Source organism: Pseudoliparis swirei, chromosome 12, assembly GCF_029220125.1.
Source record: "Pseudoliparis swirei isolate HS2019 ecotype Mariana Trench chromosome 12, NWPU_hadal_v1, whole genome shotgun sequence".
In the NCBI taxonomy this organism is placed as follows: Eukaryota; Metazoa; Chordata; class Actinopteri; order Perciformes; family Liparidae; genus Pseudoliparis; species Pseudoliparis swirei.
In genome coordinates, this window is record NC_079399.1 from 15366092 (window position 1) to 15654449 (window position 288358).

The 288358-nt window shown below is 42.2% G+C and overlaps 11 protein-coding genes and 1 non-coding gene across 36 annotated transcripts; 10 read left to right on the top strand and 2 right to left on the bottom strand.

Moving 5' to 3' along the window:
* Positions 1-3609: 3609 nt before the first annotated feature.
* ptprk (protein tyrosine phosphatase receptor type K) lies at positions 3610-110565 on the top strand. Of its 21 annotated transcripts, none has more exons than XM_056427727.1 (41): positions 3610-3894; positions 10545-10568; positions 45878-46000; positions 52360-52520; positions 54370-54421; positions 54513-54571; positions 59091-59172; positions 60682-60797; positions 61103-61277; positions 68217-68329; positions 68712-68892; positions 75291-75473; positions 76134-76253; positions 77111-77220; positions 77331-77529; positions 77636-77741; positions 78349-78421; positions 78689-78811; positions 79135-79209; positions 79523-79559; positions 86578-86713; positions 90578-90607; positions 93199-93359; positions 94537-94572; positions 97028-97039; positions 97405-97592; positions 98035-98134; positions 98325-98470; positions 99950-99967; positions 100549-100585; positions 100685-100782; positions 101147-101263; positions 101515-101669; positions 101823-101958; positions 102897-103046; positions 103646-103819; positions 105317-105448; positions 106143-106268; positions 106499-106662; positions 107155-107290; positions 107393-110565. In XM_056427727.1, exons 1-41 carry the CDS (start codon positions 3813-3815, stop codon positions 107444-107446), a joined length of 4500 nt encoding a protein of 1499 aa, XP_056283702.1. In that variant the 5' UTR covers positions 3610-3812; the 3' UTR covers positions 107447-110565. The 21 variants fall into 21 exon arrangements, with proteins under 21 accessions (XP_056283702.1, XP_056283708.1, XP_056283721.1 ...); XM_056427733.1 differs by having other exon boundaries at positions 98325-98401; XM_056427746.1 differs by having other exon boundaries at positions 98047-98134.
* Positions 110566-111790: 1225 nt separating this feature from the next.
* Positions 111791-215201, bottom strand: LOC130202108 (disks large-associated protein 2-like). Its single transcript, XM_056427361.1, has 13 exons — positions 215087-215201; positions 159978-161125; positions 151871-152088; positions 147833-147986; positions 146319-146535; positions 137965-138009; positions 133546-133602; positions 129292-129650; positions 126566-126651; positions 126016-126482; positions 125687-125778; positions 123860-124012; positions 111791-119919 (listed from the first exon to the last, which is right to left on the bottom strand). The coding sequence occupies exons 1-13, from the start codon at positions 215199-215201 to the stop codon at positions 119704-119706; spliced, it is 3327 nt and encodes a 1108-aa protein (XP_056283336.1). The 3' UTR covers positions 111791-119703.
* On the top strand, positions 214972-224529 carry LOC130202109 (cytospin-A-like). Of its 4 annotated transcripts, none has more exons than XM_056427362.1 (13): positions 214972-215038; positions 217184-217282; positions 218052-218158; positions 219750-220220; positions 221367-221440; positions 221620-222206; positions 222289-222376; positions 222512-222581; positions 222665-222701; positions 222863-222959; positions 223100-223216; positions 223644-223703; positions 223813-224529. In XM_056427362.1, the coding sequence occupies exons 3-13, from the start codon at positions 218119-218121 to the stop codon at positions 223900-223902; spliced, it is 1731 nt and encodes a 576-aa protein (XP_056283337.1). In that variant the 5' UTR covers positions 214972-215038; positions 217184-217282; positions 218052-218118; the 3' UTR covers positions 223903-224529. The 4 variants fall into 4 exon arrangements, with proteins under 4 accessions (XP_056283337.1, XP_056283339.1, XP_056283338.1 ...); XM_056427364.1 differs by having other exon boundaries at positions 219831-220220; XM_056427363.1 differs by lacking the exon at positions 214972-215038 and adding an exon at positions 216743-216819.
* A 174-nt stretch (positions 224530-224703) lies between these two features.
* On the bottom strand, positions 224704-227240 carry grcc10 (gene rich cluster, C10 gene). Its single transcript, XM_056427369.1, has 4 exons — positions 227151-227240; positions 226276-226329; positions 225521-225697; positions 224704-225151 (listed from the first exon to the last, which is right to left on the bottom strand). The coding sequence occupies exons 2-4, from the start codon at positions 226325-226327 to the stop codon at positions 225012-225014; spliced, it is 369 nt and encodes a 122-aa protein (XP_056283344.1). The 5' UTR covers positions 226328-226329; positions 227151-227240; the 3' UTR covers positions 224704-225011.
* An 86-nt stretch (positions 227241-227326) lies between these two features.
* LOC130202113 (SAYSvFN domain-containing protein 1-like) lies at positions 227327-228849 on the top strand. Its single transcript, XM_056427368.1, has 2 exons — positions 227327-227571; positions 228368-228849. Exons 1-2 carry the CDS (start codon positions 227506-227508, stop codon positions 228686-228688), a joined length of 387 nt encoding a protein of 128 aa, XP_056283343.1. The 5' UTR covers positions 227327-227505; the 3' UTR covers positions 228689-228849.
* A 104-nt stretch (positions 228850-228953) lies between these two features.
* LOC130202111 (SAYSvFN domain-containing protein 1-like) lies at positions 228954-230845 on the top strand. Its single transcript, XM_056427367.1, has 2 exons — positions 228954-229318; positions 230126-230845. The coding sequence occupies exons 1-2, from the start codon at positions 229097-229099 to the stop codon at positions 230447-230449; spliced, it is 546 nt and encodes a 181-aa protein (XP_056283342.1). The 5' UTR covers positions 228954-229096; the 3' UTR covers positions 230450-230845.
* A 432-nt stretch (positions 230846-231277) lies between these two features.
* On the top strand, positions 231278-237787 carry bpnt1 (bisphosphate nucleotidase 1). The gene is made up of 9 exons (XM_056427366.1): positions 231278-231720; positions 232195-232313; positions 232461-232565; positions 232701-232808; positions 232980-233028; positions 233888-233979; positions 234055-234252; positions 236809-236914; positions 237127-237787. Exons 1-9 carry the CDS (start codon positions 231717-231719, stop codon positions 237276-237278), a joined length of 933 nt encoding a protein of 310 aa, XP_056283341.1. The 5' UTR covers positions 231278-231716; the 3' UTR covers positions 237279-237787.
* A 4243-nt stretch (positions 237788-242030) lies between these two features.
* LOC130202399 (uncharacterized) lies at positions 242031-246674 on the top strand. The gene is made up of 4 exons (XM_056427916.1): positions 242031-243426; positions 244064-244378; positions 244468-244579; positions 244815-246674. Exons 1-4 carry the CDS (start codon positions 243214-243216, stop codon positions 245252-245254), a joined length of 1080 nt encoding a protein of 359 aa, XP_056283891.1. The 5' UTR covers positions 242031-243213; the 3' UTR covers positions 245255-246674.
* A 4101-nt stretch (positions 246675-250775) lies between these two features.
* On the top strand, positions 250776-259154 carry LOC130202400 (microtubule-associated protein RP/EB family member 3-like). Of its 2 annotated transcripts, XM_056427917.1 has the most exons (9): positions 250776-250914; positions 253220-253287; positions 253952-254076; positions 254183-254328; positions 255010-255169; positions 255271-255309; positions 256385-256521; positions 256694-256837; positions 257738-259154. In XM_056427917.1, exons 3-9 carry the CDS (start codon positions 253956-253958, stop codon positions 257804-257806), a joined length of 816 nt encoding a protein of 271 aa, XP_056283892.1. In that variant the 5' UTR covers positions 250776-250914; positions 253220-253287; positions 253952-253955; the 3' UTR covers positions 257807-259154. The 2 variants fall into 2 exon arrangements, with proteins under 2 accessions (XP_056283892.1, XP_056283893.1); XM_056427918.1 differs by lacking the exon at positions 255271-255309 and having other exon boundaries at positions 250799-250914.
* Positions 259155-264147: 4993 nt separating this feature from the next.
* tmem214 (transmembrane protein 214) lies at positions 264148-279405 on the top strand. The gene is made up of 17 exons (XM_056428347.1): positions 264148-264398; positions 269473-269666; positions 270100-270250; positions 270438-270572; positions 270701-270783; positions 270976-271081; positions 271990-272071; positions 272377-272478; positions 273134-273275; positions 273824-273915; positions 274096-274144; positions 274286-274393; positions 274534-274651; positions 274761-274857; positions 276976-277144; positions 277239-277390; positions 278206-279405. Exons 1-17 carry the CDS (start codon positions 264254-264256, stop codon positions 278330-278332), a joined length of 2052 nt encoding a protein of 683 aa, XP_056284322.1. The 5' UTR covers positions 264148-264253; the 3' UTR covers positions 278333-279405.
* Positions 279406-280484: 1079 nt separating this feature from the next.
* On the top strand, positions 280485-280557 carry trnaa-agc (transfer RNA alanine (anticodon AGC)). The gene has a single exon. It is a non-coding gene; the product is annotated as a tRNA-Ala (tRNA).
* A 1929-nt stretch (positions 280558-282486) lies between these two features.
* Positions 282487-285921, top strand: LOC130203028 (kelch-like protein 10). Its single transcript, XM_056428925.1, has 5 exons — positions 282487-282635; positions 283409-283892; positions 284133-284750; positions 285312-285461; positions 285568-285921. The coding sequence occupies exons 1-5, from the start codon at positions 282487-282489 to the stop codon at positions 285919-285921; spliced, it is 1755 nt and encodes a 584-aa protein (XP_056284900.1).
* Positions 285922-288358: the final 2437 nt, after the last annotated feature.

The window sequence follows — 288358 nt, forward strand, 5'->3', positions numbered from 1 at the left end:
GTTGTTGAGAGAGCCTTCTTAGCCTTTCTTATTTATTCTATCTTCTAGATCCTGAAGAGTAAAGCAGTGCTCTGCACCTCCCTCCAGTCATCCATCCATTCCTCTGGCCGTTTTAGCCTTCCAAACGTCCTTTCAATTCGCTACACGCTCGCTCTGCGTGCAGAACGTGCGCTGGTAAGTAGATGCATGAATCATCTTGTTCTTCTGCAGAACGATGAGACAGTACTCCTCCAATTCCTGGATGCAAGCATCCACCTCGAAGCATCACCTCGACCATAAATGGGTCTATAGTAGCTGATGTAGAGATATCTCTGAGAGGAGAAGCAAGAGAACTGACAGAAGATCCGAAGCCTATAAGGGGAAGGGTCCAACTGAAAAGAAGAACAGGAGGAGCAACAAGAAGCAAAAGAACTTCAATACTGAAAATTGAGATAGCTGATGAACTAGTTGCTTCGAACCTGTTCTGCTAGTGGGGTGGTGGGGAATTATACTGGGTTGAGTTTTGATTATCCCATTGGATTACAGACTATGAGACTATGTATAGAAAGAAGAGAAACTCGACTTCTGGAAGACTTAATTGCCTTGACATATAGCACATTCTCACTAGTTTCTGCAAAAACTTGGTTATACTTTAGACACATGAGATTTAAAGGCCGGGTCAAAATCTAATCAGAATCCAATCAACTCATACAAATACTTCATCAAAAACCATCCACATCAAGCCCCAAAACCTCAAAAACAAAAGTGTCCAAAAGATACGCATAACTCAAGTACTTATACTCACTCAAGTTGAGTTAGTCCACAGTCAACCCATGAGTGATGTTTTCCCTTCTATTGCTCTGATCTTTATTATTCAAGCATTTTGCAAGGTCAACTTGGACTAAATTTTAATAGCACAAAAATTCAATGATAAAAGTTCTGAGGGATATGGCATAGCTATTCTTAGCCTGAGTAATGTCATTTAGTGGAAGTCAATGCTGCAGTCTTGAAGCTCCTTTCTTTCCCTTTCCCCCCTTGAGTCCGGCCGGAGATGGAGGATCTGGAATCATGGATGAGAGGAAGAGTCTGTATCCATTATTGTTTCTGTTCTTATCATTCTCTCACAGTGAGTCGAATGTAAAGTGCATAAGAGAGATGAGAATCGCAAAGATCTCGGTAGAATGACAGTCAAATCTTTTGGAGGAGGTAAAAGAAGGTTGTCATTTTATAAGGATTCTTTCTTGACTGGTATGAGGAAGGTAGAAGGATCTATGCAGATTAGAGGATGTGATTGATCCTATTAGACCTCAAAGTTTACACCTGCCTCAGGTTCCTGAAGTTGACTCTGCCTTTCCTGCCTCAAGGCCATTTAACTTCCTGAAAGACAGCCTTCAATGAACTGTGAAATTCTTCAAAAAAATGAAATCCAAATAAGAAATATGAGCCGTCGGTGCACAACAATACGCTGCTGTCTGATAGGCAAATATAGCAAATTCACAATTTTAAGCAAAGTTGTTGCATCAGAGTGATATTTGGTGATCATGTTTATTTGAAGGACACTTAACGCTCCAAACCAAACATTATAGTCGAATGTTTGGACAGTCAGAAAACTGAATATTCTTGTCAGAAACTTGGCAGAAGAGACTGTTCATAACTTTTATTTTTAAAAGGTGGAACTAAGAGAGACTCGACATGCTAAGAGGATACACGGTGGTACGCCGCTCGTATATATTTCCATCCAAGCCTCAAGTATTCAGCTCAGCTGTGGACCACATCAAAACATCTATTTTGTCTTTTTGTCAGACACCTGTCATGATGTCATGATGTCATCCAGTCTCACTTTGACAAGCACGGCTGTCACCACTGTGTGCAAGTTATTTGTTTTTAGCTATATCTGTAGCATACATAAACAGGTGCAAACAGTATAGTACACCACATATAAAATTGCATATGTTGAAAATGAATTGAAAATGTAAAGTGCCAAATGCAGTTTTCTCCTGATGCATTTTATGGACTGAAACCAGAGATGTTAAGGTCATCCTTCAACCAAATCCAGAGGTAATTTAAATCACTTTTTAAAGCACAAATAAAAAAAATACAGTTATATTCACAGTCCACCACCTGTCCACAAGGTCTCCTTTAAATCAAAAGGAAGGACCTGCTGGTTGTTAATCTTGATGGCATTGCAGATCCAAGCCTTGGGGCCCAGATTTGAATCTCTGAAGTAGGATTTATTTCCCAAAACTCTTTTATGTCTAAGTTTCATCTTTCTGTACTGTACATTGGCTCAATTTACAAACATTAGCATAAACACAAACATTGTCATATGAAAAACACATAGCCGTATAGTCAGTTTCTGATATTTTTTCACTATCTTTTTCTCTTCTCTTCTATTCTATTGTATATTTCTTTTATTAGCAGGATTTGTGTGTTGCTAAATAGTTCCGGGCACCCAGAGCAGGACAGGGGGACTGTGGATATATGTTTGTTTTAGAACTGTTACTAACAAGAGCTGCTCATATTTATTCATTGGCAGGAATGTGTTTCAATTAAAATTTATTTTTCTAACCACATGGAGGATGGGGAAAATCATCCTGAACACAACTTTGACATATTGGTACCTTTTAAGTTCACAAAATAAAATGTGCGTCTTTATTTAAAAGTTCTATATACGAGATGCAATGGCCGAGCAAACAGTGCAAATAACGGCAACAGCGCAGACCACTACGTGTTTACCAGAGGGCAACCCGGAGGGCGGCAGACACTTCCACAGAGCTGCTGAGGATATAATTTTCTGCTGTTATGTTAATGCTCTGAATATTAAAGCCCAGAAATAAAAACCTGACTTTGGTAGGAATAAACAAGAATGATCAGATAATGTATTTAAAGTAACACAAAAGTACAAAGTTCATCATGTTTCAAAATGCTCGATCATTATGAACACTTCATGAGTCGATCATTATAATTGATGTGTTAACATTTAAGAAACATTTTAACGTTAAAGTTTGTCTAGGTAAAACTTATTTTCTAACAAACAAACTAAGAAACCGATAAAGATGTTGTGTAAATAAAATAGTAAAAAGCTAAAAACTAACAATACCTGTCAAATAAATGTACAGGAGTAAAATGTTAAATATATAAGGTCAAAGACTGGCATGAAATGGGAGTACTCAAGTTAAGAGCAAGTTCCTTCAGTAAAGTACGACCACCATCGAGTGAATATACATGAACATAGGAGATATAGTTCAACAATTGAACGGTAATGGTGAGAACAATACAATAAATAAGTTTGTTTACTGTCAATCCTTAAATTGAGGTTGTGATTACATATATGTGCAATTTATGAAAACAATGAATGAATTCAATATTAATGTGATACATAATGAAATAAAAGTGACACAATAATTCAAACAACGACACCATTGAAATAATAAACATTGCAACACAACAAGAAATACAAGTTTTGATACATTGTAATTTCTCACCAATTGACTCATGCCTCGTGACGTCAAGCACTGTCTCTGCTGCGCTCACTCGCTCTCTCTCTCTCTCTCTCTCGCTCGCGGGCTCGCGCTCTCTCTCTCTCTCTCTCTCTCACTCCGCGTGAAACAAAGTGTAGTGTCCGCGAGTGCCCATAGGAAGCGAAAAGAGAGAAACCGGAGTAACGAGAGATTGGAGCGGCTGAATCCGCAACAACCGGAGGAATAATAACTCATGACAAATATAAATAAAGAAGACTGAAGAGGGAGGAGAAGAGGGAGAGAACTCGCAGGAGAAAAACTTTTCCGGGGGGGAAACTGTTACAGACTCAAACACGGCCACGTTTGAAAAACATGGATACACTTTTCCCCGTATTCCCGGGACTCCTGGTTCTCTTTTCTGCGGCCGGTTACGCCTCCGGACAGATACCGACAGGTAAGGACGAACTCCGGGATAATAGATAGTTCTGGGGGTTTTCGGTTTGGAAAGTTTGGACTATTTTTTCTCGTTAAGTCCACCCGTGTAAGCGTATGAATCTCTTGACAGGTGTGTTTAGGTGCAGTAGAAAAGTTCAGCTCCGTGTTGAGAATGTGCCGTCGTGCCTGTTTTAACGCGTTGTGGCTGTTTCGCCCCCCCAAATAAACTCGAAGCGAGACATGCAGGCTTCGTGGAGTGTTATTATTATTATTATTTAATGCGGGGAAAACATATATTTCGTGCATGCAAGTCGTCGGATATTTAAGCTCATTCGAGACGGGCGCGGCTCTTGTTTGAATCTGTTTGCCAAGTGGCTCGGTCTCCGGATAGTTTGTTTTGCGAACTCTTAACTTGAAGGTTTCAAACGAATTCACAATATTTGTCTTTGGGATCTTATTGTGTCTCCGGACTTCCTGTAAAAAAAGTGGTCTGATTTGAGCACCAAAAAACAAACCGGGTTACGATATGTAGGCTACAGCTTGTGCATTGGCGAGGGGGGGGGTCACCGGTTAACGGCAGGTATAGCCACGGTGCCGCCTCGCGGGAATGGAGGAAAAAAAGTTCCGGTGCCCACTGAGCTCCTCTTCTCATGACCGCACCACCACAGCCCGTGTCCCGGCGGTGACTTAACGCGCATGTTTCCACGGCGGTCCGGTCCGTGCCTCCCTCTGTAGTCTGGGGCGTCTTTGAAGTCTCCGAAGGCGGACTGTGGCTCTTTTGTCCGGGTCGACTCGGTCCGCACGTGCCGTGAGCTCCTAGCTCTCTGCAAACCAAATGATCCTCTTCTGCTCCAACTTTATTTCTCTCTGAATGCAATAAGACCTAATGGTGGTGGGGAAATCGCCCCGGTACGCCGATCCGCCTGTTTGATGCCATGGATTTTCTTTTCGCGTTATTTAACTTCAGGAGAGAAAATAATAGGAGTATTATTTAATTCTGAATACAGCAGTTTGATCTTTTATACACATTGAATCTGTGAAGATAAATAATGTTAGATGCTATTTCTCTTTTTGTAATGGCTGTCAGCAATGAGGACTTAAACTCCAAAAACGAAGAGTCAAAACTACATGCAACCGTGTGCTTTAGTCGGATAAATGAAACTAACGTGCTATTAAACTATAATAAACTATAAGTATCCTATCCGTGGATGCATGGGGACCTTTTCTGCTGGACTTTAGTTTTTAGCCGGGAACCCGCATCGCAAAGTGTCCCTGCATAAACCTGCATAAACCCGTCGGCACTCCGCGGAGAGAGGGGAAATAACCCCAAACAATGTGCTGCGTGCAGCGCTGCGGGACGACGCCAGATGCACAAGTCTCCTAAATGAACTCCAGAAGGGAAAGAGGTGTGTTCCTCGGGCAGGACTGCTCGTCCGCGGAGAAAACGAAGTCCGAATACATCGTCGGCAGCTCTCGGTGTCCGCGCAGGAAACTCGACCTGAGTCTCGGTCTGCGTTTATTTACGCATTCACCAGTTGTTCGTCTCTGAACTCCAACACACACACGCACGCACGCACGCGCACACACACACACACACACACGCACGCACGCACGCACGCACGCACACACACACACGCACGAAAGAGAGTAGCAGAGACACACACAGCTGTGGGAAAGCTCACCTCCAAAATCATACTAAAACATGATCGGACTAAAATAAAGGACACACTCCAGTGAAGGGAAATAGCCAGAAATAGTAAAAACACGTCGTTTTTTATTGCCTCAGTATTCGCTTGGACTCGTTAATGCTCTGCATAGAAATTACACATTAATTACCCCTTCATCTGTGAACGTTTTATTACCCCCCCCTCCCAAACCTCCCCCTCTCTCTCTCTCTCTCTCTCCCTCCCTCCCTCCCTTGTGGCCATTTGGCCCTCTGGGTAACGACTGTGTGGAATTTCTTTGAGGCCTCTGGAAATTTAAGTGCTGTTAATTTGCAAGTAAATACCAGTGACTCGATGCTGCTTTACAGAGAGTGGAGGTGGGCTATCAGGAGTGTGGGAAGGGGGTTGGGGGAAGAGAAGTTGCAGTGAGTGTTGTTGTGTTGCAGAATGAAAATGTGTCAACAAGTATATGTTTCGGGAATAAAAGCGAGCAACAGTGGTAATTTAGGGAAATCAGATGCAGGAGAATGATGGTTTTGATTGCAATGAAAGGGCCTGATTTTCAGGGATGAAAGGGTTATTGCCGCCCCATCCTCTGTTTACGCTGTGAATCCTAATTGTTAAAGAAGACCACATAGATTCATCACAGGGTGCAGAATGCATGCACGATTTATCCGCCGTTTCCATCACTGACAGCACTTTTATTTGATCACTTTAGTGAAATGTTAAAACGGGCGAGGCTGAAAGGGTTAATGGGCTGCAGTCGGTGGGAACTGTCACTGAGAAGAAGTGGTGATTATTAGATCAGAAGCCAATAATGAAAGATGTGTGTGTCGTGCCGCTGCTCTGAAATCGCAGACATGGGCGAGAAAATCAGTGGCACAGATTAAAAACAGCCGTCACATTTTAACAAAGTCTCCGAGTTTGTGTTGAGATGATTCTTCTCTAGATCGGTCCCCTTTCCTGCTTTATCTTCCAGTTTCCCATTTAGAAAGTCAAACTATAAATTCTGGCATTAATTTAAATCTGCCTCTCTCTTGTCTCTCCTTATCACGCTGTTTTGTTTTGGCCTATCGCTTACAAAGCCAGTGTAATAAATGGGAACGGGTGTAACTGAGTTTATGTTAATTTGACAACTTTCTAAATCCGTCTCCTCTCTGATCGAGCTGTGACACAGATTCCAGGCGTCTTTAATCTTAATGAAGTGAAATAATTGTTTTCCATTAGTGTCTCCAGACGAACTAGAAGGCTGTCGCTGCTGCTGAACACCAAAACTGAGCTGAATTATAATTATAATTGTAAATTATTTTAGTATTTTGAACATTAGAACCAAGTTGGTTTGATTCTAATTACTTTTTGGCTTCATTTGGAAGCTGGAAAAAAATGGTGTGTTTTCCCCCCAGAAGGACGAGAGAAAGAGACTGATCGTGAAAAGAGGAGAGGAGGAGGGGGTAAAAAAACAAGAAATGCAACCATTGGTTTTTTGGCCGTGGGCTTCTTCTCCACTCAAGAGACTGTGAAAACGGCAGGAGGGAGTGTGTGTCTGTGTGTGTCTGTTGAGCAAATGTGTGTGTGTGTGTCAACTCATGTGTGTTGCTGTCACTTAAAGAGAAAGAGGGAGGACGATGCTTTTAAGCCCTCCGGAGTACAGTGGAACAAAGATGAGCATGTGAAATGTTTGCTTCTCATTCAGGTTCACGTGAAATAGCCTTCTCCTTCTACTCGGGCCATGTGAAATGGCACCAAATCAAAGAATGCCTTTTTAAAATGTTCTCTTTCTCAGCAATGCTTCAGTCCCCTGTCTTTCAGATCCATCTGAATGTCTTCTCTTCAAATCAAACGCCACTTTGCCCAGAGCCTTGTCTGTTTCTACAGATTTCAATTTACTGCTATATATATTTAAAAAACATCTCTTTGAAAGTACTGGCTCATATCTTCAGTCGTTTGGGGATGAAGTCTGTGCGCACACAAGCATGAGTGTGTGTGTGTGTGTAAATGTAATTAATCTGTTGAGAGAATTCATTCGCTAATCCCTCATTAGACTGTGTGTGTGTGTGTGTGTATGCATTTTAAGGTTTGTGTTGAAAACTGATGAGCGACCTCAACCTGTGGCCTCTTGTTGTCGGGTAAGGAATGAGGGAAAGTGAGAACATGACATGATTGACACATATGATTCGGATTCCTCACACCATGCTGAGCCCTGTGCGCTACAAGAGGACGCTTTGGTACTCATGAGAAAACAGGTTGTGACGGTTTCGTGCGGTTTTGGCAAACATCTTTATGGTGATGACTCATATATAAATATCCAATATTAACAAAGAACCAGAGCTCTGAGACATCATGGTTTGTCATCGTTTGTTCGTTTACTTGCCTTCGTCGCCCTTAAATGACCGTTAATTACCCAGTTACTCAATCTACAGAAAACATATCAGCCTTTTTTCAAACGAAAATGTCAGACAATACAACAAAAAAGAGTTGATTCCTCTTCATTGCAGTGATTTGTAAACTGAATATCTTTAGGTATTTAAAAAACATGCACTTTTCAGACGTAATCTCGTGAAACTGCGATTGGCATTGTTTACATTGCCATTGTTTTCTTTTTTTCCTTTTTTTACAGTGTGTGCATTAAATGATGACTTCAGAATATCCCCAGTAGGGCGGCCCTCCATCAGGGGATTGGTCAACTACTTGGCCATTTCTGTGAATCTTTGTGGAGAAACTCGTTTTACAAATCTGTTTATTCAATCAACGAATCAAGTAGTCGACAACATTGTATGTCTTAGTTCTTTACGCATTTAGTTGTTAGTCGAATGATAATTTCACCGGTTGAGGACAGCAGCCCTAATAAACCGCACAACCATCCATAATTGTGAGATTATGGTAAAACAAGTCTGTCACAATTTCTTAAAGCCCAAGGGGAAATCTTTGTCAAAGAGATCCACTTAAAAATGATCAACCAGAGAAAAGTAGCAAATCATCACATTTGAGAAACTGAAACCAGAATATTTGAGTTGTTGCTTGAAATAAATAAGTAAAATAAAAAAATAGCTGCCCAACAAATTGATGAATCAACAAATTGTTGGATCACTTTATGGCTTCGGATGCTCATGTGACGTGTGCTGTTTAACAGCCACGATGGTAGAAAGAGGAGAACAAGGACCTCCATCGAGTTGGGCTCGTATACAAATCCACTCTTTTTATTCCTTATTTGTTGGGGCTCTTGAGGAGGGGAGGCACAGAGAGAAGCAGCCTGCCACAGACACATGGTCTTCAGTGGAAGAAGCAGGTACTGCAACATCGAGGTGTATCACAACAGTCTGTTACCTTCAGCCTCATCTGTGTCCTCTCTTCTGTCCCCCCAGGCAAGCCGATGACTCAACATTTCAACGTCTCGTCATTAGTTTCTGTTTTTTCCATTCAGGCAATTTATTCACAATTTAAAAAAATATGAACATGAAAAAAGGTTGCTGTAAATGTAGCTCATATTATGGTCCTGTAGACGCTGTTACGTGATTGGTGTAAATCATCAGTCAGCGAGCAGGAAATGAAACCAAGAAAGTGTGAAAGTCTCATTGGAAGTGAAGGAGGCAGTGCGTCCAAAACACGTCCCAATCCCTGAAATATCACATCCCTGATGAATGATGGTATTAGTCCGGTATCATCCATCTCCGCTCTGCCCTGTTTGGCTCTGGTCACAGCTGTCGGTACAAGAGGGCCGAGTAACACCCCGCTGCCTCACAGACACACACTTACACACATGGCTGGCTAATGACAGATTAAGTAATCAACACTCTCAGTTGATTAATTACAGTACACACACACACTCACACACACAGTCTCTCCCTCACACAGATGTGAGCAGCATCAGTACCAGTTGTCTTATGTGGTGATAAAGATGTTTAAAATGTAGTCTGTTGGTGTGTGTGTGAGAGATTGATGGAAAGTGGCAGGTGACGACAGGCTTGGGAAAATGCCTGTTTTTAGGGTTACCATGAGGTGAAGGGTGAAGGTAGAGGTCGGGCATCTGTTGGCTTCAGGTCAGAGTTCGTGAGTCCACAGAGTCCTCTAGTATACAGATGTGTGCCTTCATTTTTGATTATTTTGAAAGCTGTCGGTACATTTGGTTGCTTCTGCTGAGCAGAATGTGTACATGCAACATGGATTTGTTATTTATACTTCATAGGTCATATGTTTTGACATACTCTTGAGTCTTTCTTCAACTTCGTTGTTGTTGTCTTCACTTTCAACAAGTTTGATCAGCATCTGTAATGTGTAGGAGAAAACACCAGCTGATCCCTCGCAGTTCTTCTGGTCCCCACATGGTGTCTACGCAGCTACTGGAGCCCCAACGCGGGGTTAGTTTTGTGATAGCTATGTGCGTAGTTGCCATAACTACGACAATATCCCTTAACGTACAACCATCAATCAAACTGAGGCAATTTAGGCAATATTTCACGACAATATGCATTGATACAAGCCCTTTTATTTTCTGCAATAATACAAAAGCCATTGGTTATATCCCATTGGCTTTTGGTAGAAGGAGCCAGTGTGATGCTCTGGGGTTGGCTGTTTTTAACTTGTTTCTGTGGATAAAATTAAGTTGGTACCAACATTTCTTATTGATGCCCAATAACCTCTCTATATGAAAGCATAACAGTGGAGATAAGAATGTTGATGTAACATTAATAAATCAACATAAAAATAATTAATTAAAATATGTTTTTCCGTCAACGTGCCACACACTATTTAGTTCCAGCTACGCAATTGTGAGGATTTACTTATTTTCTCAGTTTTTTATGTTAAACTGATAATATTTCGGTCTTGGTGAATATAGTCATTTTTAGTTGCCGCCCTCCAACGAGGAAGTGGTAGTTCCTGCCTTTAGATATATGCTATTACTAACAGGACACAGCTTTATGTTCTTGTGTATTCGACTATACACCTGTGCATGCGATCCAATCTAATGATGTCTCATTATTCTCTGCTTTGCTTCCGTTGGACCCAGCACACATGGGGCGCGCTGAGAAGGGTGAGTCACGAGTGGCCAGCCAAGAGCTGAGCTTCATCCGTCATCGGCACCTCCATCACCGTCGTACTTGTCATAGTCGTCACGTCACAGTCTTCACTTCATGTTCCCTCGTCAATGTGTAGAAGAGATCTCATTGTTGTCTCATTCACAATCATCCCGCCTTTCACCTCCCGCGCCTCCACCAACCATCCCATTTGGACTTAATGCTCATTGTTCAACGTGGAGTATTACTAACACTGTAATAGCCGGTATTAAAGTGCAGTGTGCAGCGATAATTATAATGTATGACAATGTTCAGTAGGTCCACGAAACTATTTAAATCTGGCTGGAACCATTTGATGAAATGTCAACATGGTTCCAGTGCTTCTTAGATGTTTGTTTACAGCTATTTGCTCCCTGGGAATAATTTCTACAATGACACACTTGCTTTTAATCAATGCCATCCTTGAAGTGCTCTCGTCCTGGTTTGCAGTCGTCTCTCTTTGTGGGTCTGCCAACCTGTCTGTCTGGTAATCTCTGTGCCATTTGTGTGCGTGTCTCCTCTGCCGTGTTCGTCTGCCTCTGTCTGCCTTTGTGTAGTCAGACAGCCGTCGGGAGGTTTGAAGTTTCCAGGTGCTGATTGTTTGGTTGAGCCCGGTCTTTAATAAAAGAGCTCCCGGTAACTTTGTTGCTGCAGTCGCCGACTCTTCTTCTCCCAACTGTCCACTTCGGCAACGACACATCCACTCACGCTGTCTCACACGTGTCCTCCATCTTCCCCGCCCCCTCTGCCGTTCTCACTTTCCCACGTACACACTCCCAGCGGATGGTTGTTAATGAGCGAGTTGAATTTTTGTTGTGAAAGTGACAGGTTAGTAAAAATACTGCGCAGTCCCTTCGCACTGCAGAGTCTTACAGAGAAGATCCCTGTGAAACTGTGGAGTTTGGTATCCCACAAGGCTTTGCTGTGACAGAATGAAAGCAATAAATCCACAGCAAAGGTTACATTCTGGTTAATCCTCAAAAACTAAAACATACGCTTTGATTTATTTTGTACATTTCTATTTTGTATGCGTGTGCGATTCAAACACATAATTTGGAGCGCTACGCTCCAAAACACAAATTATTTAATAAAAAATAATAGAAACCTAATGAAAGCCTCGCGAGGCAGAAATACTGTCAGTTCATATTAAGCAGGACACGTTCTTGAAACGGGATTTGACAGGTTCTACATCTGCTCTCACTAATCTCACTAGATTACACTTGACTCAACGCAGTTTTTACCTGATGGTTTGTTGATGAGGTAGAAATTCATAAGGGTTTAATGATTTAACGGATATGTTTATGCAGGTCATTTGAAATTGATCTGCTTGTTTGGCTGCATATTTACGACACACAATCAAACTTAAAGCCAGTTCTGTAATTTTCTTCAAGCGTCTTTGCTTCAATCGGTACATTTCTTTCTTACCCCTCTCTTGTCCTCCTCTATGAACGACATAACACATGACAAAATACCCCCAAATAAGGGTCTGTATGTGTGTGTGTGTGTGTGTGTGTGTGAGTGAAGAAATGAGCCTCTTCATGTTAACCTTCAGGTGGACTGGCTTTACAGACATGGCCAAAGGGCTCTTGTGCTTGTGTGTGTGTGTGTGTGTGTGTGTGTGTGTGTATGTAGCTAAAGGCAGTGGCTGAAGTGGTTGCCATTAGTTCAGTTAAGATGACGTCTGTCAGGAAGCTTTACACACACACACACACACACACACACACACACACACACACACACTGCAGTACACCATATCAAGTCTAATTCCTGATCTGTGTGGAGTTCAATGATAAAATCAGGGACATTGCTCCAGTCCTCACAGCAGCCGAGCATGTACATCCTGGTATCTAAGATAGATAGGATGTTTATGTTCTTCTTACTCCGCTCATCTATTATGCTGCTGCTCTTTAATTTAAGCTCATTTCAAGAAGCCTTGGCAATCTGTAAACCCCCTGTAAGTGTGTGTTTATGTGTGTGTGTGTGTGTGTGTGATCAGAGGCTCACAGATGACCAGTCCATTAAGATTATCATCTCCATCCCCGCCATGTATCTTCACATCACCACGATGCTGGTCCTCTAAGCGGAGATTTAAATCTTCGAGCAGATATTCCGGAGCTATCTTTTTCCTCTAAATGATGTGACACATAGTTTTTATCTGTCTGTCTGCCATCCTAATCTGTCGTTGGGACTGTCTGTCTGCGAGCCAGCGGGTGTGTGAGTGTCCGTCCTGTCTGCAGACGACAGGTCAGCCTGACAGCCTTTGCCTGCGCGTGTATACGCACCTACGGTCAATCACTCCAGCAGACAGACATTTACATGTTGAACATCTGTCTGTCAGTTTCCTGGTTGGTCGTCTGCAGCTTCTCTGAAACACGCCGTCTGTGATGAATTCATACCAACAGGTCCTACAGGTTGACCATAAACACAGCGTACAATATATTGATTCATGATGTCTTGATTGTCTCCAAAACAAGACTTATTTTTATGATTAAAATATAAGAACATTTTTATTTTAAATAGCATTAAAGTATGAAGTACATTTACCTTTTAATGTCTGCGATCATACATGAGTATCTTCCCCAATCATGTTTCATTTTCCACTTATTTGGTTTAGTTTGTGAGCCCAAGGACAAACTAGACGACAAGGTGATGAAATATTTGATTACAAATTAATAAAACAAATTTGATCATCGAGTAACTTGAAGTTATTCATCGAAAGATTAGCTGGTTCCTGATTCACAAATGTGAGAATTATTTTATGGCATTTCAAATTAAATATCTTTGGGGGCCAAAGTTTCATCTTTAGCTAACTCTCGAATGCCATTGTGCACAGAGCAAGGACAGTAGATATTAAACTCCAACACTTCTATTGGAGTCGCACTTGGAGGGCAAATCGCCATAGCCAATACTGACCTGGGTCCAGACCCTTGGATCCACCCTCTCCAGATCTAGGTCCAGACCTTTGAATCCACCCTCTCCAGACCTGGGTCCAGACCTTTGAATCCACCCTCTCCAGACCTGGGTCCAGACCTTTGAATCCACCCTCTCCAGACCTGGGTCCAGACCTTTGAATCCACCCTCTCCAGATCTAGGTCCAGACCTTTGAATCCACCCTCTCCAGACCTGGGTCCAGACCTTTGAATCCACCTTCTCCAGACCTGGGTCCAGACCTTTGAATCCACCCTCTCCAACGACTTCCAGTTGACCGATTCAACTTGAATCGTGCCATGAAACGGGAGCGTTACTTTTTAGTTTTTACTTTGCTCTGCTGCACTTTTAATAACCAGTGGCTACTTGGTAGGGTTAACCTAAAATGTTGTTATATTCAGGCGTATATGCAAAGTGGAGACTGAGGATGGAAACTGAGCCTCATATCATGCAATTAACACACAGGAATTAAATCCAATTCGATCCATATTAAAGCCTTTCACAAAAGTATTAAGTCCTGGTAGTCTTGAATGGGCCGACTGGAAAGCATGCGTCTCAGGGGGGGGTTACACATAATGTGTAAACATCGTAGAATGCTACTGGCCTAAATTAAAATATGCAGCACCAACAACAGCTTCACTGACAGAGGGAACAGGTTAACTTCATACCTCCAAACATTCAGCAGTTCAGATGTTTTTCCAATGCTTTCTGGAACTAAACAAAAAATGTTCCACGGCTATTATTGTGTTCATGGTCAGGACAGCCACTGAGGCCGTAGTTCCTCAAGCCACTTGTTTTTCAGGGAGCGGCACTGAATACATGTTTTTGAATGGTGCAAACAGTGAGTCAGTGCAGGGGATTTACCAACGGACTCACCGCTGCAGAGCATCATGGGAACCAAGGAGAACGCCAAAATAGGACATGTGAGCTTTTCGTTGGGAGGTAGCAGTGGAGGAGACTTATTGTGAAAGTATAAAACAAAAAACAGTATGTTGATACTCACCAGTGCAACACGCGCACACGCACAAACTCAACTCCCCAGTGATGTTGATACTGGGCAGACTCCACCGTGACTGGTGGAGCCGAGCAAAGTCAGTCAGTTCAGTCAGTTCTTCTCTCCTCGTCTCCCTTTTTTGTAAAACACATCCAAGTACGACTCCCTCCTTTCCTCGCCTTCAAGTGTCTCCTAACTGTTATTTCACCTCATTCCCCTCTTCCCTACTTTTCCTTGGAATTTATGGCCCGCGAGCCTAAACAAAGCAACACGACGTTTATCAAACCCTCCCCCTTCTCATGTTCTTGTTATTCCCCCTCTCTCCCCTCTTGGCCTCCTGCTCCTCCTCCTCCTCTTCCCACCTCCAGGTCCCCCTCTTCATCCCACCTCTTCTCTCTCCCGTTTCTCCAGTTTCAGTGTTTCCCCCTCCGAGGACCACAACAAAGTCAAGGGTGGGATTTTGTGTTCCCAAATCCAGACATAATAGTGTCGTGTTACAGGGATTCAGTGTGAGGATTCTGTTGACGGTGGACATTGTGGAGGGAGCTAGACACAGGGCAACGCCCCGTAACACGGGAACAAAGGAACAATAAGAAGAGTACAGCACTTTTAGAAGAAGTCAAAAGTGAGTGAAGTGAGTTACTTATTATGGCTGGACAAGAATAGTAAGTCAAAAAATGATTCATTTTATTATCAATGAATCTGCTCCACTCTTTCTTGATACGTTAGTTTATCGACCAAACAAAAACACGGTGTTCTTTAATGCATGTGGTCCTTAGAATGCTGAAGGCCATTCAGTTCACAATAAAATGAAATTGAAAAAAGAGAAAATAATCACAGTTGAGAAAATTAAACCAGAAAATGATAAGCTTAAAAAAACTACATTAATATTTAATCAATTCTTAAAAATCGTTTGAGAAAAATGTTACGTTGATTAGTGGCTGAATTAATCAAATATTGTATTCAGCTTGTGCAACATGTTAAGGAAAAGTTTATTGAAGAAAAGTAACCAAATGAACTCAAACACAATAACAAAAGTAAGTTGGTTCATTCACTCTAACAGTTGATAAAGCTGCCAAACTAAACAACCTCCATGTTCATGTTTTATCTGACAGCTCATAAACTCAAGAATACATTCCTCTCCACAGTGTCATGCTGGCACACAACCATCTCACGCCTTCGTCTCTAACTCACCCCTCATGTATCGCATCAAGGTCTCTCTCTCTCTCTCTCTCTCTCCCAGTCTTGCTATGTCTCTCTGTCATTTCATGGAATGCTTTTGTTAGTGTTTTCTCTTCGCTCTGTTTTCCGTTCAGCCAGATTTACTTTGACCCGCGCTCACACACACACACACACACCCCCCCCTTCTGAATTCAAGTAAAAACTGTCTCTTTGTATGAAGTGGCAAGGTTAACTGTCACTATGTCTAGATCGGGCCAAAGGTAATTTAAGTGTCCATCTCATGTGCGTCCATTGTGTGTGTGTGTATGTGTGTGTGTGTGTGTGTGTGTTAGTGTGTGAGCCAAGCGAGCTGTCTTGTCGGAGTAACGGTTAGCAGATACAGCTCTACCTCCCCATGACACAAACTGTCTCTTAGACTCATCCTCACGCACGCACGCACACACACACACACACACACACACACACACACACACACACACACACACACACACACACACACACACACACACTACCTTAACACACAGCGTCGCTCTGTCTTGGAGGGTTAGTCCCTCACTACAAAGTGAGCCGTATGAAGTTAGTGTAGTTTGTGTGCGCTGAGCTCTCAATGGAGATGTTTTAGATGAAAAGCTCCAATGACAATCTGGAGAATACTCTGAATGTATCTAATGCTCTTATTTGTACTTATGTACTCGCATGGTAAAATATTGAAAGCTTCTGTTGTTCCTCATCCTTTTGTCGCGTCTACAGAGCTTCCATAATCCTCTACAGAGTTGCTCCGTATAAAACGTCTGGTCTCATGTTCATATCTGACCTCCAGCCGGTGGATTTCCCTCAAAAGTACATCACCACGCAAAAACAGTCAATCTGGTTTTAATTTGTCTCGTTACCCAGGGGCCGGTTTTACAAAAGCGATTTACGAGCGTATTCCAGATAAATTCAAGAAGTCCCACGGGGCCCTCTGATGATCACGCATGGGCCGCTGGCATGGCAGAGGCATGGCGGGTTGTATCAAGCTAGAATGACCACAATCATGAGAATAAGACGAGGGTCGAAAAATACTTTTATAACTAATTCTCCCGTTCAGATGTGTGTCACTCGAAACGGAAGAACGCTTTTTGATGCAAACATCTAAGATTTGACACATTTTGAAGAACTATTTTGTTCAGTGTCCTGACACACATTGATTCTCATGTATGCCACTAGTTTGTACTCGTTACACCGTTGCCCTTTAGCAAAGCACTTAACCTGCGACTGATATCGTGGCACTGCTGCAGTGGCCACCAGCAGAGAGCTGTAGTTACAGTGGGAGAACTCCCCAAGTGTGTAACCCTGGGAGTGTATGGGAGTGTGTGGCCGAACAAGTGTTCCCTGGATAGATAAAGGTTAAAGTCGAGCCACGGGCGAGCTTCGCCTCTCCTTTTGCAGTTTGCTATCACACCTCCCCCTACACACACACACATACACACACGCACACCAGAGGCTCGCATACCTCTGGATGGAGCGAGAGAAAGTCAGCCACATGTGGTTTCGGTTAGCCACACTGACCCCAAACTAACCACTTCTCCTTTAGCCTGGTCGAGTACACGTGTATATCTCCCGTTCAGCGTTGAGCTTATGCCTCTGTGTTGTTGCTCGTAAATCTGCCTGTCTGTACATGTGTGTGTGTGTGTGTGTGTGTCTGTGTCTGTGTGTGAATGCGTGTCCCAGCCTGAGGCAGAGCAGGGTAGAACAGTGAATCAAGGTTAGTGGTCCAAAGAGAGCAAGAGAGATTGAAGGAGGAGGGGGTGACTTTAATGGAGGCAGCAGACGGGGGAGTGAAAAAGGAGGGGAGCAAGGTTTGTTCCCTTCTAGCTGTATGTTTGAACAAAACACAACTATTTAATCATGACCGGTGACTATACCACACGTCGTGTCAAGGTCAACCGGGAAAGAGGAGACACTTCTTTTCTCTCTGATCTTTATTTTCGTCAAAAATGCCACAACTCGTTCACATTAAAGCTGTCGTTCTCACAGACCAATATTGTAATGTTTGGATGCATTATTACATCTGTAAGTTAGTTGAAGATGAAAAGTTAAGAGTTAAAGATTGTCGTGCTTCTGGTGTATTAATGTATGATCACAAACCATACACACAGCTGGACAAGTTTCTATGTACGTTTTCTGAAATTAGATGTTAGTAGATAAGGTCACATCATGCATCACTTTAACCTCTTAAGTCTCATTGGGTCATTCATTACAAACATACGTTGAGCAACTAAACATTGTTCAAATGCACTCTTACCAAATAAGTCAGGCTAGATGTGGTAACAATAGAATGGGTTTGAATATTTCTCTCAACTTTACGACCGATATCGACTTTAGGTAAACACAAAGAGGAAACTGCACCTGACTGGGTCAACAGGATCTTCAACTCTGGCATTGTGAAACAAAAAGTGAGTTCTGTATTTAATGTTTGAAAGCTACACAACATGTTGCTCTGTCTTTTGGGATTCCTCAGAACACGAGTCACGTTAATAATGTCGCTTGTTGTTTCCTGGAATCAGAGAAAAACCAGCAGCCTGTTGCTCGCAACCAACGCATCCCAGGAAAGTGAGAAACCTCCATTTACTTGGAAGAACAACTTAGGAAGCCAAACTCGTTCCTAATGACACAAATTGCGCGCTTATGACGAGCCCACTCCGTCCCGACTTCGCAACTGAATTATAAATCATTTTTTCTTGGCTGCTGATATATCAATTTAGTTTGTTATTGGAGTGTAATGAAGCAGGGTTTAACACAATTGATGTTAATGTATCCCGGGACGTTGATCCCATTTTCTTTCTTGACTTTTTCAATAAGATAATTTGGAAAGCTTTATCTGTTGTTAAAAAAAGAGCGTTTTATATATAAAATATATATATATTATATATATGTATTTTCAAGGAGGATTTGCAGATAAGAACAATAACCGTGCATTTGTTTTTAAAGCAGCGGTGTTTTCTATTTTGAATAATGTGAACAATAAGGAGTGGAATTTATTTATTTATAGGTGTAGACCGTGAATAGTGGCATCATTTCTCCTTGCCATGTACTGGATTCCATCTCGTTAAATCCATAAACCCTGTAAAAGGGAAATTGAAACCAGTAATGGGGTCTCAGCTGAACCTCGTCTCAAACGACCATTTTGAGAGGTCAAGCGACACACACTGACACCATGGCTTGGCTAGCAGCGATACGGATGCACATGTTTGTCTTTGATCTACAAATAAGAAATACATCTTAATGTGTTGCTGAAGTCATAACCGTGACTGTACAGTACAGACCCTGATCGGACGTGGACTATAATCCTTTACAAAATGGAGGTGGATGAGTTGTCCAGAATGGAATTTGGCAGATAAAAGTCTGGGCAAGAGAAGGAGAACGATCCGGTTGAAGTGGGATTAGAAACTAGGCGAGAGCAGAGCTGACCAGAGCCGACTGACACAACAAACACTTGCAGCTGCAACGTCTCATTCCTCACCTCCTCCACGTCGGCCGATAGCAACAGAGCAGCGACAGAGGGAGGGAGTGAAAGTTATGCTGGTTTGATGGGATGCATGTCCTGGATTTTGCTCCGTTCCTCCTCAGGAGGCCCCGCCCTGTTCGGGCTTTCATGCTCCAACACCCAGTGAAGGGACCACGACACATGGTGGAGTTACGGTTACTCTGACCACAGAGAGGATGCATCTGAGTTGTGAACCTACATTTACACAGAGAGTTGAGGGAAGGACTGTGTGTGTGTTTTCATTGCTAACTGGCTGTGCAGAGACTGATTGGTTTCTGCTGTGAACTCCGTCTGTTTGTCTTCTCGGGGCCTGTTTCTGTTTCTGTTTCACATTCTTCAGCTCTCGGCTGGAGCTGTATAGATTTAACCAGGGAGACGCAGTGGAGGAGTAAATGTCAGCTGGCCCACATTTCACATGCGACGGGAATCTTTATTTACATAGATGAAGATGTACAAGCCAAAAGTATATTACAAGAGATCGAGATTAGGTCTCACCCGCTATTCATGTATCCGTTACCGCGTTTCTTTGTCAAGTTCTTCCTACGCTCTGCTTAACTGTTTCAAACGAGTCCTTTTCTGAATTGAGTTGCACCGTTAACACTTCACAAATATCTTGGCTACTATAGTTTAAAAAAATATGTAAATCAGTAGCAAGGACATACCTGTGACGGCTTTCAATAAATGTCAATCAACCATGTAAACAAGAAGTCAGGGTCGCATTACAAGTGTGAACCGACCTTCCAAAAATAAATAAATATATTAAAATGAATAATATTTTGGTTTGACAATATGGAAATATACGTGTGTGTTTCAGACTTAGCAATGTTTAGAATCGGTGGAAGAGATAAGATAGCGCAAGAATCTACCGGCGTAAGTGCAAACGCTTGTTAGATACCGTTGCCTGATTGATATATTGTGCAGCCCTCAATCCGTTCACCATATTATTATTATTATTATTAATATTAATATTATTATTATTATTATAGTATTCACCATACCAGAAATGGACAGATTAACTGAAATAAATAAAGTTCAATATCCAGCCTGACAACACAGGTGTAATGTTCCTTAAGTCCTCATAAGCAGTCATTGTTTGGTCTGACCCATCAAACGTCCAGCTGCACCCAAAAACAGGCCATTAGATGTGTAATCAATCGCTATGAAGAGGGTATTAATACATCCTCCTCCCCATGTCCTGTCTCTCTTCTCCTCCATGTTCTGTTGCTCATTACGCCGATCACTCAACTCTCACTGACACGCGCGAGTCACACCTCATTACTGACCGTACAGGCACACACACACACACACACAGGCACACACACCGTTTTCAGTGAAGCCGCATCACTGCTTAATGTGGTGAGGACGCTCACTAGGAGGGAGAGGGAGAGAGGAGAGAGAGGCTTAAACATGATTTAATGTTGTGTTGATAACTGGACATTGTATATTAGCTGCTTGCTTGAGAGTCGAGACAGAACTCTAGCGACAGACACAATCCACAGCAGTGGTGGAAAGTAACTAAGTACTTTTACTCGTTCTGTTCTCAGGTTTTGGATTTGATACGATTTGATCAATACCAAGCTTATCATCCATGACCTTTTTTGATCTGAGACAACAACATTAAAAGGCGACCACACATGTATCCGTCAGTAATCCTAAAATACCTTTATTTTGGATATGTTAAGGACATTTCGCTAATAATTCTTCCACGTCCATAAGTAACATCTGCAATCCAGAACTTTAACTTCCAAACAAGTACTTTTACATTTAAGTATTGATGCTTGTATTTCAGTGAAATATCTGAATTCATCATGTTTCACATTACCAAGCATTGTGATCAACTTTCATATGTAGAAAAAAAAAATAACTTCGCACAACTACCAGGAAACAAATGGCACGTATGAAAGTGTGAAGTGGGTGGAGGTGGGAATAATGACGGAGAGTAACGCGCTGGTACGATGATGCATTCTGGCAGATGCAGTAGCAAGAGCCACAAAAGAGTGTGTGTGTTTATGACAGATAGTTAATTATAGGAATGAGTTTGTCCGTCCGTATATGTTGCCACACGCGCACACTGACCACAGGCCTGACGGGCAGGTCTTAATTAGTTGCCACGGCTACCAATGATGCGTCTTGACAGAAACTGTGGTGATGACAGAATCTCCTGCTTTGGCACAGAGAGGCATGCTGGGATTGACACAGGGCCCACTCAGTCATCGTGTGTGTGTGTGTGTGTCAGTTAATCCCTCCCTCACAAACTAATTGACTGACTGACGAACAAGGAAGTAACGGGCTGACATACAAACTGTCTAGTTTTCTCCAATCTGAACTTTTAGACACACACACACACACACACACACACACACACACTGTTTGTGTGGTAAACATAGTGAAACAAGGACATTGCTCTGTGATTTCTCATCTGTAGTTGTGAAGATGAAATGACTTCAGCCACCATTTTATTCTTCCATCTCTTAATCACCTCTCTCCGTTCCCCTCTCACCCTCATCCCTCTCTTCCTTTACTCTTCCTGGGAGGCAGTAGGAGGGACGAGAGAGTGAATATTGTGAAATGTGTCGCAGCAGCTCCACAGAGACATAGTCAGCTGCACAAAATGTGATTTATGCAGGAATTATAAAACATGAAAATGATCACCTCTCTCTAGAATCACTTAACCAAAGAGGAGTTTGAAACCTCAAATTGAGAAGTAACTAAATGAGAAGCTTGTTCTTTTTTTTTCCACCGCTGCTTTAGTGGTGCAATTACTGCATTCATTATGCATGCAGTCATTTGAATTGGCCTAAATGACAGGCGAGAGACAACAGAAGAGGAGAGACAATTGCTGCACTCTGACAGGGGCCACCCTCATCGGAGTGTGTGTGTGTGTGTGTGTGGGAGTTTGGTTGGTTGGCAATGACCTCAGAGATGAATCTTAATGGCCAGCATTTAACCTTTTACCTCAACTCAGTGTGTTTATGTGTTTGTGTGTAGGAGTGAGAGTGGTGTGTAGGTGTGTGTGTGTGTGTGCTGAGTGAATGAGAGGTTGATCGGGGTCAATAGATGCAATTTGTCTCTGAGTGCTTTGCAGGCTCCACTTAGATTAGATGCAGGCTTTTAAAATCTTTTAACTAAATCGCTGAGCTGCTCTCTACGGGCGGGAACTTTTCGAGATGTTGCTTTCCTGGCCGAATCCCGGTCAGGGATGTTGCGCCATGTGTCGTGTAAATGAGTTGAAAACTGCAGAAATCGCAACAGTTTGGATGCATTTATTTCAAAGAGCTGGGGACTAGTTCATTTGGCTGAATTGAAGAACAGTTCAATCCCCCCCCCTCTCTCTCTTCTCCTGCTCATATGTCGCAGCTTTAAATGTGAGACTACTGAGTGTGGAATAGCATGCAATCAGGAGAACTGCTGAATTGTGGTCACATGATGCTGGTGGGTGGAATCTGTCATTTGTGTGTGTGTCCATCTGGTATGACCCCCTGTTCAACTCCTCCAGCACTAATGCACATATGGACCGCACACACACACACACACACACACACTCTCACACACAGCACATACACTCCCATATGAGGGAACAGCTGAAAGAAACTGCCCGTCCTTCTCCCCTCTTTCCCCCCCTCCTTGATTTCTCCCCTCCTCCTATCTGCCGAGCCTCAGGACTCATCCAGGTGTCCACTCTTCTCCTCGCTTGTCTGTTTTCTTTTTGCTTTTTGTTGTATCCATATATAGACATCCTACGACAACAACACATTCAGTGAGATAGCTGGTCCGGTCTAAGTATAGCCAAGCAAAGGAATTTTCCCTCGAAGAAATAGTTCATCATTTTGTGAAATATGTGTTTGTTTTGCTTTCTTTCTTTTCCGTTTGATTGGGAGATCAATGTCCCTCTCATGTCTGTACGCTAAAGATAGGTACAGGCGATTTAAGGTCGGAAAAAACGGGAGAAAAATTCAAAAACAGACCTTACAGTGCTTTACTCGCCCGACTATTTGTGGCTTATCCGCGAGGGGGCGTGGCTTATCTCAGTTGCTTTGCTACGTGGAAGCGGTTATCATTTCCTTTATCCACCACGGAAGAATTAACCACTAGTTCTGCTTTATACTTGTTGTGGACATCCCTCAAGCGCCGGAACATCTAACGGCCTCGTGTTTGGGTTCATGACATCACCCGTAGGCTCACGCAGCTCGGTGCCTTTCACCGGCTACGTCTCGATAGCTGTCGCTTCCAGCGCTGCGAGAGTAGCAGCGGCAGTTAGATTCAACAACGGCACGACGTCAGTGAAGACGGGCGGAGCCTCTCAACGCTGATTGGCTGCCAAAACTCAGCGGCAGGCGAAAATTCGCTTTCTACGCATCCCTTCGTGTCTGTGCGTTGACGTTGCGTTGACGTTGCGTCATCTACTCGCGCCAAACATTCTCAGCGCTTTCGGTGTGAACGCAGCATCACGGTATTTCCTCTACCTCCGCCCTGCGCTCAATGAAACGTTCCGACTTATTGAGTGGCGTAAAAATCGCGCGACACAACAAATCAATAATCAAATTCGCTGCCAACTCTTAAGAATTGATTTTTATCGATTTTTATCAATTTGTTGTTGCAGCCCTAATTGCTATTAGTTGCTTGTGTATTTTAGGCAGAAATCCACGTATTTTAACAATCTGTGGCATTCAACATTTTGGATGTTTAGTTGTTGGGAGCCTGCATAATCATGTTAGTTTAACTTGATTATGTTCAAACAGTTTTCTGGTCTTTGTTTTTATGGTTATGTATTAATATCTTTAACAGAGCTTTCCATTGGGTTGAATGTTACTGTCGACGTACTTCAAGTTGCTCCATTTAATGATTGTCTCAAGGATGAGAGGAAGATTGAGGTTCAAGAAAATAAATGAATCGGGGAATAAGGAAAGAGACGGAATTAAAAAGAACAGTACTGCAGTTCAAGTAATAAATAAAGGGATGAAATAGAGTTCATATATAGACTGAAGAAATAGCAGAAAAAGAAAGATGACAGAAGCAGAAGGGAAGAAAGAAAAATAAATGAAGAAGGACCAAAGGTAAGAAAGAAAGAGACTAGTTTTGTGCAGGAGTGCAGTTTCAGCTTCTATAAACCCAGGAGCTCTGAATACTGCTTATTAAGCAGGGACCGTGTGTGTGTGTGTGTGTGTGTGTGTGTGTGTGAGACAGGGTGATATATTGAAACACACCTCTGTGGAACAGCTGCAATGATGAGACAGAGAGTAGGGAGTAAAAGGTGTCGTCTACCTTACACACACACACACACACACACACACACACACACACACACACACACACACACACCAGCGAACAGAGCTGAGCCAAGTTCTTTATTGTATTACTGTGGCCAGCTTGTATCAGAGGCTGACCGAGAGAGGGAACGAAAGAATAGAGAGAGAGAGAGAGAGAGAGAGATGAATTTGTGGTGACTGCTCTGGTGGACTCAGCTTTTTAACACAGCACTTTTGTTCTCCTCTTTCCCCTTGGTTTCTTTCTAACCGTCCACTGCTTTTTATTCCTCCACTCTCCTCTCTCATTTCCCCTTGACTCATCTGTGCATACTTCTTATATCACGCAGATAACGAGACCAATACGGGCAAAGACATAAAGCGAGAACGATAGATGGAGTTAACAAGTAAAGGGCAGGCTTTGAATTGAACCGAAAGCTTGAATTGGGAGAAATAAATGCATAGAGAGGAAGAAAGGGAGCGAAATGGAGAGGGACCGGCAGATAGAAAGGAAGAGAGAGATTTAATAGATGAATCTGATTTATCTATAATGAAATCAGCTTCAGTCTGTTCGGGGGGAATGTGCTCCATTCAGTCATTCTGCCGTTACAGACACATTTACCCTTTTAATATTCTAAAGATCAGAGGGAGGAGATGCATGTGGAACATCCGGGTGCTCGGGAAGGTGCAGCTTCTAACGGGCGACTCCAACTTTGAATGCAACGTCAACTCTTCAGACTCTGCCGGCAGCAGAGAGACTGAGAGACTCGGCTCCGTACGAGGCGCAAATACAACAACAAATACACAACACAGTTAGCTGACGATGTCTCTCCCTCCATCTGAACAAGGAGACGCACATCTGGGTTTGACTGCTCTCTCCTGAGACATGAACATATCCATCCGGTACTTGAAATAACTTTGTTTCTTATCCAAATTCACCCAAATCAGGGAAAAGTCAAACTCACGACAGTGCGAGTGGGTTTTAAATAAATCCCTCTCCACGCTCTTTACTTTTGTTTGATTGTGCTTGAACAATTCGTCTACTACTCGTCTGGTCTGTCTCTATGAATTAATGCATCGTAATCTATATAACTAAAACATTTTCAAGTAAAAATACCAAAAAAATTGCGTTCCATCCTTTCAAACGTGAATTTTTTTTCTCCTTTTTATAATTCTAAATTGAGTATTTTAGCGTCTTAAAATGTCCCCCGAGGCATTGGGAACTTGTGACTGACCAACAACATTGTCATATTTTATAGGAACATGTATTCATTTAAGATACATTACTCAGAAGGAAAATAATGATTTCCTGTTTAAAGTGGACAAACACACAGTATTTGAATTTGCATTGCAAAAAAAGAAGTGCCATTGTGACTGTTACACTAACTCATACACAACAGAACAATAACGAATGAGGGCAAAGACATCTTATTCTCCAAGCACACATATTACTTCTGAACATATGATCAAGAAAATAACAATATTCTGTTTGTGGTTATTAATATATCCCATTTAAAAACATGAATCTCATCCCAAAGAGGTGAACCTTATGAATCCTCTTCTCCCTCGACTATTGAACAACTCTCTGCATCGTAAACAATGATCATGTGTGTTTGTGCGTCTTCTGGGTTCACACTGAAAGGAGATGGGTCTGTTTGTCCGTGCATCCATACGTGTGTGTGTGTGTGTGTGAGTGTGTGTGAGTGTGATTGTGGGCATTCTCTCTCTCTTCCTCTCTCCCTCTCTCCACCTTTCATGTCCATCCAGGCATGAAGCAATCCACACACACACACACACACCGCCTCAGGCCAACACACACACGCGCACGCACACACACACAGTTTGCATTGCCCATGGCCACACATTCGGTCCAAGGAAGCTGTTTTTTACTGTTCAAGTTGTTTGTTTGAGTGGATTTAACACAACGCCCTTGGCATAACATCACACACACACACACACACACACACACATTCAAACACACTCGCACACATGCATGCATGGTGGGTTCAGAGAGAAATGCACATTTCTAGGCCTGATTGTATGGACTTCCACTCCTGTGGGCATGGCATTACATCACTCACACACACCCACGTATACACACACACACGTTCTGGTTGCATCTTCTCCTCTTGAAGCAGCAGCCATTGGAAGAGGTGCTGTCCAGAACCAGCAGCCACATCGGCCCCGCTCACCTGCCAGAAGCACTCTGCAGTCCAATTACGGTGCTGCGAGTGTGTTTGTGTGTATGTTTTCTCAAATCTGTTGTGATGCCAGATTTTTCTGGCAGTTCTTTCCCCCCCCAGCAGCGTCTGTATGTTTTGCTGATGGATGTAGATTTGTTGCAAATCAAAGGATGGAGCGGCCACCGACTGCTCGTTGGTGCTTTTTGCGGTAATATTGCTCAGTGATTTGGAGAAATGACAGTCCATCTCAGGTGTGTTTTGGAGTAAATGTTCAGTAAATGGTTCAAATTGTGCAACGCCAAGGGGATTAGTTTAGACTTAAGGGGAACAAAAATGGTGTGATCATAAAATCTGTGTGTGCGCACCGAATGGGCTGTTAATGCCGGTAAAGTGGGAAAGTGGTCCGATCTCTTCTCTTTCATCACGTCTGTATTTCCTCTCTTTACTCTGCCTGGGTCACGATCAGTGTCCCTGTCTTCTTTTCTCATCCCTTTCCCCCTCGCCTGCAGACAGGAGGCAGAGACGAGTGGACAGTGAAAGGAGATGACCCCTCGCTCTCCTCTCCCGCTCCCCCTCGCTCGCTCAGCATTACAAAGCCCCTTGTCCACTTTGATTACTTACATTAACGTGAGCAACAAAAAAAGACTGCGCTCTGGATATTCCTGCGTGCGCTTTCGAGGAGGAGAGAGTGACAGGGTTTGTGTGTGTGTGTGTGTGTGTGTGCGTGCACAGCCCGGACACAAGTCAACAACCAAACCGAGCAGTGATTGTTTGGGTTTTTGTGTAACGACAAATGGTTTTCTTTGTGCGGCAAACCAGAGGAACCAGCATTTTCTGCCTCGATGCCGTGAGCGACGGCGCTGACATGGAGGGAGGGAGGTGAAGCAAAGCGAGGGAGTGTTTTTGTATCTGTGTTTGGTGGTCATGGTGGGAGGCATGAGTGATCCAGAGGAGGAGGGAGGGAGGGAGGAGAGAAGGAGAGAAAGATGGCCAGAGATAGAAAGACGGGGTTCAATGAAAATGCGGCCAGTCTGTACTTGTTTTCCATTAGCGAGGTTCCAAACAGCTCACAGAACAAACACAAACAGCGTTAATTACTTGGCACCGATTGTGGCGTGCGTGGCGCAAACGTGGGTAAGAACCCGTGAATGCATATTCAAAAGGAAGAGGGACGAGAACAGGAAGGACGATACCGTGGGAAAGTTTCAAGATGTGTGGCGACACACGGGAGGTCAGAAACAGCTGCTCGGTTCCAACCTTCACTTTGCGTTTTGATCATCTATCATTTTTGAGTCACACTATTTATTTTCCGAGAACATTCAAACATTTAGCAATACAGACATGTTGCGGATGCACAATGGAGCCCACGTCGAAGTCATGTGGCCCTGCTGCGGTCGTGGCTTCTTTCAAAGTCATTTGACTTTGATTCATTTTGACCAATCGCTCCACCTAAACAAAGAGCAAATGAACATGAATGAAACATGATGTCAACCAATCGCAGACCACAAGCCAAAATCACCACCAGGTTGGGACCTGGGTTTGTGCAATTTGTGGTGATCAAAGCCCAATATGGCAACCCAGAGCTCTACTGGAAACCAATCCACCAGAACTCAACTTTGCGGTATGGATTTGAATTGTAGTTGGCTGTCACCCTTAGTGAGCATCATTTCACTATTAATCTCTTTATGTTTATTGAAAGTTCCTTTTTTTTAACCTAGGAAAGAGATTTATACATTCAGGGATGGCTCCATTTAGCTGTAATCCTAATATTACATGTAGCCCCGCCAAAATGTATCAATGCACCAGCTTAAGGAATCCGGACCTGCATCTAGACTTGACCTCCAACCCCTCCAGAGGGTGTCTGCAAAATAGGGTGAATACATACATTACCGTTCAAAAGTTTGGGGTCACTTAGAAATGTCTTTATTTTTCAAAGAAAAGCACTGTTTTTTCAATAAAGATAACATTAATCAAAAATACACACTCTACATTGTTAATGTGGTAAATGACTATTCTAGGTGGAAACGTCTGGTTTCTAATGAAATATCTCCATAGGTGTATAGAGGCCCATTTCCATCAACTATCACTCCAGTGTTCTAATGGTACATTGTGTTTGCTAATCGCCTAAGAAGACTAATGTCTGATTAGAAAACCCTTGTGCAATTATGTTGGCACAGCTGAAAACAGTTATGCTGGTGATATAAGCAATACAACTGGCCTTCCTTTGAGCTTGAAGTTTGAAGAACAAAATGAATACTTCAAATATTAATCATTGTTTCTAACCTTGTCAATGTCTTGACTATATTTTCTATTCAATTTTCAATTCATTTGATAAATAAAAGTGAGTTTTCATGGACGACACGAAATTGTCTGGATGACCCCAAACTTTTGAACGGTAGTGTATAATATCACATTACAAGAATAAACGTCTCTAAACAATAGATATACAATTCTTAATTGAATCGTGGAAGGATGCATGCAGCTCACTGCGAGCAAAAGGAGTCGTCTGTCAACTTCCTGTGCCTCAGACATTAAATGTCATGGAAGTAATGACAAGTACATTGTGAGCTGAGCAGTGTGTGTGTGTCTGGATCTCAGGTCAAGGAGTGGGTCATGTGTATGCTTCAGCGATGCCCCCGTCTAAAGCCGGGTCTGATGCCCCTGAGCTGTCGGCTACACAGCCCCTCGAAATATGCACACACACACACTCCCCATGCAATGGACATCTCATGGTCAGCTCCATGGCCGACATCCTATTGTCAGGATGTGATCTCCTTGAAGAAGTCCTCCAGCGACACTCAGGGGAACGCTCACCTTGAGTTTTGAGTTCATACAGTTCCCCGATGCTCGAAGGTTTTATAACGCATACAATGAAACGTTGTTGTTGTGAAGGACAGCAGAATCATTCTGTCACTAAAGTGTTGTTTATTTTTTTTTAACTTGCCAACTAAAAACAACAACAACAACACTCCAGTCTTTGTATTTTTGACATTTCTTTAATACCATGTCTGGAGCTGGCAGAGAACCATCCATCCCAAAATCAATGGTCAGGCTTTCTGACAAGGTCGGGACACCTCCTGCTTCCAGGAGACGGTGTTTTCTGTCAGAGTCAAAGTGACGGTGGTATCAGAACCGCGCTGACAACTTACAAGTGCATATTACTCCCTGTGTTATCTGTTACGCTGTAAATGGCGCGCTGTACATTTTTTTATGATTTTGCAAGACTTTAGTGAGCGTACACTCGTCCCGCTGGCGCGCGTCTCTGTTTGACATCATTGGACTTTTGGTTAGACAAAACAAAACATTTAAAGACGTCCCCATAGGCACTTGTGCTGGATGTATTTCCCTATTTTCTGACATTTTATTGACCAAATATATGTCAAGTAGATTAATGCATAATGAAAATAACGAAAACAAGAGCAGCACGCCTGACCTTAAAGACGAGCAAGACGGGCGGGTAGGAAACACAAACAAACAAACCTGGAAGGAAAAACATTACTTTACTTATTTCAAATGCACAACTAAGGTGACATCTTGCTCTTTTTCATGGATATAATGATGATTTCCATTTCTCAGCTAGGTTCCACGGGTATTTTCCTTTTTTTCAACCACTCAAAAAATAGTCAAGTCAGTCTCTGACATCCAAGGCATTAATGTTTTTCCAAAAAAATGGTGACAGGGTTTCAGTGACCCAGAGTTCTTAGTGCACTCAACACCACTCAACAACTGGAAGACAGGGCACCGGCTATTGTCTGGTGCTGTGTGTGTGTGTGTGTGTGTGTGTGTGTGCGTGTGGACAGGGATTCAAACTAGCAACCCTCCAGTCATGTCTTGGACCAATTTGGCTCAAACTAACCCACATATTCTGACATTGACCTCAAGAGGCGAAGAATGAGATCAAGGTACAAAGAGAAGGGAGAAAAGTAACAATGGTGTCTGGTGTCTAGTGGTGTGTAAGCCTGGAGTAGAGCTCTGTAACCTGAATGTGAGTCAGAAACCGGTTCGACTCATTTCCTGCTCAGAGCTTTGTCACTTAACAATGGACACACACACACACACACACACACACACACACACACACACACACACACACACACACACACACACACACGCTCTATTAAAAGACCACTCCCCTGGCCTGGAGGTAAATTGCCTTTTTCTCTCTCCCATGAGCCACTCCTTAGTTTCAAGACACACACACAGACAGACACACACACACACACACACACACGCACACACAACCAGACACAGAAACATGATCCTAATAATACTAATACTTCAGATGTATACTGAAAGACGCTCGTCTATGCATGATACCGACAAATCTCTCAGAAAACTCTGCTCAGACACACAATCATATCCAGTGTTTCCCTGTTTTAAAGCGTAATAACAGCTGTCCTCGGGCCAGTTACAGCTATCGTAAAGAGTCGTCAACTCCCAAAACTCATTTAACACACACACACACACACACACGCACACAGACACACAGAAACACAGGCACATGCACACAATGTGAACCTGGAGGGACGAGTGGGGGTCTCTGGAGCACTTATTTTGCCCTCTGTCTCTCCCTCCCTCTCTCCCTCTCCCCCCCCGTCCCGGTCTTTCTGTCTCTCATCTCACTGGTTTCAGCCCGTAAGTGATGTTTGACCACATTTTACGGCTGAAGGTGACAACGTTCCCACACATTGATGCACAGTGCGGTATGTGCTCCCTCCCGTCTCAAAGCCGGTGTGACTGTGTGATTTTGACAGAGGGCGGGGAAAACAGACAGAGGAGAAAGCAGTGGAGCAGAAGTGTGTTCGGTCACATCGCTGTAGTCTCTCTTCTGTTATGCTTTAGAGTCAAAACATTTTCATAACCTGTGGTCAAAGCAAAGTTTCATTACAGCTGGGGTCGACTGAGAGACTATTTCTGGTAGTGTGGCCCTTCTACCGTTAGCAACTTAGAGACGGCAAAGTTGTACTTTGACATTTTAAATCGTATTTGTGAATGTTTCATTGTGTCTGAGTGTGTGGTGATTATTTTGATCAGCTTGTTGTGATCGTATAAATACAGCATGTAACTTATTGTCATGTCTGTTTTGCAAAAGAGGTACTGATACCAGCATACTCTAACGGTTTTGAGATGACAAGTAAAAGTGCACATTTTCATACGTCCTTTGGTATTTATATCATGTATTAATATAATATTTGTGATGAAGGTTTTGAGGAAAAGTGTTTGTAACTGCCGGTGAGTCAGCAGCTCAAAGTTGAGGAGGAAAGTCAAAGTGTTCCTTGCTTTTAGAGAGGAGACCGTGAAGTTGGTCTTTAAACTGTGATGCATCACTATTAAGGCACAGTTTAGAATTGTACGTATCACTTTTGTTTTCCAATTCAGTTTGGAAATCACTTCACATTTCCCTTTTCTGACGTCTTTTAGCAGTTGGGGCGTCTTCCCAGATGTCGGCAGGGAGCTCACCGGCCGTGTTGCATACAACTGACTCCGCCCCTTTCATAAACCCACTGACCACAGTGTACACAAAGCCCTAAATATTATGTGTTGTTTTACATTTATATACACACACGGTCCCGGCCTGTGAAATACAGCTCCAGTCCTCATGTACGCGTGTTACCGGTCCCGACGTGGTGTTTACCCTCATCGCAGTCACCGCCATGACAGGCCAGCACACGTGTGTCATGTATGTTTCGCTCAGCAGACGGTCTCACAAGGAGGGGCTTCGGTAGTCGTCGGGCCTGCCACCATGTTATTCCCACTTGTGTGTTATCCCTTTGGTTCGGGTCTCTGTGGTTCCCACCGCTGTGTCACGTGCTCTTTTTCTGTGCAAAGTAAACTTCCTCCAGGACAGTAAACGCTATGGTTAGGTCTCTTTTGTTGCTCGACAGAACGGTGCCACTACCGCGGATAAAAGCGCTCCTCTGACATATTATTCTTTCTCCGTGAGACATTTGTTCCACTCTTGATTCCTATTGGTTTCAGAAGTCCCAGAAAACATCCTCCAATTGTTATTTGAGGCGCTTTTATCTCCTACGAAGCTGGATGTTTTCGAGTCTGACTTAACGTGTGTTTATTTGTTTACCTCTTTGTCTGACAGCGTCTCTGTCGGCCTCTCCAGCATAAGTGCTGTTTCAGGTTGTTTCTTTGTGTGTCGGCGTGGAGAACTGCTTTCCGTCCGACAGACTGAACAACAGAAGTGCTTCTGCTGCACAAATCAGGATCGACTAAATCCGACCCGCCAGTCGGTCAGTCAGTAAATCAGCCAGCCAGCCTTTGAACCAGCTAGCTGGACATTTGAAGTCATCCAGGCAGTTCAGTGTGTCACCAGCCTCTGTGCTGCTGACTTGCTAAGCTCGCTGCTTCAGATTTAACCTGCTTATAGCTCTGGGCTGAAATGTATTTCTCTAAACTCACACTCAAATCTCCACCTCTTCTTTCCTCTTTCGTCTCTCTTTCCTCCCTCCCTCCCCTTTGTTCTCTTTACATTTCCCCCTTTCCTTCTCCGTCTGGCCTGACTTACCTTGTGTGTGTGTGTGTGTGTGTCTGTGGGGGTTGGTGTACAGTGTGTGTTTGTTCTGCTCTTATCTCCTCCACACCAGGCCTGTTTTTTTAGTCCAAAACCTCAGCTGTGCCCCGATTGGCTCAGAAACAAACGGCCTCCTGTCTGCTCTGTGATTGGCCCATTCAAATCCTCCCCGATGGATACATCATTATTTGATCGTATGCTCCTGGTAATTTATCAGTTAGTTATCAGGACATGATGGATGGCTCAGTGTCACAGTGTTGCTGGCATGGGGGTCCATACAGGTGTGGGGCCCGCTGCTCGGCCCAAATGCAGACCACCAATAGCAAGCAATCATTACTTTGACCTCACTCTGTCCAGTATTGATCCCTTTACCGTCCAGTTCCCTTTTGTATAACTCAACTGGTCCATCTGGCCACATTCACATTGTGTGGCGTGTCGACTGCGCTGTCCTCTGAAACCTGGATGTGTTTATCATCTCGTGACCTTCAGATTACTCACACGATGTTGAGAGGCCTGGGCACAGAAGTTTAACCATAACATCTTAATTACTTCCTAGATCCCCCCCCCCCCCTTTGATTCTTATTGTTACAGTTCATACCGGCTGTAGTGAGTCAGACAGTCAGCATGTTTTGAGGTCAAGTGTGTGATGAATAGGGTTGGGTACCGGAAACCGGTTCCAATACAACCGGTATTACCCGGACCGAAACGCAACCCACATTTCGGTGCTTCTTTCCAGTGCCTGAGCCGATTGAAATTGAAAAAAACTATTGTTGTGAACTTCTCAGGTGACTCCGCCCTGTCAGCAGGTTACGAGCCTCTCATATTTAAGTTTGACAGCGGAGGCTGCGCCGTGTGTGACTACGTGAACCCGTGTGGAGCACACCAGCGTCAGGCTGGGCGCGACGGGGAGACCGATTATGACGAGCAGCCTGAACTCAGATTAGTACCGTAACGTTGATTGCAAGTCTTGCATTCATAAAAGTAGCCCAAGAAATAATAAATTAGCCATTATAACCATGCTTAAGCTAGCTCGTAGCTAGCGCTAGCTACGAGCTACGAGCGTGACAGTCTGCTAGTAGATGTGTTGATGTCCAGCGATCCCGGCTTTATACCCGGTGTTACCGGGAATATAATGACGAGGAATAAAGACCGTGGGGCGTCACTTTGTTTCAGTGTAACTCTCGCTGTCAGAAGCGAAACTGTATTTGTCACGTGTCATCTTCAGTACCTCTGATTGGTTGTTCTCTTTGCCCATCAAAACAGTGACAGGATTAACCCTATAAAGTCTGCACATGACAATACATATCACATCATATAACGGAGAACATATATTGTGTATGTTAACAGTCTGATATCCGTTGTGTGTCAGTGCTCCATGATAACGGCTTCTACAGGGAATATGGCCAAAGAGGTTTTTAATGTCCTCATTTTGCGTAAAAAAAAAATCGGTTCAGGCACCGTTTAGGCACCGGTATCGTTTTAAAAGTACCGGTTTAGCACCGGTATCGGAAAAAACCCAAACGATACCCATCCCTAGTGATGAAGGGCGGAGAAGCAGCCAGTTGAGACTTGTTGTTTGGGGATTTTGACTTAAAAGCAAATACCAGCTGTGCTCTCAGTTCTGAGTCGGACTGAGTGCCTTCTAAGGGCTCAATAATGACTCCCCCATGACTCATTGAGAATGACACACACTGACATGGGATCTGATCGTGTGGATGGTTAATGGGTTTGTCTTTCGGTGACGTTGTCGACTATCAATGTCATCTCAAGACTTAATTGCGTGGCCATAAAATGTTTCTCTCTTATTCAGTTGAGCTCTCGTGACTGCAGAAAAGCAAGGTTGACCTGTCATGTTGGAGACACAGCCAGAGTGAGTCAGTGGTCACAAACCACTATGTTTTATGGTGGAAATGGGAAGCTCAGGTGCCAAACTGTATTGCAACCCACACCGATGAGACGGAACGAAAGGGGTGGGCAGGGAGACGGTAAACAAGAGTATTGGGTGTCGGGAGAGGTGGACAAACACACAGAACGAGGTGATGGTTCAGTTTTCCCGAGAACGAGTGAAATCTGACCCCCCCCGGGGATTATGGGTGAACTCATTCACAGACAGCTAGAAATGGGTGAGGGAGGGAGGTAACGGAGAGGTGAGGAGGATTTCCCAATTCTCTCAGCGAATGACAAAGTCTCTCTCATTTCCAGCTCCTCTCCGGTCCTCTCTTCTCCTTGCCTGATCCGCCAGCCAGTCAGCAAGTCCGTCTGCATGTGAAGTTGCTTTAAATGTCAGCATTTGAATAGTAATAGAGATTAACGATGGAGAGATAGACGCAGAAAGGGGGAGAGGAGAAGCACAGGAGAGAGGTAAATGTCATAAAGATAGTGTCTGTGAAAGGTTTCGACCCCTGCTAACAGAGCTAACAGCTATCTCTGGACACACGCACGCGCATGCACACGCACACAGACGCACACACACACACACACATAAATTCTAACGAAGACGGAGAGAAAAACAGAGGAAAAAGCAAGAAATTCAAAGTGAGAGATAGACAGGTCAGCGGTGCTGTGAATGAGAGAATAAAAGGCGGTAACGTTCTAAAACATAAATAAACTAGAACGGGCACTCGGTAGAGCGCATACCTTCGCATATCACAAGATTAGGCATTGGATTATGAAAATGTTGGCATTAGTTGCATGCCAATTGGATACAAATTGACCGCGCTATGGTAAAAAGAAGATTTTGACCTTTTCATGACCTTGACCTTTGACCCGATCGATCCCAAAATCTAATCACATGGTCCCCGGATAATAACCAATCATCCCACCAAATTTCATGCGATTCGGTTTAATACTTTTGGACTTATGCGAATAACACGCACGCAGACAAATACACGGCGATCAAAACATTACCGTCGCATTGAAAATGCGACAGTAATAACCGTCAAAACACTCAACAGATGATTTACTGTGGAGAGGGACGCTCTTAGTTTCTTTTCTGTCCTCTGCATAATCAGTCATGACAACGCGCTTCAGTAAATAATGCGACGCAGCAGTAAGTGTCGTCGCAGTAAGACACAAACTGGGTTTGTATCCAGCTGCCGGTCTCAAGTCCTGGTGCTCTTTCATACGTCGAGGACTGATTTGCCAACGTTTTGCAGGTTTTTCCGACCGATATTTGAACGCAGACAGTAATAAACTGAAAGGACTTTTTAATTCCTTGAAGAGTATTCCTGGGACTGAAATCACCAGGAAACACGATGTATTTCGTGTTTAGGTGTCATGTTGACTGTCAGAAGGTAATCAGCTTGTTTACTTTCGGCACTCCCATCAGGAATTTAGAGCTACGTATAGTTTTAATGCTGATATGGCTGTTGATTAATATCTTAGTTGATCAGCAGTAAATTAATTGACAGTCGGATACAAGGATTTGCAGTTTTTCCTTTTTTAATACCATTGTAAACTGCATATATTTGAGCTTTGAGTTGAATTCGTGATGAACATCTTTGCTGGAGACGGGTGCTTGAGAACTGGGCCTGTCTGCATGTACATTTATTTACTACGTGCTGTAATACATTGTTGGTATTACCGCCTTGTGAGGGTTTTATTGCATTAGAGCAGCGGTTCCCAAACTTTTTAGGCCACGCACCCCCTTCTACATCCCGACCGGGTTCACGCACCCCCAATCCCCCACACCTTAAAAAAAAAAACAACGCAACAGAATGCAGGGCTCTCATGTTTGAAGACAGGCAAGTGTCAGTGCGGTTACATGATGGTATAATTCGAATCTTGCTTTAGTCGGACTATGCTATCTTTTGGGGGATCAGCTGTTATCCCAATATACATGGCAGTGAGTAATTCGAATCATTGGCCGAAAGCATGTCATATCCGATACGATAGGCGGCGCTGTTTTCATTACAACTCGTGGTGATACAGCCATTTCCGCTTGACCTCTTCACCACCACCAACAACAACATCAACATTTCGAGAAAGAACCATGAACTTTAGTATGTTCAACTCCTTCAATACATTAAGCATAAATTCTGTCTGCTCTTCGGTCCAGAAATGTGTGGTGGCTCTTGTGTTCTCCATAGCGTTGTTTGCAGCGCGACCGCTCCCATAACGCGCACGACGGCGCTGCGCGTAGGGCACCAAGTCCTGAGGGGGCACCACAAAATAGGCAACTAATAAAATCCTCATAGTTATAATAATTATAATGCCGATATTATTTCAGTCTAGAAATATTAGGCGCCTTTTAGGCAGAAAAACAGGCAGAACAAGAGATATATTTAATCGCTCAGCAACTCCCCCCCCCCCGTTAACACTTCTCGGGTCGCATCGCTCTGCCGTGATGCGCGCCGACACATCCGCGCACACAGACCCGATCTCAGGGGGGCATCATGAGGAGTTATGCTTAGGGCACCAACATGGTTAGCAGCGGGACTGGTAATTTGTTGCAACCTGGCCGGCAGAAACAATTTATCGTCTCTTTCGACTTCCGGGTCACGACATGGGAGGGAGGAGGGCGGGCGGCGGGATCTCGAGCATGCGCAAAGACGCAAAGTCCAGTTCCGAATCGAATTCAGAGTTACATGCCGCGAGTCGAATTATCAACTGGATCGGACCGAGCTATCCAGGGGTGTTAATCGGACCGAAGTCGGACCGCACATAGTCCGACTAAGGTGTTTACATGAAACGGATAATTCGATTTCAGTCCGACTAAGCCAATAATTCGATTGCATGTAAACGCACTGAGTGACATTTCCATCAGCACCCATCAGCACCCGGGGGGGGGGGGGTGGGGGTGCGAGTGACTTTGACTTTTTCTTTGCTCCGAGAAGAGTTGTTGACGGGGGAGGGTGCGAGTGACTTTTTCTTTGCTCCGTCCCGATGTGCGCAGACCGACGTCGGAGCTCTGCGGCGACCACGATCGGTATTGAGCACCCCTGCATTCAAACATTAAATAGCCGAGAGTTTTTTTCAGCGAAAGAAATACGATGTGTGGCGGGAGTGCGTGAGTTAAGACCGAAATGCGTGAGTCTCACGCTCAATGCGTGACACTTGAGAGCCCTGAGAATGTTTAATATTAATTATTACACCATTAGACCACCATTACATTTTTCCTCTCCTCTCGCGCACCCCCTAGAGGCAGCTTGGGAATCCCTGCATTAGAGACATCAAAAGTTTCTCAGCATCTTCTTGAGTAAAACAAAGTAACACTTTTGATCTCTTACCTCTTTCTGCCTTAATGTGGGTCTCACGCTGTACCGAGTGTGTGTGTGTGTGTGTGTGTGTGTGTGTGTGTGTGTGTGTGTGTGTGTGTGTGTGTGTGTGTGTGTGTGTGTGTGTGTGTGTGTCAGAGGACAGCACGACTTGCAACGCTGCTTTTTCCCGCTGAGACTCCGTAACTTCTCCCGGACTGACGGGAGAACCGTTAACTCCCGACTTCATCGAGGGTTTTTACTACTGTATAATCGATTCCCGTTTAGTACCGAGTTTCAGAGGCCGTCCCTACTTACAATCAGAGGCTCGTTCAACAGCAGAAGTCACCAATTCTACAAAGGGAGCTCTCCAAACGGACACATGCTATTCAAGCTGTTGGTTGGCGGCGGCGTTTGAGAGAATCCGACAGTCAGCGGCGTTTCATCGTCCAAAACGTACATGATGGAGACGTGTCGGCCGATGAAATGCCGACGCGCCGCGATGGAGGCCGTGGCTGCCTTTCACAGCAGAGCCTGTAACAACCGAATCGTGAGTTTGTGGGGAAATTATGTGGCGCAGGAAAACTGCTTGAGTTTGAATTTGAATTGAAAAGCGGCATTAACCCCAGGAGAAGAGCGGGGCGAGGGGAGGAGATAGTCAGGGCTGGGAGGGCAGAAAGCCTCCTCGCTGAGGGGAAAACACACATTTCTGTTTTACTGTTACTGTCAATGGAAACTCCTGAATCAGCTGAACACACACACACACACACACACACGTCTCAGATTCAATTACAGCATTGTGAGATGAAGGAGAAATTCTTCAGCCTTCAGCACTTCCAATTAAACCACCGCTCTGAGTGTGTGTGCGTGCACGCATGAGTGTCTCTGCGTGTTTGTGCGTGACTATGTGCATGTGACTGTGTGTTGCGGTGTAAGTTGTGTGTCTTTGGGTGTGTGATTGTGCGTGCCCGTGTGTATGTTTAACAGGCGAGGTGTGTGTATATGGGTCTTGGCTTTGATGGCGTCGCGCTGCGCTGCAAGGGTCACTGAAGCGTGAGGAGTAAGAGTGTGATTGTGTGTGTGTGTGTGTGTGTGTATGTGTGTGTCTGTGTGTGTCAGCCTCTCTGATGTCACCTTGTATCATTTCAGGCTAATTTCACCTTTTCTCAGAGGCTGAGAGAGAACAAAAACCTAGAGACAACACAGAAAGTAAATGATAAGGTACAACTTTATTAGTGTCCTTGAGATGGTACACACACGCTCTCTCTCTCTCTCTCTCTCCCTCTCTCTCCCTCTCAAACTCAAACTAAAAACAACAATCCCAAGCAAGAGAGAATACGGATCAATGTTAAAGGGCATCAAGAAAGGCCTGTGTATAATAATGAAACAGTAAATACTGTGTCATCACTTTGGCATGCATTCCTCTCCTCCTTTCCATCTCCTTTCCTCGTGTTTGAGCCCCAAACTAAAACTGTCCCACAAAGCCACATGTGATTATAAATCCGGGTCAGCCAAACGTAATTATTAACTGGACTTGGACAAAGTTGTAATGATTTTGAGGGAAACAGTCTGACTGGTGGTTGAAATTGGATTTAAATGATGTAAATGTAATTATTGTCCTTGAAAATGATTTCCGTTTGCGAAATGGAGCTTCTCTTCTCTTCTCTTCTCTTCTCTTCTCTTGGAGTGATTCAGATGCCACCTCAATTTTGATCCTCTTTGAATGATTTATTAATGCAGGAGAGACTGATGGAAACAAAGGACAGCGGAAACAAAAGGAAATAGTTAATCTATCGACTTAGATTCATCCCCCCCCCAAAAGAAATGATTACATTTTCCGCCTCTCTGTTTCCCCTCTCTCTTCTCCCTCTCCACTTCGTTGCGCTCTTCCCTTCTGTTTCACCTCCTTTCACTCATCCTGTCTTATCTGCTCTGTGGTGATAAGATCTCTGCCTGCAGACTGCAACTGAGCTCTGCCGATAAATACGAGTCACAGTCAGGAAGAGAGAAGAAGAGCGAGAGAGGGAGAGAGAGAGAGAACGAGCAAGAGCACGCACTGTAAGTACATCAGATTCCTGAGCGGATTTGAGCTGCTCGGCCTCAGCGCCAGCCGGGCCGAGAAGGGACGATGTCACGTTTTGCCTCATTAACGTAATGTAACATTTTAAAATTGATTCCAAGTTCATTTAGCCGGATGTATCTAGTTTTTCCAGATCACTTCATTTTACAGAATACGAAGTACGAAATACCAGAATATGAAGTACGAAATACCATCCATCCCCTTGGAGTCAACCCCCGTGGATCTCCCCTAGAGCTGAATTCAAACATACATCCAATGAATGTATTGTAGTCTGATATTCTGTGGCGGTGAAGACCGCGGAAATGTACGTAAGCGCGAGACTCATATAGTCCGTGTTTGTCGTATGACGCGGTTGTAACCGCTGAGGCAATGTATAGTTATAACTGATCACCAAGGGGCTGCCAGCTCAAGAGGAGAGCACAAGAAGAAGTATTGACAAAGTATTCTTAGATGTCATAATCAGACATCTCGTAATTATGAGGGTGTCTTTGTCTGGAATAGTCTCTATTAAAGGCTTAAATCATTTGATTTAAGTGTTTAATAGAGAGTTGTGAGACATTATTGCCGTGTTGCCAAATAATAATCTTGATTTTGGCTCATAAGCCGAGGAATGTGCGACTCCCCGTGGTGTCTGTCTGCACGCTGCACCCATGTCTCCACACAGTTTGAGTCAAAGCACTTCTCTTTGACTCGCCTCCTGGAGGTGGAGGTCACCACAAAATGAGTCTGAGTGACGGTGGCAGATGTTGTGCCTGATGCCATTCAACAATCTTTTAGAAAAGACCGCGGCTGTCCTGTTTCACTGTGTGTGTGTGTGTGTGTGTGTGTGTGTGTGTGTGTGAGAGTGTTTGTGTGTCTGTGTGTGGCGCTCCTCTCTCTGCCCTTGAGCCTTTATCAAGTCCTTCTAATTATTTTATAATGCAAATGAGTCGCCATTATTTCATTAGCGAGGCGGCCAATCACAGAAGCTGATTAGGAAGTGATTAGCATGCAGTCGGTTTCCCTCTCTCCCCCTCTCTCTTCCTCTCTCTCTCTGTGTCCTTGTGAATGGAGAGGACGGGGGCGATAATATCCCATCTGGACACACACTCGTGCATATAGTTAGAACATTTTGTAGGGATTAGTTCTACAACACAATCCAGTTCACACATGCAGACAGACCCAGCACGAATACTCAAATACAAACTGCACCGTGTTTAAAGTGGTTGTGACCGATCAATGTGTAATGTGAAGGAGGTTGGTTATGGTTCCAAACCCACAGATTAATCCACAATGGAGAGTCTTTCAGCTCATTTTGGTGTTACGACTCAATTGGACTCTTTCGCTTCTCCGTGGCCCTCACACTGTTGTCTCCGGCCACAGTGGGCCGCTGTTTCCTGCCAGGAAGCTCGAGTAACCTGAACAGGTATGACGCCATTCAGTCCGAAGCATAAACTTGGACTTTACTCAACTCACTTTTGGGGATAGGTCCTTTTCTCTGTGCCGTGTGTCAGTGTAGGCGGACATCGTGCTAAACTGCCATGACATCATCTTCAACGGTCCCAAACCGATGATTCACTCTGTCAATTGTACGCCGTGGTGGAGGCTACGTCAGGCGTAGGTTGGGGAGCTGACATTTTGCCTATTGATGGTTGTTTGGCTAAATAGATACAGCGGGTTTGTACAGGCCCCATGTCACACTGGTGACGACGCTCTCTGACCAATCAGTGGCCTGCAGGGATTTAACTCCACCGTTTTGTCATCGGTTCGGCTCGCTTGGAACTAGGACTGAGAATGGAGTGAGAATGGAGTGAGAATGGAGTGAGAATGGAGTGAGAATAGAGTGAGAATAGTTAGAATGTAGTGAGAATGGAGTGAGAATGGAGTGAGAATAGAGTGAGAATGGAGTGAGAATGGAGTGAGAATAGAGTGAGAATGGAGTGAGAATGGAGTGAGAATAGAGTGAGAATGGAGTGAGAATGGAATGAGAATGGATTGAGAATGGAATGAGAATGGAGTGAGAATGGAGTGAGAATGGAGTGAGAATAGAGTGAGTATGGATTGAGAATAGAGTGGTTCTAATGTGCAACAACCTGAGCTGAACTGGACTGCTTGGTGGAAACATTAAGTGGAGCAGCTAAACAGGCTGATATTTCCCAGAGCTAAAAGAAGCTCAAATTGACTACTAAACGTATAATATCACGATGTCACCTTAAATATGAGTAAACAGGCAACTGCTGTCATATAAACTTAAAAAGTGATGATGTTTTGCTTTTTTCGGTTGCCAAAATATCTGTTGTTGCACGGTTGATCACAGTTCGTACCAGTACCATGGCCTACCAAATGCCAAATAAAGAAGGCAGGGATTGTTAGAATTTGATTATTTATGTTTAATTATTAAAGGAACACTCATCGATACATACTCTATCGAGATAGATGGAACGATTTTAACTTCATTTGGGATTGCTAGCATTTGTTTTCTACAAGAGGTAAGAGGATCGTTCAAGGTCTGCTCTTCTCATTATTGGCAAGAACCATCAACTGTCAGATGCATGTGTGTGTGTGTGTGTGTGTGTGTGTGTGTGTGTGTTGGTTTAAATTGGCAGGACATTGAGGAAAGGGAGACGTGTTAACTATGAGTGTAGGCGAGCTAGTGTGAGGTTTGTGTGTATCTGGACAGTTTGATGCATATGTGGTTTTTGCAGACCTCCTTTTCAGCAGACACACACACACACACAAAGACAAACACACACATGGACACACAGCCACTTTGTTTTGTGTGTTTGCAGCTGAAAGCAGCAAGAATGTGTATCAGAAGGGTGCAGAAGAGAAAAGAGGAATGCTTTACGGTTCAGAGAAATGTTCTTTTAAACCAGTCGGTCATTTTCTTTACTGCTAAACCAAGGCAACATTCCTCACCCACCATGTCACTACATCAGAGCGGAGCGCTAATCTATGTTTACGGTAGTTCGGCAGGGTTAAACAAGACCAAACAAGTGCCTCAGCATTGAAACCAAAGATAAGTGCTTCTGCAAGACCAAAACTTCAGCGTAACCATGTGTCACCTAAAGAAAACACACCAAACGTCTGGGGCGTGGAACTATAAGACACACATTCTGTTGGTCGGCAGGCAGTGGCAGCACTGAGCGCTTCAGTCGATGAGCAATGAATCAATTACGGCTCACCTTTGACCTTTATCAGACACAACTTACAGAGGACTTGCATGGAGTGACTTTTAGTGAACGGTTGCGGTGACATTGACCTTCCTGTCAGTGGGGACACTTCATTTTAAAACGCTCTCCGCCGACTGAGGACCAGCTGACATTATTGTGTCATCATGCACATCAGAGATCAACGTTTATATTGGTGACTAAAAACAAATCCACGCCTTATCGTCTCGTAGATCGCAAACGAATAAAAGATCAGGTTAATTCAACAATCATTGCATTTCCTTGCAATCAATCATGTTTCCTGAGCGTCTCAATGATTTAGCTTTCGGGGAGTCATTTGGTAACAAAGAAGCGAAGCTCTCCTCGTACAAAGATGGCGCTGCTGTGCATGTGGTCATCTCCACGACCCAACGCCAGCTTTGTCAACAGCGAGTGGGGAGAAAGCGATAATCTTTCCCCCCGTAGCTGCATACCACTTGTGCTCTTTGAAGCCATGCAGAGAGTGCTACCTGATGGCAAGATGTAACCTGACACGCCCACTGTGGGAGACAGGAAGTCATGGCACTTTACTGGCACTCAGACAGCAGCAGGTGTTAGTCATCAGCTGATTACCTTCGCAGCTGATCGCCGTGTATTTATTTATTTGTATGTTTGCGTGTTATTCGCATAAGTCAAAAAGTATTAAACCGAATCGCATGAAATTTGGTGGGATGATAGATTATTATCCGGGGACCATTTGATTATATTTTGGGATCGATCGGGTCAAAGGTCAAGGTCAAGGTCATGAAAAGGTCAACATCTTCTTTTTACCATAGCACGGTAAATTTGTATCCAATTGGCATGCAACTAATGCCAAAATGTTCATAATTCAATGCCCAATCTTGTGATATGCGAAGGTATGCGCTCTACCGAGTGCCCGTTGTAGTTTATATTGGGCACATCCAAGCTGAGTGCATAAGAGACGAGTTTGGAGCACACACAGGCTGGTTGACACGCTGTACTTTGTGCCCTCTACATGTCCCAGCATTCTTTGGCACGATGACTGGAGGTAACGTGCGGTGACAAAGACTTAATTGTATTGAATGGGAGTTGCATGAAGGGAGGCTGGTTGGAAGTATGACGCCGAGAGGAATGGGATCCGGAGCATCTCTGAGGCGTTGAGTCCCAGCCAGCCATACAGCCGGCAGCAGAAGACAGTCGCTTAGTTTGATGTTAACTAGTTCCTCCTCCGGCGGCGGCTGTCGCCTCTTGGTATCCGTCTGTAGCGGGAGCTCAGATCAGTGGGGTATCCGAGGGGCTGTCGTTCTGCTCTCCATCACCGCCGCCGCCCGCTCTAGGACTCAGGCGGCGAAGCTCCTGGATGTGAGGAGATGTGTGGTGTTGCAGGCGGAGCCGGCTGCTGGCTCCTTCCCGTGTAGCTCCTGACAGGCCCTCGCTGTATCTCAGTGCTCAGGTTTGCCCTCTTTCAGTTCCAAAAGACCTGAAGGTTTGCACATATCACCGCAAAGAAGAATAAAGGAAAATGTTCGCAATGTTGATATTTTAAACTAGTCATTACCGTCTTGGGTTTGGCGTGTTTCATTCGAGCTGAAACGATGAGTTAATTAATTACAACTCATGTGTGTATACTATGAACTTTGTAAGTGTACTATATCATTAAAACAATCCAATAAAATATATATATATATAACATTACATCTTCTCCTACTTTAGCACATGTAACTAACTACCAGTGACTTGAATCAGATGGTATTGGGGCTTTTCTTAGCCGTATTTCTCCGAGCCATTTTATTAACACAAGCCATGCGTTGCTCTCAGCCCGATGAATCAGAATGCCAGCAGTAGTCCGCACGTTATTTCCATCAGCAACATTGCCAGTGCAAGCCACATATCATTTCAACTTGATTGTTTCAGCCAGCCGCCGGGGACAAGCGGCGTCTCTCTGTATTAGAGCCACTTCCCGTTCACACGTGGTTGTCCCGAGGCCGCCGTGATGGGCGCAGATGATCAGCTGAAGGCCCTGATGGTTGAGTCAGAGGTGATCCGGATTGGCCTTGAGTGATGACTGTTGGAGCTCAGACTCCTGGTGGTGTGTTGATGAGCTGAGACGCAGACAAGCACAGGAGCACAACAACAACATCATGCAGGAAGGAAGGAAACGTTTTACAGGATAAACCCAGAGGCGAAATCATATCGCATTACAACTCATTCGATTGAGCTCATTCGAGTCAATAACAACTGGTACTGTGAGGTGAACTAAATGTTGTTGTGTTTGTCTTTGCAGGGAGCTGTATGTTTGATGAAGGCTTCACTCAGTGTGATTACCAACAAGACCCGTACGACGACTTTGACTGGACGCACATCAACACCCAGGAAGTGCCGTACGTCTCTCCACACCTGCCACAAGGTAAGACTGGTCGACCCGTCTCCCATCGCTGGCGTCCACTTGTTTACGCCAAGTGGGGGGAAGTAATTAAGTACAAGTTCTGTTCATTTACATCTTTTTAGATTATATTTAATATATTAGTCCTAGGCTATATTATTTTCTGAACCGGTACTTTTAATACAGAAGTATAGAGTTCAAACGCACAACTTTTAGTTGTGATGAATTATTTTGTACATTGCATCCTCTCTCCTCTTTTCTTAGACATCCTCTCTCCTCCCCGCCTCTTTAATCAGTAGGTTTTTTTTTCGCCGTGGTGATGATGAAGGGGAAATTAAATCTTTCTGCCTCAGGGCTGAGGGTCTAATTAACAGAATATGAGGTCATTAATCAACGGCAGGGAACAGGGAAGGTTGCCTACTTTACAATCTTAAAGCAAAATGTTATAACAATAGCCGGCGACGTAATGTTGAGATATGTCAATCCTTAGAGTAAGAATGTTGACTGGTGGATGAACAATGGCGTTAACAACTGCGATGAAGCCGTGCCCAAATCTATCAACCACAAACATGATTGAGTTTTTCATATCTTTTATGCTGGCGTGTCTCATCTCCTAATTTTTTTCCTTTCCTCTCGTCTCCCTCTTGTGTCCACTTATCTCTTGTCTCCTTTCATCTTCTTTCCTCCCCTCGTCTCTTGTCTCATCTCCTTTTCCAGTCTTTTCCCCTTTACTTTCCTATAATCTTGTCTCGTCTCCTTTTCTGTCCTTTTTTTCTTCCTTTGTTTCCTTTCCTCTTCCATGGCCTTCTCTCCTTCTCTGTTGTGAAATATTATGACCTTGTTACCATGACAATGTTATACTGTTATTTATCTGCTTATCATCATGACAACCCAGCGTTACTGACATTTAGAGGAAGGTCCAGTTCAACACCAGCTCTTTATGACGCACACACACACACGCACACACACACACACACACTTCCTTTTAAAATGTGTGTGTACCTGCTCCCCGATGTGTGGTGCATATATTTATGCCATGACACAAGGGTAAAGTGCCTTGCCCAATGGTACAGTGCCAAAGTCTCACATTTAGTGATATATTAATACCATGTGGTGTGACTATGCAGAGAGGGCAACGTTGGCAGTTTGAAGAGGCTAAACACTTTGCACAAGAGCGCAAAGGTAATGCCTGGAATTTGCATCGCATTAACTTCAATAGAGAAGCTGGTGGGATGAGCGCGGCGCGAGGATGTCAGGCCAGGTTAATGGCTTGGAGCTGTTGGCTGCATACGGGGGGGGGGGGGTTCAGAGCGCTACCTAAAGGTACGGGAGCACGGCCTGACATTTGATGTGTTAATAATGCCAGCAGGGTGGGGGACAACAGTGCAGCGGCTGGAAAAGGAGGTTTCTGGAGGGGATTAGAGATACAGCACTTGGCTAGGTTTTGTATTTGGAAGAAGTACCAGGGTATGGGTGAGGGGTTGAGTCTGTAGCTTTAATGCCCTGCCCAGAGACACATTGGTAAAGCCTATTATTAAATGTGTTGTTTCGTCAGGCAATCCTCGCCGCCAGTCATTTAGAAGTCCTCCTGTCCGGCTGCAGTCTCCCTGAGGGCATGGCACGATACGGAGCAGAGCCAATAAACCTTTTGGGCTTTTGACCCAAACACAAAGGGATACCTACTCGCTTTGTTTCGGGGAGGTTGTGAAGAGCATTTGGCCCCTCAAAGGCCATTGGGAGTGCATTTATTAAGCTGATTGGTAGTTCAGTGGGTTATAGGTATTGGCAGAGGACAGCAGTCATCTTAGGGCTTCACGCAGAGTCGGTTGAGAGTCATTGGAACGCTCAGCCAACAGTTGTGGTGTCGTTCCTTATAACCCACACCGGTTTGTCCCAGTTGTTAATCAACATGTGTGCTTAAGGCAGCATTGACTGCGGAGGGATGGTTTGGCAGTTTTTGTCATGGAGCTAAAACTATTCGGTGTAATCTCTTTGGGGGTTGATGCTGGCACGAGCCACCGTGGCGGGGTCGGGATGCTGCGCTGGCAGCATGCGGCGTGCCAGTTGAACATTCATGGGCTGGGGCTCTGTGGCGCCGTGGACGACAGCAGATACTCTTGACTCATAATGTTGTCGTCCAGGAGCACTCTCAACCTATTTGGCAAGCCATTCTCTCCATGTCTCTCTCTCCCTCCTCTTGTTTCCCACTGTGTCCTGTGAGGGAGTCAAAAAGGCCTTTCAACTGCAGTAGAGCTCATTTCTCCTCCACTGGATGTTTTAATAATGAGTGAATACTGATGGATACATCTGCACAAACTATACAGCCTAGAAATGACCGTTAAATCAAACCCTTCTGACAGCCTTTGCAAGATGTTGACATTGAGTATTTGTTGCATTGGCATTTAATTCTAGATGTATCTGTTGAATGTGAATGCACATCAGTGTGTTCATAGAGCGCAATGCCACGGGACCACGTAGTCGATTGAGTAAAGATTAAATAAGTGTTTTGATGATACATTTTTCAACGGAAATGATTACATTACATTTCATTACTTCTCAAATGTTAAGTTACTGCTTTTTCTTTGTCCTTTATGGTCGTGAATTCAAAATCTTTGGCCGGCCAGATAAAACAAGACATTTCACAAACACAAGGCAACTGACAAAGATTAATCTGCAGATTGACTGAACATTATAAAAAAATACTTTAAAGCAACACATATATATGTGCTTTTATGAGAAATCAGAAAATGTTAATTAATGTCTTAATTAGATTCAAAAGCCCACTTTAAAAGCATGTTTATAGAAATACCAGTGGAGTTGAAAGGAATGATTCCAGACTCTGGAAGCAAGGATGGAAAATACTTGATCCATTGTTGATTTCTAACGGCGGACACACGATGAAGTGACTCAGCGGCCTGAACATGAAGATGAAATGCCGTGCTTTCAAAACAAGTTATGTTAAATTCAGTTCCATATTTGGAATGATCGTACACAGAGAGTCTTGTCTCTTTATTGCGGACGAGCTGCATGTTTTTGTTTGCCTATTTTACCGTGTACCGAGAGTAAAACGCTCCCAACAGCACGCCGTCACGGTTTTGCTGAAGAATACTTTCCTCTATCTTCCACGCTGCAGCTCCTGTTGTTGTCATGTGACATATCTAGGTCTTAAGGCTGTCTCGGGAGTATTTTTAGCCTCATCGTTATTGTGTCGTCATTATATTATAGTCCATTTTAGACTGTGCTAGTTCAAAGACATCAGCCGTTTTAGAAACTGGCAAACTCCAGGTGTCAGATGTTCTTCGTATCATACCGTCTACCTTTGTAACAGGCGTGTTGTGTCAGTTTCATGGACTATCAGTCTTTTATAACTCTATTTTTCTCTCGGATTAGACGTTGTTAGTTTTCTGTATTCCAGTCGCCACGCAGAGGCAACACGTTAACATTTTGAACATTGCCTATTTTCCAAGTATTATTCAGCCATTTTGACAAATACCAAATCAATGTATTATAATTCTGCAGCAAGTAGCGAAAGTGCTCACGGTTATAGTTTTGCCATGTTGTAACATATCAGCATCTGTGACTATGTGCGAGTATTTTTAGCCGGCGCACCATCTTGTCAGCCATCTTCAAGGCACCTTTCTCGTGTCACCATTTTAGAATCCGTGCACACAAATGAGGCGACGGGAGAGTTTGAGAGGGAGCGTGGGGCTGGCCTCGGGCTTTAGTCCAGTTTGGATGTTCTCATGTTATGTCTTATTGGTGACATTTAGAACCAGGACGTAGGAGTATTTGAATCCTGCCATGACTACAATAGGTGTGTGCGTGTGTCTGTGTGTGTGTGTGTTTGCGTGTGTGTGATGGCGGGAAAGAAATCAATTAAGAGAGAGCACAATAGCTAATCTAATACCTCGGATACAGGGCTTAGTTTTGAAAAGATGATGATGACGATGACGACGACGATGAAGATGAAGATGATGAAGATGATGATGGTGTGTGTGCACCAGTTGAAAGCCTGTTACGTCGTGCTGTATTTAACAGAGAAAAGTGTTTTCTCACAGTAGATTAGCTGAACAATAAGTGATAATCACTATTGTTCTACAGCTTATTGTATATATAGAGCATATTGTGTATGATTTAATATGCAAATAGATTTCGGCATTTAGGATGGAGCACACACATTGTTCTCTGTTCTGTTTTTACTTTATTCTGATCTATTCTATAGAGATCTGTTCTGTGTTATTATATTCTCCAGTTCTATTCTAATCTGCTCTGTTCCATTATATTCTGTTACTTTCTATTCTACTTGTTTGTATTTTGTTGCGTTCTACTCGGTTCTGTTTGTTGTATTCTGCTCAAGTACAGTGTATTGGATTATATTTAGGGATGCAACTAACAATGTAAATGTTTTCATGATTAATCTATTATTTATTATTTCAATGACTGGACGAATTGCAAAATCTATACAGTGTCATAAAATAGTGAAAAGATACTCATCACAGTTCCCAAGAGGCTCCGGGGATATCTTCAGAGAGCTTGTTGGTTCAGACCAAGAGTCCAAGCCCAAAGATTTTCAAGATATTCAAGATGTTGAAGATATTCAAGATTCAATTTACAACCACCAAACAGAGAGCAGCGTATGTTTATCACCTTTGCTTGATAAATGACTCAAAGAGTTGTCAAAGATTAAGATGTATTCAATGTAGTGTTTTGCATTAGTTCTATTCAATTCATTTCTATAATAGCTGACAAAGACAATGAAAACAACTCTCATGGCGACCATCCCTCAGTTTGTGATGAGCCCCTGTGAGACGGTGAGATCACACATCAGGCAGGAAAGGCTCTCATTTCATAATATTTCACTGGAGCAACATCTGGTTGAGGCTTGAGCTGATTACTGGAACATCTGGATGGGCTGACTGTCCGCCCTGTCAGCACACCCAGATTATTAATTATTTTCAGCTACATTTCCTGCAGTCAATTACTGTAGGTACAAGATAAAGTACTGAGTAGTGACAGCAGACATAGAAAATGATTTAAAGTACTTTTCCCCCACTTCTCCAGAGTCCCATCATAGAATAACAAAACCAAAGCACTTATAAATAAAATCAGCTGGGAAAAGATCAACATTCGGATAAGTAAACAAGTAAAATGTGACGATTGTGGTCAAGGAATCAATTACTTTACTTATTTTAATTTTGTAGAAATGTATCACACATTTACAATTGTTATTACCGTAAAGCAGCACAGCTCATAATCCGAAAGGAAAAGGAGATAGGGAATAAAGAAAAGAGCAGATGAAATCAGAACATAAAACAAAAAACAAAGAAGAAAGAAGCCAGCAAGACAGATGTGTTTCTCCTCTTCGCTCCTCTTTCCAATTCCCTGTTTATTTGTTGTTGGCTTGATGAGAAACAGCCTCAGAAATACAAAGGACAAACAAGTCTGAGCAACAGGGGTTTGTTTACCAGGGGCTCCTCTAAAGGAATGAGAGGAAAGAGAAAAACATGCAAACAAAAAAGGAAAGAATACAGTGAGAAACTCACTGCTTCAAAGTGTGTGTGTCAAAGCCGAAGTGGGGAAAGTTTACGTTGGTGTGTGTTTGTGTCCTTGATGACAGAAATGAGGGGGGGTCATGGATTCAATCCATTCATTGGAATTTTAGTGTGTAATTGACTTGACTCAACTGTGTTGTCACTTGAAAATGTCCTGTTTTCCTGATTTGCTTTCTGTAATATAACAGAGCGTACACACGTAGACATTGATACATCGCAATACTAACTCTAACAGGTAAGGGCTGATTTAGGGTTTAAAAAGAATGATTTAAGATTTTAAAATTATATGTGTCACATGCACACCACAGGAGACACAGTGACGCGTCACAGAAGACGAGCTAAACACTGTGACGCTCACTTATTAAGACGAGGAAACCAGAATCAGCCGTTTACAACATATTTACTGAACTGACTTCAATGCGACACAAGGGGAGGAGTTAAAAATACTCGAATAAGTGAATAAAAAAAGAAATGGCTTTAAAATAGCTTCCTTAATTCACAGAATGTCCGTCCTCGCTGTTCATCCCTTCAACAAGGCTTGTTGTTTTCAAGCTACACAGCAGCATAGAGTTTTGGTCTACTTGTGCAGCTACACGTAACACACACACACACACACACACACACACAGGGCATATAGCCACTCTTTGGCAAGTCCAGCCATACAGCCTGACTAACTCATCAGCGCTGCTGGTCTGTTCACGCTGTGAGTGTCAGCAGGTCTTTGGGGTACAAGCACAAACAGCTGCAAACACAATGGAGCTGGTTTGTTGATCCACCACAGATGATGTGTTTGGTTTCTGACCCTCTCCTGTTCTCCGTCTCTGTGACCAGGCTCTTACATGTTCGTGGACGTCTCGCAGTACGATGTTGGGGAGAAGGCCAGGTTCCAGCTGCCCGTCATGAAGGAGAACGACACGCACTGCATCGACTTCAACTATCTCCTCACCAGCCCGGACGGGTCCAGCCCCGGCACCCTCAACGTCCTGGTGAAGGTAACGAGAGTACACACGCTTCAATTTATGTGGCGTCAAAGCACAACAGAAGTTATCGCAAGACACTTTTCATATTTTGCCGATCTGGACCGTATTGAGCAGCCTCGAGCAGGACCAGCTTCTAGGTGGGCGGCCATCTGCCTCGACCGGTTGGGTTGAAGGAGAGGGAGAAAGGGACAGAGATGGACAGAGATGCACAAGAAAAACAATAATAGCATATCCGCTATAATAATAATAACATAAATACTACTACTACGACTACGACCACTAAAAATAATAGCAGCAGCAGTGGATGTAATAGAAACATACTAATTATAGCGGTAATAGTAGCAGTAATAATCAATTCAAACCATGGATACGTGACGTATCCATGTGACACGAATAGGAGTCCAGTTGTTAACATACATACATGGGACATGACTGCATTAAGATGGAGAGGGAGAGGAGGAGAGAGGAGCTCAATGTATCAGAGGAAGTCTTCCAGCAGTCTCGGCCTATAGCAGCATAATTAGAGGCGGGTCCATGGCAAGTCTGAGCCACCCTAAATATCAAAAAAGGAAAACCGTAAACCTAAAAACACGAGGGTGGCTGGACATTAAGGCCTTTGTAGGTGAGGATATTAATATATCCAGAATCCTCACGCAGCGTTGCCCCCTGAAGAGTTAGTTAGTGTGTATGACTGGACTTGCCAAAGAGAAGCAATATGTCCTCTGCGGGTACCAGTGCAAAGAAGCTAACATGAGAAAATAATATCTCTCTTCCTAGTTATTGTCAGTGCTCATGCTGCAGCACTCTGGATCAACTAGAAAGTCTATGAGGGACCTATTTGAGCAGCCTGATTATAAATAATTGCAATAATCTAATACAATACCACATGCACAAAGAGAACAACCTGCCCATACCTTTTGATGTCGAGACTTAAAAGCAAAAGGCATTTACTGGCCCCCCCGTAGTAGTTCACTCTGTGTGGCTCATGGTTGGACTTCATCAGACACAAACTGGATTGCATTATTCCTTCTGAGAAAACACACGGTTCTTTTACTCTGTAAAACAACCCTGGATGAGATCGAGTGCAGAGTTAAAGCTTTCTGTCACAAATGCAGATGGTGAACAAAGCCTCTCAGCTTAAAACCAAACAAAACAGAATTTATGGGAAATGTGGTCTCGGCTTTGTGAAACACAAAAACCAAGTAATGCAGCTCTCATGCCACAGAGGCTGCTGAGTGCATCGCCTCCACCGAGAGTTTGTGTAAGGTTGCCAAATAAAATACTGACTTTTAAAATCAGCAAACATGCACTTTAAACACAGTGTCTTTAGATGGAGATGTCACTTTGTTGGACATGCATCAAAGTACTCAGTGTGATGGATAGTCTGGAGGAGAGCTGTCAGTGGTGTGCACACATTCTGAGATGCAATCATCCAAACTTTTCGCAACACTCATGTCTTCATCTTCCTCTCTTCTCCTTTTAAGTTTATTTCACAATTTGTGGAAGAGGTTAGAAAAGTCTTTAACTGAAGATTGCCATTTTACTGGATCGGAGCAGCAGGGGAGTATTATGAGCCGCAGGACTGCCCTCCAATCTGATTACACAAAGTCAAACCCTATTATGACACACTTCTTCCCCGCTGAAGTGCCTGCCAGCCTAGAGGTGGTGGAGGTGTCGTCATCGCTGACCCCTGACCTTGTGTTCATGAGAATATTAGTGTTGTATTATTTATGCCACTGGTGAAATGTTTTTGGGGGAATTAAAAAACATCTAATGGGAAGGAGACTCCTCGGAAGGCATCAGAAAAAGTGAAGCATTGTCTGTTATGCATGTTTAATATGGTGTTCTGTGTTGTTGCTAGGTAAACAAGGGTCCCCTGGCCAACCCTATCTGGAACGTGACGTCCTCCACTGGTAAAGACCGGCTCCGAGCGCCACTCCAACTCCCATTTTATAACTTGTTCTGATTGTATTCCGATGTGTTGACTGTAATGTTGTCTCTCAGGTAAAGACTGGCTGCGAGCCGAACTCGCCGTCTCCACCTTCTGGCCCAACCAATATCAGGTAAGGACATCAATAACCAACGGCTGTGTTAGTGCAGGATTCCTTTGACATGTAAATGTTTCTTTATTTCCACTTACATTTATGTGAACGCACACGCGCGCACACACACACACACACACACGTGCGCACAGGGGGGTAGGCAACTGATTTATTTGTGTTGACTGAGGCTCAGGAGGGGACGATTAGGCTAGAGAGACAGTGAACAAACTTAAGTGTGTGTGCACGGGTGTGTGTGTGTGTGTGTGTCAACTTGCTGGACATTGATATCATTGACAGTGTTGTTGTATATTTTAGTTTTTAATGAATACCTGACTGACAGTATAAGATTCACAGGGTCAGACATTATTACAGGAGCATTAAAGAAACGTGTGCTTATAGGTCTCTTCATCTCTCTTAATATACGGCCGTCAGTCAGCATGATATCTGTGTGTGTGTGTGTGTGTGTTTTTATTGCCTGGTGTTGACAGATGTGTGCATGTTGAGGGGTAGCTTGCCTCCGAATGTCCTAGCAGGCACACACACACACACACTGATCATGTTAACACACTCAGCCGGGGGACCCTGTAACATTACTGCAAGGCGAAGTGTGAAAGCATCCTCCAAATGGCCCATCTGGAGCCCAGTGCCCCTCAGTGACGATGGGAGGGGCATGAAACTCGTGTGTCAACATGTTTTAATTGAACATAATCATCCCGGTTTGCTGAGGCTTACGTAGGTTTTTCAGGCTATGAAACAGGTTATTGGATTTGAGGATATGAAGCTATTTATTCATGTTGGAACATGTTTCCGTGTTAGCACTTTAGCTTGAGTTGTAATGAGACTGGTTCCACCAGGGGAAGCGTAGGCACACACACACACATGCACACAAGAATTAATGAACATACAAAAGGCACACCCACGCAGCACTATTTAGACCTTTTAATTGCAGTTCTGTCTTTATTTCAGGTTTATTTTGTTTAAAAACTGGCTTTCCGATGATCATTGTGTTCCTTGAGTGTCACGAGACGGCAACCTTTGAGTTGATTCATTCATTAGTTGATCGACAGTAAACTAATTGCTTTTGTTTCCATCACGATTGGAAACTCGCCGCTCTTTTTCTCCTTCATTACTTAAAGCTTTGGGTAATTTTATTATAACATTCTCACGTGAATATACACATGATGGGTTTAAAAAATATATATATGTTGTCCAAAATCCCAAAGACTCGCAACTGAGATGATTCAAACCATAACATAAAGTGGAAAAACACTTCTTGTCAGCGGATGTAAATATTGTTGATTCAGTACCCATGTATGCATGCATCAAAATGCCATATGCCCTTCGTTGATAAGAGGATGTTCGCTATCGGCCCATCCGACTCTGGAGTGATGATCTGTCATCGCTCAGCCTTCAGCGTATCTGAGTTGTTTTCCCCATGTGAGGACTTGTAAACCCGAGCTATCGGTAATCCTTCCACACGCTGATGCAACCAGTCAAGCGGCGAGTCCTGCATGATCGAAATACCATCTCCTCAGAGGTGACCATACATCACAGCCGTGAATTACAGAATGCAAAGAGACTCGTGGCTGATGAGTCAATTCAGTGAAGAAACAAAATGAGCAAATTATTTCCATCCCGGGCCGCAGTGACCTGATGCTTTGCGAAAGCCATTTTAAATCCACTTTGGCATGATCAGTACCGGGCAATTGACCTGAGACTTGGACTTGACGGCTGTGAAGCGGGATTCAGAGACCTGAACGACTCGTGACTGACTTCCAATCACCGCGTGACTTGGACTGACACCCTGAGGAGCTTCAGGCTCGATTTGAAACGTCCTGGGATTTTTTTGGGGGGGACTTGAACGAATGATGAACATGAAACTTTATCTAACTTTTCAGATTCAAAAGATTGAATTTATATACGTGTGCTCACAAAGGAGAAGCGATGAGGTCATGTTATGGCGACCAAGACAAACGTGGTTATAATAACAAGCAAAGACTGGGGGAGGCAGGCAGGCAGGAAAGCCGTTTTCAGCCAGCCAGGTATTAAAAGTCAACTGATGTCTCTCTGCTTTGCTGCACAGTGAGCCATGAGTGAAAGATGATAGGGCAGAAAGACGAGATAGATTGGTAGGGGAGGGATACAGAGAGGGGGAGACTATGACAAGCAGGGGATGATAAGCTATGGGTAAACAGTTCACGGCAGATTTCCTTTTACAGGTGATGAATGACAACAACTGCTCACGCCCTTACTCTCTCTCTCCCTCTGCCTCCCTTTTCGAGAGCGACCTCCTCTCCTCTGTTCATTACAGCGCACCTCTCTGAGCAAACACTGTTAGAAAACAGAGAGGGCGAGTTAAGGGGAGAGAAAGAGGTTTTTGAAAGAGATGGCGCTGGAAGAAATAAACAGTGGAGGGAGTTGGAGGGCTAACATATGGACACGGAGGGGGGAGGAGATAAGTGAGGATGAGGAGAGAGGCTATCAGACCGTGGGGTGATGGAATGAGACGGGGCTAAAAGTGAAGCACCTGTTGAATGCAGCGGCACTGAAACACTCGACTTGAATTATAGAATTTAGAGAACCGGGTTAGCGTTGGACGACCAGAAAGCAGACCATCGCTTTGCTCCGGTGTTCTTTCATTTGTTTGACTCACTATTCCCTCTCGTGTTGTTGTGTGCTGAAATTCAGATAATGGGATGGGTCGGAAAAGCAATAGATAGGCTCCATCTTTTCATTCTCTACCTTAAAGTAACATTATGTAACAATTGTACCTTAAAATAACAGCTTGAAGAAAATTGTGCCGCTACAATGACTTTTAATATGGCGATTTGCGGCTCCGCCATTGCCATCGGGGGTCTGTGGGGAAATAACTCCGCTATGTAGGATTCTGGAGCCGCCCGCTCCGGGGCGGATGTACTTCAACCTGCTTTCTGGCAGTGATTACGCAATGTCATAAAGTGCCACTCCACGCTCGCAGCGACAGTATAAGGGTAGCTTTTTTATGTAGCTTTTTGGTGTTGTCAACAATATTGTATTCGATCACACGTACTCCACATAAAAACATTTAGAAAACAACGTATATAGGCTGAAAACGCGATCGGTATTTCATCTAAAGTAAATGTTGTCATTCTTTTGGTTATGTTGTAACAATTCGCCCTTAGCAACTCAATCAAGGGGAAAAGGTACAATACGCTAAAAAAAAGGGAATGGGCGGATCTGCGAGTTCTGGTGTTAACTCTCTGCTCAAATGGTCGTAAAAGAAAAACACACAGTCGATATGCGGAAACCCAAATGTTATTATATTAAATCAAATTCAATGCATCGGCAAGCCCCCAAAATGAACACATCCACTACAAACAATCAAACCCACTCAAAACGAAGTATAATGCCCGGATCCCGACAGTCCCAAAGTCTTTGCAGTCCCCCAAAACAAAAGTAAATGACTGCACGCACACACACACCCCCCTAACCCCCAAAAGCCGGCAAACAGCTGACCGACCAGGCGGAAACGTGGCGAGGCGCCGCGTTCAATCCCCGCGCTACTTCCCCCTAGTCCGGTCGGTGCTGGGCCAGTTCAGTGTTCCAGCGCAGTCTTCATATTAGTGATCCCGCCCGTTGGTATAAATCCAAAATAGAAACAGTCGCCGGATTGCTTCTACCGGGCTGCATCTATCGTAACTGGGTATTTACGACACTGAAGTAAACGTTAAATACCTCAAAAACTGAAGGGGGCGCTAAAAGGGAAAAACTACATAATGGGGCTTTAACTGCATTCTGTTTCATTACTTTTTTTTTGGTAGCCATTTTATGTGATTATTATGATGCAACAGGAAGTATCTCATTCATCCTTCCTGATTGTTGGTCTGAATGTGTAAATCCAGCAGCAGTCAGGATGGCAGCTTTGTATTGTTCCAAGTTCGTGCACATTACCGGTAGCTGTCGGTGACTCTATCGTTCCTGTGAAAACGTACATTGGATCCCTCACTTGGACTGCAAATTGAAAAAGCAATAGTCTTTCTATGGAGCCAGAATGCATCTTAAACATCACAACTTCTGACTCTGACAATGCTCAAGAGACTTGAAGGTTGATTGGGCGTGTGATATGCCAGCACAGCATTTGTTCTGTTTTCTCCTTTAACGGCATTTCCCATGTTTCTGCTGTGGTTGTATTTTGTTTGTTTGTACATTTTGTATTTATGGGATAGTGGTCTGGATATTCTATTTTTTATTCATTTAATAAACATTTTTTCCCCTCCAAATTACACATATAAAACAATGAAAAAAGAGGCTAAATGAAAAACTGAATATAGTTTCATGCTCTCATTTCACTCAAATGTTTGAATTTATATTTCCTATTTATTTTGTCTCTATTTTTTAGGGTTTCTTTTGCTACTTCTTCTTATTTTCAGGTCTCACATCTTAACCTCAATGAGATTTAAATAAAGGATTACATGTTTTAGAAAATATGATATATAATAGCGATGGAGACCGTACTCGCTAAATCTCTCTCTCTCTCTCTCTCTCTCTCTCTCTTCCTCAGGTCATATTTGAAGCAGAGGTTTCGGACCGCAAAGCCGGCTTCATCGCCATCGACGACGTTCAGGTTCTCAGCTACCCGTGCGGTGAGTCATTAGCATGCCGGCAATTAGTCGTAGTTCGCTGAATAGACGCTGATAGCTTTGGCCACTAATTAGACTGTACCTGGGATGGTTTCGGTTGCACTTGAATGGGTAGATAAGTGGGAAGGTGACACTGGAAAGGAGGGATGCGGGGAAACGAGGAAGATGAGTCGTAGAGAAAAATTAGAGAAGTAAAAAAGGAGAGAGAGAGAGAGATTGTGAGAGGGAGAGAACGAGGGAATAGAAGAGAGTGAAGCGGGAAATGAGACAGTTTTAGGGCAATCATAGAGAGAGAAGATTCTGACCACTCAGCACTTTCTCTCTCTTTAACCCACATGTACACACGTGCACACACACACACGCGCACACACACACACAGTGAACAGTAGCGGTCTTGTCTCGTACTGACAGGAAAGAGATGAGGGCGGCAATCCATTTGAAATTCTTGCGACGTCTCAAGTCGTCTTCGCTCCTTTGCCTGAGTGTTTCCTTACTTCCAGAGGCCAGAAAAGAGACATGACGACAGACCGCGACTGTTAACAGAAGGGTCCGTTAATCTCGAGCCATGGGCAGGTTCCCGAAGGGTCCCCTGTGTTTGCAAAGGAAACAATTACAACTTCTTTTGGTCATCCGTCTTGTCGCGGCGCTGAAATCTCTGAGGACAGTTTTGTTACCTAATAGATTCTATTGATTAAAAGTCACAAAGATAAACTGCCATGCACTATCCTCTTGTGCACTTTGTGAGGTCCTGGTTTCACCGTTGTCCATGTACCTGTCAGAAGTTGGCGATGTGTTCTGGCAAAATTCCTGGATGCTAATTTTGTCGAATGAATTGACCTGAAATATGAGAAAAGTGTAAAAAGAAGAGCCGCCGTCTTTCACAGGCAGAGGAGCAGGACTCCTAATGGCAAGAGCAATTTGTACTTCGTCTCCACAGTGGAAGCATTCATTCTCACAGCTGCATGTCTGGACACAGGTGTGTGTGTGTGTGTGTGTGTGTGTGTGTGTGTGTGTGTGTGTGTGTGTGTGTGTGTGTGTGTGTGTGTGTGCGTGCGAAGGCTAGTGCCAGTGTGTTTTCATTCACCATAGTAGCTGCTATCTATGATTGCAATCCCCTCCCCAGAATAAGAATATCATCGCTGAACTGCATTCCAGGGGCTAGAAGAAGCTTTATTTTATATAATAGTACGGTCTTCAAGAATCGGGAGCTATGCGAATTGTATATCGTGGATGTGACATTGATGTTGCCTCCCAGCACTGCTTTTTCATTTGGCTCCAGTAAAATCTAATCGCAGTAATCATGAACATATTCCTTAGGGTTATAAAATGTCCTGCCGTGTATCCAGTGTGTTTGTGATAACCTGTTTGCATCTGTAACTCCCTCTGGGTCTTTCACCGCGGCTCTTTTAACAGACAAATGTGATTTGAAGCAAAAACATTTCTAAATACAAAAACAAACCGTATAACCTTGGTTAACTGCATCTAATGTGTTTGACTTCATTCCTTCTGCAGATAAATCCCCTCATTTTCTGCGTCTCGGGGACGTGGAGGTGAACGCCGGACAAAACGCCACATTTCAGTGTATTGCTACCGGACGTGAGACATCGAAAAATAAACTCTGGCTACAGGTACAGCTATAAAACACACACACACACACACACACACAGACACAGCGACCCCAGGCCATCGCAGCTAAGATGATTAAAAGTTTAATAGCTGCTGATTTCATTATGGCTCTATTGTAGCCTTGACCTTCAAACCTGCTGTCAGTGAGGCAGAGGAGAGGTATGAGTACTGCATATGTGTGTGTGTGTGTGTTTGCACCTGGGCGTGTGTGGTTCAGTGCTACCTTGTGGCCTTGAGCAAGGCAGTTAACCCTTTACCGACCTCTGCAGCAGCTGACTTCCGTCTGCGTGTTTCGTCTGTGTTTCAGAGGAAAAATGGAGAAGATATCCCCGTGGCTCTGACGAAGAACATCAACCACAGACGGTTCGCCGCCTCCTTCCACCTCAAAGAAGTCACCAATCAGGATCAAGATCTGTACCGCTGCGTCACTCAATCAGAGCGCGGCTCCGGGGTGTCCAACTTTGCGGGTCTTATCGTCAAAGGTGAGGATTTATACGAGGTATATTTCTACGGTTATTTGAGTGGTTTGTTATTCCTATACATGTGTTTTCTCTGATATGATATTCTATACCTCGGCTTAAGTAAAACTATTGAGATGGAAAGCACAGGGGTGGTTGGTTATCGGTCGGTATGTTTGCTAAACCCCAACACCCTTAGTTACTGTTGCTTCGCGCGTCAAGCTTTCCGATCTCGCCCTGAGAGTAATGCAGCTTTCAATGATAATGGTGGCAGATTTCGCTCTCAGCCCTTTTAGTACTAATTGGCCCTTGACGTCAGACAGAGGTAGACGACAGCAGGATAAAGCAGCTGCATTGTTCCTGTTTTGCTCTGAAGAGCACGGAGGGTTATAAGTATGATTTTGTCAAATGTTTGCTAAGCTAATGATAGCAATCAGCGTAAAGCAGACTGGTGTAGCGTATGGTCAATTATAAAGTTGACTCGTAAACAGAAACACATCCTGTTCTGGGTAAGTTTGCATTGCGCTCAATCAAATGTGCATCCACTGTGTCTGACTGATCAAATGTAAGTTACTAACACAATATTGACTAATGAGGAGAGTTGCAGTCTAAGTATATTTAGATGTGTGTATGGCACCCGTGTGTGTGTGTAGTATGCTTGTGTGGGTGTGAAGCAATTGCATTGGTGTCTATGTATACATGTGTATGCTGTGAATGTGTGTGTGTGAATGGAAACTGTGTGTGCTCCAGCTGTCATGTGCAGCTGACATGTGGTTAATAAGGTGTCACCAATGTGTGTTTGAGATGGGATTCTTTATTCATTCACATCCAATAGCTTACATATTCAATTCATCTCCCACAGAGAGAGACAGGGGAGGAGGGCAGGGAGAGGGTGAAGGCGAAAGAGATTCAGAAGGACTGATAAGAAAGTGACAGAAAGGAGGCGGTTGGAGGGGGAGGAGGGAGGAGAAGCAGAGATAAGTGGTAATGGTGAAGAAAAGTTCAATTCAAATAGTCTGCTCATTATCTCAAGAATATCCATATCAGAATCAGGAATATGTCTGAATATGTAAACAGCCGAGCAGAGTTCTGTTTATTATTCTGCAGAAGAGATGGCGGACGAGAGAGAGATGAGAAATCAAAGCAGAAACGAGCAGCATGGATCTTAATTTTGGTCGGTGTGGCTCCGATAAAGGAGCTCTTACACTGTCCAGTTAAGGGTCCAGTCACCTGAGTGGGCCCAAACTCACCCGATGGGAAGGTTTCCTCGTTGGTCAAGAGAAGGCTTTATGGAGACACGCTTTTTTTTCTGCAGGGCCTTGCAAGATTTAGTAAGAATACATAAGTGGCTATTTTTTATGAATCATGAACATCTTTTTGAAAGGGAGAAGGCGAAGAGGAGAGAGATGAGGGACCCACGCAGCAGGATGCATGTCCATGTATCTACATATATGAAAACAGATTCAGGTTCAATAAGACGCAGTGAGTGACACACGTTTCATAGCCAGGCATCAGCTCTCAATCTGGGAGAAGATGCTTTTGGAGCTCTGAGGGATATTATGAATATTGATCAAGAGTCTGGTTGTTAGAAATATATCACAATTAAAGAGCGAGGACTGCGTGTATGAATGTGGAAGGAGAGCAACCTCATGTTTATTTTTAGAAATATCAGATAGGAGATGAGAGGCAGAGAAAAATCAAAGGAACGGGGAATATGTTTATTTCCCTTCTTGACAAGTATGCGTGTTGGAAATGTGAGGTTCCTGCAGGACATTGACGACCATGAATATGGACAGAGTTAAGCTGCATTATTAATGATTTTGCTCTGAATATTCTGCTTCAATATTTATTTACTGTGAAATTGAAAAGTGGAAGAAAGATGAGGGATGATTACCGGAGGAATCGTGTATCGGTTACAAATGTGCTCAAAACAAACGGAAGAAAGAAAGATGGGAAAGTGCCAAATTAGGACTTGTATAAAATATAAATGTTTGACAGTAACCCAGGTTTTATTTTCAAATCCTGAAAGTGGTGAGGGGCAGGTATGCGCTGGCCTAGTCTATTGATATTTATAATGTGTTTGACAGAAATGAGCCGTTATGGTCTCCCTCTGTGTGCTGCAGCCGTCACCAACGGAGAAAAGAAGCAGATTCTGTTGAAGCACAGGTGCATCATGGGAGCATGAGAGGTGTGACATAGGATTCCCAGACTATTCTGAGACTCACATTTTTTCATTCTTCCCTCGACCAGATATGACGGTTTCTTTATTAATTGAACTGCTGATCCTTTCTCCATTCATTTATTTATCTTAGTCAACAAAATGTCAGAAAATAGCCCAGAGCACATGGCGACATCTGCAAAATTGCGTTTGTTCTCCGACATAGATATTCAGTTCAAGGATACTCTTCATAGGGCTGTGGCTCAAGGGTAGAGCTGCATCCTCAAGGTAGCCGCTTCAATCAATACAGTCAACTCTGCAGTTAAATCTGTTTCAATACAACAAAAAAGTCAGATTAGGAACTAGTTGATGACGATTCTGGATTGGAGAAGACGTTTGATGCCATCTGTTGTTATTCTTCAGTTTCACAGATATAAATACATAATTTGTAGATCTATATAAATAGTTTCCTGCTTTTAGGATTTCATTATCTTCGCAAAATGGAGGTCAGAATAACCATATCGTGAGGTTTCCATCAGGAGGACTCATTCCTCCTCTTCATCGTCTGATGATGCATACATTTCACAAAAGCAGTAAATGGTACCCAAACCTTTCAAACATGTTCTGTTTCATGAAAAAAGTGTTACTGTCGTGAGTGTGTGTGTTTGAGAGAGAGTGTGTGTGTGTGTGTGTTTGAGAGTGTGTGAGAGAGAGACAAAGAAGTATGAGAGTCTGACTGTCAGTGTGTGTGTGTTTGTGTCACTAGTGGTTTGGTCAGAGCCAAACTCTAATAAAACCTTGCCCTCTGGTTCCTACGGTGACAGAGCGAATCATCATGCCAGCTCATATAAAACTCACACACACACTCACGCACACACACGCACACACACACACACACGCACACCATGCCAGCTTCCATTACACACAATCCATGGCCTAAAAAGCTCCTAAAATATTATTGTCACACACACACACACACACACACACACACGTGTATCAGACTTAAGAGCACACACCACTGACTTGAATACGTACAACTGTCTTAAATCTGTCATGGTCCACTTCTAAAAAGCTGGTCTCTCCTTTTTAACCACACACACACACACACACACACACACACACACACACACACACGCTCACTCTAAGTAATAGTGACAGGTGAAGCTTCAGGCGTTATAGAACTATAGAAAACCTACTACCACTGTTGGCTGTCAATACGGCTACAACACACACACACACACACACACACTTGTACACTGGTATACACACCCTCTCGTGTTCTGGGGGTCACATGTCCTCCAGTGAGCTCCACACTGGTGGGAGCAGCAGTTTGTGAATACTAAACTTTATTGACAAGGTTGCTGACGATGGACAACAAAGAAGAACATGCCTAGTGGGCGCCAGTCACCAACTAAAGATCTGTTCATCCTCTTCCTTTCTTTCTGTGTCTCTCTTGTTGTTTGTTGACGACATAATAAATCATAAATCAGAGACTCTAGCAAACCCTCTACCAATGCCTCTGGAGATATGTTTAATTCTACTATCAGTAAAGAGAGTGAAACCAAATTAATCTCACGGACGAGTTAGGTCAGAAAACAACACACACACATTTGAAGTTTCCCCAATATTGATTTGTTTTGTTATTAACATTTACATTTGACCCACAAAAATGAGAACTGATGAGAGGGTTCACACATGTGATTAATAATAAAAAGGATGGTGACAACACACCCATTGCAAAACAACACCATTGCTGATTTGTTAGATATTTTTTTTAGGTCAATTTTAAAAATGACAAGTGATGATGGAAAAAAAAAAGAAGAGAAAGAATATCAAAAGCATGAAGCCGTTCCAGCTTTTTTTTTCTCTGGGAGTCCCATAATGACCCACTTGCATTCCTTACTGTTTCATTTGATGTGTATTATTTATCTTTAAGACATTCAATAGGTTTTTTAATAACACACACACAGTATTCAAGTTAACACACAGGCTGCAGACAGACCGACTGTTTTGAATGCTGGAATACATTTATCTTTGTTTGTTAATCATCAAGTTGTTGACTTTGTTTATTTGATGGCGTTGCAAAATGACATGTTGTTGACGTTGTCGGTTTTCTAAAGTCACTTCAATGTTCATTACCTGGATTCAACTCTGTCTGCATTTGTGTATGTTTGTGTGTGTGTGTTTGTTTGTGTGTGTGTGTGTCTTGACTTGCATGTGCTGTCAAACTGCAGTGTTTCATCTGTTGCTAAAAAGACACTTCCCAGCCTGCACCTCTCTGACAGCCATATTCAACACACACAGATGCAAACACAAAGAGAAAATGAGGTGACAGCAATGCAAAATATCGATATTAAGTGAACAGCATGCACAGTAGCACACATGTACACACACATACTTTTAGATAATACTTACTTTGATATGTGATTGAAGCTGGATTGCAAAAAACCCCATCTCATTTCACCCTATCTTCATACTGATAGCCTGGTGGTGTGTTTGAGAATGTGCCTGGAAGAGATAAAAGTCGTATGATTTAGTGTGTGTGTGTGTGTTGTGCTTTCGGCTTGTCATTAATCGATGCGTGACAGTGAGCTCTGATCTGAATGACTGGCCCTGAACCATCACACATCCATCACATTAACATGCAACCACAAACACACAGGTCTTATTGACCGAGCATCACGGGACGGAGGACACGGCGCAATCACAAGACGTATGTCGGATGAACACTGCAGTATATGAATATCTAATCATAATAATCAAAGTTCATGATTATAAAAACAACACTGTTCACTTTTTTTTAACATCACATTTTAAGAACTATCATATCCAAGTAGTTTTAAAAGGAAAGCTAGAAGATTTCAAATGCCATGGCGGAATACATTTGCCGATTAAAAAAAAAGAAAAAAAAGTGAGACTTCAGAATGGGACTTACAGTAATGGAGACCTGGTTAGACACTAATTAAACACCAGATCAAGCGAAAGGTAAAGAAAAACGTTTCATCTCCTCAACAGTTTGAGCCGTCAGTGGAAGAGACGAGCACCTTTAGTGGCAGTGGCCCGGAGAGATTGCATTGCAGCGTGTTTATTGGCTGCTGACTGCAGCGCTGCCTCCCAATACTGGACCATTCGTCACTTAGACACACACACACACACACACACACGGGAAACAAGGGTCCGGATCGGCACTTCAACACCTAGAAATCACAACGTCAGTCTGACGAGGTTGGACCAAGGTTGTCACTTTTAAGATGGAAAAAGTCAAAATGTAATGACTTTGTGAAGAGACTATATTTAGTTGTTCATATCGAATCATTCTAATACATTCATGACATGTGGCAAAAGAGATTAACTCAGCGTGTCATCATTCTCTGCTTGTGCACTGATAACAAATTAAAGATGAAACCAGAAAGAAATGGTATCAGAGGATTCGCTTCAATGGCAAAATAAGTTTTAAAATGCTATCACTCATGCAGCCTGTGAGATAAAAACACTCTCCCTTCATATCATTGCTTTTCAAACAGATTGTTGTCCCCCCCACTCACCAAATGCAAAATATCACGCTGGCATTGTGGCTCTTTCTCTTAGTACGATGCCATGTCTGAAATGAGCTGGAGGGAATATTTACACAACCTATGTCTGTAAGACAAAGAAGACTTTTGTTTTAACAGATAGAAAACGCTGGAAAACGTCTATATTCCATGTGTGAAAGGGGCTCAACGTGTCGGCCACTACGGTCGGCATATTTCTGAAGCTGCTTCCCAATAAAAGCCTCCAGCTTCTTGTTTTGAAGGTGGAAAGCGTTTGATGTGAAGCTGCAAAAGGCTTTTCTGCATTACCGTTCACTTCATTATAACTCCAGCCTCACTGTCAAGGAGAGGCAGCGCATGAAGTAACATGACCACTTGTGTTGGAGATGAAAGTCAATGCGTGTACGTTTTGGTATGTGAAGTATCCTCTGAGTATCGAGAAAAGCACTTGATGAACTAGAATGGGCACTCGGTGGAGCGCATACCTTCGCATATCACAAGATTGGGCATTGAATTATGAACATTTTGGCATTAGTTGCATGCCAATTGGACAAAAATGTATCGTGCTATGGTAAAAAAAAAAGATGTTGACCTTTCCATGACCTTGACCTTTGACCCAAAATCTAATCAAATGGTCCCCGGATAATAACCAATCATCCCACCAAATTTCATGCGATTCAAGAAGATTTTGACCTGTTCATGACCTTTGGCCTTGAACTTTGACCCGATCGATCCCAAAATCTAATCAACTGGTCCCCGGATAATAACCAATCATCCCACCAAATTTCATGCGATTCGGTTCAATACTTTTTGAGTTTTGCGAATAACACGCATACAAATAAATAAATAAATACACGGCGATCAAAACATAACCTTCCGCATTTTCAATGCGAAGGTAATAAGGAAAGCAGGAACGGGGAGTTTGGATGGAAACACTCAACAACTCAAAATAATATGGGCGACAGAACTGGAACCCAGTGGGTCTCCACACAGTGCATAACCACAACATGTGTACCCATTCTACTGAGGCCAGGGCCCTTTACCTTTGTTAGAACAGTTTGTGACATTTAGTTGGAGTTATAGTTCACTGGTACTTTCCTCAAAATATTAATTTGGTTTTTAAAATATCAAGTCAGCTGTTGCATGACGAGGCTCCATGTCGCAGTGACTATAGGATGTTGTTCCTCTTCTGTTCTGCTGCGACCTTAAGTGTGTTTCATCCACACCTCAGGGCTCTTTGAAACCTTCTCTTCTGATCTCTTCTCCTCTCCACAGAGCCTCCACACCCCATCGCCCCACCCCAGCTGCTTGGTGTTGGCCCGACATATCTGCTGATTCAGCTGAACTCCAACTCCATATTTGGAGATGGACCTATTATCCTGAAAGAGGTGTGTTCAGTTAGATACCTAGTATATCCTTGGTTGGACCGAGTACTTGTTTTCAAGCAAGTAATGAACGTCAACATGTATCCCGTCACAGGTAATCCGAAAAGTAGAACGACTTCTGAGTGACATGCCTCAGGAATACATTAATATTTTGGAAATGTTGCTTCCTCTCATTCTTGTTGAGAGGTAGAGGAGAACTTTGCCACGTATTAGGCTATAACTAGCAGGTGGGTGGTTAGCTGAGCATAAACACTCAAAGTAGGAGAAAACGGCTTTCCTGGCATATTACAGTCTGAACGGAGTAAACAAAGTGGATACTCTTCGCTTACAAACAGTAGTCTGACTACTCAATTAACTATAATATATGTTTTTTTTCTCCTTTGAGGTGGAGTACCAGATGACATCGGGCAGCTGGACGGAGACACACGCTGTGAACTCTCCCAACTATAAGTTATGGCATCTTGACCCGGACACAGAGTACGAGATCAGAGTGCTACTAACCAGACCGGGGGAGGGCGGGACCGGCAAAGCTGGACCACCGCTCATCACCCGGACCAAATGTGCAGGTAGGACAGAGACACATGGGACCGGAGCTGGACCGCAGCCGGGTCCGCTTGTGCACACGGCGTCTCCTCTCTGGTTCTCCATCGATCCGTCTGTCTGCTTGTGCTCTTGTTTTGTCTTGGTATCTATATTTGAGTTGGGAGAGTAATACTATGAGCAGGCGGGGAGAGGGGCGGAGAGATGTAGCGAGGGTCAGTGTGTGGTTGCTCAGTGATCTGAGAGACAGAGTAATTAAAATATTGCAGGCTCTCTCCACCTTTCTCACTTCTGTCCTGCTTTTTCTTTTATTCTCCCACTTATTTCCTGATTTGACTCCTTTCTCTCCAACTGTCCATTCTTCCTTCTATATATCTTTTTTTCTACTCGGTTCCTCGTCGCTGCCTGCCCTCTTTCTGATTGCCTCTCATTCCCAATCTCTCTCTCTCTCTGCGGATCAATAGACGGCGGGCAGAAACACTGTCTGACATTTGTAGAAATAAACGACTGAAATATAAACACAGCCGGCCTGAGGGAGAGGCGCAGCGATCGAGAGAGTGTTGATATGCACGAGAAAGAGACCGAAAGAAAAGCAGTGAGCTTGAATGAGAGACAGAATCAAGGAGTGATGGAGAGATGATGGAAAACAATAAGGCTGGAAAAGAAAGAGAGGAGACAATAGAGGCAGTGGGGGGAGGGAGAGGCAAGAGAATGATGAAACTGTAGAATGAAAATGAAAGAGAACTGAAAACTCATAACCACGGGGCCTGAGTGATGTCTGCCAACGTGCGTGTGTGTGTGTGCGTGCGTGTGTGTGTGTGTGAAAGATCCTACATGTGTGTTTATTGACAGAGAAGAAGTCGTAGACTTGTTGAGGCGACTCATGTATTGAACAGTTTCCTGTTTGACAGGAAAAGGAAATTAACCTTCCTCTCCTCACTCATGCAGGATCAAATCAAAGCAGGGAAATGTGATTGTGAATTTAGTGGATGACAACAAACTATTCTCTATATCTGAATATTTTGTAAAAACTGGCTAGAAAGTAAAGAGAATGTTTTTTAGGGAGATTTCTACTCTTGTGCATTTCAGACTTGAGCACTGCAGCAAATGTCCTGATGAAGAAGTTGTCACTGTAGTGATATTTGTGGAAGTTGCAATACCAACTAAGGCCACCAGGTTTAATTCACGGTGCTGGATTGAGTACAGTAACTTCCTGGGGTTTCTGCTGGTTGCCTAGCAACCACAAAGTGACAACAATCAGCCAAAAAATAGTTCTGCACATCCCGTGAATCCATAATTATACAATTTTTACACTTTGGCATAATTGAGAGTACTGAAAATCCAAATGATGAATAAAATACTTATACTTATACAATACAAATTAGACGCCATTTACATTTATTATTATACTTCCGGACTTTAAAATTATTTTAGTGAAGAGATCCCGACTGCCTTTCTCTTTTTCGTGTGATTAAGGTAATTGAAACGCTCACACACCTGTATGTAGACTCTACATACAGGTATGTGAGAGTTGTGTGTGTGTGTGCTATTATCTGTCTAAGATAATAGCACACACATTGTAGACAGATAATATCACACACACACACACACACCTGTATATAGACTTTTGTGTGTTTGCGTTTGTTGAGACACACACAGGGTAGAAATGTTATTTAAATGGTAATGATTCCTTTGCTTCTTCTGTTTGGTTAGGTTTGTTTCATCCCACCGCCTGTAGTTTACTGAATATTTAGTTCAATGCAAAACAATGAAGACATGCACAGACACACACACACACACATACACACAGGTAAATGTGTGCACAGACACCAGGCAAAAACCCAAGCTTGTCACCACACAAAACACTGTTTAATTAAAAAAACTAAAAAGTTAATAAGATACCGAGCAGAAGTCACACACACTGCCGAGCAATGGATATGATAAGAGGAAGGATTTCATCACCTTCCCTCCTTTCTTCTTTTCTCTTCGTCTTTTCTACTTTGTTCCCAAGCTCCCTCTGTCCTTCACTCCCACTCTTCTCGATTTTTCCTCCGTGGTGATTCATTGCGCTTGTCAGAAGGGTGAAAAATAATCAACTTGAAGTGAAGAGTAAGTGAGTCTGTGTGTTGTCTGCGTGTGTAGGTGTCTGTGTGTGTCTGTGTGTGTGACAGAAGAAGATGATAAAGTAGCTTTTAATCCAAATCCAGAATTTTCGCCTGAAAACCTCTCGGTCACGGACGGTTACACACACACACGGACACACACTGCGAGGCATGAGCAGACACAGAAGAGAGACTCACGAAGCAGTATCGAAATGGAGCACACACACACACACACACACACACACACACACAGTTCAGAGTATTCCTCGTATGTTGCACAAACTCAGCATCACTCGGATTAATGGAAGAATAGAATCACAAAACACACATTCCAAACAGAAGTTGTAGGAATCGCTCAATATCTCACATGTACTCCTTTATACGTGTGGAAACGCACACACACTGTCAGCAGAATGACGCGTTGAGGGTCAGGCCCTTGAGCGGGTCGGCTGTAGCTCACGGGGAGAGTGGTCATCACGTAATCACAAGGTGCCCGGTTCGATCGCCGCTCTCCTCATAGTTACATGTTGAAGTGTCCTTGAGCAAGACACTAAACACCCAGCTGCTCCCCGGCGCCTCACTGCCGCCCACTGCTCCGTAACAACTAAGGACGGGTCAAACGCAGAGAAGAACTTCAATAAAAGTGTAGTTTTCTTTCTTTCTTCTTTATTGACAGCAGTGTTTTTTCGTCGTATTCTGCGTGTACTTGTGGTAATCGATGGTAAATGTTGAGGAGTTTCACATGAATCACTTCCTGCTTTGAAGAATCATGATGCAGATTTGTAAATCCGGGGAGAAATCTATTCAACTGATATATATATACAGGGTTCGTACGGTCATGGAAAACCTGGAAAAGTCATGGAATTTTAAAATGGTCATTTCCAGGCCTGGAAAAGTCATGAAAGAAACTTAAATCATAAAAGTTTTGGAAAAGTCATGGAAATTTGTTAAAATCACATGTTCATTTACAGCGAGTTTGAAATAATTAATATATTTTTTTAAAGAAAGACGCTCAAAATAGAAGCCTGCGATCGCTCTCAATACGCAACATTTTCTACAGTTTTCATGTTTATACCGAGATTTCAGTTTGGTCATGGAAATTTGGTTTAAAGTCATGGAAAATTCATGGAAAAGTCATGGAAATCCATTGGTCAAAATGTGTAAGAACCCTGTATATATAGACAAGACAAAATGTGACAGTTTCTCAGTAACAACAGGCCATTAATAAAACATGACAATATTTGACCATAAAAAAACTAAAAGTACAAAATAACCATGGGATGGAGAGTTGTGCACGGAGCTGCTGTGCTTCATACGTTGTGCGAGTAACATGTACAGACTAACACAATAAATCCAATATTAAAAAGTTCATAATTAGCCGCTGCATCGGCAAATCCGATTTGATGCCACGTGGCCAACAAGTGCAAATTGAATGAATGTTGCAGCGCAAATTTGAACCTTTCATGTGCTCAATAAATCTGTCCCGGAGAGAGAAAATGAGAATTACAGAGACAGAGTTTCATTTGTCTTCCTCATGACAGAGGAAGGATTACCAGGAACTAATTGGACAGATTAACTTGGATTTAGCTGCATCTCCTGTCAGCCTCCTCCTCCTGCTCCCTCCCCCTCCCGTCCTCCTCCACTCTCTCCCGCGTTCCTCCTCTCTCCTGCTCTCTGCTCTTTTAACTGTATGTTGATTGACTCCTAATGCTTCATATTGACACACACTTTTTTAATTTCCCTTTCTTTCTCCCCATTAGCATAGTTCTATTTCATTTAGTTTCATTTCCCTTTTGTTCTCCGTTCTTTAATTCCGACCTCTGGATTCGGCTGATATGAACCTTGCCGTCCTCGGTGTTATTGTTGGTGCGTATTGGTATTGTTGTTGTTTTCAAAGCTCCATCTGTGCAGAACAAAGCCTTTTAGTTCCAACATGAATCCAGCCGCTTGTGTGTGTACCGGAGGAGGGGAAAGGGACAAGGCGGCCTCTGTGGTTCACCGTTGGACCTGGTCCCACTTGACTCTGGCCACGTTCCAAACTAGTTATCGTCTCTCCCCGTTCCTCCTCTTTCCCTCTCTCATCCGTCTCTCCCATTTCTCTCTCCGCCCTTTTTTAATCTGTCCCTCACTCCCTCCAGCCCCGGTTTCATTTGTCCACGCTTTGCTTTGTCTTGACGCTCTTCTTCTTCACTCATTTTCTGTGTGACTCTCTTTGCCCTCCTGATGGTTTTTTTGAAAAAATGATTTCTTTCCTCTATTTGTTCATATTCTCTCATTGTCTCTCCTACCACCTTGCGCTCTACTACCTTTCCCTCCCAACAGTAAATAGACCCAGATAAGCAGCAATGCATTGTGGGTCAGGATTCAGGATGGGAATGGCGTTTTGAAATGCATCTTTGTGTGTGTTTGTGTGTGAAAGGCAGCTCGTCGTATATTTTTGTTTTAATTCCATGTCTCACTGTGAAGCAGTGTAAATATCACAACATCCTCAAATCAATGCAATACCTAGCTGTGTGTGTGTGTGTGTGTGTGTTAATAGCAATGTTTATGGCGGAGATCACATATTGATTGAAACCGGGAAGACCAACAGAGAGGAAGAGACCGAGACAAGTGAAGGAGAGAGAGGCAGAGAAAGCAATAGGCCTCCCTCTCTCTATTTAAATGTCAACCATCCAATAACAGGTTGACGCAAAAATGAAATGCTCTGACCCTTCAGCTTTTAGCACACACATACACACACGCAGACAAACACACACCACACAATTGAGCAATAATATTTGCTCAGCAGACAATTACCTTCCGGGTGTCTTCACAACCTTTCTTTCTTTCTTTCATTCTTTAGTTCTCTTGTCTCTTTATTAGTGAGCTATCTACATCTAAATGACTTAGTGAACGTCACCATGTTGGTATTTCGCTTACAGCCCCGTGTGTGTGTGTGTGTGTGTGTGTTTGTGTGTTTGTGTGTGTGTGTGCGTGTGAGGGCGTTTGTCCTTGACTTTGCATTGTTATTATTAGAAGTTTTATTGTGAGGCGAGCACACACACACACACACACAAACACACACACCTATATGTGCTCTGCCCAGATTTAATCTTGATTCTGTCACATCCTGCAGTGATTTGGGTAATAACCGGGTGTGAGATTGTTCGTGTGTCGGTGTGTGTGTGTGTGTGTGTGTGTGTGTGAGCGACAGGCAGATAATGGGTTGTCAGAAGAAGCGACACGTTTGTGTCCTTGTGTTGTCGCCGCTGAGAGAAAGACCCCGAGAAAAAGAGCGAGCGAGACTTGCCTCTCTATTTAATGTGAGCTGTTTTTAATAAAAACCATCCAGGGGGGGGCGTAAGGAAGCAGGCGAGTCACAGGAAGAGTGAGGAGGAGTTACAGGAAGAGTGAGGAGGAAGGAGTATCAACAGGTGATCGTCATTCTATCGCTGTGAATGAAGTCAGTTCATGACGGGGAACAACAAACACAACTTTTAATTACATTTGTTCTGGTTGCCCAGTAATAGATTCCTCTTTAGTCTGGGGATGTCCAGAGACAATCTGAGAGATCAGTATTAATGAAGGCATATTTTTCATTGTCTGGTGCTGATTAAACCTTTTGCCCTCTCAGCTGTAAAGAATATCAAATCCTCTTGTGTTAAGGGATAAACAAACACTTTGCTAAACCTCCTTTCAACTCGGCTTGTTTCAATTTCAAGTTGCTTTGTACTTCTACCGCACCAGATCTCAGAGGGAAAATATTAACTTTTTACTTCAGTACATGTAGCTATAAACTAACTAGATACTGCCTAAGATATAGCGGATTGATACGAGCTGGCAGGAAGCGGATGAGGAAAGGTTTGTGTGTGTGTGTGTGTGCTGTGTGAGTGTGTGTGTATAGAGGTGGGTGGGTTCTGGGGCCTATTGATCCAGTTAAATGAGCCAGTTAAGGTAATTAAAGCCCTGGGCAGGCTGCAGAGAAGGTAGATTATATTCACAATAACGGTTTTGATTTCACATAAAAGATGGAAACCCAAGACGTGCCTTGTAGAAGTTATTGCATTTGAGGAATGCAAAAGAAAAATATGAAGTCAGCATTCCATCTCCTTTTCTGGCAACGCAAAATACAATTGCCTCTTACACCGACGGTGCACAGTAATTAAAGTAAATATTTTAAATTCCACCAACAGGTACTGTCACATTACCATGAGTCATCAAAGAATGATGAGCATTTTCTGACCGCATATTGATGCTGAGAATGCTCCAGTCTCACGTATGTCAATGCTCTGTTGGCTTACTCATGACGTTCTTTCCCCGTGTTCTCCTCTATTTCTCTGAAGAACCTATGCGGACTCCTAAGAGGCTCAGGATTGCAGAGACCAGGTCTCGTCTGATCGCGGTGGACTGGGAGTCGTTGGGCTACAACATCACTCGCTGTCACACCTTCAACGTCACCATCTGCTACCATTACATGACCGCGAACAACCGCACCAAATCTGACTGCTTGGTCATGGACCCCAAAGGTAAGACTCACTTTCACTGGTAACTCAGGCTTTACAGGCCTTTCCTTATTCCGCTTCTTTTTTACATTGAATGGAACATATTGCAATATTTAATAATAATCTTATTTGTAGGTTTCTTAAAGTAAATATGTTTTCCACAACTAATTAAAAAATGATATCTATAAATAATAAGCGGATACTAGTTATCATGGAGTAGTCCAGTAAGGCACTACCTAGTGTTTGCAATGTTAGCATATTGTTAAGGGATGTTGATTCTTAGTGTGATTTGCAGTGTACCAGATCAAGGAGTCATTTATTCTGGTCCTAATATCAGAAACAGTTTGAATTAAATTTGAAAATATATGCAGCTCAATACATATTGTATATTCAAGCATTCATTGAAAACTAGGGACCCAATGTTGAAATGCGCGACTGTCGATCTGACATAAATTGACAGGAAAGTAATTGTAAGCGGCGCTCAGTTCCAGCGTCTCCAATATAAAGGATGTGCAACCGACTTTCTGTTATACATTGTTTTCTTTGGTTTATAGACGTTGTTCTGACAAAACATTGCATTTTATAGACCAATAACTAATGAATGAATTCATTCATATGAAGAACAAAAGTTGTTAGCTGCCTTAATACATTACAATCTAATGTTTCTTTCCTCTTTGTTCCCAGCACCACGTCACCTGGTGGGAAACCTGCCGCCCTACACCAACATCAGCCTGAAGATGATTCTGACCAATCCAGAGGGACGCAAAGAGAGCGACGAGACCGTCATTCAAACTGATGAAGATGGTGCGATACACAAAACTTTTCTTTACCATGTATTGTTCCATTTTAAACTATATTTATGTATCGTACGAATGTTACCTTCCACAATAAGAGTTAAAGCTTGTTGCACACCAAACCCACATTTGTCTTGCGGATCGTCACACCTGAAGATGAAGAGTTGTTTCCCCACTTACAAACACCGGAAATTCAAACGTCATCATACAAAATGGAATCTCAGAATCAGAATCAGAAACAGAAACAGTTTTATTGCCAGGAATGTTTACACAAACGAGGATTTTTTTTTGGCGGATTCACTTATGAGCTGATTCACTTTATTCATTCGACAGTAGACCAATTAATTTGGATATAGTGCTATCCATTGCACCCACGTAATTAATAAATTGTTGTTGGTTATTGCAACAAATAGAATAAAATAACACATCAGACCTGTACGGTTCTGTGCGTAACGTTTTTTTATTGAATGGAATTTTATACGCATGTGAAAAATACGGAGTTTGTGTGAAAAGGACTTCAGGGAAAAAAAGTAAAGGCTCCGAAAGCTGTAATGCTTAAATATACTTGTTGTGCTTGTGCAACAGGCCACAGCTGGGCAGTAGAACAAATACAACAACTAGGTTGTGCCTTTTGTTGCTGTTATTTTATGGGAAAGCCACATTGAAATTAAGAAAATATAACTTGGGATACACATAATAAAAAAAAATCAGGAAAATAATTGCTTTGTGTATTCCCGTTGTTGGTATACATTTACAAGGGACCCCTTTATAGTACAGCCTTATTTTAATGTTATTTTTATGACCATTTGATAATTGTGTCTGTGTGTGTGTGTGTGTGTGTGTGTGTTTGTGTGTGTGTGTTAACAGTTCCAGGCTCCGTTCCCAGTCAGTCACTCAGAGCCACACCATTTGAAGACAGGATTCTTCTCTACTGGAAGGAACCAGCGGAGCCCAATGGAGTCATCATACAATATGAGGTACTCTAAGCAGACGCATTGGGTGCAGTAATTGTTGGAGGAGCCAAACTATCACTCAGCTCCGTGGGGAAATGTACACACTGTGATTCTGTCTCTCTGCCTCGCCTCAGATCAGCTACAGTGGCGTGCGTTCATTCGACCCCTCGGTGCCGCTCCAGCGGCCGGGACTCACGGTCCTGCCCTCCAACGCCACGCACCACCTGTTCTCACAGCTCCACCCAGGTGTCACGTACCAGCTCTCTATACGCGCATCCACCTCCAAAGGGTTCGGCTCTGCGGCCACACTCAACGTGACGACCAATATTTCAGGTAGAACGTTTCTGTTTTATCGTCACACATTTCTCTCCTATATCATATTTAGATAGTCAGCAAGGTGACACGTGGGAACTAATCCAGACTCGTTCTCTTTCCCCAGCCCCGACAATAGACGAGTACGATGGGTCAGAGGCCTTTCTGAATGAAACTGCCACAACCATCACTATCCTGCTCAAACCTGCCCAGGCCAAGGGAGCACCCATTAGGTAATGCATACATATACAGAACATGTATGTTTGTCAACACAGCCTGCATTTGGCTGGAGGCCAGAGCTTTTAGCATATAATTAGTCTGTATTTTGTACATATATAGTGTTCTCCATGATGTAAAGCAAACTAGTATGACATAAAAATAAACATCAAGTCATTATTTTTTTGTTAGTATGTTTATGAATGAAGCAGTGGTCACGCTTGAACCCACGCATTATAGGACAAACATCATTATAATAATAATTCCAACCATGGTATTTAACAAGGAGGTATTCAACCTCCGACAACTTTGGGTGGAGGCAACATGTTGTGGGTCCACTTGCTCTCAAGGTTAAACTGATTAGAATTTGGTGGTTAAATGTCACTGTGACCACACAAAACACTTTATATACTATAACTCACAAAGTAATTTGCTAATTGTGACAATTTCACGTGATTTGTCGAATAGGATCAAATCAAAATGACATTTTGCACCGACATGGATGTAAACTGCAACATGAGGATATAACCAGTGGTACTTCTAGTTTATTAATCATGAGTGCATGACTGTATCCACAAAGACTATTTTAATGATGGATTTATATGATCTTCTCTTCGTCCACAGTGCCTACCAGATTGTGGTTGAGGAGGTGAATCCTCAGCGGACACGTCGTCAAGCTTCCTCTGACTGTTTTGAGGTAACAAATCTCTTCCACACACATCAATAACTAGCTATGAATGTAGAGCTATATCTAATCTATCTGTATTCATTTTCTATCCGACACATTCTAACACCAAATACATCTCAGAGTAGCGGCCACCATTTGGCTCTGGAGACAATTGGACATTTAGATCCCAACTCGTATAAAACAGATCAAACACGTTCAGTTTCACTGACTTACATTAAGTGTTTAAGGCAGATTTGTAGGCATGTTGTTATAATGTAAACATATCTTCTGTCTCAGGTCCCAGTTTCCTACCACAGTGCGTCCAGCGGTGGATCTCCGTACTATTATGCCGCCCAGATGTCCCCCAGCAACCTGCCCGAGCCGCTCCCCTTCACCGTTGGAGACAACAAGACGTACCAGGCAAGCCTTTTTTTATCTGAGCAACACATGCTGGGCCTCGTGCGCCACACATCTCAGGCGAAGAGATAAATCAAATGTAAAATGATAGTACACTAGTAGCTTAATAGGCACGGGAAAGAAACTCAAAGGAAAAAAACCTGAGCATGGCATCAATCGTCTCTTCTAACTGAGCATAAGAAGATATATGAAGATATCCTGGATCAGAGACACACCAAAAAAACTGAAAATATTTCCTCTGTAGCAGAGATAAGTGAAATTGGTCGCTGACAATCTACGTATGTTTAGCCTCTTATAAAGTTAACTTAATTTCTTTTGATCTCCAGGGTTTCTGGAATCCTCCTCTGGCCCCGAGGAAGAACTACAACATCTACCTTCAAGCTGTTAGCAGCACGGAGAGGGTATGTAAATATGTATTCATGGGAAGAAGCACTAAACACACAGTGAACTCATAATGCTCACCTGCTTGCTGCTATGAGTAAATACAATGTATGTACACATTAAAAGACACTTATTACACTTTAACTACATCACAGAGTCTACCTGCCAGCCGTTCTGACTTCTGAGAGCACTGACAAGGACAACATATCTGCTTATATTAGCTTATACTGTAAATACACATGTGCAGTAGTTAACATACAAAGTCACATTCTCTTAGGTCATGCTATGGTGTGTGGACTTAGGACTCAGGTGTTCCTCTTTTTTTGTCTTTAGGAATCTAAGACTCAGTGTTTGAGGCTTGCGACAAAAGGTAAGAACTGTCACCATTAACGCCAATATTTCAGAGTTTAGCTGCTCAGAAAACTAGAGAATACATTTTTGTATATCACTGGTAATATTAAAACTAATTTAATGTATTTTTATTTTATGTCTGCTAAACTATCCTTATCTTATATCGTTAAATTGCTTATCGCCCCTGAATGGTTGTGGATAATCTGATATTTTTTATTATGACTGATTTAATGATTGTTTTTGATGTTTCTTGCGTATTAGTGGGGACAATATAACTCAACACAATATCATGTTTTGCATGTTCGAGATCAAAAACATGTGAATGTTTAGTATTTGAGTGCACATTTAGCTCCTCTATGTGCAGTCTAAATATCATGTTTTTACCAGCAGCCATATTTTGATAGATTATCAGTCTGGTTTAATCCCTGGGCAAACACACACACACACACACACTGTTTTCAGGAAATATATTCATAAATGCATTTAGTGGATCAAAGTAAGATCTCGGATCAACAGAAAGATACATAAATAATTGTTTTTGAAATTGACAATCTGAGTGGCTGGTGCTGTTGATCTTCAATGAACAGTGAGGTCATTTTAGTGTTTTATTACCTTCGCATTGAAAATGCCGGAAGGTTATGTTTTGATCGCCGTGTATTTATTTATTTATTTATTTATTTGTATGCGTGTTATTCGCAAAACTCAAAAAGTATTGAACCGAATCGCATGAAATTTGGTGGGATGATTGTTTATTATCCGGGGACCAGTTGATTAGATTTTGGGATCGATCGGGTCAAAGGTCAACGGTCATGAACAGGTCAAAATCTTTCGCAGAACTCAAAAAGTATTGAACCGAATCCCATGAAATTTGGCGGGATGATTGTTTATTATCCGGGGACCAGTTGATTCGATTTTGGGATCCATCGGGTCAAAGGTCAAAGGTCATGAACAGGTCAAAATCTTTCGCAGAACTCAAAAAGTATTGAACCGAATCGCATGAAATTTGGTGGGATGATTGTTTATTATCCGGGGACCAGTTGACTAGATTTTGGGATCGATCGGGTCAAAGGTCAAGGTCAAAGGTCATGAACAGGTCAAAATGTTCTTGAATCGCATGAAATTTGGTGGGATGATTGGTTATTATCCTGGGACCATTTGATTAGATTTTGGGATCAATCGGGTCAAAGGTCAATGTCAAGGTTATGGAAAGGTCAAACTCTTTTTTTACCATAGCACGATACATTTTTGTCCAATTGGCATGCAACTAATGCCAAAATGTTCATAATTCAATGCCCAATCTTGTGATATGCGAAGGTATGCGCTCTACCGAGTGCCCGTTCTAGTTTTATTAAGTAACGCAGAACTAGAAGGCAAACAGGCAAATGAAAATATAACAAGCCCATTGATTGTGAACTAGCGATTTTTTTTTTCTGCTCGGAAATTATTTGTTATGAAAAGATGATTTTCTGTCAATCGACTAATCATTTAATTGACTAGTCACTTCTTGAACAAGCAATTATTAATAAACAGGAGACTGATTGTATGTAAGCGTTTCGTTCTAATATCAATACCTTGGCATCGGCCTGTATTCTATTGTGTCGCCACTTATACACAATTTAAAACAATATGCGGGACAACGTTGCGATCACTTTCTGCCCTCAGCTGATGGTCGTTGCTTTGACCTTCTCGTGCCAAAGGAGCATAAAACCAGACAGTAAAAGTGACATAATCTGCAGCGCAATCATCCGGAATCACAGCAGAATGAATCATCATGGCTGATTGAGTTGTGCATCTTGTATAAAGACCCATCAAGGGACACACGCTGCAGCTCGGAGGATGAAGCGAGATAGGGTGAGGCCACGTGTCCATGCTCTGTCCGTGTCCCTATAAAATAAAACAACTAAGTTCTAAAAGGAAAATAAACCGAGATGAAAAGAAGTGGCATTGTTCCCCCTTTTTCTCGTTCGGTCGCAGAGTTCAACGTGAACGAGACTCGGTGTTCAGCGTGAGCCGATGGGCTCTTAGGAAAAGGATCCCATGGGAGAGATCAAAGGAGGGGTCCAATCCCTCCAGTGCCTGCTCGGTGTCATGTTTCCGCTCTGGAGGAAGAGAACATGTGGGAGGTGACTCTGGTTGTAGTTACTTCTCCAAAGGCTGCTAGCAAGAGATGTCGCTAGCCTAAGGAGTTCTGAGTGGAGCTGAACTTATTTTAGTTCTTTTTTTTTTAATAAGGCTGAAAGACTAATGGACAGAGGCTTGAGACGAGCATCCCCTCCTTTCTCCCTCCATCCTTCTGCATGTGTGTGCACTCAACTGTGCATCCGGGAGGGAGGATTAAGTGATGGTGGTCCTATTAGGTCATCCGGGGGTATTGTGTGTTGTCATTGCTGCCTCAGGGTGTTTTGCGTGTGTGTGTGTGTGTGTGAGTTGGGAATGTTAGTGTACTGACCTGGATATTTAAGAGCTACCGCCGACATTATGAGGTCAGGTCTCGGGACTCGGAGCCTTTTAAAGATTGCTTCTTTTCTTTTGTTGTCATGTTTTGTTTTGATGTCCTTTACCCATCGACTGAAATGACAGTTATTAGAAAAGAAAGTAGGTGAAACCAATAAGTGTGCAGTCATAAATGCAAAAATGATTTGGCGTTAAAGCCACCTTTGTTGAACATGAAACAATAAATTGCTAAATTTTTAAGACATTTGTTTTTAACTGCAAAAATAATTGCAGCCCCGGGATGTTAGCCAATCTTATTTCCACAAACGCAGAACTTAAACAAACGTTATTTTTCATAACTAACATTTGTATCCCTTTAATTTAATCTCCCAAAAATTGTGACCAAAATATATATGTAGATATATTAACTCTGTACGAACATTAGGAAACACATTCAACGTGTGTCATTCATGGGTAGGTTCTGTTGTAACCTTTAATTTCATCGTTCTTTGTCTCCATGTTTTGCAAGTTTTGGTAATACTCTTTGATTCATATAAAGTGATTCCCAATTTCATGAAGTTAATCTTGTCGTATAAAAAAACCTTAAAGAATAAGAATATTCTAAAGTTTTCTCATTCTCAAAAAATCCCATTCTTTGAAAGATCAAAACCAACACTGATATAAGTACATATGTATATACTAATTATTACACGTTTATCCTATTTTATTCCTCTGTGCTATGGTGCCCGAGTGTAACCAAAAACTATTTAAAAAGCATCTCTGAGCCACTCTGTTGCTCTAGTCACATGAATCTGGGCACTTTATTTAATTTTTAGTCAACCCCACATGTACTAAATGTGTATTAATCTGCAGCTGCAAATACTTCCCAACAAATAATCAATGTAGTCCCCTTTGAGAAGCGTTTCCTATGAACTTCATTGCCCTGTGTTATTACCTTCGCATTGAAAATGCGGAAGGTTATGTTTTGATCGCCGTGTATTTATTTATTTATTTGTATGCGTGTTACTCGCATAACTAAAAAAGTATTAAACCGAATCGCATGAAATTTGGTGGGATGATTGGTTATTATCCAGGGACCATTTGATTCGATTTTGGGACCGATCGGGTCAAAGGTCAAGGTCATGAAAAGGTCAAAATCTTCTTTTTACCATAGCGGTACATTTTTATCCAATTGGCATGCAACTAATGCCAAAATGTTCATAATTCAATGCCCAATCTTGTGATATGCGAAGGTATGCGCTCTACCGAGTGCCCATTCTAGTTTTAAATATGTTTTAGCGTTCTTTTTTTGGGGAATCCGTATAGTTCTGATTTAGGTTCTATAGATTTACTGTAGATCTTAGAGCTGAGTTCTGGCACTGAAAACAATATAGAATAACGTTGATCTCAAACTATTTTATCCGACCCACTGCTCATACTTTATCGAAAAGCCTGAGTTCTATGTTTTAGTGCAATATTGTTACATAACGACACGGCTGGATGGGGACATCTCAAGGATTACAGCAGCAGAAACCTTTTATAACAAATGAATATGTCGGGGTCAACAGCACTGAGAGAGAGATTATGTTTATCGTTGTGATATTTAGCATTGGAAGTAGATTGTTGTTTGTTAGATGTATTGCATTATATTGAGTTACGTGCATATGTCTTTGTGTTGGATTATTTGGATTATGGTAATGCTCGATAATGTTCTTACGGTGCGGGACAGACCACTCTGGCGTTATGGGATCACGTCGCTCAGCTTCGGGGCATGAAAACAGACGCTGGCTCTCTTGCTGTTGACTTTGCGTGCATGCTCAACGCGCTCACATCTCCGTCCGACACGTCATTTGTGAATTATATTCCAAGCAGACGAAATCAGGGAGTTCAGAAAATTCTCTGAAGTCATCAGGAACATGAATGAGTAATACACTGTGACATTGGTGCAGGAACATTGGACAGCGGCAGTCAAAAGCGTTTCCCAATGAGAGCGTGACTCTCGCCATGACCTCAATCGCGCAGTGCCAGAAACACAGTAAATGAACATTTATTTATTTGGGTCGATGTATTTCATTTCCAGAGTGTTGGCAGCTGGGAAAAGGAGTACGAGTCGAGGGATCACAGGCTCTGTACATTTTCCATCAGAGGATTCAACTCAATGAATGAGAAGCTGAGTGTGTGTTCCTGTAATGGAGCGAGCTCCAGAAGGTGACACAGACCAGGGACCATTGTACATGGTAGAGGTGAAGTGCTCTCTAATGGATGCTTCTTAGCCATGTTTATGTCAATCAGTTGGTCAACCACGTTGGTCCAAACACAAATATCCACCAGATGGATTGCCGTGACATTTTTGAACCGTTATCCATGTTTCCCAAAGAAAGAGTCCAGAAGACTTCGGGTGTCCTCCGGCTCACTCTCCATCTAACTCCATTTATCTGCAAAAGCAGTGTACCGACATCCACGGATGACTTTGGTGACCCCCTGGTGTTAGCCTCCGCATGATAACATGCTAAACAAGAACGGGCACTCGGTAGAGCGCATACCTTCGCATATCACAAGATTGGGCATTGAATTCTGAACATTTTGGCATTAGTTGCATGCCAATTGGACACAAATGTATCGTGCTATGGTAAAAAAATGATGTTGACCTGTTCATGACCTTTGACCTTGAACTTTGACCCGATCGATCCCAAAATCTAATCAACTGGTCCCCGGATATAAACCAATCATCCCACCGAATTTCATGCGATTCGGTTCAATACTTTTTGAGTTTTGCGAATAACACGCATACAAATAAATAAATAAACTAGAACGGGCACTCGGTAGAGCGCATACCTTCGCATATCACAAGATTGGGCATTGAATTATGAACATTTTGGCATTAGTTGCATGCCAATTGGACACAAATGTATCGTGCTTTGGTAAAAAAAAGATGTTGACCTTTCCATGACCTTGACCTTGACCTTTGACCCGATTGATCCCAAAATCTAATCAAATGGTCCCTGGATAATAACCAATCATCCCACCAAATTCCATGTGATTCAAGAAGATTTGACCTGTTCATGACCTTTGACCTTGACCTTTGACCCGATCGATGCCAAAATCTAATCAACTGGTCCCCGGATAATAAACAATCATCCCACCAAATTTCATGCGATTCGGTTCAATACTTTTTGAGTTCTGCGAAAGATTTTGACCTGTTCATGACCTTTGACCTTGACCTTTGACCCGATCAATCCTAAAATCTAATCAACTGGTCCCCGGATAATAAACAATCATCCCACCAAATTTCATGCGATTCGGTTCAATACTTTTTGAGTTTTGCGAATAACACGCATACAAATAAATAAATAAATACACGGCGATCAAAACATAACCTTCCGCATTTTCAATGCGAAGGTAACTCTGATGTTGAACATGGTCAACTTTATACATGCTCATTTGTCATTATGAGTGTGTTTGTGTTCTCTTGTTGGCATTTATTTCAAAGCACGGCTGTGGCTGATGGCAGAGTGTGTGCAGCTCTTATATCTTTATTAAGTTGCTCAAATTAATAACCGCTTTAACCCCGCCAGATGGCGACTGTAAAACATAGACTCTGAAATGTGCAGATATGAACTGTGAGAAGCGCCCGGTGTGGGAGAATGTATTGTTAATTATCTGAGCCACGGAAGTTCATCAAATAAAGCGTTTGGGTATATTGGGATCCTTAATGACAGTTGCCATGGCATTTGTGTTGGCAGTTGTATGACTTTGGAGGAATATTTAGAGTCTTGATATTTACCTGATCTTTAGCAGAGGAATTAAACCTCCCAGTTTAATTGGCTCCATGGGATTTGTTTCCTTATCACACTCACCACTTTACTGACATTGTAAAGACATGTCGAGAGAAAACAAACTTAATTCCTGAGGCTGTCAGGTGAAATATGTTTCCAGCCTTTAGTGACACGGGGTTGCGTAAATACTTAAAAATATTGGCAAGAATCCATTGCTTGTTTAAAACAGGCTTACAGTGCAAAAGGGCAACTTTCTGACAAAAGAAAATCAGAATGTCTCCTACAGAAGATTATTCTGGACCGATAACATTTCTGCTCGGCAATTAGAAGAAATGTGCGGCAAACTGGCTGTTTTATACCGATATATTCACCAGATAGCGAGCACATTTCCCACAACCCCCTTGATAACAGTTCAGTAACGCAAAGCAACCTCAAGCTCACAACGCTTTTAGTATTTAACTGAGTGATGGCGCAGAGTGTCCAGCAATCATTAACTGCGGGCTCAAGAAAGAAAGGCAATAATACAAAAGTGAGAGCTACACATTTAAAAAACGACTTTTCTCATCATTATTTGGGGTTTCATACTCTTCCGCAGCATTTCAAGACGTTGCCAGTCCCTTTGAAGTTATTCAACATTCTTTTAATGGTGGTTTTCACTTTGTATCTTGTAGATACTCCAGTGTTTACCACATGGGGATGCAATATGATGTTGTGTCCACACCTACGATGACATAATCAACAATCACTCTAGTATTGTTGGAGCTTGAGCCTATATTGTGTTAGACCCACAGTATTGATGTTGTTTTATTGGCATTATAAATGTTGTAGGCGCTACAGAGGAGCCAGAAGTCATTCCTGACCCCGCTAAACAGACGGACCGGGTGGTGAAGATCGCTGGGATCAGTGCCGGGGTCCTCGTCTTTATACTGCTGGTGCTGGTAGCCGTCCTATTGGTCAAGAAGAGGTGAGTGACAGACCACGCCCGCTAAAACAGCTTCAATGGAGAATATCATGTGTGAGTACGACATGAACAACAGGACGACACCAACACACATGGGGATGCAAGAACTCGCACACTAATGTGCACATGAATCCATTCTCTTGTTGTGTGCTGGTCCAGTATTTGCTGAAGTAACACCATCTTCCATCCATCCACCATACACATTGATCTCCCTATAGAACCAGCTGGATCATTTCCTGAAGTTTGTTCTCTTTAGAAGCCACTAAATAGCTGATGGCTTGATTTCCTGGGAACTAATGCGAAAATATGGTGTTTCCACAATTAGAAACTCTTGTCTCACAGTTGTGTGATTTAGTGCAGGAGGGATCTGAGGCTGTTTTACTTTGTTCTTTTCTTGTCCTGTGCAGCTGTTGAATCGAGCTAAACAAAACAACAACCTCTCGGAACGGAAAGTAATAAAGAGAAACACAGTGAACGAGATGAGCAGAAGATATTAAGTAACCTTTCAGGATTCAAATTAAGAAATTGCAAGACACATGGATTATGTAAACACATCAAACACATAATAAATCCTAGAATGTGGTATTTTAGAGCTGAAAGGAGAATAGATGAACGTCCATTGAAAAGTTGATCGAAGAAAAAGGGTCCCGACAATTGAAGAGAAACAACAATTTCTATAGTGAAAAGTGAAATATATATATATATATATATATATATATATACACACACTTTACTTCCAAGTAGGATAGCATCAAGAGTGGTGTTAGTTTGGGGAAGGGCTCCACCGTGTGGGGGTTTGACTCAAGTGCAGCGTGTTGATGCAGCTGAACGTCAGCAGTAGATCAAAGGGAACAACTCGATACTTTCTATGCTGCCTATGTCTATAATGCATTACTAACATATTTTGTATGCATTATAGTCTGCTTATAACACCGTCTGATTGTAGTTATAAGGACTCGTAAATATTCATAACACCTTATAACAACAATCACATTATACAATATTGTACAATGACTTATAAGTTCAAGTATTAATCTACTTATAGTTGCTGTTCACTCGTTGGCTGATTATAGTTATAGTACTATAATCCCCATGAATGTAACACATTTATGTTTTCATAATACATCATCATGCGATTAATGGAGTATTAAATAAGTCTTCATCGTTATATCATTACATTTATGCAAGAACAACACACACAAATTGTAAAATTAATTTTAACTTATTACAAACAACAAACAACAATTAATTACTGCTTTGGGAATTATAACACACTATGATCCTTACAACAACAAGTTAGAGTGAGCGACTGACCGTTATGAATTATTACGATATTTTAAGTCGTAAATTAGTTGCAATTATTGTTATAAGGCATTATGTATGATTTTAATTAGAGTTGTAGTTCTGTAAGCAGATTGTAAAAGTGTTTGTGATACATGACATGGATGTCATAGAAAGTGCTACATGTAACTCATGGCATGTGCATATACTGATATATTACTGTAACATTTCCTTGGTAAGTCCATACTCTGGTCCTGTTTACGTTCACAGTGACTCATTTAAATGGTTTAATATTATCACGTGAAAAGTGATGCTGTAAGGACAGTCCTCCTCGTGCTTTAAGGCAGCCCCTCCCCCCCAGTCGAGACTCTTTTTGTTTTGCAGCCTGCTCTCTTTTCATCAAACCCGAGTAACTGAAGTTACACGAGGCTGAATTATGGAATATGTCTCTTTTTCAGGGTGTACGTGTGCTTATAGCATGCATGAACACAAGAGTATGCGTGTAATAATTAAATATTATTAAACACGCCGTACTTCCTGTGACCTTTAAATTAAAAGTTGGTGTTCAGGAAACCAAAGTGCCTGATTAAAAAGAGAATAATTAGCAACTTCATTTGTATATTCAGGACACATATATTTGTGTTGATTGCCTTATATCACATCTGAAAAAGTATCAACATCAATAGCTCGATGTTCTCATCGACTACCACGCATCTTGAACACATTACAAGACATTCAAGATGATTGCTCATCAACTTGTAATCATCAACGTTGTCTTTCAGGAGATACGCTGAAGTATTATTGCATCTTGCCAGAGGCTCAAGAGAGCAACCAGGAAAACAGTCAATTACAGCCCATCATGATCTCGCTCAGCACATCCAAAACAATGAGAGACATCAAAGTCAGTGATGAACTCTCCTCACCAGAGAACTTTGCTCTTGCAGCCCGGATCTCCGTATTGTTATGCTAATTTTCTTAATGAACCCATGCCATGCAGTAGTCGTGCTGCCGATTTCGTGTCAAAGTGCAGATGTGAATGTTATCCACAGGCAAGAAAAGATACGTATACAGCACCTCCAAAGGGCCTGAGCTCAAAGTGGAGGGCTGGCATTTTCTATTCATTGCAGAAGCTGCTGTTTGAAATACCCGACAGGTTTATACACCCCCCGCCATTCCAGAAAACTTGATATATTTGAATCCACAGATCTCACTAAGTGGCCTAATCACTGCAACCATTACTGAGCGTTTTCTGCCCCTCTGAGGATTTAAAGCCTTTTTTACAGTGGAAACTTGATCCAAACTGAAAGGAGTCAACTGCCATGTATTTGCATGCAGAGCTGGGAGAAGCTGGAGTCAGTGTTTCTGTTGTAGTTGTTTTGAACTGTAACCAGCTCGAGCTTTGTTTATGTATTTGGGCAAATAAACACCAGCACCAGATCACAACGCATTCAAGGACTGACACGGGATCACAGGGCTCTTGGAAAGTAGAATACCGCGTTAACATATTATATTTAAGTTTATTTCTGACAGGTTCAAGCTATATTACCATCAACAACAAAAGATGAATGGTATTTTTTAAAAATAATATTTTCAAGCGTTATGTTTTATTGTGTTTCGAGGTTAATACTTTGTGTGGTGTTTTGTACATTACTTTTTCAAGTTACATTTTGGGTTTGGTTTATGAGAACATATGTGACTGCGTAGGAACCAGCATTGATCATCTCATGACAGCAGTTACTGCTTGAGAATATGTTTTTACATAACTCTGCATGGGGTAGGACATTGTCCTTGAGCTACGACAAGGGAATCACTTCTAATGCATCTTTGTTTTGAGCTATGACATAAGTTGTGTTGAACTATGAAAACAGATCTGACATGTTTAGAAAGTGTTTTTAGAAAATGAACTTAATATTATCAAAGGATTTGTGACCTTCATAAGTGTGAAGTTATGTTGACAGCATTTCGTAGTTTTCCATAAAGGTTTCTGGGGAGATCAATCTTCATTGTCATACAACCTTTACAACCTTTAACAATACTGCATCTTTAAAAAGGTGGGACGTGATGACATTGCAATGACACCCTGCTTGCTTTACAGGAAGCAAGCCGCGTGGTGTTACAGATCACAGAGCTTTGTATCCGCCAAATTATCTACTTTTAATAGTAGTAAGAAAATGGTTATTGGCTGATTAGGGCGAAAAGAAAACTCAGTTCAGGGACTTCTAGATACAGCAATTTCCACTTAAAAATAATGTATGAATATTGTATTAATAAAGATGAGAACGACTATGTTCTGATATTTTATTATTAAAAGTTATTTGTTATTTAAGGTCTAGTTTTATAAATCTCTTAGCTGGTTTTGTAGTATTTATTTAGCATTCAACTTGAGTTTTGAGTATTTATATTTTTTATAAACAGGGCCCATAATTATTATAACAAACCCTTGCATGACCCTCAAGTTGTAGCAATCAAAAGGTGTTTTCTTCTGTTTCTGTTGTTGCTGGTTGGGACAGGACAGTATTGTCCTAATTTGCACACTCATGACCTTTGTGTCTCATTCTTTGCTTTCTGATTGGCTCACAACCCCAGGAGGACCTACTATTCATACTCTTATTACCTGTAAGTAAACAACCAATCAACAATCAGCTCACCCAGCTGCTGTTATCTTATTGGGGCGAATTATTAGTGGCTAGTTGTTGTCATTTTTAAAGATGCAGTATACTTTTTTCAAGACAAAACACATTTTCAGCTCTGACCAACCAGCCCAAGTCATCCTCATTGACGTACCGGGGTGGGGGTTAGTTCACTTTCATGTCAGTCAAGTCAGGATTTTCTTAATTTTCAATCAATTACATTTAAGTATTTTGAATGCTGCGGCATTAAAAAGAAACATTTGCAAGAGAATGTTTATTGTTTCAACAATACATGCTAAACCATAAGCAAGTTACTCTTTAAAGGGACTAAACTGACAACTGAACTGACCTCAGCCCTGGTGACCTCTACATGCTCCAAAGTTGCTGTGAAGTAGGCTTATAAAGGCCAAAGTGGGCCATAAACCAGACCACAGTGGGACAGCACAGGCCCAAAGCGTGTTATTTGAAAAAAGAATGCTGCACTTGTGACTTGTAGCTCTTTGTGTGCATGTAGTCATGTGATCATCCATCCGCCCATCAAGTCACAGGTATCAAGGTTACTCTGCTGCACATGCTCAGTGTCTCAGTCAGCTTCCTGTGTGGAGCGCCAGCTTCCTGTGTGGAGCACATGGCTCTGATTTTGGTCGTTGTTGGTGTTTTTTCTCGTGTTGTGGGAACTCTTTACTTCTCTACTCTGTTTCTTATTGGCTGTGACCAAAATGGATCCCTAAACGCCTCTTTGCACTTCCTTTAAAAAGAGTTTAGTGCACTGTAACAAAAACAGACTAGCAGATACATTTGGACATTATTCATAAATTTTTTAGAGATAGTTGAACGAATTTAATTGTATGGGCAGAAAAATTGGATTGTTCAAACAAATTTTGAGAAATACATTTATCAGGAACATGTCAAATTGATGTTGTTGTCCTCATACAGACATCTCACTTTAAGTAACTCTTTTTCACATTTATGAATTCAGTTCCAGGCTTATTTGGCAGCTGCTGGACCAAAAGAAAACCCCAATAATAAATCATAAATAAAGGCCATGAGTGGCGTTTCAAGCTAATGCTCTTCTTCAGACTACAATCAGACCTTAGAAATACATAAAAGGGTAAAAACCTGAAATAGAGATCAACTGTAGTTCTGGTCACGGCTGCCTCTCCTCTCTTTCTGTCCGTTTCTCCTTCTCTCTCCTTCACATATAATATATACACAGCAGCATATGGTGGTTTATAATATATGCATCGCCTTCTTTCTGTTTTCTGTTGCACAATGCACTCACAAACACAAACTGGTCTGCAGCCAAACCAATGTTCCCGAGTGTGTGTGAGTGTTTGTGTCTTATGTGTGTGTGTGGTCTTAAAGGTGGCTTTGGTGTATTTTGGGGTGAAGAGGTCAAATAAAACAAAGCATGCTTCCTGTCTGTTTAGGGGGAAGAAGTCAGAGCTGTACATTGTATCAGTTATGCAACAATCAAACATTTATTTCTTCATCAAGATTGTTTTTACATTCATGTCGGAGCTCATACGGCTCTATAAGTGAGGAACCAGCTCATTGGAAGCAGGTGACGGTAAAACATCATTCATGTTAGCTCTCTCCTGATGTTGTCCTAACTGATGTACATCTATGGCTCTGGGTACAACATGGTCCTGCATGCTCTGTCATGCTCACAGTATTAAGCCCTCGACAGTTATTTGTCCTCGAATTTTATCGAATTCAACCTGAAAAAGATAACTGGACTTTGAGATTGTTATTTTTCTTCACCAGTTACAGTTTTCTGTTTCCTGGAAAGGCAAACGTTTGAATCCACAATTTAACAAAAGCCCGTGAAGCAAAACAAGAGATTCAAATAAGAAAACCAGGTATTTCTAGAAAGACAGTGTACCTTTCTCTCATCATTGTAGACTGATTACTTATGATGTGAGCTTGAGTCCGACTCCTCATTTGATGAAGACTGTCGTGAGTCGGTTGGTAAATAATTTCCCCCGAGCTCCTGTGGATCAGACTCATTCCCTTACTGCTGTTTTATTGGGACGTTCCTCTCTTTGCTGTCGGATGAAAACCAAAGATTGAATACTCGTGATTTTTTTCACTTGTGTTTTTTTCTTTCCTTTTATTGAAAGCATTTCTTTTGAAAATGATCTTTGAGACAATAGAAAGTGAGGATAAAACTTAGGTGTTTTCATCTGACAGCTCATCTATGGTACCGAGGTTGACTTAGCGACTTGTAGGCCACAGGGCATTTCCCCTGGTCTGTATTTATTACCATCCCCCTTAGCTGAGCCTGTTACATGCAGCCTTTCTACAAACCAGCCTTTCCTCTCCCCCTTGCCTGTTCTTTCCTCTTCTCTTCCTCTCTTGGATCTGAATCTGAAGTCTGCATCTTGAATCGGCAGCCTGCAGCCCCCAGCTGTGCTTTAATTGCCAAAAACCACATGATACCACCTACTTCATACAAAATCATACTATATCTTATAATTTTAGACTATTCCTTACATGGCGGTGGTCTGCAGGCTAGCTGACGTATGCCTCTTTGTTTCTAAAATGCCTGACTGTGTCTGTCTCTGCTCCTGACAGGAAACTGGCTAAAAAACGTAAAGACGCCATCGGAACAACGCGGCAGGAAATGACTCACATGGTGAACGCCATGGACCGCAGCTATGCTGACCAGAGTGCTCTGCATGGAGAAGATCCCATGGCGGTGACCTTCATGGACTCTCACAACTACAACAACAGATGTAGGTTCATGAACAAGACTATAATTATCGTAATTATGAACCATAAACATTAGTATTGACCACGGACTATCGTCAAAACACAACTCAATAAGTGCAAATGGAATCTAATATTCAGTTTTATCCTTTTACATTCAAACACATGTACTTATTTTCATCTTTCCTCTCTTTCCTTTAATTCTCACCAATACTCCGGTTACAGATCGACAGTTCAGTTGTCATTACAACATTTCAATGTAGAAACAACTAGAATTATCGTCTTGATTGAGGAGTTTTCCCATTATTTTTGTGTTAATTATTTGGGTGAGTCTAAAGTGAATCCTTCAAATGTCTGTTTGGTCTGACCAACAGTCCAAAACCTCCAAATATTCAGTTCATAGGATAATAACACAAAGAAAATGTTAGGTGATGCAAGGTTTGGACCCAAACGCAGCAGGCAGAGTTCTCAAAAAAACACAGGATTTATTATTAATGATCTAGCAGGAACAGGGACAAGAACCGGACAGGAACAAAAACGAACAGACACCGAACAAGCAGAAAGACACTGGGGAAACGAGACACAGGTGGAAACAATCAGGGCGTGGCTGGGGACAATCAGGAACGAAAACAGACAAGCACAGGGAAGGAAGCGCAGGGAAACAGGAAACGAGACAGGGACTTCAAAACAAAACAGGAAACACTCCAAATCATAACAGAAAAGCAGCACATCCTCACATTGGTGGAACAGGAAGTAGGCTATGTTTGGCCTTTTTTGCCCACGGATGGACTGGAACTATTAATTGACCATCAAAGTAGTTTCCAATCTCGTAATCACCTTATAATTTGAAACAACTCAAGAATTGATTCAACCATCTCAGTTTAACAATTAAAAACATTGGAAGAATATTACCGGTGTTGATAAGTGTCGAACGCTTACGGATGTTTACGTCTGACGTGTGAACGAAAGAATTGCTGATAAATTATGATTGTGTAATTCATGGCTTTACCAGACCACGTTGAGCAAAGCACACATTATGGGATGGTTCAGTCATAGAGAAATGATCCTTCAGATGTCGATATTTCACCCGTGTCACGTGTCGTCCACCGCCAGCCGCACTTTCCCTGCTCACTTTAAGGTCCTCGTGTACGTTTGAGTGACCCTGAGTCTCAGGACGTGTCCTCACCGTGTTTCCTCCCACAGTGCCCAACGATCCTCTGGTTCCAACGGCGGTGCTAGGTGAGACTTCTAGCATGGGTGGATATGTCACGTTCACCCTCTAGTGATCACCCATCCTCATCTCAGCCCCCTCCTCCTTGTGCGTCATTGCATAGCTCCCAATTTAGTTTCTATTTCATCCTGCACCCTGTGTTGAGTAACGTGACCTCTGTTAAGTACGCTTTTTTGTAGGTGAATAGTTTGGCTTGATGGACAGTAAACTGAAATTAAACCGAAACACAAAAATACGAAAGAGATGTTTGGATTCAGCTCAAAGGCAATCTAAGGATGTGTAATGGATTATGACACGTGCGGATGACAAAACTGTGTGTTCATCTTTTATCTTGTTTTGCCACCTAGTGCCAACACTGGGTGTAAAACATAGCCGGTGCTAAAAAAACTCCGAGCCAAGCATTTCATCTGTCGCGCTGTGTTTTCCCCAGGATCAATCACTCCCAATCCAAGCCATGGTGTCTGTTTCCCACTGAGAGTTATTGATATACACAGTAATTACCCTCATTCTCCCTCAGAGACCTCATTATTTCCACAGTTTTGAGTTGTTTCCAGGCATGCCATTTCCTGTCCAAAGAAAAGACACAGAAACCGATGCTTAAAGGGAGGAAGGCAAATTTGTCACACTGCCACCGCCAAAACGACCGCAGATTAAATCTGTGAAATCAAGTGACGGTGAATAACTTGGGGCCTACAGGCCCGTGTGCTTGGCAGAGCTTTTTCTACGCACTGGATCTCAAAGTCTGCTTGAGCATCTCGCACCACCTGTGATATCCCCTCAGCCGAAGAGTGTCAACTAGTTGTTGCCAAGTTGGATTCTCCTCCAGCTCCAGAGTTGCACTGCAATGTGCTTATCTCTCATTGTGTTCGTGGTTGACACTGCCGCACGATGCAGAGTTCTAACGAACCCTAAAGCGCTCCACCAGCCACGGCGCCACCAAGCTGTGTCAACCAACTGATCCACAGACCTTTAATTTAGAGTGACGGCTGCAGTTCTAATCTGTCCCGGCCAATCCCATCACGGAGCGGGAAGAAGTCGTATGAAGTAGCAAATTAACAGGCCGTGTCGGGTCAAGTTTACTGTTCATTGCCCCGACGAGGGCTTAGCAACAATGGGTAATGAGCTGACATGTCCTCAGAGCAGACAGAAGCATCAGCTGGATGTAATAAACAGTGTCGGCTCATAAACAGTCGTGGAGATGAAGTCACTCGTCTGCTCCGCAACGCCACGCTGCTCCATCCTCCGAGCTGTCAGTCTGCGCTGACGGCTGTCGACTCGCGTTAGCCCCCACTCGCCTGAAAGCTCTGCGACACTTTGAGCCCATAATTACATGCCTCCTATAAAGCTTCCAGAGTGAAAAGTTAATTATGTCATGCTATACTCACGACGATAATTAAACCTGCAACGTTTCGACACTCCATGGCAGACGATTGCTCGTCGGCGGTTTCAATGTATTGTTTCATTCCAGAGGCGTCACATGCTGACAGGTGCACTCAACGAAATGACTCATTGGATGAACTCAATTAAATTGTTGGCAGGTTTTCCATCCAATAATTACATGCAACTCCAACTCAAATTTAGCACATCAGTGCAATAAAATGTAATTAAGTTAGTCCAACTCATTTGTATCAAATACATCTAAAATAAAATAATGATATTCATTACATTTAATTAATTTGTGTTTGTCCAACTCAAAATATAAACTAACTAACTCACAAAATATGCAAACTCCACACAGAAGGAAAGCCCCGACTGGGAATTGAACCCACGGACCTCTGGCTTTGAGGCGACAGTGCTAGCCACTACACCACCGTACAGCCATGAAAGTGTCTTCACCTCATGTAAACAACTGATTTTCAGAAGGCGCATGTGCAAAGGGTAGTCCTCAATGAAACACATTTATTTTGAGTTGATATGCGCACCATCTAACCTAAATAAATCAAATAAATGAAAGTATTCATACATTTTGTGTTACACCCATTAAATATAAATATCTTTGTTTTGTAATTGATTTATTTAAATGTATCAAACAATATTTAAATGTGTCACCTCTAAGAAGGGCTTGAATCGTTTTTTTGAGTGTGGTGAACCTTCATAATTAGAACGGGAGGTGTAGGAAGCTGGGTGTAGCATCGTGAAATATACGGTGTGTTTGAAGCAGCGTGTGCGAAATGAAGCAACAGTTTTAAATGGGACATTGCAGGAGACAAGTGCTCATTTTAAGTTGTGTTGTCCTGCTTCTTTGTGTCTTTCATGTTGCTGCAGGTGTGTTTTCGTCACGTGTTTTTTGGCCATGCTCCATTGTTTTGTGAGTTCATCAATGTGTTTCATCCCCCAGCATTGTGTATGAACATTTAGGGTCAAAGGTGCCAAAGTAAACTGCACTTCATGTTTCTAAGAAATCCTCCCATCAGTCTGACTGAACCTTTTGCTCTTCTCTTTTCCTGCTGCTTTAACTTGTAGTTCCAATCACAGGTGAGTATAGACAGAAAAGTGACTCAGTTAGGTCTGTGGAAAATGCAGTATTTTATTTTGGTAAAAGTTTAACGCCGGCAGCAGAGGTAGTACGCTTATAGATATGTGAAAGTCATTGTTTTGTTGCTTTTCTATACATAAAAGCGATGTGTTCTATATCTCGTGAATGGACATATAATACAACCTATATTAACTTGCAAAGCATTTTACTGCATTATTCATCCCACAGGCTTAATATGAGTAATTGGATCTGTCTGTCTTAGTTGTACACTAGACAGTGTAAAACACTGGAAGCACTTATAATTGCAACTCCAATGTTGGTAAATTCTCCATTTAACTGACCAGTAATTCCCCTCTTGTTGAAGATGAGAACCACAGTGCCTCCGGAGCGGAGAACAGCCGGCTGCTGGACGTTCCTCGGTATCACTGTGAAGGAACCGAATCTCCGTACCAGACGGGACAGCTGCACCCGGCCATCCGAGTGGCCGACCTTCTGCAGCACATCAACCTCATGAAAACGTCTGACAGCTACGGCTTTAAGGAGGAGTATGAAGTAAGATTATGATGAACAGAACTTTGGCTCGTCGTAGTTGCCATAACAGTCGTATTAGTTGCCTGCCTGGTTAAAGGACAGATGTTTCTGATTCTATATTTTGGAGGACTTGACATTACGATATCTGAAATGTATTGCACACACATTTTTAATGTAGAGAAAAACAGAGAGCTTATAAAGAAAGCCAATAATGCTTTCTTGTATGCTTTGGCTTGACATTAAAATGATAAAATGACTATTTTCATCATTATCAAATAAACAGCCAAAGTGCTGCAAACCATGTTTTATGTCCTCTTTTTATGTCTCCAATAAGTATTATGTCCCCATTTGTGTACCCATGGAATGGTCACTCAGGTACTTCTTTCTGCTCAGAGTCATCTAGGAGGAATGATATGTTTGGATCCATGACGTGTAATTTTCTTTTGTTTTGTTTTGTCTGCTGTTGGTGATACAGAGCTTCTTCGAGGGCCAGTCGGCCTCCTGGGACGTGGCCAAGAAGGAACAGAACCGCACCAAGAACCGCTACGGGAACATTATAGCATGTAAGCAAGCTTTATTTATGTTTACAACGCAATGTGTTTTCCAATATATGTGCCTTTTTGACATAAAATAGCCATAGAACCTGAGAGAAATCCTCTTTCTTTATTCATCCCTCTTTATCTCACTGTGTCTTCGTGTTTTATCTCCATGCCATTGCTCTCTCCAACCCTGTTCTCTTGTGTCTTTCTTTAGATGACCATTCAAGGGTTATTCTCCAGCCCATAGAAGACGACCCCTCCTCCGACTACATCAACGCCAACTACATCGATGTAAGTGGAAACGCATCGAATGCTACTATTGGCTCCCAACGAAACCAACGAAACCACACTCCCTCGCTCGTATGTCAGGCCTCTATACCTTTATTGCGTCTACTCGTCACCCATTGTTCCATTTTACGCATCCAGCCACCCCGAAAACACATCATACGTACATGTGTCTTTCCCAGATGCCCGTTGTTCTCATGTCTTTCCATGCATGTGCATTCTGAATGTTTCATCGTTTCTTGACGCAGCCGATTTAAATGACTATTTAGTCTATATGAGCTACATTCGATAAAACAGTAGATTTTAGTCACCATTTGGATTTAGTTTGACTCATTTGTTCAGTGGGACAAGCATTTCACTTTAACAGCTGCACAAAGAGAACTGTTGATCGAGTTGACACACAGTGTGTCTCCAGGAAGCCGTTGGCTTCATAGCGCCTTGTAAAAGCACAACGTGTCATTTTTACACTTGTGTTTTTATGTTAAACAAATGAAATGCAAGTAGGGAGCTTTGAATGTGCTGGTAACTGATTGTGTTACCTTTGGTTAGAGCTAGCCGAGCTGCTTTCACCTGTTTTCAGTGTTTACACGAAGGTAAAACAATCTAATCTAAGCTAAGGATGGGTTAAATGCAGAGAACTAATTTAACCTTGGGGATTAATAAAGTATATATCTTATCTTATCTAACCAGCTGCTGGTGCTAGCTTCATATTGATTGACATGAGAGTGGTACCAATCTTCTGATCTTACTCTCGCCAAGAAGAGGGGAAGAGTAATGTCTGTAAGTCACTGCATTGAGCCTTCAGTGCATTTGTCTTTTTACTGGTTAATACACTCAGTTTAGCATGACAATAAAACAACATCAACATAAGGGCTCTACAGAGCCTTATTTGTATTATTGAACAAGAGAAACTGAAAAGGAGTTGTGCACTTTAGGTCCATCCATCCATCCTTTTTTTATCCATGTTATCTATTGTTTTTGGTCGATTCACCCATCAATATATCACTCCATCCAAACGCATATCCACCTCTTTATCCATCTCCACCTCTCCACTCTGCTGTCACCTTTACAACAATCATCTGCATGTTAGTCTTTCTCATTTGTACTTTTTAAAATGCTAATACTGCTTCAAGCATGCTCTTCTATAATATCATGACTTTCCATCAAAACTATCACATGCACGCAACCACCTACATTAAACTAGAATTAGGATGACTAGAGTGGACACGCCCAGCTTGTCTTTGTCTGTACAGCCATAGTTATGGCTGTCGTATCATTTGGATTGAACACTTTAAAAAAAAAAGTAAACAGCCAGCTTGCTTTGGGCTGCTTTTTGCTGTAAAGAGTTCAAATGGCATCAGGACGTGTCCTTTTCCATTCACTCTAACTCACAATTTCAGTTCATGGTTTTTTTTCTGCATGTCCTGTTCAAACTTTCATTATATCAGTGCAACTTTTCTTTTTCTGATTGACACTCACTGACATTGTTGTTCTTTCTTTCTTGCTTTCTTTCTTTCTTTCACTCGTTCTTTCTGCCTGTGGCTTGGGCTATAGATTTGGCTGTACAGGGATGTAAGTATCACTGTGGATTCGTTCATTCATGCCCCTCAACCTCTAGTCTGCCGTATACACCCATCCGTGCTCTCGTCATTGCATCAGGTCACGTTGTCCGCACATTTTGAGTTGCTGGGGCTTCTGCTGCATGAGAGATTTACCACCATCTTGCTTACATCCCCCTGTGTGCTGTACATGTGCCGATGCGTCGGACCTTTTTGTGTTTTTGCCATCAGGAAATCCCAATCCACGGTTGTCAAAGCTTTTCGCACCCAACAGTTTGTGGGTAGATTTTGGCAGGGCCTCACTTTAAGCCTCACTTTGAGCCTAATTTGCGAAGTACCGAGAGTAAAAGTTCTTCCACATACCTCAATAATTAGAATACACAGTGAAACTCAACTATTCCTGTTAACTTTACTGTAAACTGCTCCATAATCTTTATCTCGCCACAGGTGAGAATAGACTTCCAGATTAGTTCGGCCAGTGATAATGTTGCACTCTGGACGTCTTGAACTGTGATGATGAATGTTCTTTATTATTTTTTTACATTTGACTTAGTGTTGGATATTAACTTGTGTTGTTACAATGTTTTTTTTCAGGGCTACCAGAGACCAAGTCACTACATTGCTACTCAGGGTGAGTTACTTAAACAATTCTTCATAACTTCTGTTATTCCGGATTCACACATAGTAACCACACAATGCACTGACCATGTGTCTCTGTTTCTGTGTGTAGGTCCTGTTCATGAGACGGTGTATGACTTCTGGAGGATGGTGTGGCAAGAACAGTCCGCCTGCATTGTCATGGTAACCAACCTGGTGGAGGTTGGAAGAGTAAGTTCCTCTTGTCAACTCTTCTTGTGCCGTTGAACTGTGCAAAGCATTTTCCCTGCTGCCCATAGTTGTTAAATATGTTTTTTACATTGCATTTTGCCTAGCAAATATTTGTAGGCCCTCTTGACAATGACAGCCGGCTAAAATATTCAGACAGAAACAGGATATGACTGAAGCAAAGAAATTAGCAGCCGTCTCTGCTGTGCTGCTGTTTTATTGCTAAGTTTGCAATTATTAGAGGATTACATTTTTTTATTATTGTATTACGTAAGATACCATCTGCCTCTTGATCCAGGTCTTTGAACACGTTGTATTATAAATACTATACTGTATTTTATCTTATCTAAAATTCTATTTTTAACAGGTTAAGTGCTATAAGTATTGGCCTGATGATGCAGAGGTGTACGGAGACTTCAAAGTGACGTTTGTGGAAGTTGAACCTCTTGCTGAATATGTGGTCCGCACATTCACGCTGGAGAGGGTGAGTAACATGTGTTTAGCCTACATTTGCATAATATCTCTGTTGTTTTGTTTTCATTTCGATTTAAGCAATGATTTATATTATTATTAAATACCAAAATTCTGGCACCTAAAGTATGTGTAACTTGTCTAATCGAGGATGTGTTTATCTCTTCTCTGTAAGTTCTACTGAGGTTTGAGTCATATTCAATGACTGAATACATAACGGCTCCATGAAATCTAATATAAAGATGTCTTTTCTCTCCAACTCAGCGTGGTTTCAACGAGGTACGGGAAGTCAAGCAGTTCCACTTCACAGGCTGGCCTGATCACGGAGTTCCATATCACGCCACAGGACTACTTTCCTTCATCCGCAGAGTTAAAATCACAAATCCACCCTCTGCTGGTCCAATTGTGGTCCACTGCAGGTATAGAAAAACATAAAGACTTTTATTCTCCACCACACATGATTAATGTACATCTTTATATATTAAATATACATATCATAATAAATAAATTGGCTTTTCTCTCTCAATTACCGCCTTGAAGAATGATTTCTCTGCCCGTGTTTCTCTCTGCAGTGCTGGAGCGGGGCGGACAGGCTGTTTCATAGTAATTGACATCATGCTGGACATGGCGGAGAGGGAAGGTGTGGTCGACATCTACAACTGTGTGAAGGCTCTTCGCTCTAGGAGGATCAACATGGTACAGACTGAGGTGACTGCATTACCCATCCTCCATCTGCATCCACATCTGAGACAATACAAGTGTAAGACTCCGGCATCAGCATGGTGCAGGCTGACGGGACGACATCCATCAGCCACCCACTCATCTCATTCCACAAACACAGAAAACATCCGATCAAATGTCATATATATGAACTGTAGAAATATAATCGTGACCTGGACAGAAGTGAAGTTAATATTTTTATTTATTTAAAGCCCTTTTTTGAAGGATTTGTAGGTATCTCACTTTGGCACCAAATATGTGCGCTGTTCACAGAAGTGAACTCTTTAAAACCACAAATCAAAAAAGATTTTTTAAATGTTATTGTCTTTATTATATAATTGCAAGCAATATGAATTTCCTACCTGCTTTTTCTTTATGGAGACTGCAAGGCATCTTTTTTTGTGTTGCATAGGGACACAAAAAATAGATCGGATAAAGATTTCGCTTTATTGTCATTGCACAGAGTACATGTACTGGGGATACATTAAATCATTATAATATATATTCATACTATCATTGAAAATAGCCAAATGTACAGATTATTATTCTCTATCAGCGTAACAACCATTTATGTCATCTATCATAACAAAGACACTCAGCCATTCACCAAAGATTCACTTCACTCTGTCTGTTCATTGGATTGAAGCTGCAGTCATTTGCTTGAAATTTCTAAAAATACAATTTCCTGTGTGGATTGATTGAAGTAAACCAAAACTCGACAGTTGTCATCTCACCTCAGTCATAGCTCCATGTCCCATCAGTCGTCACCCAGTGCCTCATGCTCACTGACATTTGGCATCACAGCTGCTGCTGTTCACCATCTGACACGTTGTGTGTGCGTGTCATTGTTTTCCAATGTTTTGATCGAGGAGTGAAAGGTGTGCTTGTACATATTAACATCCATGTCTTGAATTATACGTCTCCAGGAGCAGTATATCTTCATCCACGATGCCATTCTAGAGGCGTGTCTGTGTGGAGAAACAGCCATCCCAGTCTGCGAGTTCAAAGCTGCTTTTTATGAGCTGATCCGCATCGACTCGCAGACCAACTCGTCACATCTGAAAGATGAGTTCCAGGTAAACCCAAATATAACTAACACTCCTATCTTGAAATGTTTCTTAGAAGATGATATTTTACGGCACAAAATAAAAATAAAAATGTCACGAGAAGTATCTCAGGGCAGCTTAATCCATTTATCAAAGTTAAGCAGACAATATCAAGAGAGTGTTTGAGCCTCTGAATGATCATCAGCATCTTAGCAGTAAATTGTCCAACATTTGGACTCTGAATCCACTCCTTTCCTTTAATTTACAATAAAGCTGTGCGGCTAAGTGTAAAGGATAACGGAGGTATTGTTCAACCTTGAAAATACCTATTTCCCCTTGTTTTTGGTCCAACCGACTAATTGTGACAGCAATTTAGTAAATGGGTCCAGTATGGAGGGAGTGTGCTGCAGCTTGCGAGGGTAATTGCGCAGCGCCAATGTAGCGGTGCATGAGTCAGTCTCGATGAAGAGGAGGAAGCTATGAAAATGTCAGACAGAGCATCCAAAAATCTCAAATATCGCGTGAGAAAACGCCAAGTGGACAAAGTGTGTTCCAAAACGTGACTGGATCTAAAACCCCTGCTCCTGCACTCACTTTCATGTTGTATTTCTCGCTCTCTCTTTGTCTAGACGTTAAACTCGGTGACGCCTCAGCCTCAGCCCGAAGACTGCAGCATTGCATTGTTGCCTAGAAACCAAGATAAGAACCGCTTTATGGACGGCCTTCCTCCTGATAGATGCCTTCCCTTCCTTATTACAATAGACGGAGAAAGCAGCAACTACATTAATGCTGCTCTGATGGATGTAAGTACACGGCACACTCGCACGCACATACATTACGGTCGTGCTGTCTTCAACACGGCAAGCGAGAGTGGTTTGGGACATTTCTTTCTTTTCAAGAGAACATTTTGAAACGGGCGTGTTGCGTTAACACAATTGAAATATATGCAATGTGTGAAATGTGAGAGTATTTAAAAAGCTGTGTTTGATGTTTTTCGTCCCAAACTGCAATCACATATTTGTTGAGAATGACACACACTGTTGAAAAAGTTATACTCAAGAGATGATGATGAGAAACATGTGTACACATGGATATTTAAGCGTGTATGCTAATCCAGACAACGCACACAGACCCCCCCTCCCCCCTTGTGTGATGCTGTGTTTGTGGTTTTATCAGCAGAAGGCTAGAGACAAATCCAGGTTCTGAAAAGACCACTAGCTTCTCTGGCCACCACCTGATCTGTAACAGCCTCGTTGTTGCACGACATTGTTTACGTCGGCAACAGTTGCCAACGTGTTGCCCATGTGCCGTGACTTTAAAAACAAAGTCATGAAATAGGTTGAAATTTAAAGTAAGAAGACAATATCTGGTCATTGTATGACTTAATTTAATGTTAATCATCAGGTCTGTTTTTATAGAAATGATACAATAGGCAGAGGGACAGATAGAAAGGGGCGGGCTGTAGATTACTGTAGAGTATGATAATGGTTGAGACACAAAGTGTATTATATGCATGGTGTGGAAAGAAACCCGGCTTCTCTCCAACAAAGCTGTCGGAGGACAAAAATACTGTAAATGCTGTAAAACTTTCCAATTCTTAAAGTTTATATTTAAAGTTAAGTCACTTACCTTTGGCCTCTCTTTAACAAAGCTCTCAGAGGAGTTCCAGGTAATGGAATTTTACTTCAATTCTCCAATACTGGATTTGTTTCATGGCTTCAGTGTCATTCTGCCACCAGGTTCATGTTTAGCGAAGCCATTTACACCCGAAAACCTAAACCTGACCCCAAAGTCACCAAAGTCCGTCACTCCCATGTCTCACATCCGGCTGCTCATATTCACTCCGGATGAGTCGGGCTCAGTTCACTTTCAGTTCAGTCCGTTTATGTCAACAGAAACATGAGGCTTTTGGTTTCATTTATTTGGTGTCTGACAACTTTGACATTGGAGACATCTTGAACTGAACACCAAGTAAACTGACCCGATTAGATATAGAAGCAGACGATGTATTTGTGTGTGTCGTGCATGCTCCTCTTCTTCACATTTGATACACTGCATGATCATGTCAACAAACATCCCCCGTGTTGCTTGCTGTCCCACCAGTCGTCCCACTCTGCGCCGCTGTTTGTGTTTTGATGTGTGTGAACAGTGTGAGAGAGAGAGAGAGAGAGAGAGAATATTTAGGGGAAAAAACTGAGAAGTGAAGGATGTGTATGAAAATTATACCCTGTGAAATGACACCACTGCTTGTATGAAAGGCCTGACATTGTTTCTGTTGTCTGTTTTACTTTTTTTTTTAGAGCTACAGACAGCCGGCTGCATTCATCGTTACCCAGCATCCTTTGCCGAACACTGTCAAAGACTTTTGGCGTCTGGTTTACGACTACGGATGTACCAGTTTGGTGATGCTGAATGAGATTGACCTGGCTCAGGTAAGTCTCTTTTGTGTTAGTATCATGACTAAAACATTTCATAATGTGTAATATCTGTCACCGTTTTCCTTTCTGTGAGGAGGATATTTTAGTTTTTGGAGATATAACAGCTAATAACAATACAGAAGAACGAACCGCCAGAAAGGGGCATCATAGTAGCGATTCACAGAGCAAACATATAATATAACATATGAATACAGGTATCAACTTGTTAACATGGCAAAATATATCATTTATTTATGTTTTAATGTTTCACACTTTGCCATTCCTCAGGCTGTGAAGTAAAAACTCTTCCAGACTGGAACGATTAATGTGTTCAGCTATTTCAAGTAAAAATCTAATTACACTCCAGTCTGACCAGAGAGCAACCTTTATAATACTGAAGAAGATAATCCTGTCTCGCAGTTATTGCAAATTTGTATTAAAATGCTAATATTGGCTTCAAATGTCTCCCCTCCAAATCGACATCACACAGAGGTCAGCATATATTAACAGAACGTCACCGTCTACAAGGGCAGACAAATGCTCCGTTGCTCACCAAAGCCTCAGATAGTCATACATCAAACAACATATAAGAAACTCATAATTTACAATCTAGAAATAGCACTGCTATTTCTTGCTGTTTTAGATTCAGTATATTATTGTTGTTTTTTGCATTGTACTGTATCTAAATGCTGCCACTGTTTCTGATCAGGGTTGCCCTCAGTACTGGCCAGAGGAGGGCATGCTGCGTTATGGCCCGGTCCAGGTGGAATGCATGTCCTGCTCAATGGACTGCGATGTCATCAGTAGACTCTTCAGAGTCTGCAACCTCACCAGGGTCAGTAGATGTACCTTGTGTGTGTGTGTGTGTGTGTTTAGTTTAGTTTATTTCGATCAGCAATAATATACAAAAATCAAAATTTCAACAAAAGAAGAAAGTGGCTAACCGAAAGGGTCAAGGTGTGTGTGTGTGTGTGTGTGTGTGTGTGTGTGTGTGTGTGGTGACTCATCGGGCTCCTGTACAACAGCATCCATTCCAATAACTGCGTGTGTTGTTTGGTCTTCCAGCCACAGGAAGGCTACCTGATGGTTCGCCAGTTCCAGTACCTGGGGTGGGCGGGACACAGGGAAGTCCCCGCCTCCAAACGCTCCTTCCTCAAACTGATCATGCAGGTTGACCAGTGGCAGCGTGAGGGAGAGGAGGGAGAGGGAAGGACCATCGTGCATTGCCTGTGAGTTCACACCAAACACATGTGCTTTCTTTTTTTCCTTTTATTTAGTAAGAGTGTCTTTGTGGAGAACAGTCAGTCGTGCTGTAAAGAACAAAAGAGAATCTCTTCTCTTTTTTTTTACGACAAAACAAACAAACAATGATCTGTTATGTGGTTCAAATTAAAATGAAAAAAACATTTAAAGTCTCCATCTAGCAGTGGCCTACAATGACTTATTTTCAGTTGAGGAATGGTAGTGAATACCAGTTATCTTGGCACCATTTGGTGACTAGTATGTAAAGTGTGTGTGACTCATGAAACTCACTCAGAGTGACACCTCTTTTTCACCAGAAGGTATTTTTGTCTGATGATGCACACACTGATGCGCAGGATGATTAGTTTTCTGCGTGCCAAAGTCAGTGCCATGAACACTGTGTACAGCAGCCAACACTGCAGATTAAATATTATATTGTGCATTGTGTCACATATTTTGGTTATTTTCTGTGTTTATAGGAACGGAGGTGGACGTAGTGGAGTGTTCTGTGCCAGCAGCATCGTGTGTGAGATGGCCAAGAGACAGAGTGTGGTGGATGTTTTCCACGCCGCAAAGACCTTGAGGAACAGCAAACCCAACATGGTGGATACTCCGGTGAGTTGGAGGGAAGAGGGAGGAAACAACTCAATTTATCAGAATACAACAACAATATGAACATGTGACCATCCAGGTATTAAGATCTGTGTTCTTCTACAGGAACAGTACCGGTTCTGCTACGACCTGTCACTGGAGTTCATCGAGGCCTCCTAAACAAAGGAGAGGAGAGGAGAGAGAGAGAGGAGGAGGAGGAGGAGGTGAAGGTGAAGAAGAGCAGAAGATCTTTTCACCTCCCGTGTGTTTGATCCTGTGCTTTCGCTTGGTCCCGACTCCCCTCTGTGGTGGCCGTTCTGTAGCACCCATTTTGCGTCCCTCCGAATGGTTCCGGCTCCTTGCACAGTGTTGTGAAGGATCCAAACAAAGGGAAACATTCAGACTTTTGACAGAAGGAGCTGCTGGGAGTGCAACAGAGGGGGAGATGTTACTCCTGTTACTCCTTTATGCTTATTGTACAGCTTTTTGAGTGCCAGCAGGCCCCTGTATGTTTTGGGCCCCATTTCAATGTTTAGCCTCTCACCACATCCCCCCCCCCCTCCCCCATGGATTTGATGCCTCGTGCTGTTTCAGCTGCAGTACCCAATGTGCACTGTAGATGTCTCCCACCCCCTCCCCCCTCTTGCCAACTGCAACCACAGCTTTTGAATAACTGCAAGTGTTCAGTGGCCCCGCGTTCCTGCTCTCATGCTCATCATTTGTGAGTAACTAGACAGTGTTGAGCATCTCATCATGGTGATGTTTAAATATTTTCAGTGAGTACTTTTATATAAGAACAAGAAACGTAATGTTACAGCCTGGCCAACCTCTGTGAATGCTTCTTTTTCTATTCCATACATCAGCAGTATCTTCATGTTACTTTCCTGAGTCAGAACATGATGTATTTAAATATATAATAGCCACCTTGAACCCATATTCATTCAGATAACATAATGCATAGAGATAGAAATGACCCAAAATGTCAATGTAAGAATTCGATTTCTTAGAAACAAGACTGACAATAAAACAGAAACGGGAGGTTTACACGAGGAGTATTCGGCTCTTCTTTTTATTTTTTACGATATGAAGTGGCAACTTTTATTATTATCACTAAAATGTATACGCTCAAGAAAAGTGTGATATGTATCATTGTTTATGTTTCCTATGGTCACTAAAGAGCTGGTTTGTTGCATCATTTATTGATTTACTGGATAGAAGTGTTGAAGTCTTCTTTGTACCCTAAATTGTAACAATTGGAACTGTAAAGACGTTGTTCACCCATGTTACATTAGCATAATCATGTTTCAGGGCTGGGCCCGATGCACTTTCAATTCAGCCAATTCAAAAATGGGATGTTTGATTTCAAAACCCGAAAATGAACTGATTTGGGGTACGAAGAAATCGGCTTCTTCGAAAAGACTGAGAATAAATGCCATTCCATTTTTGGTTTGAATGGAATTGGAATTGGACTGACACCAGGCTTCGTTTGTTTTGTGCACTGGTGGCCAACACTTTTTATTATTATTTTGTAGCTGATGTTTATTCATAAGCCAAAGACTTTGTGTAAATATGTCTATATGGATAAAGCACATTGTTTGTATTTATTGTTTGTTTACTAGCATTGCTTGTCAGAACAATCATTCTTCATTCCATGTTTACTCGACCACCAGCGCTTCTTAAACTGAGTCGGGACGCAAAATGGGCTGCAAGTCTGTTTCCTCTGGAGTGTGGAGAGTATTAATATGATGAGATGAGCCCGTAAAGGGGCCGGAGGTAAAAGGCTACATCAGCTCAATTTGGGTTCATGCAGAACAGTTTAAAAAACCCTGATTTAAGCTGTATATTAAAGCATTAGACGTAGTTTTTTTGTATCTTGGTGGAATTTAGTAGTATTGTCTTGTTTTCACTTAATGAAACTCTCTGATGTTACCGTGGTTTATTTGTGTAAAAGCCCATTGCTCTGTTTGTGGTCAGTAGGACATCAGTGCATTTAAAGAGTATTTTGGATAATAGCTCCTATCCCTCTAAATGTCTAAGCTGCTTATCCTCATGATCATATCCTGCTCACCATTAGCCCTGAATACAGTGATGCAAACAGGCGTGAGTGAAACATGCAGGAATGTGGAACAAAAACATTTATTGTGCCTAATCATTTGAATTTCCTTGTTGATACAAGCATTTCAACAGTATCACAAACCAGGGCTTTGTTGAATGCGTTCTCATGGACGATCAATGTTTTAATTCAGTTTGGACCGTGACTCAATGTGTTTTATTAATCAGAATGCTTCATGAATTATTTGTGAGGCTTTGCCGTCTTACCGAATATCAGATGTGTTTCTGTTGTGCTCAAGCGGATTAAGAAAAAAGAAAAACACTTTATTGTAAATAAAATGTCAGAGGTTCCACGAGGTTGGAAAAGGGTCACTGCTAAGGATGTTATTGTAAATAGGCTATCATGAGAACTCTAAAAGGCTGGATGGTTGATGGACAGTAGAGATCCAGGTGATGGAGACAATGTCAGAACAGTCGTTCTGTTGTAGATACAAAGTCAGAGATTGTACTCCTGTAAGGCGCAATTTAAAATGTTGACAGATAGTTGGGTTTTTTAAGCATAAAAGAGTCCACTGATTACAAAACTTTATTCTTTTGGTGGAACATCACATTTCTGTTTATTTCTGCAGATTTGTGTCCGACCCAAAGGGAGAGAAAATTCACTGTTACTAAAGTTTACCAGTTGGACTGAACGGATGGCCGTCTCTATAGCATGCAGAGAGAGAAAAGCATGGCGAGTGTAGACAGACAATTAATAGAGTAAATAAAACTTCTTAACTACACACTTAACCCTCCTGATGCCTTCGGGTCAATTTGAACCGATTCAATGTTTAATGTCTGTGTTCTTTCGGTAGTCAACAAACAAACATAAAGTACCTCACACTTAAACTTGGAAAACAATATTAATTCTAATAATTTTCTGGAGGTTTTAATTGCTGGGGTCAAATTGACCCCAAGGGTAAAATATGTCAGTAAATATAAAGGTAACAGGAGGGTTAAACATTGAATCGGGTCAAATTGACCCGAAGGCATCAGGAGGGTTAAGGGTTAAACAATAAGGAGATAAATCCTGTTAAGATGCCAATAATTTCCTCTTTCATAAATTTGAAATACTGGCCCTGAAGAGCAGTGAATGACGTCTGGATGAGAGGCCAGTCTTGAGTATAGAATTGATATTCATGGTTCATAATTATTGTCTGTAATGTTTGGCTTCTTTGCTGTAATAAAGACCACTTGTTTAATTACAACTTGTGTGCAGTGCTCTGTTCCTAGCTTACAATTGAAGAAAGACACAGAAGCTGGTATTTTGTGATCTCTTCAACCAAGCCACCCTGATCATACTCGGTCCTTTAGTCCACCCACACAGGTGTTTTCACTTAATGCTGATTAGCCCTCTTCTGTGGATGTGTGGTCAACGTAGATGGAGGAACTGAAGACGCATCTGTGAAATTGAAGTCAGTATTTGTCCAAACAAACATGTGACTGGAGTAGTGACAGCCCTCTCCGGTCTGGTGCCTTTACTTATTTACTTAACAAAACCTTTTCACTGCAGACATTTCCGACTTGTCACTGGAGGAATTATAAAGTTCCACTCAAGTGTCCCAAGAAGCGACATCAGCCTCTTGACAATGCCAAATGTAATTGTACACGGACATCATTAGTGTTATTAATCACAGCTGCGCTCTTCCTGCTGGTGGGCAGTGCCTTATCAGTGTAACTGGAAGCACCTGTTCCGGTGCTCTTCCAGCACTCAATAAAGGATCCACTTCAGACACCTCAGAAAGTGTCTCTTGCTGCACTGTGTTTTTGTTTATTAACTATTTACTGGCCAACATTCACCACCTACACCTCTGACCTCACTCACTTTTGCTTCCCACTTTGTATTCTTGTTTATGTCTCGGGGCTAAAACGGTTAATGTCAATGTATGTGACCAGGTGCTCCTCGATGGATTGATTCACAGTCCAACCCACCATTACCAGGCCTTTCCACAGTATAAGAGCTTACTCTTAGTGGGAGAAGTCCAGGTGGCACTAATAATATAAAGATTCCCAGTAACCCATGAAGGTAAACTAGCATGCACAGTACCAGGAGGACCCTGAGACTTTGCAGGGACACCAAGCGGGATGTCATATATAGTAGTTTTATTTTATTTATTTAAACTGTCCATCATTAACTAATCGCTTGAGTTATTTAAATCATCACAGTTGTAAATGAGAGCTAAACATTGTGATAAGACACTTCACTTATATTACCCCTCAGCATTACCCCTTCTTTCCATTTCCTATTATAGAGAGGGAGTTACTCCAGAGAATCAACACTTTATTTGGGTTTTAGTAATTCCCCATAAATAACTTTGCCTTTGAGCTAAAACTGACATGACTTGTCTACTTTGTGGTACAGATGGATCACTAAACCCTCTCTCAAACTTCTGGTACTTATAGTGGAAATAAGAAAGCGCTCGCTCACATCCATGCTGTTTTCTTCCAAAAGTTTAATTTGCATAATTATTTACAACAGATGGTTGATAGCAGTACTTCGTAGAGGCAAAATATACTGAGCCACGTTGATAAATCAGAAAAATAATTTAAAAAATGATATAAACTATTTAAACCATTTCAGAAACTTGAATAAATAAAAAAGTGTACAATTAATTTATAAGTAAACAAATCTTGAAATTAAATATTCAGCTTAAATTATTCTTACAAACACAAACTGGTCTGTAGAATGCTGTAGTACTGAACAGCAATGAAACACTAAATAATACATTCATTTTCACTATCCTGCATGCTATCTGAAGATCTTATAAAATAATGTTGACAAAGGAACGTTAAACAACATAAACATGGTCAAGAGCGGAAAATAGTTCCATTTAAATTAGGCATATATTATATATTTATATATGTATATTTCTGTACAAATACTGAATATTTGGCATTATATTTATCCTCATTATTGATATATATATATATAACAATTCAAAATAGTTTTAAGATAACCACAAATCTTTTATACTATACAATTTTTCTCATATCACATTGCAAAACCCACAAGAGGCCTTCTGTTATTTCTACCCACAGCCACGACACAAGACATTTCTCCACCGAAGGCAAACAGAATTGTGACTTCTCTCTCTCCCCTCATAAAACCGTGAAACAAAAAGAACAGCACAGATTCAGAAAATGTTTTCCTCCAAGTTATACAGTCACAAGCAATTCCCAAAAAAATATGCAAATGCAGACCACATATGCTTGTCTATTCTGGCTGTGATCATGAAGAATTGGTGCAGAGACAAGCAGTGGTGTAAAATAGTATAACTGTCCTTCAGAGGCAATGTAAACTGATTCACATCGACTCAGGCCCTGAACTGTGGAGTTGGGCAGTGAGGTCCCAAATATAAAGAGAATAAATCATGAAATGAAACAATGAAACATAAAAGGACTTACAGATATTAAGTATGATAAAATGTTACATTGCCTTAAAAAGTTCTGATTCAACATGACGTCAGAAAACCAATCACACATTCAAAAGAATCATAGAAACATGTTGGTAAAGATGCATATTTGCTTTCTGAGATGAAAGGATTGAATTTATGTGAAGCTACAGCCAGGACAAGCTAGCTTTGATAACCGTCTGGAATCTTCTAGCCTGCTATCAAAATTAATTAACAGATGGAAACATCATGCTTTTAATTCCCTTCACAACTCTTTGTTGATTGATGACAACGTGTGGGTTTTATGTTGATCGATTTCAGTATGTGGTGGACTAGCTGTTTACCCTCTTTTCAGCCTTTATGGCTACGTTAAGCTAACCGTCTAATGGCGGCTGAAACAGCTAGTTACTGTAGGCTACCTTGTTAGCTAAGAAATAATCCAATATCACTTTTTTTGTATGAATTGAACATACATAAATATCCTGTGGTTATTGAGGTGTTTTTCAGTGGATTTTGATACATCAGGCTGGCTGTTTCCCACAATACGTTAGCTTAGCTGTAGAGATATGGATGAAACAAACAAGACCAATCAAGTTTACTAGGGAGCTTTAGAGTTGCTTTTAGGGGGATTTTGTTCCTTTTGGACAGAGCCCAACAAGCCGTCTCTGTGTTTCCAGTCTTTGTCCTAAGCTAAGCTAGACAGCTGCTGGCTTTAGATTCACATTTAACGGAAACATAGCGTGGTATCAATCAACGTATTCAACACTCGCCTAGCGAATATGCATATTTCCCCCCAAAAAAATCAAACAGTTAAGCAGTGACCTCCTCCTAAACAATACTGTAACAGCCCTCAGGTTTAGGTTCATCAGGAGTCTAAAGATCAGAAGGAAAAGCCAACCTAAATATCTATATCAGGCTTATTGCTTGAGGAGCAGATACACAGCCCAGTGTTACTTGCATGACATCAATGTGTCTGTTTGGCTTGTGACAACAGGCAAAACTCTGATCCATGTCATCAAAAGTCACATGATTTATGAGAAGAGAGAGTCAGCAATAGAAAGACATCTTTGCAGTGCAACTGTATCTAAAACAAGGAGAAAAGCTTTCCATGAAAATGTTACGGCGCCTGTAAAGACATCCTCAAGATGCGTAAAAGGGAAACTCCGGGCTTTTATCTTGAGGATGTCATTTGACATGCTGTTCTAGTGTGTGTGTGTGTGTGTGTGTGCATTTGATGCTTTTGGTGTGTGTTGATTGTCAGAATAAAAAAAATAACAAAAGCAAATGAAGGAAAAGCACAAGAAGAGAAGTTGATTAAATCAGCACCTTTACAAACTTCTCTGAGGTTTATCTTGAGGACAACTATTACAGGATGTTAGTGTCAAATATGATACCGCAAACTATCTTGTACAAAGCGACCCTGGCAAAAGAAGTTCTCACATCCACGTGAATCATTTTCGAGAATGACTGAAAGATTGCTGATTTTTCTTCACACTAGACTCTTTAAATCAGCATTAAGTACCGAAGTGAGGAGGACAATGGCGGCACACGTGTTTGCTCCTGTCATGTAAAGCACGATAGCCGGCGTGCTCTCAGGACTCTGGAAATGAAAGGTGATCTACACCGGGGCCTGCAAGCTGTGCCGCCCCACAGAAGTCCCACTGCATAGTCCACAGGCATGACAACGCGTTCCTGTGGAAACACAACGACTCCGACTCTACCATGTCTGCTATTAACCATGAGGTAAGTATGTGAAGAGGTGATCGCCCGCCTGTCATTGTATGAAAACCCTATTGCACCATTTGGCTGGTCAAGTTTTGTCCATCTCCAGATTCTGTAGATGAAGATGCCAAAAAGGCCAACGCATCACAAGATTACAATATCACAGCGAGGAGGAAAAATAGATAAAGACCTTTCAAGAAATGCTGAAATAAATGTGCACTCAGAGACGTCATATCTGCTCCAAGAAATACACTTATACTCTCCTATTCTCTCTTCTTCTTTTTCTTAACCCTTGTGTTGCCTTAGGGTCATTTTGACCCGAATCAATATAACACCCTCCCCCCGCCTTAGGATTAATTTGACCCCATTCAATGTTTAATGTCGGTGTTCTTTCGGTAGTCAACAAACAAACATAAAGTGCCTCACACTTAAACTTGGAAAACAATATTAATTCTAATAATTTTCTGGAGGTTTTAATTGCTGGCGTCAAATTGAACCCAAAGGGTAAAATATGTTAGTAAATATAAAGGTAACAGGAGGGTGAAACATTGAATCGGGTCAAAATGACCCAAAGGCGGGGGGAGGGTGTAATATTGATTCGGGTCAAAATGACCCTAAGGCAACACAAGGGTTAAAGGAGATGTGTACGCTGTCATAATACATAAATCCAATTATCGACATGATCTGAACCAAAAAAAACGCAAAAGTGAGCAACTCCCCTTTTAAATCCTCAAGACTGTGCTGTAGTTTATTACAGCCGGACGTTTGACTCGTCAAATATAAATGTAAATTTGATTTCTGCAGCCGACCCATCCCAGTTTCCAGCCCTTTGTAATGGTATTACGGACAAACCTGCACTCTAAGAGGTGTTGAAATCCTTCCACAAATCTCAACCCAAAACATTCACTCACAGAGTCATATGAGAATGTAAGGCACCTGAGGATGTGTCATGTACATAATTGCCAAACTCCTAAGCCCCTCAAGCGTCATATGCTGATCTCGAGTCATCCTAAAGTATAAAACAACAGGAAAATGGTACTAATGTTATATAATAGCCCTGCTTAATACCACTAAAACACATTATCGTGTGTGTTTCACGTCACAAATACTGTAATAGTGTACACTCGCACTCGCAGCAGCTGGTGTCCCTGTGACGTCTGAGGACATCTTTGCGTCTGATATCAGTCTTACCGACAGGTGATTGGTGCAAAAACAGCCAAAGTAACATCATTTTTCATTCCAACTGTTGACGGAGAGGTTGTGAGTCTGGTTCCTGTTCATCCTTTTCACTTTAGTCCCTCCCACTGGGTTTCAGCCAGGCTTTAGCGGTAGCTCTAGACAGGTTGACCGAGCAGAGGAGGTCATTTCTGATGCGCTAACCAACCTCATTACTCACTACCACTTTAGAGATTTTACTCATGCCTATGGTTGGAAAGTGAAACTGATTGAAACAACCGCTGGGAACACAAGCCCAAACTAGAAAATACAAAAAGGAGAGCGTGGCTTGATGATAACGAGCAGCAGATTATCGAGTAGTAAACATGATGGAATCACAGTATGCAGTCTGTGGGAAGTCGACTTGATTAGGATGACTCTGTCAGGTGCAAGAGCAGTTGGACAGTTAAAGTAGAAGACTGTTGTCAGAATAAGAGGAGCTGTTGTTAGTTCCTCTGAGGTTAAGACTTAAATATGAGGACTTTCATATTTCCAAAAGATGAGTGAAGACTCTAATTGAATTACTCTTCCCCACGCTTAGCTGGATTATATTTACTGATATAAAAACATCTTCGCTCAGCTTTCCACATAAATAAATAGTGTTGTCTTAAAATGACATGGGCATTACAGACAATACTTCTTAATGCACTTGAACTGAGTGTAAAGTGTAAAGATGTCACGTGAGAAACACAATAACATGTGCACATCCAATTGTAAAGGGACCAGAGGGCATCCTCTTGACACATTCTGAAGGTTCAGAAATGAAGTACTGAAACACAAAACATGTAAGCACTGTCAATCAATTCTTCAGATAGAAGAGATTAATAAACTGAGATGTCTAAAGAGGGCAATTAAATGCAATCAGCCACACTCAGTTGGATCCTTCTTCCCTAAAATACAATATGAATGGCGTCTTAATGCTGGATGTAAAGCCCCTTAATGGAATAAGATGCTTTATTAGATAAATCTATTGAATTTAAGATTGTGAGACCTTTGTCTTTGTAATTATATAATGCACTTTTTAGGCAACACATTCTTCCCTTCATTCTGAGTCCTTAAGTGTATACTGGGGCACAGTAAATGTACAGTAAAGTGGTATAGATGAAACTACTTAATTTAAATTTGGTCAGAAGAAGGTTAATTACAGAGGAATTACAACAATATATCTAGTCTTGCAAATATATTTATACTGCATATAAATCTAAACTTTTTCTAGTCTACATATAGAGCTCTGAGTAAAAGTATTAGGAAAGATTGTCCACATAGATCATTCTGTATCTGTATTTTAATTTTGAACTACAAGGAGTAGTAAGTGTAAATGTAATATTTCTAATCAATTGATTGTAATAATGATTGGAACCTGGTTGAATTGATGCTCCTATGAGTGCATCTGTACGTGCATTGAAACCAGAGAATCTCTTCCCAGAGATGCATGTTTTGTTTCAGTAATGTCACACAGTGACCTGGCATTTTGTCTCTATTTTCTTTTTCATATTTCATCTTAAAATCAACCAAATTAATGAGTAAGAATTGAGTTGCATCAAACACAAAGTAAAAGTTTGTTCAATTCAGTTGGATTCTCATCAGCTGCTCATCTCCTGGGAAGTTTTCTTTTTTGCATCATTAGGGGCTCGACATTCATTCATGTTTGGGTTAAGGCCTTCTGGTAAGGTAAGGGTTTCAGATTTAGCGCTGATGAAGACATGTCACAAAATAAAAGATATTAAGCTAAAAGAAAACATCATAAATCAAACAAGTATAGTTCTATGCCTCACACATGTGTGTATAGACTGCCCTCCCCTACTGAGTGCTATTGTAATTACACCTAAATGGGAAATATTAAACACTGTATTCAGCATAATTCTATTGGCCCTATCTCTACACGTGTTTTGATAAACTTGGTTAAATTGCCAAATGAGGATAAATGCGCATGTATCGCAAATGTGAGGCAAACATCGTTGCTGTCATATGAAATATGGAGTGGTACAATGCAGTGTGTTCAGCTAGCAGGGTGCCCTCGGCTCGGGGGGGGGGGGGCTCAGAGCGTTCTACTTTAAGGGCGGGGGGGTGTCAAAGCCTGTAATCTCTCACTGTACACATCACTGAGCACTTTGCATGTCAGAAAGGAAGTTCAGCCATCAAACCGTCTCCTCATTTACTTCACTGAGCGCAAGAGCATTGCAAAGATGATCTTTTCTAAAGTCACAATCCACCACAAGTCATCGGAGAGACGACGGGCACCATGTTAATAAATCTCTGTTTAAAAAGTCCTTGAGTGTGTGTGTGCGTGCACAAAGGACTGGGTAAACAGTTTTAGAGTAAAAAGCAGCACCATTTACTATAGTAACTGAATATTGTTAAAGTGTCATTTGCACCTGTGTTTCCTAGACTACATGAGCAGATCACAACAACAACAACAGTGTTTTCATTATGCCCCACTGGGAATAAAAGGTTGGATGCTTTGTGTGATGATATGGTTTCTGTGAGCAAGACCAACGCATTGTCAAATCAACCCACAACTGTTTCAACTGTAAATACTAAATGTATACCGTAGATTGTGATGTTGGTCATATGATACTGTAAGTATAATAAAAAGTGTTAGAATCACAATATTGTAATCACGAGCGGCCTGAATGCCATCAGAAAGGAATGTAAACACAAGGTGCAGGTTGTATGACCTGGAGAGTAACATGAAATTCTGTCCTACATTTTCCATATCCGTCCTTGCAATTCAACTGCAACAATATCACATGAGCTTCATAAACTACATTTCCCTTGGAAATACAAACATGAATATTATAAGGTGCAAAATGCATTGTTTGATACAGTCACCTCTTCCAGGCTCCGCAAAACAGGGTTTTTTTGTGTTAATAATTCATATTTGTTCTGCAATGGAAATGTATCCAGCAGCAAATAACGCACATAGCTTTCAAATGTAAAGAGGGAGATGGGAAATGAATGAAAATGAACCAATGCTCAAATGATGGTCTCATATTTGTATCCTTATTTTCAGATCTCATTCGGCAACACTGGTCTGCAGCACGCCTGGTTGAAGATGGATGGATGATAGAAGCTGTGCAGCACCTCAGACACGCTCTCAGACATCTCGAAGACCGTTCTACCGCACACTGGCAGGAAATGGATCGACCGCGGTCCCAGCGTTCAGCCACCGCCGTAGAAAAGACGTGTAAAGTTTGAACCCGATCAAAAATAGTTGTATTTGTATTCTGTTCAGGCAATATTCAACATAGTTTTAAGGGTTTGTTGCCTTGCTAAGATCCATCACTGTGGGAACCATCAACCTCTGCTGCCGCTGTTCCCACACTGGGAGCTCCGGCCCAAGACCAGTGTTGCTGGAACATGTCACTTTGCGCCTCCCTTTGAATGTTGCACGTACAGCATCACCTCACTCACAGTGGGGCAACGGCGACCATGTTGAAGACAGCCGTAACGGTGATGGTTATGAACAATTAAATGACGAACTTGACATACTGTGGCTAAAATATAAAATATAAATCTGTGAAATGTTTATTTTGGGATACGGTGGCTCATTCTTGTGGTGTAAAGAGTCCCTCGGGGGGGATTTCTAGCTACACTAGGCAACTTCACTGTTCAACGGTTAGTGGCTCATGTTTACCAATCCAGCTGGCCTGTGATCAGTTTCAACCAAAGAATCCCAAAAGGGAAAGAGGAAGAAAGTCTAATGCTGGTGTGTCCCATTTTCTCAGTTTTAAGCTTCATTCATGACTTTCAGGAGGAAATCGACTGTCCACACCCGACTCATCTGAAGTTTGGCCGTTCTTCCCTAAGGCCGAGCCACATTGTCATCTAAGCTGATAGAAAAGATGAATTTACGAGTGCAATCTTGCCTAGCGTAGCTTCAACAGGGTACAACCCAGAGAATGGCGACAGGCGATGAAAGAAGTGGACGAGCGATGACAGATGATGACAGCGGGCTGGTTGTGACACGTTTTGGGTGGAGGTGGACAAGAGGAGCTCAGGATGAATCCGGGGACCTCAAAGCCGCGTCTGGGCTTCAGGGATGTAGATCTCGATGCTGTCCGCCCTCTCCGTGACTGAGTTCTGTCTGAAAGAAGCTGCTCGCTTGGCAGCCATGAGGCGCCTGCGGGCTTCATGCCGCTGGCGGTCCTGAAGGTCCAGAGAGCGCTCTCGCATCAAACCGCCACGCCCCTTGGATGGCCGCTTTGGCAGAGGGGGGGGCCACTTTTGCTCCTGAGGACACAGAACGATATGGTTAAAAAGAGCAAAGGCTTATTCATAATATTGCAATGTCTTCGACAGAACAAGATGACTCACAGGTGAGATGTGCAAACCAAACAAAGCATCTCAATCAGTGGCGCTCAGCTCAAACTATTGTTAGGAGTGACAATGTGCCCCGGATATTATTAGACACACGTTTAAATGAAGAGCACTCTAATAATCTTCTTTGATAACCGTTCTGCCATAAATTAGAATTGAAATGAGGCTGCAGAAAACATTTCCTTTTCAAGTATGGTCAGTCTATTTTCTCATTATAGGAAACTAAGAGAGATTATTTATTCAGCTGAATATGAACTGGCAGAATAACCGAGTGAGAACATATTAAACGTTAAATTAGGGCAGGTCAATTCAATGCTAATAGGAGTTGTCTGCACTGAGGAGTGCACAGCCGTGGATAAATGGGGCTACGAGTCTTTAACATATGAACTCTCGGTGTGTCGAGGACAGACTGAGGCCACTTTACCTCAATAGTGAGAATTCATCAATACAGTTATTCTCCCGATAGCTGAGGCCCTGTGTATTATATTTTGCAGAACGACATTCATGTGAACGTATCTAGAAACACCACAGAAAATATGAATCGATTATGTAGCCACAACATCACTGTTTTTGAACATGTACCTCGAATTTCACCCACACATCATAATAAAGCAATCAGAAAGGCTTGTGAGTGCAAGGAGAGCTTCTTGTGATTGCTTGACAAGCTGGCGTTAGTGTAAAATGGTGCTCGCCTTGAAGGGGAGAAGCCAACACAGAGCATCGGTGTCACTGATCGGGCTCGGCTTCATGGAGCGTGCAACGCGCCCATTAACTGCTGAAGGTACATAACTCTCTTACAACTACAACTGTAGCACGGAGATAATTATCCAAGTGCCCTGAAGGATCTCTAGAACACAATAACGTCTAAATGTGCTTCTTTCTTTTCTACAAAAAACACTCTTACAATTGTGCATTTATTTCAGCAGCGACTGGCGATTTAACTGGATAGTTTAATATTCTTAGTGCTTTATGTTTTTCATTTTCTACAGTGATATGCTTTGAAAATCAAGTTTTAAAAAAGTGTAAATTGTGTGTCTGTGTCTAGAATACGTAACCTGTGTGTATAAAGACTGATAAAGATCAAAACTGTCAAACATTACTGGACTTCAATGTATAACTGCCTTTTGAATGCATTTGTTCAATTCAGTCTTCATTCTACTTGCAGTTATGATTTACCTTGATATTTGTTTTCTTAATTTTATACTTGATATTTTATTTAGGTATTTTTACGGAAATACAAACTTCAAAAGTAAGAATGCATAATAATAATAAAACATTAAAACATGTTTAAAAATGAAGTAAAAATGAACCATGCATCTGGCCAAGAAGGGCCATAAGGAAGCATAAAAATAAAAATGTTAAAGCAGGAAAATAATTATAAATAAGGAAACAAAACAAAAATAAAAACAACCATGCAACACTTCACCAACGTTGTCAGTAAATCATAAATTCGGTCCAACAAACAGATCTCTAGTACAAAATATATTGCAACGAGTTTTATTCACAGGGTATTGTTTTCTTGTTTTTATGTTGCTCAATATTTACTCATTTCAGCATACGGGTCATTAAAGCAGTGTTACATTAGATGTGCAATTTTGAAGCTATCACATTCTGCAGAAATATGACAGGGACTTTCAAAATACGGCTAAGCAATCCTGCTTTGCTACACCTACCTGTCCAGATGTAATCAGGGTTCTGGGTTTATGCAAGGCCAGCAAATAGCACCACTAGTCCCTGCTGTGGGCCACGTCCCATTTCTTTTTCCTCACCCATTAGTTGGGTTGTTGACAGGAAATCTCCGAATCATACTGCCTGTATGAATTTCCACGAAGTACAATTGGTTTAACATCACTTAATGCTGGTGATGTACCATTGTGCACTATTTCACTTACATGACCGCACCAGAAGCAGGTGATGAGGTACGATAATAATGGATGTGACGGATAAATATAGACAATATATACACTATCGTTCAAAAGTTTGGGATCACTTCGAAATGTCCTTATTTTTCAAAGAAAAGCATTGTTTTTTTCAATGAAGATAACATTAAATCAATCAGAAATACACTCTATACATTGTTAATGTGGTAAATGACTATTCTAGGTGGAAACGTCTGGTTTCTAATGAAATATCTCCATAGGTGTATAGAGGCCCATTTCCATCAACTATCACTCCAGTGTTCTAATGGTACATTGTGTTTGCTAATCGCCTTAGAAGACTAATGGATGATTAGAAAACCCTTGAAAACCCTTGTGCAATTATGTTAGCACAGCTGAAAACTGTTTTGCTGATGAGAGAAGCTATAAAACTGGCCTTCCTTTGAGCTAGTTGATCATCTGGAGCATCACATTTGTGGGTTCGATAAGACTCTCAAAATGGCCAGAAAAAGAACTTTCATGTGAAATTCGCCAGTCTATTCTTGTTCTTAGAAATGAAGGCTATTCCATGCGAGAAATTGCAAAGAAACTGAAAATTTCCTACAGCGGTGTGTACTACTCCTTCAGAGAACAGCACAAACGGGCTCTAACCAGAGCAGAAAGAGAAGTGGGAGGCCCCGTGCACAACTCAGCAAGAAGACAAGTACATTAGAGTCTCTAGTTTGAGAAATAGACGCCTCACAGGTCCTCAACTGGCAGCTTCTTTAAATGGTACCCAAAACGCCAGTGTCAACGCCGACAGTGAAGAGGCGACTCCGGGATGCTGGCCTGCTAGGCAGAGTGGCAAAGAAAAGCCATATCTGAGACTGGCCAATAAAAAGAAAAGATTGGTATGGGCAAAATAACACAGGCATTGGACAGAGGAAGATTGGAAAAGGTGTTATGGACAGATGAATCCAAGTTTGAGGTGTTTGGATCACACAGAAGAACATTTGTGAGACGCAGAACAGGTGAAAAGATGCTGGAAGAGTGCCTGACACCATCTGTCAAGCATGGTGGAGGTAATGTGATGGTCTGGGGCTGCTTTGGTGCTGGTAAAGTGGGAGATTTGTACCAGGTAAAAGGGATTTTAAATAAGGAAGGCTATCACTCCATTTTGCAACGCCATGCCATACCCTGTGGGCAGCGCTTGATTGGAGCCAATTTCCTCCTCCAACAGGACAATGACCCAAAGCACACCTCCACATTGTGCAAGAACTATTTAGGGAAGAAGCAGGCAGCTGGTCTGCTGTCTGTAATGGAGTGGCCAGCACAGTCACCAGATCTCAACCCCATTGAGCTGTTGTGGGAGCAGCTTGACCGTATGGTCCGCAAGAAGTGCCCATCAAGCCAATCCAACTTGTGGCAGGTGCTTCAGGAAGCGTGGGGTGAAATTTCAACAGATTACCTCAACAAATTAACAGCTAGAATGCCAAAGGTCTGCGATGCTGTAATTGCTGCAAACGGAGCATTCTTTCACGAAAGCAAAGTTTGAAGAAAAAAATTAATACTTCAAATACAAATCATTATTTCTAACCTTGTCAATGTCTTGACTATATTTTCTATACATTTTGCAACTCATTTGATAAATAAAAGTGTGAGTTTTCATGGAAAACACGAAATTGTCTAGGTGATCCCAAACTTTTGAACGGTAGTATATATATGACAGATAAAATGTCCCAAATTGTTCTCAATTAGACACGACTGATGTTTAAAAGAAAAAGTAAAACCTTTTAGAAGATGCTACTAGCTGACTACGCTGAACTGGTGTTGCCTCCTAAGAGTTTTCCCTGCAGTGATATGATGAGAATGATTAACCTCCTACTGGTCACACGCCTAAAAATGGAAGGCATATTTTGTTAGTTTAGTTTTCTCAAAAGCTGAGTGAATTCGTCTGGAACCCGTTCAGACCGATGAGTGTATGGATCCCGCTTCACCTTCTTATCTGGGTTTTCCTCCAGCTGCCACTGGTTGCTCTTGATCTGCTGCAGCTCATCAAACTTGGCAGTGACGTCATCAATGGAAAGCTGCAAGAGGTCCCAGAATCCAGCCAGGTCCTGAGATGTGGGTCTGGGCATGGCACTGGGGTCCTGAAGAGACAGTACAGCATGTCGTGGGTTGTTTTGTCTTCAAGTGAAATAATTGTCCTTCTTTGTTATGTGTAGGATTGCAGAACGCTAATTAAGATAAGATTAGATATTCCTTTATTAGTCCCAAAGTGGGGACATTTCAGGATCACAGCAGAGGGTGCACATTAGAGCATTAATTAAAAAAAAAGATAAAAATAAAACACAATAACAATACTAAATATACAGAGGAAACAATATATACACAAGGCAGTGACCAAAGTGAATTTCCAGCAGGTTAAAGTGTCCAGGAAAATAAAGGGCTGAGTGTGCCAAGATCTCCAGCGATCTACTGCAGAATTTTACAAAACATTACAAAATTAAACAAATGAAAATAAAGAGCCGTATTTGTATTACCTGTTCTTAACCAGCCTTACACCGAGTGTATCATACTTAAATTAAAAAGCAACGACACAAAGCTAAAATATTTCTAAATATTTGGAGAAAAAAGGAAATAAATGCTAAATCTGTTTTAAAATACAGCCTTAATTTTCAGGACATTATGCGCCTCATAGCCACCTCATCATTCTCACCACTGCGTGGCAGTACAGCACCGACGTCGGTTCACTCGTTCTCATTCGGACACGTTTGAAAGCTCAGGGCAATCTAAGGCTTGTCACAACCAATGTGAGACTTAATTCATCATCTTATTATCTGTGGGGAGAGAGTGCGGCCACCAAACCATCCAAAAGAGAGCACTGCACAGACTGACTGCACACACACACACACACACACACACACACACACACACACACACACACACACACACACACACACACACACACACACACACACACACACACACACACACACACACACACACACACACACACACACACACACACACACACACACACACACACACACACACACACGAGGCAGTGAGAGAACAGGGGATTCCACCTCCACAAGGTTTTGCACTTCATTCAAAGAAATTAGCAACGCTTTCGTGAGGTGTGATTAAGTGCCTGCCAGTCTCTTTTCACTGTACTTTCACCTCTAATGTATTTGCAGAAACATTCACACGTATTTCACGATCGCAGTCTCATATCTGCTGACTGTGTTAATAGAACAGGTCTGACTCTCTAGTCGACACACGGGCTAAACAATGAGAAGCTGTGGCAGTCCATTATTCAAACTCTGAGATCCCGTTCAGGGGGCTGCCTCCAGTAATGCAACGTCTCAACACAGGTGCTGCTAGCTATTGGAATTCCCCTTTCATTTACTGGCGGCAGAGAGAAAGCTTCACTATAGATCTCTGGGGTCTATTTCTGGACGGCGCATAAGTGTAGCGTCAAGCCGAGCATCTTCTCAGAGCTCTGACGAAGACAAGCCTATCAAGATGTTGAACCTGAGTCTGTGTTTTTTTTCCATATAACAAATTGACAGCACATATGTTAATTTGTTGTATGGAAAAAAACTGATAATCAACCAGATAATAAAATTAAAAGAAAACTCAAAAAGTGGAACATTCAGATGGCGCCATGTCAAACAAGTCAGGAGCATTATCAGGCACCAGCCGCCCTCATCACTGACAGTGAGCAAATCAAAAAAGTACAAACATTAGCTGGATGAAAAAGAAAAAGAAAAAAGAGCAGCCAAACTATTTGTTCTTGTTCACCAACACGTACTACTCACCAGATTCTGCTGGCACAGCCAGTAAAACTGCTGAAACTTTTGAGACATCAGTAGCTGAGCACTTCCCACTGCACTCCGGATTTTTCCTAGGACTGGTGGACACACACGCACACACACACAGTGAGAGAGACTGGATTTATGTCTGTCAGCTTGGTAGAGGCCGACATGTTGAGCAATGTCATTCACATGGATCCAATCTGCTCACGAAACACTGATCACAGTTCTGTGTTATCAAAGTCAACAAGACAGCGGCAATCAATGTTCACTTTGGCTCGTGCTATACAGAGAAAACAAAATGACCATCGGGCATATATCATGAAAGCATTGACCTGAGACCACTAAAGCAGCTCCCGTTTTGACAAGAACGTCGTTTCCCTCGGGACACTCACTCTCCTCTGTCAGGTCGTTCTCCTCCGCTTCTCTCTCCATCTCTTTGCACCTCCCCTCCAGCCGCTTGGTTTCATTGTGAAGGAGCTGCATGAACCAGCTGCCGTCCCTGCGGAGCGGGGACACTCGGCCGGCTTCGGGTCGCTCCAGACTGGGCTCGACCAGCCAGGGTTCAGGCTGTGGGCTGGTGGGCCCGCTGGAGGGCCGGTAGTCCTCCCGGTAACTGAACAGGCCTTGTGTGCGCACCGTGCGGACGGCCCCGTACTGAGTGGGCGTGCTGGGCTCAGAGTGGCGACCGAAGCCGCCGCCAAACTGCAGGCCCTTGTCCTCCATGGAGGGAAAGCCCTCCAACTCCATGTCTGCTTGCACTGCAGTGGTCACACTGTTGGAGCGCTTGAACCTCCCGTGCCTAGAATGCACAAGTGACGGGAACAGCGGTCAACAGCAGCAACTTTAAATGCACTATACTTTGACGAAGGACACGGTGTTTACCGTTTGTGATCCTCCACCTGGATCCCTATCGAGTGGAACTGAGGAAGGCCTTTGCTTTCGGTCTCAGAGTCCGTTACAGTTTCCACCTGGTCAATGCAGGAAAAAGAACATCACTACGTCATCATTAACACTACGAGAATGAACGGTCACACTCGAGTAGATGCACACGTCTATCATTCAAAATGGCAGCTTTACATTTAGAAATGTTGACTAGATTTCTTACTTATTACAGAAGATTTGAGGTTCCGCCATGAGAGATAATTGCCTTCGCATTGAAAATGCCGGAAGGTTATGTTTTGATCGCTGTGTATTTATTTATTTATTTGTATGCGTGTTATTCGCAAAACTCAAAAAGTATTGAACCGAATCCCATGAAATTTGGTGGGATGATTATTTATTATCCGGGGACCAGTTGATTAGATTTTGGGATCGATCGGGTCAAAGGTCAAAGGTCATGAACAGGTCAAAATCTTTCGCAGAACTCAAAAAGTATTGAACCGAATCGCATGAAATTTGGTGGGATGATTGTTTATTATCCGGGGACCAGTTGATTAGATTTTGGGATCGATCGGGTCAAAGGTCAAGGTCATGGAAAGGTCAAATCTTCTTGAATCACATGGAATTTGGTGGGATGATTGGTTATTATCCAGGGACCATTTGATTAGATTTTGGGATCAATCGGGTCAAAGGTCAAGGTCAAGGTCATGGAAAGGTCAACATTATTTTTTTTACCATAGCACGATACATTTGTATCCAATTGGCATGCAACTAATGCCAAAATGTTCATAATTCAATGCCCAATCTTGTGATATGCGAAGGTATGCGCTCTACCGAGTGCCCATTCTAGTTGTAACTGTTTTGGTTGCCAGAAAATGTCTTATTCGGCGTTCTCTTGTACTTAGCTCCAACCTCTTCTGTCACATCTGGTTGCTAAAAGCCAGGATGGCAACGGCCAAAAATGTCAGGGTGCCGTAGCCAGGGAGAGCTTGGACCCAAATGCCAACAACGTTTTAACAGAAGATTTATTTGTTTCCAGAATACAAGTCAGACATGAAGTAAACAGTACAACACACACAAACTAAACAGTACAAAGCCACCCTGGAGAATGAGACAAACAGGGTTCAAATACAGAGGGAGGTGCAGGTGATTGGACACAGGGGAACGAGACACAGGGGGACACAATGAGGGCGGGGTTGGCAATCACACAGGAGGAAACAATCAGGAACAGGGCAGACAATCACAGGGACAGGAAATGCAGGGAAACAGAGGACACGAGAGACAGGGACTTCAAGATAAGACACAAAACAAGACACAGAAACTCCGAATCATGACCAAAAAAAACAGATGGCGACGGCCAAAATGCGAAACGTGAGGCTTCAACGCTGCAGTTCACAAACCAATGCATGACTACCTAGTCATGGTTACTACATCCACTTCTAATGTACAGTCTTTATGTGATATAGGCCTGTGGTGATGCTGCTTGAACCCACAGGTGTCTTTTAAGTGCCTAACAAGAACCAGAGAGGAACACATTCAGGAATGAATTGCCACTCCCCACCAGTCCTTCAAGGTGGAGAGGTCAACCAGTGAAAACAAACTGTGTTTGAATCACAATCAAAACCACCCTGTAATTTTACCCTATGATACATAGTCTGGAGGATGCAATTTAGTGGTTTCCAAGGTTTTCACAATCCAGCTACAGCTTAATTGATTGCCTAAAATTGGTGTTATTGGTACCACCTGCAGTGTGGGTAGTTGCATGGATTTAAAGTTCAACCGTATCCAGGATTTTGGTACGAAGGAAACTAAAAATAGAAACATCAACTAACTGGCTCACGGCTGGATAGTATCCTCTCACAGCAACATTTGCGAGAGGACAGTCAATTCTTTTCAACACCATGCTCAGCGTTGCCCACAAGAGACGTCTGTGGGCGACATGCGGGAACAACATGGTCCACACGGAGAGCCTCTTTAAGTCAGACGTCAAAACTGAGGACATTTGAAGATGCCGGAGCGACTGAAGCACAGAAGGCCAAATCCTTACCGTGTAGTGGAACTGCTCGTTCAGGTACGGGCTCTAATACGATCAGGCCAAAGCTACCAGTAATGTCAACAATAACCAAGTATAACCCAGATGTGTACGGTAAGCAGCCAGATCACAAACTACAACAACAAGAGGAAGAGAGATCCTCATTTTGCTCGTCATCATTGCCGCTTTTGAATAAACCCTGTCCCTGTAATACCGCCTGCCACTTGTAAAGGTCAACATGCCTCTTGTGGAGTACTACAAACAGATTGGTACATTTGGGAATTTGTAATACTCCCCAAACAGAATGACAGGATTAACTCATGTGCATGTGTCGTGTTGTATTGCTCGTTCAACATTGTGAAGTCTGCCTGGGGATGTGGACATTGAGTAAGTCTTCAATTAAGAAACCTAATCCTCTTGTCAGATAATAATCTGATGGTGCAATGCAATTGAGACAACAACCTACAGGACATAACAATGTGCCTGTTGTGTTCTAATACAACTGATGTTGGGTTGATTTGAGTCACAGAGCTCTGAGAGATGCTCTTTACTGTGGCTGGATTGTACCGGGCACCTCTCATACATATGTACACTGAATCCTTTCAGCTAGGGCGAGATAGAAGCAGTCAGATGAGATTGGTATAATTAGCATTGAGGCTGGGGAGCGAGTCTGGTAGCAATGCTCGAATTCTGTTACCTGTATCCCAATCGAGGAACGGGGGGTTTTGAGGTACTCCTCGGCCTTTGACACCAGGACCGCTTTGTCACACGTCTGGACGGAGGTGTGGCTGCCCAAGGACGCATGCCTCTTGCCCGCTGCCGACTCCATGGCCATGGTGACAGCCTTGGTGCTGTCCAGGCTGTCCACGGAGCTGTAGATGGGGCGGCCGAGGCTATCCGTGGTCCACAGGCCGCCCCGCGGATGCCTGCCCTCCTGGTAGGCATCTTGGGTGGACTCTGTACTGCTCTGGGCTGTCACAGAGATAAGAGGCTTGGTGGTGGTGCGCGGGGGCACAGGAGGTGGAGTCTTCTTGTAACTGGGAGGATAGGATACCGCTGGATAGCACAAGAAGGATGAGAGGACGAGGACAAGGCAAGACAAGGGTAGAGGAAAAAATAAAACGTGAGGATGAAAAATGTGGCCAGAAGCTGACAAGGGCCAAGTGCTGCAGTTCACCTGGATCACACAGTGTGTGATGGAAGAGCGCCATAGCATGATGGGAGATTAGACATCAGGGCACTAGAGCACGAGAGCAATGGGAATGTAAGGACACGGGGAAAAGCAACAGCAGCTTTGTGTTATGTCCATTTATTGGGGAGCAGCAAGGATTATAGGAAAGATTTGCTCTTTTAAGTGTAAATGAGAATATGATGGTAATCCATCCAGATGGACCTCACAGCAGAGTTGGAAAAGCACCAACTTCACTGGCTGGATATCTTTGTTATTTTGCTATGATAAGGACTGAATTAGCATGTAGTTGCTCAGCATAGACGTTTTGAAAATTCTGGTAAATGTATTTTAAGAGATTAAAATACATCAAGTACATTTTCTCAAATTATTTCAAGAAGTTTTGTATCCACAATCCCCATAAATGAGTTTATTTCAAATGTTAACCCTAAATCTTTGATGATCATTAAGACATTCCCCCTGCAGTGCTTCTGATCAATTCATTTACTTGTGAAGCCTTGTACTAATTTCATTATTTATATACATGTATATAGTCAAATTAAATATGTATCAGGCCAAACATTACATTCCTATATACAGTAAGATTGTTGTGCTTTACCTATTTAAACACATGTTGTATACAAGTGTAAAGATGAAGGCACAACTCCTTACACACACACACACACACACACACACACACACACACACACACACACACACACACACACACACACACACACACACACACACACACACACACACACACACACACACACACACACACACACACACACACACACAAACCACTTTGGATTACAGGTAATTAAGTGCAATAAGAAATAAGAAACCACAGGGAGCTCTGTTAAGCTAAATCCAGTCACAGACTTGACTCCCTTCCAACTTGAAGGGGCTGCAGTTCTGCAAGACACAGTGGGCGGGTACCAAAATGAAAAGAGCACAGTGACTCACTCCACACGGTCTATTATTACATATTCTACCGATATGACTTACTTTCAAAACTGAAAATGTTACAGATTGCGTGTTGGCACCATGATACATAAAGCACTGCATTTTCCTCCCACCAGCATCTGTGCGTCTCGGTTACATTGCATGCGTTGGCCAATGCAACACATGGAAAATCAGGACATGGACATTTCCATATGGCTTTTCTAAAATGTTCTTGCTTTTCAATCATCTTAACTTAACAATATTAACTATCTGTGAAAAAAAACCTGTGAGGTCATGATGATTCTCTTATTTAGCGTCTTATTTACCGTTATCAGACTTTACGTTGAGTCAGCAGTACACAAATATTCTGTAATTCATTCATAAATGTTATGCTTGCAAATGGATTGACATTAGGAAATACATTTGTTTACTTATACACCTTATAAACTGGGCATAATTACACAATAAGGCGAATGTTATTGAGTGAAGATAGTTCATTTGCTGACTCCTCCTAAGCTGTCAAACCACCACAAAATACAATTCTGAGAGAACTGCTCTACTCAAGTTAACAAAATGTAAAAAAGAAAAAAATCAATGTCTAGCAATATGTTGTCTGGACACCAGATGTCCTCCAACTGGCTGCACCGAGCTGCTAGAACTACATTGTACACTACAAACGTGTCAAAAGTACTTTTATTGAGGTTGATTGGAGCAGTGGTTGAATGTAGCTCTGTACACTTACTAGCATACTTAAGTTATTTTTCCTCTGCCACAGAACTCACACTTGAGTACTATCGTGTTATGCTTCTTCATATTTCTACTTCACTATATTTCAAAAGTCTATTTTGCTTCACGCTACATTATTTCACAGCCACAGAGTTGATAGCTACAGAGAGAGAGCGAGAGAGAGAGAGAGAGATAGTGTGGGGGGAAAACAACCATTAACTTTAACACAATCACAGTAACTAGGTACTAGGTATGGGGTTGACATGTGTGGGTCCACATCCTTTAGCCTCAACACATTGCGAGATCAAAGTGTGTAGACTTCTGTACCGCTCTATTCACACGTAAAACCTACAGTTGAAGTAAATGCTTTTTAATGTCGAGTATAGCCTACAATCAAACACAAAATATCTCCAATGAGAAGATGGAAAGGGCAACACATTACATTTGCAGGTGTACAGCGGTTTCCCTTTGAAATGCTCCGGCTTTCATTTAAAGTGAGTCTGATGCGGCGTGCCCTTCGTGTGGTCAGTGAGGACTCGCTGTGTTTGAATGAGGCTGTTTGGTTTAGCACTGCTGCACCGGGCAGTTTAGTAAACAGAGCCACCCACCGGACGTGCAGCCAGACTAAGTGGACCTGAATGTCACGCTATTATATTGTGTTGCCGCTCGGCTTAAGAGCTTGTGTGGTATTACAACGACACATTGACGACCCGGGTAGTGTCTGCCTTCAAAACAGGCTTTTTGACGCATCCTCTGCAGGGGAACACAAATCAACCCACCTACCTACAATTTATCCTCATGTAATCTCCTCGCCGCATATCCAATATAGAAACTTTTTGTTTCCATTTCTAACTTCATCAACTCTCACGGTGAATCAATAGTGGGCCTGACACAACGTTTGCCTCCAGCAGCATGGTGTCGGTGTCGGTGTCGGTGTTGTCTCCCAGGCGGCACCGTTGACAAGCATTGAGAATAACTATATAGAAATAGCCAATCTTCTTGCTGATAGTCTTATATAGAGGCATTGTATATAAATATACACTACCGTTCAAAAGTTTGGGGTCATCCAGACAATTTCGTGTCTTCCATGAAAACTCACTTTTTTTTATCAAATGAATTGAAAATTGAATAGAAAATATAGTCAAGACATTGACAAGGTTAGAAATAATGATTAATATTTGAAGTATTAATTTTGTTCTTCAAACTTCAAGCTCAAAGGAAGGCCAGTTGTATCGCTTATATCACCAGCATAACTGTTTTCAGCTGTGCTAACATAATTGCACAAGGGTTTTCTAATCAGACATTAGTCTTCTAAGGCGATTAGCAAACACAATGTACCATTAGAACACTGGAGTGATAGTTGATGGAAATGGGCCTCTATACACCTCTGGAGATATTTCATTAGAAACCAGACACTTCCACCTAGAATAGTCATTTACCACATTAACAATGTAGAGAGTGTATTTTTGATTAATGTTATCTTTTTGGAAAAAAACAGTGCTTTTCTTTGAAAAATAAAGACATTTCTAAGTGACCCCAAACTTTTGAACGGTAGTGTATATAGAGGCATCAGTATTCAATTGAAATGTCTTTCATAACCAGTTAAAAGATCCTTGCAGTGACTCTAACCTTGGTTTTTAAACTAGCATATTCCTCGTGAGGCAGCAGCAGCAGTGGACGGTGAGTTTTGTCAAAGAATATATAGGAAGTCACAGGAATATTTAACTTTCATTGCACAATATGATAAATACATAATACAAGTACACATCAAAGTAGTGTGCACTGCAGTTGTTTGTTGTCCAACTAAGCCAATCAGCTCTTTGGTCGGGTGTGTTTCCCATCATGCCCTGTTTTCTTGCAGTCGGTCGAGAGCGGCTGCCGTGTTGCCCCACACATGCATGACGTCAGAGAAGTTGGGATCAACTCGGACACATTTTACTGGCTTGGAAACCGGAATATATTAAATACATTTTACCTTTCTTCTTTACTTCATCTGAAGAAAACGCAGTAACTGCACCCACTGATGTATGCCCGCAACTGAAATGTAGCTTGCAAAGAGAATTGCTGCTCGTATGTAGAGAAAGAGAGGAGGTGGAGACGGGCTGGTACCTGGAGGTGGCTGAGCGCGGTCCACACTGCAGGAAGAAGGCAGTCGAAACTGAATCCCTGCAAGGAGCAAGCAGTGCCAGTTAGAGAGGAACAATGCACACCAACAGGGAATCTTTCTGTACCTACCATAACTAACTCCAAGAGGTCTACAACTCGTTGAAACATATTTACACAATGCTTTCTTAAGGCCTATCCAGTAGTAACAGGCAGGGAGAGAGAGAAACACAGAGCTGCTCAATTAACAGTGTTAGAAATGGGTCACATCAATTTGTTTTTCCTTAATTTTGAATGTGCATTTGGCCTGTAATGATTTCATATGAGTGAGTTACAGTAATAGGCCTTTAGTCACTGCTTCACCACATGTAAGAAAAAGAAGAGAGATGCTGATTTCTGTCAAGCATTTTCTGTGTTTCTGTCTCAAAATGCAGACAAAACTTGCAACTTGATGAGCAATGCTCATAGGCAGCAATTCTCCAGGAGGTGCCTCAACCTTGTTTAGGTGAAATCAAAACATATTGCCAGGGGGATTTCAATACATTTGTCTGGACTTTGTACTTCTTCAGCCCTATATCACCAAAAATTTCACAATTAAATTAGGAAGTGGCAAAAGATGATCCAATATTGACCAAATTAGCAAAGACAATAGAAATCAGCTTTATTGTCTTAACAAAAATAAAGTTTTACGCCTTTTGAAGAATCAATGTATACCAAGGTTGTTAAGAATGTTGCCCATCTGCGTTGCCCTCATATGCTGAACATATATCATTAACCTCCAGATCAATCCTTACAAATCAGGCACGAGATAACATGCATCATCTGAATCTGAAAACAGACAGCTACACATGATCTTATTCTACATATAAGACATTATCGAAACATAAATATTTAACAAAAATATTCAGGATTTAACAAAAACTATTTAAATTGTTCCAATTTATGTTTTTAATGGGCAAAATAATTCTTATTTTCCCATTTTGGGATATTATATGAAGACATTTTCAAAATTCAAGTATTAAACTTGGTTTATTATCAGTACAGTGTGTCTCCTGAGAGACGCACAGAACATTGACATTTTTGGAATATAAGGCCAAAAATATGTCATGTAAAGACAAACATACACACTTAGAAGAAGAGACAGACAATCGTTATAATTAACTACTTAATTAGCCACTCCACAACTGGAGGAAAATGACACCAACATGAACTTAAATAGGACAACTTCATTCTCTGGCAAGTGGTATTGTTGTAGCTCTAACAGAAATGAGGCTCAGAGAGAAGGCAAACAAAGACAATCAGACAAAATGTGTTGAGAGACAGAGACAAAGAACATGTTTCTAAACGTAAAAGCAAGACAGTCTATCCGTCTATTCTTTTTAATTATTGTCTGCCTCTAGTGAAGCAAATAATTAGTCTATTGAAAAACGGTTGCCTGGAGTTCTACTTTTCACATTAAAAAAATTATTATACTGCCGTTTACTTACTTTGCATTTGGTTGCATGAGCTTAAGCCACACTTTACATGAACGGCAAGTACCTTGCTGCACTTAAAAAACATGTCATGGAAAATGTCATTATAATCATGCTCTAACTTCACCATGTGAACATGAGAAGTGCCGCCGTGATGCATCTTGGGTAATGTAGGTACGATTAAAACGACGGTACTTACATTGACTTAATGTAAAGTGTGACCTAATACCATTTCATAAAGGTTTTGGTACAGAAAATAAAAAACAGACCTTCCCTCTCGGCTCTTTCAACAAAAGGCCCCTCAAACCTTTTTGCTCCTTTGTGGCCGAGACAAACATTTCAGAAGAAAAAAAACGTTGCAACGGTTCTGACTGCGTCTCCTCCCCGTCCGACTCCCTCCATTTGTTCTTGCCATAGTTGTGGACTCAGACTGGCACAGAGGCTGGTGAGATGCTGTTCCTACTCGGGTCGGGGGTGGGGGGGCTTAATGACGTGCGATGACTGATGAGCTGCATGAGCATGGGGGCTGGAGATGTAACACGGTGAATGTCCCTCAGGATTTAATATAACTGCATCCTTTGTTTGACTTCAGACTGTATTAATCATGGAAACTGAGTGATGATGTAGCTCCGCTCCATGTTAGCGAGGGTACAGAAAAAAATACACATTTATGTCTTATCCTCCATTTGTCTATATTATAGTAATTACATTGCACCATCATTGTAGTCTAAAGCCTAAGACCCACGGCCTACGGCTTCATCTATTCACATTATAATGATTATCTCCCTCTCCTGCAGTGAGAGCAATGAACAGTTGCATTCTCAGGACAAACAAGTTGGACGCCTTGCTTCTATTTGACATAATTGCATAAATGTTGCACTCTAACTTTATATTCTCATGAATTCAAAGTAGCTTGTTTATCGTTAGGCATCACAACTTCCTTAATGTCACCAGAACTTGACAAAAAGCATGTATTCAAGGATTGCTGTAGATCTTACATTGTATCAGTAAAATGTATATTCAGACTCCAGGATGACATGAACATGTAATCTTGCTTGCATAGAAAGTCAAAAATGTGCTTTTATTTTGAATATTTTTTCTGCTTACCTTAATGGGATATATTTGGTTTGCATAAAAAACATATATCGCAACAGGTAAAATATATTAATGTGTATAGATAAAAGAAAAGTGATTATTGTATTATTGTATCTGATCAATGTTACTATACCTGAAGATATTTCCTCCGGCCGAGGATTAAACTTGAGTATGGCGCTGATGGTTAGCAAAGTTGGATGAGTGGATGGATCTATAAATGTGTTGATGGAAGGATGGATGATTTGACATCGGACAGCTAGCAGGACTTGAGGGTGTGTATGCTGTCGGTCAGTGATTCCAGCTGATTCTGCTGGATTTACAATTGTTTTAATGTAGGTTTGTGTAGCCCCTTTTTCAAGAGTCGCACAACAAAACAAGCATGTTGTTCATAGCCACATACATATATACATACAGTGGTGATGCCCCCATGGATGCAAGGTGGATTAACCGTTTATGTATGAATTATCACAACAAACCAATGCAAATCAATGGTCCGAAAGTATTATTTCAACACTTTCAAATAACACCGGGAACCTTCGCCGAAAAAAAGGAAAATGAACGTAAACACAAAGCCCTGCTCGCAGCCCCTAGAAGCTGTAGAGTTCATTGTACCTTGTGACCACAAGTGTTGGACAACACAAAGACCATTTGACCGTATTGCTGGTGTTACCAATAGTGGAGTTGAACGGATATGTATGTCTAGCATGTGGGACTAGAAGAAATGACAAAGAGCTGTAAAAAATGAACATGAAGAACCTCTTGAAGAAATCAATCTCCTGGGTAGATTTTCTTCTAAGCTTCCTGTTCGCTGAAAATATTTTGAGGTGACATTTTATTCTGAGAGTGGCACTAGAATATTTAAACAGTTCATTCATTAAACATTTCATTCAATTGGAGTGTGCGTGTGCTTCGAACAGGTGTACACATCATGGTACACGTGGAAACTTTGGCCTGGTGGTGGCACGATAGGAGAGGTCATGGGTTCACCAAAAACTTAAGGATTTATCCTTTGGGGATCTGAATATCAACAAATATTAAATAACTTCTTTAATATGTTGCTTTGAACGAAGGTGTTGGAAAGATAAAACCTATTTTCTAAATATAATTTTATCCCACACAATGTGCATAGTTTGTCATATGATTGTATGTTTTAGATAAGCTGTGTAAACCATTCAAGAAGCGGCATTGATTTGTGCTGGTTTGTAGAACAAAGCTGTTATGTTGGTCATAACCGGCCTTGCTGCATGCCAGGTTAGTTCAAATAAAGACACACTACTGTGTGCTGATTTTATTCCCCTCTGTTCGCTTAAAGAAAATGTATACAATGGTTAAAGCAAGAGGGTGAATTACTACTGATACCAATGGGTTTGGAAAGAACAGTAATATCAATCATAATAAATAAAAACAAACCAACTCATTTCATGGATTTTGGAAAATGCTTCATGCACATCTCAGTTAAAGTATAAACCAGTTGTGCAGAAGCGATTTAAAATGGAATAGTTATTCTTGTGTCTCACTGTTCAGAATACAGTAGACACTGTACAAGGAATGCCAGTGTGCTAACACCAGGCCAACATGTGGAACAGTACAGGATTCAACACATGTTTTAGTGTTGTTCTTTTAGTTCGTTGAACTCATTATCCAGGACTAGTGCAAAATCTGGAAAATTCCACTGAATTCAATGTGGAAACAGATGAAAACATTTAAATATATTATATAGACTTAGTGAGTATGACAGCATTTTCAAGTAATGATAGATCTTATTTTTGTGAAAAATGTAAATGAGTCGGACAAAATGTATGGAAAAAGTGTATTACAACATATATTAAAAAAAAGATAGAATAAAGCGGTTCCCTACCAGACCTACCGTACTCTCTACGCCCCCCAGCTAAGCTACGGACGCCTAAAATGGGGGGGGAAAAGAAAAAAGAAACAAACAAACAAACAAAAAGGTGATAGCTTAGTAGAAAAGCAATGCATATTGAGAGGGTCAAAGTAAAAGACACTGTGCCTGGCCCATGAGGTGTATGTGCGCTGTGTTAAAGTGTGTAGTCCTCCCTATGGACACTAAAGATATTATTTATGCTATAAGTCATTTTTATCTTTTGATGCCATTGTAAAGCTATGACCCCCATTTTGCCTTTTTTAATTACCATAAACATAAACATCATAAACATTTTAATCCATTGTTTGATATCAATATATGAAAAATACATAAGGCCAATAAAAGTTGTAAATGAAAATTCACAAGAAACACCACCACATGAAGCAAATAAAGAAGAGCAAAAGCATCACACACTTTGTTTCATTCGTTTAACAAAAATAAGCAGAAGCTAACAAATGCAGGCTAAGGTATGACTTTCAAAAAGTGCTTTATAACTTTGATAAAGTCTGATCGCTAAACAATTCAGTCCGAGATCCCTAAAAATTGCAAAATGATGCAAAACAGAGTAGCATGTTTTCTCCAAGAAAGCTTCAATAACTGCAGGAAGAGAACATGGGGTAGAAAAGGATTTATATTCAAGCGGTGTTACAGGTTCAGGGGAGATCAGACTCTTTCAAAAACCTTTGTCCCAATAGCTGGACGTCAGAGTTGGCACAGTTGTTGCATCAGATCTCTGGATACCAACAACATGTAAACAAAAACTCATGGGGCAGTTGACTACACACGGTCACATATAAGGGAGACAGTTCAGAATTTCTTACAAATAATTATATTTTGCATTACACAAAATATGGTTGCATGGTCAAAAAATAATTTAAAATACCCTTTTGTCTATTTTTTTCAGCCTTTGTTAAATGTACATCTTTCAGGTATATATTTTTAAAATAATGCTTCAATATCTGTATTTTGCTACATTTCAACTTGTTTTAAGGGAAGGGTCATTTCTTTGGGCTAAATGATGAAATAACAAAACAGTGGATTAAACTTTGTTTAAAGCATGGGTGAGTTCCCTGGGATCAATAAATCACCATTTTGGTGTTCAATTAGATATCTTTTTTGTTGTTGTAATGTTAAGCATTTGTAAAGCATTTCCAATTATGTTACCACAAGCTTTGTTTCCTAATTTTGCTGTACAGTCGCTAAATTAATTGACAATGATACACTTATGGTTGTTTTTCTTTTGTATATTATGAAAGCGCACGGATGCTATCACTATGCATGAATCTCAAGAATCTCACCAACAAACTCTTTGAATCTAGTATACATAGAAGCCAACATGGGAAAACACTGGGAACACTAAATCGACCTTAAGTGTGGCCCCTTAGCTCATGCAAAAATAATCCGAATTAATATTTTTTTTAATAAAATTTAAAAAGCCACCATATTTTCTGAAAACATCATTCCACTCCCGGCATTGATCACTCGAATGTAAATACCTAAAATCAATAACTGAAAAAATATAGATGATGTAAAATGACGACAAAGAACAAAGGACTTGCATAGAATGAACAAATGTAGTTTGGTGACATCATGATTGATCAGTCTTCAGCACCTTTCAAATAAGTATGCATTCTCCAAACAAACAATGGGAAAAGATAGTAAAGTATGGAATGCCACTGCAATCCCCTCTTAATCATTCAAAAAGCAAAAAAATGAATACAAGCCTTCAGAGAGCCTTTGCCCAGTCCATAAAGAAAAACTCAAACTTGAGTTTATTTGGGTTTATAACAACAATAAATAGATTATAAACTTTTTAAAATACTTATTCTGTATTGCAAATGATGGCAATATTGGAATTTATTCTGTACCTATTATTTGTTGTACCAAAACCTCAAGTTCCCAGTTCTGAGCACAACATGCCTCAACATAGTGTTCCTCTGTAACACAGACGTGAGATTATCAAGGCAAACGAGTCATCAGCTCAGGTTGGATGAGTTACTGCAACATGTGTGTGGGGCGGAGCGACTGCATTAACTGGAAAGGAAATGTCAGCCTCTCTTTCCTCCATGGCTTCCACTTTAATTCTTATCTTACCTCGAGTACAACCTTTGTATGAATATCATCTTTTTCAGAATGCCACTTTTTCTGCAAGTATTGTCTTTTGGCCGCGCAAAAGAGGGGAAGAAGACCTACTCTATAAAGTGAGAGATGATGCCTCTCCTTTTATTGAAAGTCCTTTTGAAGGGTTCTGGGGTCGGATGCACACAGGCTTCCCATGGGCCTGTGCTGCAGCGATCGTCCAAAGATAAGTGCTGTCGAGCGTGGAGATATTGGTTGTTGGCCTCAGTATTACAGTAACTTTGGTACGCCATGTTGGTGCAATGGGACAGTGGACTAGATGAGTGGAAGAGGGGGATGCCAGTGGCTGATGAGCAGCTTTTATATTATGGATAACAGACTAAATGAGCAATTGGCCAAATCCAGCAAATGATTGAGGGCTCCCCGTCATTTAGGTTCGACCGGAGCCCGGCTGAGCCATCACTAGTGAGGCGGTGCTTTTCATTCAGTGGTACTATACTGCCCCTCTGGCAACATGTAGGAGAGGTAGAGGCCCTCAGTGGCTCTGATTGTCTACTTATAGGGGCCAATGTTTCTCTTTTATCTTTCAGCAGTGATAAACCACCCCAGCATGAAAAATTGCACCGTTACTAGAGAAACGTGGCATTTAAAAAAAAGTGGTTTATGGGAGAATTAAGTCCAAATCTCTTCACACAATTTTCCAAAACTCTAATTTTCCTTTTTCCTCTGGAAGGTAAACGGATAAATAAGACACTGAAACAAACTTTTAAGAACCTCCAGTCCTCACTGCAAGAACAACAACAGTGGAAACACTGGGATGAGCTAACAAACTTCCCTTTTGAGATGCACAGACAGCGAGATGATGAATATGATGAAATAAATGAAGACAGACCTTGAAGACTGGAGAAAGTGCGGTGTTTGGTTTAGAACCACAATTACTATTAGAACCCCTCTCAGCGCTGTTAGAAATGGGTGTTGATAACGGCCAACAGTACAAGTTTTGAATATAAGTTTCTCTATATACAAAATGGTACATTTATATACATATACAGAATTTGAAAATGAATACAGTTTGTGCAAATATGAACTGAAGCCAATACATTCACACTTCCCGATCACAGAGTCTCCCTTGCTCTTCCCTCTGCACGTGCCGTTAGACTCGGTCTGGTATCGGTCACAATTGATTTATCGTAAACAATCTGAGCCGAGGACTAAGTCCCCGACGCAGTGAGACAGTGTTATCCATCAGTGGTCCAGTGAAAAGACTTTCACACATGTTTAGAATAACTTGTCGTCAGCACTATCTAATTAGTTTTATTATTATCAAATGATGATACAGTTACTTCCTTTGTAAATTGGAAATTTTCAAAATGCCCATTTCAACTGGACCTGGCTACAAAATGGATGAAGGCAATGGAAAAGAAATGCTTTGATTAGAACAACTAACTAATTATATATCAATGTATTCATAAATAATGTATTCATCTTTAAAGCACTCTTTAAAAAACTAGGGTTTATAAATTTATTCACAGTATTTTTTCAGTATACTCAGGTGCTTAGAATAATGTTTCTACAGGAAGAGAAACTGGAATGAACATGAGCTATTTATTTAAGGACGTCTCACCTCACAATGGCTGATTATTGAGTTTTATCATTAAGAGACCCTCAGATTGCCGATCATATTTACTTCAATTGACTTTTTCTCTGAAGGTTGGGGTATCTAAGACAGCGGAGGGAAGATGTTGCTGCACTTGTTGGCACTTGAGGATCTGAGCATCAGCCACATTCTCTCTCACATTCTTATGTCACCTCATTCTGGTGGAACGCAAAGTCATTCTCGTTTAATCCACGGCTAACCAAGACACTTGTAACCTGCTCAAGAGATGACAGACTCTGTGTCTGCATAGAGTAAAGGGACATCTAACAACAACTGAGCCCTGCTTCTCTTGGCAAATGTCAGGTATTTACCCTGACTTCCTCATCTCGTTTTACAGTATGCGTACAATGGGAATGATTAAAATGACATAGACAGATATGACATGGGCCCACTGGTGTACTTCCTGCTCCACAGTTCTAGACTAGCACTTCTGTGACCACCTGAGTGGCCACCTATGTCTGCTTGCTTATGGGTCTTTTGATTTATATTGATCTCCCATGGGAAATCCTCGATTGGAAATGGGCTGGCAGGGCTGCCTGACCCCTCTGGCGTGCTCTCGGGGGTTCCCTCTATGATCTCAATTCGGGGGGCGGCCATCAAATCCACAATGCTGAAGGGTGCTGGATCTGGTTGGCACATCACTGACTTGTCCTCTTTATTCTGTCGAATGGACCAACTTGAGCCTGCTTGAATTCCTATGGACACTCTGTCGTCTGTCTGTGTGGTGCTGTCGTAGCAAGGCTCCCGGCAGAAAGTCCACATGTTGTAGCACTGAGTAAAGTTGAAGAAGTTACTGTTGAAAGTCTTCAATTCCCCGCAGACGTCTCTACGCAGCTCCGCCAGTTCATAGCGCATTGCTGAGATTTCATCCTTCCACTGCATGTTGAAGGCAGCAACCATGTTCGCAGACTCTTTAAAGGCCGGAAGGGCCTGAGGGACCGGCGTCTCAGGGTCTAATGGTGAGGGGGCCCGATATGAAGGCGGAGACGGCGGTGGCACGGAGATGGCTGTAACGGTGGAGCTAGTACTGTGATGACTGCGAGCAGCAGCAGTCTCTCTCTCCAGCCTCTCCAGCTCCACATAGGCAGAGGAGCTAGCACCGTCATCATCCTCTATCATGTCGTCATTTAGTAAAGAGATCCCATCCATTAGATCATATCCCTCTGGAAGAGAAATTTGAATATGCAAAAAGAAGGACATTCAAAGTGAAAGGAACAGCTGGAGTGAGATTTGATTTGGATTCTGAGCTAGAAAACAAACACATATCTATGGAAAACATACAGTATGTGAGTGGCAGGTAATTACAAAGACGTACAAGATCATCCCCAATGTTGTTCCTGTTTGGTTTTAAGCTGTAAGCGATTGAATTGGGGATGATATTTCACCGTTGACTGGTGTGCTGTTTAAATATGTCTGCACCAGAGTAGTAAAGAACCGAGAGGTAACTGAGTAGTGTCATACATTTCCAAATGTCTGTCCATTTGTGATCAATATCTAAGTGTATTGTTTGTGGAGTTCATAACAACATGTTTTGGGAAGTTGCTGTGAAATATTTAATTGAACTTTCTGTGGTGCATTTGACGGAAAATCCAAAATGGGTCATCTCCAAGCAATAGAGCTACTTCCTGTCAGAGGAGTACAGAATAGACAGCACCTTTTTTTAAATGTAACTTAACTAAAGCAATAACGGTTGTCATTAAACTCACATACTGTCGGCTTTTCCCAATGTTTTTACACTGCCTTCTCAGTCATCTCGAGGCTTCTTTCCATCTTTTCACTGCACAGCACAGCAAAGAGTGGAATTAAACATGAAATACATCAATTGTTACCAAATCATGAATCCATTTTCTGAGTAACCCTTTTCTCAAAACATATCGAAAGTGATTATTTTGTGCCATTTTGTGCAAAAGAAAAGATGTAAAGGAAGTAAAAGAATCACAACCCACTGGGTCAAGAAGCAGATATGAACCCTATTGAACATATCAGGTCCAAGGTGGCTGATTAGACCATGTGGAGTAAGTAACCCGGGGAGGGGAGGGGTCTCTCCCCCCTTCGGGGCTGCACCAGGGAGAGGCTGCAATCCCACAGTCAAAGACAGCTGACAGACTCAATGCCAAGGGTTATTTCGACTGCCATACGTGGCGTTTTTAAAAGAAGTCAAATTAACGTTAAAAAAAATAACGTTCACACATGTACAGCAGACGCATGCTGCTCTCACAAAGGATTGGAGACGGTGGCAATGCGATAACATTCAGTGCTATTTTATGGTTGCCATATGGATACACTCTGAAAAGTTTGAGAAGTACATCTCTCATACATTTACACTTAAAATGTGGTCGAAGCACACTTAAAATAGAGACATGGTAAACAACTCACAAAAGCCAGCATCGCATGTATCACTGTAATCAATATTCAAAGATATCAAGGTTTTAGGAAGACATTTCAAAAGTCTGAGGTTTTGTGAGTTGTTTGGAACCGTGTTTGCTACTTAGGATAACATAATGAGATATCTCGACCAACTATATCAATATAAACTCTATGTATCTATAGTTTTTATTGAGAAGGCAGTGCAAAAACACACATATACATAGATATATGTATGCGTGTCAACATTAAAATACCTGCAACAATCATCACTGATGCCTCCAGTTGTTCATTCCACCTGGTTATCCTTCAAGAGATGGATGGTCAAATGGAGAGGGGTTTGCTGCTCGTCTGCCCTATGGAGCATGATGGGATATCTTCCCCACTCAAGGGCCCACTAGTCTCACACGGGGTTTGGTTCATAAGCCGCTTACAATTCACTTATAACCTGGAACTAAATACTAACATAAAAACATGATTCCAGGAATCAGTGTTTTTCTTAGCCAATGTAGTCCGGATAAGTAACTTAATTTGTTATTTAATTACAGTGCAAAGAGTACACCAAAGGAGGAATATAATTTAGAGTGTTGCTTGACTGCGGTGACGGTGCTGTATACAATTAATCACCATCCAGGGAACCTTTCATCTGGGTTGCTATAACCTTATCTGACATAGAGTAATTGATGCATCATGCCAATCTTCAAAATACAACTCCAAAACATATTGTACAGTCAACTGCTTGTTTTAGTCCACATCGAGCTGACAGATTTGGAGCAGAGAGTTAAATGAATAGAGTTCAGCAAATAAGACAGTGGGATTGGAGAACACTCCTTTATCCTCAATACTCGTCACATCCAAGAAATCGTAGATGGAAACCCAATTGAATATGAAAGAATTCCAAAAACAAAAGTCCAGATTTTAAGAGAAAACAAAATCCACAAAATTAGTAAAAGTGCCATTGTGTCCAATATTCAATTGACAGAAAAGTGTACAAAAACAATGAAAATCCAGGTCATAATAATAAAAAAATGCACATAATTAAAGAAAAATGTTTCAATAGGGTTCATAGCTTTACTCTTGCAGGTTAAACACCAAATGCACTTAGTGAGGGAGTTACTGGAAAGACTGCTCGCACAAAGAACCTGAAATGATAATTGTATATTGCTTGCACTGCATTGTACAAAACCATGACAATCTTGCATGCTGTATTAAAAAAGCAACACGTAGGACTTATAAATATGTGAGTCCTTAAACAGAAGGTGTTGTTTTCAGAACATGTTGATTGTGGCTTAACTGTCGTATTGTAATTGCGCCTAAAAATACGTCAGTTAAAAAATTAGTTTGTTGAACTGGAAACTTGCAGTTGATGTTGACGACAGTTCATCATCAACTTTAGGAAGTCCTCTGATAAACTTTGCTTACAATTCATTCGTTATTTTGACTGAGATTTGCTTTTCATACAACACGACACTGCAAGTAATTGAAGGTAGTACTTCTCACACGCGAATATACCAGTATCAGTAGGTTCCTTTGTGCAACCAGTCCGTGTTATAGTCTCTAGAGGTTGTTGACTTACCTTAAATTGGTTACAAGATTGTTCTTTTTTAATTTATGTATGAGGTCAATGACCAGGTCGGGTTTAAAGCATATGCTAATGTGTTGGTGCAGCTGAGCACAGGCGAAGGGCTTGTATCCTCTGAACACCAATATGTCAACAATCTACCGCTCCCCTACCCCTGGCTCATTTCGGTCCTCACCCCCCCGGCTCCCCTAAGTAACTCACACGCTTGGCACAACACATATATAGCACCACAGTTTAACATGCTCAGGGTAAGGCCTGTTCCTGTTAGGCATGCCATGGTGTGTGGCTGTGTTGTAATAGTGTGTACCGTGAGCGTGTGTTTTGCCACCTCAGTGTTTATGCGACCCTCCCCCCCTTCATTAGTCTACAGCTTGGCAACGCCACAAGTGGCCAACCAGAAGCTAATGATGCATGAATCGTGCAAAGTAACACACAAGCAAATCCATCTCAGCAATTTGAAGTATGCAGAGGCAAAAACAAACACACGCACACTATAGCGTCCAAAGATCATTCAGCCCGGCATCGCTGAAGCTCAAGGGTTCCCCACTGTACATATGCAGGTATGTCAAGTTTGTGCGCATGTATAGGATGTATGAGGATATATGTAGTCTAAGCCCTCTCTCATTTAGGGGGGAATTGTTTTACCTGTTGATCTGAGAGTTGAAGTGACAGTGGAGGATGTCATTGAAGGCAAGCAGTCGTCATCTTGGGAAAAACCAGCCTGAATTGCACGGAGGTAACTGTGGCTTCGAGTGCGGAACGAACCAGGCAGGTCCAAGGCTTCCATGGCCTGGGATTCTACTTCACTAAAAACGGACTCGCAAACTGACTCAAACTGGCCATTGATCTCAGTCTCACTCACCTGAGAGACAAAAACAGGAATAGCAGTCCTTAATTTTTCCTCGTCCTTTCTCTTTCTCACTTTGATTCTTCCCCTTTGCACAGCAAATATGAAGGAGTGTTAGCGTAAGGAAATGTCACTGTCATTCCGACCTTAAACTGAATAAATGTCAAGATCAAATGAAAAAAAAGCAGATGACAACAGGAAACAATCAGAAAAATAATCATTGTGTTAAAACATTCTATTCACCTCATACCCCCAAACTAAAAGATGTACACGACATTCTCAATTATTCTTGTAGCTCTTACAAATATAAGAATTATTCTAGCTTACACAAAGATTAATTAACTTATTGTCAAGAGCATGCAACTAAATCATGCCACTATAAAATTAGCTATCTATCTAAGTATGTTCTTTCCTGTCATGTCCTCTTCTGTCCTCTGTCAACATACCCATGCTTTTTCTTATAATTTCTCCATTTAACATACAAAAATGAATTACAGTTTTAATATGCTTTTATTTTTTGGATATTTGTACACCAGCAGGAGTAAGCCCTTCTTTTGGACAGAATCTTTCCCTACCTGTGTCACTCCTCCTCCTTGTGGAGGGTCTGTTGCTGAGTCACAAATCTTCAAAGCAACCTTGTGTTTGTTTGTTCCACCATGGAGGTCCAAAACAGACTTGCACAATTGATCCAACTGTAAAGATTCAGAGTAGGGTTTGAAAAAGGAAGAAAGCTGAAAAGTTTGGTGTGTGGGTGAGACATGACATTACTGTGTCTCTACCCCGAGTCTCTAGCCCGAGCCTCTAATTCTAAACATATGTAATAGCTCGAACTATATTCTGTGAACCAAAACAAACTGTTGCTTTTGGTGTTGTTTGTTAGCTAGTTAGCTGACATGCCACAACAGTAGGAGAGGGAGAGATTGTTTGGAAGTGGTCGTTTCCAGAAATCCGCGGGCCAAATCCGGTTGCAGACTGTCTGGTGTGAAACGGATGTCTTCGTCACTCAGTTATGTGCAATTTCATGATTCGTAATCCAACAAAACACTTCAGGAAAACAAACCCCAAACAACATCTGTGTCTCGAGCTGATTCATCAATTTCCAGTCCAAAACAGCACACATTATTTCTGCCTATTGTGACAGCCAAGGCGACAGTATGTCTTCTAAACAATCAGCTGTGGACCTCCATTAGGGACACCTGTGGATGTGGTGTTGTATGTCTCTGTGAAGCCCTCCGCACAAAACAACAGACCATAAGCTCTCGCGAATGTCTCCAGGGGTTTCCCCTGTGCGATGTATTTGTTGAAGACTCACCTGGCTGACGCAGCTAGCCTGACTGAGGGTGCTGACGGCCCGCATGTAGCTCTGGTTGCGAGAGCGGAAGGGCGGAGGGTGAAAGGAGGCAGGGTCCAGCGTGACACTAGGGTGGGGTCGCATATCTCTTGTGGTTTGCAAGTGGTAGCCCTGGCTGAACGAGGACAAGGGGTAGGGACAGATATGATTGCACAGTTCAAAAGCCAAACATGGAACATGACTGGATAATAATGTACTGGCGAGCATCAATGTGCCTGGTGTGTCTCCTCTTTGGTGAGGGTCATGTCGGAGCATCTTTATTTAAAAGGATCATCAGCCACCTGAATGACTCATGACGGTTACTGAACTGCTGATATCGACATTGAACTATTTTGCATTGTTCGCAAAACTATAGAGAGCATGTGTTCGGCTTGTCTCTTATTAAAGAAACAATGAGTCACAATCGGCAATTATGATATTATTACATTCTCCGCCAAAAAAGCTTTACAAAAATAAGAGGGCGGATTTGTTTGTGGGCACAAGTGATCAGAACCCAGCTGAGATGATGGTGACAAAAATAGCACAGAGCACTGAGTGACGGGATGCATGACGCCTCTCCGGGTTCACAGACTGTGGCTACATCTGAAAGCCCCACTGCCTGGAAAGAAAACAGTGAACAGAGAACAATAAGCCGAGTAAAAGCTGAGCAACAACGAGCTTAGTGTGAATGTGAAGGTGACGGAGCAGCATCTTCTAGGTCACAAATGTACTTTATACGAGTTGGCAACAGATACATTTCATCACAGAGATGTGATCAGGAAGTGATTACAGAGTATCTCGACAACCCTTGAAAATGTTTGCTGACCTGCAGTGGTTTAGCTTTTCACCTTGCCGCAATGAGGTACAGGTGAACTCCACAACCCAGTCCGAGGTGAAAGGGAGCTGAGACTGCCGGCCGGAGAGGGCAGCGAAGCACTGCTTTTCAGCCCGATTTTAAGTTACTCTTTAAGTACAGGTAATGCACCACAAGGAGTCAAATCAGCTGTGAAATACAGGATCCATTGGCTGTTACAATGAGCTAATTACATAATCATAATTAGAATAATTTCGATTATTGACACTGTTTTTAAAGCCTCTGAATAATCAATCTATAATATCTCACACTGCTATATACACATGTGGTATCACAGGAAAGCCCCGAATGTCCTCTTATATACTGTATACAGTGCATCCGGAAAGTATTCACAGCGCTTCATTTTTTCCACATTTTGTTATGTTACAGCCTTATTCCTAAATGGATTAAATTCATTTTTTCCTCAACATTCTACACACAAAAACCCATAATGACAAAGTGAAAACTGTTTTTTGCAAATTTTTGCACATTTATTAAAAATAAAGAACGAAAACATAACATGTACATAAGTATTCACAGCCTTTGCTCAATACTTTGTTGAAGCACCTTTGGCAGCAATTACAGCTTCAAGTCTTCTTGGGTATGATGCCACAAGCGTGGCACACCTATTTCTGGGCAGTTTCTCCCATTCTTCTTTGCAGAACCTCTCAAGTTCCATCAGGTTGGATGGGGAGCGTCGGTGTACAGCCATTTTCAGATCTCTCCAGAGATGTTCAATCGGGTTCAAGTCAGGGCTCTGGCTGGGCCACTCCAGGACATTCACAGAGTTGTCCCCAAGCCACTCCTTTGTTATCTTGGCTGTGTGCTTCGGGTCGTTGTCCTGTTGGAAGATGAACCGTCGCCCCAGTCTGAGGTCCAGAGCGCTTTGGAGCATGTTTTCATCCAGGATGTCTCTGTACATTGCTGCATTCATCTTTCCCTCAATCCTGACTTGTCTCCCAGTTCCTCCCGCTGAAAAACATCCCCACAGCATGATGCTGCCACCACCGTGCTTCACTGTAGGGATGGTGTTGGCCAGGTGATGAGCAGTGCCTGGTTTCCTCCAGACATGACGCTTGGCATTCAGGCCAAAGAGTTCAATCTTTGTTTCATCAGACCAGAGAATTTTGTTTCTCATGGTCTGAGAGTCCTTAAGGTGCTTTTTGCAAACTCTAGGCGGGCTGTCATGTGCTTTTTACTGAGGAGTGGCTTCCGTCTGGCCACTCTACCAAACAGGCCTGATTTGTGGAGTGCTGCAGAGATGGTTGTCCTTCTGGAAGGTTCTCCTCTCTTCATAGAACAACGCTGGAGCTCTATCAGAGTGACCATCGGGTTCCTGGTCACCTCCCTGACTAAGGCCCTTCTCCCCCGATCGCTCAGTCTGGCTGGGCAGCCAACTCTAGGAAGAGTCCTGGTGGTTCCAAACTTCTTCCATGTCCGGATGATGGAGGCCACTGTGCTCATTGGGACTTTCAATGCTGCAGAAATCTTTCTGTACCCTTCGCCAGATCTGTGCCTCGATACAATTCTGTCTCGGAGGTCTATAGATAATTCCTTGAACTTCATGGCTTGGTTTATGCTCTGATATGCACTGTCAACTGTGATACCTTATAAAGACAGGTGTGTGCCTTTCTCAATCATGTCCAATCAACTGAATTTAGCACAGGTGGACTCCAATCAAACATCTCAAGGATGATCAGTGGAAACAGGATGCACCTGAGCTACATTTTGAGTGTCATGGCAAAGGCTGTGAATACTTATGTACATGTTATGTTTTCGTTCTTTATTTTTAACAGATTTGCACAAATTTGCAAAAAACAGTTTTCACTTTGTCATTATGGGTTGTTGTGTGTAGAATGTTGAGGAAAATAATGAATTTAATCCATTTTGGAATAAGGCTGTAACATAACAAAATGTGGAAAAAGTGAAGCGCTGTGAATACTTTCCGGATGCACTGTATATATATATATATATATAATCTTTCTATAGCAATAAGTACTGTGCTTCACACTTCTAAACACAATAGTCAGTAACTTTGATGTATGTCCTGTGTGGCAATGATTCCCTTATCCAATAAGCCTGGGTATGTTAAAGCCTCCTTCCTGGAGGCTGACGTTATATAAATGTGACAGTTTTGCTACAGACTCGTCAACAACACTGATGAGATGAGGGACATTGCCCGTGTAAGATGTCAGGCAAATATTGAAACTAGCAGATGAAAAAGGTCACAAACACAAAAGCCATTTGACACTCCAGCGTTCAGCAGAGCACTTTTCTTGATCTCATGAAACGGTTGTCGATGGAATACTTAGCCCACAGCACTCAAGAGGAAGTAAGTGATGTTGTTAGAAAATAAGTCAACAAGTAAGACTCCATGGCTCTAAATAGCAGCATAATACATGATCCAGGCACGCACACAGTGATATATGGAACGGCAATCAAAACTCTCTTTTTGTTGCCAAGCAACTTCCCTTGGAATCACCAAATAATGTGAAACCTCTTCAAGTCTCTGTGGGACAGCTCAGCAGCTTCGGCAAACAACAGTTTTACTTTACGGAGACAAAGTGGTGGATCCCAGATGGTTCAAAGAGCAGAAGCTCTCAATTCAAATTTCAGGTGGGTTGCAAAGAAATGAAAACCTGTAACGAAGACGAGGTCCCGGTTGCATACAAACCTATTCAAATGCTTTCTCTTTGAACCCTCCTTAAAACACTGACTATGTGTTGCATACACACTACACAAGACACAGCAGTGTGTGGTTAGGAGCTGAAGTCAGTTGTGCGTGAAACTTCATACAACAGCTATAGAAGTGTGTGTGTAGTATTTTGCATACAACACCCTGCATGTTAGCTCCTCCACCATAAAGGTCCTATTCCTTACTCCTCAAGAAACACTTCAACAAAAATATATTAATGCAATTTATATAAAGCAGTTAATTCCATTGACCCTAAAGACAACGACCAATTCCTGAGCTATTCCTATGAACAATCATATTTTTTGTACAAATGCTAGTTTAAAAAGGTACATTTCTAAAACCTTGCCTAGTTGTCTACATACCTTCTGAGCATCCATTAATCCTTTTACTGGTTTCATGAAAACAATTGGAAGACATTTAAATCAACCCATAGCCTTGGCATTGATGTGTTAAGCTCAGCAGCAAGGCCTACCTTTGGGAGTCATAATGGGGTCTCTGCATGGCTGATTTGAGGACGAGAGCATCAGGCCGAATGGCCTTCAGCGGGGAGGTCTTAGGGCTGCAGTCAGAGTCACCGCTCTCATCGTCCACCTCTCCCATAGCTTTCACATAACTGCTGCTGCGCATCCGTCGACATGGGATCTCATCATCCTTCTCGCCTGGGTATCCACTCCACTCATCTTGGGGTACCTATGAGAGACATGACACCTGTATTGAATACGACTTACACATGCATAATCATAAGGTCACATTGCTTCATTCTCTCAGCAGGTATGTGTGGTGACTTGTTCAGCCGTGGAACAGTGGGTTGTCCTGATCAGAGACAAAAGGGCAGGCGTGTACATCAGAGATATGATTTGCAAGTTCAATGAGGTCTAATTAGCCAAAGAGCGAGAACTCTATCGGATAAGTAGTCAGATAAATTCTTCCTGGATTTTCCCTCAAAAGAAAATGAAGCTGTTTGACACCCCTGGTGACAACAGGATCCAAAGGGTTTCTCTAGGTTAGGTTCTTAACAGCAAACACGACAGGCACTTGTTTAGGATTCTTTTGAAACATATGAACCACTGTTGGTGAAATAGCACGAACCAATTTTAAACTTGATAACTAAAGGAGTAGCTGATGTCAACAGGATACACGACAATGTTTTGTAAGTACAATATAATAAAGTAAGATTACTGTATTTATATTGCATTTTCCATTAATGCAGAAATGAAACGAATGACATTTAACTTTATTATTTCAAATAATATTTCAGACTTTTTTGATTCTCTTAGTTTTATTCAAACAGAACCATATTCCTTGTATTTGGCAGGAATAATAAAACATTTGTTTCCCTGTGTCATTACTGCATGTGGCCTAGAGGGCCACCACGAAGCTGAGACGTTCAGATTCTTTCTGTATGGCGTCTGAAATCATTGCCTATTTGCTACTTTGTATGTTCGCAATGGGCCATTTTATTCAAGTGTGCAAATTCTGAAGGCCTTGTCCCATTTGTATTCTCTTTGACTAGGATTCGTAATAACGAGGGGGACGGCATCCTGTTCTGTAATTGGTCATGTACTGTGCGTTTCATCTCCACAGCAAGATAAGTCAATACTGCCCTGAGTTATAAGCTGGACCTTAACAGCTGCCTGGGTTCGGATATCAAAGCGACTTACAATCATGATACAAATACAGTGTTAAGTGCCTTGCTCTAGAACACATCGACTAGGGCAGGGATTGACCCAGCAACCCCCTGATTGAAGGCAAGGTCAGGATGACGTCACGAAAATGTGGGTGCTTAGAGGGCCGTACTTGGCTTGGGGGGAGAGTCGTTTTGGGGTTTCAACCGGTGTTCTTGAGAGAGGACTCCCGCTGTGATTGCAATCGCATTCAAGCTTGTATTTTACGAGTGATCATTGAATAAATTCTCCTGTTGGAAAGGAGACAACGAGAGGAGGTCGTTGGCTGAATTATTCCGTTAGCTCTACCAAGAATCCAATGTTGATGCACGCTTACAATTTAATCCATTGGAAGAAAATGAACATGAAGTAGATTCATCAGCGTGTTTCCAGGAGCTCAAATTCTACTTTACATCTGCAGGATCATCAAACCAGTTGAATTGCAAGGCTAAAACACCATTTGAAATGCACCTATATTACAAATAAAAACATGGGCATCTTAATTCAAGGGTTTGTCGAAAAAGATTAATAGAACTTCCTTTCCACTTATGGCGGTGATGCAGTTTGCATATGTTTATGCTTGCACAGCTAAAACTGCCAATCATAGCGCTGAGGCTCAGGGCTGCGACTTTTAAATCAGCAAACGGTCATTAATGGCACAGCATCACTGCTTAAATTAGCTTTGACTGACTTCCAAAAGAGCACAGCATATGCTGTGACATGCAGCCCCTAAATGTGATCAAAAAAGACATTCAATATTCACATTCAAATAGGTAACTAACCACGACATATACTACCGTTCAAAAGTTTGGGGTCATCCAGACAATTTCGTGTCTTCCATGAAAACTCACTTTTATTTATCAAATGAATTGAAAATTGAATAGAAAATATAGTCAAGACATTGACAAGGTTAGTTATAATGATTAATATTTGAAGTATTCATTTTGTTCTTCAAACTTCAAGCTCAAAGGAAGGCCAGTTGTATAGCTTATATCACCAGCATAACTGTTTTCAGCTGTGCTAACATAATTGCACAAGGGTTTTCTAATCAGATATTAGTCTTCTAAGGCGATTAGCAAACACAATGTACCATTAGAACACTGGAGTGATAGTTGATGGAAATGGGCCTCTATACACCTATGGAGATATTTCATTAGAAACCAGACGTTTCCACCTAGAATAGTCATTTACCACATTAACAATGTATAGTGTGTATTTTTGATTCATGTTATCTTTCTTGAAAAAAACAGTGCTTTTCTTTGAAAAATAAAGACATTTCTAAGTGACCCCAAACTTTTGAACGGTAGTGTAGTGTGACATAAGAGCGTTTTGTGTTAAATATTTTAATAAGTGTGAACAGTAAATGTTCTTAAAATTATAGCATGAACATATTGATTAAGTGATAGTGAGCTCATTACTGTACACTGTCTACAGGTGCTCATGTGGTGAAAACCAGAATGTTTTAATTAGATTTTGATGTCAAAGACATAAAAGGTAGAATACAACTAACGCCCACGATGCAATTACCCTCAACCTTTTTATTGCCATATTGAACATACTGTTTACACTTTAGCCCACCTGATTTGACTGAGTATGAACTGTGATTAATATTGACAAATTATTTATGAGATGTAAATCAATGCCACTCACAAGGCGAGGTTTCGTGTTCCCGAAGACGGTGGTTTACGATGGCAATGTGTCACACACTACAGGCACAATATTGATTGAGTCGTTGTGTACCGAGTGCAACGCTGTGTCGGTGTGCGGTGCAGCCGGAGCAGCCGGAGCAGCCGGAGCAGCCGGTGCAGCGGACCGGGCAGCCTTCAGCTCTTGAAACAACAGCCGCAGGCAAAGGGCTGTCCCTAATGCTCTGCCAGTTACTCACTCTGCCCAATCATATAGCTTTGCTGTTTCTCTGCCACAGTCACTGTTCTCAGAGAGAGCAGAGTGGCCGATAGTGGAGTCACGCTTTCTCTATCACATCCATTCTCACTGTAGCTGCACGTGTCGGCCATCTCTCACTCTTTCCTTTTCTGACTTGGCGTTCCGCTTCAGACGGGTGAAAGACGAGACCGCACTGGGCACTTAACATTCAATTGTATGAACATTTGTGCCTCTATGCGGGGGGGCATAATTCAGAGAGAAAAGAGATGCTAATAATAGCACCAATTGCTTTCCACCAACATCAATCGAGTGTATTTTACTCAGATGTTTTTGTAGTCAAAAGAAAAAGGGCTGGGAAGCATCTTGACCATATGCGACTAGAACTCTCCTTTGAACTCTCATCGTTTAAATCACTAATCAAAACCCACCTGTTCAAAACTGCTTTTAATGTGTGATTATGTGCTTGAACGTTCTTATTTGCTTTTATCGTTTGTTTTTTTTGGTAATTTTTAATGCATAGCTTTTAGGATTTTTTAAATTATGTGTTGTAAAGCGTCTTTGAGAATTATGAAAAGCGCTATAGAAATGTTATGTATTATTATTATTATTATTATTATTAATCTTCTTGGGAAGCATGGCTCGCTGCCATGTTGCAATAATACAGCAGGAGAATCGGAAAATTGATGACGATCATTTGTTCTGTTGAGGTTTACGATATTATTTATCGTCTTTGTGTCGTCCATTTAAAAAAAGGTTGTGCTTTCTAACATGGAAATGAACTCGCCTGCTTTGCTCTTCCTTCCAAGACGTAGGCCCTATCAGTAAAACTATCACACACACTAATTTGCTCTGCATACATTTATTCTCTCCCACATAAGTGAAATGAACTGCAACAATTGTCTGGAAAGTAAATTAATTAGGCTTAAAGAGCGCAATAAAGTAAAAGAACCACTTTCCTCCTAATGCACGACCATCGGTCGCCGGGGGCTGCGGTGAACAAGGCAGCCATCACTCATGGACGCAACGCGGTAGCTCATTAGCATTAACTCATCTTTGTGCTCATTTGATGCAACACCTGAAGGAGCAATTTCAGCTGTGCCTCCGAAGCAGCGATACAGGCCAGCTGTTTAACACCTTCATTAGTTACTCCTAAACACTGAGAAGTTTGAGCATATTTTCACTGCAGAGGGTTCATTTTGTGGGAGCATGTAGAAAACGTTCATGTGTCAAGCACAGAAACACTGACCTGTATGAACTGGCAAGACACTTTATTGTGCATAAGTGAACAAGTCCTGTCATTTCATCCCAGAGTGTGATGTTTGCTTGTTGAAGTGATGACATATGTGGTTTGTGACACTGAATGCTGTCTACCGAATGTTTGTAAGTCACCTATCAGGGATACAGTCCCACACTGTCGAACTGCAGGATGCTCCAAGAAACACAATGTATTGCAATGGCTAGTGTATATTATTGGGAGAAGACCAGATCAACCTTTTTGGATGTTACAGTTGATAGATAGTTGATATCTAATCGAGACATCAAGGGGAGACAAAGTTCCTCCACAGATCATCTTTTCAAATTCCCGGCCAACTCCTGAGATATTTCATTATTACACTAAAGGGAAAGCACCGCACTGGCTACATCTCCGACAAGCAAGGGCAAAATGTATGATTTATTGGAGCTAGAGGATTTATGGAATATTGCCAAATACTTAGACTGTTTACATTATGCTGTTTCTCACATTCAAAACATGCTTCAAGATGTTTGGACCAGGCCAACCCGTTTTCTATTTACACTCTGTTCACCAAGCTTTATCCCATTCAAGTTAAGTATTTCTCTCCCACGGGAGACAGAAAGCCATAAAAAAGGTACTTATTAGTAAAAAGCTAATCATACAATATTAAAGAAAGCTATACAATTATTACAATGTTTGTACATTTTCTTTTAGAATTCAATCAGCATAGGCCTGCTATAAATCACTTTCAATAATCTGTAAAATCACTGTCGGACATTGTCACATTGCACACTATCTCTACATTGAGGCTCATATAGTTCATAAAAGTAAAGACTTATAGATTGTTAAAGATCTTGGGGTCCTTAGACGCAGGAAATCTACAGGAACTATCCTGTATCCTGTATCTGTTGATGTTTCATGATGATCTTTAAGATTTTCTCGATCATTTTTATATTTTTAGCATGTGTAAGAGTCATTTAGTTTGACGTAAGCTTTACCCGACAGTACAGCTGAGGTTGTTGGGTTAGGGGGCTCGCCTGAAGACTTGCCACTTGCTGAAATAAGATTATGTCAACGGCTTGCCCAATGCAGACCTGTCCTCCTCATCACAAGTGAACACAGACTCAGACCCAGACACATCAAACAGATACAATCCGATGAGCACACAAAGCAATGAGCACAGCGCCTTCGTACAGATCCCCCCTCCTGTATTCCACTGGATAAGGCCCTCAGTGTGGACTCTCAGAGCAGAATGTGCCCATGTGGCAGCTGCAGGGTCTCTGCCCGCTGACACAAAAGCTTGTCAAATGCCATCAGAGAGCCTCTGTATTGACAGAGTCTTCCTGGCCCCATGGCACACACACAACTGCAGTGTGTGTGTTTGTGTGAAAGGATGCGCTACACATCAAAGTGCATGAGCTCGGCAAAGATTCAACCTGAACCTTCTCCAAGGACGCTCAGAAATGCATTTAGTAGCTTTATGTGAGAGCAGCACTGTTGACTGCCTTTCGTAAAAGTAGGGTCAGTAAAATGAAATCAAACTTCTACTCATCAACAAGTGTTGATGGGAGCTGCAGAGTTTCAAAGCACAACTAACCCCTTAATATCCAATGATGCCTCTTTTGTAGAGAGCTAAACTCTCTGTCACCATATTTTAATTTGTTGCAGAGGTTAAATCACCTTCATTTGATGATAATTGAAACCTGAATTTAAGCTTACGGTATTCTAATGCTGCGCTGACTGAGTCACTCTGAATGAGAGCAGTTGCTAAGTGCTGAAAATCAAAAATTAAAAGAAATTGAAAAAGGAGATAGCCATTACCTCAAAACAAGTGACTGCCAGTACCTGTGGCTAAACTAGTCCAGTCCTCTTTATTTATCACTGGGATGGTAAAGTCAGAGGCCTGAAAAACTGTGTATCACACAATGTATTTCTACTTTAGTTTGCAACCTACTGCTTCAGCTCTGGCTTACCAGTATATGTATATGTATACTTTTTTATCTACACCTAACCTGTGCGTTTTTAACAGTGAAGTCTCGCTCAGTTAGCCCTGTATTCCTTTCCAACATGACATTGATTCCATCAATTGAGTTCTACATCTGAATAGACAACAGCTCCCTGAGGTGACGACACAAAAGGGAATCCTGTTTAAATATGTTGGCTTCTCACACTGGACACTGTAATCGCCCTCAGGAGAGTAACCTTTCTTTCTGACCTCCCTGGGAGGCTTTCTTATTCATACATCAATCACTACATGTTACTCAGAAGATCCTCTGTGGGGATGGGTAAATATTGATCTCAATTATCGTTTGTTATATGTTCAGATAGGTGATGTCCAGGCTTTCTATGCATTTACTAGCCGTTCAACCGACCACTGGAATTCAGGTTTGAAATACTGTATGTTAGCGCTTTTTAATAACAATATGGATATCCGACGATGACAATAATCCGTTGGTTGCATTGGACGATATTTGATCTTTTAAACATAGAATAGCACCAGTTCTATGTGTCAAGGTGTAAATGTATTAATTGTATTCTGCATCTCTTCGAATTTGGAAAACACTCTGTGCTTAAGCTTAGAAAGTGCAATATAAATACAATGATTATTATTGTTATGCGATTACTTGTCTCTACTTTCTTAACTGCAACAAAACATGTATCAGTAGAACAATGGTTTACAGGATTTCTTAAAAACAATCACTGCAGGCTCTGGGTGGGAACAGGCCTTGTGTGTACAATGTGTCACTAGAAGTCAGAAAACCGCTGACCGTGCAACTGAGATTTTGTGATGGTTTATTTCAACTGACTGAATCCCGGTAAAGGCGACGGACTGCTGCACGGGTAAATTGGACTCTGTTGTAAAGAGCTAATTAAAATGGATTGTTCTGAAGTTTTTTCGTTTTTTTTCATTATCCATACCGCTTATCCTCATTAGGGTCGTGGGGCGCTGGAGCCGATCCCAGCTGACATAGGGCGAAGGCAGGGGACACCCTGGACAGGCCGCCAGTCAATCCAGGGCAAAAGTGTTCTGAAGTGATGTGTTTAAAAATAAACTTTATAATATATTTTATAATCTGCTAATGTACAGAATCACTTAACTGCACGCTTGTCCCAATACAGTTGGAGATAATTAATGAATTATTATGGCATGTCAAATGGAGCATGTCATTTTACATTTTTTGGCCAATCAGATATTAGTATGAACAAATGGATTACATCAGATTGATAGAAGAGGTAATCATGGATTTCTTCCAGATATGAAAGGAACATATTTTTTTATAAATGAAACTGAGATTGTGTGATGGTTTATTTTATCCAAGAAGTCTTTTTATGATTTGATATTTCTCTTCCCCCTTTAAAAAAATAGAGGAGGAGCACCCCTCTTCTCAGCCTCCATTGACGAGCCTCTCTGGAGTGTCTATATATTCAGTATATACAGTGTGTGTGTATATATAGCCCCCGAAATACGTACAATCAAATTTCCAGTCTATCTTTAATTTATTAAACGGCTTACATTTCCATAAATGTAACCACTCGTTGTATTTTAAATTTATTTAACCAGGAAATGCCTCATTGAGATTAAAAATCTCCTTTACAAGAGTGTCCTGGCCAAGACAGCAGCAGTAGCACGTCACACAAAGTTCCATACAATACAACATAAAACAGTGACAGACAATATTTAAAAAAAGAGAAAAACAAAATCACAGCATGAATAAAACCAAAACTATACTATGTTGTATATGAACCTTGTTTGATTTGTCCATTTTTAAACATAAATCAAGTAAAGAGCGACTTACCTGCAGGTAGTGAAATGCTCGCGATGAAGGCTTGTGGTCCGAGTGCATCATGGGTTTCTCTAGGTTAAGCGATGACTTCCTGTAGGCGTCCTTGGCCTGGCTGACTGTCAGTGTCGACCAGGAGCTCCTCTTCATGAATTTGCCCTCGGGCGCCATGGCCAGGCTCTCACAGGCGGAGCACTTGACATCATTGTTACTCTTCGAGGTCTTGAGTGACAGGTCTCCAAAGTGATGGCTGTGCATGGAGTCAGGGTAGCAGTGGCTGACGTGTTCCCCGTGGTGCCGCGACATGACACTGGGTGTGCGGTAGGTGCTGTCACTATCCAGGTTGTCATCGGAGCTCCACCAGCCGCCAGAGCGCTGTTTGCGTTCTTTGCTCTTGCTCCTCCTGCTACCGTGTTTGGTGGAGTGGTGGCCATGATGGTGATAACTGCCTCCTCCACCCCCCATAACGTCACCTTTTGTGCCATTCATCTTGGACGATCCCTCCAGGGAGTGGGACTTGGTGAAGAGCTTCTGGACGGAATGAACGAGGTGTCTAATGCGGCCCGGACTCTCGCTGCGATGCTCAGTGGTGGTGGAGGTGCGCTGGTACTGTAACGTGTGGAAGCCGTCGCGGTGGAGCGGCAGTTGTTTCTCAAACTGGTCCATTAGGTTTGCAGGAAGGCGATTGCTCTTGGTGCCGGCGAGATGGGAGGCGGCGGCCGCTGCGGCCGCGGCGGCGGCGACCGCCGGCGAGGTGGCAGAGGCTGTGATGGCGGCGCAGTCGTCCCTTGTGGCCGAGTCGTAATACTGAGAGCTGTAGTGCATTCTGGGAAAGGTGCTGCTGGAGATGTGCTCCGGCACGGGGACAGGAGGCATCGTGACAGGGGTCATCATCATGCAGTCAGAGTAGACGGAGCTGCGTGGCGAGTAGCGGTGGTGGAAATCCATGGGGCAGCTCTCGGTGGGGCTGAGCAGGTAGGATGAGTGGCGGGTGTCGGCGCCATGGTGAGCGTGGAGGTCATGGACGTGGGGGTCATAGTCCAAGCCATAGGGTAAAGGGATCTGGTGCTGGGAGCGGCTTCCCGATAATCCCTTCATGTTCCTGGCTGGAGGGAGGCGATCATTGAACTTTCGAGACGGGGACCAAGGTGAACACTTCGGGTCTGTTTCAGAGAAAGGGAAAGAAAGAGAAAAATAAGATACAAGCGAGTTGGAGCGAGACTTGTCTGATTGCGCAATGTCCCTTTTTTTTATGCTCCCACTTTATGCTATTTCCAACACAGTACATACACCAAGGTACCTTTAATATGAATGAACTGTAGAGAGATCATGTTAAGTAAAAAGTTGTCCCAGCAATTAAATAAGCATGTTTGTATAATTATTACCAATTATTGGTGTTGAAGTTAACCTGCACTAAAAGAGACAAACAATAATAATTATACTGTTTTTTTTAAAGTATGGAGGCACAGATATATTTCTCAAGAGATACATTTCTCTGAATCAGGTAGAAATCCGTTCTCCTCTCCTCCACCACGAGGGTTCGTGCACTTTTCCATCTTCCACTTCTGCCCTCAAAACTGTTTGGAGGTTTTTAGGTTCAATGTAAACGCATTTATTTACAAAGAATAATTTTTCACACATTACTGATCATCTCCTTCAAGCTATGATGACTTGAATATTGCAATATTGTTCGACAACTAATTATATGACTTTCCTTAATGTTTCAAATTATTTTAATTTAAATGTGATCCAGTAAGGAGAATACTACACGGAGACAACTAGAGAAAGACAACAACAAGAATATTAGTGAGATACCGATGATGTGCATGATGAATGGCATTATTATGAGCATGTTGATGGATTGCCATAGTTTAGATAGCTTATCATGAGCGAATGAGGAAGACATGGGTTTGCAAACAATGTTGCTCAATACAGTATGACCATTTGAAGTAATATCTTAATACTGACACACTGTTCCAAAATACAGGAACAATAACTATTAAAGAAGGCCGGATACAATCACCTATTTCAGCCAGATATTACCAGAGTACAGAAGAAAGGCAGCATCAACGCTTTTTCATGGTGTTTTACTACCAGTAAAAAGTTGATTATTCATGTGGTAAAAGTCCAGGGGCTGAGGTGTAGATATATAAAGCCATATGTACACCTGATTCTGTTTTATAAATCTCTGTCATAGTGGATATTTATATGTATTAATTAATTATTCATTAAAATGATATAATATAATATTTATTAATTAATTATTCATTTAAAAATCTATAATATTATATATTTATTTGATTTATTTTATCTTTTATGTTGACTGTTGATTGTTTTTGATTGTTGTTGTTTTGTTGGTCTAATGTGTACGCCGCCAATTTCAAAAGACGCGGTGAAATTTCACCGATTGTGTTGCATCTGCAAGCTTCTCCGATGGCACCAGACCAGTTGTCATTGAGTGCGGCTGTGGCTATTTATAGCACCCATACCACGTACTCATCACACGGACCTGTAAACCATCATCACCTCACATCTCAATCATCCTTAATAGATGTCAGGGCAAGACATTTATTTGGTGTTATTATTTAGGATGTAAATGATTTAAACTCATGAATCTGAAGTTAAAGCAAACAAACTTGTCTGTGTTTCGATGTAGTGAACAAAAAGGTCAAGGTGGAACTAAGTAGGGGAACATGAGCACATCCAAAAGTAATACATTTACAATTTGCAGAGGCGCTTTTTTTAAAAACAGACTTTACAAATTGTAAAAAAATTCGCAGCTATCTTTTTTAAGCCTTACATACGCCTGATCTGAAATATGCCATCGTAGTTTTGGAAATACCTGTTTGCGTACGGGGAATGGTGTATGTTTGTTTTTTGGGGATGCATATTGCTCCATAAATCTGGCGCAGGACCTTCTGGTAAAGGGAGCTGACTCCACAAATTGAGCAATCTCCAAAGGAATCTGGGATAAAGTTAGTATGTTCTCATTCCTAGAGTGGTGCACCAGCATTATTAGTTATATTCTTCATTATATTGAGGAGCTGGGATCACAAAGAACTCCACATTTTCCACTCTTTTTTTTTACACACTACAATTTGAGAATTAATGAGATTTTTTATATGAAGGGTTAAAAAGTGCAGCGTAACCTCCTCAATCTTTTTGCTCTTATCACTGTAAGGCACTTAAGGATGAATGCTCACCAACCATAAATTTTTCTATATTATCCTCAATAAAATTGAATAAGCTCATACTTTATTATATCCACCAGTTCTGGTGCTCGGCGTTATAAACAAGAATGTTAAATACCTGCAATTGTATCAAGGCTCTCACTATGATATTACGCGAGCATCATTTCAGATTGTGTTGTCTCTAAACATCGTGATTGTGTATAGTGGGTGAGCACTTCTTACATGTCTCTCAGATATATTGTGCACACTATAATCTGTGCTAAATGAACAACTGACCTGCACTTGTGCTCACAAAGCTTTGAGGACACAGTGGCTGCATGTTTTATGATGAGTATCCGAGAGCTATGAGTCAATCGCTTTGGTTCTGTGGGTCTGCAGCCGGCGATGCCTCATTGGCAATGTTGTAAAACTCAGAAACTGTTAATGAAAAAAGAAGCTTTATGGAGTATTATCTTTGAAGCAAAATGTCACATTGTGACATTACCCACAGAAAACCCTCTCTTGACTTTACTCACATTAATTTTCGGGGTTTCCTATTTAAAGAAGAAAAGTGTCTGTGAAATTACATGACACTGAAATCATAGTGAAGTGAACATTATGTTTGACTACTTGAATAATAAAATGCCTAAATCCAGCAAGTGATTAGCTGCTTACTTAGATCCTAACTTGATGCCCTAGTTTGCCCTGTAATCCCATTCGAGTTAATACATTTTTCCCAAGCCGTGTTTATAATAAACGCACCATCGCCAAAGGGTCTTCCAGTGATTATTGTTCTTCTCAATTTCCTTCCTCTTTAACGGATGCACAAATCTTGATCATAATTGCTGTTAGAGACACAAAACGATTTCCATAAAATGAGCAGCGTTATTAAAAGCATCTCTCATGGTGTCTGGCTTTTTGCATTTCAATCATAGCTTGCGTCTTGCCAGGAGGTAATAAAAGGTAAACGGGGAGACAATGTTGAAGCGCCTTAAATGTAATTAATACCTGTAATTAATTGCTTTAAGTTCTTTTCAGCAGGAAACCCCAGTCTGGAACAGTGCACACGGTCTTACATAACATTTGGGATCTCTCATCTCACGCAGCATTTCATGAGAGCCAGAAATAAAATGCACAGTTGTCATGGCAACCACCGCTGAAAAACCCAGGGACTGTAATGGGAATTTTCAAGGTGGTTTGGGGGGGATCCTGGTCTCCAAAAAAAGGGGGGGGGGAATAAAGACCCATTTTTTTATGGGCTGGTGTTTCTGGTGCATTTTGTAGAGTTCAAATAAATTGTGAATTTATGCACCAGCCTGGAGACAAGAATCAATCCAGATTTGGCTGCACATTTGATTATCACTTTAGATATGTCTTATGATATTGGCTTTCACAATTGAAATGTCTTTCACACAGACTTACATTACATCCCTTTGAAATGAATACAGGTTGGGAAAGACTTCACTAACCCTTAACAGCCACGATCAATGGGATTTGTTGTGCTGCAAGTTTTTACAACATCACCGAGTAGATGTTGTTTTCATTTGATGTTGGTCCTTGCCTTTCTGCATATGCTGGTTTAACTAAATTAAAATATATTAAAACCCACTATTATTTATGAGAAGGTGTAATCAGACACATTTTTACGTTTCATTTATCTTTTTTAGCAGAGCTTATACATTTGGTTGACTTTACAACATTGTGTGAACACTGTGGGAAGCAGTAGACGTAGTGTTGTGTAATAATTACTGTACTGTGAATATAATATCATCCTTCTGTGTTCTTCTCCATAGCTCATTTCCACCATCGTTGCTCTCTGAAGTTCCCTCTCACTTCCTCTCAAATTCGCTGCATTAAAGGCAATACAATGTGTCAAATTAAGACTAAATATAATAATGAATGCACAAAGAGATTGTGTCTGTGTGCGTGTAAGTATGTGTGTGCGGTGTTTGATACAGTACAATGTAATCCAAACACGTACTTGCTAACATACATCATCAGACAATGGGCCAGAATGACTGTAAACATATCCAAGCTGCATTCACCAGAGCAGCTAAACACCCATCAGCATATTGTTCAAATGCAGTTTCACTTATTCAGTCAGGATGGAACCCATTAAAAATGTCTAACTATCACATTTTATGTTGAGCATTTTGCATTATTTGGTTTCAGAAAACTAAAATAAATCTCATTCAAATTCATATCAATTTCTTATACGCTTGCAGAAACCCATAATGCAACTGATTCGGTTTTGGCAACACAACTACTTGAAAACTACAAAAGCACCACAACAACACACCGTAGCGTAAACGTAACTTCAATAAATAACAACCAGCCGTGTGAAGTCGACGTAGAAGTTTGGTTTTCTCTGCCTGACGCTGCTCCTACGACATTGACCCTCATGTTATAGGGTCAATCCCCTATTTCTACTAGTGGGAACATTCAGCTTAAACCAGAACATGGCAACATGACCACAATGAACTGATGAAGTAGAAGACAGAGAACATCTGTTGCTCCACTGAGTGGTGTCTGTATCACTGTGAGCCTGATCTGCATTCTCTCTCTACATTCAACAGGATTCTGATTACATAAACTCTCTTGAGGTGGTTTGATTAACCCGTAATCAGCTGTTTAGAGACTAATATTTCAACTCAGATTGGTCTCTTTAGCTTTCAACCAATTCATTTCAAGGAGAGTCAATTTGACATAAATCATTTTCCAGAGAAACAGAAGAAAGAAAATAAATGAGGACTAAAATGTTTCCAGTTGATGAATTAATCATTATGCAGATGTAGATTATGGCAGCAGAGTAATTACTTTAGCATTAACCATCCTTCAGTCCATATATAAGTTTAGTCACTCCATTGCTGTTGATAAAATGTAACTTAATGTTTTATCTTTAGTTTTTGCATATATTTGATGTTATTAATTAGGAGTGAAATTAATGATTTAGCAAGAATTTCATGAACCCAAAGTTAAAGCAACCAAACGTGTCTCTGTGTTTCCACATAGTGAACAAAAAGGTCGAGGTGGAACTAAGTAGGGGAACATGAGCACATCCAAAATACTTTGACAGGTGCTTCATCTAAAACTCAAATTAAAGGCACAACCTGGACAAAGGATCCATATGCTGCACTGTTTGTGCCGGATAAATGCAAAGCAACATTTGCTATTTCTTCCCTGAGGTGAGTGAGTTGAGCTGTCGAGTCTGTGGTTTAGAACAATTGTAATACCAAATGTTCACCATTGTGCTTAAATTCAATATCCATATCAACAATGTTGGATTCTAGTCTTCACATTGAACGTGAGTGAAATTAAGTAGCCTGTGGCTATCGGTCCTGGCAAAGCGAGAAGCCAGTGACAGCTACCATCAACATCCATCGTGACGATGTGATGGTGGTGCAGACAAGTTATGAGAGTTCATATCATATAACAACTTGGTCCAGTATGACAACACAAGCACACACTGACCGCATGCCCGAGGAGGAGCGTGTCATCCGATATTTGCATCAGACTGCTCTGCAACTTCTACAAACACATAGTGGCCAGTCAACTGCTCTCTGTGTGCAGAGGTGCCGCCAGGCTCAACAAACAGGTACAAAATAAAAACACAAGCTATGTCACAGGGCCAAGTCTGGATACCCTTAAGACATTGGCAGTTCCTCAGCTCTATCTTGGAGAAAAAAAACACCCACTCTGCCGAAGATGAGCTGATGCAACCATGGTGCACATTTTAGCCTCCAGCTCAACTGCCGGAGGTGAACCAAGAAGGGTTTCAAGTGCTGTGTTATTTCAACAGATTTCCATTGGCCACACAACTCTTATTTCTGATTCGACAATAGCACCAGTTTCAGCCACTATAATAGAGATCCCAGAAGTTGGGATAATGTGTTGGTTTGCAGATGTTTAAAAAGTCACGGTTTATTTAAAAAGAAGGTACATCTGTAATAACAGTAGTTAAACGAGTGACGCAGCCTGATAGCAAGCAAACCCCCTTGAATTTGAACTACACTAGTATATATATATATATGTGTTGTATATATACAGTATATATATATATATTATTTATATATATATATATGTGTTGTATATATACAGTATATATATATATATATAACATTTCTGCACTGATTCTATCTGTCAAGCTGCATATAGTGAACAACTACCTAATCCTGAACTGCTCAGTGTCCAGCAGCTTCTAGGTGTGAGTGTGTGAATGCAAAGCAGGCCATTTGTGGAAAAGAGCAGTACATCTGTGTGAACATGGCCATTAACGTATCTTATAGTATAAGAGGAGGGCTTTTAAACCAGTTAGAACATTTAACGTGGGAGAGATTGATGCATTTCAGAGGGGTAATAATTAAGCTTTGGAGAAAAGAAAGTATGCTTATTCTCATTTTAGGGAACATTTCAGAAAATTACATTTAAGATTTAGAAGATTACTCTCAATCAAAACATTCATACAGGTGACAATCTCTCTGTAGCTGAATGTAACATACTTGGATTGGATTGGATTGGATTCAATCTATTGTCATTGCACAGAATACAGGTACGCAGGCAACAAAATGTATTCTCTGCATTTAACCCATCCTTCGTTATTAAGGAGCAGTGGGCTGCAGTGATGCGCCCGGGGAGCAAATGGGGGTTCAGTGACTCGCTCATGGTCACTTCGACTTGCAACTAATGGGGAGAGCATACTGAATGAAAAAGAAATGCTAAGTTAAAGCTCTGAAGCTCTGCTACAGTCGGTGCCTGGCCAGCATTTCCCAAGATGGTTGCATAACTTTGAATAAATGAGGCCTTCCTCCTCCACACCAATGCTGGGCTAGCTAATGCCACAAGGAAGAATAGAGCAACAGGCAGCCAAACTGTGGAGTACGAATGGCAAAACACTTGAGTTCAGATGTGTGGTTAGAAAAAAATAAGCTCCTATTTACTTGTAAAAAAATCATGTCATGATTAATATTCAATCTATCAAGGTGCACAGTGATACCGGAGGGCTCAAACAAGCAGAGAGCTGACATCACTTTCATGAGCAGGGAGTGCCAGCTTCAATTGACCTCTGTCCTTCACAGTCTTGGATTGTAAACCAATCATTTTATATTAAATATGTGTCCAAGTTTGACATTATAAAATGTTTTATACCGTAACTGATTGCTGACTCCTCCCTGCTCTTACCAGGCGGCAGGGGCTCTAAGCAATCAACAACTGCGTCAGTTTGGACTACGGCTTATGAATTGTCCCTCTCTTGAATTTGCACGTGTATGTAATGTAACCATTTTATGTATATATGTATAACTATCACTTGGTAAATGACAAACTGAACTGAGTAGCCTACTGGGCGACGAAGGAGTCCTACATTGTGTTTGGCTAACAGAGCTAACCGCTGACAGAGCTAACCGCTAACAGAGCTAACCGCTAACAGAGCGAACCACTAAAAGAAGCTAACCCTTTTTATATTTAATTTAATTTCACACTGCAGTCATTAGTATTGTATTGTGTATGCATATATGTTGTATATATATACATATATATTTTATTTTATATTTTACTTTGTATACTTTGCACAGTCATTGTATTATATTTGTTTGTGTGTGTGTATATATATATATACATATATGTTTCATTTTATATACATATATATACTTCATTTTGTATTTTATATTTTACTTGTATACATCTATATCTTTCATCCCTGTTTTTTATATTTTATATTTTATTCTCGTGTGTTTAGTTTATTGGTGCTGCTACTGTGACGACAAATTTCCCCTTGGGGATTAATAAAGTATCTATCTATCTATCTATCTATCATCTGCTGACAGAGCTAACCGCTAACAGAGCTAACCGCTAGTACGCAGCAGGACTGACTATTCAGATAATCAACATTACACAATAAACTGCAGGTCAGCTGCATGAAGCCGGTGCTGACAGCTGCGTAGATAGAAATGAGAGCATATCTATTGTATGAAAAACGTGTCGGATTTGCTAGATGGGGGGTTAAATGTATTCATTCATTCAATCTCATTAAAGCACTGGTGGTTGCAGACACCTGAAGGAGATCTACACTTCACTAAGTGCACTTCTCTATTCGAACATGTAATCCCAAAGGGTCTGTAAATATGTCATAACGACCAAATGATCTTGGGTCAGCTGCACTGATAATGTCTTTTGAGTCCATCCGTTCAAGTATAAATCTAACAAGCGCAACACATCAAGAAAAAATAAGCCACTATTTACTTGCAAACACATCATGTCATGATTAACATTCAATAATTTGTCGTATATCTTCAGTCGGCCTTGATGTTGAAGAATGTTGGTGATGAAAAGATCTCCGTGGACACTGTCTTGTTGCTGATATAATGCAGTTTTTATTACAGAAAGAAAACAGGTCTAATAACGAGCGTACTGCTACAGCCCGGGTGATTTCAGAAGGTCCAGAAAATCCACACAAAGGACTGTGTGTTACCTCCTTTAAGGAAGCAAGGAGGGGGCGTTAGTCAAATCACGTCATTACATGAGGGTCTTCTGAACTCAAACATCCGGTCCAACTCTAGGTGTAGGCTACAGTGATACCGGAGGGCTAAAACAAGCAGAGAGCTGACATCACTTTCATGAGCAGGGAGTGCCAGCTTCAATTGACCTCTGTCCTTCACAGTCTTGGATAGTAGAACCAATCATTTTGTATTAAATATGTGTACAAGTTTGACATGCAATGAATCAAAACTGTTCTATGAAACACTGGCCAAGAGTTTAGTGCATCTCACTGCAAACAATAACCTTAAAATGGAAGAGTGAAGGGTTGGTAGTAGTTTATTTTGCCCTTTAATTGCTAGTTGGGGTCACTGGAGTCTAGAGCTAATCCCAGCATGCACTAGATAGTAGGCAGGCAGACAATTTTGGAGAGGTTGACATAGTCACTCACTAACAGAGTCTAACTGACTGTCTTAAAGATTGAACTGATTAAGCCTGATAACTGGTGATATTCACTGTCTCCGAAACTAAAACAGAAAATTAAGTTGCCTTGACTCTGTAGATACAATGACAGTGCGTTTTCTTGTGCATGAGTACCTTGGTGAAGATTATTTTTGTTTAGCATATTAGCACCCTTTCCCTGGTTTTGAAAAATGTATAACTACTAATTTCATGGGCTATAAAAACGTTTGCCTTCTGATGTTCAACAACAAATGGTAACAGTGAGTAGCAAATAGAATATTTACTGGCATGAAATAACCAAAGCATCTTACTTTTAATAAAGGTATCGTATCCCTCTAGCAGTACTCCAGATACTGCAAAAGGGAGACAGTTTTAAATAGTAATGATGTGTGTTTGCTCATACACACAGGGACAGCAGTGAATATTACATAAGTGGAAACAGTGTTAGACCTTGCAACTGAGATAAAATCCTATTCAATTGGATGTAGCTTTGCAGCAGAGGCCGCATTTCACCTTTTGATGTATCCACCCACTCCCTCCCACTTCTGCTGCAGGAGAGCCTCAGCAGGCAGACTCTGGCTGATGTTGTAGCGATGCCACACACCCAGGACACAGCCTCCGTCTCTTCTCTACGCCCTTCAGTGGAAGAAAACGCCAAATGGGCAGCTTATAGTCCATCACTGCTCGCTGTGATGCCTCCTGTAAAGCCTCCCACACAAAAGATAAGGTCCTATATATGGTAGCACTACGAAACAAATACCCAGTGTTTATGTGTATCTCTCAATACTTTTCTAGATCGGTATACCTATTGTCTTTCCCAGGAGATTATGCTTTTGGCTATGTGTGTGTGTGTTTGTGTGTGTGGGTCAATTTCTGTCTTGTCTGTCTGTTTACGGCCACACTGCTGGACTCATCACCCTTACATCGGTTTGCTCATTTATGACTGTTTGCTCTTGGTTGCAGTGATTCACACTTTTTAAAAACACATTTTATTAAATGTTTTATGCCGTAACTGATTGCTGACTCCTCCCTACTCTTCCCAGGCCGGAAGGGGCTCTAAGTGATCAACAACTGCTTCAGTTTGGACTACGGATTGTTCTTCCCTTGAATTTGCTCGCCTATGTAATGTAACAATTTTATGTATATATGTATAACTATCACTTGGTAAATGACAAACTGAACTGAGTGCTGGGCGACGAAGAAGTCCTACATTGTGTATGGCTAACAGAGCTAACCGCTAACAGAGCTAACCGCTAGTACGCAGCAGGACTGACTATTCAGATAATCAACATTACACAATCAACTGCAGGTCAGCTGCATGAAGCCGGTGCTGACAGCTGCGTAGATAGAAATGAGAGCATATCTATTGTATGAAAAACGTGTCGGATTTGCTAGATGGGGGGTTAAATGTATTCATTCATTCAATCTCATTACAGCACTGGTGGTAGCAGACACCTGACGGAGATCTGAATTTCACTAAGTGCACTTCTCTATTCGAACATGTAATCCCAAAGGGTCTGTAATATGTCATAACGACCAAATGATCTTGGGTCAGCTGCACTGATAATGTCTTTTGAGTCCATCCGTTCAAGTATAAATGAATCTAACAAACGCACACATCAAGGCAATGTGAGATGACCATAAATGGTATAATCCCTTCCACTTTCAGTCTTCCCCTTATCATCGAGTTCTAATCCTAACATTATGGCTGTTTCCGGTGATGTATCAAAATATGTCACTGCTGATGCTACAACTTAAACCCAGGTGTAGGAGGCGTAGGTTTGGCATCTTGCCTTTCCTCATTCAGGTCTTGAAGCAAATGTTGACACATTTCCATGAAAACTGCTCATATATTCATTGCAGAAGTCTCACTTTGTGAAGCCTGTGTGAGTTTTATTATTGAGGCATCTGGAACACTTAAGTCTTCTTTGTTTAAGCTGCTGCCTATAAAATGTTTACCTCAACATATTCTTCTAAAATATAAGACCATGTGGAAAATACTGAATTATTCTACAAATGTTGCATTATGTGTTTTTATTCCATGGCTGACATTGATCATAACAGACAGTATAACTGCTGATTAGTGGTGCAACAGATCATAAAACTCACGGTTTGGATCGTATCACAGGTTAGTCACAGATCGCATCACAGATCGGATCAGCACAAAAGAAAGTAAGGAGCAAATATAACTATTAGAGATCCCATATGTTTTTTTTTGCTGCCAATACTAATTACTGTATATTGATAATCCATGTCCCAAAAATCATTTCAACCGCGCTGAAGTCAGTAAACCATCATTCATTCTGAAAGTTGTACTTTTACTTTGTTAACGTATTTTATGGTGATTTTTTTCATTATAAACACACACAATTGTGTGAATTTTAAATTTAATAAAACATGTCATTTGTAGTTTTAATTAATCTCTAAGATGTTATGTTGCTATGCAAACATGTCCATCAAATATTTATTTTAATTTTTCATCAAAAAAAGATTACATTCAAACACATCATGAGTACATCATAATGTAACCGGAAGGAACCTTCCTTAGTGGCGCTGCCATGGTTACCAGCTCTCCTCCTGTAAATGTAAACACAGGTTGGTTTTGTTCAATGTAACATTATTAGAGATCGGCAACGAGCATAAATGATGTCCTGATCGCATAATTTAATTGAGCTCAAGCAGAAGCTCATGTTTATTTATAACAGTTGCTAATTTTCCCAACGATTACTCCATCAGCTGAAGGGGGCGTGTACGTTAAATTAACCAATCAGATTCTGTGCAGTCTCTTTCAGCCAATAACATAGTTGTAGTAAAACCTTTAAAATAGGTTCTCCTCGCTACTTCTGTCAGTTGTCATTTCAGCTCAAACAAACCCTCCTCCGCCCCAGGCACCTCCAGTCAGCAGTCAGTCCTGCTCATCATAAATCATTGGGTTTCAGCAACTCCCCTCTTCACCACCACCACCAGTGTCTGGACTCCAGGAGGAATTCTGCCTTTGCAGATATCAGCATCACTACCCCTTGCTTATTCTAATTCAGGATGGAGTTCAATCAAAAGACTTGCAGTATTTGTTGTGGCCAGTGCTCTGTACTTCTCCGTCGTCTGCATTAGAGCCGGAGACACCAACCGATTCACTCAACTGGTGAGGAAGGCCGGCTCCATCTTTGGCTGCAAACTGGACTATCTGGAACAGGTGGAGAGGAGGGCACTGAAGAAATTATTGTCCATATTGGATAACCCGGACCATCCTCTCCATCACCTACTGCAGGGACAGCGGAGCACTTTCTCCAACAGACTGCTTCACCGTCACAAGGACCGATAACAGGAGAACATTCCTGCCAACGACAATCGGACTTTATAAGAAATCACCTCTGGCAAGATCCTCCTCCAATTGAATCAGCATCAATAACCCTAGCACCGCTTTCACTATATATACTTTGTATACACCTATATACTTTGCATTTTATTAAATGGTCTTTCTTTAATATTTATTTTTCTTAAATCATATATGTTCTGCTCTGCTGAACATATCTAATTTAAATATATATATGTATATACATATATTTGAATAGATAGACGAATATATATATATATAAATATATATGCAATTGTAATACATTATTATTAAACTCTAAACAAGTTTCTCCTGATTGAACTAAATATTTGCGGATAAAGATCATCAGTAAAACTTTGTTTCACACTATGATGGATAACGTTAAACTGTGTAATTAATTCACTGTCCACACGGGTCGGCACCCTGAATTAGAGATGCAGACTGTAGTGTACTATAGTACAACTGTCGCTCCTCAGCACCTTACCTATGCACTCACATTCCAGTCCTTCAATGTGGCTCAGGACACATTCACATACACACTGCTCTAAGAATGTGACCAATGTGCAGAGTGCATTCACACCTGTACTTGGAGCTGTCCACTTGTGCTTGGGTCACCTAATGCCAGATCAAACTAGGCCTATTTCTGCATTATCAGTCTGTGTGTAAAGACCTAAATTCCTCATCCTCAGCATGCATAAAACGGTTTGAGCGTCAGGATATTTTGGAAAATATACCATCTGTTGTGGCTAGAGACTCTGAATAGCTAAGATGTGGTTGTACAGTTCAGGGAAGCCACGCTGTGGCAACAACAACACTGACAGAAAACAAACGGTCAAGCTAGATGTGTGCCGGAAAGATGCATTAAACACTGATGTTGGGAAACAGCATTGCTTGTTGCATTAAAGGATATTTGTCCTTATAACATAACACAACACATATATCCTCACACATCTGTCTTGCTAATGTTGAACAGAAACTGATGGCAAAAAGTGGTTGCAAAGATGTAAGATTGGTGGTCATAATTTGACTTAATGTACTGTAGAAACACAGTAAAACACAAACTAAATGATGTAATATAAGGTGACATTCAGTCTAGATTTAAAACAAGGTATAAATGTACAAAAAGCCTCTAAAATGAGGTTATTACTATTGACTATTGAATGATAGTGCATCATGCCATTGATGATCAAGCATTTTGGACCTCTAATGAGGAAATGGATCCTTCAGCTGATGAATAAGTGCATGCTGACAAAAAACATCGCAAAGATCTGGAGGAAAACCAGGATTATTGCCCTCCTCAAACCAGGCAAAGATCCAGCGCATGCAAAGAGCTTCCGCCCAATTTCCCTGCTCTGCCACCTCTACAAGCTGTTTGAACGCTTGATTCTCAACAGACTTGCCCCTGTTGCTGAACCAGCCATCATCTGGAGAGGAGGGACAGTTGACTATGGACCCACAGACACCTCCTGTGACCCCGTCACCTGAACCACCCAAAACACCTACACCGGCAGTGCCAGCTACAGCCCCGGAGATGGTGCGCAGGTCACAGCGTGCTCGAAAACCTCCAGACAGACTGATTGTTAGTTAATCACTGTATGTGTTAAATTTAATGGAATGTGCCAGTTGTAAGTGGATATGCCAAATAGAAATGTTGTTAAAGTTAAGGTGTATGGAAGATTGACACTAAATTAGCTTAATTTAACAAGTGGATTTGTATTCGTGGAATGTTGGAATTTAGTGGGGGAGGAGTGTTGTAATGTTTACGATATCAGTCTTTTCTTATACCACTAGGTGGAGCTCTAGTATAAATTAACACCAGTTTAGCACTTCCGGAAATTCTGTATGCACCAGTAAAGTACCTGAGTATACCTGGATTGCAACCTCTGCTATTTCATATAAAGCTTCAACTCGATATAGCATTCTTCGTGGTCCGTGTCTTTGGCTAGGTTACCAGAGATGTCACCCTCCGGCCCAACGGCTAAAGTCAAGAAACAGTTTTCTCAGCCAGGTCCAGCCCCTAACAAAGTCTCGGGAAGAAACCAGAATACAACTCTGGATGGAAAAACTTGAGAATGACCCACCTCCAACTGACATGGGAATACCCCCCACTGAAAACCTCCCCCTGGCCAAGAAGCATCATGGGCTCCATGGAAAACACTCAACCGCCTTAGAACAAGAACGGGACGATCCAAAGATGCTCTGGTCAGATGGGGCTACAAGACTGGCCCAACCACCTGTGAATGTGGACAAGCAGACCATACAATGGAGCACTGCCTTGTCTGCCCTCTACTACCTAACCCTTGCAGCCCAAAAGACCTTGCAGTATTCAACAAAAACGCAAAGGACTGTGTAAAGAAATGGGAAACTGCCATATAACTATCACGCTTCAGTGAAACGAAAAGAAGAAGATGCCATTGATTGGACAGACACAGAAAAGTAAAATAAAAAATTCAATAAATCATGTAAAATTCGTTCTGCTAATTGGAAGCGGAATGAAGAATAAGCTTCTTCCGAAAAATTTCCGTATATCTGTACCAACTGCAATATGTAAGCACACGCCGGGCCTTCATCTTCACCGTGTTTTACCGTCTGTTTATTGCAGAGTACCTGTTTTGACCAGATCATTAGTCAGACTTCATTACAGCAGAAGAAAACTTAAAGAAAAGTGATGCTCTTGCGATATCTCATACAAACACCTTGAATACGAAGCTTCTCTTTAAGTGATGTACAGTATGTGGAAAAAGCGTCAGCTGGAGCGTGGCCCCCCGCTGCAAAGACACATTGCCCCCTGTGTGTCACAAATTAGCCTTTATCGCCACATGCAAGGACAAAAGAGAAACAATCCCTGTAACTCGCCGTCACCCCTTCACATTTATCGCAGCAGCAACACCATCACTGATACTGACAGACAGCGTTAAGCATGCTTAAGCCAAGTCATTCAGACTTCCCACACAGAAGACACATAGTGACACTGACACTTGTATTGTTATCAGAATTGTGCTCCAGGCATTTTGTATAAACACTCCTTGCAAAACAGCTGCTTCGTAGTTTTTATGAAACAACTTATATTAATTATATTTGGGCACAGGCATGTGTGGCTAATGCATACAGGACTGGGCTTACAGTTTTTCTCCATTGCTTTGGCTCAATTCTTGAAACAGAAATTACATTCTCAAAGCTCTTAGTGCATTTGGTAAAATAGCATATATGGTTCAGCACAACTACATAGATCACCTTCAAAAGGTCATATCTCACCCAAAACAGTAAACTCAAGCTTCAAACCCAAATCATTTTCTCATAAAAATAGTCAGTGCCCCCAAAATGAAAAGTCCCTTCGTCATTGTTTAAACACTGCAGGTCAAAATGTTTAGATGTTTTGTCAGTATGACAGTGGACCATAGAAATATCCCTCATGTGCACATTTCAATCTTGGCTTAGTCCTTTGACACTGAATGATTACTGTAGTAGATGTTTTCTTTCCAGAATACTATGTGTATCAAACAGAACAAAGATTCATTCAAGAGGAGCCAACAAGGTTTCCCATCAGATACTGTGTTACACTTATACTGCCATGGAAATTGTTACAGTAATTGCAAACCCGAAACAGAAAATGTGTACAGCAAAAAATAGTGTCAAACAAAAAGCACATCAAAAATAAAATTAAGTATAGCCTACACTACTGTAACAAAACATACAGTAGGAAAGTAAAGCAAAGCTGGAGCTCAGAGCTGGAGTTCATCCTCACTCTCCTGTTCATCCTCGCGCTCACGTCTGTCTGGACACAGATTTTCGTCAACATCGCATCTGATGTTCTCCCTTGCTATGCAACCATCCCCTGCACTGATCTGCTGTGACATCGGCACAAGCAGCATCCATTGCCTGGAGAAGGGACCTCTGGTTTAGAGCCCGATGCTCATACACCCTCCACCACCACGCACCCTTGCTCCTCTTCCTCTTCTTCTTCCTCCTCTTCCTCGATCAGGCAGTTGCCCTTGTTCGTTTACCTGGCCAGGTGCTTCCATGTTCATACTGTAAACTCTACTGAACTTTGTCAAGCCCTAGATATTTGATGGAAGCATTTATACTCCTGGATAGCACCTGTCAGCTAACTAAAATTACTGTGTGATTGGTGATCGGATGTGAGAAACTCCCCCTTGAATAGTAAAGTTCTAGTTGCATCTGAAAATGAAGCCGATGATCCAAGAGATCCATATTACAGTATATATACCATGACATTTTTCATGGTATTATGTGCCTGAACGATTTTGACAGTGGAGTGAACTATTGTGCAGGTGATGATGTACACAAGGAAATTATGCCAAGATGTTTTGCAGAGAACAACCACTTGACTGAGAAGCAACAGTCGGTTTAGACCAGCAAGATGTATTCAATTCAATTCAATTCAATTCAGTTTATTTGTATAGCCCAATTTCACAAATTACAAATTTGTCTCGGAGTGCTTTACAATCTGTACACATAGACATCCCTGCCCGAAAACCTCACATCGGACCAGGAAAAACTCCCAAATAACCCTTCAGGGGGAAAAAAAGGGAAGAAACCTGGAGGAGAGCAACAGAAGAGGATCCCTCTCCAGGATGGACAGATGCAATAGATGTAATGTGTACAGAAGGACAGATTTAGAGTTAAAATACATTCAATGAATATGACAGAGTGTATGAATAGTTCATAGTAGGCATATTCCACGATGGAGACCTCCACGATCCATCAGGCAGATGGCGGTGGGGAGGAGGAGTGGGCGGAGTCTCAACAGTAGGCGGAGTCTCAACAGGACAGTGGCGTAGTCAGGAGCAGGAATTCCACGACCCAGACCTCAATGATCCATCAGGCAGATAGGATCTATGCCGTCTCATAGGGTCCGATGACCCCATGAGACGTGAAGTCAAAAGGACTCCGGGGAGAAAGCAGAGTTAGTAACGTGTGATTGAGAGATGAAAATTCATCCTCAAGGAGAGAAAAAAGAGGAGATAGGTACTCAGTGCATCCTAAACGTCCCCCGGCAGCTATAAGCCTATAGCAGCATATCAAGGGGCTGGACCAGGTGAACCTGATTCAGCCCTGACTATAAGCTCTGTCAAAGAGGAAGGTCTTAAGTCTACTCTTAAACGAGGTGACTGTGTCTGCCTCCCGGACTGAAGGTGGAAGCTGGTCCCATAGAAGAGGAGCTTGATAACTAAAGGTAAGTGGGCTAACTGAAGGCAATTGTCCCTCACCGTTTGCACAGATGTGCTAAATCATTTGAAATGTGTGCAAGCTGTAGGCAATTGTACTTGTCATTTGCAAGGAGTTTCTAAAACAATTGCAATTTGATTAAAGGAATGAGAAATTCAAATCTGTTGTGAACAAGTGCCCAGTGGTTTGGAGGTTTGCACGAGTTGTTTTGAGAATATCATTTCTGTTTCAAGAATTGAGCCAAAGCAATGGAGAAAAACTGTAATACACAGGGGGTTATTGAAATGTCAATTTCCTGCAGCATTGCATGAAGCACTTCTTTACACCATCTCAGGTATTAGTGCTGTGAGATTAATAAAACAGAGGTTGTGTCTACACTACATTGAGATGTTGTATTCAAACTGGAAACAGCCAACCCTTAAAAATAAACACTGGAGATATTATTAGTTTATTTGGTGTTTATCAAGTGTGAGTGATACAAACCCGCCGCATTTTTTTATAGTTAGCTACACCTAGCTGCCCACAAATAAACGGTACGTCTTCATCACACGTCAAGAATAAACTACAACCTCTCTTGGTGTGCAGGTCGAACATTTTGCCATTTTTGACCCTCGACTTGTAAATGTTTTCAGCCACGGAGAACGTTAGGATGTTCCTATCGTCATTCTGTGTTGACTGCAGGTGATGTGCCATAAGAACTGCACATTTTAATGGCTTATTTGTTACATGCTCTTTCGCGAGGCTTTCCGGGTAGTAGTAAATGCCGAGCACTTCGAGGACAAAGACGGATCATGCAAATTGCAAAATGTTTTTCTTCTTTCCTCGCTGCCAACATGGTCTGTCGCGGTTCTGGAGAGGATTTCCACGTGTGGGAATTCAAAGGTGCACCACTCTTTTAATTAGGCTGTTTTGTCATGTACCGTTCCATCTGACTTGAGCCCACTGCAGCAGAGTGAGAGAGAGGGAGGAAGAGAGACAGAGAAAGGAGGTGTTGTGGGGAACCAGTCCTCCTCCCCCAGTCCCTGTGCAGCCTGCACCAGATTGATCAAACAGCCAGTGTGAAAAGTTGAGCTTTAATGATGGCTAGCCAAATGTGAAGCCCATAAAATATAGAGACCATGCCCTCCTCCTTATGGCTCTGCTGAAGACGGATTAAAAGAGTCTGCACTTTGCTCAAGCAGAGAGAAACTGCCATGAGAAGTGTTACAATAAGCTTCATAAAGAGGACAATACTTTGCATTAAACCCAAAGAGCAGGATTTCCCCATCCAGCAATGTGTGTTGAAGGGAAAAGTCAGATTTAATAAAAAAATTAACAATTTTTGTTTAAGTGTACGCTATATTTAGAATTTCCTGGCTTTACCTTGCCACAGACAGTCCTTTCACATGAGGAACAGAAATCTTTACCTTCAAACTCTTCAAAGTCAACAGACTCCTTTGAAAAAAACTGTTATATGACTTTGCAGAACAGAGTCGCCGGTATATCGATGCTTTAATCGGTTAGTTTGTTTGTGTTATTGTTTGACTTCAGTGTTTTAAAGGGTGAGTAGACATTTGTCAATGGCACACAATAACACAAACAAAGTTCTTGCTGTGCTTGTCAATGGAGTCTTGTGATTTGATGAGAGCATACATCAACTTGAGTTCCCGTGCCTGTACTTTCTGTTTCTCCAAACTGGGGACTTGCTGATCTCCATCTACTGTAGTGATGCGCCGACCATGTACCTCATACAAAACCACTTCAAACAATCTGAAATAAGGTAAACAACATTAAAGGGGCTGCAGAAATCCAAATTAAATCTCTAAAATGAAAGCTTGTTTACAGCATTACCGGATAGTAAGATAAGCATCTACACTTATACATCACCATAACTTCCAGCGGCCAAACAAGCAAACAAAGAGGGGACTGTTGAGGGTCTTGCAGAGAGACCGGGTCACGCCATTTCTAACACTCAAGAGATGGTGGGATAAAAGCTTGTTGCTGTGGCAACCACCTATCTCTTGAGTGACACAGGGAAGACAGGCTGCTTTGTGAAGTCAATCAGAAGAGCAAAATAATTCAAATGTGTTAACATCACAAATTGTAGAACATGCCGTTTAATTTTTTATTGATAAGGGATGATGCCGACTGATAGACAGATATACATTGACTCGATTGTTGAAGAGAAAAGGGATCTGGTCCTTGATTCTGACGTTTGTACTCATGAGTCAATGCACAAGTCTGTCAGAGGGCTGACTGAAAGGAACCTGCGACCTGAAGGTCAAGATGCTGTGACCTTAAAAGTTGACGTACCTTGACTTACATGAAGTCAAACACACACGTGCACAGACATAAACATACAAACACTTCAATGGACCGCTCACATTTAAATCGGTTTATATTGCCCTGGCAGATGAGGTGAGGAAGCCAATTCCTGACAACCACATAGAATAAAGGTCACCTGAGTTTATGTAAAACATGCTATATTTATACTGACACGGGTGGCTGAGGGCAGGAGCAGGGAATTAAGCAATCAAGGACACAGGAGTGGCTGAGGGAAGGTGAAGGGAATAAAACAATCGAGGAGACAGAGGCACAGAACACAGGAGACACGTAACAGGGCGTTACACTCTCTTTGTAATCTGTTTTTAAAGGTGCTATAGAAATAAAGTTATTAATATTACATTATTCCGTATGTATAGAAAGCCAAATATCTTTCCAACTGTCCGTTTCTGCAGTCCTTAGCATCATTGTCTGCCATGTAGAGAACCTCATATATTGATTTGCTGTGTCGGCTTATGACAGGCTGAGGTGTAAATATGCATTCACTGTATGAGGCAGAGCTTGTGCATTGATACATTTACCTGGGATCTAAATGTGAAAGCCGGCTACAGTACAGAGTCAATGACTTGACAATATTTCTTGAAAATTACACTGCAGATTAATTACACCCTATTTAGTCATTAATGAGGGTTTAGAATAACTTTAATTATGACTACAAGTTGCAATCCCCAATGAAAATCTCTTTGATTATCATATATATATATATATATATATATATACATATTTATCGATGTTATACCTGAAGTCTCAACATGACTGTGGCATGAGAATAGATACTGACTGGGAACCCACTCTGGACTGTCTTCCCAGTGACGACAGCAGCACCTGTTTGACGGTCAGCATGCTGTCTTTCAATCTTCAGGGTTGTCCATTCCACTTAAAAGGAACAGACAGCTGTTAACAACTCTGAGAGGTCTTACTGCATTAGACAATTACACGGTACAAGTTAACGTCTACCACCCTCATGTAAAAGACTATGGGAAATTAACCAGGCTGTAACTATTAAGTGCTTAATCATACCAGTTTTAATTGAGATTTATGACACGTATAGTAAGTAAGAGATCTAAAATGATTTCCATTTGGAAATAGTTTTCATTATTGAAATTATCCCGCAACGTCTGTTAGAGAATTGGAGTTGAAATGATTCGTTGATTAATCAATTAGTCATTTGACAAAAATAATCTTGTTTAAGTTCTGGTACCATCTTCTCCAGTGTGTGGATTTGCTGTTATTCTTTGAGTTGTATGATAGTAAATATCAGGAAGTGATATATATATATATATACTTATACACATATATATTTATAAGTATATTTGTTTGTAGACTGTTGGTCAGATAAAATACATAATTTTTCAACCGTGGGGTATTACTTAATTTGTATTACTTTTTTTACATTTATTGACAAAATGATCAATCAATGAATTATGAAAATAATCAGCAGAACAATCAATTCCAGAAATAATTGTAGATGCAGTGCTTGCAGGCATTCACAAAAGGAAATGAAATAAGGAAAAAATCACTGATCCCCTGGAGAGGTCATTATGACATCACCCTTCACCTTTTGAAGGATGATGTAATAATGACCTCACATTTAAACTTGTGCTCTCAACAATAACTTACAATATGTGAATTACACCTAATCTATGTATTCTTTGGTCACAAATGCCTTAGGTCACCAATTGTATATTGGCCCTGTGCAAACAGGTCATCAGTAACACATTCACAGTCACATGAGACTTATATAAAAAAAGACGACCCTGTGTAAGGCTGCTTAGCGACTCCAGAGTGCTGATATGTGCCAACATGTGAAGGATTGTGCTTGCTTTCCTTGTAAGGAGCCTTTACATTTCCCGGGGATCCTATAGTCAGGAAGGAAGCCTTGAGCTCCTCTGTTGATCATAATAATAATACATACAATTTCTATAGCGCTTTTCATAGTACTCAAAGATGCTTAAATGAGGTTCAGTTATCTCTAATTAATATATAGACTTCCCGCTCAACTATGACACAGGAATATCGCATATGTGACAAATTCAAAGAAAAGCTCAGTTTGTTTGATCAGTTGTTTTTTTTGTCCTCTTCGACTTTTCAAGGCTTTGACACAAGAGACAGTCAGAAATGTGTGGGAGGGAATGTCGTGAGTTTTGAATGGACGGGCAGGTTTGAAACACCTCTTCATGTTGCAATAGAAGTGATGACAGTGTGATGCTGCAGAAAAACATCTTATAGTGTGATGCTGTGGGATCCTCTGGATAGCTGTTTCCCCACTGTGTTGCGGTGGAGTCAACAAGAGAAGACCCTTAAGGGGAAATACAACTTCGAGAACACTATTTCACTGGCATACGACTGTGTCTGGCATGTATCTGTAATGTTAGACTGTCCCTTCTTTCCTCCTGATATTCAGCGGTGTGCTGTCCCATAACACAAGAGCTGGCACTTAATCACTACGGCATTTATAATGAAAGAACTTCGGTTATTAATTCATGCACCAGTATTTCTGTCTTCCGGCTTAACCACTTGGGCAGTGATATTATAAACCCCATCCAACTAATTTAATTAAAGAATATTCAAGTTTCTGTTGGGATTGGGCATATGTTAATGTACCAACGCGTGCGTAGTTGTCATTAATCAAGGTGTATGGAGAAAAGCATATGGATCTCAGTTCAAGGGGGGCGACTGGGGCTCAGTGTTAGAGCGAGTCATCCTTCAATCAGAGGCTCGGTGGTTCGATCGCACATTTGCGGTGATCTAAGAATGTATTGTTCCAGAAACAATGTCCAGGTGCCTGAGAACAACTATTTATTGGAGCTATTTTTAAAGATGAAATAGATTTTTAAAATGTATCTGAAGCAGAATGTGACCTGTCTGCATAAAAGGTCATGCCTGCAGCTGTGTCGTTATAATTGCTTTAAAAAAAACATAACCAAAGACTGCCAAAGACACAATAGAGTGGCCATATATCCAACACTGTCAAGACTCTCTGCTCATCATCACCTTTGATTCACACTGCAGGATCATAACATGTCTTTCGAACTTAAAATCGTGTCAATTATCTTGTTCGATTGCAACTGAACATTTTTAGAAATCCTGTGAAGTTACCTCATCCCTACAGTCTCACATGCTAACTGAGGTCAACTGGACTCTCACATTTTGTTTAATGATTACCTGATTACACCATTGTGTGAGATTAAAATTAACCTAATTATAGAAATAAACAAAAAACCTGTCACCTGCATTATTGATACTGTTCATATTGGGCTTTGAGAGGGAAAACACAGCTTCCATTTCTGGGGCCTTATCTGAGTTTGTTTTGGGCTGAAGTGTTGTGTGTCACCACACATAATGATTTTACCGCAGGGAAAGTGATTCATCAGAATTACCCAAGGATGCTGGACGCCATGTGCATAAATAATAAGGCAAAGCAGCCCTCGTTTAATTGGGTAAATTTTCTCTCTCTGCCTTTAAGACTGCATACACATTCACTCATTTACTGACGAGTATCATTTCTCTCATGTCCTCCCCTCTTGGCTATTCAAATCGTTCACTCTCACACACACACACACACACACACACATATATATATATATAAAGCCTGCGCATACAACATCACACTTCTGCTCCAGGGATGAGTGGATTTGCTACAATGCGTTTGTGATAAAAAGAAGGAAAAAAAGGTGTGTACTGGCCCAGGCACCTTAATTGGGAATTACCTAATAGCTAAATCTGGCACCTCTTTTCAAATGAATTAGAATTAATGTTTTGTGTGCATTGTCCTTGTTTAATAAAGACATATAATGGTTACAAAATGGACAGATTGTAGAGAGAAATAATGTATCACAATGACTGCTGCACAGCATACTAAACATATAAAGATATAGCAGTAAGAAAAGATAAATGCATAACAGACATCTGAAAAGTTCAGACAATGTAGAATAAACGTGCTAGGTTCTTCTCAATTTATTTCAGTCTTTAAAGAGAACCCTTAAATTATTACGACACATTTTTTGTGTGCAGTGGCAAACCTGGGTCTCTTGGTTCAAGTCTAAAACAATGTAAATCACTCCTCCATAATTACACCATTCGATAAACGATGCCCCTAGAAATGGTGAGCTTTACAGGTACCAGGTAACAACTGGTGCTTCAAAAATGACAAATTACGGAACCGCCTTGAGTTTAATTTTCTTTCATGTCATTTTAATTAACCTCCTAAATGAGAGGAATGTGCACATGTTTCAAAACCAATATAGTGATTCACAATGGTCTTCATGTTTCTCAGCCAAGAAAACAATTTGAGTAAACAAGCAGCATTATGGTGCATTGTGTATTTTTCCTTGACTGTCACTGGATGCAGCAACACACAGTTTGGGATTCTACCAAAAACCTCAGATTAAAGGATTCTCATATGATGTCGGTCAATAGTAGATATTCTAGAGGAGAGACACACAACACAGTCACACTATTTTCTTCACTATTTCATATTGTTGGGCTTTTCCTCAATACAATAAAATGTACATTTCTCTCCAAGAGAGTTGGGACAGTTCCATAGTCGTATTAATTAATGAATGTGTTCACATTTGGCTGTCTCACACTATGGAGACAGGCTTCTAATGAAAGTAAAAGCAGGATGTGGAGATAATTGCAGTTACAAGCAGATCAGCTGCTGTTCTGAATCCATTAACATGTAATTTGGCTGTGATGGTGACTTCTTGCATATTTTCCTCATGACAAATAATAAAGTTATCAATATGGCAGCCATATGTTATCCACAGGGAAGATGCTGTTTGTGTCCTCACTTCCAGTCAAATAAAAATCCAGCTGAATTTAACTCTGTAGCCTAAATACTTTGGTTTAACCAAGTTGCCGTGATGATAATTACTTATTTCCTTAGAGTTGAAGATGTAGGGTATCTCAATATGCTACTTTGTTTAAAATAATAATCATTTGTGAATTGTTTAACCCACTTTTTAAAATGCAAACAGTCTAAGATGGACTGAAGTGTCCCCCCCCAACTAAAAGCCCAGCACTATATCGGCCAACATTAGCTTTTTGCAGATAAATCAATATTAGTATATACTTCTGAGGATTGCACTTCAGAAGTACTATTTTGATTAATTCAAAAATAATGGTCCTTACCATTGTCCAGTAGAGAGCACTGAGAAATGTCTCTCTCTCTCTACACGTAGGATGGTGTATTAGAGCCATTGTAGGTAAAAATATATATATTTACAGAGCATGGGGAGATGGGAAGAATTCTTTTTTTTAAATTTTTGTGGGACAAAAAATTAATAAATTGTGACAACACAAAGGCACAGGTTACACTAGAAATGATCCGTTACCATAGTTACACTATTTAGGGACCGTGCCCAATTGTCACCATGTCAGTGTGAAGGTAAACCACAGAAAAAGCCCAACAAAGACTTGGGGAGAGACGTCTGGAATGCTTTGCGATTTATTCTCAGATCATTTCTACGTTTTTTTTTTTCTTAAAAATGTCTGACTTTATAATCGCAGAGAAAAATCCATAGAACGTTTTTTCAATAGTATATCATTTGTATGGTCTGGATGGCAAAATGACATCGAGTAAAGTATATGTGTAGTCTTTGCTTTCTGTACACATATATGAATGAATCCTGTGTTTACACCTGCAGCGATTCCAACGGCCTTTTTAGTATACAACAACATTGACAAGACTTTCAGTGACACAGCATCCATTCTCAAACCATCCTGAAGGCATTGCAGGCTAACGCATGAAAAGTGTATCTTTAACTCTTAACAGGAAAAGTGTGCAGCCTTCTTGGAAACGTCGAGCATGAAAGTTGGCTCAAGAGTCGGACTGAGAATCCTCCTGGTGCTCAGTGAGAAACATTCAGTATTCAAACACCCACAGTATGCGATCGAGGAACTTAGCCTTCACCGGGGCTTTATTTTAATACGGGTATCCGGGTATTCTTCACAAGAATGCTCAGCGGTTGCCAGGCAACACCAGATTTATCAGTGGAATAGGGTTTGCAAGGTAGAGCTCACTTTCAACTTTGCACTTATCTGAAGAGGAGGTTGAAGCGTTCATAAATTAAGAGGAGAGTGATAGAGATAAATACCACTCCAAGGGTATTAGAGCTTTACATGAACTGTACACTTTACAGCTCGCAAATACCAAATATAGCCAGCCAGAGAACACACACGTTCAAATCAGTCATCTTGAAAGATGATCCTGTTCCTTCTGTTAATTAAACGACACGCTGCCGCAGTGTTCGCTGAGCCGTCTTGCACATTAATGAGCCATTAGCGCATGCTAAATGCGCCATAAAGTGTGACACAGATCTTTATGATCAAACACACCTGACTGTACAGCACATGCGCATTCATTCTTACAATTGCCTTTAACTTTGGACATCCACATTTCATGCATGCTCTCCATCCTGCTGTTAGGATTCGTCAGAGGAAATAAGCATTACATATTTTCCCAAACATCAAACAGCATCTCCTTTGGATTTAAAGTTTGGGATTTGTCAGTAACTTCAAAGGCCAACCCAGCGGTGTGTCTCTTTTTTTCTCTCGCTGTAAGTTACTCTTTCAGACCTTGTCTTCGGGACATTGAAAGTACGAGCCTGTCACAGCAGCCCAGATAAAAACAAGTGTGATGACCTCGGCTGTCAGCTGGGCAGCTTTCCTTTCCACCCCAAGAAGGGAAAAATAGACACAGTGGAAGTTCACAGACAGCGGCCATTGACTTGGATTACACACCGCGCTCTCAAAACACTGTTGATGTACTGCAGCTGTTTGCTAAGATGGCACCGATTGTTCTTACGGTGTTCAGCTATATTAAACCGTACAGTGAGTAGAACAAAGACAGAGGAGGAGAAGTGGATGACATGTAACTGTTTGTATGGGCCTGAAGTATCAATACAACAATGTGTGTGACTCAATTGTCTCCGCTTTGACGGCATAAAATGCGCTTTGGGCACCATGTAATTCAGACTTTTACCCCAGGCATTAAATAAACCAAAACACACAGCCACACGCATAGTAGGGCATACAGACTGTACGGACAGCAATAGGCCTGCACGCCCACTCATAAATGTGAGAATAAACCACACGTGTATGTTAGTGATCAAATCAAATCTGTTGCGGTGACATTCAGCCATCTCATGACACCATTTATACCATTTGAGAGGGAAGCAAAAAAGAAATGTGAGCCCGTTACCCTTAGTTCCCCCGTCAATACTGGCCTGTCAACTGCTCAACCATGACAAAGTGACCACCATTGCAACACTGCTACAGGGGACAATAATTCAAGCAAAAGCAACTGTCAAAGCAGTTTCATCATTCCTGGTGATATATTACCTTTTCAGTGGTTGTTTCTGTCGGATCTCTGCTGTAATTAGCAACCTTACTCGCCTCTATTGTGCAAATGCGTCTTGACTTTATCGTATGTGCGAAGCGCAGAACGAGAGTGGCAGTAGGGTTGGAGAAAGAGGCTTTTGCAAATACTAGTCCAGGTGGAGTAATGATCCGTGGTCACAATTCCCATCAGTCTGATCCAGATAGCTCGGTTAGTTAATGTCAAGACTTAATTTGCACCTCCACTGTCTGAAGGCAGAATGCATTACTTGTGTGACCAATCAACCAAACCTGAATGAACATGATGGGGAAATCAATCAATCAATCGGTGCAACATTAAGTGGCATGTTTAGAGCCGTTGTGGAAGATGGTAGGTTCATGCTTCATGATTTTAAAAAGGCAACAATGAGACATGGAGCCCCTCATACGATCCATCTGTATGAGGAAAATGAGAAATGGATCTATGACAGGCTCAACTTATAGTTTTAACCCTTGTGTTGCCTTCGGGTCAATTTGACCCGATTCAATGTTTCACCCTCCTGTCGCCTTCGGGTCAATATGACCCGATTCAATGTTTAACCCTCCTGTTACCTTTATATTTACTAACATATTTTACCCTTGAGGTCAATATGACCCCAGCTTTTAAAATCTCCAGAAAATTATTAGAACTAATATTGTTTTCCAAGTTTAAGTGTGAGGTACTTTATGTTTGTTTGTTGACTCCCGAAAGAACACCGACATTAAACATTGAATCGGGTCAAATTGACCCGAAGGCGACAGGAGGGTTAAATATTGAATCGGGTCAAAATGACCCGAAGGCAACACAAGGGTTAAAAACGAGCACAACATTCGAACATGACTGTGTCAAAAATGTCAGAGTTTACTGGTGTCACATAATCACATTGCTACATGTTACTACTCGGAGGACTGAGTCATCAACCATGCATTCTCAGCGTCACAGCTACTCTGCTCCATCTCTTGTTCTCTGTGCCGCACACAGCTTAATGAGGCAGGAACCGCTTCAAATGCTTTTTTAGCAACGGAAATGCAACATGAACATCGACAGTAGATGCAGCAGGCGAGGCATCACTGACTCATCACACAGTGTTTCACTAGAACTAATGGACAGCTGGCAGCAAGAGTCCATGTCATGCACTCAGGCCCTGCCAGCCCGGCCTCCCTCCAAGGTCACAGCCAGTCTATCGCTAAGCACTGGCACCAGGGCAGCAGATGGTAGCGAGATGATGGCCTTTCATTACTCACCCAGCAAAGAGCATGGCTGTCCTTTGTCAGGAAAGGCTTGTGAGGATTCGGGTATTTGCTGGTAAACTTAAGTTATTTCATTAAAAAAATGTTTTCATGACCAAATATTAGTGTGAGGATGGACTTTTGGTGAAGCCGTCCAAAAATCACGACCTTTCAAAGAGAGAGAGAGAGCGTGACATGTTTATTCATGTACGCTCTTGTTAAAACTTGGAAAGTTTAACTCGGGGATCAAAACTAGGACTGTAACTTTTATTTTCATGAATGATAAATCTACAACTTTTCAAAAAATCAAAAGATATTGGAAATTGTCCATCATAGAGTCATAAGTGATATCTTTAAATATCTAAAGTTGAAAACCAAAGCAGTGAAACGCCAAATGTGAGGATTTGTTATTTGATTCATTTGTTGTTTGACGATAGTCTAGAAATATCGTCGGTACTATAAGTGACAAAAGTACCCAGAGGCATTACTATCCTACAACCCAATAAAAACTACAACTTTTATTTTATCTTATGGCAAAACAAATATTCGATGTCCAACCTCTGAGACCAAAGTTCTCCTGGATTCTGACGCCTTGACGGGCTCGCCTTGCCCGACCAGCAGGGCCCCACATCTCTAAAAATGTCTCAGCTAATCTTAAATACTGCTATTTTTTTAATTATTAGACCACATATTCCTAATATAAACATTTAATTCCCTGCCGAAAATAGTCTCTGTTTGGTGGCACGTCAACACACAGCTGTAGAACAACATATAATCAGTTGTGATATCAGTGTGATAACATCCGCCATCTTTGCTGGTTCATGTGAAATACATGTGGGATACTTGTCAACTCCTCAAAGTACAAGGCTCGGTTGTCATCCATCTTATATTTCAAGACTTCATCTTCATGCCAATTATCAAGGCCCGAAAAGTTTCCTTGTTGGAGACTTTATTGCTATAGCAACCGGCGGAGTGAATGTTTGGCTGTGTTTGGGCTAAAAACAGAATAGAGATGCAATTAATGCAACACTGTGACTGAAGTCACCACCTGCCTCCAAAGCACACGCAGGACTGAGACAGAGTGGACCGCGTCTCAGCAGGATATTGGAGTTCCCTTTTTAGCCGTGGGACATCTGTTCAAGTGAAGGGCGGTAAGAGGGTGAGAGGAATGGGGAAGAGGAGGTGTGTGAAGGTTTAGTGAGTTTGTTGCTCATATGGATTTTGCGTCCTCAGAGCCTCAATGTGATGAACAACGATGAGGCAATAACAAGATTGGGCAACAACACCTCAGGGTGCGTTCAAGAAAATTATAGAACGAGAAATCCTCATTTTTTAAATAGAGTTGACAGGGAATGTTAATAGGTTTTTTATGTTTGAAGCTATTATATATAATGTGTTTAACGCAGACAGCTACAGAGAACACTTGTTTTCTTTGCCAATTCATTGTTATAGTTATACTGGATCCAAAAGTGAACAGCTCCTTTCTTTTCATTGACTCAAACGGTCCTGGGGGTCTCGGTGACAGAGACAGCGAGACCTGGCCGGAGTGTTTTCTCTACTGTCTCCCTGTATCTAGGCAACAGCAAACCGCCACCGTTATTACATCATCTGGCAGAATGGGCCTCCCATGTATTAATCTCAAAGCAACACTTAGTTGAGCTTAGTGAGCGTCGAGCGAGAGCAAAGGGTGCTTCACATGTGGAGAGGGGAGGATGGGGAACAGGGCAGAGGGTTGTGTGTGTGTGTTGGGGCTATCTGAAGCATTTCACAACGTAGCACAATGTAGTTTGTATATTACACTTCACAGCATTGCTTCGAGTGAGTTTTGAAGGCCTGAGATCTCAGTACAGGGTTAAAGTTGAGTTAGTGGTGCAGATCAATATCCTGTCAACCTCAAACAGATATTCAGTTGTTGTTGGGCTATGTTGTCATGAGGTGTCGCAGCGAGAGAGAGGACCCAAATGCCGACATTACTGCAAAAACTAATATTTAATTCCACAAACCAGACAGGACGACAAAACGCGGACCAAACGGTACGAAGCCACACTGGAAATGAGACGAACAAGGTTTACATACACAGGCAGGCGGAGGTGATTGGACAACGGGGAACGAGACACAGGTGAACACAATGAGGGCGGGGCCAGCAATCACACAGAAGGAAACAATCAGGACCAGGGCAGACAATCACAGGGAGACAGACGACACGAGGACTTCAAAATAAGACACAAAACAAGACACAAACTCCGGGTCGTGACATATGTAGCAATTAAACTCTTGCTCACGGCCCCCTTTTAAAGTGTCAGACTAGAGATATTGTATTGTATATTGTCCAATCCCTAAGATTGTTGTATTGACAAGAAGAAGTATTATAATAGAGCTCATTACTTTGAACCACGCACGTTATTGTTGCGCAAAACAATTAAGAGCACATCAATGAGCCATACACCAGTGCACAAAGTGATATGTTACTTCATAACCCTGAATTTAGTTTATTATCACTCAATCGTTCTTTTGCAATCCTGAAGCCTTAAATACTCTCGACAAAGCCAAATGTTACGCAGATGAAAATAGTCATTTTATATTCATATCCTGTTTTTAAAGATTAATGTCTTCAGTACCAATGAATGAGCTCGCGTCTGAGTGCCTCAGACAGCGTAGGAAGTGAGAATGTTGTACAATATAGTTTTAGTTATGGGATTTGTTCACTATAACAAAAATGTTGACATATGTTTTAAATCAAAATGTTGAAATCCTTGTCAGTAGTGGAGAAGTATGTTGTAGCTTTAAGGTAATAAAACAAGAACCAGATGGGGACATGTTCTAGTTCATCAGATCCATCTTCACACTTGAGTCTGACCAAGAAACCAATTACGTAAACTACAGGTCTATTTTACCCCCACATTCATGAATAATAATTATTTAAACCAACAATATAAATGCATCTAATTATATGAAAAAAGTGCTGGGAATTGTTGGTAAAAATGTGTACAAACAAATCCCAGACTCTCTCCTCCTCCTACTTGCAGCTGCTAACCACACTGTATGAATAATACATTTAATGCATCAAACAGCCTAATAACTAATACAGTTTGTCATGGCACCAAACAGCAATTAGCTCTGTTTCCTCGCATCTTAATTATTTTCGAGAAACAAGGGTCTTATCACCTGCACAAGATGTCATTTTTAGCCACCCTTGGCCTCTTGTTGTAAGCAGATGGCTCCATGCTGTCACCCATTTGTGCACCAATAATCTCCATAATTATCAGGAAGTGCTTGTGAGCTGATTTTGGTGTTTTAGTTGGAAAATGAGAACAAAGAATTAATAGTAATGATTAGAGTTGAGTTTCCATATTGTGTTTATCTCTGGCAGAGATGTTCTATGTCGACATTCTCTGAGCAGCCGCACAAAGAAGTTGGAGCGCTCTCAAAAAGATAAATATGCTGTGTTCAGCGCTACTTTTTGAGGCAGCTGCATATTCTCTTTTCTCATTGGGTATAATTGGAAAAAAAAGACAGTGGCGGTCAAAAACATTAAACGCTATATGGACACTCAGGGCCCTTTTTAAACAACCTATAAAGCATATGGCTTGAAGAGCACTTCAACTATGTCCTTTTGCTTGTTAAACGGTGTGTAAGCAAAGTAAGGCACAGGGCCAAAGGGGTCGTATGTCGTATTTTAATTAACCTTCGAGTTTAGGGATTTGGGCAAAACATGAATTAGCGTCCTCTCCCATTCCCTTTAAAATCCAGCTGCACCTACATACATTGTTTTTGAAAGGCGGATTTTGGCAAATTGGGAAACGCTTGTGCACAGCTTCCGCAGAGCCGCAGAGATTGTTTACAGGAGACAAGCAGGGCTCAGATCAAAAATAAACGACTTGCTATACGCGCATTCCATCATAGTACGATGCCTGGCACATAAGCGCCCAGCTGCAGAAGTACAAATGAGGAGTTATTTGTTGGACTCCAGACTGCATTGCGCCATCAGGGGTAACTGTAACTAAAATGTAACGTGTTTGATCATTCAATGCTTGAAGTTTAGAAATTCCCTGCTTGTGAGATCTTCACTGGTCAGTAAATAAACATACACTTCATTTTATTTCACTGATTTGTTATTATGTATTATTATTCATTGATTTGGGATCTAATTTCCCTATTAACATTTGGTTGAAAGATTTCGTCCACTTTGTTCTGTGATGGTGACCAGACTGGGATCCTGCTGAGGTGCTCAAGTAGCAGTGTGGCTCTCGCACTGGAGTGTGACTTGTCAAAGCAGTCTGACATTCAACAGAAGTTCTTTTTAAGACACCAAGAGCGCACTACAGCGACGGAATATTTAAATAAAGATGCTGCTGATGGAGATTACACAAGCACTAACTGAGTACTTCACACAGCAATATTTCCTATTCTGCCCAACTGTAGTCCCAATAGCAGGCCTTTGTCCTGGTCTCAGAGGGCCTTGGGTGGCGGCGTTGCTGTTGTGAAGGGATAACAGCCTGAATGGATAGGTGCTGAGGCAAATACAATACAACTCAAATTAAATCAGAACCGTTCTGGGCATTAAGTGATTCATTTAAAAAAAAAAAAAATTGCAAGTAGAGGATACAAATGATCTGGTCAAAAGTTATTCAGTAAAGACACGCAAGGTAATTTCACAGGGCTGGTTTCTTTTTTTTATGCAAACAAAGCTCCACAGCAGCTCATAAAACAATCCAGATATGGTTTAATTGGGATTTTATTTGACAGTAAGAGTATCTCACATTGATTCAGTATGTCTACACATACTGTACGATAATTGTGTTCCTAGGAGAGCAATACATTACGAGAAAGCACTCAGACGGCACCTTTGCTTCACCGCGGCTGAGCAAAACTCCAGACGTCATGCTGATTGGTTGAGAGCCATGATCTTTTGACAATACCCGGATTATGTCTACTAATGTAAAAGGACGTATTGTTTAAGATTTAAGTGAGTCAGACTCACAACCAGTGAGGTATAGCCATTTCAATTGATCATGTTACTGTCGCGCCACCTATGGACCAAATGCAAACACAGTTTGCATCATTATGTTAGTCTATACATGCAGGCTTTGTCTAAATGGCAGTTGTACAGTGCAATAAAGGGTTATGGAAGCATCTCAAAAAGACTATTGCACATTGTTTCAGCCAGTTAGAATGTTCTTCTTTATTCTCAGGTGCATCATAACATGTTAAGCGTTAAGATTAGATGGAATTAACCGGAGAAGTGATGAAAAGATTTATTTTAAACACTACGATGGCAGATTTTTCAAATTTCAGATGAAATGTGATTGAACTGTTCCAATCTGATATCATAACTATCTCTCCAAAATAAAAATGTATATATCTCACTTGAATCCTCTTTTAAGTACAATAAGGTAATATGAGGCCAGGGATTGCCTCGGCGCTAAAAGATCTAGTGTATTTAAAGTGGTCCCCTTATGGACGATACCCGATCCATCAGTACCAGCGCCATAATCAATCCGGCATATCAATTCAGAGATCATAAAAGACCACGTGGTGGCTTTGTGCATGACATAACTTTCCATCAAACTGAGTAGTTTTCAAGATATGCTTCTGACAAAACATAGCTCGTATAAGAAGCTAATAAACCTGATGCACTTAAACTGGCTGGCTGTGTGTGACACTTACTGACTCAACGTGTAACACTTGAGAATCCTGAATGGGATCGTGGGATATATGCTGCACTACAACACGTATCGTGCGCTGATTCAAGTGAGCAGAAAGAGTTTTTATTTTTGGTTTTAAAGGGCCGACGGAATAACGGCTTCGAGTGGAGGCGTGTGCTTTTAAAAGTCTCTCTTTCCTCTCAGCACACACATGCTCGGTCTCTAAAGTGGTCAATCTAAAAGCCCAGGAAACCCCTGTAGACAGACAAATACTCTTGATGACTTAATCTCTACTGTTTCCTCAGGATTTATAGTGTAAGATTTGACATTGAAAGTGATGGATTTGTCCTCTGGTGGTAGCTTTCTTGCCTTTTGAGAACATTTTAGAGCAGTGATCTCTACGGCCTGTTTAGCGGCTTCTAGTTGTAAACTCTGTTCAGTGTCAATTCGAACGAAGGTGGTTCTCCAGTGTGATCTCAGCAACTGAAAGGTGTCAACACTTTTCATCCCACGCGGACTCCTCTGAGGAAACCATGACAAGCTCCAGAATTTTCCACAATTAGTCTTGAATTAAATTGTCACCACCATCGGGGGGTGGGGAGGGGGGGGGGCGGTGGGCTGTGTTGTCACTGTTCTAACCTTCATCATTCGTGACACTTCAGAGTGCAGACCACAATCTTTACCCCTCTTGTGTTCCTGGGGACGAACACATCTATCTAATCCAGTGGTTCTCAAACTGTGGGGCACGACCCTTAAGTGGGGCGCCGAGGTATTACTGGTGGGGGGCAGTGCGGAGAACTTCACATATTACAAAACTACGTGTAAATATTTACATATTTACGCGATCGCAACGTCACAGATGGTGCAGACCATGGCAGGGAAAAGGAAGAGCTTGCAGGCGCTGGTCAAGAGTGTCTCTCCAAATGTGCAATGGACACAATGTCATACACAGAGAAGCGCTAGATGTGCTGTGAACTACACAAGGTTTTTGACCGATGCTATTAGCGAGGTCAATTTCATAAAAACAAGGTCCCTGAAAGCACCACTGTTTCCTGCACTCTGTGAGGTGACGGGAGCCTTCAGCTGTAACACATGAAGCTCGGTGGCTTTCACGAGGAAACGTGTTGTTGGGGGTCTTTGAGCTCAGAGACACTCAACATGATCCGTCGTATGCATGACTTGCGTCATACAGGACAGTACAATACAATTGAAATTGTACACATATTATCCATACACATATTAGTCTGTAAAGAGGAGGTGGACTCAGTTTATCATTTATTTTATCTATGTATACGTTACACATGTCTATACTTTTTTGAGTCAAATTTATTGATTCAATTATAATTATTAATTTTGGTGATGAATACTTTCTGATGCAATTGGCCTCTTAGTGACATATTTTGGAAGGGTGAATGAATTAAATGTTTATCTTCAAGGCAGAGAGCAGCATCTTCCTCAGCTGCAGAAACATATCTGCACTAATTTTGTTTTGCACGTTATTGTTTTGAAAAGATATTAACTCTTTATTGCCAAATATTTTTTCTTTAGTTTTTGTTGCAGGTTGCACTTATTGTTATTATCTTGAACAAATATCTAGTGCCAAACATGTTAATTGCAGCCACAATAAGCAATTTGCCAAATATTAGTAATTTTTTGCACAACTTTATTTCATTGTTTTTGTCTGATGGAGCAATTTGGTTTAATTAAAAGTGATTGCAATTTTCTTTATTCTATTATTTGAAAAAGCACAGATGGAAGATTCACACACAGTTGTTATATCAATAAAAATTCAGTGTGGACCATTTAGTTACAATTTTGTTGGGTGGGGCACGAACATCTTTCTTCCTCCGAAGTGGGGCACGACAGAAAAAGTTTGAGAACCACTGATCTAATCCCACGCAATTAAAACAATTAGTGGATGCTGATGCTGTTAAAAGGACGATAACAGTAAGCTTGGATTATATTTGTGTGCCAGCCTACATTTGGGAAGGCTCTGTACTCTTAGTTTGGGCATTTCAGAAAATATAGATAAATGTATCATGTACATTGCTGTAAAGTCAATGTTACCAAACCTCATCAGAGCAGCAACAATGACAGAGGAAAATAAGTCTCCATTTAATAAAATAGTTTTCTCTTAAAAGGATTGACATCTTAAAAACTACAATTTGAAAATGATCCAAACTGCTAAATTGTCTCAGTTCACAAAGTAAACTCAACAACGTGCATGAAGGTCTTGATGGAATGAGTGGAATATCCAACAGTATTGATATTCCACTTGAAATTGTGCTGATGAGCCAAGGGTTTGCTGTCCAGGCCCTGCTGGAAGTAAAAACATCTTACAGGGGCCTTTTCCAAGTGGGCAGAGCAGCCTGATTACAGGCTTGTTAGGGATTTGCCAAAGTGATTTGAAAGTTGAAACAATGGTTGAAGATTGGAGTGGAGAGCTTTTTGTTTAATATCAAATATAATAGTTTTTTCAAGGCTGTTCTGTTCTGACTGAATGCAGGACAGAAACCTTGAATGAAGCACAAATGTATCACGGTTTGGACAACTAAACACGGATGTTGATGGAAGCTAATGTTAAACCAGTTGTTTGTTCTTAACAAACACCTGCTTTTCAGGTGTTTTGACTCGACCCCTGCAGAGTGCTTTTCTGAAGACGACTTCCTGTCTGTCGCTGTGCATGTGTGGCCACGTTTGCGTACCTGGTACAGAAACGGAGAGCGCCAGGGCTCAAACCAGCACGTAAACCAGCTAAGCGGTGCACATTTCCATGCCCGGCCGATGTTTTATCCTGTTAGTGGCGCTCTGGAGTCCCCCCTTGCCTGACTGGACGCTGGTTTAGTACATTAGTATTAGCCCTCTGAATTGCCTGTGTGGACGTGCACCACCTGGCAGGCATCGGCGCCCTGCATGAGTCAGAACACTCTGGCCGTTAACGCACAGCAAGTACCATGGCACTGACGAAGGATCCAGCCCATGTGGCAATGTTAACCTGAGTGTGGATACACACATCAAATACACACGCAGCTTCTCTCTTGCCTGACTCTTACTGATCCTATAAGCGCTCCCCAGAGTGCAATAGACTGAGATGACTGCTACCACCCAGTTTCTCCACAGGCTAACCCTGCATACAGTATATCCTGGTATCAGCTATGGAGATGTTAATATTTTTATATTTAATTTAATTTGTCATTAGTATTGTATTGTGTATTGTGTATGCATATATGTTGTATAGATACATATATATTTTATTTTATATTTTACTTTGTATACTTCTTGTATACATCTTTATCTTTCATCCCTGTTTTTTATATTTTATTCTTGTGTGTTTAGTTTATTGGTGCTGCTACTGTTACGACAAATTTCCCCTTGGGGATTAATAAAGTACATATCTATCTTTCTATCTATCTATGTCCACGATGGATGCTGCCAGAGAGAACACACACACACACACACACAGACACACGCATATCAATTTCACACTTGATGGCATACCGATTAAAGCTACATAGGTCGATAAAGCTGATTCTGATCTCTTTTTTTCTGGTATGAATTTCAAATGTAAAATCAAAAAACCAAATTATAAAAAACATATTTTCTTTATGTGTCCATTATCTGTTTTTATTTCAAATCTAGTTTACTATTTGGTTGGAGATGTTTGTGTAGTGTAGGCTGGGCCGTAGCCATGATTTTGGATAAATTCACCCAAATACCCAGCAACCTAAGACTATTTTTTACGTTGGATATGCAAAATATATCTATTTAAAATCCAGTTAAAGTGCTATAATCAATAATTCTATAATTTAAATGTCTCAAATACCAATGTCAAAGGGGTCGTTCTTAGTGATGAAGATACTTTCACTTGACTGTGCTGCTCCCCTGGGTTTCACAGAGCTTCATTCCATCTTCCAGCTCATTGTTTGGTTCACTTTTAACGGCAGGAAGCAGTTTTCAGCAGAACCGCTCTAAAACCATCAAACAGCAGACAGAAACAGTTAAAGACTAGTTGGTGAACATAGTGGAGCATTTAGCAGCTAAAGAGATATACAGGACTGTCTCAGAAAATTAGAATATTGTGATAAAGTTCTTTATTTTCTGTAATGCAATTAAAAAATATTAAAAAGAAAAGCAGTTGATTTGTAATGAATCCAGAATGCATGACATTTTTGTTTTTTTAATTGCATTACAGAAAATAAAGAACTTTATCACAATATTCTAATTTTCTGAGACAGTCCTGTACATTTCCCTCAGAAGCTGGTGGAGACCAAACAACAGAACTCAAGGAGTACTGGACTCACATTCATCAGGTGTCCACAAACACGACTCCACATCAATGCTAATATTTTTCGATTAACTGCTGGATGTGTAAATAAGCAACTGTTTGCTCAGATGCAGAGCTGAAAGAAATCTGCCCATTAATCAATTAGTCAAGCGACAGAAAATGAATCAGCAACAATTTGGATTTGAATTATTTTTTTTCAGAAAAAATGCAACACCTTCACTGGCTCCAGCTTCCACTGTGTGAATATTGCAGGTTGTCTTACTCCTCTGGAATAGTAAAGTCAATATGTTTGGCTCTTGACAGCTATTTGAATCCATTTAATCCATTCATTTAATTTGAAAAGTTTACACTGGCCATAAATCTTAATTGCCACGGGCTTCTGAGAAAAACAGGCAGCAACACCCAAAGCAACTACCAGATACGTCCGTTGAATTAAAGGGAGGATCTACCCTTCAAACCGGTGCAGGCTGCATATTGACAGGGCAGAGCTTCAGGATTAGAAACGGCGTTGCTAAAGGGATTGCCCTGGCCTTCATTCAGCAGGGACTCTCTGTTCAGGTCTGCACTGCATCATTCTACCGGGACAGAAAGATCCTTTTTGCAGCTATTTTTCGACATGCTCCGTCCCGTGGTGGCCTCTATATCTGGCCAGGAATCACTTGTCACCTTTGTCACATTGTAAGCAAGAACCAGCGCTTCGGGGCCCACAGCCCTCGGGGGACACATTTCGAGTAACTACATCCGTAAAATGTCTAACATGTGATTCACATAATGCAGCAGGCTTTCTGTCAGTGACATCGTTCACGGTTTACAGTCAACCATCGTGAGATCACCAAGTCCTTTCACCTTCTGTTTCTCCGTCCTTCTCTTCTCAACCTCGCATTCTCATGATCTCACTCTTTCCGTCACTCTGATTCACAATCTCACGTACCCAACATGCACACTCTCACGTACTCTGTCCGTGACCACTCGCCACTCAGCCCTGTCGTAACCCGCCACGACGAACGTTCACACTCGGACAGCAAGACTCCAAGATTAGCATGACACACCAGGAGAGAAAGAGGACAATACACACCGACACATGTTACAATCACACGAGATACTGAGCACACACACGCACACCCACTGCAAATGAACTGCGGTAATACTACCACAATCGCAAAAGCGTATCCTTCAATGGCGCCATATATGTTTGTGTGCCTGTTTTCACACCATTTTATCTCACACACACACACACATGCATAGCCTGGCCCAGATCTCTCTCATAAAGAAGCCCTGTCTGGTAGAAATGTACAGAAGAAGGGGGGGGGGGGTGGTGAACGCTACAGCAGAGTATCTCCATGGAAACAGGCTGGAGAGCAGCATATCCCACTACCGTCAGAGACTGAGGATGAATCCAGTCCTCATTAGGAAAAGCCAAACCACACCAACACACCAGGCGGTTGATTCCATTATGTATTGCAACAGCTTTTTTCCCCCAAAAAATAAAAGAACCACGCACCTGGATGAGGGGTTTCCTCATGCTCAAAGTAGTCAATACATTCACACTAGATTATTGGACTTTGACATGAAATTCTCTTCTGAGGCTTGTCTATGCAGATGATATTATTTCACACATTACAGTTACGTTTTATTGAGATTTTGAAAAGTAACTGATAGCTGACAAAGAATCATTCTTGAGTCCAAAGCCGGCTATTCAATTCAAATAGCTCCTCTGAATTTCTAAGAATGTGTCTTGATGATGCCTCAAAATCCTACACAGCTAAAATGTATTTGGATTGTAGTAGGTCATGTGCTACAAAATGTAGTGTAGTGCGGAGAAGCCTTTCACTGAGGTTTATTTCAAACTGATATTTAAGTAAGCATGAGGGAACTTGGAGCATTTGCTAGAAATTCAGTGTTGACACTCGCCAGCATTACGTGGTTTGAGGCATTTATGCAATCACTGCTTTTCTGACTACCAACATCATGTGGTCAATACACATATTTACACAAGCCAGTCTTAAATCCGCCAAAATATGCAACCACATCTTCTGACATTTATGTAATTCAGTTATCTCCTCAGGTCAAATGTTAGGAGAGTATGTGTTTCCGCATGTTCTTAGAACAAAACAATACATTATATCAATTGTGCTTTCTGCTGCCATATCCAGCTATCTCCTTTGAATGTTCTCTATATTCACACTCATATTCACTCATGCACTTACTCATACACCCACACAGCCTCGTTCACTACCTAACATGGTATTGTACCAAGCACCTCTTGGAGGGATCCAACTGGAAACCAGTTTTCTGGTTATTTCCATCCAGCTTTGTTTGGTTGTTGACACAAGACTGAGCATCAGGTGCCAGGAAAACATTAAGATGGGTCACTGCAGGAGCAAAGGAATAATACAACCGTAGATAAGAATACAGAAGAAGGAGCATATTGCTGAGTTGAGATAGGATAAAGTCGCTTTTCAAGCAAAAATGCCAAATATTCCTTTGGTTCCAGCTTCTCAAATGTGAGAATCTGCTGCTTTTATCTACTCTCTGTAAATAGAATATTCTTAGACATTTTTCACAATATACTGTCATTTTATGGAACAAATGATTCATCATGGATCAAGGAAAATAAGGTGGTAAACATAATGAAAAGTGAAAAACGAATGAACAGTGCCTGCTCCAATTATCAGTTGCGGTCCTACTCAACACCTACAGCAGTTAACAGTGAGGGAAATGTGTGTGTGTGTGTGTGTGTGATGTACTAATATTGGCTATATAGATAAGATGTGCAAGTGTACTGCTTTTTAACACTGGAACCACCAACTACTAAGACAGTTGGTAAGATATGTATCTGAAACAATCTGGTGTCAATAGTCTACAGTATTTGTAGCTACACATTGACGTGAGGCAGGAGAGACACCAAGTTGTCACCTCTGAAGTTGTAACAGCTTGAGGTCTAAACAGCTAAGCTGCTAAAATAAACCTAATCCTGAATCATAACGTGTAAGTGAATTGCTAGATTTTAGGAAAGTGTCACTGGCTGAAGTCATTAACACTTTAATTTCTCATGGTTATAGAAAATACTGTTCATTTATTTCCATTGTTGAAATGCAGTAAAGTCTGAGGGTAAAGGAGTAGTGATGTGCAGCTGAGTAGACAGCCGGACATAATATACTGCCTAAATGCTTTATGTTTCCAGTTTGAAATAATACTAGATTATGTGGTTAACATGCACAGTCATCACCACCATCATCAACAGAAACTTAAGCTTCGTCCACAAAAGAATATAGAAGTCCTTACATCAGTGCCAGTTTAACTTCCAGGTGATGATTTGATGATGTTTAACACCATGAATAAGACGACATAAAGGCTTGAGCATTTCTATTCAGAAAATGTGGATCATCACTTCAATTTTTCAAAGGACTCACTGGTATTTGTATTGTCCTGCTTTGCACCAAGCAATGAATCAGCTTGTCCGTTAATAGTTGGTTAATCATTCCATCCTGACCTTAAAACCCCTGCAGCGAAACAGAGAGAAGAGATGCCATCAACAGCCAGATGTACTGAAGCTTTCATCCTAAAAACAAACACACACTCTCTGTGAGCGTAACGCAGAGCGTATATAAACAAATTATTCATTTTGTAATCTGTGTCAAGTGACTAAACCCCCATTCCCAAAAATAGGACAAAAAAACGCCAACTGTGGTGTCAAACCGAGATTTAAATAATCTCAGACATGCAGAGAATGTTTCATCGCTCTGCTAACCAAACTGAGCCATCATCAAAACCATTACCAAGTGTCGGCAATGAAGGAGGTTGTAAAAATGAGCTCTAACGGGATTCAATCTGTCTGTTCTGTTGGTCCACCCACCGTCTGTCTCCCTGTCAGCTGCTTGATCCAATCTCAACAACTACTGGCCAGATTGCCAAATTTGGTTTGGATAGTCATGGTCCTCAGAGGACAACTCATGCAAAAGCATTTTTTTTTTAAATGGACAGTAAGGCAAGGCAAGGCAAGTTTATTTATATAGCACATTTCATACATGAATGCAATTCAAAGTGCTTTACAAAAAATAGATCAAGAATAAGAAATAAATAAAAAAAAAGGAATACAAAGTGCATCAAAGTAACAATTTAAAAAGGCATAAAAGCATAAAAGAAGTAGTTGTTACATTTAAAGAAGATATCAATGGACAGCAGATTATGAATCTTAAGGTTTCCTCAATTTAGGATAGCTCATAGTGTAACAAGTTGGGTACCATGACATTTTATGAACCCAGCATCGGAAATAAACGAGGGCAAAGGGCAAAACTGCACCTAAGAAATATGATTTTGCCCCTGATATCACTAGGAGAGGGGCAAAAAATGCACCCATAGTTTCCTCTAATAATTATTATAATTTAATAGCGAAAAATTGCCCCCTAAAAAATATGTAAATGTCCTACCCTGGATGAACCACTTTTGACATTTTGGGAAATTAGCTTTGCTTGGCATTAAGGCTGGAAACAGGGGGAAACAGCTAGCCTGGCCCCGTCCGAAGGTAAGACAATATGCCAATCAGCACCTCTGAAGCTCACTGATTCACACTTTATATTGTTTGTTTTATCACCAAGCAGCAAACAATATGCAAGTTACTGGCAAGCCAAGAAATAGTTTTGCGCATAACCCTCGTAAAACCTTACTTTGGCGTTTCTAGAAACGATGGCGCGGCTGTGTCCAGTCGCCGTCGCGGCAGCGCCGCGGAGATTGTGCGCTCTTTTAGTTTTTGTGTTTATTTTTAATATTTTCTTTGCCACAAACACATCGGCACTAACAACATACGACCGCAGCACACTTTTGGACATAAACTTTTGCGCAAAACAAGGGTTTTTGTCCACTTTTTCCATCGATCCAGCGTGGCGGCAGAGATTGTCTGGCGAACCACAACAACAACAGTGGAGCCGCTACTACGGGAGACGCGAAAACATCGAGGAAACGGAGCGGAATTCGAACAGACTGAGAGTTCAAGCCCATCCACCTTTGCCCAGCATCCTTCTTGCTAACGTCCAGTCTCTGGAAAATAAGATGGATGATTTTAGGGCAAGGATCAGATTCCAACGGAAATGCGGGATTGTAACATCTTTTGTCTGGCGGAAACTTGGCTGACCCGCTGGTGCGGATCGAGTCATATGCCCAACCGCGTCCTTCTCTGTTTTCCGTGCAGACAGAACGGAAGAGTCTGGTAAATCTAAGGGTGGAGGGGTTTGCTTCATGACAAACAACATGTGGTGTGACCCCAAGAACATTAAGACTCTTTCTCGCTCCTGCTCGCGAACCTGGAACATCTGACGATCTCATGCCGTCCATTCTACCTTCCCCCGGAGTTCAGCTCGGTCATCACCACAGCCCTCTACATACCACCACAAGCGGACACCGACGTAGCACTATCGGACCTACATGATGTGTTATGTCGGCATCAGAACAAGTATCCCGACGGCTGTGGTGGTGGCTGGGGACTTTAACAAGGCAAACCTAAAAAAAGTCATGCCGAACTTTCACCAGCACATTTGCTACCAGAGGAAAGAACGTTGGACCACTGCTATACGCCATTCAAGAGAGGCTACAAGGCTGTCTCTCTCCTCCGTTAGGAAATCAGACCATGCCGCCATTTTTCTGCTTCCGGAGTATAAACAAAGGATCGCGGGAAGCGGTAGTGACGATGCGGTGGTCTGACCAATCAGAGGCTGAGCTACAGGGCGCTTATCGTCGACTGGGACATGATCCAATCCAGTTCCAGTGACGCCAGCGAAGTAGCAATGAGCCTCATAGCAATAACGGACACCATCGTCTCCACGGTAAAGTTAGGGTCTTTCCTAACCAAAAGCCGTGGGTTGATAGATCCATCCGTGAAGCTGTGAACGCCCGTGCTGCCTATAACTCCGGTCTTGTATCCGCAACATGGTACAAGGCAGCGGCCTATGGACTGAGGAGGGCGGTCAAGGACGCCAAAAGGAGGTGCCGAGACAGAGTGGAATCACAGATGGAGCAGCGCGACACCAGGCGCCTATGGCAGGGCTACGGACTATCACAAACTACCAGAGCAGACCCGCGCAATGGTGAGTGCCGACGCATCCCTAGCGGACGACCTGAACTCATTTATGCACGGTTTGAGGCTAGCAACAACAGCGCTAAGCTAACAACAACACCGTTAGCGTAGCGGTGAGTTCTACCGCTGGGGATGAACACACTCTTTGTGACCGAGCACAGTGTGAGGAGGGCTCTGTTGAGGGTGAACACCAGGAAAGCTGCAGGTCCAGATGGCATATCTGGGCGAGTACTGAAGACCTGTGCTAACCAGCTAGCTCAGTGTTCACCACAATATTCAACCTCTCCCTGGCTCAGTCTGTTATCCCGGCGTGCTTCAAGAGATCCACTATTGTCCCTGTGCCCAAGAATGCTTCTCCAGCATGTGAATGACTACCGTGGCCCTCACCTCGGTGGTCATGAAATGCTTGAGAGGCTGATAAAGGACTACATCTGCTTGCGCCTCCCTTCCTCCATGGACCGCTGCAGTTTGCTTATCGCCCAAACAGATCCACGGATGATGCTGTCTCCCAGGTACTGCACACACACTCTCTCATCTGGACAGCCAGAGGGGGCTATGTCAGACTGCTGTTCATTGATTATAGTTCAGCTTTCAACACCATAGTCCCTCCAGACTGGCCGGCAAGCTGATTGAGCTGGGACTGAACACCCCCTGTGTGCTTGGATCCTGGACTTCCTGACCGCCAGGCCACAGGTGGTCAGGGTGGGCAGACACACCTCAAATCCCTCACCCTGAACACAGGATCCCCCAGGGTTGCGTCCTCAGCCCCTACTGTACTCCCTGTACACACATGACTGTGTGGCCAGGTTCAGCTCAACACCATCATCAAGTTTGCGGATGACACAGTGGTGGTGGGCCTGATCTCCGACAAGGCCTACCTGGAGGAAGTTGCTGATCTGTCACTCTCGTGCAAGGACAACAGGCTCATCATGAATGTCACCAAAACTACGGAGCTGATTGTGGACTTTAGGAGGTACAACAACAGAGGCGTACTCACCACTGGGGATTAAGGACTACTGTGGAGAGGGTGAGCGGTATAAATACCTGGGAGTCCACATCACCGAGGATCTGACATGGTCAACGAACACAGACACTCTGGTGAGAAAGGCAAGGCAGCGCCTCTACCACCTCAGGCAGCTGAGGAAATTTAAGTTTCCCAGAGGATCCTTCAGTCCTTCTACTCTGGAGCTGTAGAGGCGTCCTGACAGGAAGCATCACAGCCTGGTTTCAGGACAGGAAGGCTCTGCAGAGAGTAGTCACTATTGGAACCTCCCACCCTGCAGGACTTGTACACCAGGAGGTGCAGAACCAGAGCCGGCAGGATCATGAAGGATCCTCACCACCCCAACAACAGACTGTTTCAGCTGCTGCGGTCAGGCAGGCGCCTCCGTAGTCACGCTGCAAGAACAGAGAGACTGAGACGGAGTTTCTTTCCTCAGGCCATCAGGATTGTGAACTCCGACCTCACCAGGACCCCCACATAGACCCACACAACTGCCCCTCTTAGGCACACACACACACACACACACACTTACTGTAAATATTGTGTTGTTTTTTATTTGTAAATAGTGTGTACTTGTTGCCCTTGCACATTCCTGCTGAGCATTGCCACTTTCATTTCACTGCACACCCTGTGTGTGTATGTGACAAATAAAACATCTTGAATCTTGAATCTTGAATCTACATTTCGGTTCTAGCTTTTATGCTAAGCTAACTAGCTTCCAGTTCCAGCTACATATGTATATCTTCTCATCCAACTCTCCGCAAGAAAGTAAATGAGAGTATTCAATGAAAGTCTTAGATATTCATTCCACCAGTAAGCTTCTCGCAAAATGAGTCAGTATGTTGTCCATTTTTTGACCATTTCATTGGCCAACATTGTGTAATACACATTGCAGCCTCTAGGGGCTGCTGGAGTGGCATTCCCACCACTTTATTCTTGTTGGGAGCTGCAAGCTTTTTTCTGGGAACTGGCTAAAGGAGGCGTTTCAGGATGCCGGTGTATCTGCTGGAAAATCCAAGCAGGAAGAAGCCACCTGGGAGCTGAGCCTCTGCACCTCTGAGATCCTCCTCTGCATCCTAATGTTACACATGACAAATGACCACCTCAGACACCTTACACATGAAAGCAGCTCGATTCAGTCCACACAGCTGTCTGAGTGTGCCTGTATGCATGTCAATAGGTGTGTCTTTGGCTCACCGTTTGTACTGTATATTGGGAAATGGAGCATGTTGCAAGGGCAAATGCTATATGAACAGTTTGTGTGCCTGTGTGTGTCAGACCACACAAGTGGTGCTTCCAGTGATAAAAAACATCTATCAGTCCTCTGCTGCATATCACAGTACAGTTATGAAAAGAATGTGTCATGCTATCTGATCAGTCTGCAGACATGAATGAGTGGGAATGTACACACCATGTCCAGCAAAAACAGGTTTACGATGTTTATTCGCCTATTTTTAAGGTCATATGTAACCAGCACATTTCAGCTAAACGGAGCACAAGACACTGTCAAATGTTTCAGCACACAGACGTAGGAAAGCCCCGAAGCCCTTTCAAACAGCAGAATGCATGATTTGGATATCGTTGCAGCACCAGCTCGTCTCCATTTCTTATTATGGCATTAGGAAGGGTCTGCATGTGTTTAAGGTGAAGGCGATAAACCTTCATTAGGTCACTTACAGGTTCCGCCTTTGAGGCTTCACACCCAACGTGTGATTAAGATATTTAAGAATTTGGAAGAGATCCCCCTGTTCAGCCGTCGCCTATACAGGTTTCAGGAATCACATTCATGGAGTAAGTTCTCCGACAACACCCCCTCATTCCTCTGTCCTCATCTGCCGGCTGCCTTATCTTTCCTTTTGTATCCTAATTTATTCTTGAATTCTCTCCGTCTATGCCCAATAAGGCATGAAGACACATTAATAGGAATAGCATTTCTCCTCACTTTACGACCAAACAGAACCGCTAACAATGATTATGATACGACTGGTACCATTAAAGAAGGCAGCCTTGTCAGTCATTTTGAAGCCAGAAATTGTGCCGATGTAGAAGGTCGTAAGAAGATCAACGGAAAGCTGTTTGAACACATTGTCAAGATGAAAATCCCCTCGTTGCCCATTGAGATGCTTTTTTGAGGAGCAATTCCTCCCACTCTGCTGGATTCTGTTACGCACACATATGAACACACACTTGCACAGATCGCTGTGCTTGATGGGGAGAAGAGGTGCCTTTTCTCCGAAACCAAAGATATGTATTTTGTCATATCTGAAGAAAGATCTATCTCCGGGAGCTTATTTATATCCGTTGCATGGAATACCAATTACCTTATGTGCTGTGTAACTTTATTCGTAAATTACCAAGAACAAAGCAACGGGAAAGTCTAGGCCAAATAGATAAAAAGATAGATAGATGTTATATTTATTAATCCTAAGAATTTCCTGCAGAAGCATCACAAGAATAAATAAAACCACAAATATAAGAAGGGTAGGGGATCTGGCAGAGGTGAACTTAGCCGAGGGCGCAGGATTTCTCCTGTTTCTGTCCTTTGCTAAAGCTGAGAGAGAGCCTGGAGAAAGACGCCGAGGAGGAGGAGGAGAGGGGGCGGGGTAAGAGGACAGTTCTGCACTCTCTCACCACCTGTTCCAGGTGCTCCAGCGCATGTGGGCCAGCCTCAACCAGTTTGTTGGGCTGGTCCCGATGTGCTCCCCAGCAGACAATGGCAAAGTGCAGCACCTGGTCCACAACCACTGGTAGAATAACTCCAGCATCTTGCTGCAGTTGAAGGATCAAGCTTTCTCAGGAAAATCGACTCATCCCTTCTGTCACCGTGTGTTGCCTTCCAGTCAGTCGGCTTCAGGAGCGCCCAGTACTGTCCTACCTGCACGCATCCAGCACTCAGAGGTGTAGGAGCTTCGTCCTCCTGAAGTCCACCACCATCTCTCTGGTCTTGGCCACTCAGCGAGGTGGTTCTATGCCACTTTACAAAGTCACTCACCACTCCGTCTTCCTCCTCCGTCCATCCCTTCCCGCACTGCAGAATCTCGTGTCTCTGAATGGAGACTCCGGTTGTACTGGAAGTCACTGGTGTACAGGGTGAAGAGGAATGAGCAGAAAGTTCGTGGCTAACTCACTGACACGTTCAGACATGCAGCATTCTGACAAATTGGTCTGCCTGGAGGAGTCGCCAGGAATGGGACTCCACAGCACCGAGTTCTCACTCAGACGTGGTGGATGGTGTTAAAGCATGGAAAGAAAGAAGTGACTTCACGGCTTCCATCCGGTGGACTATCTGCTGAGGGTAGATGATGGCGGCACTCCCAATGAGCTGTAACATTCAGGGTCCACGTTTCACCGCGGCGGAGGTGGCAAGCCAGCCTCTCAGGTTACAATGGGAGGGAGGCAACGTGATCGACTGGAAAGGTGTTGATTTTGGAGGCCAGGCACGCTTCCACAGCACTGATTCCCCAGCTCAGGCGAGTGAAACTCGACCCAAGGGTGGCAGGCTTAGGACCGGTGATGCATCAGGACCTTCACCTGGTGGGAGAACTCCAGCTCTTCTCACCTGGCTCGTCACGAGAGAGGGAGGTGGAGGCCCATTGTTATTAGGGCTCGTGATGTAGTCAGCAGGGGGCAAGGGGGAGGTTTGGAGGTTACTGTCGACGTGCAGGGAGGTTGAAGAACCATTGAAAAAATTAGAGTTACCCTCACCAGGACTGGGTCCTCACTTGAAGCATATCTCTCATGCCAGACCACACCCTGTAGTTGTGGATTTGGCTCAGTTCCTCTAGAGTCCTTGCCATCCCAGAGCTTACCTTTAGTTGGATGAGTTTCTCACCAGTCATGTAGACTGAAGCCATTTTATTGCGCCTTCAGGCCCGGTGATCAGGCTTTTGTTGGGAGCAGGCAAGCCTGATGGATGGTGTTTTACAAACTTATTATTCCTGACAGTGTATAGTTAGTCCTCCTGCGGTACAACAATCCCATCGTGACTCAAGAGTCTTAGCGTCTTACCTCAGAGACACTTACAGCCTTGTACGCACCTCTTCGAGGAACTCTGGTGTTAGCGGACCATCACATTACCTTGCATGTGAAGGGCATGGCTTTGCGCATTAGAGCACAGGTAACCATATATTTTCCACTTGAGAAACTGTATGTTGAGGATGGAGTTTATCACCAGTGGCATGTAGTCCGTGATACCATGAATCTAGTGAAGATTCACTAGTGGAAATATGTAGCGCTTCTATTGCTGCAAGTTCGCTATAATACCACATGGATAAACTTATCAGGCAATATGTATGGTCCATGCTCATTGTTATGTTGTGAACCCCTCACAAGCTAACTGGCGTGCCCCTGCTTACATTAAAGCATCCAGCCCTCTTTATGTACCTCTGCCCCAACTCTGAAAACGCAAGCAGTTGTCCAAGTCACGGATGGGTGATAACGAAGGAAGACAAAACTTACAGATTCTTCAGGATCATACAAAGATGTCCTCATCCGTTATTCTGAAAGTTCCATTGCGAGTCAAGATGACATTTCTACTAGCGAAGACCCAATCTCACTATGTGTCACCTCGCGGAGTAAGTTTTCTCAGCAGTCCAGCCTCTACAGCTCGGAGAACCAGATACACTCTTGAACTTGCTGATGACCACTCAACGACATGGAATAGCCCACTGAACTACCAGCATCATGGGCTAATAAGTTTCACGTAACAAGAAAAAGCGGATGGATTGAAAACCATGGCAGTCAGGCGGCATTGATACAATAACGTCCCACCTAGTGGTGGGAAACTCACCTTAAGCGCTTTCAGGAATATTAAGATGTCCACATTTGTGCTATAATCCAGTTCTAGATTAAAACTAATCAAAGCAATACAAATTATAAATGCTCATCATGCTCATTTCTATAGTTTAAACTCATGCACAAAAAGTCTGCAACAGCGTCACTGCTCCTGCTTTATATCCCTTAAAGTCATCCAGTCCACACACTCATTATTACCATTCTGCCTCAACCTTGAGAAAATGATGAGCAAGGTATGATCAAGAGCAAGTTCTCCGGATTGCTGATAAAGAAAAAGGAAAAAACTTGGAACAATTCTTCAGGTTATGCACATCACACGCAGAGATGTTCCCTCATCCACGTTCACGTTCACTGGAAAGTTGCCAGCCGAGTCGAGAAAACAAAAGCTACTAGCGATGAACGCCATCTCCTCCATGGATGTCACCCTCCGGCCCGACGACTAAAGTCAAGAAAAAGTTTTCTCAGCCAGGTCCAGCCCCTAACAAAGTCTCGGGAAGAAACCAGAATACAACTCTGGATGGAAAAACTTGAGAATGACCCACCTCCAACTGACATGGGAATACCCCCCACTGAAAACCTACCCCCTGGCCAAGAAGCATCATGGGCTCAATGGAAAACACTCAACCGCCTTAGAACAAGAACGGGACGATCCAAAGATGCTCTGGTCAGATGGGGCTACAAGACTGGCCCAACCACCTGTGAATGTGGACAAGCAGACCATACAATGGAGCACTGCCTTGTCTGCCCTCTACTACCTAACCCTTGCAGCCCAAAAGACCTTGCAGTATTCAACAAAAACGCAAAGGACTGTGTAAAGAAATGGGAAACTGCCATAACTATCACGCTTCAGTGAAACGAAAAGAAGAAGATCCACGTTCACTTCATCTGGAAAACGTTGTGCTGACAAAGCCTGTAAAAGCACAGAAGGACCCTCCACACGATTAACTCTCAGATAATCTCTGATGTGTGGTGAAACTCCAATGTCAGCCTATTTGTGACGCTTAAAAAGACATTTTCAGAATGCGATTAACACCGATGTGATCATCGTTTGAGCGAATGCTGTCAAAGTTGAGACCCTACAATTTTTCTTTTCTTCATATAAGATTGGTGTCATGATTTAGGATGACAGTGCGGCACTAAAGACACGAGATGACGATTAGTGTCGGGGCAAAGTGTCCCAGAGATATTAATGAGCAGAACAAAAAGGCTAAACTTCAATAGCGTCACCTCAAATGTTTGTTCTTTGGAGAATGACATGCTCCTAGCAACAAACAAGTTATATTGTCTTGTCCCGAGTATCTTGAGAATACTTTTTATTTGTCAGTATTTATAACCAAGTTAATACAAAAATTACAAAATATAAGATTACGCTTTCATGATGTCGTCTTGGCCTTTGGCTTCAGACGCATCACAGTGAGTCATAGTGTTTGATGTTTGTGCTGATGTGAGCCAGCATTTGATCAACTCCGATGCCAAAAATATGCCAAGAGAAAGGCAGCGGACCCCTGCAGTACTTTTTCCTCGGATGGTTCTGAGCTCTGACCTCTGCTGAGCAAAGGAGTCGTGCAGAGTTTACCTAATTAACCACTATCTGCTTTATGCTCTATGCCCAAATGCTCCACACATCACAACAGTGAACACCTCCACCTCACTACGTACTTTGATTGGATGCTTTACGCTGTCTGTATATAAGTTTCAGTCTTTCCCATCATGTACCAGGTTAGATGGTAGAGAAACATCTCCTTTGTCAGATCACATGTAACTTACACAGGACACAAAAAGGAAAGCAGGAATCGATCTGAAATTGTGAAAGCACGGTGAGAACCACCAGGCTTATCCAAAGGATTGCACTGTAGTATAAAGCTGTACCAATCTAAATGTTTATATTATCAATGTATGGATTAACTATGTGTATGTGAGCGTTGTTGGTTCATAGTAACAAACCCAATCACTTGACTTTGCAGTTTTCCTCAAATCTATGAACATTTCAACATCTTGCACCTCGTTGTTTACAGCCTGCAACTTTACTGTCTGGGTTCCGGCTTGCTGCTTCTTATCAGCGTAGTTCACAGCCTTAATGGGTTGCGGTTTAAAGTGAAGAAAACTCTGATAGGCCCGCGACACACTTCCTGCTCAGCACCAAGCGGCAGACACAGTTAGCACCTAGCTGAACAACATAGTAGAATTTAGCAACTGAAGAGACGTGTCCTTTCTTTCAGTATCTGATGGAAAGAATTCAAAGTAGAGTAAATATTACATTCATCAGGTCAACCACAACTCTAAAGGAATGCTGACGTGTCTCCATGTCTGTTGGATGTGTAAAAAGGCAACTGGCTGGAAACATGTTTGCCTTATCAACTTTATAGCTTAATAATGTCCATTTTTTGTTGACAGCTTAATGTGCTGCGCACAAGCCGCCTCCCACAAGGACTAAATGCATGTTTAAGTGTCAATGTTAAACACATCTTATGTATAGTTTTGCCATTTTTCTTAGTGTTGACAAGTGAAATGACGAAAAGGGCCAAAACAAAAATGTTTCTGTCTGTTTCTTTATACTCTGACTTCTGGGAAGTATTGGAGTCTAAAGTCTGCATCTCACTTTAATAACTTGTAATAAACAATAGAACGTCAAGGACCATATTGAGATACAACCACCTGTTTGGATGGATTCACCTGCACTGATGTTGTGATGATATCTTTAAATGCTCTCTGCCTCTGAGGTTTATGAGTGAGCTGGTTTAATTCAGAAACATGTGTATCCAGCAGATTAAGCGCTTTTTTAACCTGAAATATGGAACAACGTCTACGATTACAGAGCCGGTGTTTATTATAATGAAGGAACATGTGGCCCTTTGAAGTCTCCAAAAATGGAGGTCTATAACACTTGTAAATTATATATCAGGCTTTGGCTACAAAGCCAAAAATGTAGCATGATGAATTTTGACATTTTTGTGGGATTATTTGACAATAAGGAAAATATATAATATCACCAGATTAACACTGTTACCAAACAACAACTATAACAATGGTCTCATTCTCATTGTGTAAACACATCGCTTGAAAAGAACAAAGACGTCATAACACTCATTCCTTCAGATCCCTGCCACAATAAATCCATTGTACGACATGTCGAAATGTAGCTTTTTATTAAAGCGAACAGCATCTCCTCAAAATGTTTGACTTGATCGCCCCTCCCACCTCTTACCTGAGTCCCTCTCAAAGAAAAGACAGCAGTGAGTCTGTAGTAGCCATGGTAACACCTGTGACAGATGAAAAGATGGATGACAGATATAGTACAATACAGCTGAGTCACTCCAGACACACACACACACACACACACACACACACACACATTGACTGAATGGAGGGGAGCAGCACAATGGGAATGTGTGGGCATTCACAGAGAGAAGAAACTTGAGGGAGAAGCTGTGGGTCCCCTCCATTCACAGTGGCTTCAATGGCGCCTCCACCTCCAAACACATGTAGGCCCGACTCTAATTCCTACAACACCCACACATCATGAATCATGCAGTGGTATATTGATTAATCAGTTCAGGAAACACTGACAAGTGCAAAGAGTCATTCAAGTGACTCATTCAACTTTTTTGACATTTACACTTGCAATGTGACAAAGTGCGACACGCTGGTTTCACCTGGCCAAACGCGCCCGAGACCTCCATCAGACCTCATGGAGGTGCGCTTCTTCAGGAAAACCGTCAACAACAACAGGCTTCGCTGCAGGTTCGGTTCATGCACAAACACGACGCACACAACAATCTCCCCTCTTACCTTTTTCAACGCTGACATCTTCCTCCTCGGAGAAGGTCACTTCTTCCTCGATAGTGAACGGGCGGTAAATGAGTGAGCGGCGGTCATGTCTTCTGGTATCCGTGAACATGTTCATCGTCTCGTTCGTTACAAACACCTGCGACAGAGCGGCCGTAGTTTCCCATGATGACGGCGGCTGGTCTGTGTGTTCTTATCCGACGCAAGTCCTGATGCAGCTGCAGACTTCATTCTCTGGAGATGAATTATGATGCACTGATGTTGTTGTGGTCACTGAAAGCGCAGCTCCGCACATGAAGGCAGCCCAATATCAGACGCCATTTTTACAAAGTCTGCTCATATTGTGTTGACAATATGATGATATAATGATTCGTATTATAGTTATATGAATAACTAGCGTTGTTATTATTGTTATTATGATGATAAATTATTAGAATAAACATATATAATGTTTTAACAACCTAACATACAAAACTGAACAGAAAAAAGTGTCCATTTATTCGATGCAAGCTGACATTAGACAGGCTAAGCATGACGTAAAATTAAGGATAAACTTTGGTTAAATTGTTGGTACAAACAGTATATGTATATCCACTTTGCGACAGCTCAAATGTAGTAAATATTTCATGATTGCATGTATATAAGTTTATTTCAGACATACACATGAGCTAAACTTGAAAATCAGACAGGAAATGTCTCAGTTGTTCATTATGAAACATTATAACTGTAATAATTTCCATTGTACTTTTCATTAAGTTAGAACGTTTCAGCAAAACAAGGAATAATAAGTAAACAAAGATCCTTTTTTTCAAAGTGCCTTAAGTTTGGATACCATGCTTATGGTAAGTACAGTGAGTGGGATGAGTGGGAGATTGAGTTCTGCTAAGAAACTGCAGTGTGGTGTACAAGAGCAAGAGGTTACTGAGAAATAATGTGGATAAAGTGCAGAAAACTGCCACAAGCAAGAAATTATCTGAATCTCTTAACCTTTGGTCTAACGGCTGAGACAAATACATTGTGCACAGTGTTTTACACAATCAATCTGCCATTCATATTACCTTGGCAACCAGACAACACATAACAAGTGTTCACTGCTCAGTCAAAAACATCTGCAAGTATGAGTTATATTGAAAGAAAAGTATTGATGTCTTAGATGTAAACGCAATCAAAAGTCTGAGAAACTGCAGCATTTGTTAAAACTGCAATAACAATAGTGTACATCTTTAGAAAATCACTTCTAAATAAAGTAACTTCAATTATCCTTCCAAAAACTGCAAGAAATGGTATTAGACCAACTGTTTGATATTAATGTGGGCAAAACAATTTAAATGGAAAATACAATTATGATTTTGTGACCTATTGTTTCTTGTTTGTTTTTTCTCTCTCAATGAAACAGGGATCCAGATGTTAATGCTTTATTAATTATTCATTTCAATACTAACTTCTGTCACTGGGGGGCGCCAGATACAATCGTCCTCCCCGTGCTCTGTCCATGGCACTTAAACGTTCAAACGTAATCCACATTGTAATATTTAAATCTTAAACGATATATATGTTCATATATGTTTGTACATTTCTGTATTTCTATGATACATGAATTTACTTGAGCTGTTTGGCTGTTTTCCTTTCACATCTTGTGTGAATTGTGCTGGTTTGGCTGTGACAGCCGCTATGAGTCATAACCTCAGGACCGGGTGAAGCTCGTTACCTGCGTGCCGACACACCTGCACTTAAAGGTAATTAGCCTCCAGCAGGTGCAACTGCCGCAGGGCGCTGTTTCCCCGCCGATTGCTTTCACAGCAGTACAACTTTTGATTAAATATAGGCTCGGCCATACTTTACATTGTTTAGTGTTTTGAATCATTAACTTCGTCTTAACACATCTTCAAACGTCGCTTTAAAAGATCCCATTGGCAGCATGTCGTCGGTCCAACGTGCAGCCGCTGCGCAACCAGTTTGTTTCTGCCTCCTTCTCTTTTTGTCGCATTGGATTTAAAGGCGAAGCGGACCTGGATATTATTGGGAATTGGACCCCCAAGTTATAGATGGTGGCTGCCTTCCTGTCGCTGTGTGGTGAACAACTAACGTGTCCTCCGGTAGATTTTGGGGAAACGGGACGCAGAAAAAAGCCGACAAGGAGGTCGAGACACCCTGGAAAAAACCCAGCCGGCGACCAAGTCCAGCTGGCAAACTGAGCAGGTAGGATGAATGAAACTGGAGCGTAACGGTGAGCGCAGTGTTCTTGGTTGGATGCAACGTGGGTCTCAGCAATAATAAGATCATTAAATAAAATCATCCACCAGATACGGATATATTTTGGGGGGCGTCACTCCAAACTTCATTCACCAACCGGGCCGTTTAACGTCGCGTGGCTCCTTAGCAGCGGGCGTATGTAGCACAGCACATTAAAAAGACATTTTACAAACCGATATAAAGTACTCCTTAATACGGCATACAATTGACTTAGAAACTCTTTGATTCGAGAAAATAACTCTTATTTTAGAGATATATCTTCATACCATACTCTGCGGAGGCCATGGCAGAGTGACTTTGTGCCTCACAGTAAATCACATGCATGCCTAATGTCCCCGGGGATGACAACATCATCAGACTGAGGTGTGACTATAGCCTTTATTCGATAAACCTAAAATCGTATGATTATCAAATGGAGTTTGATATGTATTTCAAGTAACGGGTGAACACTGCAGAGGAGCCTATAGGCCTACATGTGTTTATTATTTGAAAACATTGATTTGCTTTTGTGTCAAATGTATGTCAAAGCTGTGTAATTAGCAGTTCTTAATTCTTGGACATGGGAGATGGTCAAGAAGATTCTGCACTGGACATTTCCCGAGTGAAGTCTTCAGCGCTCTTTTATTGACATGTTGCTCTCACAAGATTTGCATTTATTCTAATCACGCCGTGAGTCATTCTCATGAAAGATTTACATGCATTCCCTCCCGTCCAGACAGCAGGGGAAAAACCGAGGACGCAGTGAAGGCCACTGAGGTAGCCGGTCCAGACACCGCTTGATCATGGGTAACCAGACTGGCAGAGACAGCCACGGGACTACAGGTACAGAGGAACACTAAGGGTGCTGATTTAGATCTTTGACTAAAAACAACTGAGTGAGTTACTTCTCACACACGCTTTCTTCTGTCTTCTGGTCATGCTGTAAAACAGACTATTTTTAGATTATTGTTGGTTCCTGGTTTTAAAAGAAAAGAATGCAATGAGAATACTAAAAAAGAAAACAATCTTTTGTGTTGTTTAAGAGTAGCAAGGGCTTTTAAACCGAGTAGGGTATCGGCTTAAATGTTGGTATTTATGAATCTTCTGCAATACAAAACAATAAACATGCAGAAAAACACTATTGTGTAAAACAGATTATTTCAGTTGGAACATCACATTTACCTGCCATTGGTACTTCATCACCGTAATTTGTAACAACAGATTTGAAGACTATTATATCCTCATGTTTGCTTACCCAAAGCACACTTGTGCAGCTCAATGATAGTAAAAAGCACGTTCTGAACTTAAGTTTGTCATTAAACTTGGAATAATAACAAAGCCACAATGTTTCGGTCAATTATTTTAAGACTAAATGTCCAAATGAAATCTGAGTGCTGCATGAAATGCAGAAGTATCTCTTGGCAGAGATAGTAAGATGTAATGTATAAAAATGATGCAGTGAAATACGAACTGTATCCCAAAGGATTCAGTGAAAGATGGATCCAGCGATGTCAGACCTTTTTTAAGCCTCATGTCAAAGCACCACAGACCAGCTTTCATTTGGATCTGCTAGTCTTTGCAATTGCCCTGTGCAGTCCTGCTCTGTTTACTACCTGAAGACATTCAGTCTGCCGCTCGCTCAATTTAATTATAATTGACAGCTGTTTAAAATGCCGCTCCTTATTTCCCTCTCTTGCCGGTCAGTATGCAGGAAGTAGACTCAGGCTAGAATGAGAATAGCTCCCCTGCTGTAGCTGAGCAGACTACATCATGCTACTGCCAAGAAAATGATGAGTGGGCAGAGTTCTGCAGCACGACACACGGGCAAGGAGGCGAAGCATGCAGATATCTGAGTCAAAGGAGGTGGACATCCCTGTAGCCTGCCCTAACCTTTTATAACCAGTGCACACCATTACAGCATGCTATCAGCCTCATAGAGACATTGAAAAGCTCTTAACGTTATGACAGGTGACAGTTTAATGAATCAAAAAGCCCAACTGATCCAAAAATAGACATCACTCCCCTTGAAAAATGTTGTTCAGTGTTTATGCAGAGCACTGGCAGCACTGATGATGGATGTAAGTAATCGCCTCGTGGTGGCATGAGAGCAGCGATTAGATTGTAGCGCAGGGTAAAGTCTCCTCTCTTCCATGATCTTGCCACATGGGGGAAGAGTGTGTGTGTGTGCCTGCCAAGACAGACAGCAGAGGCTTTTTGCTGCATCAGTCAGGACAGTAAATAAGGGAGCAGTGTTTAGGTCTTCATTGAGTCAAAGTAGAGGGGGGGGGGGGCTTTTGAATTCAGCACATTTTTTATTAGAGGAGTTCATTGCTCAGGATGTCATATTCTCATTTTTTTTTATCTCTCCGATACTCTTTTTCCTTTTCTTATTTATTTCTTTGCTCTCCATCAGATTCACATTTCCCCCTCTTAGATTCTCCTTTAGATTTCTACCACACGCCTCCTACCACGCCCTCAGAGGCAGAGCTGACTGCCATGGCCTTATCCTCTGCAGCTTCCTCCAGTAAGGCACAGACGCCATCACCAACCGGCTCCGCCAGCCCCTCCATCGCCTCTCCACTTGCAGACTGGACACAGAAACTGTCTGCTCCCTCCGAATGGGCTGTGATAAGCATAGACAGCGTCACCTCAGAGACGAATGTGAGCGACGCAGCAGTGAGGCATGGGGAGGCAGCGGGCAGCCCGGGCAGCCTGACGTTCCTGCCTCCATCCAGAGGATCGCCTTCCGAGCAGAGCTGGCAGGAGCGGGATAGTGGACTGGAACCGCAGGCTGCAGCAGAGCGAGTCGGAGAGGAGATGACCCTGGTTTTATTCAGTCTGATGGAGCACTACAGGAGCTCACTAGACCTGAGCCCCAACACTGATGTAACCACTGGAGCAGTAGGTAGGTCCTTTTTTTAAAAAGTTGTTTTAAAGCGAGCATTGATAATGTTGATAAACTAGAGGGAGTAAGGATTAAAAAAAATATCAAACTGATAAACCCAGCTTAGTGTTGCCTTTTCTTTACTAATAATATTTTGCAAGCAGCACTAGCGCCAAAAGTTGCTAAATATAGCAAGAAGGTTGCCAAGTCAGCAACACTGACAAGCCGTCCCTCCAGGTCTCTCTACAAAGCCACTTCTCCCAAATGATCAAACACAACAAACATGCCCATTGTTAGAACTCACAGCTGTTAGGCTGAGAGCTTGGGGCATACTCTGTTGACCAGCAATGAGTACACGGGTACAATAGGTGTAGGTACAGGCAGGTAGCCCTGGGAAGACCTTAGCTGTGCTTCTTTTGCTTGACTGTGACTTAGTAATGCAAAAGGATGCTTTTTCAGGTAGTTTTGCATTACTGAATTATTTCAGCATATGCATTATGGAAATGATGGAGGAGGAGAACATATAAAGAGGTTCTTCTGCAACGTAGAATGTGTTCACGAGAGAATCAAGAAAAAACTGGTCAAATTTGAAATTGCTAAAGTCGAGATATCAAAATTTGTAGTCACTAGTAAGGGTCAAGCTCACTGAATCTTACATTTCCCATAATGCAACTCAACAATAGCATCGTTTGATTTACGGTCTTTTCAACCCTAAGCCTCCTTTTTTTTTTTTTTAAAGGATTTTGTTAAACATGTTTTAGCCCAAACCAAACTAACACTGATGACATCCAATGACATCATCATCCTTACTTAATCAGACTTTAGAAAGCTCTTCCAAAACCACAGAAGAAAGCATGCCCCTGATTTCACAGGGTGAGTGTAATACTCGCCATGAAAATTAAACTTCTTTTGCAAACTCGATGGTCTCCCTTTTTTAAAGCAATACAAAAAAACTTTGAACTTTAACTTAATTTTACTAACCTTGGGTCATGGCTGTTTTCGTGGCAAAATGAATGGCCACATCCCATATAACGGGGCATTGTGTACATACTGGCTCACTCGGATGGCTAAATACATGTCATGTCCTGTGTGGCTATTGGATGAATGACCTCATCTGTTAGACCTTTACATTTATTTTAACTCAACCTTCTGTGCTTTTCTTTTCAGAGCTGCTCAGGCGCTTGATCACAGAGAGGGACGAGCTGGTTGAGGAGGTGGACACACTTGGGGAGACACTGAGGGTGAGTTGGAGTTGCAAGTCCCATGACAACCGTAGGCCTTCAAAATGGCCTACAAATCCCTAGTTTTATGCTGCTTTATTCGCTGGTGGACTCGCCATAACAAGAACAAGCAGCTTTCACATTTCAGATTAAATTGTTTATTTTCCATGCGTTTCTTATTCTTTTGTCCCACGTGACAGACGGAGAGGTCGGAGTGGCATCAATTCCAGTGTGACCTGCAGGTCGCGGTGTCCGTGGCCGACCGGCTGCGGGTCGAGTCGGAACAGGCTCTGGGTTTGTTCCAGGAGAGCCACAGAGCCGTGGAAGAGCGGCTGGCTCACGCGCTCAGCAGAGAGCAGGAGAAGGAGGGAGAGCTGGAGAGACTTAGGGCCGAGCACAGAGACGTCTGCTGCAAGCTTTCTGAACTCGCCCTGCAGCCGGAGCGAGCCGAGCTGGACGCTCTGAGTGGTGCAGCCGACTGTGATGAACGGGCAGAGCGACGACACTCTGAGGACGGGCATCGGGAGGACATGCAGGAAGTTGTGGAGGAAAAATCTGGGCAAGTTGAAACCGACACTGAAGTTACAAATGTCGAAAAGAAGGAGAATGAAACCAATCAAGAGCCGGATGATCAAGTTGTGGGTCATGATCCCGAGGCGCCATCGGGGAGCATGCAGCTGAGCGGGAAAGGGGTGGCGGAGGGATACCTTCGTAGTTTGGCTATGCTGGAGAAGAGAAAAGATGGGAGGGATCCAAGGAGGATTGTGATGTTATCTGAAAGATCTTGGTGAGTCCACATAAACTCTCACAACACATTGACCTCCGTTAACCGAAGACGGTGTTATGAAACATCCAACGCTTTCTGTTAGGAGTCTCTCTCGTCTTCCACTCCCAACCGACTCTTCCGGTGAAAATGAGACCTCAAAAAACATGAGCACAACTCTGCCGCTATGCAAGGTACCACACTCATTGGATTGAGATGAAATGTTCTTTAACCTAACATAATTATATGGATGGATATCTGGGGGGGAACACTTATAATGCTGTTGCATCACACTAGGCATATAAACAATCTGTTTCTAAACTTTCCAGAAGGAAGAGCTACCGAGAAGGATGGACCGTATTTTACAGCGGCAGGACAGCTGGTCCAGCTTTCACACAGGTGAGCTTTCAACCCACCAAACCGCCTCCATGCTCTTTAAGTCGGCGTACAGTTGTATGACTGACTGCCTTTTTGTCTTGCAGGAAAACCGGATGAGGATCAAAGCTCCGAATCCATCAAGTAACTATCAGGGCCTCTTTCTTTGTTGAGTCTGACATCTCAGCAGACACTGGAGTGACTCGCATCTCTTTATAAAGGAGACAAAAGGTTATAAATGTTGACTAAGTTATTATTAAAACTGTTGAAGGCTTCTTTTTTCTTCTTCTTCTTTGCCCTCCCAGACCTCAGGATGGTTTCAGTGCTCTGCTGAGGCGTCATGGCGGCTCCAGAAGAAACTCTCTGCTGCGCTGGTGCCAGAGTCGTACCCAAGGTTCTAAGGTTAGAAACGAGAATGGAACTATTTTTGAAATATTTTTACAATTTGTCACAATCTGTAAAATGAAGAGAAATTCAGGGTGGTCTAACAACAATACATCTATCAGTTATATCGTGTCTTCATCAAGTGTGTTTTCTGGCAGAATATTGAGATCACAAACTTCAGCAGCAGCTGGGATGACGGTTTGGCGTTCTGCGCCATTTATCACACGTATTTGCCAACTCTCATCCCATACGACAACCTCAACCCGGCAGACAAGGTACAACTGTTGCTGTTGATTCTCAAAACAAAAGAAATGCATGCAATGAGCAGATCACATGAGATATAATTGACAAAAACGTCTTGACTCGAGAACAAGTCTTAAAAGCCTCATGAAACGAACTGATAATTTCTCAACTCAGAAAACCAGGCATACAGGTTATTGATCAAGTCAAAATTCTTGGACTCCAGAAAAGTCATCCGAGGTGTATTAGTTTATTAACTCTGAATGTGAAAGAACAAAAAGTACTTTAACTAACTTTATCAAGAACAACAAAGTTCTAAGGATCAGAATATCATTAATAAAGTGAATACAGGTGGTTGCCTGTGCTGTTTGTTTTATTTTACAAGAATCCATGACCGAAAGGTACGTCTGTAAAAATAATGTGATAACCTCAAATCTGCTTCTGACTCGAATGTTATTACAGAAGGAAAATCTGGACCTTGCTTTTAAGACGGGAGAGAGAGTGGGAATCGTTGCCACACTGGTGAGACGTGTTCGTCAATACACAAGGCATTTGTAAAATTACAGATTGTACAATTTGAACCAGCTGTGACCAGTGGTTTTCTGATCTGTACATGCTTACTGTGTGACAGACATCGGGGGAGATGATGAAGGCAGACGGACCGGACTGGCAGCAAGTCCTCGGTTATGTCGAAAGCATTTTCCGTCACTTTGAGATGTGAAGTCCTTTTCTCTTGTGTTGGTCTTCATCCCGGTTCTTTTCCATCATCTTTGTGGCTCAAGGACATAAACGCTGTCCTCCACCAGAGGGAGGTCTACTCTTAATTTTAACAGGCAGGATTTGAAACGTGGCAATATTAAGCTTTATGAAGTGTTTCTATGTCTCAATACAGCGTCCTTCACATAGACCCTAAACCTTGGGAGTATTTCTATTTTTCTACATGCCATCCATTCAGATACAAATAGCTGCTGTGTGATGATGCACAAGAAGACACTTAAAAATGATAAATGCATGCTGAACAATCACTGTCACGTTGGGTGCTGGGTGCACTGATTTTACCTTTTGAAGATTGATGAGCACTTTATGATTAATTTGCGCTGTATTTTTATGTGGATTTTAGAATTCGACACTTAAGTTTTATTTAGCTTAATTTATAGTAATTTTATCATGAACATCTCCTGCTTCATGTCTGAATGCACCCAAACCTAAAAAAACAAAAACTAAGAAAGGGGGCAGACATGAACCCCGATTTTATTTGTTGGAATGGTGATGTTTTAACCTTAAACACTTTAGAATCCGTCAGGAAATGGAAATGTCTAAGCGCTTTAATATTTTCCAAAAACATGGTAATCATGTTGTTGCCAAATGCCTTATTGCAGTAATAAAGTTATGTACATGGAAGTTGTTTCCCCCACACATTTTCTCTATAAATACCAGATTCACAGAAAACATTTAATATATAACTGAAGAATGACATTTGACAGTATATAAAAAATGTATAATTAAAATTAATAAAAAAAGATAGCAGTGAAGGAAATGTTTAAGGTTCAATGAAAAGTGTCAATGGAACATGTAACAAATAATACTGAAACATTTTAAAGGCAATAATTTAACAATTATGCAAGGATGTTTTAAATTAAACCTTGATACAGTATGTTTCATCTTTGTTGGAACGTGTGTTTTTTTTATTTTTATTAAGTTTGAAATTATATGTTCCCATTATTTCTCAGGAAGAGTAGATGACAGATCTTGGAATTGCAGTATCTTTGTGTTGAAACAAAGAATTGGATGAATGCAACCTTGCAGTTGACCAATGAAGGTAAAGAGGTCCTATGAAGATGGGATGGCACCTCCTATAGGTGGTGTTGACAGTGGTGGCAGGAGGAGAGACTTGAGTTTAACCGACATTGCTGCAATTTCAGGGTCCTGAGTTTCATACATCTTCACCAATCTGGCAAATTTTAGGACACCTGAAAGTGGAGCAGAGCTGATCATGATGAAGCAGATTAATGAGTTACGTGTCATCTACCTTGTGGTACATAAAATATGAGTACAGAACTGACTTTGTAAATGACTATCAATAACAACTCAACAATATCAACTTTAGAATAAAGCCATATCAATATATAACAGCTCTCGGGAATTGCATGATACATTCTGCCCTGAGGAGTTCCTAGAAGTTCAATCCTGTTGAACAATACTACATTTTACAGAAGGATGCTTTGGCTTGGAATTTATGAATTATCTTTGTTAAAAGTTGACTCCGTTGCTCGGCCCAATGCGCAGAGTAAATCTGTATGGTTTGTATATCTGAAAGGAAAATGCTGCCTTATCCTTACCCTCTCCCTCATTGTTGAAGCCATAAGCTTTGATAACCTCTTGTTGAATCTGGGTGGCCACAGGGAGCACGAGCTGCAACATCTTGCCCATGTCGTTGCAGGCACTTTCTCGAGCCTCCTCCATCCTTGCAATATTTTCTGGTGCCGAGAAGGCCTGGATCACTTCGCTCAGTACCACTGTGGACGAAAAACAAAAGATTGGGGCGACTGTGGGTCAGTGGGTAGCAGGTCTGTCTTTCAATCAGGGGGTTTTAGGTTCAATCCCCGCCCTAGTCGATGTGTCCTTGAGCAAGACACTTAACCCTGAGTTGCTCCCTGTAGCTGCGTCTACGGTGAATGAATGTAACAGGATTGTAAGTCGCTTTGGATAAAAGCGTCAGCTAAATGACATGTAATGTAAAAAAGATCAGCAGTTGCTCTGCTTCTTCAGCATGTATATGTAACTGTGATGCAAGTAACTAAAGACAGGATCTTGGACATGCATGTATACTAAATGTGCTTTCCATAAAAATAAAAAAAGACAAGTGTGAACATCCCACCCATCCAAAGACAGTAAGAAAACAGACAAACACACATGCAAAAACTGATGAGCCAGAGTAAAGATTTCAGCTTCTGTTTGACTGGAGAGTAGACAGATCTCGGGTCGTCAGGCAGTTTGACATGATGGAAGTGTTGGCAATAATGATGTGAAGCACATAGAGATCAGGCGAGCTAGATATTATATATTATATAATATTATAATCCGTTGTTCTCACCTCTGGTCTGCTCAACAGTGAGGGTAGGCTGCTGTGCTGGAGCTGAGGCCATGTCTGGAGAGAAAAGACATAAGAGAAAGATGTACTTATGAATGAACAAGGGAAGAAAGAAGGTTTTACTGATTGAGACTACATTGAATTCTGAAGTAATCCCGACACAGTAATACCTCCTGTGTTGGTTAAAGAAAATGAAATAACCGCAGTCGTAGAATCGTAGTGAGTATTTCACCAATCGATCAACAGAAAAATTATTCTGGAACTATGTTGAATTGGATTAATAATTGTTTGAAGTAAAACCTGCTCTTCTACTGTGATTCCACTCTTATTTTCTGCTCTACATCATTTGAGATCAATCCTGAAGATCCCCTCATAAGCTCCAATAACTTTATAACATGTTGCACAATGATCTGATACTTTTAAACTATTAAAAACAATAATACTAATTACTGTTAGCAGCCCGACTTAGTTGTTTTGTAATCGAGATTGAAACAGATGTGACACAAATCATCCTGATAGACCTATAATCACATTTGAGCATGTACCAATAATTGCCTAGGTTAGCTAACTATCCAAAATCAGATCTATAAACACTGCTGTGACAGTGTCGTCTGAGGCAACGTTATGCGTTTGCTTCATGGTCACAAACCTGGACAACTGCTGGTAGATTAATGTCTTCACACAGTTTCAGTCTCACTAAAGTTCGTGGAGCTAACTGACGATGACTAGTCTTCCACAATGACAACATGAAGCACCGTGTGGTTGTGGTGAGCTGAACATTGGTTCTTCGACCGTTTCCTTTCTCCATATCGATACATTTGCATGTAATACAAGACAACGTTAGCTTAGCTAAGGTTACAGGAAGCTAAAACACATACCTGAACTGATCCGCTGATCAATAAATTGTAGAATTCTGGGATCTCAGCACAAATGAAAAAAACTAGCTTGTGAAAAGTAGCTGGGAAATGAAGCACTTTACGTCAATTGGCAGCTCTTTGCGACACCACATCCTTCTTTCAGGTAGACGCGGAAGTAAAATTGTAAACAAGTGCCTCGCTCAACTAGGAATATGATGATGTCTCACCTAAATGTTGTTGAAGTAAAAGCGAACGACAGTGGACGTGATTGTATTTGATATTGAACTGGATTGAAGCAACGGAGAAATAAACACGTTTTGAGTGAGTGGCGCGCGCTCGCGTCTCTTTTGCCACGTACACTTTAACGTCAGTGTCGATGGACAGTCAACAGACTCGAGACACAGAGCACGTCAGAGCTTCGAGTCAGACCTCTCCAATAAAGGTGAGACATCACTTGTTTATGATGTGACAGATTAAATCAGCTCGCAACCTAATTCACGTTTTTATTATATGTTTTCTGCATTGTATGTAGGCCTATCGCGTATTGCTAGTTTACTGAAGCTGGGTTTTACTAATAAGAAACCTGTATTGTGTCGATCTATACATAGTAAAACATATACTTGCAATGTTAACACTGACACAAAAACGCTAAATTTAAGATTTAAACTAATTTACCAATCATGTCATCATTAATCTGTCCATTACTCTCTTTTTTTACGTGATACATACTTTGATTCTCGAAAATAGGGAAAATTGGTCTTAGAATTGCTCAAACCCAAATTGCCTGTTTTGTCTTACCAACCCTAATAAACCCAAACGTAAAAGCAGATGAACCTCCCATTTGAGAGGCTGTGAGTGTGAAATTAATTCAGGCATTAACTGTTTAAGCCTTAGGCTACATGTAACATACAAATTCACAATAACCTCTTTAAACGAAGTACTCTGTAAAACAACATATAATTATGGTCAAATATATAATCATTACTCCTGGCAGGACCGCCCATCTTGTCATGTCTTACCTGTCTGTAATGGGTGTGGTGAACACGTTTGAAGTGTCTCAAACTACAGTTACAGTACACCAGCAAGTAACTCGTCATCCCCTGTTAACTGAAAGTACCTGAAGTCTCTTATCATGTGGGCATCCAGCAGAGTCATGGTGTGTGCCCAGACCTACTGTAAGACCTGTGATGTTGAAATGCATTGAACATATTGACCCTCCTGTTGCTTCTTGTCTACAGGGCCATAGTGACTGGCTGCTGGACAGCGCTCTGGGAAGATGGCTGACTTCAAGACAATTTGTCTTCTCCAACCTTACTTTGCTCAAAGTGCTGCTGTGGCTGGTGCTGCTCGGTCTGTTTGTTGAAATAGAGTTTGGCCTGCCATTCTTCGTCATTTCCCTCTTCTACTGGCTCTATCAGGGATTCCGTAGCCCGGCTGCCCGTGAGCCTGGAGAACTGAGTGCTTATTCTGTCTTCAATCCAGACTGTCAGCCTCTGCTGGGCAGTGTCACTGCAGAGCAGCTGGAGAGAGAGATGGGTTACATTTCCATTTTAATGTAATACAAGACACTTTAGCTTAGCTAAGGTTACAGGAAGCTAAGACTGAACTGATCTGCTTATCAATAAATTGTAGAGCTCTGGGATCACAGCACAAATGAAGAAAAAAATTGCTTGTTTCAGCTCTGTGAAAAGTAGTTTGAAAATAAAAACCTTTTACGACAGTTGGCAGGTCTTTGCGACGTCACGTCCTTCTTTCAGGTAGACGCGGAAGTGAAATTGTAAACAAGTGCCTCGCTGAGCTCGTAGCATGATGACGTCTCACTAACGTGTTCTTGAAGTCGAAGTACAAGTGAAGGACAGTGGACGTGATTGCTTTTGATATTGAGCTGGATTGAAGCAACGGAGAAATAAACACGTTTTGAGTGAGTGGCGCTCTCTTTTGCCACGTACACTTTAACATCAGTGTCGATGGAGCAGAAGCTGGCAGCGTTCAGAGCCAGACGACAGGCTGACACGACGGGGAAAAGGGACGACAGTGCTGGTCCGCAGTGCAAAGCACCGACAATGGCGGACAAAGCTGCTGAGACTGATACAACAACAACAATAACAACAACTACTACTACTACTGACAGTCAACAGACTCAAGACACAGCACACGTCAGAGCTCCGAGTCGGACCTCCCCAATAAAGGTGAGACATTGTTTATGATGCGACATATTAAATCAGGTCGCTACCTCATTCGCTTTCTGATTCAATGTTTTCTGAATTATTATATATCACGTATTGCTACTTTACTGCAGCTGGGTTTTACTAATGATAAACCTGTATTGTATGTGTCGATCTATACATGGTGAAACATCCCTGCAATGTCAAACACTGACACGGAAACATGAAATTTAAGGTTACAACTTATTTACCAATCATTTCATCATGTATTAATGTTTCCATTACTTTTTTTTTACGGGATGCATCATTTTATTCTCGAAAATGTCCGAAAATAGGAAAAATAGCCCTATTATTCTGCAAACCCAAATTGCCTTTTTTGTCTTACCAACTCTCCAAAACCCAAACGTAAAAGCACATAGAAAAGCAGATGAACATTAAAAAAAGCTATGAATGTAAAATCTATTAAGGCATTAACTGTTTAAGCCTTACTTGTAACATAAGATTTCACAATGACCTCTTCAAACACTGATTTATAAGTACTCCGTAAAACAAAACAACATGTTAGTATGGTAACATATCATATAATCAATACTCCGTCTTCTCATGTCTTACCTGTCTGTAATGGGTGCGGTAAACTCGTTTGAAGGGTATCAAACCACAGTACACCAGCAAGTAACTAGTCATCCCCTGTTAACTGAAAATGCCTGAAGTCTCTTAACATGTGGACATCCAGCAGAGTCCTGTTGTGTGCCCAGACCTACTGTAAGCAGTATATCTGTGATGTTGAAATGCATTGAACATATTGACCCTCCTGTTGCTTCTTGTCTACAGGACCATAGTGACTGGCTGCTGGACAGCGCTCTGGGAAGATGGCTGACTTCAAGACAATTTGTCTTCTCCAACCTTACTTTGCTCAAAGTGCTGCTGTGGCTGGTGCTGCTCGGTCTGTTTGTTGAAATAGAGTTTGGCCTGCCATTCTTCGTCATTTCCCTCTTCTACTGGCTCTATGAGGGACTCCGGAGCCCGGCTGCCCGTGAGCCTGGAGAACTGAGTGCTTATTCTGTCTTCAATCCAGACTGTCAGCCTCTGCTGGGCAGTGTCACTGCAGAGCAGCTGGAGAGAGAGATGGGTTATAGACCTCTGGCTAACAGATGAATTGCACATTTATATTAAATAATCAAATTTGTTGTCATTATAAAAGGGATACTTTTATTCAGAAAAACACAGGTGCTTTCAATTATTTATTTCTGTATAAGTATATAAGTGGAGATTTATGCAGTCATATTCCTGTTTCTGTTCCTAAAACTAGTTTAATAGTAAGTAGCCCCCTTTCACACCGGATCGTGAAAGGGGGCTACGCCACATCAAATAACTAAAACTTGTTTGGTAATGGGAGTGAGTGAACTGGGGAGAAACAGTGACGCATTGTGAGTCATGTGGGCTAAAAGGGTAAAGGGCAAGCAGCATTGACATTTATATGAGAACAATGTTCCTTACTTCAAATAAATGGCTTTTCAAGTTTAATAAATAATTCTGATGTATCAAGCAGCATATTGTCTCTAGGCTTTATCATAAACTACAAACACACCGATCGCACATACTGTTTTTGAAGTGTTAATATATTAAACACAATCTGGGATTAAGGAAAAAGGTAGACTCAAACTCGGCAGACTATTTGGTGCACGATGCAAAACGTAAACAAAACCATGGATGTTCAATTCTTCTTTTGCTTATTTACTTTTTATTACTTTCGCTTACCATAATCAGCTACTAATACAATGGTATCAATATTCAATGTATATGCAGAACATGTTCTAATAGCAGGTAATATTATGATTGTAAATGTTGTCAATTCTACTTTTCTATTCCCTTTAGTTGATGGTTTACCACAATGGCTGTATTTACCAGTAACAATGTGTGCTCCAATTATTGTGTGACGTTACTGCGGATAACTGCTTCTTCGTTAATTCGGGGAAGATGGATGTTCCCCCAGTTTAAAGGTAACAACTTTTTAGGTTTTAGGTATTCGAGTTCCGAGTTCTCTTGAACGCAGCATATTACTTTTTGCACACAGAGAACAACTTTCAAAGTGAGAGGTTTCGCTCCGGTGTACTTCCGCATTTGCTCACGAACCGTTAAACCATTCCAAGGTAGATTTTATAATTTCTCCGTTTAGCGAGGACCAAAAAGAGAGACACAATCAGTGTGTTGTATAATGATGTTCTCATTATAATTAGTTAGCGTGTTGTGTTATTGAATTGTATGACACGCTGACTAGCTCTCTGTTTGTATGTCGTGGTCGGGTAACTCTCTTGACAATTTATCTTTGGCTCTGGGTCGAGTGTCTTGCTTTTCCTGAAGCTCCAAAATTGAACTTATCGAATCAGGGTTACCGGTTTCGTCGCTCCTTCTTGCTGTTATCATGGGTAAGTATTCACCCAACATCACCTATGTTCTACTGCATATGTACTAATATTGTCGGATTCATATCTCCGATTTTACTAGCTATCAACAGTAGCATGATTGCTAAATAGCCCGAATTGCAGAGGCTTGCTGCTTAGTCTGGCTGGTTTACGAGCTCATTGTAGTTCACTAGCTAGCCTAATTACTCTAATATATATATATATATATATATTAAACACAGACGTTGTTTATAAAAGCAGAACAGACTTGCTTAGAACAAATGCCATGTTGTTGCGTCACCAGATGAATCCAGTCGTTCCCATGTGTTGTTAATGATTCACTGCAAGATATTCACTGCAAAGGAAGATTTGTACGTTTTATGACAAATTGCAAGAGGAGCTAAATATGCTTTTCTGTAGGTCGTCCTTATTATTGGACATATTGTTGGTGATTATTTTTGAATGTGTCCACTAGCAGTCTGTTCTGTGTACCAACAGTGTCTGTAAGTCCTGCTGTGGTCATGCGGCTGGTGGCCTCTGCCTACACTGCGGCCGAAAAAGCTGGGACCATTGTGAGGAAGGTCCTTCACAGTGGAGAACTCGGCATTGTGGAAAAGGTGGGATCAATATATATGTTTTGTATTTATGTCATATTAGGATAAAATGCTAATAGCTTGTCCCACATAACATGTTCTGTGGACCATTTATAATGCAGGGAACGGACTGATTGTTATAACCTTCTGTGATTCCTGTCTCCTGCACAGACGGGAGCTAATGATCTGCAGACACTAGCAGACAGATTGGCACAGCAGAGCATTTGTGCATCACTGTCCAGATGTTTTCCTAAAATCACCATCATCGGAGAGGAGGTAAGGAGGCTGCATATTAGTCTCTTTGTTGAGTGTGTTGGTAAAATGAAGTCTAAGCAACCATGTACCGGTATTTTAGTATGAAGCACTATAGAAAAGTGAAAGACTGATTATCGTAAATGTCTTGTTTATCAGGACCTTCCAGCTGAGGAGATAAAAGAAGATCTCATTGAAAGTGGGGTCTCAGAGGAAATCCTTCAGAAGACATGCCCAGAAGAATATAGCGGTCTCAAAGAGGAGGAGGTAACCGCCAATAGAATCAGTAATACAAATGATGTTTTCACTGCAAGTTAATAGATAAATAAATAGAATAACATTTAATTTGATATGCATCATAATGGTTCAAAAGAGGTGCAGTACAGTTGTATCAATACATAAATGAACTTCTTCTGAGTGTTTCTTTCTTAATCTCAGCTAGTTGTGTGGGTTGATCCCCTCGATGGCACAAAGGAATATACTGAAGGTAAACTCGTCCAAAATGTTTCTGAAAAATTATCTGCCTCCACATATGTGAGCGTCTGTGCGAAATGCAAATTCTACATTGTGGGCTGAGACATTCGTTAAGTTATCCAATTCTTGGTCCAAAAACTCACTAAACAAATACATTTAGCACTAAAATGACAGCACCAGCTTGTATTGAAGGCATTTAAGGGCACAAGCGGTCGCTAGATGTCCCACTTTCTGGTTTTGCAGCGTGTTGCCGTTTCATTCGACCAAACACTGCACCCTCAGTAACCTCGTCTATTCATCTATTATTTTTTAAGTCGGCAGTAGCAATAACTTAGTTATATATTAAAAGGCACAGCCAACAAATGAAAACATACTTTGTTTTAAGTTAACTTATTACCTTCAAAGTGTTGTGATTAGATCATGATTATACCAACTAATTGTGTAACACCACTTTTGAATGCATTCTATTTATTGTTGGTATTGGTAATAATAAATAATACCTCATGAAAATAAAAACATTTGCCATTGTAAGGAAATCATGAATGAGGCGGATCCTCCGTTGACTGGTATGGTAACAGTTTTAAGCTGATGTGGTAACAGACCGTTATGACATCCATATTAAATACAATTACTTGGTCAATGCCAATATAAGTCAGTGTTTCTGCCCATTGCTTAGTGCCACTACGAGCCCCTAATATGAAGAAAGCAAAGAGCACTGGCATCGTGTCAGCAGTCTGCTTCAGCAGGTAGCCTGAGTTGACATATTAGAATCTGGACAGAAATAATTTGGACATCACAAATATATGCTTTTGTCTGTAAATGCATTACAATTGTTGGCTTCTAGCTAACATCCTGCTATTTTCTGATTGAAGGGCTCCTGGATAATGTGACGGTGCTTATCGGTATTGCATATGGAGGTCGAGCAATTGCAGGTGTCATCAACCAGCCTTTCTACAACTACGAGGTGCAGACCAAACTAAACGATTGTGTCTGTGTCCTAACAGTTGTAACTCTGGTTAATTCAAAGTTTCCCTGTCAGCTTGGAGCAGGAGCAGCTTTAGGGAGAACCATGTGGGGAATGCCGGGACTGGGTGCCTTTGGATTTCAGCTGAAGGAAGTTCAAGGTGACAGGCGCATTGTCACCACCACACGTTCCCATAGCAACAAGCTGGTAACAGACTGTGTTGACGCCATGGAGCCTCATGAGGTTATAAGAGTTGGTGGTGCTGGGAACAAGGTGAGGTGGATTTCAAGTTGATTCTGATCTGAAATAGTTTTGAGCCTTTACTATTCCCGACATCTACATCTGAGAATTTTAAGATCAGTCTGTGCCAGTAAAATCAGGGTCCTGTGTTTTGTGACATTAAGCGGGATCTTCTGGTGACAGCAAAACTGCTCCCAAATGAGACCGACAGAAACTAAAATGTGATTGCGCACAATCCAAAAATCATTATGTCTCAACATCGATCTGCTGATGGTGTGAGATGACACTTTTTTTCAATTGAAAAGAACAGCTCTCTGTACATCATTGTTTAGTTTGTTTAGTTTTGTTGGCCCTCTCACCACTTGGAGGCGTCGGACCGCTGTCCATCGGGACAGAGGTCAATATATTCAGGAGGATCACGAAGGCCAGGTGTTGCCAGATGCACCGTTTTTGACCATGTGATGACGTCTGACAATGTATGATAACTTATTCAATTCAATTCAGTTTATTTGTATAGCCCAATTTCACAAATTACAAATTTGTCTCGGAGTGCTTTACAATCTGTACACATAGACATCCCTGCCCCAAAACCTCACATCGGACCAGGAAAAACTCCCAAATAACCCTTCAGGGGAAAAAAAGGGAAGAAACCTGGAGGAGAGCAACAGAGGAGGATCCCTCTCCTAGGATGGACAGATGCAATAGATGTAATGTGTACAGAAGGACAGATTTAGAGTTAAAATACATTCAATGAATATGACAGAGTGTATGAATAGTTCATAGTAGGCATATTCCACGATGGAGACCTCCACGATCCATCAGGCAGATGGCGGTGGGGAGGAGGAGTGGCGGAGTCTCAACAGGACAGTGGCGTAGTCATGAGCAGGAATTCCACGACCCAGACGATCCATCAGGCAGATAGGATCTATGCCGTCTCATAGGGTCCGATGACCCCATGAGACGTATAGTCAAAAGGACTTCCTGGTGAGTGCAGAGATAGTGACGTGTGATTGTGAGATGAAAATTCATCCTTAAGGAGAGAAAAAGAGGAGATAGGTACTCAGTGCATCCTAAAACGTCCCCGGCAGCTATAAGCCTATAGCAGCATATCAAGGGGCTGGACCAGGGCAAACCTGATTCAGCCCTAACTATAAGCTCTGTCAAAGAGGAAGGTCTTAAGTCTACTCTTAAACGAGGTGACTGTGTCTGCCTCCCGGACTGAAATTGGAAGCTGGTTCCATAAAGAGGAGCTTGATAACTAAAGGCTCTGGCTCCCATTCTACTTTTAAGACTCTAGGAACTACAAGTAGTCCCGCATTTAGTGAGCGTAGCTCTCTAGTGGGGCAATATGGTACGACAAGCTCCTTAAGATATGATGGAGCATCACCAATCAAGGCTTTGTAGGTTAAGAGAAGAATTTTAAAAGTGATTCTTGATTTTACTGGGAGCCAGTGCAGAGCAGCTAGTGCAGGAGTGATGTGATCTCTTTTCTTAGTTTTAGTGAGAACACGAGCTGCAGCATTCTGGATCAACTGGAGGGACCTAAGAGATTTATTAGAGCAGCCTGCTAATAAGGAGTTGCAGTAATCCAGTCTCGAAGTAACGAACGCGTGAACCAATTTTTCTGCATCTTTTGAGACAAGATGTGCCTGATTTTTGAAATATTACGTAGATGAAAGAATGCAGTCCTTGAGATTTGCTTTACGTGGGAGTTAAAGGACAAGTCCCGATCAAAGATAACGCCAAGATTCTTTACAGTGGTGTTGGATGCCAGGGCAATGCCGTCTACAGAATCCACATCACCAGATAATTGATCTCTGAGGTGCTCAGGGCCGATTAAAATTACTTCGGTTTTGTCTGAGTTTAACATCAAGAAGTTGCAGGTCATCCATGTTTTTATGTCTTTAAGACATGCTTGAATTTTACAGAGTTGGTTGCTCTCCTCTGGTTTTATCGATAAATATAGTTGAGTGTCATCTGCATAACAATGAAAGTTTATGGAGTGTTTCCTGATAATATTGCCCAAAGGAAGCATGTATAAGGTAAATAAAATTGGTCCAAGCAATAAAGCAAATGTTTTGATTTATTGAATTTTATGGTTAAAACAAATGGGTTATGACAGAGAACGGGGCTATCTCCTGTTTGTGTTGCAACATGTAATTGTCAGGAATGAACCTTTATGTTGTAACAGCGTCTAAACTAAGCAAACAGCAAGAAAAGTTTCCTCTTTTTTTGATGGGCAACGGAGTCACGACACTTTTGAAATGTAAGGTAGACAAACAAAAAGCAAGTAAGCCATCCAGCTTGGTCTTATTGACAGGACTCATCCATTGATAGAAAACGTAACTGTTTAATCTGGCTCCTCGCTGACCAAGAACTTGGCTGCACTTTTTAAATACTTATTGTAGCTAGAGGCCTTAGTTTAGTCATACACCCCACACTGAATGTGGAGAGTTAACCACAGCTGCCTGGTAGCCTGGTGTCTCATGACCAGAATTAAGATGTTGTATAGCTCTTACACTACCAGTAGATATTTAAAAGAGGCTGCTGATGTGTGAAGAGTGTTTGTTTGTTTACATCTCTCTGCAGATAATCCAGCTTCTTGAAGGAAAGGCTTCAGCTTATGTTTTCGCCAGTCCTGGGTGCAAGAAGTGGGACACCTGCGCTCCTGAAGCCATTCTGCGTGCTGTTGGAGGTAGAAACTATACATTCTTTAGCAGCACAGGATGTTGTAATATGCACAAATGTTTCTGCAAACTACAAATAAAAAGGTTTTGGGCTAGACTAGTTTATAGCTATGCAACTTTAGGTTACTATTCAAGAATTAATTTTTTACATAATGCATAGTTTACTAGTCTGTGAATTTCTGCCTGAAATGTTTATTTCCCCTTGAATATCCTTGTGCAGGTCAACTGACTGACATGCATGGCAAAGCATACCGCTATGACGCCGACGTCAAGCACATGAACTCTGCCGGCGTTCTTGCAACACTACGAAACCACGAGTACTACGTCAGCAGAGTACCACAGTCGGTGCTGACGGCCCTCAACTCAGATTGATGTCTGTCTTCGACTGAAATCACATTTATATCCGACTATATTCACATATGACACAATAGTTCAGAGATTTAACACTTAAAACTCATCCACACATGCAATAACCTTCTTCTATATGTGAAAATGTTATCAAATGAATCATAAACTACCACATTTTTGTGTCATGCACCGTTTACTTAACCAGAAACAGAGAGCAGACTTATTGGACAAACTTGTGTAAATGGAAAAAAGATGGTCGGTATACGGTAAGTTAAATGTTCATTAAAGTGTTTTAAATGATCAAGTGGGAACACTGTAATATGGCTAGACAACAAACAAAAAAATGCCTTTGTCTTTATTAATTTGACTCTTTATATTGTTATGTGAAGACTGGGGATGCAGTGATGTTTAGACATATAATGCTTGTTTCCATATTTTCCAGAATGTATTCTAACATTTAATACTGCACAGTCGTGGGAATTTGTCAAATATAATTGTTCCAATTAATTTGCCTTAATAAATAGTTAAATGCCCCATGGTAATATTTTGAATGTAGTCCTGAAAACGTTGCCAATTTTTACTCAATAAATACAACCCAGCTGGGAATTGAACCCACAGCCCTCTTGCGATGAGGCGACAGTACCACCACCGTGAAGCCTTACCCATCTGACCTAAAAAACTAACCTCCATATAAAAAAGTTAAATAGTAATAAAAAAGATAAAAAGTAGTAAAAAAGTAATGAAAAGTTACAAATAGTCGTTATAAAAAAGTTATGAAAATTCTAAAGTTATAAAAATGTTTAAAAGTTAAAAAGTAACAAAAATGTAATAAAGTATTAAAAACCATTTGCACTCGCGCGCCACTCCACCACCGTGAAGCCCTACCCATCTAACCTAAAAAACTAACCTCCATATAAAAAAGTTAAATAGTAATAAAAAAGATAAAAAGTAGTAAAAAAGTAATCAATAGTTAAAACGTTATAAAAAAGTTACAAATAGTTAAAACGTTATGAAAAAGTTATAAAGTTATAAAAAATGTTTAAAAGTTAAAAAGTAACAAAAATGTAATAAAGTATTAAAAAACCATTTGCACTCACATCTATGGGAAATTTAGAGATCAATTAACATGAGCATGTCTTTGGACTGTGGGAGCCTCCCCAACTGGGAATTGAACCCACGGGCAACCCTGAGTGAGAGACGACCCGCAGCAGCACACAACACACCTGAGCCTCGCGCAGTCTTTTCGCGGCTCTTTTTCGGACCAACAGTTACACGTAAGTACGCCGCATTTTGTCAATGAAGTTACTTAATGAACGGTTCTCAGTTGTATATGTTGGTCAACTGCTTCTATAGTTTACTTTACTTGTGTTGGTTAGCATTGTAACACTGTGTGTTGTTAGCACCGTAAGGTTAGTAGTGGGACGTAGGGCTGCAACAACGAATCGATAAAAATCGATTATTAAAATAGTTGGCAACGAATTTCATTATCGATTCGTTGTGTCGCGCGATTATTACGGCGCTCAATAAATCACGGAGTGTAAACAAAGTAGATTTGAGCGCAGAGCGGCGCAGGAGAAACCAGAGTGGAGGGAGAGACGGAACGCTGCGTTGTGAGAGCCAATCAGCGCTGAGCTGCTCCGCTGTTGATGAATCTAATTGGCTGCTGCTGCTCACGTGGCGCTGGATGCGGAAGTCCTTCACGTAGTCGGAGACATTCACGGAGCTGAGTGCGCCTCCGGGTGACGTTATGACCCCAGACACCAGGGCGCTACATGTCACGACGTGTGTGGCATTTCCACAAGAGTATAACGTAGAAAACGTGGTTATTTATTCCGTGGCGGATGGCTGAAAATAGGAAATCATTGACTTGTCTTTATGAATAATATTAGTTTGAATGGGTAATTACTACTGTTCCCCACGTTTAAGATGGTTTCAAGTTCTATGGCAAGCAGAATATAGTCAGATGAGCCCCTTGTGGCTAAAGCTTCAGAAAAAGGTTATTATTTAGTTTTGCTCCTCACGTTCCACCATCCTGAACGTCGTTCTCACTACGTGTCGTTTCTTTGTTTTTCTTTCGATCCCACAGCGACTGTGGGATCGAAACTTTGTTCCAAAGCACATGCAAAGCCAGCGTCCCACACTTCTTCTGCAGAGCCGGGGATACCAGCAGCACCATTCCTTCCTGGGGGCACATGTTCTACTTTTCTTCATTGCAATGAGAAAGGATATTTAAATGTTGATTTTTTAAATGTCTCACTTGCCTTTCCTGATTTGATCTCACTCCTCTCTAGATTCACCATCTCAGAATAAGGCCCCTGTGGACACACGGAGACACATGGTCCTGTATCAAGGTGTGCATTTCTGTGACATTGTTGTAACCACGGAGCTCTCTTCATGTCCTCCGATTGTACATGTACTGTCATGTTGTTTTGGGTTTTACATCTCTTCCATGTGCAGCTCCTCCCGTCTCTGTCGACGCTTCACCCCAGCTTGCAGCCTCTGTCCCTGGTCGTGATCAGGATGTGGCTCAGTGGCTCTCAGCAGCCGAGGCTGTGGATGAAGGCGGAGCTAGAGGAGTGGGGGCTGTGGCCAGGGTCACGTCAAGTCAGGGATGGATTAACCAACGGGCCTACCGGGCCCAGGCCCAGGGGCCCATGAGCTCAGGGGGCCCCTGGGCCTGAGCCTCCGCGCGTGACGTCGCTGTGATTAACATTGTATTGATATGAATATGATGATATGACACGATGCGCCGTAGCCGGTATATGCTAGGCTTAAGTCATTCATGTCAGTAACAGGGCCCCAATAGTCCTACTGAGGGATGGATTACCGAACGAGCCTACCGGCACCAGGGGCCCATGAGCTCAGGGGGCCCCTAAGCCAGAGCCTCTGCGTGAAGTAGCTGTTATTAACTTTGTATTGATATGATGATATGACACGATGCGCCGTAGCCGGTATATGCTAGGCTTAAGTCATTCATGTCGTGGTCATATAATTCGCGTTATGTTGTCTGCTCAGCTCCGGTATCGTTGTTCCATACGGACTGTTTTGTTAGCGATGTTTAAAAAATATTTTTTTCTTTTTTTCTTTTTTACATTTGTTGGTCTTTTTTTGTTTTGTTGCGGGGGGGGGCTTGACACGTCACACGTCACGGCCCGAGTCAAGTCCGGCCGGGGGCATCTCGCCGGCATCGCGTCTCGCCGGCGTCCCCGGCCGGCGTCTCGCCGGCATCGCGTCTCGCTGCCCCCCATGTGTATATATATATACTGTATTTAATTCCTTTTTTATTCATTTCATTTGTTTTATATTATTTCTTTTTTTCACTTTAGAATTAAGCCATTCTATGAATCGGCCAAACCTCCCTTCCCAGGGGGGGGTGTGAGGGATTCTTATGGCAGAGACACACGAGGTGAATCAAACCGACCCCCCCCCCCCACACCTGCAGAAGGTGTAGGCGATTCTACACCCGGGAAAGTTTAGGAAATTTGCCTACAAACCCCCACGTGTGTGGGCAATGGCCGACACTCAGGGAGGGCAGGCAAATCCTAGAACTTTCTCCTACTGCCTCCTACGGACTCACAGATCCGTGCCGCCTGCTAGAAATCACTAGTATTACATAGTCTGATTCGCTGCTCCGTGACGTCACAGGCGACTTCAAAGCACAGAACCAGTTAGAACTGGTGGGTTGAGTGACGTCACAATGCTCGCTTCAAAGACGTCTCTATGGTAGTTCCGATGCGATATATCTTTGGCCACAAGTCTTTGGGGGCGCTGTTTCCCCCCTGGACACGAGGCAAAGAGACCCCGTATGTTCCCCTTTGAGTGAGAGACGACCAGTGTTGCCAGGTCCGCGGTTTTCCCGCGGAATTGGGCTACTTTTGAAGTGTTGCCGCGGGTTGAATTTTTTGTCCGCTGGTTCGGTCCTCGCTCATCTGCGCCGGCCGGGGGCGTCTCGCCGGCGTCGCGTCTCGCCGGCATCGCGTCTCAACGGCGTCCCCGGCGTATTTAATTCCTTTTTTATTCATTTCATTTGTTTTATATTATTTCTTTTTTTCATTTTAGAATTAAGCCATTCTGTGAATCGGCCAAACCTCCCTTCCCACGGAGCCTCTGCGTGAAGTAGCTGTTATTAACTTTGTATTGATATGATGATATGACACGATGCGCCATAGCCGGTATATGCTAGGCTTAAGTCATTCATGTCATGGTCATATAATTCGCGTTATGTTGTCTGCTCAGCTCCGGTATCGGTGTTCCATACGGACTGTTTTGTTAGCGATGTATAAAAAAAACAATTATATTTAAATATTTTTTTTTGACTTTTTATTTATTTTGCGGGTGGGGGGGGGGGGGGGGGCCTTGACACGTCCAGGCCCAGGGGCCCGTGGTTTCTTAATCCGTCCATGCGTCCAGTACGCCACCTGATGAACATGCCGTCTGTGACGTCATCCACCTCAAGCGGAGCTCATTGACTCGATCTCTGACCTGCCGTCCCTGAAGTATTTCCAGCTTCACCCTTTTTTCATCTGGAAGCCGGAGCACGCGCTCATGGAGAGGGTGAGGAACAATTACGTGTTGCCCTGTCTCCACGGTTGTCCTAACCCTCATGTCGCTTCGTCTGGAGTTGGGAAGCCCAGAGTCATCATCGGCACCAGCAGCCAGTACTACATTTTAGCCTCACGTGTAGGGGCTGTAAGAAGTACTGACGAGCCCCAGTGGCTGGAGATGCTGCCGCAGCGCTTCCGTGACATTGTGCCGACTTTCTGACGCACAAAAAGGCCGTCTGCAAGTCAGTGATGGACGAGATGAGGCGCAGCGGTAGGTCACCGGAGGACATGGCCAAGCAGCTGACGGAGACGCTCCATCTCAAGTCCGAGAGAGCTCACCTGGCCTACCTGCTGAGCGTGCAGAACGTCAGGGATGCTGAGGCAGGGCTCTCCGGCCAGAGAACCATCACTGGGCTCCTCAGACAGGCCGACGCTCCAGAGGCATTTGGCGGCTACTCCGATGCTGACGGCTGGTGTGGAGTCTCCGTTTCATCCCACCTCACTCTGCTGCTGCAGGGGAGCTTCAGACAGGCGCTGAGGTCCGACCACACCCGAAAAGTGGCGAGGAAGGTGGTGCTGTGGTCCGGCACCATGTCATCATACGCCGTGATGAACGAGAACTGGATGATCCTGAGCTGATGCTGCAGTCAGAGTGGACCGGTCCCTTCATGCCATGTATGAGGGTCTGAGTCAACGCTGCACTGCAGCTGGAGTGGAGAAGGCAGGCTTCCAGCGGGTGGACAGGCATGAAGAACTAGTTTCAGTTTAAAACATAATTTTCTGTTTTTGACTTGGACGTTCTATAGTTTAGTTGTCCTGGGTTTTTTTTAATGAAAAGATATAATTAGTTGGAACACTTCAGGTTGATTTATTTCATATTGTAAAATATATTGAGGCTCAATTTGTACTCAATAAATTGTGAGATGTTTTTAGCTGTGAATTTATTTCCCATGTTTTAGGGACTGCTGTGCTGCCTTCGGGGTCCTGCAGGCTGGAGCTCAGGAGCAGCTCTTGTGGGACAGCTGGAGGACCTCAGAGGCATCGTCTGGGAACCTGGAGAACACCAGCGCCTCAAGGACCAAGTTCAACAACGATATAACCGTCTAGTTGGACTTGTTCCACTGCATGCGGCGCTTCAGTCTCGGAGCATCACTCTCTCTCCACCTTTCTGCCAGTTCCTCTCTGCAGCCTTCCTCGTTGTGGACCAGGGAGATCTCCAGAGGCTCAAGGAGGCGAACACCTTCTGTGGGATCTCTCCTCCTAATCCCACCAAGCTGCACATGAGAGCGCTGCAGGTGAAGGTGCCACAGCCCCGAGAGCTGCTGCAGAGGGTGGAAGACGTCCTCCGTCACTTCTACATCTCAAAAGATGTCAACCTGCTCCTCTACAAATCCTCCATGTTAAAGATATGAAGGATGCAGCGGGTGCACATCTTGAGAGGCTGCCTGAGCGACCCTGAGGTGGGGGAGGGAACCCTGTACAGGTTTGGTGGCACCTTGCAGCTGAACTACACCGAGGGAGAGGGAGCTGCTGCGCCCATCTGGATCCCTGAGAGAGGCCCCTCTCAGCAGGAGGGCTTCCACTTTCACCAAGCCCAGTGGGTCACAGGGAACCGGGTTTCCTGTGAAGTAAGTAAGTAATTTATGTTCCATAAGTACATATATAACGTGTACATACTGACAGACATTAACAACATAAAAAATGTACGAATAGAGGACCGTCCAAAGACCGAGGTCTGTAGGCTCCTCTGAGATGAGGAGTTGGACGGCCCCTCCCCTAACCCTTTAGCCCCTCCCCTAACCCTTTAACCCCCCTCCCAACTACTACAGGCACACAGACAGTACACACACATATGGATCAAAACATAAAATGTCGTACAAGCAACAACAACAACAACAAAAACCAGAACAGGAAAAAGAAAACGAAAAAGAAAGAGACATAGTAAAAAATAATAATAAAAGGCAAATGTGAACTACTGATAACTTAGAAAAAAATAATAATATCACGAACATCAAATTATGTATATACATTTTATTTTAAATATCTTTCCTCTATTGTACTGTGTACTGTGCCGCCAGGCTGTATATCAATAATAATAACTTTCAAAATGAATTGAGATGGCGTTTAAGGCGAGAACCGAATGCCTTGGTGGTGGATGCTGATTTGACCTCGTCCGGAATTTGTCTCCAGAGCTTTGGACCTCTACGGATGAAGCTTTTAAATACAATGTCGACTGTATGTTTATTTATATGTGAACTATTCCAGGCGCAGGCCATGACGGGGGTGGTGCCCTGGAACTTCCGGAGACTGGTTGACCTGAAGCTGCCCGGTGTGGAGCTGCCAGCCGTGTTCGACCCCGTGTTGATAGCAGAGCTGAACAATTTGTCTGCAAAGGCAAAATATCCAGCGCTGCAGGTCACCAACGGAGACACAGGAGAGAGATTCGGTCTGGACTATGTGGAGCCCGGCTGTCGTCCTGTTCCTGTCAACTGGGACAAGCACAAGACACAGCCAAGCATGGCCGCTGCGGTCGCCAAGGAGACGGAGCATCCTGCAGCTGTAGAGGCCACAGACCGTCAGGTAATCCAGATAAATGACCAGTCAATTATCAATAATCATGATCAGATTGTGAATACTTATTGTCCTCTCCATGTGACGCTTCATTTCAGGAGACCAGTGCCACTGTGAGGGAAGCTCCATCCAGTCTTGTGCCCATCCTGTCCTTCCACGAGGGGTCTGACGTAAAGTTCCAGCCGCCCTGGAGGCCGTCGTCTGCTCCAGGTAAATTAAACCCCGACCACCCTCATATGGACTTTGCACTGAGAACCAGCCGTGTAAATAAAAGACAGAATAACAAGACAATCGTCTTAATATATTGTTTATTTACAATAATCCTGGAAATATAAAAAACACATCACCATATAATTGTATTCTCACAAGAAACACTGTATCAACATGTGCTTTATACGCTGTATTTATCTACAGCACCGCTGCCCGTATCCTCCTCTCCATATAGCCGCTCGCACCGGACCGATGAAAACAGGAGGCATCGTCCAGGTGCTGGACCACGGCCGGTGGACAGAAGGTGCCATCGACGGGCTTCTGATTAAACACCACGGAGCTCCACGCATGCTGAAGCAGGTGGATGACGACTACGCCGCCATGGTCCAGAGGGGGTGCACTGACCCTCACAGTTTGTTACATCCGACCACATGCCAACATATCTCCAGATATGTCAAGCATCTGGCCAGAAAGAAAACCCACCAGCTCCTCTCTGAACACCAGCCCAGAGAAGGTGTTGGAGACACAGCAGCTGTGGCAGAGCTTGACCACCGGCAGCCAAACGGTCAGTGTGCCGGTCATCACCATGCCTCCTGCAACCGTCAACCCTCCAGCTGTGGCTCCTCTCAAGGAGGAGTCACTGAGCCGGGATGCAGTGGAGAAGATGGTGGCTGAGATCCTGGACAAGCAGCAGCAGCAACATCCGCAGCAGAAGATGACGAGGAACTGTCCGGCCTGCGGTCAGCCAAAGTCCCGCTACCTTGCCGACGGTTCCTCGGTTCATTTATTCTTCCAGACCAAGACAGTTAAAGATTTCTACTGCTCCACCAAGGTCTTTAAGACATATGCATGCGAAGGCCTGAGAGACCCCCGCATGTCCTTTGAGGACTTTGCAGCGTCTCCTTTCTTTGAGCGCGAGCTGGAGGCCGCCAATCAGAGGGGGGCCGAGTGGAAGAAGGTGAAGAAAGAAGAGGAAGAAGAGGAAGTCGGCGGAGCCGCTGCCGACAGGTCGCCTGTGCCGCTGAGGCAAGGCAGCCCTCATGTTCACAGCTGCTTCCCCGGGGTGTTGGGGAAGTACGTCTACTGCCCCTCCAGGGTGTTCTCCCTGTACAAGGACCAGGGCATGGGGAAGGAGATGGCCTGGGGGGACTTCACACAGTCCGCTTTCTATGAGGCGGAGAGAGACAGATGGGTCACAGAGAGGAAGAAGAGACCACACACATATATAGTATTAGTAATACTAATTAAATGATACAATAAGAATTATTGGACGAATATAAGCAGCATTATTGCATTGATATTGATTGCAAATATATATATGTCCAGTACATGAGAATGTATATAATTATTGTTTTGGAATAAATATCGATATTTTACTAGAATAAATACAATTATTGCTGTATATAAATATTATATAATAATGTAAATATAATATATATAAAATGTGTGTCAACACTGAAACACACGCGCCAGCCTGCACACACGCACACGCACACACTCAATTTAATGGGTTTTTATTGTATTGTACGGGTTTTATTGTATTGTATTAACTGTGTTTAGTTTAGAGGATCTACTACCTGTGTTGCTCTTGTATATATCTTATTATTTTATGATGTGTATGGTTAGGTGTATGAACACTCAGTCTATGCATGGATGTTTTGTCAGGTCTTCTCTATGTATGGAGAGCTGTCTGCACACATACACCACTTTTAGATTAGTTTTAGATCTAGACATGTTTCTTGTTTCTGTTTTGTTTTGTTAGAAAGGCCTGACCAGGGACTGGGGTTGCAAATTAGCCAATTGGCTAGAAACCTTCTGTATCACATGTACACTTTGTGTAATAATGTGCGCTGCTTTGTCCCTGACAAATAAAATTTATAAATAAAAAATAAATCCTGACATTTGAGAAGCTAAAACCAGGTCATGTTGCTGATTGTTTCAGCACTTATATTATAAATATGTTTTTGAATACACTACTCTATGTGTGTGTGTGTGTGTGTATATATATGTCTATATATATATATGGTTGTTTTATTATATGTATAATAATGTAATAATTATGTATGTATGTACATATATACTTATATGGGATTCACATGTTCATTTCATTGGTTTTATATTTGTTCATTTTAGACTTCAGCTGTGTTTTATATATATATATGGATATATATATATATGGATATACAGTATATGGATAAATATATATCTATGCATATGCATAGATATATATATGCTGTATTTAATTAGTTTTTTATTCATTTCATTTGTTATATATTATTTCTTTTTTTCATTTTAGAATTCAGCTGTGTTTATATATATATATGTGTATCTATATGTATATATATATTCACAAATCCCATCAACCATTCTGTGAATCTCGCCTAACCTCACTTCCCAGGGGGGGGTGTGAGGCAGGCCCGGGGTGGGTAATCGGGAGAATCGGGAGAGTTCCCGGTGGGCCGCTTCACTTCTGGGCCGGTCGAGAATTGTATTTGTTAACATTTGTCACGTTAGTCCATCTTCTCTTAAAGTGGGTTAAACACGTTCCGCATTCTGACACCGCAGCCTCTGCATGGGTTGTACCATGCGAGGAAGTTCACCCCTCCCAAATAATAGAGTTGGTTCAGTCCATTATGGAACCAACCAACTCAATTTGGGAGAGGAGCACTTCCTAATCGAGTTGGTTCGGCCCTTCGCGGTCTTTTCCAAAAAGTTTTCTCAGCTACGGATAGCTGGGCCGGCCCGACCGTAACGATACGCGTCAGGGAGGATGGACGGGAGGAAGAGGGCAGGAGGGGCTGGAAAAGACAGGTTGAAAAAAAGAAAGGCATTGGAGGAGGATGCTGCCAAATGTGCCAAGCTTACAGATTTATTTTCAAGAGGACAAACACAAGTGGCAACTGGTAAAGAGAGACAAAGGCCTAATGATTAGCAACATAACTATTCGGCTCACGTTGTAGCCTTGATTAATATCATTGTAGCGTTGTCAACCTATTCCCAAGCAAAATATTAAATTGAATTAAAATATTACCCTTTTTATCTCACCCAAAATATGGCGATCCATAGACTTTGCAAATATTATGGAAATATTGATATTGATATTGAAGTATGCAGTAATATGACTTAATTTTTCTTTGTAGCTTCGAGCAGCAGATAAGAGTCTCCTGCTGAAAATGATGAGCCCGACATTTACAATGAGGAGGCCATGACTACAGGGACAGGTAGAGAGGATAACAGGAAACAATATGAATTAAAGTTATATATTCTAAGAAAGAGCAGTATATGACAGTACTTGATGAACCAATATGCATTGTTTGCTCGGAAGTGGGTGTAGTAAAGGAGTAAATCACCACTTTATAATACTCATGCAGAAAAATGATAATGACAATGACAATGACCATGACGGCCCCCATGAGGTCTCACTCCAACAAATCTGGCCTACTGCCTAATCTGAGTCTGACACCCCTGCTATGCTATTCTGCCTTTTTTAATGTTATGCATATTTTTTGTTAACTTCTCATCTTAAGTGGATTATTATTGTTGTATTTAACCTTTACATTTGTTGGACCATGGTATTAATAAAAGAACTACAGGATAGTAAGAGCTGAACTGTTGCTTCATTTATCCAATTTCCACTACCATGAGAAAAGTGGGCTGGTCTTGAGCCTGAAATTCCCGGGCTGAAAAGTGGCCCCACTCCGGCCCTGGTGTGAGGGATTCTTATGGCAGACACACACGAGGTGACTCAAACCGAACCCCACCCCCCACACCTGCAGAAGGTGTAGGTGATTCTACACCCGGGAAAGTGTAGGAAAATTGCCTACAAACTGAATGACTTAGTTTTATGTCCGTGTAGTTTGTAATTTGTGAAGTTCTCAAACAAGGTCTTGAAATAAAAGAATCTGCATTTCCCCTCGCGCCCCACCTCGTCTCTGCTCTTGAACCCGGAGCAGAGAGCTACTCTGAGACGACTTGTCTTCACCACCGTGGGAACGCAGAGGTGTCAGTTTGCTGTTCCCGCGACATATTGGACGCTCTCTGCCGGCTGGTTGGAGCGCGCTCACCTGTATGTGCGCACCTGTCTGTGCGCATGGGGGCGGAGCTCCGCCGCGATACCGAGAGCCAGGAGAAGTGTGAACGCCACCACGTAGAGACAGAAATGACATGCCACTGTGTCGATACGATCAATAATATACGACCGTTTAGTTGAATAAAACAACCTGACATTACTTATGTTGTAATCTGGCGCTTTAGAGAACATGTCAGTGGGGCGGACCCCCACCCTGTTCTCATGGTAGGGGAAACACTAGTAATTCCCACCGCTCCTGAAAGCGGCGGCCCTCACTGTCAACTTTTCTCCTTTTTTTTTGCCGTCGCCATGGCCCATGGCAAATAGGTTTCGAGAAGGGTTCACGCCACGGATGCAGAGCCAGATACATTAGAAAGGAGGAATTACGTCTTTCAAGTTTTTATGATTTATTTATTCTGACAGATCTGGCGGGCCACAAATAACACATTATATGACCGATGTCGCGGGCCGGACTTTGGACACCCCTGGCGTATACGGTACCACTTCTCAATCACCGCTGGTGCCTGGTGCGCATTATTTAGTAGTGCATGGGTCACTCACAGGCGGACCGCGGTCCGGGTCCGGACCCAGTCGCCGTTGTCTGTGGACCCTGGACCGAAATCCAATTATTATTTCCGAATTATTAACTGTTGATGGATCGCTTCTATCTCACCGGCGCAGCTTTTCCTGCCTTTGCGGCTCTCGTCCCGCGGTCTAGGAAACACACGCCTTGTAAATCCTCTCACACACTCGACCAATCACATGTGTGTATTCCGTTAAACCCCGTCCTCGACTCTTGTGCCATATTCACACACAAGGAGCGACGGGAGAGAGATCAGATAGTTGAAAAAAGTACGTGAATCAGAGAAGTTATTTCACTTGGCGCTCCAAAAAGAGAGATGTGGACCGCTTAATCAGAGCCTTTAACCAGGAATGGAGAGACTATTATATGTTCATTATTCCCACAATCAGTTCAAGAGCAGTACGACTCATGTTCAGCGATATTAAAATCAGCGATGTGAAGCGCCACTTCGAGACAAAGCACACGGACCGACTCACATCCGAAATTAAGGCACAGAAAAATAAACCTAAAATCCCAATATGATCAGAACCCTAACACATGAACTAACTGACCAACAATAATGTTAACAGAGGAGAAATGGGCTGAAACAAGTGGTTTAATAACCAGGTGTTGAAAACCATTTATTTTTTCAGTTTTAGGACTTTGCACTTTTGAGTTTATCTAATTGGTTTTGATGTGTGGAAGAGGATGATTTGTGTTTTTAATTTAAAGTGAAACATAAACAAGGATGCATGGTCTAATTCAGTTTTGAAGTAATTTATTTAAATAAATGTTAAAAAATATACAAATCTCTGACTGTAAAACTGAGTTTGCCTCATGTTGAATATATGTTATACTCATGCATAACACCACCTGTGTAGGACCAGTAATATCTGCTCCAAGTCATGTTATTTTTATAATAGTACCACACTCTGACCTACACTATGTTTTGTAAATTAGCTATTCCAAGAGACAGTTTACAAAAGAAAGAAAGGTCTATATGGACAACTTGCAAGGCGAGAGAATAGTTGTCCAATTTCGTGTGGATGGAGTAAGGATAAGGAATAGTTCACTCAAATTGCATAATTATGTCGTTGTCTCTTACCAGTCTGTGGGTCAGTATTGGGTCAATAATTTCATAATCCTTATTCCCTGAGGTCAAGCAGCAGGAATCATGTGGCAATGTGTAAATAACACTAGGTTAATAATTTTTGGGTAAACTAAATAGAGTATGTCACTATTTATAAAACAGGGCGTTTATCCTTTGCTGTATGGGCTGCTTAAAAAACTTGCAAAATTAAGGGTATACCCACTTCTCCATTGACCACTACACCATTGGTGAAAACATGCAAAAGCGTGTGTCACACGGCGAAACCGTGAGAGTTGGTAGCTCTGAATTATTACTTCAGTTTGAAATCCGGACATTTACTCGTCATAAAGTATTGTTATACTTCGGCAATTAAAGGATCTGAATACTTCCACAAGCTCAGGTTAATCATCACACATGGGCCGCGGTTGTGCTTCTTTTCTCCATTGTGGACGTTCATGTGAAAAGACTGTCCTGCGCATGCGCACTTCCCCAACGGCTTATGTGGGAGAGCAGTCTCGCGTAACTTTGCTGAGGGAACCGTCGGGTTGTAGCAACAGTAAAGCCTCATCATTAGACACAACGGGACGCTGTGAGAGGGACGCCGCCGCACTTCAGTGAGTAGCATGCACTCAACTTAACTTAACATGGCCTTCTTTACGTTTAAAAACACTTAATTTAACGGGTAGTTTCATTTACGTCCCACTTAAATACTTATATCGTCCCGTAGCTGACAGTTATTCTGTCATTGGCAATGTGCGTATGTGTTCCCGAAAGGGCCCTCCGAGAGGGGCACGGCAGGCTGGAAACCGGAGTGTCGCCTTAGTTACACGAGGGTATATCCTGAGTTCAGCCGCGTCACCGCCGGGAGATTAATGCGCGAGGCGAACTCTCGAGATTCAGCCCAAAAGCCGACCTGCCGCCATGAACCTTAGCGGCGGCGTTAGCTCGGAGCTAGCAGCAGGAGCGGAGAGGCGCGCGGTGGCTGTCGCACTTACCGGAACGTCAACTGTCACAAACTGGACCGGTGGCCACGAACGGAACCGGAGCTTACGTTCGTCTCAACACGCAGGAGGGGTTAACTGGTGTTGTGACGTACTTCTATAACGGTCAGCATGACTACGTCTGCTAAATGTAACCCAGGACAACTGCTGCAAACCCGAGCCAAATTAAGTGGTGGTCAAATCTCCTTCCTTCGATCAGAAGATAGCCAATCAAGTTAATGAGGGATGTTTAGCTTTTAAGTGGAGTTTGGACATCTAATAATTATTGATTTTTATATATATATACACTACCGTTCAAAAGTTTGGGATCACCCAGACAATTTCGTGTCTTCCATGAAAAATCACACTTATTTATCAAATGAATATAAAATATAGTCAAGACATTGACAAGGTTAGAAATAATGATTAATATTTGAAGTATTAATTTTGTTCTACAAACTTCAAGCTCAAAGGAAGGCCAGTTGTATAGCTTATATCACCAGCATAACTGTTTTCAGCTGTGCTAACATAATTGCACGGGTTTTCTAATCAGACATTAGTCTTCTAAGGCGATTAGCAAACACAATGTACCATTAGAACACTGGAGTGATAGTTGATGGAAATGGGCCTCTATACACCTAGAGATATTTCATTAGAAACCAGACGTTTCCACCTAGAATAGTCATTTACCACATTAACAATGTAGAGAGTGTATTTCTGATTAATTTAATGTTATCTTTATTGAAAAAAAAGTCATTTCTAAGTGATCCCAAACTTTTGAACGGTAGTGTGTATATATATATATATATATACACTCTTGCCTGCTGCTACTGCTGTACAACAATTTGCCCAATTATTGTGTACAACTTTTCCTCAGGGGCATGAAAAGACAAATAAAGGCCAATACAACTGTCACATACTTTGAAATAAAACAATCAATGCCCAGTTAAGATAAAGAGCGGGTAAGAGTTTCTAAAACTATCTAAAACAAAGTATCGGTCTATTAAAATTAACTTGTGTAGAGAAATACAATAAACACAGCCAGGTTTAACAGTTTAATAAAAGCCACCTTGTATTTATGTATCTTAATTTGGTAGGGTGAACAGGAGGAAAGAAACATCTTTTTTTAATTACATCTTATTATTACTATAAAGTGGAACTATATTCATGGGTAAAAGTACTAATAACTATGTCATGAAAACAGAAATTAAACTAGTTGCTATTGGTTGTAGTGACTGACACTTAATTTTCTATTAATAGCGTGTTTTTTTTGCACATATCTCAAGACGTCTTACTAACCAGATGGTTATTTGTATTTGTGTGCAGTTTGCTTCATCTGTGGACGAGGCAGCCTGGAAGCAAAATAAAATAAAATAAACAGGCTTTTTTCACCATTTGGTCATTTCAAAATTAGTCAGAGTAGATTCCTGGGCTGAAAAAGGACACTGTGGAATAAGTGGCAGATGCACCAGCCGCAACCAAAGCAGCATTTTCCTGGTGGATGGTGTTGATTGGAATGCAGTCAGTTCACAGGAAACACTTTGTTATTGTTGGATGTTGCCCAGTCTGACGCGGTGAGCGTGATGAATCTAAGCGGTGTTGGTTTGTAGGCCTTTTGGAGCCTCTTGCTGGTGATCCCAGCTACCCTTTGTGCACCATGATGGGTTACAGCATTTTCGACCTGGACTAAACGGATTAACTGAAATGGTGATTAGTGGCCTAGTGAGTGGCTGCCCATTTATCTGTGGCGTTTCTCTGTAGCCATGTGGGGGCGCTCCTGTGCAGGTGCTTCTGACCACTAGACACACAGGTATAGAGGTAGTTATGCAAGTGGATATACAAGACAAGTCACAGGGTTTTTATGATTGCCTGTGCAATGAATAACTTTGTATGATTGTTTTCACGGCGCAGTCTGAATGATCCGGGTGTCTGTCCACAGGTTTTTCTTTAAGGTGGTCCACCACAACCAGATTTGAACAGTTCGCACCAAACACATACCCAGCGTAGGTGAGTAAAAGTGTGTGGTTTCTTATTTTTATTTTGTATAACTCCTGTCGGATTTTACCAATTATTTCATAACTTTGTTCCGTTTTATCTTCATAAAGAACATTAAATTATTTCTGTAATGGGAAAAATAAACACGGCTGAATATCCAAGGCAGCCAAAACACTGTCAAAGGTATCCCCGACCCCTTCCATAATTTTCCTTTGCACTCCTAATATGGGATGCCATTTTTGCTGCTTGAAACCTGGCTAGTTTGCAATATAAGCGAAGGAAAAAGAAGTTCTGTTTTTTGAGCGCCATCTAGAGCGAACCCCGTGGCTTCTTCCTTGCCTCCAACTATTGCGTACAATTACGGTGCTGGATGCAAGAAGAACAACTCACTTTGCAGCTCTGTCGTCAATAAAACAAGCACTGAGGAATTTGGGGCTTCAATCGACGACATTTACCACCAACAGCGATTGGACGTCCACATTAAAAGTGGCAAACGTTTCCTTTTTTAAATACATTTGTAATTTGTTTCTCTGTTGTTGTTTTTATCTCAGGATTACAAATATAGTTGCATTCATCAAACTGTTGACCTATAAGTATTTATCAGCCTTCATAAAATCAATAATTCAACTATTGCAAATGATATCTGTGTGCTTATGTGTTGTTTTTTGTGAATCAGGAGGATGGCGGTGAATGTTTACTCCACCTCTATGACTGTAGAGAACCTCAGTCGTCATGACATGCTGGCATGGGTCAACGACTCTCTGCAACTCACACACACAAAGATTGAGCAGCTCTGTTCAGGTAAACACACACACACACACACCTTTTTCTTTCATTATATATCGAGTTTATAATGCACTTCAAAGTGTATATCGAGCTCTAAAAGTAAATTGTTTTCTCCCCCTAGGTTCTGCTTACTGTCAGTTCATGGACATGCTCTTTCCAGGTTGCATATTAATGAAGAAAGTTAAGTTCAATGCCAAACTTGAACATGAATACATCAACAATTTCAAAGTCTTACAGGCTTCATTCAAGAGAATGAATGTGGATAAGGTGGGAACACACACACATACACACACACATATAGACGTACACACTCATTAACATGTACACATTCAGATAAAATTGGATTAAACAAACTGTTCCCCAGAGTTGTTGAAATATGCTAAATGACATAAGATGCATTTCTGGTCAAAGACGCATTTAACCACGTATGCTGTGGAGATGCATTCTGTTTTTATATCAAAATAGTTGAAATTATAATTAAATTGTCATTTATTCTTTAGGTATTTCTGTTTATTTTGACAGAATTGGGCTTAATAAGAAGACATGTAACAACGGTCACTTAAACACGGGACGTTGAGATTATATTGTCCACAGCATCTTAAATATGACCACTGTGATGCCCCAAAATAATCATTTGTAATTATCATTTTATTCCTGACTCCCCAATCCTCTTAAGCGGCCGGTGGGGCCCCCAGATGGTCAACCACTGCTTCAGCAGCAGAAGGCATTCTGGTCATCGGCAAGGCTGAAAGCAAGCCGTACCTTAATCAGCCAGGCCATATTTTGGCGACCCTTTTTTATCGTGACCCTTTAAAAAATCAACTGTCCCCATCGCAGTATTTATTCTGGCATTCCGCAGTTTAGCGTTTGTTTTATGTCCATATCCAAGGGCGTGTCTTCTCTGCGGTTTAAATAACCTCATCAGGACGATGTGTGTCGTCCTCTCAGATCATCTCCGTGGAGAGGCTGGTGAGGGGCAAGTTCCAGGACAACTTTGAGTTCCTCCAGTGGTTTAAGAAGTTTTTTGACGCCAACTACGACGGGAAAGAGTACGATCCTCTAATGTCACGGCAAGGCCAAGAGGGAACGCCGCCTCCGCCCAACCCAGGTACGCTAAACACACACACACACACACTTGTCAATCTCAGTTGCCAAAGGCTTCATTTCGTTGGTCACCTCTCCATACAAACATCCCCACCTCTAACACAGAACCCATTCGTCACAAACCTAGAAGACCCTCTGGCTCAGGTAACATCCCCTGCAAAGAGTGTGTGTGTGTTTGTGTATTTCCAGTGTGTCTTACCTTCATTCACCCTGTGAGTTACCTGGTATATGAATGTTTCTCTTCTTCCTGATGGTGGGCTTTATTCGGGGCTCTGACTGTATCTCTTTTGCTACAAAATGATCATAACATTTAAACACAAACGTTGATACTATTTCACAATCTGACACGTCGTCTGGACATTGTCTCTCCAAAAGCAGCCCTGTGCACCTCACAACATATGTATACACTTGAATTATGTTTTTACTCGCAAGTTGATCTGCGTCAGTCGACCAACATTTTTAATTGTTATTGCACCTACATTAGTGGCAAAAGAGGATTAAATGAAACAAGAATGCAGAATCATCAACAGTCTCCAGCTGAAGCTTTCCCTCCAGGCTCGAGACTAAGGGAACACAAATGTGTGTGATTATCACGCTGAATCCCAAGTTGCCCCGCAGCATCCCACTGAATGCTACATGCTGGATTAAATGTAGAGGACAAACATTGCTCGCAGTATAAATGTTTTGACACATTTGTTCTGAATAAAGATCTGAGGAAACTGCAAGCGCATCCTATTAAAGGGGAATCTTTGTGCGCTTGAGCTTCATTAGTTAGTTTCATTTTGTACAGTTTTTAAAGCCTTGAGGCCGAGGACACTTTAACAAAGTGAGGATAATTTGGCCCGTCCTCTCTGGAAGAGGCGCATGTTGGCGGTTAGGACTCGACTTGAGGGTTTTAAGGTTAGGACATCAGCAGCACATCAACAGTAGCCGTCCCTTTTCAGTGTCCTCGCCGCATCTGCTCAGCCAGGGTAATTCTGTGCCAGTGTTTGCAGCCCAGATGCAATCATGTACTTGCACACGCAAGGAAAGAAAATAAGAGCATGAAGCGTAAGAAGATGCTTTGCGTCAAATGTATGCACATATAACGCCAGTAAAGCACGAGCTAATACGAACCCAGTGCAGACGGCTGCGTCTGAACCTGTTCTCTGACGACCGAAACGCACCCAGGCAAATCCTAGCGATATAAACTCTTGTGTGTGTGTTTTTCTTCTTCCAGGCCCCACGAGAACGTCTCCCACCACACAAAAGAGTGTTTGCACCGCCCCGAGGCCGATCAACCCAACAGCGGCCCGCAAGCCCAATCACACGATCCGCAACGGAGGAGACTCTGAGCTCCTCGAGCTCAACCAGCAGGTACCGACCGCTTTCACCGGTTCCGTCTGTGCCCTCATAATTATATACACTTTGCAGTGCGGTTTTGATTCATGGTCCTCGTTATTAATTCCTCACTAAAGTTTACAGTTGTTTAGTTCTATGTTCGTCTCAAACCCACGAGCTGGTTGAACCGGCCTCTCTCTGCTCGTAGATGCGGGACCTGAAGCTGACCGTCGACGGGCTGGAGAAGGAGAGGGACTTCTACTTTGGAAAGCTGAGAGACATCGAGCTCCTCTGCCAGGACAAAGAAAACCCAATTATCAACAAAATCTTAGATGTACTCTACGCTACTGAGGTAAAGACTCAACTCTCACACCGAGGCATCAGTACGGAAGGCTTTTACATTTTTACGCCGTTTACTTAAATACAGTCGTGGCATGCACAGGTCAGATGGACGAGTGTGTCCATGTCATTGTGCTCATCAATGTAGTCTCCCTGCACTCGGTACCATTTCAGTGAAAGTCATATTCAGACATTAATATACAAGAAACCAGATCATGCAGATAATCTGAGAACGTGATGCAGAATTTTTCCGTTTAGTCAAACTTTCCTTAGTGGAACTTCCTCATACTTCTACAGGCAATTATGTGTCTGTTGGTAATTTTCAGACTTTGAATTGAACTATTTTGAATACAAAGCTGCATATTTTCTACGTATAATGATCAGTCCTCACACTTTCCTTGACTGATGTGTTTGTCGAGCACATGTAAAACGACGATGAGGATCTCGTTTTGGCAAAGAGATCCGCTTTCCACCCCGATTATTGAAACCTGGTTTTGTGTTCGATTGGTTGATTGGGGTATAAATAAGTTAATCTTTGGGACTTTAAATGACGTCACACTTGCTCATTTGAAGCAACTGTGCTGATGATGAACCATTTCTACATCGAGTAGGCACGGGGCATTCTCTTCAATGACATGTTTACCTGACTTTTAACACATATGCAATGTGTATGGTATGTTTATGGTATCTTTAAGAGGTCTAATTATCACCAAATTAACAGTGACCCGTCAAGGTGATGTACTAAGAAGCTTCAATTTCTGCCTTCTCAGTCCCATGCACTGCAGAATGAAACAAAGACATATGCAAACTCAAGCATGTTTATCAATAGTACCCACAAGCTTAGCTTGTTTTGTTTAAAAGGATGTTAAGGCTTCTCCTCCTGACCGACACTGAGCTCGACCTTCTTCCGCAGGACGGATTTGCGCCACCGGAGGATGAAGAAATTGACGAAGGGAAACAGGGAGACCAGGAAGAGTTCTGAATTGGTTCTCCTCTCATCAGCATCATCCTTTCCCCTACTCTCACCCTAGAACCTATTTAAATGAATGTTATAATCCCCCCCTCCCTCTCTTCTTTGACTTTTTACAATCTGCCCTTACTTCTCCCATCTTGTCTGCGGCTGTCCGTATCCATGACGACTTTGTTGCACAACCTTCCCAAACTCTGAACCCAGAGGACTAGAGCCCAGCAGCCCGGCTTGGCTCACTCGATTCTATTCTAACCTGTTACCAGAGGAGACGCTGCACTGCAGGGCCGGTTGAGCCGGACTGGTTTCAGGTTAAAAGCAATGAGATTTACAGGGATCCAGCACTGACCTCCTGGAGCCAACAGTGCTGCGCTACCAGGCTGTCTCAAGGGGAAGCTCACTTTCTCTCACCTTGCACTTTAATTGGTGACTCCACACACACATGCATCAGGGTGCTTTGCAGAGTTTATATATATAAATATATATATATAACTACACAGTTTTCCACACAATGTGACCGGTTTGCGGATGTTTTGGTTGTAGATTTCACACGGTGAGATTATAAAGGGTGTTACGCCTCCAAAAAAAGAGGCCTGCACATATATTTTGAATATGGTGATGCACATGAACGTACATTTAACCGCCGGACATATCACAGACTTTGAACTGCTCACGTGCAGAAAGAAGTCCTCAAGAATCAGCATCTATTCATCGGTGTGTCCCACCAGAGAGGGTTTGCTCATGACTGCTTTGACAGCTTGTTTATGAGACGGCCTGGTGTATTTATGTTTTTATTTATTCATGTATTTCTTTTCTTTTTTAAAGTGGTTTTGGGTTTGGGTAGATTGAAGGTCTTGCACCAAATATAGTGAAAAATAAACTGACTGAAATTATCCAAAATGCCAACAAGCAGAGAAGATATCGGAAGATTTCATTTTATATTTTTTAGAATAGTTTTTTATTGGTATTTAATTCCTCGAAGGCCGAGTTAGAGGTTCCAGTGTAAGTTATTTATCAGACAAATGTCAGACTTTAAAATCTATTAATGAATAAATAATAATAAAGTCAGATTACAGACAGACACTACTAAATACTAACGTTTTACTGTGTTAATAAGAAACCTTTTAGCTGCTATCATCACTCTTCTCCGTTCCCGTAACGAATCGAGCATTGGTGCAAAGCGTTACGGCTGTGAAGGAGCTGTTGGTGTGGGCTACGTGAGTGACAGACAGGATTTGAACCAGCAAACATAACAAACCCTCTCACCATTTGTTGCTATCGCAGCCATGCGATAAAACGTTGAGCATTTTACCATTACTGCTGCAATGAAATAAAGCTCTGATGTGCCAGAAAACTAACAAACCGTACTGTGTTCTTTATTTCTCATTTATTGGTGTCGTCTCAGTCTGAACTGTTGCCGTAACAACAGGGATGTTCAGTCCCGCCAGAGAGAAAGAGAAAGAGGTATATTAAGGAACAGCATAACTTATTGACCCAGTCAGATGTCCACTGTGGTCAGTGAATAAGCTTCCACTAACACTGAAGACCTTCCTGGTATTGAGGGAGATCCAGAAGGGTTGTGCCAAACATCAAGTGACACATTTGAGCGACTCCAAGTGGCTCTTCTTTTTAGAGACACTGCAGCCAAAAGTGTCAGTCTGGTCCACAGACGGCGACCGGACAGAAGTCTGCAGCCGCTCCAATGGTTTAAGCAAGACGGGGATGAGATGATGCATTTCTGCTGTAGTTTTACTTAAAAATGGCCACCACCATTGCCTTTTTTCTTATCGTTTGTGTGTTGTACTGTTCACTCTGTTCCTCTTCATATCGAGACTTCACAGGAAGACTGAAATGAGCTGGACATTTTTACATTTCTATCCAAAGAGTTCACATGTGTAAATTCTGTTGTTGCTAAAATATAAAAATTATTTGCAGAAAGGCATTAGGTCCATAAAAAGTCATGACACGTGTGCCTGGTCTGAGCTTAATGTATTATTAATTTGTTAACATTCTGGGTCACAATTTAACCCCAAAATAGAAAGTTTCTGTGATGCGTCTCACTCCAGTTTAATTGTAGTTTTGATAATTCCCATATATCAGCATGGACACACTGAAACCATCAGCAGTGCAACAAAATAGGTCTATTAAATGTGGTCTCCTAAATATTCGATCTCTGTCATCTAAAGCTGTGTTACTGAATGATTTAATATCAGATAATCACATTGATTTATGTTGCCTAACTGAAACCTGGCTGAGCCATGAAGAATATGTCTGCCTGAATGAATCACGTTATTATACTCACATTCCTCGAGGCACCGGTCGAGGAGGTGGAGTAGCAGCCATCTTTGAATCGAGCCTATTAATTAATCCTCAACCAAAATTACACTACACCTCATTTGAAAGCCTTGTTCTTAGTCTTTCACATCCAACCTGGAAAACACTACAGCCAATTCGATTTGTGATTCTGTACCGCCACCAGGTCCATATTCAGAGTTTATATCTGAATTCTCAGAATTTATATCAAGTTTGGTTCTTAAAACCGATAAAGTTATTATTGTTGGAGATTTTAATATCCATGTGGATGTTGATAATGATTGCCTTAGTGCTGCATTCATCTCCTTGTTGGACTCGATTGGCTTCTGTCAGAGTACAGAAACCCACTCACAGCTTTGGCCACACGCTTGATCTTGTTCTTACTTATGGCGTTGACATTGAGCATTTGACAGAATCCTCTTCTGTCAGACCACAACCTCATAACTTTTGAATTTATACTACCGGAGTACTCCGTTAGTCAAAAGTTTCTACACTAGATGTCTAACTGATAGTGCTGTAGCTAAATTTAAAGCGATTCCTTCTGTATTTGATTCGATACCACGTCTCAATATAACAGAGGACTCCTGGTCTAACTTTAGTCCGTCCCAGATTGATCATCTTGTTGACAGTGCCATAGGCTCTCTGAGAATGACACTGGACTCGATAGCCCCTCTGAAGAAGAAGACAGTGAGGAAGGAGGTTTGCTCCTGGTATAACCCTCAGACCCGCAAACTGAAGCAACGTCGAAAGCTTGAACGCATATGGCGTTCAACTAATCTCGAAGAATCCCGCTTAGTTTGGCGAGATAGTCTTAAAATATATAAGAAGGCCCTCCGTAATGCCAGAGCAGCCTATTACTCATCAATAATAGAAAAAAATAAGAACAACCCCAGGTTTCTCTTCAGCACTGTAGCCAGGCTGACAGAGAGTCACAGCTCTGTGGAGCCGAGCATTCCTATAAACCTTAGTGGTAATGACTTTATGAACTTCTTTAATGAAAAGATTTTAACTATTAGGGACAAGATTAATAATCTCTTGCCCATAACCAGTGCCAATCTGTCCTCAAGTGGAATGGCCTTGGAAACCGCTGTATGCCCTGGTGTATATTTGGAGGATTTTCTCCTATCAACCGTGACCAATTATTTTCAACGGTTTCTACTTGACACGTCTACCTGTCTCTTGGACCCCATCCCACGAGGCTGCTTCTCTATTAGATATTATCAATGTGTCTCTGCTAACAGGCCACGTACCACACCTTCAAGGTGGCTGTTATTAAACCTCTCCAGAAGAAGCCCACTCTGGATCCAGAGGTATTGGCTAACTACAGACCGATCTCTAACCTCCCTTCCTCTCCAAGATCCTTGAGAAAGTGGTCGCAAATCAGTTGTCGACTTTCTACATCATAATAGTTTATTTGAGAAATTTCAATCAGGATTTAGAAAACACCACAGCACCGAGACGGCACTGGTGAAAATTACAAATGACCTCTTAATGGCAGCAGATAAAGGACTCCTCTCTGTCCTGGTCTTGTTAGACCTTAGTGCTGCATTCGACACCATTGACCATGACATCCTGTTACAGAGACTGGAGCAGTCGATTGGCATTTCAGGCACGGCACTAATTTGGTTTAAATCCTATTTATCAGATCGATCTCAGTTTGTATTTGTAAACGATGACACATGGATAACCACCAACGTTAATCACGGAGTTCCACAAGGTTCTGTGCTTGGACCAATTTTATTTACCTTATACATGCTTCCTTTGGGCAATATTATCAGGAAACACTCCATAAACTTTCATTGTTATGCAGATGACACTCAACTATATTTATCGATAAAACCAGAGGAGAGCAACCAACTCTGTAAAATTCAAGCATGTCTTAAAGACATAAAAACATGGATGACCTGCAACTTCTTGATGTTAAACTCAGACAAAACCGTAATTTTAATCGGCCCTGAGCACCTCAGAGATCAATTATCTGGTGATGTGGATTCTGTAGACGGCATTGCCCTAGCATCCAACACCACTGTAAAGAATCTTGGCGTTATCTTTGATCGGGACTTGTCCTTTAACTCCCGTAAAGCAAATCTCAAGGACTGCATTCTTTCATCTCGTAATATTTCAAAATCAGGCACATCTTGTCTCAAAAGATGCAGAAAAATTGGTTCACGCTGTTCGTTTGCTTAGACTGGATTACTGCAACTCCTTATTAGCAGGCTGCTCTAATAAATCTCTTAGGTCCCTCCAGTTGATCCAGAATGCTGCAGCTCGTGTTCTCACTAAAACTAAGAAAGAGATCACATCACTCCTGCACTAGCTGCTCTGCACTGGCTCCCAGTAAAATCAAGAATCACTTTTAAAATTCTTCTCTTAACCTACAAAGCCTTGATTGGTGATGCTCCATCATATCTTAAGGAGCTTGTCGCACCATATTGCCCCACCTGAGAGCTACTCTAACTAAATGCGGACTACTTGTAGTTCCTAGAGTCTTAAAAAGTAGAATGGGAGCCAGAGCCTTTGGTTATCAAGCTCCTCTTTTATGGAACCAGCTTCCAATTTCAGTCCGGGAGGCAGACACAGTCACCTCGTTTAAGAGTAGACTTAAGACCTTCCTCTTTGACAGAGCTTATAGTTAGGGCTGAATCAGGTTTGCCCTGGTCCAGCCCTTGATATGCTGCTATAGGCTTATAGCTGCCGGGGACGTGCGAGGGACTTAGGATGCACTGAGTACCTATCTCCTCTTTTTCTCTCCTTAAGGATGAATTTTCATCTCTCAATCACCGTTACTAACTCTGCTTTCTCCCGGAAGTCCTTTTGACTTTCGTCTCATGGGGTCATCGGACCCCTGATGGCATAACTATCTGCCTGATGGATCGTCTGGGTCGTAAATTCCTGCTCCACTGTCCTGTTGAGACTCCGCCTCCTCCCACCGCCATCTGCCTGATGGATCGTGGAGGTCTCCATCGTGGAATATGCCTACTATGAACTATTCATACACTCTGTCATATTCATTGAATGTATTTTAACTCTAAATCTGTCCTTCTGTACACATTACATCTATTGCATCTGTCCATCCTAGGAGAGGGATCCTCCTCTGTTGCTCTCCTCCAGGTTTCTTCCCTTTTTTCCCCTGAAGGGTTATTTGGGAGTTTTTCCTGGTCCGATGTGAGGTTTTGGGGCAGGGATGTCTATGTGTACAGATTGTAAAGCACTCCGAGACAAATTTGTAATTTGTGAAATTGGGCTATACAAATAAACTGAATTGAATTGAATTGAATCAGGGCTGTTGTCAATGCCAACTGCTTTGCTTGTCAGTGTAGCTCTACACTTAGTTTCGGAGACTACCACCGTTTAAAATGTTTAATAGCATTGAGTTACGTGGCAACGTAACTCAATGACCCCACTTTTCAGTAATTTGCCAATTTCTCAACAAGATTACTAGTTAGGCCTGAGAGGGATTATCTGTATTTAAGATAAATGGGAATTTGTCGTAGCCTACTTGCACTTTACTTGAGCATTTTCATTTAATGCTACATTTAGTCTTTAGTTACCTTTCAGATCACAATTCATCATAGGCTACCCTTCATGTCCAGTGAAAACTATGTTAATCTATATTTGGTGCGTTTAAATTTGATTATTTCTGTAAACATGTACAGCAGTAACATGCAAGATATACATTCATGCAGCAGTAATATTAATCCAAATACATCACCCTGACGAGGATTAATTGTCTGCAGAATAAATCCGTGAAGTGAAATTAGCTGACACTGCACTACTTACATAGACCAATGTTTTGAATGCAGTACGTGGACGTTTTGTCAAACTTCTATTGGTGTGCTACTTTTAATTAACTAAATAATTAAAGTACTTCTTCCCACGCTGTGTTTCTTTTTACATTGACATATATAAAAAGGATCGATTGTTAAACTTTGGGCGAACTGTTAATAAAACCGTCGACGCGTATGAACTCGAGCTTCACGGTGCAGATGCATCGCTCTGACGTCACGCCGACAAAGAGACGTGGCACGCGCACGAGTGAACGATCCGAGCGGTTGAGTCGAGTCGCCCTGTCTCGTGCAGCCGGGGAAGAAGGGAGTCACGGTGCCACGACACACGCACACAACGGCTATAACAATCTGGACCAGAGACATGGCGTCTAATAATAACGCGGTCGGCAAATGGGAGGTGGTGAAGAAAGGGAAGAAAAGCGGCGAGAAGAGCAAGAGCTCGTCCGACAAGAAGCCCGCTGGCGGGGGGAGGAAAGCCCTGGGAGAGTCCAACCAGCCCTCCAGACGTGAGTGAACGCGGCCCTGCGAGCGGCTCCGTGACCCAGTTACCTCTGCGTGTTGTAAAGGAAGAGGGGGAGGAAGGAGCTGCAGTTTACGAGCTTTAATAACTGTCTAAACGAGAGCCGTTGAGCTCGGAGCGGGCAGGCGGCGACTCGGTGAGCTGTCACCCGACGTGACTCGCCGCTCCGCAGCACAGCGCCGCGCAGTAACGGCCACGGTCCGGTTTACTGCGTTTCTCTCGGCGGGTCCCGTTTGTGTGTTACCCGTTCAACGTGAGTGACTATTCTTTAACCCCGTTTGCGACGCCGACATTTAATAATAAACGCTGAATACCTGAAGGATACTACGACTGCGAGGAGGTGCTAGCTTGTGTGCCCGTTAGCTTGCTAGCAGCCTCTCGAGCGGCGTGTCAACAAAGGCAACGTCATCACTGAGGAGGCCAGCAGCTGTCTCTGGGCTTACGAGGGTTTTTTTCTTTCTTTATTTTAAATGCATCTCCGTGTTGTTGTTCGACTATCCAAAGTTAAGCTAATCAATCAGGCATCCTCTTATTTCCTCCTTTGGGGACAGATGTGACTGATCAATCATCAATGTGGTGATCGTCCCCCCCCCCCATAAGCTGTGTGAAGGCATGAGGCTGGTCATATGCTATAGGTGTCTAGTTGTCAACAAATACAACAACGTATGATCAAGCAACCTGTTTGTGTAACCACAGCCATGTTCAGTGTTCGTACGGTCATGGAAAACCTGGAAAAGTCATGGAATTTTCAAAATGGTAATTTCTAGGCCTGGAATAACCATGGAAAAAACTTAAATCATAAAAGTTTTGGAAAAGTCATGGAAATGTGTTATCACGTGTTCATTTACGCCGAGTTTGAAATAATTAATATGTTTTTTAAAGAAAGATGCTCAAAATATATGCCGGTGTACGCTCTCAATACGCACCATTTTTTACATTGTTCAGACTGAGATTTCAGTTTGGTCATGGAAACTTGGTTTAAAGTCATGGAAAAGTCCTGGAAATCCATTGGTCAAAATGTGTAAGAACCCTGTATTCATGTTTTCCTCCTATGTTGTCCAACAGTTGACACAAAGCCTAAATGAGCCACGCCGTTGGACGAGGAGACGTGCTCCTCATCATGATTATGTCTACATGTTCATGAGTTTGTGGCCCATTCTTTAAGATTTAGGTCGGGAATCAATTGGCTCGGGGCTGTGTGACAGGAATGTTGTAAAGTATTAAGTGTGTAAGAGCACTGTTTCTTGATGGTAAACATATAAAATACTGCCAGCAATATCTTTTTAAAGAGTAGACAATATAATCGGATCCATAGCCAAAACTGAAGTTCTACACTATTACCATTTAGGTAGATGGTGGCAATGCACACAAGTTTCCAGATGCAAGGATTTCATATTTTTTTCGCACATCAACAATCAATAGTTTGGTTTTTTTCACCTAGAGATCGAAGTGAAGCTACAAACATCTGCACATCCAGCTGACGGGTCTCAAACAGAGATCAAGTCTGGATTACCAACTGGGTAATCTGGAGTCGTTCTGGGAAGTTCTGTGTAAATCAAGTTCAGCCATTTACCACGACATACAAAGCTCAATATCAGCTGATCATGGGTGTGAAGATCAGATGAAAGGTGTGTTGTGGATTATTGCCAGATTTTTTTTTTAAAGCCCTGGTTTCTGTGCTTGAATCTAGATTTAAATAAATGTGTGTTTTATCAAGTCATCACCCAGCAAACCTTGTTAACTTTAACAGTTTACTTACTGTGGGATTATCCCTTTTTGCCCCAATGTAATGGACTATAATTACAACAGTTTGATGGATTGTTGTTGTTATACTCATCATACTCTACATTCAGTAAACCGAGCAACAACCACCGCACCCTCTCAACGGCAACTTCAGATCTCTCTGCCTCTACATTTTGACAATATTTTGGCACAGCTTCCCAACTCTTTAGTGGGGTTTTTTTTCTTCACAAGTAAACGCATTAAAAGACAATTTTTGGAAATATTATACCTGATTTAACTTTGCTTATTATTTGTCATTGAACCAATATATTTATACTTGAATAACTTAATTTGTTATTGCATGTTACAGACATCTTCACCTTGAAGGTGACATTTAAGACGGTTGAAATGACGCCTATTGAACTTGTTTCAAATGACATGTCAGGACAAGTGCACTTCTTTTCCCCGAAGAGATTATTTCAAGTCCAACATGTTAATGGACTCATTTAAATGCCAAATATCTTCAGGGCTCAGTCAAAGAAAAGAAAAGTAAAAACAAAAACCAATGTCTGCGATCTTCCCAGCTTTGTAAAACAGTCCTGTCTATTTTATGATCTCCACTCGATTGAAATTGCAAACTCAAATATATACACATCAATTATCTCTGTAAAACAAGTTGATATCTGTATTGCCATTAATCCATTTTTCATCTCTACTTATAGTAAATACCAGCATAATCTTTTAAAAATATGTGTGTCTTAGTAAAGCCAGGTACAAGTTGGCAGTGGCCCTGCTGTGACGGTGTACATGGAGAAAGATGTGATTGGACAAGCCAGACATGCCTGTGTGGTTGAGGAGTGTCTGGAAGAGGTTTGCTCTGTATGTGAAGCTTCCTGTCAGATATTCTTCTGCTGGTGTGAGAATCCATTCCCAGTCCACTCCCCCTCCAGGGCGGCCATGTAGGGTGCAACCGCTCGTATCACATTTCACCAAACCACCGAGACCCTCTGCTGACGGAAGCCACGCCGCCGCTCGCTATGTCAGAGAACTGAGTGCTGTGTTGATCCCCGGACCACACCTCCCGGACAACTTCACTTCAGCAGGTGTTCGTAAACGGTGTAAGATTTAAAAAAACACTTGTGTAGCGGCGTTCCGTCGTTGTTGTTTTCTTAATCCGCTAAAGAGCTGCAGACACGGTGAGTTTCCTCTCACGCGCATGACAGGAGACCGTTCATTTCCTTTTCTTTCGATTTTATTTTAAACGGCAGAAAACGCTGACAAAGTATACAAAATAATAAACGTTCAAAACGATCTCATGGTCTTACGGTAAAAAAACTATATCATGTCTAATGCGGCTCTTTTCTTACGCCTGCTGCCGTCATGACGTCATTAAATAGCCTGGCCCGAGCGTCAGTCATTAACATAAAGATCTTTCAATATATTTAACTTATAATTCCTCCACCGTGAGCATAATTCTAAATATTAAATTATAAACAATTCTGAAACTTAAATATACTAAAAACACACGTGTGTCTCTGACAACTTGCAAGACTGTAAAATACTTTTCCTGCACAATGTCAGGACGTAGAGTCCCGTAGTGTCGAGACTACGTGGGTTTTCATTACTCTTTTTACGGGTTGTGATTTCGTGTCACGCTCAGAAATATACTTTCATGTAAATTGTCAACGTGATGATTTCACAAGCTCAACAACGTTGTTAACTGCTGCATTCGTGGAGCCAAACCCCAGAGGGCGATACAAGTAATTAAAAATCATTTCAAAGTGACTTCTCAAACAAAAACAGTGTCTCATTTGAATGGAAATGATTACTCGACATCGGTTAGTGCCATCTCTCGTCCTGTCGTCAAACACATGTTGATTCTCATGTTTTAATCTTGTATCACAGAACGTTAGTTTGAAGCTGTCGTTTCCTTATTTCAACCGATGCGTTCGTCGCCAGTTGAGTGGCCTCTCGTTGGTGACGGCTGCTGGAAATGACCGACTTCCCGACTCGTGTGGATATTTGTTGAGTATTTATTGACGTGGACGCCGGGTCAGATTCTCTACTTTGTCAGTCTTTTCCGTACTTTCGGCGCCGTTCAGCTGGTGACGCTTACTGAGCCGAGACCTTCACAGAGAAGACGACTGACCTCAGGATTCAGTTTAAGGAAGTGAAGAACAATCGGGATCTGAATCCAGGATGCGATGAAGCGAGTCCTGCCTCTTGGCGTCAGTGTGTTGCTGACCAGATATAGACAGGTTGGTCAGCAACATGTGTGGCTGAACGATCGGTGAGCAACTGGTGACCTGTCAGCAAAGACTCAAGTTGGTGGGCGGGTCTGACTGGGAATCTTGCGCGTTAAATACTGAAGACGCTCCGTCAGTTAAGCTGAGGGTCATTTGTGACTGCTTATTCTGGAACAATTCCAACATCATGCGTTTAGATGATTCAGTCTTATTTTGCAAACCTACTTTTTAAAGAGTCCAAACCAACAACAGAGTTATGCTACAACCACGATGCAACTTATTCTACCGTGCCAATGTTCTTCCGTTGTCCAACAATGCATTAATAAGCCGTAACTTTAAATGAACGCGTGCAAAGAGTCGACCTCACAGACGCCAGCCTCACTGGAGCACAAGATGTCTATGAAGCCACGGCTGAAAATATTTCTTAACAAACGTATAAGTAAGAGAAAATGATGCAAAAGGAACTGTATTTTGGCCTCCTTTTTTTTTTTTTTTTTTTAAGAAAGGAAAGAATGATCTTTGGTCCGAGGGCTGCAAACTGGGAAGGGAAGTCAGAAAGTATTGATGGACTAACACATTGAGTAAGATCTATGTTTACTCTAAATGAAATATACTCACCTTTTATCTTTTCAGAGGCTTTTGCATGGTAGGGATACGAATGTAAAGGTTCTGGGAAATACCGGATACTTAAGTAGGATTACGTTGGTATTAAGTGGCAGGAAACAGGCCTAACATTTCTGGGCTTTTGCGACCTATATACAAGGTATATTGACCGTAAAACTGGAAACGACGTTTTGTTCTGTAATTGTGTCTCGGCGTGTCACACAGGGTTACACTTGAATTGCTGCCTGTGCTTAACTCTTTATGTGGAGTGAGAGTTGCATGAAAATTGTCTTGGATAATAACAGCCTATTATGCAAGGTTGGAGGGAGGAACCACTGCATGTGGGGGGGGGGAAGGCCATGGTTTGACAGAAGGAAGTGTTGTAGGAGACCAAAGAAGTTGAAAGAGTGGCTGCATTAAAAAAAAAAGAGGAAAAGTCTAAACTGATCTGCACATCGGCGCGTCTAAACCACAGCTGTTCTTTTTCAGCCCCCCTGAAGTTGTCCGAGACTCTGTACGACACCTTTGAGAAGATGGGAAAGAAACAGAACAAGGAGCAGGTCCCACCACCAGCCGAGTCCGAAAATAAGAAGCCCTCATCGAGTAAAGCATCCAAGAAATCCCACTCGAGCAGCACCGTCACCCCCACAGCTTTCAAGACCCTCGAGGAAGCCTTCAGAACTGTGAGTATTGCCTTTGTTCGACTTCCCGGTGGTCGGGGACATTTGTTCACAATCAAAAGCTCGAAACTGAATGTTTGTATTTCTTGCAGTTTAAAAAGAGAGAGAAAGAACTATTACACGTTTTGAAGGAGTTTGTGTGTGCGCCTTTTGCTCTGAAACACTTTATGTTGCTAAAAGTAACACAAACAATTCAAAACAGATCATTTATTTATAATAGTGGTGTCATAATTCGGCTTCCCTTGGTCAATCATGAGGCAGAAGTATACATGCATTGGGCTTTGCAAAACCTCCTGGATCTTTAAATATCTTCACACAAACAATACTGCATTGTGGGTTCTTCCAAGCAAACGGTCACATGCTGAAGCCGAGGTCTCCTCTTCACATAATGGGTGTGCTGTTTCTGAGCGTACATCCTTCTGTCTTCTCCGTTCAGTTGGATGTTGGGGACCTGAAGCAGCAGTTGGCTCGCAGTCAGACCCTGTTCCCAGAAAACCCATCGGTGTGGGTCAAAGACCTGGCAGGATACCTCAACCTCAATCTGACCGCGTCCGAGTCGGAGCCCACGCTCAGCAGCTATGCTCACGGTCGGTCAAACTCGGATTTTGTTTTTTTTGTACAGCGAGAGGGAGAAGACAATATTGTGCACATTCAAAATGGCCCTTTTGGGCACATTTCGACTATTTGTATGAAGAAAGCAAAATGTCCGCAATTAAAAGTTCCCGCCGGGCAACGACGTATTGTCATGACTCTTTTCTGTCTGTTTGTCCCCAGACTACCCATACTGCCTTTCAGGAAAAGAGCTGAAGGGCGTGATCAAAGGCCTCATTGGACGCTGCAGTGATGTTCTGCCAGATTTCTTCGACTACTGTGTTTATACGATGCTCAGGGAGATGGACAGAAACTTGGGTAAATATGGCGCAACACATTTTAAGGGAGTGCATTGCAGTAAGTGTTAATCTGTGTGTATTTCAAAGTATTTTTTGGGGTTCAATTGAAAGGACAGACACAAACCGCCTCTTTCTCCCTGTTTCTAGGAGAACCTCTGCATGGCTACAGAGTTTGCATCCAGGCAATCCTTCAGGACAAACCCAGGATAGCCACCCAAAATCTGCCAGAAGTGAGTGGATGTGTGTGTTTGTCCTCGAGTCCTGCAGACCACTGCCTTTATTCGCTCCAAATGTACTTAAAATAAGTAACATGACTGGTTATGTAATAGCTTTCTTTCAAACAATATCTCTCTATCGTCCTGGGGATTTGTCTTTTGCGATAATGTTGTTGTAATTCACGTCTTCCCATTTGTCTTCTCTAGTATTTGGAGTTGCTGCGATCAGTTCAGAATCGTCCAGCGAAGTGTTTGACCATCATGTGGGCTCTTGGCCAAGCTGGATTTTATGACCTCAGCCAGGGACTAAGAGGTGGGACAGTCCGAACGCACAGAGCACACGCGCATGACACATTATTTGAATATGTGGACACAGTTTTAGTGTTTGTATCTTCCTCTGCACTGTTAGTTCCAGTCTGTCTCCCCTTTCTCCTCATTTCCCAACAAAATGTGCTGACACAAGTTCTGGGCTCGGGGTTAATGAAGCAACAGCAGCGCAGCAACACATCCAGTGACGTCAGTGGGCTTAAGCACACGGTAGCGTTGGCCTGGTCTGCTGCCTGGTATTTGTTGGATGTTCGTATGTGGGCAGGAGAGGATGAATGTTCCTCAAAGATTGCAAAAACACGAGGGCGTTAGATGTTCAGACGTGTGTGGGATGTCCACAACAAGTATAAGGCAGAACTAGTGGTTAGTTCTTCTCTGGTGGATGAAGGAAATGATAAAGTGTTTTACGGAGACAAGCCACGGAGATAAGCTCCGCCCCTCGCGGAGCTTCGCAACGCTTTTGGTGTGAACACGGTAAATGGTCGAGCGAGTAAACTCCCGCGTTTTGGGCGACGAGACAAATCTCGTCCCTTTTGGTGTGAACGTACCATTAAGCAGTCAATAAAGCTCGAGTGCAAATATCATCTTGAGGTTGAGATATTTAATCTAAAATTTGAGGGGAAACTTGTTTAAAAGGCCTCAAGAGTTTCCTCTATGCGTCTCGGGCTTCAATTTAATTTTGATTTGGCAAGACATGACCTGACGTTGAAACATCAAAAGAAATGCCTGCGGAGATCAATTTTGTGTCCACTCGAATAATGATCGAGTATAAGTCGTGTTTTGCTTCTGCAGTTGCTCCGGGCTTTAAAAAAAAAAAAAAAGGACGACTGACTCAGTTATGTGAGAACTAAAAGTTCCCATTACTATATTAATGAAGGCCTTTATTTGTTTCAGTGTGGCTGGGCATCATGCTTCCTGTGCTGGGAGTGAAGGCCTTGTCTTCATATGCCATTGCATACCTGGAGAGACTTCTCCTGTAAGTCCTCCCAAGAAATATGTGACTGTAAAATATAACCAAAACTTTATTTTCGTTTCACCGATCTATAACACTCATTTGTGACAAATATTGTCTCTTTTCTGTAAACCTACACTTGGTAAATATTATTCTATATCTCGTTCTTTTCTTTTGAATTCATTTAGTGTGTAGTTACTAAACAATCTGTCGGCTTCTAACATGTTAGATATTATATGAAGAATGCAGGTTTTTTTTTGTTCTCTTTTTTTTCAAATGTTGGACGAAATGAAACTATACTTTGACTCTTCATGTTCTTCTTTCCACAGACTTCATGCAAACCTGACAAAGGGATTTGGCATCATGGGTCCGAAAGAGTTCTTTCCTTTGTTAGATTTTGCTTTCATGCCCAAGAACGCCCTGACATCAAGGTAAATGTCACATAATGAAAACACTGAAGCCCAGTCACCAGAGGATTTACTTGACTTCATTGATGAATAATCCAAGTGCACAGAACTGGGTGTGGAGCATGCATTTAGCCTGGTTGTTCAACGGCTCCATCTGGGACTGTTTTGTGTTTGATTCTACCTTATTTACAAGTTAACATACATTTAAAAAAAATATTATTTAACAGTGTAGTTAAGTTCAATAGCCATTCTTCTCTGTTTTTAATTCTAATGCAAACACTTTGTCTTGGATTTTTTTTTGGCTTACCTGTTGCACCTGCTCTCCACCGCTACCCTCGACTCTCTGGACAACTAGCTGGCTAGCTGGCAGTGTCTTGCTCGCCGGCGGCTACCAACGAGTGTGTGAATAGTTTGTAGTAGGCATGGACCACGATCCAAAAGCGAGGGAGGGGTGGCATCACACCCGGCCAGGTCCAATGGGCCCTATGAGACGTGAAGTCACAAGGACTCCGGGGAGGAAGCAGTTAGTATGTGCGATAGAGAGATCTAAATTCATCCATAAGGGCAGAGAGAGAAGAGGAGAGAGGTGCTCAGTGTATCCTAACATGTCCCCCAGCAGCATTCAAGTGACTCTTTGCTTTATAAAAAAGTAATCAAAACAAACATTTTGTCTGTTCAGTCTTCAGGATCAGCTGAGGCGTCTCTACCCTCGACTGAAGGTCCTCGCTTTTGGAGCCAAACCCGAGAGCACATTACACACATACCTGCCATCCTTTCTGTCCAGAGCCACACCTCACTGCCCCGATGACATGAAGAGAGAGGTACCACACACATTACAACACTCTGTTGTCTGAATACTGCCGCGTCAGTGGAGCTCCGTGCAGCAGCATTACTCATTCTGATAAGTGGCCTATCGTACAGTTTGTTGTTAATGTGGCGACGGCATCATCAACAGCCACGCTAGCATGTTGGCAAATAGCTAAAGCACTAAATATGTCTACATCCACTAGCCGGCAACTTCGTAGCACTCGTTAACAGGCCAAATATTGATGCTGACAAATAATTGTCCACTTTAAATTAATTATAAAAAATGGGTTATTTAAAAAAAATCCAACATAAAATGTGTTTGTGTCCCTCATGGATTGAAGAGCAGTGTAGTGTGTAGCAACTGTAGCGGCATTTCTCACTAATGTTCTACAACCAGCCATCGGGTATGAGGAGGATGTTGTCTTTATGTCTTAATCTGCTTTTGCTATTCCGGTTGATCGATCATCAGAAAAACATATTCTGGTTCGCGGTTAAAAAAAGGTATTATGGAGAATTCTGTCTTCACGGATTGAGTCTTTCGTCCTCTCGTGTATTTCTGCAGCTGCTCAGCAGTATGACGGAGTGCTTGTGTGTGGATGTCCAGAGTCTAGGAGTGTGGCGGCAGCTCTACACCAAACACTTACCCCAGTCCAGGTGCGTCATGTGGTTGTTCGTTCTTGTTTTAGTTGTGAAAAGTAGGAACAGAAAGCACAGAGGCTCTGGCAAACGCGCATGTCCCAAATGCATTTTCCTCCAAGTGAAAGGCAATTGTGTATAAAAATGATATATTATGTACTGATAGACGGAGCTAACTGTTCCTCTGCTCTTCTCCAGTCTGCTGTTGAACCATTTACTGAAGTCCTGGAGTATCCTCCCCCCAAAGGTACCAGTTCTGCCATGAGGCCCGATTACTTTAAAAAGTGCATTTGTGCATGTTTACGCACAAAGAGCAACAGATTTATGAATAAATAGATCAATAAAAAGTCTCTGGTTTAAGGCGCTTTGCTTTGTTTTCCATCCGAAGCTCCGGAAAAACCTTGAAGAAACAATCCAGTCTTTCAAAGTGACGAATGAAGAGATGAAAGACACCGTTGAAACCCAGGAGCTGCAGGACTGCAACAGCCTGTGTCAGGTGAGCCCGGCGGTCGCGGTGCGAGCTGAAGGAAACTTCTAGAACGTCAATGTACTTGACAATTAGATTGTCAAACACGAAAACAGAAGTTTTAGTTGAGTGTAAAATGTTGGACTCGCTGTTCTCTCCTCCGTCTCTAGAATCTGCAGGTGAAGATGCGCGGCCGCGGGTTCCCCTGGTCCAAGCTGCTCATGGTTTTGCTCGTGTTCGTCGCCGGCTTCATCGCTCATGACGTCAGATCTCACGGCTCCTTTGCAGGTCTGTCGAGTCCCGTTTACCTTTTTATTATTTATATCGCAACGTGCAAGACTTTTACTTCTTTTTTTAGTCGTTCTTGAGGTCTAACAAAGTGCATTGTGCATTCCAGAGTCCACCACCGCCAAACACCTGCGCAACTCTGGAGTCACAGCCGTATCCGAGCAGGCCGTGAGCAAAATAAAGGTCTACTCCAAACAGGGCTTCAGGTAGGACCTCCGTCTGGACGTCTGTCATCTCAAGCATGCGTCAGGCTCACAGAGCAGTTTGTGTACAGTCTGCTCCACCTGCTTATGAAAGACACTCGGTGACCACTTTATTAGGTACACCTGTACAATCCAATGCAAACTTTTATGACATAACATTACATGTCATTTAGCAGATGCTTTTATCCAAAGCGACTTACAATAAGTGCATTCAACCTAGAGTACAAACCAAGAACACAGGAAGCAACACTTCCTCAACTCAGTCAAACCACAAAAGCACCACAATAAGTGCCATCCCAGTGCCACTGAAATGCAACTCTGTGTTTTAATCCAGATATAGTCGGAAAAGATGTGTTTTCAGTCTCTGGCGGAAGATGTTGAGACTTTCTGCTGTCCTGATGTCAGTGGGGAGCTCGTTCCACCACTGAGGAGCCAGGACAGCAAACAGTCTGGATTTCGAGTCATGAGTTCGAGGTGCAGGAGTCACAAGTCGGTTGGCTGTTGCCGAGCGGAGCGAACGCGCCGGGGTGTACGATGTGACCTTCTCCAGGATGTAGACGGCGCCCGAACCGTCTAGAGCACGGTACGCCATAACCGATGTTTTGAAGCGGATGCGGGCAGCCACCGCGGTAACCAGTGAAGAGATCGAAGGAGCGGAGTGGTGTGGGTGAATTTCGGGAGACTGAAGACCAGTCGAGCTGCTGCATTCTGGATGAGCTGCAGAGGTCGGATGGCCTTAGCAGGTAGACCAGCCAGGAGGGAGTTGCAGTAGTCAAGGCGTGAAATGACCAGAGCCTGGACCAGAACCTGCGCCGCCTTCTGAGTAAGAAGAGGCCGTATTCTCCTGATGTTGTGCAGCATGTACCTACAGGAACGCGCTGTCGCAGCGATGTTGGCCGTCAGGGAGAGTTGACTGTCGAGTGTCACCCCGAGGTTCCTGGCAGTCAGGGTAGGGGCCAACACAGAGCTGTTGAAGGTGATAGTCAGGTCATGGGTGGGGGAGCCTTTCCCTGGAAGGAATAGTAGCTCGGTCTTGTCAGGGTTGATCTTCAGATGGTGAGCAGACATCCACTGAGAGATGTCGGTCAGACAGGCAGAGATTCGCGCCGCCACCTGTGTTTCGGCCGGTGGAAACGAGAAGATCAGTTGGGTGTCATCAGCATAGCTATGGTAGGAGAAGCCATGCGAACGAATGACAGAGCCGAGAGAATTTGTGTACAGAGAGAAGAGCAGGGGACCCAGGACGGAGCCTTGAGGAACCCCAGTAGTGAGAGGACAAGGATCAGACACAGATCCTCTCCAAGTTACCCGGTAAGTGCGGTCGTTGAGGTAGGAAGAGAAAAGCGCGAGTGCAGTGCCTGAGATCCCCAGGTCCTGAAGAGAAGAGATCAGGATCTGGTGGTTCACGGTGTCAAATGCTGCAGAAAAGTCTAGAAGGATAAGGACAGAGGAGAGAGAGGCTGCTCTAGCAGAGTGAAGCTGCTCAGAGACAGCAAGGAGGGCAGTCTCTGTTGAGTGGCCGGCCTTGAATCCAGACTGGTGAGGGTCAAGAAGGCTGTTACTGTGGAGATAGGAGGACACTTGGCTCAAGATGGCTCGTGCCAGAGTTTTGGAGAGAAAAGGAGGCCTACAAAGTTCAGGGGTTCATATCGGGGTTAATTAATCAGTATTTCCTTTCCACTGAGGTCATGGTAGTGTTGCACTGGACTGCATCATAATCAGAGGTATTGCTAATATTTTAACTCCATCATGTATGTAAAAGAGAACGGTCTTAATATAATGTTTAAAAAAAACATCTTTAACTGACTTCAATATTAAACGTATAATTTAATTTAAAAAGACAAATGTTATATTGGATTCCATTCCATTAACTAAGTGGCCATTGAGTGCATATGATATCGTTAAAACATTTGAATATCATTTATTTAGCAGACTGCTAGCTAATAGTAATGCAGAACTATCCCACAAGACTGAATCCAGTCCAAAGAGGCTAAAGATGGAAGACACTGGAACATTGCAGTCGACTCCTTTACATTGAAAACAATGACTGCCATATTCAAGTCACCTGCATGTACCTGATTTAACTTTGGTTTTTATTCTGTGTTTTTGTGTCCTCTGTAGCTGGCTGGAGACGAACACTCCTCATTATTACTCCGAGTGTGCACGGGTTTTGGGACCACTGATGGACCAAGGTTTGGAAAAGACTAAAACGGCAGCCATCTTCATCTCTGAAAACACCACGCAGTTTATCCTCTGGATCAAAGAAAAGACGCCGCAGGCCATAGAATGGGTACGGCTGTGAACCGGCGCCTCGCCGATGGTCGTTTACATTTCCGTTGCGTTTCATCTCGCTGACCTGCGTCTCTCTTTGTGTCTTTGCCCAGGTGAACACCAACACTCCCGACAGTGTCTTCCAGGTGTTGGCGTATTTAAAGGCCCTGCTCCTCTCCCTCCAGCAGAACTACATCTTGCCGGCGCTGGTGTATTTATCTGAACTGCTCCAACGATTGTGGACCAACCTCCAGGACTCCTGCAAGTCAGTACTTTGAGGCGTCCTTTAAACATGTGTCTTGTGGCCCCCTTTTTCTGAATGTAAGCATTTATGTGGAAGCCCGATCAGTGTTGATGGGAGATGTAGTCCAGAGCTGAACACCATGTGCGCTGATGATTTGCGATGCCATTTACACGGTAGGAAATGTGGCTGGTTTGCAATACAATCAAATGGAACGATACAAAATACAACAATGCAGTTTTGTTTTTGAGCGTCAAGAGCGAACCCCCCAGCAGATTTGAACTTTCTCAGTCGATATAGCACGCACTGATAAATGTATGACTTCAACGGACTACATTTACCATCGACCCTTACTGGACATTGGCACCATTTTTATTTTTTACATTTTTAACAAATATAATTTGCATGGGATCGGCATTTGCCCTGCAAGGTCAAGGGCTTATTCAAATAGCAGTTGGTTTGATTAGAGCTCAACAAGCCGAAGGCAGTTGGAAAAAATATGTAAATATTACCAGAAGTGTTGATGTGCTTTCATCACAATACAGTCGCATGATTTACAGCACAATAATAACGTTAAAGTGTGCAGTACCCTTTTTAAGTCTCTACTCGTTCAGACATGTCACATGTTTTGATGACGCAACCCATTTCAGGAAATCACTCGTTTGAAACTAGGCAGAGAACAAAGAAGAAAGCAAGCGCTCTGGATTTGTTCATGAACAGCTGGTGCTGCTGCGTCCCGGTCCTGGGATCCAAATCAAAAAGCCGCATTAAGTGTTGTTGTTTACCTTTATAAGTATAAGAAAAAATTCTCAAACTGTCTCTTTCTTTTCCTCCCGCAGTGGAAAGGTGTCGGTGTCGTGTCTGAAGGGCCACGCGCTGACCTTCACCAACACCACGTGGCAGCTGCTCCAGCACAAAACGCTGGCCATCAAGACGTGGGCCCAGGAGCTGCTGACGCGGGTGTGATGACCTCACAGATGCTGAATAATTAACGTTCACAATGTACACATACAAAGTTATATATATATATATATATATATACTCGCACGGACACACATACACACATGCTGACCTAGGCTGAGGCTGCCTTTCCGTATGCTGGCTCTCAAGCCATGATTGGACTCTGGGGTAAAACAAAAACTCTCACTCAAAACGACCCATCCATCTTTGTTTTGGTTCAATTTTTAAAATCCGTTCGATATTGTAAAATGTTTTTTTTTCTATCAATCTTTTTGTCAATGCTGGACGAAGAGGTCTCCTCTCTTTCTCTCCATCTCTCTCGCTCTCCCCGAGTTTTCTACTGCAAACTTCAGCTGTTGCTTTAACCTTTGGGTAAAACAGATTGTGTAATTTAAAGAAAAATGTAGGTTTGTAGATGATTTATTAAACATTTTTATTTAATTTTAAAAAGTGTGCCGTGAACACTTGGTAAAGGGCAGGGAAACGACCAAAACACATATTCCAGACTTTTTCAAGCCACTGAAAAGCGTGTGTGTGTGTGTGTGTGTGTGAGAAACCTGAGAATCTTTCCAGTGGGCAGCTCACAATGAGGAAGTTAGTCTTCAACAGGAAATATTCTGTGGGTAAAGGGGTCACAACGGTTTTAGAGTTTGACAGCATGACCCTAAAGGAGGCTCGCCTCAGAAGAAGAATAAATGTACCTGCGATCTCGTCTGTCCGTCCTTCACCTCCGTGTCTCGTCTTTGCTGCTTCATCAGCTGTCTGTCGTTTCTCTGGAGTTTTCATTTGCCATCAGTGGCTCAACACCTGAGCTAAAAAGAAAAGAAAAGCTGTTGTGTTCTCATCAAGGCTGATGGTATTCTCGATGATGATGATGATGATGATGATTAACCCCGTGCCAACGTCCTCCTGTACCCTAGATATTGAACAATAAACCCCTCATCTGGTGAGGGTGAACCTTTCTGACCAGCTGATTCACTAACTCTTATTTGTAAACAGGATGTAATGATGGCTATGGCAATGACTAATGTCTTACTTTGTAATGTAAATGATTTCTAATAAAGACTCCTCCCCCATTGGTTGGTCTGTCTGCGTTAACTCCATCGGGCGGCCGGGCTCCATCCATAAGTATTTGTTCCGTCAATAAAGTGTATTTACTATTTTTTCACTGCTGTGTTTTAAGGATAAAACATAAATTCAGTCTCAAGATCACACGGGACCCAAATCTCACGGCTCTTCACACAGGCTGCAGATTTATCAGCAATCGGTCCTCCATCATCGACCCGGTGCAGCACAGAGGGCGCGTGTTCACTAATATTTTCATGGGTTACGTCAGGGTCCAGTCAACATGCATATGTCTTTGGACACGTGAACAGTATTTAACTGTCACATCGTTGTAACACTCAATGTCACTTTCAGTTTGCTTCCTAGTTGATTTTAAGGCCATTCAACATAAATAAATGTACAAACCGCCTTCTATCCCAAACAAAATTAATTCCGAATCAAAATGACTTAGTAAAATCCCCGATATTGAGCCTTGAGTATTATTCCTTCATTAACAGGTGATTGTTACCAACATGGGGGAAGCACAGTAAATCATCTCTAGTATTTCAAGTTGTGTGTGTGTGTACGCGCGCCTTCCTATTCTTTACACGTGTGTCCCTGTGTGGCTGTTGGTGTTTAGGACCTTTCTTGCAGGCACCATACATCTTTTCTTGCCATGACATCTTGTACCAGCTCTGTCCTACAATCTTCACTGGTTTCTGGATTTGGCTGAAGGGTACTGTGAGAAGAAAATCTCCAATATTAGATTTTCAAACTAATAAATAGATATTAATCTCGAAACATTCCATTACATCATCAATACAGTGACTGGAATACTCACACTTTTAATCATTTTACATAAACTTAAATGAAGTCTTCTTCCAAGCAGTTCTCCAGCTTCATCTGCTTCCTTAAGGACACCAGCTGTGGATCCATTGAAAGGAAAGCAGAGCAGCAGACGGTCTGAAGGGGAAATAAGTAAATGCAAAAGTCATCAAGTCTGAATTACACAGCAGAAAGACTTTGAAGATATTGAACACACATGTCTAAAGTCCTGTCTGGTATCCTCGTATAGTTCCTTCTTAAACCACCTTGACTCTTTTCTGTGCATGGTGGGGGATTAGCTCAGATGGTAGAGCGCTCGCTTAGCATGCGAGAAGTAGCGGGATCGATGCCCGCATTCTCCAGCTTTTATTTTCAAGAGAGAAACACACTATGAATATAAATATATATATTGTGTCTAAACTATTTATATGTATTCATTTATCATGTCTAAAGTGACTTCTTTTTGTTTGTGGTCGTTATATTATTTCTCGCTTCTTCTGTGTTCATCCATTTCTTAGTAAAGATGCAGCTGGGTTGACAACCGACAGGCACGTGCACAGACATTTTGGGGGGCAGGTGCTCAAACCTAAAAAAAAGGGTGGAGGGTGTAATAATGATTCGGGTCAAAATGACCCGAAGGCAACACAAGGGTTAAATACTGATGAATGGAAAAAAAGTGTCTCCACCAAAAAGGGCACTTTTCTCATCCAGGGCAAAAGGGCTGGTGCTTGAGCACCACTAGGGCTCTATCTGTGCACGTGCCTGCATATATATATGTATATAATAATAAATGCATACATATATATGTATATATTTGCATACATATATACTGTATATGTATATATATGCATACATATATACACATATATGTATATATATATATATATACACTCCTGGGAACTGATAGAACATAGTGTATTTTAACTTCTTATTTTTTTGTGATTTCCGACTTATTTAGAGTTAAATAAACATTTTACAATTGAAACATTATTTTGACTTTAAATTGTAGAGCATGTGGACCACAGGACTGTTTTTGTGTGAGTGTTTAGTGTGTTTAGTAAAAAATAATCCAATAATACATTCAATTTAAAAACCAAATGACTGATATATGCTTACCTCCGATTATCAGCCATCCCGCCTGATGCTGTTGGAGTGTGTTGAACGCCCGTTCAAAGATGCAGCCCGCTGTGTGGGAGAGACTACCCGCCGCTACTGCCACCAGGGTTAACAGTAAAAACACTGGACTGTTTGAGAGGTCTCAATATCAAAAGAAGATGGAAACAAGTTCAGGACATCTCCAACCTCTTCTGGAAGCTCTGGCTAAAAGAATACTTGCCTTTGCTAAAGGAGCAGTAAAGGTGGAGGATGGAAAGAAAGTCTCGTTCATGGAGACATTGGACTTGTTGTAAATGCTCCAGCGTCACAAAGTTCCTGGTTACTAGGAAGAGTCCTCAAGACCTTTCTGGAAGGACTGGTGCGATCTGCACATGTGCAAACTAAGTCTATCACGCTGGGCAGAGCAGTGAGCAAACGTCTTCTATAAGAAGCGGACACATACGCAGCTTCCTATCCTTGGGTTTTGGGCTTGTGAGCGCCGCGGAGCATGTCGGGCGATATTCTCACAAGAACTCAAATAAATTCCCCGTCAGATATCAAAACACATTTGGTGGGAATTGATGACAGAGAGAGTAACAATGTGTCTCCAGCAGAAAGGGCACTGTCCTCATCCAGGGGAAAAGGGGAGGAGCTTGAGCACCACTAGGGGTCTACCTGTATGTATTGAATTGTTTTTGCCCTCCTGACATTAACATTCGGGGGCCGGTGTGTTGGAGCCTAAAGGTAGTTCTGTTGTTTTCTGCTATCTTTGAGGGAAACACCGGGTGAACTGGGACATGAAGTTCCTACATTTGAACACAGGATGACACGGTAACATTAAAAAGGCCTTCAGGTAAGTTCTCTGATGAGAACAGGTGTGGATGGGAGGCCTACCGCTTTGGACCGTGGCCGTGTTGACGTGGTCGACAGGATCCTGTGTTGTGTGTCATGTTTTGCAATTGTATTCAACGCGCGTCCCAACATGTTCTCCCGTGCCCCCCTGTGGCTTCAATATTTAAATGAGTAAAGTGTTCTACAGTCTACCGGTTGAATTGGACGACGTCAGTTGGTCGTTGAGATATGAATCCATTCTAGAATTCTTGCTCCTTCACATTATCTCCATGGACTCAAAACACCTCTCGGGACCCAAGAGACCAGTCGACCTTCAAGAAACTCTCGTACTCCAGGAACTCGAGATGAGCGACCAGGCCGAACCTTCGCCCCGGCGGTCCGTGTTCAACGACCTCCGTCTGGAGGGACAGTTTTGCGACGCGGTCATCAACGTGGAGAACGTGGCGTTTGACGTCCACAGGGTCATCCTGTGTGAATGCAGCGAATACTTCATGTGAGTTGTATCTGAAGCTTGTGAACGTCTAATCAACAATAATTATTAACTTCCATGAAGTGTTGTATGCTACATTGATTGCAGAGTGCAGTTACTTATGATTATTATTGTATTATTATTTTTATTTGAATGCTACAGTACTCCCTCAGTTCCATAGCAACTAGATTTGCAGATCAACACAGTAGCATTGAGGATTTTGTGTGTTCAGAAAAGTGACCAGATTACTTTAATGCAACTCGAGATGCTCGACTCAATGCACAACGGAGAAGCTGCACAACACGGAGATGAATTGAGATCACAAAACAAAATTAAATACAAAATGTAACATGAAATATTTGAGACATTCTTACTGCGAGTTACACTCTGATGTCCGGTGGTGAACGTGTTGTATAATTCCCCTTTAATACTAAACGGGGTCGTGTGTCGATTTTATTGGAGGGAAATTCATCTAGCTGTAGATGTTTTATATGACGGAGGTATGTGCTCCTGTGTAAGCTGGGTTGTGTTGACTTGAGTCTTAGTTTTGGTTTTATTCATGCTGTGATTTTGTTTTTCGTTTTTTTTAAATATTGTCTGTGACTGTTTTATGTTGTATTGTATGGAACTTTGTGTGACGTGCTGCTGCTGCTGTCTTGGCCAGGACACTCTTGTAAAGGAGATTTTTAATCTCAATGAGGCATTTCCTGGTTAAATAAATTTAAAATAAAATAAAATAAAAAATTCAAAGATCTGAAGTCTGTTTCCAACTCTTTGCTTCTATGTTTCACCCTCAGTGCTCTCTTCGGACGCTGGTGCCCAGCAGACAAGAAGGTCTTCGTCATACCGGGAGTGTCTCCCGACGCCATGCGGCTCATCATTGAGTTTGCGTACACCGGCTCCGTTTCAGTGACTGCAGAAAACGTGCAGGAGCTGCTGCTGGCGGCTGACCAGCTCAACGTGATGGCCGTCGTGCAGACTTGCTGCGACTTCCTCGGGGAGCAGCTCAGCGCGGAGAACTGCATCGGCATCTTTGAGTTCACAGACATCGTCTTCTGCCCCGAACTGCAGCGCAGGGCCTACCGCTACGTGGTGGAGCACTTCGAGGAGGTGGCTCGCCACGAAGAGTTCCTGCAGCTGTCCCTGCAGCAACTCATCGACATCCTCGAAAGAGACGACCTCAACGTGAGGAACGAGAGCGTCGCCTTCGAGGCCGTCCTTCGCTGGATCGACCACGCGCCCGAAACACGGAAAGCACACGTGGCGGTGCTCTTTTCAAAGGTATGATAACCTTCGGTCACTTCGTTTGGACTTGCACCTTCAGCATTTGGCTGATTCAGTTTTATTTTTTGTATAGCCCAATTTCACAAATTACAAATTTGTCTCGGAGTGCTTTACAATCTGTACACATAGACATCCCTGCCCCAAAACCTCACATCGGACCAGGAAAAACTCCCAAATAACCCTTCAGTGTGTTTACCAGATTCAATTCAACACTCCTGTCCCTTTCTCTCTGCGTAGGTGCGACTGGCCTTGACGAGTTTGAACTACATGCGGCTCAAGGTTCTGTCCAATGAGCTGGTGAGCACCAGCACTGAGTGCCTGTCAATGGCCCAGGGTGTCCTCGAGGCCATCGGTCACATCAGGACCAGCAGGCCCTCTGTTGCTCAGCTCAGCAACCCTCTCCTCCGCCCTCGCCTCCCGAACGCCGTCCTGTTGGCCATCGGAGGCTGGAGCCGCGGCAATCCAACCAACGGCATCGAGGCGTACGACTTCCGCGCCGACCACTGGATGAACATGACAAACAATTGCGAGCGTCCCCGCGCCTACCACGGCACCGCCGTCCTCAACGGGAGCCTCTACTGCATCGGCGGCGTCGACCGGGCGGAGCATTTCAACAGCGTGCGCAGGTTCGACCTGAGGACGCGCGTCTGGCACGAGGCCTCCCCCATGTGCCACCGCCGCTGCTACGTGAGCGTCACCGCGCTGGACGGATGCATCTACGCCATGGGAGGCTTCGATGGGAACTCGCGGCTCTGCACCGCCGAGCGCTACAGGCCCGAGGCCAACCAGTGGAGTCTCATCGCGCCGATGCAAGAGCACCGGAGCGACGCCAGCAGCACGACGCTGCACAACAAGGTGGTGTGGAGGGGGAAAGTGTCTGGGAGTTATTTAAGGGCAACAGAGTAAATGTGTACCTGTAGTTTACCTTGTTTCCATGGGACCTGATGCAGTTGTCTTGAGGTGCATTGAGTCATTGGCCAGAGGGAAGTGTGTCAGACTGAAGGTCTTCAGAGACCTATGGGCTCTCGAGAGAATGTGTGATGTTGTGTGCATGGAAGTGAAAAGAGGTGCATGTGTGAGTCAGTGTGTGTGTGTCACTATTGCACACTGTGGTTAATTTGTATGTGGATGGTCAAGTAGAAAGAAAACATGTAAACACTTATTATCTGGATGGCACTGACATAAACAAGAATCCCCTTTCTTTTTTAGACAGTTTGTTTATAGCTTGTCTCAGGTTTGTAATCATGATTTAAAGAAACTTTAGTAAGACGATGCAACGTATTAGATATTAGAGACCAACACCAATAGTTGGGCGATGGGAATCATCCTGCTAGAGTAGAAAGATCTCGGTATAATTTATAAGGAGTTGAAGCCAGAAGAAGTGATTCTTTACTTAACCCCTCCTGTTCTCCCCAGCTTTACATCTGTGGGGGCTTCAATGGGACGGAGTGCCTGCAGACGGCTGAGTGCTACCTCCCGGGGGCCGACCAGTGGACGATGATCGCCCCCATGAGCAGCCCGCGCAGCGGAACTGGCATCGCTGCATATGCAGGTCTCGTGTATGCAGTAAGTTCACATGAAACTCGTGTGACGTTCAGTCAACAGATGAATCGGAAGGAGTTGAGTGTGAGTTTCTTTTCTTTCACCATATATGTCACTTGCTGTCCCAAAGGTTGGCGGCTTTGATGGCAACAACCGTGTGAACACTGCAGAGGCGTACGACCCCGTGAACAACAGCTGGCAGGAAGTGACGCCCATGGTGATGCCCCGCAGCAACTTCGGCATCGAAGTGCTGGACGATCGTCTCTTTGTTGTCGGGGGCTACAACGGGAACACCACCTGCTACAACGTGGAGAGCTACGACCAGACGACCGCTGAGTGGACGGAGGCTTGTGACATGGACATTTTCCGCAGTGCCCTAAGCTGCTGCGTGGTGTCCGGGCTCCCCAACATGGCCGACTACGCTGTTCCCCGGGACGTCCTGCCGCTGTTACACGAGGATGCAGACTCGGACGAACACTCCTGAACCGTGCCATCATCCACACGGTTTTAGGACCTAAAACTACAAAAGAGAAATAAAATGTCTTTGTGAGTTAATCTGCTGTCACTCCAGATAACCCGGCTGCTAGCTGCCGGAAAATACAAAGAATACACACATCCAGAGGTGTTGGCTCATTTCAGACCTCTAACCCCCCTTCCTCTCTAAGGTCCTTGAGGAAGTTGTGTGACTTTCTACATCATATTAGTTCATTTGAGGAGTTTCAGTCAGGATTTAGAAAACTGCAACTCTTTATTATCAGGCTGCTCTAATAAGTAGAGACAGAAGGTCGTCGTTTCTCAATATGAGTACTTGTGCGTACTTTCCTCTACTAGTGTCCTCGTGGACTTGTGAAACGTCATCAGTCGCAGCCCGAGTCCATGTTCCAATTCAAAGTTCGCTTCTCGCAAAGCACGGTTAAAATACCCGGATGTGACTTGATCCTCCCACTTTCCGGAGGATGCATCAGAGGAGACTTGATGACTTTTTCTAAATACTACTGTTGAGTCACGGAATGTCATTTTAGGATGTTTTCAGGCGAGAAGTTAGTAGTTTAAAAATCAAATCTGTGGTCGGTTTGTTATGATTCAGCCCAATAAAGATCTGCGCCGTAGATTTGAGGCTCTGCTCTGCAGCGCCGGCCGGTCAGCGCGCTGTGTGGCCGCCGACAGCAGCCTGATCTCCGCAGGACTTTTTAAAATGCTCCGCTGGCTCTGACGTCTCCGTCGCGGTTAAACATGAGATATAATTTGGGTTGAAGGATCTGTTAAGTTGTAATAGTTTATTTTGATAACATCTGCAGAGGTCTTATGTTTTTAAATTAATACATAGGCTATAGAAAGATATTATAATAGAAAATATTAGGGAGAATATTGATATTATTAATGTATTATGAAGCATAGGGGCAGGGCCGGAGTGGGGCCACTTTTCAGCCCGGGAATTTCAGGCTCAAGACCAGCCCACTTTTTTCATGGTAGGCTATCGTGGAAATTGGATAAATGAAGCAACAGTTCAGCTCTTACTATCCTGTAGTTCTTTTATTAATACCATGGTCCAACAAATAATGTAACGGTTAAATACAACAAAAATAATCCACTTAAGATGAGAAGTTAACAGAAAATATGCACAACATTAAAAAAGGCAGAAGGGCGTAGCAGGAGTGTCAGACTCAGATGAGGCAGTAGGCCAGATTTGTTGGAGTGAGACCTCATGGGGGCCGTCATGGTCATTGTCATGGTCATTATCATTTTTCTGCATGAGTATTATAAAGTGGTGATTTACTCCATTACTACACCCACTTCTGAGCAAACTATGCATATTGGTTCATCAAGTACTGTACTGCTCTTTCTTAGAGTATATAACTTTAATTCATATAGTGTCCACTGTTATCCTCTACCTGTCCCTGTCGTCATGGCCTCCTCATTGCAAATGTCGGGCTCATCATTTTCAGCAGGAGACTGACTTATCTGCTGCTCCGAAGCTACAAAGAAAAATTAAGAGTGATATTACTGCATACTTCAATATCAATATCAATAGTATATATCAATATTTCCATAATATTTGCAAAGTCTATGGATCGCCATATTTTGGGTGATATAAAAAGGCTAATATTTTAATTCAATTTAATATTTTGCTTGAGAATAGGTTGACAACGCTACAATGATATTAATCAAGGCTACAACGTTAGCCAAATAGTTATGTTGCTAATCATTAGGCCTTTGTCTCTCTTGACCAGTTGCCACTTGTGTTTGTCCTCTTGAAAAGAAATCTGTAAGCTTGGCACATTTGGCAGCATCCTCCTCCAATGCCTTTCTTTTTTTCAACCTGGCTTTTTCAGCCCCTCCTGCCCTCTTCCTCCCGTCCATCCTCCCTGACGCGTATCGTTGCGGTCGGGCCGGCCCAGCTATCCGTAGCTGAGAAAACTTTTTGGAAAAGACAGCTAAGGACCGAACCAACTCTATTTTGGAGGGGTGAAGTTCTCCTCTCCCAAACTGAGTTGGTTGAGTTCCATAATGGACTGAACCAACTCTATTATTTGGGAGGGGTGAACTTCCTCGCATGGTACAACCCATGCAGAGGCTGCGGTGTCAGAATGCTGAACGTGTGTAGCCCACTTTAAGAGAAGATGGACTAACATGACAAATGTCAACAAATAAAATTCTCGACCGGCCCAGAAGTGAAGCGGCCCACGGGGAACTCTCCCGATTCTCCTGATTACCCACCCCGGGCCTGCATAGGGGTAATGTTTACTCTGTGCAAATGTAAATGGCAGGAATTAATGTATATTGCATGAGAGTGACTGTATGTTCGTATTATAGATTGACGAGGCCGGTTGAATTCCGTCAAGTGACTTACAATAACAGACTTTTATTGTGAAAGTGATTTTAATGCGGACAATAACGAGACGGGACTCTTATTGTGAAAA

What these genes read in the sequence shown, in the direction of transcription:
- LOC130202108 (XM_056427361.1), bottom strand. Translation starts at nt 215,201, where the DNA reads ATGAACATGTTCACGGATACCAGAAGACATGACCGCCGCTCACTCATT. An exon ending in GAGCATTTCACTACCTGCAG is followed by an intron (nt 152,089 to 159,977) that starts GTAAGTCGCTCT and finishes TGTCTCTCATAG; the next exon opens with GTACCCCAAGATGAGTGGAG. An exon ending in CCGCGCTCAGCCACCTCCAG is followed by an intron (nt 129,651 to 133,545) that starts GTACCAGCCCGT and finishes TGTGCTATCCAG; the next exon opens with CGGTATCCTATCCTCCCAGT.
- grcc10 (XM_056427369.1), bottom strand. Translation starts at nt 226,327, where the DNA reads ATGGCCTCAGCTCCAGCACAGCAGCCTACCCTCACTGTTGAGCAGACC. An exon ending in CACTGTTGAGCAGACCAGAG is followed by an intron (nt 225,698 to 226,275) that starts GTGAGAACAACG and finishes TTTCGTCCACAG; the next exon opens with TGGTACTGAGCGAAGTGATC. An exon ending in CTTCAACAATGAGGGAGAGG is followed by an intron (nt 225,152 to 225,520) that starts GTAAGGATAAGG and finishes CTCCACTTTCAG; the next exon opens with GTGTCCTAAAATTTGCCAGA.
- LOC130202111 (XM_056427367.1), top strand. Translation starts at nt 229,097, where the DNA reads ATGGAGCAGAAGCTGGCAGCGTTCAGAGCCAGACGACAGGCTGACACG. An exon ending in GTCGGACCTCCCCAATAAAG is followed by an intron (nt 229,319 to 230,125) that starts GTGAGACATTGT and finishes TCTTGTCTACAG; the next exon opens with GACCATAGTGACTGGCTGCT.
- LOC130202399 (XM_056427916.1), top strand. Translation starts at nt 243,214, where the DNA reads ATGCAGCGGGTGCACATCTTGAGAGGCTGCCTGAGCGACCCTGAGGTG. An exon ending in GGAACCGGGTTTCCTGTGAA is followed by an intron (nt 243,427 to 244,063) that starts GTAAGTAAGTAA and finishes GAACTATTCCAG; the next exon opens with GCGCAGGCCATGACGGGGGT. An exon ending in TAGAGGCCACAGACCGTCAG is followed by an intron (nt 244,379 to 244,467) that starts GTAATCCAGATA and finishes GCTTCATTTCAG; the next exon opens with GAGACCAGTGCCACTGTGAG.
- ptprk (XM_056427725.1), top strand. Translation starts at nt 3,813, where the DNA reads ATGGATACACTTTTCCCCGTATTCCCGGGACTCCTGGTTCTCTTTTCT. An exon ending in GAGTCATCATACAATATGAG is followed by an intron (nt 77,221 to 77,330) that starts GTACTCTAAGCA and finishes GCCTCGCCTCAG; the next exon opens with ATCAGCTACAGTGGCGTGCG. An exon ending in GAGACAACAAGACGTACCAG is followed by an intron (nt 78,812 to 79,134) that starts GCAAGCCTTTTT and finishes TTTGATCTCCAG; the next exon opens with GGTTTCTGGAATCCTCCTCT.
- bpnt1 (XM_056427366.1), top strand. An exon ending in AACTCGGCATTGTGGAAAAG is followed by an intron (nt 232,314 to 232,460) that starts GTGGGATCAATA and finishes TCTCCTGCACAG; the next exon opens with ACGGGAGCTAATGATCTGCA. An exon ending in CACAAAGGAATATACTGAAG is followed by an intron (nt 233,029 to 233,887) that starts GTAAACTCGTCC and finishes TTCTGATTGAAG; the next exon opens with GGCTCCTGGATAATGTGACG.
- LOC130202109 (XM_056427362.1), top strand. Translation starts at nt 218,119, where the DNA reads ATGGGTAACCAGACTGGCAGAGACAGCCACGGGACTACAG. An exon ending in CTGGTCCAGCTTTCACACAG is followed by an intron (nt 222,582 to 222,664) that starts GTGAGCTTTCAA and finishes TTTGTCTTGCAG; the next exon opens with GAAAACCGGATGAGGATCAA. An exon ending in ACCTCAACCCGGCAGACAAG is followed by an intron (nt 223,217 to 223,643) that starts GTACAACTGTTG and finishes ATGTTATTACAG; the next exon opens with AAGGAAAATCTGGACCTTGC.
- tmem214 (XM_056428347.1), top strand. Translation starts at nt 264,254, where the DNA reads ATGGCGTCTAATAATAACGCGGTCGGCAAATGGGAGGTGGTGAAGAAA. An exon ending in CCTCAGCCAGGGACTAAGAG is followed by an intron (nt 271,082 to 271,989) that starts GTGGGACAGTCC and finishes TATTTGTTTCAG; the next exon opens with TGTGGCTGGGCATCATGCTT. An exon ending in CCGATGACATGAAGAGAGAG is followed by an intron (nt 273,276 to 273,823) that starts GTACCACACACA and finishes GTATTTCTGCAG; the next exon opens with CTGCTCAGCAGTATGACGGA.
- LOC130202113 (XM_056427368.1), top strand. Translation starts at nt 227,506, where the DNA reads ATGGACAGTCAACAGACTCGAGACACAGAGCACGTCAGAGCTTCGAGT. An exon ending in GTCAGACCTCTCCAATAAAG is followed by an intron (nt 227,572 to 228,367) that starts GTGAGACATCAC and finishes TCTTGTCTACAG; the next exon opens with GGCCATAGTGACTGGCTGCT.
- LOC130202400 (XM_056427917.1), top strand. Translation starts at nt 253,956, where the DNA reads ATGGCGGTGAATGTTTACTCCACCTCTATGACTGTAGAGAACCTCAGT. An exon ending in GATTGAGCAGCTCTGTTCAG is followed by an intron (nt 254,077 to 254,182) that starts GTAAACACACAC and finishes TTCTCCCCCTAG; the next exon opens with GTTCTGCTTACTGTCAGTTC. An exon ending in GCCGCCTCCGCCCAACCCAG is followed by an intron (nt 255,170 to 255,270) that starts GTACGCTAAACA and finishes CCTCTAACACAG; the next exon opens with AACCCATTCGTCACAAACCT.
- LOC130203028 (XM_056428925.1), top strand. Translation starts at nt 282,487, where the DNA reads ATGAGCGACCAGGCCGAACCTTCGCCCCGGCGGTCCGTGTTCAACGAC. An exon ending in GAATGCAGCGAATACTTCAT is followed by an intron (nt 282,636 to 283,408) that starts GTGAGTTGTATC and finishes TTTCACCCTCAG; the next exon opens with TGCTCTCTTCGGACGCTGGT. An exon ending in GCACGACGCTGCACAACAAG is followed by an intron (nt 284,751 to 285,311) that starts GTGGTGTGGAGG and finishes TGTTCTCCCCAG; the next exon opens with CTTTACATCTGTGGGGGCTT.